Source organism: Chelonia mydas, chromosome 11 (assembly GCF_015237465.2).
Source record: "Chelonia mydas isolate rCheMyd1 chromosome 11, rCheMyd1.pri.v2, whole genome shotgun sequence".
Classification (NCBI taxonomy): domain Eukaryota; kingdom Metazoa; phylum Chordata; order Testudines; family Cheloniidae; genus Chelonia; species Chelonia mydas.
The window spans coordinates 5187719-5476076 of record NC_051251.2 but is presented as its reverse complement, the minus strand read 5'-3'; the positions used below and the strand labels follow the sequence as shown (position 1 = coordinate 5476076).

Genomic DNA, 288358 nt, shown 5'->3' with positions numbered 1-288358 from the left:
CTTGTTGCTGGGAAGACACTGGGGTTTGCCTCCATTCCCCTTCATCTAAGAGGATCTCCTGGAGCACTGCTTACCTTTGTGGATGCCCTTTCTCAGCAGTGGGTTAGTCTCTCTGCCCTGCCGTCCTGTGTCACAAGCTGTGAGACCTCTTTCCATCACCGGCAGGGAGTGGGCCACCCGCTGCAGTTCTGCTTTTTATAACTTGGTTTGCCTTCACTACCAGCAGCTCTGGTCCCTCTGCTTCCATTACCAGCCTCTGATAGTGATCCATCCCCAGAAATTCTGCCTTCATTGCCTGGCTTGCCTGCTTTTGAAGGCAGCAAACACAGTATTTTGCTTTTTGCTTTTTTACTGTTTGTTTAGTCCTCTGCAACTTGTAGATTTCTTTCCACTCCTCCGCTGACATTCATCAGCACTTTCAGAGCTTCTCTTAGGTTGCAGCTTGCCTCAGTTTTGAATTGGTCCTTTAAGGCACCCATCTCTCTCTTTCTCTTGGTTTTTAGGTTTTGCCTGCTGTGGAAGGAGACACTCCAGACTCATTTGTTCATTAATCATCTGATTCTGACTTCCAGCTCTCTTTGGTTGGCTTGAATTTGGAATGGAGCATGGATTGGTTGCAAACTCGACTGATTTTTGAGATGATAACCTTCCACATGGGCTCCCCTGTCAAAAGCAGGTCACTGTGGGGAATTGATCAAAGGGAACACTTTTTAAAGAGAGATCTGCTAGGCAGTAAGAAGGGAGGAAGTTTCATTGTCTAGATATTTAAAGCTGGTCTGGACACAGCATAGAAGCAGCCGGGAACAATCCAGCAGCGGTACAGGGAGCTACCTGAGCTAATAGGGATTTGTCTGCTGCCATTTCTGTATTTAAATGCCCACATCCCAGCCAGGTATTGAATTAACTGAACAGTGAGATGCAGATGACCTCCACCACCTTGGAAAAACCCTACTGTCAGTAAACACTGGAGGAGCTTTGCTTGTTTCCAGATCTGCCCTGTGGGCTGCCCACCACCACGGAACAGAGAACCTGGGAAGCAACCAACATGTAAGGAGGAGTTCCTGAGTTCCCAAAGAGCGAGACAGTGGGTGAAAGGCAGCTCCCTGAAAATCTGACCTGCCTTCCAAGTAGAAGACTTAAGGAATCCAGATTCTCCTTCGCAGCAGGTCCACTGGAGTTGTGGAGCTCAAGGGAGAAAGTCAAGGTGTCAGTAGTATACATGGTAACATAGAATAGTAACATCTTACATGCCTAAAGTGCTCCCTGATAACAGTCAAGTATGTGCTTATTTTACCCCACCTTTGCATATGGGACCTCCATAGAGGTCCTGGAAGTTTAGCAAGCAACTAATTGCATTGCCACAGATAGTTAGCAAATTGGTTAAAATAACTGTACCACTATGTTCTTATGTTCTAACGAAGGTGACTAATTACAATTAATAAATACTAATGTCCGTGTATATTAAAATTCTGATCACATTAATTTATAGTTGAGGTTGCAAACGTATCGTTCTGTACAAAACGAACACTATGAAGTGAAGAAACTTCAGATTCAAGCACTATTAGCTATTACCGCAACCAAACCCAATTCGTGTGATTTACCACTCAAATGTTGTAATATCCAAACACACCCTCAGACTCTTTACTGCCACATCTCACCCCCTTCCACTTCCACCATAGAACCATCCACAGCCAGCTCCCATTCAAATGCACAATCTTATCTTGGCCCTTTGAAAGCTTCGTGCTCGAGCCACTACCTCAGAACACATGAGGCTGGATTAGCAATACTTGTCACTGATTCACTGTACCAATCTGCCTGGTTCCAGTGTCTCTCTTCATGAATGAAGCTGTTTGACTGACATTTGGCCTGCTGTTGGGAAATAAACTGAGATACATCTCACCATCTCATGCGGGTGCACAAAAGAGCCCCAGAAAATATGTGAGAGCTAGAAAAAATGACTTACAGTGAGAGATTTAAGGAGTTTATCAAATTAAACAGACGTGTAAATACCTTCGCAGGAGAAAGTACCAGGCACTTAAAGGCTCATATAGCAGAGAACGGCAGAAAAAGAATGAAAGTTAAAGCCAGACAAATTCAAATTAGAAATAAGGCATAATTTATTAAGAGTGAGGGTGATAAACCATGGCAACAAACTGCCCAGGGAAGTGGTGGGCTCTCCATCTCTTGATGTCTTCAGCACAAAACTGGACGCCTTTCTGGAAGATGCTTCAGCCAAACACAACTTACAGGGCTCAATACAGGGGTAAGTGGGTGAAATGTAATGACCTATGATATGTAGGCGGTCAGACTAGATGATCTAATGCTCTCCCCTGACCTTAAAACCCATGAATCTCTTAATTACTCTGCAGGGGAAGACTCTCTTTTCCTGCACTCTTGTAAGGCTAATTTTAGTTCACGTGAGATTAATTTAACTGTTAAGATTAAGCAATATCAGAACTTGAGGTGCCGGTTTGAAATCTCTGCTTTTCCCCAGGCATTCCAATGCATTTCTTGCTTTGCAGTCTGTCAGCATACCTCAAGACAGCAGCTTCCTAGTCAGGAGAAGAGTCTGCCACCCTTCCTCACCTTGAGGGGTACTTTGGGTACCACTCCTGCAGTCGAGTTCCAGGCAGGCAACCGTCTGCCTCCCCCACAGAACCTTATTGACGGCCGGAGCACAAAGATCACAGGAGGCAGCATGGCCTAGTGGACAGAGCACTGGGCACGGACTCAGAAGAGCTGCATGCCGTTCCTGGCTCTCCCACTACCCTCTTTTGTGACCAGGGGCAAGTCATTTCCCTCTCTGTTCCTCAGTTTCCCATGTGTCTGATGCAGACCTCCTTGTAAAGCTCTTTGAGATGATCTGATGAAAAGCACTGTGTAAGAGCTAGGGATTATTATAATTACAGGGTTGGGACCTTTCTTCATAAGTAGCCATCTGCAAGGACAGCATAATCTGGCCCTCATCCATTATACTTGTTAATTTTTTTGTTTTAAATCAGTCTCCGGAATTTTCTCCTCCTCTAATTAGATGCAGGGATTAGACAATCTTTTATGTTACACTGGAGTTTTCCTTTAAATGTGACCTGCTGGCTGGCTAGCTATCTCTGTTCTCATCACCTTCCCCCCCACCCCTCCTCACCAATCAGGGCCTTTTTCATCGTAACTACAAAAGAAACAGTGAAAGAAATTAGAGTGATGACAAAAAATTAGAAATCACAGCAAGGCATTCTTGGGAGCTGATCTCTCTCTGCCAATCCAAAGAACGTCTTTAAAAATATCCTAATCACCTGCCTCTGTAAACACAGAAGGGAGCTCTTCCTTCGTTTTAATTGTCTTGATTCTTTTTTAATTACACCCTTGCTCAGCGCTCTGTAGTGCCATCAAATATTGGAACAAGAAGCTGGATTTCAGCCCAGCACTGTTTGGCTAAATCCAAACTCCTTAATTTAAATAGCTTTTTTCTTCCTCCCCAAACTTACTGGCTAACGAAGTTTTGTCTGAGGCCTCGTGCAATATTCACAACTGTTCGTTCACACGCTGCGTTTGCAGAAGAGTTCACCTGTCGGTCCGATATTGCACGCAGTTCTGTACCCATTACTGTTTAATAAGTAAAGCCCAAACCTGCTAACGAATGTGATGTGAGGGAAAACGTTAATCAGATCAAAATTAACATTTTGCTTACTGCAGTTTGATTAAACTGGCAAGGAAATTACAGGAGTTGCTGGATAAAAATGCTTTAAATTGGATCATACGTCTCAGAACGTTTCCAGTGTGGAATTAGCAAATTGGGTGATGTTCACCGTGCAGGAGATCAGACTAGATGTCTTTGACCATGTAACCTCTTTGCAGCCTGCACTGGCCCCCTCCTCTCTAGCGTATCAAACATACCATAAGTTATTTGTCTTCACTGTCAATGCCCTTCATGACCTATTGCCAGGCTGCCTATCATCTCATGCGGCGTCGAAAGGTCAGCTCCCACCTCTGATCAGCCCATGATGCCTGTTCATTAAAGCTTTTGCTTTCTCCCTTGTTGCTCTTCATAGCTGAGAGAGGCTCCCTGGAAACATCCGCAAAACTCACACCTTGTCCACTGCCATGAATCTAGCCTCGGCAGAGCGCCCCCTTCAGGAGCTACATGGGCAGCACAACTCTGCAGGTCCAACTGCCCCCACACCCACGGGCTCTGCAGGGCGGGTCAAGTTAGTGGGACTGGCGCTCAAATCTGCTAGCTGAGGCCTTCTGCCTGTTTCTTCCCCTTTCAGGGTCCCAAGCGAAAGAAACAATCAGTCTACAGACCCCAAATGAGGTTAAATAAAAGCATAAAGGAAAAGAAAGAAAGAAAGAAAGAAAGAAAGAAAGAAAGAAAGAAAGAAAGAAAGAAAGAATTTCTTGGCAGCATCCAGGAGGATATTGACCTTGGCAAGTTCACAGTCCACCCCAGAGTTCATGGGTCTCCAGTACAAGGCTCAGCCTCTTTTTCCCCCTTAGCCTAGAGAATCCGTTTTCTCCTTTTGGCAAGGGCTTTCTTGGCTGCCAGCTTCTCTCCAGGAGCTGGGGCGCTCCACAGCCCACTCCCTTCCCAGGGTTACCCCCATCTGAGTGCAGTTCTCTCCTTTTAACTCCCTCAGTCCTGGCACGATTGGCAGATGGGGAGAGGTGGAGCCACTGTAACCCAAAACAGTTCTTTAACCCCTTTCATGCTGGCACAAGCTTTGTATACCCCGTCACACCCACCTTCAAATCCCTCCTTCAAACTTTCTTTTGTCAGGATGGTGACAGAAAACTCGATAACCGTTAGGCTGCTGGTGAGCTGAGACCACAGCCTGTCATGCTGATTAATACTATCTCATTGTTTCCTTGTGCTCTCTCACTGGTCTATATCCATCTGTTGTCTCTTGTCTTATCCTTAGATTATTGGCTCTTTGGGGCAGGGACTGCTTTTTTGTTGTGTGTTCGTACAGTGCCTAGCACAATGGGATTCTGGTCCATGACTGGGGGCTTCTAGATGCTATGGTAATACAAATAATAACAAATTAAAAAATAAAGGATCATAGTGGTCCCTTCTGGCCTTAAGGATCTACTAATCTATAATCTATATGAAATTTTAAAGAGTATTTTAGCCCAGAGTAATAAATAAGCTTTTCTTGACGTTAAAAAAAAATTATATCACTTTTTCTTTACATTCTGTTTCTTTCCCCTGCTGCCTCTGAATATCCCAAGAGACATGTCCCTAGCTCTAATGTGCAAGTGGAAATTACAACCTGGACCTTTTAGCAAAGCTGTGATGAAACTGGGAGATAAGTTTTCTACGAGGATTGGGAGCCTGAACCTGCATCCCTCGTGCACTCAAAACTCTTATTATTTATTGTGTTAGGTTGGGATTTTCCAAAGAGGGCAAGGGAGTTAGGCTTTCAACTCCCATTGAATTTCACTTGGGCTCTCCTGATAACTCCAGTCTGCTCAGCACTGTACATGCTGGAGAAAGACAGTCCCATAAGAACATAAGAGTGGCCACACTGGGTCAGACCAAACATCCATCTAGCTCAGTATCCCATCTTCCGACAGTGGCCAATGCCAGGTGCCCCAGACGGAATGAACAGAACAGGTAATCATCAAGTGATCCATCCCCTGTCACCCATTCCCAGCTTCTGGCAAACAGAGGCTAGGGACACCATCCCTGCCTTGGCTAATAGCTATTGATGGACGTATCCTCCATGAACTTATCTAGTTCTTTTTTGAACCCTGTTATAGTCTTGGCCTTCACAACATCCTCTGGCAAAGGGTTCCACAGGTTGACTGTGCGCTGTGTGAAGAAATACTTCCTTTTGTTTGTTTTAAACCTGCTGCCTATTTCAACCCACCCCACATAACACACAGGCTGAAGGGCAGCCACCTAGAAGACAGAACACAAGTCTGTTGGTGGTACCACAATCACTGACGGGTGGGAAACGTCTCTACACCATAAAGATTTCATCCATGCTGGGGACAGAACTTTCTCATGGACTGTCCAAAACTGTGGAACTAACTCCCCCAGGAACTAAGGCCTATCGCAAACTTCCCGACCTTTTGCTTCAAGTGCAAGGCGCAATTGCTCAGCCTGCCTTCGCTTACAAACACAGAGCAGCATGTATAATTAACACCAGAAAAATACCTGACTAAAACAACCTTCCCATTGCACACACAATTTTCCCATGGGGGAGAGGATGAGAGAAAGACCAAACCACACATGAGAGACGTTAGTCACTTCGCTTAGTGCATGATTGGAAGGTGCTCAGATACCACGGTGATGAGAGCAGGGTAAGAACCTGTATAGAATAGAATAGACTGTGGGGGCTTTCAATGGTGCCGTGCTGTACTCATCAGGCTTTGAGTGGGCACCAATGTGATGTCAGAGCACAAGTCCCATTGAGCTTCACCTTTTGCACCCAAGATTGATCCTGATGACCGTGCGGGACCCCACTCGTTATGCCCTTCCAGCTTGACTGTGAACCATTGATAACTATGCTCTGGGAATGGTTTTTCAGCCACTTATGCATTTACCTTATTGTAGCTCCATCTAGATTGCATTTCCCTAGTTTGATTATGAGACGGTCATGTGAGACAGTATCAAAATCTTACTGACGTCAAAATATACCACATCTACCACTTTTCCCCCCGCCCCCATCCACAAGGCTTGTTAGCCTATACAAACAAGAGACGGCAGCAGTAAGAAAGCTCTGGACTATGTAATACGTGCCATCTGTAAGGAGCTCTTATCTCAATCTGGGCACCTTTCTACAGCACAGAGAAGGCAGCCCTGCCTCCTACCACACATAGATCTCCTCCCTTGCACACTTCCACTAATATAGACAAAGTCACAGTACTGCCTACTTTCAGAGCAGTAGCCGTGTTAGTCTGTATGAAGTGGGGTTTAGCCCACGAAAGCTTATGCCCAAATAAATTTGTTAGTACTGCCTACGACTCTCCTAAATGAAACATGCTTGCACAGAAGCAATGGAACGTGGCAAACCAAGAGGAGATTGAATTACATAATCCAGTAGGCATGAACACAAGTACATGTATTTTTACACTTATACCTTTGACAAATCACTGCCAATTCTCACCACCTCACCATCAGGCACATCTGAAGCCCAGGAACCATCTCCCTGCCAAATACCACGCCCCAGTAAGGTGCTACAACTATTCCCCAAAAAGGTTAGGAAAACAGTAATTGGAAGAGTGTCTTTGTTTCCACTCACCTTGTTCTTCCAAATAGCTACATAGTTTTGGCTCATTCTTTTGCAAAAACTTTCACTTCTACACTGAGAACCAACCTGCCACATTTCAGGCCAAATAAAAGCCAGAAGTTATAAGCCCCTGGAAAATAACCCAGGGGAATGGAGACACTTGTGCAGCCTTAACCATGGATGTTACTGAAGGTGGCATTAGTCCCTTCAGTATGGCGAATGTGGCTGGAGACCAGTGGTTTTGCACTCCCAATGTAAAAGCATACCTCTTCATTTTAACTCTAACTAGTTCTGCAAATTACACTTGTACAAACTTAATCCTATTTCCCAACTCATCCTTTTGCCAGATCACACCCCGGAAATGTATGTAAGAAGTAGAAATCCTGGGAGAAACTGATTTCAACATACTTTCCCACCTCCCCTATGCCTAACAAAACCAGGTGTTTTAAGCCAGCTCCTTGCATTCTGCACCAGGTGTCAAATCTTAATGCCCCAGCTTTCCCCTCTGGTTTGGGGAAGGAGGGGCATTTTGCCACAAGGGTAATTATCTGCCTCATTGTCTGCAAGGGTGATTGTTTGCATTCTCATCTGGCAGAGGATTATCACAAATGGCAGCAGCCCATGCCTTGTTCATTTGAATAGTTTTGCTGGCATCCCCATTCAGATAACTGTAATTTTCTGAAGACAGTGCAGAATGGAATTTTGGGAAGTGACGAGATGACTCTTTCTGAAGGATTATCCACCCAAAGCAGCTGATAATAACAGGCTTTCATCCCCACCACTGAGGCATCGGGTGGGATGGGCTGGATAATTTTTTTGTTGTTCGGTTGTGGGTTTTTTAATGCATATATTTGGCACAAACCAGGAAAAAACCCTGGCTGCTCTCAACAAGCTAGTTTCCTGTACATACATTCTGAAGCAATCAGCCCCCCGTCCAGCCCTTTCAAGCCAGTTGCTGTGGAGATGTGTCCCTACTCTTGCAACTTGAGTGATAGCTCTCAAAGACACAGTACAGCTCAGGGAGAGAGCGGAGCACAGCCAATCCAGCCCTGCTGCGACCAGCTGCTTATTTACCATTACCTGGGATTCTCTCCTATAGACTAATCCATAGCAGAACTGGCCTTTCTCCATTCTGACTCAGAACATCACAGTCCCATCATCGCAACACTTTTGGCGCGTAATCAGCGAGGGTTTTGTCGTGGTGTGAGCGCACCTGTCGGTTAGCCGCAGACAGCCTCATACGTCAAGTATCAAACTGCCAAACCTGTATTTCTTGTGCATCCTCTTTGTTCACTGATGTTCCATCAGGAGTGTAACGTCCAAAGTGGCCAGTCTATGGCGAGGTCCAAGAACTCTGACACACTAGTTTCCTTCCTGGTTAAAGTTACATGTTACCAGTGGCACTAATGGAGGAAAGCAATGCCCCACGAGTTTGCCATGGGTGTGTATGTTCCTGATGAAGGGGGTCAGACAGACAGACTGAGATTTATTTATCAGCAAGCAAATAACGCTGAGCTGCATCCGTCTGAGCTTGTACATGCAATGTCCTTAAAACCTACCTTAGAAGGAACACTGCTTGGACCAACTAAAGAGAGATGACACAATCCATGCCTCAGTTTCCCATTATGTAAAAGGGAATCAGACTTCTCCAACTATATTTGAAAATCTCCATGTGGGCCAGATACTCTCCACTACAAAAGACGGTGGGGGCGGGGCTCAGTTATATCTGGGGCTGCTATAAGTTACTCCAGCTTCATATGGTCCTTAAGGGAGCGCATGCTGGCTGAGAATTGATGGGATGGAGCTGTACCCCTCCCAGCAGCCCGTGTGCCTGCTCCTAGCCTAACCCATGCCCAGGTTGAGAGCTCCCTGCTCTGGAGGAATTCTGAGCTAGGTAGCTAAAGCTAGATTCCAGCTGCTTTGTGCCAGCTAAGCAATGCAAAGAAGCTGGGAGCTGGCCCTCAAAGCGCTAAGTGTGATTGCTACTCTTCTCCATGACCTTTCAGTCCCTGGGCTCTTCGCTGAGATCACCAGGCAGGCTGATCTTTGAGTGATGGTCCTTTTCCATTTCTGCACAGACTCCTCAGAGCCGAGAGGTTTGCAGTGCATCTCTCCTGCTGCTAATCAAACCTTTTCAGACACGAGGTCCCTGTCGGGAATCAGACAAAGCTGCTGCTGAGCGCTGACAAACTTGCAGAGCAGCTGTGAGTTTGTCAGACCGCTCGGATCCATCGCAAACTAATTTAAGCTTCCTTTCTGCACCATAATTGTTCAGTGGTTTTATTTTCCTGATTCATATTGTTGCAAATCCATCGAATTGGAGGTTAACTAGTGTCAGGAAAACAGTGTCTTCCTTGTCCAGTGCAAGAAGGTTTTTCAAATGTCTCTGCATTGGCTTCTGTGCTCTGTAGCTAACTGCTATCCATCTGCTTATTGTTGCTAAGACATTGTCATGGGTCCACAGACTCTGCGTTCTCAGACGGCTCTGAATAATCCCTGGCAGGACGCTCTTCAGTGTGACAATCCCTAAGGGCACACTCTCAATAGGGTAAGCCTCCTTGGCTTCATTGCCTCCTGGGATTAACCACAGGGCCTTCAGCACCCCTGTCTCATGCCATGAGCTCCCCGCAGTGAGTCCACCTGAATGGACCCCAGGGAAGCCTTGTGCACCCCCGAGAGGGGAACAAAGCACCTCACGTCTCAGTCTTCACTCAGCAGTGACTCTCAGCCAGTGTAATAAAAACAAAAGGGCTTATTAGTTGTATGGAACACAGTGCTGAAAATCGTTTGCTAGCGCAGAAAGCAGGAAGTTACAGCAGCTGGCTCCTGACTGACTTCCCTGAGATCCAGTCCAGCAGCATGTGTCTTACCCGGTGTCCCACGTATACGACCCCCCACTCAGTTCTTTGTTCTCCAAATGGTCAGAACAGGCTGGCTTCCTGCCCAGGCCAGGGTCGCCAGTTGCCAGGTCATAAATTGCCAGGCCATTGTCTGCGCCCAGGCCCCAGTCGGGTAGGCGTCAGCCCCACCTGGATTCTTCAGCAATTAAAAGACCTTTTTCCCCATTATCTGGTTAACCCTTCACCACATAGGGGAAACTGAGGCACACACAATATTCACACAAAATATTATGAAAATTCCCACTCTGTTCCAGTCACTTTCTTCAGACTTCATGCCCATAGATGAAGCCATGCTAAGGGGAAATGGTCCTACTGCACCTAAGGGGAAAGGTTCTCTGCAGACTGCCCGACCAGCGCTGGGAATCTCACTGCACAAATGGAGAAGAGGATGATGCCCTCTTTTAGCAAACAAATCAGAGGGCCAGGTTTCCATAGGCTCAGCGCCCACAATTGGCGCCGGATTTTCCAAACAGCTGAGCACCCGGCAGCTCCCGCTGTGACACTTAGAGACACATTTTCAAAAGATGCACCCAACATGAAGAGCTCTTCTGAAAATCTGGCCACTTATTTTAGCAGTTAAATAGGAGCTGAGCTTGCACTAACAAAGATTCGTACATTCGGAGATTTCTAAGGCCAGAAGAGTCCATCAGATTAGCTAGTCTGCATAGATAGCAGCACTGGCCAGAGAATTTTCATCTTGTATTGAGCCCAATAACTTGTTTCATTAAAGCCTATCTCCCAGCAAGGCATCCAGTCTTGATTTGAAGAGTTCAAGAGACGGAGCATCCACAAGAGAGGAGGAAATCCTCTGTATCATTTAGGGTAAAGGCATGTGGACAAATTGGAGAGAGTCCAGCGGAGGGCAATGAAAATGATGAGGGGGCTGGGGCACATGACTTATGAGGAGAGGCTGAGGGAACTGGGATTGTTTAATCTGCAGAAGAGAAGAGTGAGGGGGGATTTGAGAGCAGCCTTCAACTACCTGAAGGGGGGTTCCAAAGAGGATGGAGCTCGGCTGTTCTCAGTGGTGGCAGATGACAGAACAAGGAGCAATGGTCGCAGGCTGCAGTGGAGGAGGTCTAGGTTGGATATTAGGAAACACTATTTCACTAGGAGGGTGGTGAAGCACTGGAATGGGTTACCTAGGGAGGTGGTAAAATCTCCATCCTGAGAGGTTTTTAAGGCCTGGCTTGACAAAGCCCTGGTTGGGATGATTTAGTTGGGGTTGGTCCTGCTTTGAACAGGAGGCTGCACTAGATGACCTCCTGAGGTCTCTTCCAACCCTAATTCTCTATGATTCTGTGAACTACAGCCAAAACTTGCTTCTTCCTTTGCTGTAATGATTAAGTCTCACTCGTGGTTGTTACACTAGTTTCAAGCCTTGGGAGCGCATGTGTATTCCAGGCAGTGGCTAGATATCTGAGTGTGGCCCCAATTCAGCAAAGCACGGTTGGTGCGGGGATTTCCAGCTTGGCCACAGGCTTCCTCTGTGACCTTGACTTAATCACTTAGGCCAAGATTTTCAAACAAGGCCTCTGGGTGTCTAAACTTGTGATACCTATGGTCCAATTTCTCAGCAGGTTCTCAGGGCTCGCTGGTCACAGTGGATACACAGCATTTCTTCCAGGTTCTACCGCAAACTGGAAATGCTGAAATGTGTGACTCAGCTTGGTCTCACGAGACGTAAAGCGTTCTGATAAGCATCTGAACTGAATGTCACAGACGGTTGAGGTTCACTAATGATGCAGCTGTTTAGTTCTCTTCTTGCTGAGTTCTGTAACACATGGCCTTTCTCCAGCCCAGCCTGTCTCTAGCTTGCTGCCTTGACTAAGGGGCACGTGCACGTGGATGCTAAATGAACGCACAGATGAAGGTGGCCAGCTAATTTGCTTTCCTTCTGCTCAGTCCCAATCTTGGCTTTTTTACAGTGTGTGTTGCATTTTGTGCGTGCCCTGGGCATGCTGTCAAGAATAGAACATAGAGTTTAATGGCATAATGGGGGTAAATTCTGCTGTAAAGTACGTGGCTACAAAATGCTCCACAGGGTTTAGTTCCCGCGGAGTTACTCCAGATTTACACCTGTGTGCCCCAGGGCACAGAAGCCGTTCCAGCCCATAGCTCACAAAACAAGCACGTCATCCTTGAAGGTGCACATTTTCCCTCAAATGGAATATGCAAGCTGTTGAAACACACAGCTGACCCTTAATTACGGTTTCCACTGCATTTGGTTAGAATTGTGTCCTCCTCGCTCATCTTGGGAAGGCGTAATAAGAAAGAACAGAATAATATGCAGCGTTGTAGTTTTGGAGTTATGGTCTACAAGGCTTGAACTCTGGGAGGCCTTTTCCAATTACTTTGGTAGCTCGCTAATGTTTGGGGATTTTTTTCTCAGGATAAATTACATTAATTGTGTCCCTTGGATCTGGTTTCCACAAGAAGTCCAATAAATAGAAAGAAGAGGGGGGAAATTAAGTGCCAGAGTTAATTAGGTTAGGTTTGTGCTGTAGTGAAGCAGGAAGATTCCACAAAATCCCATAATAGGCCCTAATGAGAATTTTATCATGCTTGTTAAATGGGTCATTTAGTTGTGTGAAGGAACCATTGAGCGTAATGTAAAAACTGGTTAATAAAAAAAAATATTTTAATTGCATACATAGGCACTGCAATATCAAAAGAGTCTGGCTGAATGAAATAGCCTCAAACCAAAGGCAGTCAAAGCATTGCAGAGCCTGTAACGGTGAACATGTAATGTGATTATGCCAATTAATTTTCCCTGACTGGCATAAAACTTAATGTTCTGTGAATAACTTACACTGGAGAGTATTAATTACTGAACTCCATCAAGGTAGAAGTTGTGGTTTTATTTATTATTTTTTATAAAGGGAAGAGGGAAGGAAGACATGATCATTTCCAGGTAGTCCTCTTTACCCTTTGTTTGGAGTTTCTAGGGAAAACTCCGGGCTAGAATCACTGATTTGTGACTAGCATGTGTTAGGTTTTGGTCCAGCTGAGACGTGAATTCTTCCTTTCACTTTGGCTCCACGGCCCTAGGTCAGTGGTTTTCAACCTGTGGTCCACGGACTCCTGGGGGTCCCCAGATTATGCCTAAGGGGTCCGTGAAGGTTGTCGTTAACACAGAACAGGTTTTCAACCTGTGGTCTGCAGACTATATCTAAAATTTCCAAAGGGGTCTGCACCTCCATTCGAAATTTTTTAAGAGTCTGCAAATTTAAGAAAGGTTGACAACCACTGCCCTAGCATTGCATTAACCGCAGGTGAATGTTGCTGCCCTGGTAAGTGTACTCTGTATGGAGTTTTGCTTTGACTGTTTTATTTTTTACTTTGACTACTTGGCGTCTGGCTAACATGCTTGGTATTTGGGGCAAAAAGCCCATCCATCCAGTGCTGGCCCACGAATATCAATTTGAAGGATTCATGCTTCACTGAAATGGGTTATATTCCATTGGGGAATTGCTGTTACTCCAATGCACAGATCCTGCGGCAGAGACCGGCAACAAAGAGATTCATTTCTCAAAGGCAGACATGCTTTTTACTCTTATCAGAGTAGGGAGCATATAAGAGAGGTGGATAGTCATTGTTCCCCTCAGTTGTCATTGTTTACCCATTAAAATCATATACATCTGGCACAGAAATAATCTCTTAGATCATTTAGCCCATCCTTTGGAAGCTTGTGCAAGATTGTTTCCTACATTCTGTTTTCTAGAGTATAGTCTAGTCCGGGGTAGGCAAACTACAGCCCAGGTGCCACATCCGGCCCACCAGCCAATTTTTTTGGCCCTCGAGTTCCCGCTGGGGAGTGGGATCTGGGGCTTGCCCCACTCCCACGCTCCAGCTGGGGAGCGGGGTCGGGGGGCGCTCCACGCGGCTCCCAGAAGCAGCGGCATGTCCCCTCTCTGGCTCCTATGCGTAGGGGCAGCCAGGGGGCTCTGCACACTGCCCCCACCCCAGTCGCGCCCCTGCAGCTCCAATGGGCTGGGAACTGTGGCCAGTGGGAGCTGCAGGGGTTGTACCTGTGGACAGGGCAGCACGCAGAGCGGCCTGGCCGCTCCTCCATGTAGGAGCTGAAGGTGGGACATGCTGTTGCTTCCGGGAGCTGCTTGAGGGAAGTGCCATGCAGAGCCTGAACCCCTGACCCCCTCCCACCCTCCAAACCCCTCGATCCCAGCCTGGAGCACCATCCTATGCCCCAAACTCCTCATCCCCAGCCCAACCCCAGAGCCCGCACCTCCAGCCAGAGCCCTTGCCCCCCTCCTGCACCCCAACCTCAATTTTGTGAGCATTCATGGCCCGCCATACAATTTCCATACCCAGATGTGGCCCTCGGGCCAAAATGTTTGCCCACCCCTCCTCTAGTCCCCTTTTAAATGTCACCAAGGAGAGCAATTCCACCACTTCCACTGGGAGACTATCTCACTTTAGATCTCTTGGTCTTCCTGTGTATGGATCCTCAACTTTGATCAGAGGAGGGGTAGCTGCGTTCATAGCCTATTCATAATCCTGGTTCGGTTGCTTTTCTCTGAGCTTCACCCAAGTCGTCTACATCTTTCCCATAGTGAGGAGCCCAGATGTGGGTGCAATACTCAATCAGAGTCGTATACAGAGGGCTCATCATTTCCCTGCTCGCTGACTTGCTGTTTTCAGCATTACCCAGCCCATATTCACCCTTACTTTTTGTTGATCTGCTGCATAAACCTCCATTTTGTTCCCCCGAAGCCTCCATCAGACAGAGTTTGATTTATACCCACGAGCCGCATGTGACGGGGACCAGATGGTGACTAAGCACAAGATCACTGTGATTCCCAACTGGCCTACAGAGGGACAGTCCCTATTGTGCTTGAGAACTCAATTTCTCAGAGGGCAGGGCAGTGTGCACAGATATGCCAGCTGCAGCTCGCCTCTGCCCCACCATGATGGCATCTCCAGGGGCACTGGTGAGAATTGCCAGTCACTAACAAGAGTCTCTACCAGGCTAAATTTATTCAGTCGCTCTCTGACCTCATCTACTGAGCATCTGCAGTGGAAAAGGAGGGGAAGAAACCCACCCCCACCCTTCCTATTTATTAATTTCTATCCATTTTCCTACACACCGCCCTTTGCTTTGGGATCTGGGCTTGGGGTTAGCAATGAAACATGGAAGGCAAACACAGAGTGGCCTCTCCATTAGCCATTTGCAGAGGCAGGTCCCTGATTTGCACGCGCAACGGTGGAAACTGTGCATCTGTTTTGTGTGAGCAGCTGCACTCCTTGTTTGTTTAAAAACCAGGCCTTTTAATGGTGACCGATCTGTACTTTTGGTACAGTGGTTTCAGCAGGGGGTGAGAATGGGAGATGGGTCTGCACTGTATATGTCTGTATTCGTATTAGGGAGGTGATGGGGTCTAGTGTATAAATTCATTGAGTTTATAGAGCTAGCCTGAAAATCAAAAGACCCGGATTCTTGCTGCTGTTATTTAACATTTATGGTGCAGTAGCACCAAGTGGACAACCAGCTTGGGGCCTCATCGTGCTAGGTGCTGTATAAACAGACAGCAAATGACACTCCCTGACCCAAAGGCCAGTTCCTAGTGGCCACGTGGCCACATCATCACCTTCCCTGGTAGTCCCAGTGGAGAAGGCTAGGCCTGAAAATGAAAGACCCTGTTAGGGCTTCCCCGCCCTCCCTTGGTTCTTGTTTCACAGACAGAAAGCAAAAAGTCAGAGTCCAAAGTGCAGGCAAGGTGATGTTTATTAGGGTTAACAAGCAAGCGTAACCACAGCTGGTTACCCCAGTGGAGGTTCCTTCCTCCCTCTTCCTTCTTAGTGGGCTTAATTATATTTGCAGTGCTCGCCCCTGGTACCACCCCTTACAACTTATGGTCATGGACCCTTTTTGGAGGATCTTGAGTCTGGGGGCTTTGGTACCACTTTTTTTGTACCCCATGGGAGGGGTAGGGAGGGAGGTTGTGTACAGACCAGGGGCACCTTTTTCTTTGGCTTTTAGTGTTTCTGATACCTCTCCCCACACACACACCCCCTTTGCCCCTCTCAACTGGTTACTCAACGTTGTCTTGGGAGAGGAGACAAGGCAGAACTGTCCTTCAATTGTACATTCGTATATTAAACTCCCACCTTATCCAGTAACACTTTCACTCTATTTCTCATCTTTTCTCCTTGCACTAAAAACTCCACCTGGCTGCAGGCAGAAGCAACACACATTGTCTTTGTTCCTTGTTCACATATGTCAATAAGGATACAAGACACAAACAATTGTATTTGAAAAGCTTCAAAATTCAAATGGGCAAACAAAACCCAAAATTCTGTCTCGGGCAAATAAACAGGCCTAAATACTCCATTACCCTCACGAACAGACCCTCTCCCAGATGGGAGCGGAGATGCATTGGCAGAGCAGCGTATGGCAACTCACGCTGCTACTGCTCTCCCTGCTGTACTTACCAAGACAACTCCAAGTGGAAAATTTGGGCTCTACATTCTAATGCTAAATTATGAAATATAATTTGAGCATTCCCTTTTAGTGACAGCATCAAGGTGCATTGGCTCCCAGACACACAAAAGGCAGAAGTCGTTTTACATGCAACTTTGCATCCCAGTTAAATGTCGTCACTGCAGGTTAGCTGCTTTTGTTCCAAGCAATTTTGCCATCGATATTGACAAACCTCAACTGTATTAACTGTTGGTCGGGGTCAGCCTGACGGCTTGATTTACGGTGCCTGGTGTGCAGAGGGGGATATGTATCATCAGCTGCTGTCATAAACAAACATGGTGACACTTGATGGATTCTGGGAATAAACGGCGTAGTATCGCTTATAACCCTGGCCGTCAGATTGAAGCACTGTTGCGGTCATTTTAAACCAGTGTCTGAGTGCACAGGAAGTGCCGCTTAAAGTCAAATGAAGGGCAGAACTTTTTCAGAACTATTTTTTTTAGCAGGATCACAGACTACCTAGAGGGCCATCTCTCCAGCCGGTTTAAATCAGTCACATCCATGGAGCTGGGATTATTTACAGCAGCTGAAGTTCTATACCCGTGAAAATGCAGAAGTGGAGATCATAGAATATCAGGGCTGGAAGGGAGCTCAGGAGGTCATCCTGTCAAACTGCTGGGCTCAGAGTAGAAATGGTAAAAGTTGTCTGATTCTACTGATGACATCATTGCCTGATTAAGTCAATTGCTTTAATAGAGCTGTCCCAATTCACACCAGCTCTGGTTCACTTATGCCTGGCAAGGCAACACATGTTAAAGCCACGGTGCTGTTCCCAACACCGGAAGCAGGTACAGTGCTGGCGTAGCTGGGCACCACTCCACTGTTCACATTTGAATCTTGCTCTTGGTTATTAAGGTTGAACGAATTTGGGGGCCGGATCATGTGATCACTACTCACTCCTAATTCTCAATGAAGTTAACATTTACGTCCCCCTGAGTGTGGGGAGCTGGGACTTTTAGAAAAACAGCAAATACTGCAAAAGAAATAAAAGCTAAACTGCCCAGTGGTTTAATAGTCTTAAACTGGGTGAAGTGCAAAATGTATGTATATAATACATTATGCCTGGTGAAAAGTGAATTGGATCAGATCAAGTCTGCAGTCTCTCTGCAAGCAAAACTCCCATTGATTTCAGTGGAAGTTATGTGCACGTAAGAGCTCCAAGATTTTCAAAAGTAAGTACTGATTTTAAAGTAACAGCCGTGTTAGTCTGTATTCACAAAAAGAAAAGGAGTACTTGTGGCACCTTAGAGACTAACCAATTTATCTGAGCATGAGCTTTCGTGAGCTGTAGCTCACGAAAGCTCATGCTCAAATAAATTGGTTAGTCTCTAAGGTGCCACAAGTACTCCTTTTCTTTTTACTGATTTTAAGTATGCCGTTTGAGATGCCTTACAGGTACCTGATTTTCAGAAAGTTCTGAGCACCCTCCCACTGGAAATCAGACCCCTTTAAGTTGTCTTAGCTTGGGCACAAACCTTTGAACCACCCAAAATCTCCCGTGGCTTTTCAGAATCATGGTCTTCCGTTTAGTAGCCTGTGGAGATGGAATTAGCAAGTAAGCTAAGAAAACAAAATGTTGTGGAGAGAGTCTCCCTTTAGATTAAAAGTTAGGCTTGTGATAGACCCAGGCCAGTTGGGTACAGCAGAGGAGCCATATTGGGATCCAGGAAGTGGGCAGGCAAAGCCCGCCCACTGCTAAAGGATCCCCCCCCCAGCCTAAGGGGGGGGTCCACAGGACCTGGAAGACCAAATAATTACGGGGGACAACTAATGAACAACAAGGACAGGAGTGCAGTCAAAGGGTCAAACGAAGGGAACCGGACGGGGACACCGAGCAGAGAACCCCGGACAGCGCCCACTGCTCCTCAAAGGCGTCAAGGGAGTCAGTGGACGCCGCCCAGAGGAACTCTGCCCGGAGGCATGAACGGACGGAGGATCGGAAGTAGGCCCCACAGTAGCAGGAGACTCTATCGGCCAACCTCCTCACCCTGGTGTTATAGATGGCCACTTTAGCCAGGGCCAGGAGGAGCTTGACCAGGAGGTCCCGCGACTTAGTGGGGCCATGGACAGGGAGTGCATAGATAAGGAGGTGAGGGGAATAGTGCAACCAAAATCTTAACAAAATATTCGTGAGGAGCCGGAATAGGGGCTGCAGCCTGGTGCACTCCAGGTAGACGTGCGCCAGGGTTTCCCTCACGCTGCAAAAGGGGCAGGTGTCTGGGATTGCGGTGAACCGCACCAAGTACACGCCCGTGCCCACGGCCCCGTGAAGGAGCCGCCAACTGATATCCCTGGCGGGCCTCGGGACTAAGGTGGAATATAGGCCGGCCCACCAGGGCTCCTCACCCTCTAGAGGTGTCAGGAGGTCCCGCCACTTTGTGTCAGGGCGGGACGCGAGGGTGAGGACGTGAAGGGTGTGGAGCACGAGCGTGTATAGATGTTTCCTTGGCGCGGTCTGGAAACAGACCAGCTGCAGCTCGTGTAACCGGCTCACGGTGAAGGGGCGGGGGGGTTGGTTGGGTCCACGGGGCAGGGGCCCGATGAAAAGATCCAGAGGGCCTGGGGTGGAGGGTGGGTGGGGCACGCCCTCCCTTAGGACCCAGTCGAGGTAGACCCGAGCAGCAGGCGGCAATGTTAAACAGGCAACATTCCTGCCCTGGGATGTCTAATGTACTCAATATCTTTACAGATGGAACAGAGAGTCCAGAAACAATTGTACATTAAAACAAAAACTACTCCATAATTATGAGCAGTGCAAAACTCCTTAGTTTTCGGTCAACTGGAGCTCTAGAAATCCCTGAGAGCCAAACTATGATCTCAGCCCAGTGATCATCTCAGTTACTCTGATGTGGATCTACAGTGACCTATGGGTTCCAGTACAGTTGCTCCAGGCTTACTGAGGTGAAACTGAGACTAAACGCTGGCCTACTGAAAGCACACAATTATTTCGCAATGGGCCAAAGAGGCAAAGTTCAGATGGGGGAGTTTAGGCCCATCTCTACATACATTTCCAAAAGACAAAGATAAATTGGAAAAGAGAAAGGGGGACACTGATGTAGCAATTTTAGTCTGCCTTGGATTGTAAATTGGGCAGGGACAGTGCTTGTGTGCATGTGAACAATTAACCATTAAATACATGCATATTAAAAACAAACAGCAGTGCTAAAATTCTGTCTGGTGGGAAAGGCCGTCCTCAGTCGCCCTTCAGAATTCTGTCCCATGGACTCCAAACTAATTCTAGCCATAGAATCATAGAAGATCAGGGTTGGAAGGGACCTTAGGAGGTCATCTAGCCCCACCCACTGCTCTAAGCAGGACCAGTCCCCTATCGGTATGTGAAGGTTTCCTGAAGCTGTGCAGCCTAGAAATGCCACCCCGATTGATACTCTGCCCCCTTCTGTTTGGCCAGACAGGAGTTTCCAAGTCGTTGACCCCAATGCCCAAATGCAGCTTAAAACGTTGCCTTCCAACTTGTTTATGTTTAAGGAAACTGCAGGGAAGTCAGGCATTGATTTACCCCAATTCACCTATGTTGTTTTCTCTCCTGTTTCGTTTTGGTTTTCCCCAGCGAATTCTAAATATTAAAAGAGCTGCCTGGTGCAATTCAAGGTAAGCTGGGCATATTTTATTAAGAAATCCAAACTGTTAAGTGGTATGAGGGTTTTCATGTGCAATCAGCTGCAGCAATTGGCTTGATTGCGATTGCTCTTGGGTCTGTTGCACACAAGCACCTGATTAGATTTTAGTTGTGCTGACAATTCCAAAGAAGCTTTCAACCTCGTAATCTGAAATGGCCTCTGAGAAATCACATTTCTTGTTCTTCGGGCTTCCACCCGGAGATGCAGGAAACAGGGCAGGAAAGAGGGGTTATTATCCCTTTTCAAAAATTAGTTAGCAAGGATTCACCCTTTCATAAAGACTTTGTTTAAACAGAGGAAATTAGACAATGTGCAACCGCCGCACTGTTTGTCGTGTGCTCCTTTACTGTGCTGTTTCTGTGCGTGACCTTGTGACGTAACTCAGTGCGTTGCGTCAAGTCAAGCCGCAGATGATGTGAATCTTTTAGAGCTTTAACCTTAACAGTCTTGCTCTTTAATTCATGCCGCAGCATCTCATGCTTTTAGCTCCAGAGGTTGCAGGTTCAGTCTCAAGTGTTGACCAAGACGGTAGTTGTGACAGTTAGATCGTATCACTTAAGCAGATGGGTACTTGGAATGCATATCTGCAGGGAGCTTTGACGGAGGCTTGGCTAGAGCTTTTTGGAAAGTGGGATTTCCAGTCAGTGGGAAATTATGCTATTTGAACATTTGCTTTCATCCTGTAACAAGCCAAAAGGTCAAAATAACAAAAAGGTTCAGAACCATAGAATCACAGAAGATTAGGGTTAGAAGAGACCTCAGGAGGTCATCTAGTCCAACTCCCTGCTCAAAGCAGGACCAACCTGCAACTAAATCATCCCAGCCAGGGCTTTGTCAAGCCGGGCCTTAAAAACCTGTAAGGACGGAGATTCCACCACCTCCCTAGGGAACCCGTTCCAGGGCTTCACCGCCAGAAACGTCGAAGTTCTGAAAAATTTTAGCTTGGGCATATTGGAACGGGGAAAGTTGACATTTTCGATTTAAACAAAATGTTTCACTTCAAAATGTCGACGGCCTCAACGTTTTTGAAATGTTGATTTGAAACAAAATATTTTGCTTTGAATTTTCCCATTGAAAAACCAGAAAATTTCCTTGAAGCTGATGTTTTCCTGAAAGAAATGTTGATTTCAATAAAACCCCATACTTCAGCAGGAAAACTTCTGGGTCAAACCACATTAACCCGCTCTCATGTTGGTATTTTAATAGGCATCACTAGTCCTGAGTCACCACTGGTCCAGAATAGTGTTCGAGGAAGAACAATTTCAATTCTTTTTGCATGGGCAAGGCTCTATTAGGTGAGAGATCAAAAGCTGTATAAAACCAGACAATGTTGTAATGCAACAGGAATCTTATTCCAGCTGTTTGGACCTGCAACTTCCAAAATTTGTCAGTTTAGGCTCTACAAATTTGAAATTTAGAGTGGGTCACGTGAAGGGCGTACAGTAACTCCTCACTTAAAGTCCTCCCGGTTAACATTGTTTCGTTGTTACGTTGCTGATCAATTAGGGAACATGCTCGTTTAAAGTTGTGCAATGCTCCCTTATAACCCTGTTTGGCAGCTGCCTGCTTTGCCCACTGCTTGCAGGAAGAGCAGCCCGTTGGAGCTAGCTCGTGGGGGCTTGGAACCAGGGTGGGCCTATCACGGCTATCAGTTGCCGGGCATTTCAGCTGTCCCTCCCCCTACTGCGTGTGCTGCTCCTGCCCTCTGCCTTGGCTCTGTTCCCCGGAGCATCCTGCTTGCTGTGTGTGGGGGCGGGGGAAAGACGGGTGCTGATGTCAGGGTGTCCCCCTGCCCTCGCTTCTGCCCCCTGCTCCTGTACCCCATCTCCACAGAGCAGTGGGGGGACACGACAGGGCTCAGGACGGAGGGAGCTTGCTGGCAGCAGCTGCTGTCCCAACTTGCTGATCTACTTAAAAAGGCAATGTACTTAGAGTGGGGTCAGCATATTTAAAGGGGCAATGTGTATCTCTCTCTCACACACACACACACACGGTGTGTGTCTCTGTCTCTCTCTGCCATGCTGTCTCCCCTCCCTCCATTCCTGCTGCCTTGTAGAGTGTGAGGCTACATTAACAGCAATGTATTAACCCTTGAGGGCTCAGCTGAATTCTTGTTCATCATTTAGCAGTAAGGCATCCCCTGGGAAATATCCCACCCTCTTCCACCCTCTGACTTCACCACCTCAACCAGGCTTCATAATCATCACTGCTGTGTACAGTATTAAATTGTTTGTTTAAAACTTATACTGTGTATATGTGTGTGTGTGTATATATATATAAAATATAGTCTTTTGTCTGGCAAAAAAAATTTCCCTGGAACCTAACCTAATTTACATTCATTCCTATGGGGAAATTAGATTCACTTAACATCGTTTCGCTTAAAGTAGCATTTTTCAGGACCATAACTACAACATTAAGCGAGGAGTTACTGTATTTACAGTCTGCTCCACATGTAAGCAAATAGGTTGCAAGCAATTAACACACTTTTACAGTGTAGTAAACCAGTGCGATGAGCCATTTGCAATGTCACTAAAATGGGTATTGACTGGGTCCAAAAGAGTGTATAAATCTGCAGCTGTTATAATATGGTAGTTCCAGCCCCTGCGGATACAAGATATTGCCCATTTGTGATTATTAAAGAGTCCATTGTATTCTTCTCAAAAGGATCCTGAGTCTCCTGGCCAAACTGAAGGATAGGTCATTGTATTCTCCCCACCTGAAAATTCCTCTGCAGTTATCATTGGCGAAGATAGTCTCCTTCATCGTTGTGTAAGGTTGCTTGTGTGCTACTGAACAGCTGCCCCGATCCATGCCAGAGGTGGTAGCATTCCAGTGGTGGGTGAATCTGGTTTGTAAAACGCTTTGTGATATGATAAACAATCCCAACATAGAAATTATAAAGTATTATTATTGAAGGCCAAAACAAGGCCCATTGCCAGCACTACTAGCTCCCTCCTGGAGTTGCTTAACATGCGCTATGAATCTAAGTAAAAGTGGTCTCCCTCTGCAGCTCAACATGTCTGCCAAATCCCAGCGGCCCCGTCAGTTTCCTTCAGCAGACTTCTGGGACCTGATCCAAAGCTCACTGAAGTCAGTGGGAGTCTTTTCAATGAGCTTTGGATCAGGGCCCTGCTGAGGCACACACAGTTCCGAGTGCAGGCAATGGAAGATCATCGTGTTCCAATTGCTAAATTACACATGATGTGGAACTTTCAGCATTCGGAAAAACAATGGTGCTGATACACACTGGTTTAGTATGTTGCATCAAGAATTAAGCATCTGGGGCTCATTAGTAATAATGGGAGTTCAGTGCTACATCTTGTGGGTCACAGTGAAAAGAGACTCTTCCCACTCCAGCATGGGACTGTCCTGCCCAGCTGATCTAATTAGGACATTACATCTGTAGGTATTGATTCCGGGAATAAATGTGGTTTCAGCAAATAATCTAAGGAGATTTATAACCTAGCAGTATATACTGTCCGTAAACTAGAAGCACCCATTTAATCTGATGTCTGCCCTATCCCAGCACTGACAGAAAATGTATCCCCAGGTTCAGAAACACAGTTTTTGATACGATCATCAGAAATAAAGGTGGAGTGTCCCAGATCCTCTGAGTTTTGCCCAGCAGGTGTCTGAAGGAAGAAGTAATTCGTTGTACTGAAAAGCTTTCAGTGAGCGGGGTTGTTTCAAAATTGTTGTATTTTATTGCAAAGCAGAAAAAAGGCAAAAAATCCAAAAAGATGGACCGTGATCATGTAACAAACCCTGGCTGTTGACACGATAGTCAGCACAGGGGCTTGAACCAAGAACCAAAACCACAGATCCTTCCTGACTTCTTGAACTGAAGGAGAGCTCCCTTCACAGGGAGCTGTATAGTCACTGGGACCAGCTGCTAAGATTACATGCACTTGGCCAGAGCATTCAGACAACATATTTACAGTGGCCTTTTTGTATACATCCCCCATTCCACCTCTTATGTTTATAAAACTTGCTCTTCCAGATGGTGCTTCAAATGACCAATCTCTCCCCATTCAACTTGGAATGAATACCAGGAAGGATGAAGGCTTGTGCTATGTGCGGACTGGATGATCACATCTGGCTGAAAATCGATGCATCTGTGAATGAATCGATACAAACACAATTCAATCCCTCCTTAAAGCTCATTCAGCCCTAAACCCCATTGGCAATTATCCACCATAAAGTGAGAGAGAGGAGTGCACGCACAGCAAAGAACCTGGACCTTCATGTGATCTTCTGGCCCCATAGAGATTTGAACAGGATTATCTGTCTACTTGCAGAACGAGTGCTTCTAGGGGCCAGCATGGTGTCTGCTTCTGCACTTTTGTACAGCTTCCATCTTACTGGTTGTGCTCAGCAAACCATACCGGCCGTACACTGGGGGCCCCGATAATCATACTCCGATGGATGTTACAACTGCAGTATAACAATTTCAACAGTAGCAAGCGCTGGGAAACTAACAAGGCAGCGCTTCTGGGAAAGTTTGAAGTCAATGGCAAAACTCCTTTTGACTTTGATGAAAATAGGGTGGAGCCCTTCGTTTTCATTCTTTGCATTTGCTTTGATTTTGCATCTGGTGGCAATGAACATAAAGGGATGCATCCTCAGCCCCCCAGTAAGTCACCTGTGCATGACAGATGCAGGGCAAAGGGGACTTAAAGCAGCTGCTGTGGATTTTATTGGCAAGAGTGGGTTGGATGAGGGGGATTATTGTACAGTTCCCTCTATTGGAGGATGGTGAAGCACTGGAATGGGTTCCCTAGGGAGGCTGTGGAATCTCCATCCTTAGAGGTTTTTAAGGCCCGGCTTGACAAAGCCCTGGCTGGGATGATTTAGTTGGGATTGGTCCTGCTTTGAGCAGGGGGTTGGACTAGATGACCTCCTGAGGTCCCTTCCAACCCTAATCTTCTATGATTGCTTCAGTCAAGTCACCTGGATCAGAGAGCTGGAGGTGGATATATGGTCACACCGACATATGTCAATTTCACCAGCTCTGTGGACCAGCAGCTCCTTGGAGTGGTCAGTGGCAGGGGGTTACATCAGGCCAGACCCTGAACACAGAGCCATTCCTGGCTTTCAGGGAGACACAGTTCCTCTAATTATTTGAAAAGCCAAGGCTGTGTTGTTCGTCTCTAAGCGCTACCAAGAGGCAGCCACAATTATCTGCAAATGCAAAATGGCACTTGTTAAAATGCAATCACCAAATTGGAGGCTGCTTCTGAAAATCAGCACCCTCCTGTGCATTTCATTCACACCCAGCATCTTCTCTGGATAAAGGTAATTTCATTCCATTCCAGAATATACTGCGGGGCATTGAGGGTCAGACAGTCATGTGCCTCTCCATCACCATTCTTATTTGTCGTCGAATATGTTGGCATTTAACTTCAAAAGCAGGTGGGAAAATTTGCAGTCTTCATTTGTCTGCAGTGAAGTAATTCTGTGCAACAATACATCGGTGCTTGCAAGCCACTCCGCATACCCTGTCAGACAAAGTCCTCCCCTCAACTGCAATTTTAACTTAACAATAAGGAAATGAAGCTGAAGTGACTGTGTATTTGCAATGCCGTCTGCCTGGTTGCAGATACAGCACAAAGTTTCTGCACGCAGTTGTTGGAAGGAGATGCTTTGCAGCCAGCTGTTAGTATGGAATCTGTGTCTGAGCTAAGCAGCATTATATGTGGACGTAAAGGGGAAAATCTCTGATACTTTTCCTTTAGCTCAGCTCTTTTCTGCTCTGGTGAGTCTGACTTGTCATTAAACTTGATACAAAAGCCCCTATTCAAAAGCACTTCTGGTTTTATGTTATTTTTTCTCCTGTGAATTTGTCACTCTTTTTTGTCATTGTTTTTTTTTATTGGAAACTTTTCAGAGAGGAAAGAATAGAAATACATTTTTAAAAACCTGCTTCACAAACACAACCAGGCAGATGCATCCCACTTGTTGAAAAGCTCCTTATCTGCACCTGCTCGTTTTCCGAACAGTCACATCCCTACCCATCCTCCCCTTCCCCAGATAACCAGAGTACGTAAGCTAGAAAAATACAATCTTAGCTTCCATGCTGGCTGTGTGAGAGCCAGGATACAATTGCTATGGAGGTCACACCACACACAGAGTAATTTTCTTAATAGGGCCTCTTCAAGGAATCCATTTGTGTGTTGTGGTGTCTTACTGAGCTGTCTCGGTTGGCGTGCCATGCAATGATAGGTAGCCATGCCTCTGGTGTCAGCGGTGGGGGATTGTTGCCATCCATAGGGGATTGGCAATCAATCTCGTAACAACCCAAAAGAGTATTGCACCAGTGCTCCACGTTTGGTGCTATTGCTCATTTCCCTTCCCTTTTATAGTGGAAGTCAAAGCTCTGAAGAACCAGGTATTAGGCAGTCTAGCCGACTCCAGTCTGCAAAGGAGAGCCAGAGAAGCAGGAGGAGGAAGCCACTTCCAGCTCTCGTCCTTCCAACCCTTTGGTAGGCCCAGGCCCCACTTCTGCTTGGGGCTGTCTGTCCATGAGTATCCCATGGACGCAGGTGAGTTTTTGGATGCACCAGGAAATGCCGAGCTGCAAAGGAGAAGAGAGGAGAGAAGAGAAGCGAGTGACAGGGAGCCAGACAAACAAGCCCTTCGTGAATGAGGAGGGAGAAAATCTGACCTGAAAATAGAAATCTCTCCCCTTGGTCAGGATACCAACACCTCCACTTCCTTTATTCAGCCAGCAGGATGACCTCCTCAGCTAAAACTAACCTGCAGTCAATGGCCGTAGCAGGAAGTGGGCTATGAAAGACATTAAGGGTCAGATTGTGCTCAGTTTGCTGCACGGGTGCATAGTAGGGGAAGGGTACAATGGCCTTTGTACTCCACATGCATCATCAGGGCACAGTCTAAGTCCCTTCTAGCTAGGCCTGGTTGGGAATTTAAAAAAAAACAAACAACATTTTTCTTCAGAAAATGCCGATTTTAATAAATTTCCAGATTTGAAAAAAATATTGATTTTTTTTTCAAAATTGTCAAAAGTCCCACTTTGACATTTTCAGAATGAAACAATTTTTTGTTTTCTGGTTCAAAATGACTTTTTGTTTTGAAATTTTCGAGAATGTATACTTGTTTAAACAAAACAACGGTTAACATTTAAAAAAAGAGAGACATCAAAATGAAACATTTTGAATTTATCAAAACAAAACATTGTGATTGATCTGATCCAAATTTTTTCCAATGATCCATTCACAAACAGTTTTGAGATTTCAACTTTTCATCCTGATTTAAGAAGGGAAATTGCAAAATCTCCGGCTCTCGCAGGCTGGGAAAATAGTTTCCCACCCAGCTGTGCTCTAAGCCCCCACAGCAGCACTAGCTACCCCAGTGGGGGCAGGAAACAGGCAGGGATGTCTCTCCCTCTCTACATACCTGCCCAGTTGAGCCCTAAACTAACAGTCATATTGATACCTAACTTGCTTCTAACTGACGGATGGCCTGTCTGAACCAGCATCACTGATCTACAGAAAGGAGGAAGCAAGCAAGACTTTCTTCCTTTCTATGTCCCAGTTGTCACTGCTGCAGGCCAATGGGGTATGGTAACATTTTTCCCACTGCACTCAGACTGTAAATTCTTCAGGGCTGGAACAGTGTCCTCCTATATGTTTGCAAACATCTAACATAATGGGACCCCAATTCTGCTTGAGACCTCTGTGTTTTGTAGCAATCTAAATATTAAATAACTACCACCGATTAAAAACAGGGAGGGAAAGCAATGCTAAGATGGCCAGGCAGACTGATCTGGTGCTAGAGAAGGGCTATTCTTAAATGAGTGAATCTAACTCAAGTGATCTTTGTTTTCTTATGCCAGTTCGGGAATCAAGGACCGTACATGCTGGTTTCATACCTGTTTGCAAGGATCTGCACCCTTGTGTTCTTTTTCTGGGTATTTTTAAGAAGCAAGTGTAAGCAGTGTCAGGATGAGCTCCACCCTGACATCTGGTGGTGAGGTGTGGCAAGTTATGGAAAAGAACTTCAGGGGCCAATCTCATTTGCATAGGCACACCACCCGGCCTAGAATGAGGCCATAGCTGCCCAAATGGTCACTTTGGCTGCTGTGGGATCCCCAGTGTCTCTGTTATTGGGGCAGGAAGAATAAATTGTTATTACCCTGATTATGGGAACTGTGCTTGGAACTGTACTTGGCCTTTTGTTATGATGGAGGGACTCACCATCAACTAAGTAGCACTCGCTAGGCAAGGGTCATGGGTTCCAAAACTCTGTGAATTAAGAGAGGCTGGGAACAGGTATTAATACCTGGTAGCATGGGCCCCCTGGTGAGGGCCTTATATGCTAATTGCACTTCCTCCTCTCTCCACTGTGGAATATCAGAGCTAATTTTGATTCCATTAGGAGTCTAGTTACAGGCTGCTGAGCTGAATTCACTTTGGGTTAATGGTGTACTAGCACTGTGGCTCCCCTACTACCAGCAGAAATCACAAAAGAGCTGAAATCAGTGAGTGTTGTGTTAAGTAGTAGGGGAAGCTATATGGTAGAGCTGTTTGCAGCACGGTGAGCGGAGCGGCTGGCGGAGCAGTTTGCGAGACAGTGAGTGCAGCGGCTGGCGGAGCAGTTCAGTTTGCGGGATGGCGAGCAGAGCGGCTGGCAGAGCAGACCAGCTGGTGGACCGGAGCCCCATGCAGAGGTGGGGCCATCAGTGTTGGCCCACGTAAGGTGCCCCTTAACACCCCCCCCCCAATCTCCACCCAGGTTGGGAGGTAAAAACTCTGCAGATAAACTTTTGAACTCTGGGGCTGCCCTGACCAAGGACAGAGACTTTTGGGACTTTGGGTGATTTGGGGTTGCTGAACTCAAGAACCAAAGGGAAAGGACATGCCCCAATTTGCTTGGGGCGGGTTTTGCTCATGGGTTGTGTTATGAATCCTGTTGGTGGTGTTTCCCCAACATAATGCCACATTGTTTCTCTCTGTTATTAAAAGGCTTTTTGCTACGCTCAGACTCTGTGCTTGCGAGAGGGGAAGTATTGCCTCTTGGAGGCGCCCAGCGGGGGTGGTATATATTTGTCCCAGGTCACTGGGTGGGGGCTTGAGCCAGTTTTGCATTGTGTTATTGGAATGGATCCCCTAGATACTGAACCCAGCCCTTGTTGCTGCCAACTCTGACAGGCAGAAGGGTTACACAAGAATAAAAATTATAGTATTTATTTGGGGGAAGGACGGAACCTATTTTAAGAATGAAGTGGACTTTGCAAAAATAAAGATCCTAGAAACAGGTCAAAATCTGGGGTGATAAATCTTGCCCCTTTAATCAACCCAAACTAATGTTGTGACCAGCCTAAAAATATATGCAAGGACTGAGCTCATAGTTTCCATTCTCAAGGGGAAATATTTGCAACACGGGCTACCGGGAGGACTCAGTGTACAAATATAGAGATGTTGAGCAGGAGACATTTCTCACAGTGGAGAACACTCTCCCAGGAGAGTTCCCATTGTAAATGTTTTCATAACCTTGTGTACCAATTAGACGTTCTTGTCTGGTTGCGTCTCCTGACTGATCTGCTTGCTATCAGCCTAATGGATCTCTACGGTAGAATCGCTGTCATGAATAAAAACGAAGGCAGGGTCAGTTATCAGGGGAATCGGCAGCCCAGACTAGAAAGATCGCGGGGCTAGAAAAAAAATCTTTTGTATTATTCTTAGAAGCCCTTTTGCTCCCGATGAAAAGGAAATTGTAGACAACAGAAAGCAGTGGAGAGAAAGGGGGGTTGGTTGGTTGGTTGGTTTACCTTGAACTCTATAAATTGTGAAGTTCTATTCTCGCCTGGGAAAGTCTGGGTGCATTTTATACTCACGTTAGTGTAGCATTCAGCATTGCAGGCCCGCTTTCCAGGAGGAGTCTTTAGCTTCACACTTCTCTACTTACCTTGACCCATCACAGCCTGGGTTTAGCTATCTGGGGGTGTGGCAAGGCCCACCTTTTCCCCCAAAGTGGGCCTGAGGGAGGCAGCAGATTGTTTTGTCTTCATTATGGGCCAGATCCTGACACCCTTTATCATAGGTGTGGGAACTAGGGGTGTTGGGGATGCTGCAGCACCCCCAGATTTCACACAGGGCTCTGCTCCTGGCCCCACACCCAGGGGCCAGGCTTCCAGCCCTGTGCCCAGGGCTCCGCACCTGCCCCCAGCAGTGGCCCCAGCCTTGACTTCCTTACCCCATCTGCATCCCTCCCTCCCAGAGCCATGGCCCTGCTCCTGACCCCAGCTCTGGGAGGCAGGGGGCGGCACAGACAGGGGCAAGAGGAGGCCCGAGGTAAAAACTGCTTTACAGCTGGTGAGTGTCTATTTATTTATCCATCAGGTGGGGAGGAGCATTTCTTTCTGCTGTATAACTGGTTTAAATATAGGGACCATGCCAGCGTGGGCACTTGACCAGCTGGGAATCTGTACCCAGTTATGAATTCTGGAACAGTGGTTCTCAACCTCCTGGGGCTCAGGGCCTATTTGCAAACCTTGATGGCCTGTCGCAACCCAGTAAATAGCTTCAGTGCAAGAAACAGCTGGCTCACTAAATATGTCATACCCATAGCATATAATAGACACATTAACATAATAAGTACTAAATAAGTACACTGTGAATACCATACTGGTGGCTGTGGTTCCTGTCCCTTGGAGCTGGCAGAGCTCAGCTCCCTGCTCTAGGTGTTGTGATTTAGCACCGCAGCTTTGGCCAGGCCAAGTTTGTGTGAGTGTTTTTGCCACCTAGTGCCCGGGATCGCAGCGCTACTCCCTCAGATTTTTCCCTCCCTCTCCCAGCTTCCCCCCCCCCACATATCATCATGACAGAGAGACACCTGGGTCATACCTGGACTATGACTCAGGATTTATTCCCAGCTCTGCCACCAGCCTGCTGTGTGAACTTGGACAAGTCACCTCCCTGCCCCGTGCCTCAGTTTCCCCATCTTCAAACTGAGGATAATGATACTGACCTCCTTTGTAAGGTGCTTTGGGAGCTACTGCTGAAAATTCCAGCTGGAAAGCTAGGTGTTATTTATTATTTTATTTATTTATTTATTAAATATATAGGAGCTCAATCCAGTGACCACAGAAATCAATGGGCATCCTTCCACTGAGTTCAAGGGACTTTGGATTGGGCCCTGAAAACAGATCCCGTATTCCATTGCACTGAAGATTAAGATTATTTAAACCTTGCAGAATGGTGAGAGTAACTTCACTGACTATCTAAGGAGGAAAACGTAAGGCAGCTATTACTGACTGTCTCATAAATCATTCAAACAGGACGGACCCAATTAGCACTCACCCTCCTGAACTGAATGTACGAGGCGCATGGTTCTGATGTAAATTTGGCTCCTGCCAAGACTAAATTTTAAAATAAAATAATCGGGGGAAGTTTTTCAAAACCAGCAATTTGACATGACACTGGGATTATTTATCTCTTGAGTAAACATCACCTCTAGCGTCCCGACAGGGAGAATTCATCCAGCCTAAGAACACATGACGGGCACTGCTCTTGAGTAGCCAGGATACACCAGAGTGGCACAAAGCTCGCACCATTAAAGCCACTTTGCCAGCCAGTTAACACTCTAACACATTATGGGAGGTACCAGTGGTATTTTCCTATCCTTAGAAAAGAAGATAACCTTGGAAAGTGTGTGGTATCTGTCGGCAAATACTGACATTGTCAAGGCAGCTGCTGTATGCTGTATCTCCAAGGTATAACAGGTTCCTGTTAGCATCTGCAGAGCTGTCAGTAGAGTAAGGCCCCAATCCAGAAAAGCGCATGAGAACATGCTTAACTTTAAACACGGTGGATAATCCTCTTGACCTCAGTGGGGCTAGTCATAGGATTAAAGTGAAGTGCTTTGCTGGACTGGGGCCTCAACTGGTAGATTTGAGAGCCAAATTCAGCAGGCATTTCACCCAGCTAACTAAGAGCAGAATTAGGTCCTTATAATATTGTCTAGACTTGAGACCTAATTCTGCACAAATTCGCTCGGACTCCTGCGCAACCCCACTGAAGTCAAAGCAATGACATGGGGTATAAATCAGAGTAAAATTTGGCCCTTGCTCTTGATCTGTGAGTAGCTGTTGCTATATAGGGACCGTTTTTCCAGCTGCTATTTGGTGAAATGATTCTCATTCACTATAATGGGCACTGAATGGGGGCCTCTCTTAACGGGGCACCAGAGGCATAGCTTCATAGAAGTTAAGGGCAGAGGGGACCATTAGATGATCTAGTCTGACCTCCTGAATAGAAGGAGGATGCACAGTCCTGGATAATACATAACAATCTCTGCCCCAGGTAGCTTTCGGTTCAGGCTGGACAGATAGAATAGGAGTTACACAAAACCCCAGATGATCAGATATTGAAGGGACCAGTCGCAAATCAGTGTAGATGTATTTACAAAATAGGTAAGCAGGAATATAACTAATATACACCCAGATGCATTGGGGCTTAACCCCTTCTGCCAGGAGTGGCTTTCCCATAGCAATTTGAATGACAGCGCTGTGTCTCATAAAAACAAGAAGACTGTTCCACGCAGCTCACTTTGCTTAATGAACCAGCAGCTGAATCATTGTGTGATTGCCATGACCGGTGCTCCAGACTGGGAATCATAACCGGCAATCTTGCTTTTATTAGAGTAGTTGAAGAGGGCACCATGTGACTTGCCCGTGACAATACTGATCAGTTTATCACTTGTGCATGTTTGCACTTGCTTTGTGTTGATTTTCAGCTCTCTTTGCATATTAGCAGGCTCACATGTTTGGAAAGGCCCTTTTTTTCCTTGACGCACAATGATTACTGTGGCTTCTGTGATGAGGTGTACCTGGCCTTTGTGACTGCCAACAGGAGGCCCCTAGGCCTACTATACCCTGCCCCAGGCAGCAGCAATGTGGGAGGAAAGGAGCACTGAAGGTGGGTCCTCCAGGCCTGCCTACTGAGGGCTTTCTGGACCAGCTATCTTGGAAACTACAGAGACCTGGTCCTCCAAGAGCTAGAAGGGCTAACAACAGCCAATCAGAACCCAGAAGGCTCAGATAAAAGGAGCTGTAGGGGCTGAGCAGCACAGACCCTGGCTGGGACTGGAGGAGCAGGGGGTGGATGAGCCAGGGTTTATCTCCAGCTGCACTGGCACAGATAGGTTTGCAGGGAGAGAGGCAGCAGAGAGCTTTGGCCCTGAGCTAAGATAAAGGGGCCTGGTCGGAAGAGGCCCAGGGAAATAGCAGCAGCAGGTTGACTCAAGCAGCATGTGGCTGCCTTCCTTACCACTGTTATATCCTTTACCCAGTTATCAGTTGTCAGTCACAGATGTAGGCTGAAATAACAAGGATTGTGCCTTTGTCAACATTTGCACAAAACCAGTATCTTTTTGAAGGCAACACAACGAGACAGGAGAACATGAAGTCTCAGTGCTCCGGCACCGTTGAAGCTCATGGTCCGTTTAGACCCCCATCCTCATTGCGCAGTGTCCCTTCTCAAGTCCTGGTTTTACAAGGAGATGCAAGTGGGTGGATGCCCATGCAGTCAATGGAGTTCCAGATGGGCATGCATCACACTGCAGGACTGGGGCTTTAGACTGTCTGTTGTTTGGGGTAGCGTCTGCATTTCAGAGGCATAGCCTGCCTGGGACTTTGGGGTGCAACTGTATTACAAAAATGAATAATAATGTGGCATGGGATGCAGTGTTAAGTACCTTAGCCAGGGAGGCAGGTAGCACGGTGAGTTAACATTTTGACCTATTATCCCTGTAGACATGGGTTGAAATCTTTGCTAATGTCAGACATGCAAATGTGTCTGGAGGGAACGCCTCATACTGGTAACAGTCTATCCTATGGCTGTTTGCCTTGGAATGAGTGGATTTACATCTTCCTACTATAAGATCTTTTTCAGTGCAGCTAGATTACATGAGTAGCACAGCGAATGACAGTAATCCCCCTTTGTCCTTATCACAAGAGCATTGCACAGCTAACAGCCCTCTGCTGGACAGGGTGGCCCAGCAAGGGTGGAAAAGCGAAAGAACGAGGTGCATTGGCAAAGCTGTGAGGTGGTCTGATGGCTAAACGAGCCAGGCTGCTGGTGGTGGTCTGGGCTGAGGTGCTTTATCAATGCTGCATAAGGAGTTTTATGATGCATGAGGAATCTTGCACTGTGTCTATCAGTCCTAAACTCTAATAAATCTAACAAATTATTCAGGAAATATCAGGGCCATGGCGCTGCAGCTCTGTTCAAGCTGTGACCATTGTTAAGGTGATCTGCAAAGGACTTCTAAGCATTGGAGGAGGGCATTTTGTTGATTCTCGGTTGTGTTCACATGCTCCTCAGGTGTTTGCGTGCAAATAGATGCCCGCAGTTGCATGCAGCTCATTTTGCAAATCTAGCCCTCCCTACGCATGGGTCTGCGCTTGTTCAGCCTACAGTCTATCCTGTTCTTCCACATCAGAGTCCTTTGTGCCACACGCTTCCATCCAGGGCACAAAGCTGCGGAGGGAGGTGGAACATTCTGAGCCACAGCCATGGGTCCCTTTGGACAATGGACACTGGCAGGCTTGTCAAGGGCAGTGGGGCCTACAGAAAAAAGAAATCAGGTGAGAAGGGAGGGAAGCATGCAGGGCTGTTTCAACACAGGGTTTTGGGTTGGTTTGAGGGGTTATGTTTTGTTTTCCCCTTCAGTAAGGCGATGATGAATTGTAGCTTAGAATATTGAAGGACATGGCACTTCTGGGATAATGGAACTCTGTGCTTCCCTGCTGGAATAGCCCAGAACTTATAGAGTGAGTGAGAGATGCCCAGGTTTATGGTGTTAACGTAGTACTTGGGAGACCCAGGTTCAATTCCCAGCTCTGCTACGTACCCCCTGTGTGACCTTGGGCAAATCACTTAGCCTCTCTGTGCCTTAGTTGCATAGCTGTAAAATAGAGGTGAGTTCGCTGCCCTACTTCACAGGGGTGTTGTGAGGATAAATCAATTAAACAATGTGAAGCTCTCCCAGGCCATATAAGTACCTAACCTAGGTTAGAAGGGATGGCAAGGGTCATCAAGTCTAACCCCCTGCCATGAGATAGGATTTGTTGGGTCTAAACCATTCAAGGCAGACGGCTATCCAGCCTCCTTTTGAAAACCTCCAGTGAAGAAGCTTCCACAACTTCCCGAGGAGTCTGTTCCATTATCCTACTGTTCTTACAGTCAGGACATTTTTCCTGAGATTTAATCTAAATTTGCTATGCTATAGTTTGATCCCATTGCCTCTTGTCCTGCCCTCTGTGGCAAGAGAGAACAACTTTTCTCCATCTTTTTTCATGGCAGCCTTTCAAGTATTTGAAGGCTGCTATCATGTTCCCCCTTAATCTCCTCTTTCCTAAACTAAACATACGCAGTTCCTTCAGCCTTTGCCCCATGGCGTGCATTCCATCCCTGTGGTCATCTTTGTCACCCACCCCTGGATCCTTTCCAGTTTCTCTACATCCTTTCTATACATTGGTGACCAAAGCTTGACACAGTACACAGTAGAGTGGTTCTATCACCTCCCAAGACTTGCATGCCATGCCTCTGTGAATGCAACCTAACATTGCATTTGCTTTTTTCACAACAGCATCGCATTGCTGACTCATGTTGAGGTTGTGATCCACCACAGCTCCCAGATCCTTCTCAGCAGTGCTGCTGCCCAGCCAGTTATACCCCATTCTGTATTTGTGCATTTGGTTTTTCTTTCCTAGGTGCAGCCCCTCACATTTTTCTTGGTTGAGTTTCATTTTGGTGCCCATAGCCCAGTTCTCCAATGTATCAAGATCCCTCTGAATTTTAGCTCTGTCCTCCAACGTGTTGGATAGATGAGTGTACTGTGAGAATTCACCATAGCCTATTGGGGATGGAAAAGGCAGTTTCGTCTTGTGACTGCAGTCTGGGACTCAGGAGAGCTGGGTTAAATGTTTGATTCTGCCACAGCCTTCCTGAGTGACCCTGGGCAAGTCACTTAATCTCTTGCTGCCTCAGTTCCCCATCTGTACAATGGAAATAGCAATAATTCCCCACCTCCCAGGGGTGATGTGAGGATAAATATATTAATGTGAGGTGCTCGGATGGTGCAGAGATAGCGACCTTGTGTTTAGAGTACTGGAATATTTTTACCAGCTCTCCCACATCTATGGGGAAATGCTCCTCCAAGTGTTTCTTTTATTATAGCACGCTGACAAAGAGGACCCAGGATCATTAAATCAGTACATGAAGCTGACAGTTTCATTGTACTTCCATTCTTCTTTACATGCACTGGGCCAGATTCTGTTCTCTGTCTCAGTGTGAATGTGGAGCAACGAAGCCGCTGTAGCTCACGAAAGCTCATGCTCAAATAAATTTGTTAGTCTCTAAGGTGCCACAAGTCCTCCTGTTCTTAAAGCCAAAGGAGTTACTCTGTATTCACATCAGTATCACTTAGAGCAGGATTTGGGCCACTGACTTTTTGATAACCCTCCAGCCTCTGGCCATGGGTACGTCCTCCATAGGAAAACACTACTTAACTTTTCCAGTTCATTTCAATATTATCAGACATTGGGAGAACTACCCAGAATATTTTAACTATTTTCTTGAAACAAGGTTTAAAGGGACACTGGCATGTAGAATGCGGCCTAGCATCATTTAGGTTTTAAGAATAGAAGAGAGAAGTGGTTAGGAAACCTAGTGTGAATTTAAAAAAAAATAACACCTTTCATTAAAAATTGCCAATGAAAACAGCAGATTGTCTTTAATGGAATCATTTTCTGCAATGTTGGAAGCATAAGAGGGGCTGTATTAGTGGAAAGTGAAACGGACTATAAACAAAAAGAAAAGGAGTACTTGTGGCACCTTAGAGGCTAACCAATTTATTTGAGCATAAGCTTTCGTGAGCTACAGCTCACTTCATCGGATGCATAAAGTGGAAAGTACAGTGAGGAGATTTTATATATACACACAGACCAAGAAAAAATATACATTGTAAGGAGAGTGATCACTTAAGATGAGCTATTACCAGCAGGAGAGTGGGGTGGGGGGAGAGAAAACCTTTTGAAATGATAAGCAAGGTGGGCCATTTCCAGCACATTTCCTCACCCCACTCTCCTGCTGGTAATAGCTCATCTTAAGTGATCACTCTCCTTACAATGTATATTTTTTTATGGTCTGTTGTATATATAAAATCTCCTCACTGTACTTTCCACTTTATGCATCTGATGAAGTGAGCTGTAGCTCACGAAAGCTTATGCTCAAATAAATGTGTTAGTCTCTAAGGTGCCACAAGTCCTCCTTTTCTTTTTGCGAATACAGACTAACACAGCTGCTACTCTGAAACCTGACTATAAACAGAAAATGACCCCAAGCCTGCAAAGCAACCTGCAATTAGGAAACCAATGGCATCAGTGGTGGGGAAGGAATAGTAACAGTAGCCATTGGACTCAGTGGATAATACACCCAACCACAGGGCACCAGCAGAACCTTTCCTAACACTGCTGTTGGGAGCACAGGTCAGGAATTGTGTTGCACAGATCTGTCTGGCTAGCTCAGCATTAATTGCATGGTTGTAAATCCTGTACCCGCCCCTCAAAATTAGTTCATTAAAATGAGGCAATACCATTTTCATTGTAATTTATTAGTAACAGCTTAAAAAACCTGGTAATAACTTTCAGTTATGGTCGTCCCCATTAATCTATAGCGGAAAAGTGGATCTAGACAGAGGAGACATCCTGAAGGTATAAAAATTATACTTCCCTCTCATTGAAATCGGTGGACATTTTGCCATTGATTTAAATGGCAGTAGGTCTGGATTGTGAGACTGCGCCATCTTGTGGGCAGGTATCTAACAGGAGGTAGGCTAAAGAGACGTGTGGACAGCCGCAGTTTAGACACTCTGTGAGTAAGAGTCTCATCTCTTAAGCTGTCGATGAAACAGTGAAATAAAAGCCATGCACTGACTATTCCCTGTTTCCTCATGAAAATTACAATGGCTCTGTCTACACTTAGGGCAGTGAGTGGAATACAGGGACGGCACGCCCCCTACCATGCATATAAATAGCAGTGTAGACAGTGAGGCACTCCAGAACTTTAGGCTACGTACCCCACACAGCTCTCTATGCCCAAGTAGTGCCACCCATGTCTACACTGCTACTTCTGGGGCCCCCTATATGCCATTAACAGTGTAGACAAGGCCAAAGAGTCTGGGGGCTACCAAGGTTTTGGGGCATCCAAATGTCTCAATGTAAAATCCAGTGTTTGATGGGACACTAATATAAATCAGTAATATCTAAGGCTATGATTTAGTCACGGAGGTCGTGGAAGTCACAGAATCCATGACTTCCAGTGACCTCTGTGATTTCAGGCAGCAGTTGGGAGCTGCAGGGTTCCCTGCCACCCATGGGGGAAGGGAGCTGTGGGATACCCTTCCAACTCTGGGGGTAGAGCAGCATTTGAAGTGTGGACATTCCTTAAATGGGGGAAACACATTGTTCCTGATGGATGCATGCCACAGGCCTGCACACCAATTGCTAATGAACCTGCTGCTCTCAAAGCTTTATACATATGTGTGTTGTGTGAATCTGACTGTGTAGGTATTTGGCCTGGGTTTGCCTTAGCCTTGGGCCTAATTGCTGGGAAGAATTACAAGCACAAGGGAAATCAAAGCAGACTGGTCGGGCTGAGAAAAAGGAAGGGCCTGGGGGACTTGTGCAGGTTTTTCCTCCTTCACCTCCCTGCAGAGGCAGCTCTCAGACATCACAGCACTGCCAGCCCACCCGCTAACAGTCCAAAGCTTTGAGACGGGATGCGGTGGCTACATACACTCCCCCAAATTACAACCTTCTTGCTCTTCCGTTGATAATAAAAGGCAAGCAGAGGGAAGCCTGTAGACCCCTGTGTGCTGGGAAAGAAGATCATTTCCTCCAGCTTGTCTGACCTCATTTCCGCAGCTTGTTTTTTAAATCACTTTCTCCGTTTTGCTAGAGTCTGATGTTTGAGAAATGGACAAATCTGCTCCACTTCCTGCTATTAATGAGCTGCTCCTCTGCCCTCTTGTTAAGGGCGAAATAGAGGGATGGCCTTCATCTTTTCAGCTAAAGCTTCTGTAACCCTTCTGCCAGGTGGAGCTAGCAGCAACCAGGGCCGGGTTCAATATCTAGGGGTTCCTTTCCATTGATACAACACAGAACCAGCTCGAGCCCCCACCCAGTAACCTGGGAAAATTACACACCACCCCTGGGCACCTCTGAGAGGCAATACTTCCCCACTCGCAAGCACAGAGTCTGAGTGTAGAAAAGACACTTTTAAAAAAGGAAGGAAGTAACTCAGCATTAATCTGGGAAAACACCGCAAACAGGGTTCATAAACATAAACCATGAGCAAAAGACCCACCCCCAAGTACATTGGGCAGTGCCCTTTTCCCTCAGGTTCTTAAGTCCAGCAACCCAAAAGTCCCCTTTCACGTGCCCAACCCTTCCCTGCACCCCACTCACAGTTACTGTCCTTGATCAGTGCAGACCCAGAGTTCAGAGGTGCATCTGCAGAGTTCACCTGCCCCCCTGGATGGTGGGGGGGGATAAAGAGGCACCTTACTTGCGCCGCTGCTCGGGCACTCACTTGCCACCCCTCTCTGCCAGCCACCTTGCCAGCCGATGGCCACGCCTCTCTGAGGGGCTCTGCTCTGGCCCTCTCTGCCAGCCACCCTGCTGGCCACTTGCTGTGTCCCTCCGCCAGCTGCCCTGCTGGCCGCTCACTGCCAGCTGACTGTCAGTCAACTTCCACTGCCACCCTGCTGTGACCTCTACCCATCAGTCTCAGTAATTTTCACCTCTTTGCAGACTGGACAGAAACACTGCCCCATCTCAACTGATTTCAGCTCTGATTGAGCATTTAAAGTAACAAAGAGGCTCCTAATTAAGACTATTTAGCTCTTTCTTTGAGCAGTGAGAGGGGGACAGGCTAAACCAGTCCAGGGAGGACCCTGGGGGAGGGTCTACACCTCCTGGCTGGCACACTTGGCACACCATCCCTCTTCTCTTCACAGGGCTCCGGCATTCGAGCCCCTGGCTTAATGAGGTCCTTTCAGCTGAGGGTGACCCCCATATTTGGGACAGGTTAAGCACAGTTCTGCTCCCCTTTATTCACAATAATGCCAACATTAGAAACAGCATTTCACTACCCGTGCATTCAGTACAAAGGTGATTTGTTACCCAGCACCAGCCAAAGTTGATCACTTTGAGCAGAACACCGCTCTATCTGCTGGATAGCTAAGCAGAGTTGGTGTGTTCATGTAAATACAGTTTGCTCTTGAAGTCTCTCCCTGTCCCAGCTAGCTGTTGGGGAAGAATTCAGTAGGCCCTGCTTACACTTCTAACGGGTTTGTTTTGTTTAGAAGAATGCACCTTATCCGCTAGTGAATAACTTGGGCTTCTTTGCCTTCAGTGGAATAATGAGCTAAATGGAGACTGCGCCAAAGTGGGATGCTTTCTGTCACACTCCATGAGCTTTCCAGGGCGGCTAATAGCATTTCTCAATGCAGATTTATTTCCTCAAATCCCTGCAGAATGCACAGACTCTGCCTAGTGTTAAACTGACCCGCTGTTGAGATTGGTTTCAATCATATGGTTTAATGTTAAAGTGAAACTGCTTTCAAAACCAATTCAGCATATCCACACAGGCAGTGCTTTAGAGATGCTGACAGTGAAAGTCTGAGGCCCTGGGGATACGTCTACACTGCAGTTAAACAGCCCCTTAGCCCAAGCCCCATGAGCCAAGTCACCTGGCACAGGCCAGCCAGGGTTTTCTAAGTGCAGTGTAGACAGACTAGAAGAGCTCAGAGCAGTATCCCAGGCTTGTCTACGTTTAATTTTCTAGTGAAGCCACCATAGGTGCAGCTCCACTGGTGACCTCTCTGGTGGCAGGACATACACAGATGCTGGCACTTTAACCACAGTGGCATCTAGAGCTGAGCAGGGTTCAGTTTAAGGTTCCTATGTAGGGGAAAACCTCCCTGATTCATGTGCAAAGCTGCTAAGTTGTCCACATTTAAGTCCCCCTTAAGGACCCATTTCTGCCATGTTCACTACAGTGAATTTAGTTGACTGATATAAAAATCCCTCCATGTGGGTCCACTTCCCCTTCCTCTAACCTCTATCTACCTACCTGTCTGTCCTTAAACTGTGAGCTTTCCTCAGGGGTTGGGCAAGCCCTTAATGAATTTATGGAAAGTACCCAGTACCTTATGGAGTTCACATAAACAAATAATAATAATTCGAGATACTGCATATGATTGAAAGGCCATGTGAGTTCTGTGTCATGGAATCACAGTACATCTAACCAAGGAGGCATTGATTAAAGAAAACGGCCACAGACGCAAACAGGCTTCAACACAGCTCAACTTCCAGCTGTGTCTCCTCTGTTTACCAGAGACCCAGTCCTTGAAATGTTTTTAAATGCCAAGAGGACTGAGCATGCTGATGTAGCAAGGAATTCCTTCCTGCATTGAGAACTAACTTGGGAACTTCCTGCATTTTGAAACTCCGCAAAGGTTCAAAAAAATCTGTACGATGCTTTTTGATTTTTTAACCTCTTTAGAGACTCAATTTGCAGCAACATAGGCATGAGATCTTAGTCTGATCTTCAAAATGTTCCTACTTCCTATTGTAAATTCCCATAAAGTCAATCCACCAGCCGCAAGTGAGGATACAGACCAGGGGCAGCTCTCAGTATACTTGACGTGAGCAGGAGAGTGAGTTTGTGTGTGTGGTTTTTGGAGGGGGGTGTGTGTGGGCGGGGGTGAGAAAACCTGGATTAGTGCTGGAGGTGACCCACCTTGATTATCATGCGCATTATAAAGAGAGGTTTCAAAGAGGGATGGGCTATTACCAGCAGGAGAGTGAGTTTGTATGTGTGTGTGGGGGGGGGGGGGGGGGGGGGGGGGGGGGGAAGGGTGAGAAAACCTGGATTTGTGCTGGAAATGGCCCTACTTGATGATCACTTTAGATAAGCTGTTACCAGCAGGAGAGTGGGGTGGTAGGAAGTTTTGTTTCATGGTCTCTGTGTGTATATAATGTCTTCTGCAGTTTCCACGATATGCTATGCATCCGATGAAGTGAGCTGTAGCTCACGAAAGCTCATGCTCAAATAAACTGGTTAGTCTCTAAGGTGCCACAAGTACTCCCTTTCTTTTTACGAATACAGACTAACACGGCTGTTACTCTGAAACCTATGGATATTAGTGAGAGAACTTGCTTTTTGCAAATTTAGAACCCTCTCGAAATCATGGGGTTTAGATTTAGAATGGATCTGCAACCATTTGTAAATTTGAGAGTGCTGGCGAAATGTAAATTCTAGGCGACGGTTCAGATAACATTAGTCTTCTTAATGTTCTAGAAGCACAACAACAATGACTATAAGATCAAGAATCTTTCTTTTTTGCATAGCATGGGCTGCAGTTGAGTAGTTTTCATTATACTTCCATTTGGTAAACAATGGTTTATCTTTAGTGGGAAATGTTTTGTGAGGGTTTATCTTTAACAGAAAATGTTTCTGTTAAAATCTAAGTTGTGCAAAACCCAAAACGTAAAAATATTCTAGTTTTTTGTAAAACTTCATTAAGGCTTCAGAAAGTTTAGTTGATTTCTCTTTTCCTCGATTTGTCCTTCCCACACCCCTTTCCACTTGCTAGACCTGGCTAGGACCAGATGGAAGACGTAGCAGGGTATATGCAGGCACACACAACCTGCTTCTCAGGCAGCACGGAGCATATGGCACAGTCGAGGGCATTTGATATATTACATAGAAGTCCCACTGATTTCAGTAGGACTACTCATGTGGTTAAAGTTACTCAAAGGCCTGAGTGTCCACACAACTGAGGACAGGAGGTTAACTCTGAATGTGACTGATCTAACATGGGTTGCTGTATGACACAGAAGTGCTAAACCCATGTTGCAACAGTCTCACCAGTGCAATTTAGAAGCCGTTTAAAATGTTCTGTTGTCTTTAGTGCACCTATGGGATGGGACTTGATTCTATCAGTGACAAAAAAGAAAAGGAGGACTTGTGGCACCTTAGAGACTAACAAATTAATTTGCCACAAGTCCTCTTTTTCTTTTTTGCGAATACAGACTAACACGGCTGCTACTCTGAAACCTATCAGTGACCGTTATCTTTATTTCCTGTTGAGAGAACATCAAAACGAGCAAGAGCAAAGGCAACAGTTGCCAGGAGAGAGCATAGTGTGTGGACTTCCTCTCGACACAAGATGGCAGCTGCCTCCAGAGTTGAGACTCTTCTGCATTTTAAAGGTGCGACACACAGAAAACAAGTCTGAACAAGCTAGATGCCCGATGTCTCTGAAAATGTATGTCCCACTGAAGGGGGTCAAGGTGAAAGTGACAACTTTCTAGCAGAGGTTTCAATATTTATTGGTGAGAACTCATCAGCAGCCCTCACAATCAGCAGAACATTTTACACAGCAGGCCGGGAAGGAGCTAACACAACATCAATAGTCAGTTACTGCTTGGAGACCCTCAATCCACTAGGACAATCTAGGGCTTGGAGCTTGTATTTCCCGAGCTAGCTCTTGAGGCGGGATCGTGAGAATGAAACTAACTAGACTTAGAGTAAACACAAACAATTACTGTGTTTTACCCACACGTTATCCCAACAGTACTTGGTATTTAAAGAGTTTAACGTTTAATTACATTTTGGCTTTTGGTACATTGGCTAGTCAGTCACCTGTGAAGCAAAGGATCTGAGAGGGTTTGAACTCATTTAAAGTACTCCAAAGCAGAGATCGCTGAAGCATGTGATGCGCGCTCTGTATTTTGATGAGCTAGAGTATACTGCATAGAATTACTTATATATTCAGTAAGCAGTGTGCTTCCTCAGTGCTCACAGTTCCCCTGCAGAATTCTAGTGGAGCTCTCTGAAAAGGTCCTTCTATCCCTTGCATTTTTGATAACTATATACACAGGAGAATTGCTTACATAGGAGTCATAACTGTAAATTCTTCCTTAGCCCCATAGGGTTTTTCTGAGGATAAATAGATTTAAAATATAGTGAGGCGCCCAGATACAACAGTAACGAAGGGGCCCATATAAATTTCTAAAATACACTGACGTAGGCAGATGTAAATATGTGAATATGGCTCTAGACTGTTCTCAATGGTAGCAGATGACAGAACGAGGAGTAATGGTCTCAAGTTGCAATGGGGGAGGTTTAGATTGGATATTAGGAAAAACTTTTTCACTAAGAGGGTGGTGAAACACTGGAATGCGTTACCTAGGGAGGTGGTAGAATCTCCTTCCTTAGAGGTTTTTAAGGTCAGGCTTGACAAAGCCCTGGCTGGGATGATTTAACTGGGAATTGGTCCTGCTTCGAGCAGGGGGTTGGACTAGATGACCTTCTGGGGTCCCTTCCAACCCTGATATTCTATGATTCTATGATTCTAAGTCCATAGGGTTTTTGTGGATTTCTGAGAGTTACCAATTTATTGTGTTATGTAGGGCTCGATCCTGCAAGGAGCTGAGTGTTCTAGTCCTGCCCCAGCAAAACACTAAAGCACATGCTTAACTTTAATCCCATGACTAGGTCCACGGACTTCAAAGCAAGTCTAGCTGGACATTGACCGAACAGGAAGATCAATACGGGGGGGAGAGGTAGATATGCTGGAGGGTAGGGATAGGGTCCAGAGTGACCTAGACAAATTGGAGGATTGGGCCAAAAGAAATTTGATGAGGTTCAGCAAGGACAAGTGCAGAGTCCTGCACTTAGGACGGAAGAATCCCATGCACCGCTACAGGCTGGGGACCGACTGGCTAAGTGGCGATTCTGCAGAAAAGGACCTGGGGAGTACAGTGGATCAGAAACTGAATATGAGTCAACAGTGTGCCCTTGTTGCCAAGAAGGCTAATGGCATTTTGGGCTGCATTAGTAGGAGCATTGCCAGCATTCGAGGTAAGTGATTATTCCCCTCTATTCGGCACTGGTGAGGCCACATCTGGAGTATTGTGTCCAGTTTTGGGCCCCCCACTACAGAAAGAATGTGGACAAAGTGGAGAGAGTCCAGCGGAGGGCAACAAAAGTGATTAGGGGGCTGGGGCACATGACTTATGAGGAGAGGCTCAGGGAACTGGGGTTATGTAGTCTGCAGAAGAGAAGAGTGAGGGGGGATTTGATAAAAGTCTTAAACTACCTGAAGGAGGGTTCCAAAGAGGATGGCGCTCGGCTGTTCTCAGTGGTGGCAGGTGACAGAACAAGGAGCAATGGTTTCAAGTTGCAGTGGGGGAGGTCTAGGTTGGATATTAGGAAACACTATTTCACTCAGAGGGTGGTGAAGCACTGGAATGGGTTAACTAGGGAGGTGGTGGAATCTCCATCCTTAGAGGTTTTTAAGGCCCGGCTTGACAAAGCCCTGGCTGGGATGATTTAGTTGGGGCTTTGAGCAGGGGGTTGGACTAGATGACCTCCTGAGGTCTCTTCCAACCCTAATCTTCCATAATTCTATGATTGTACGATAATAGTTTGGGCCAGATGCTCAGTTTGTTTGAGTATTGTTTGAATGACCTCAGTGGAGCTCCACTGATTATACCTGCTGATGATCTGGCCTTTTTTTTTTATTAATATTATTCTCTTCTGGTTTTCTGTGATCAGCAGCATTCCTCTGAGTAGCTTTCCTTACAGACTTCTGTTCTGGACGGTTGGTGGACATGATTTTAAAACGTGCCTTGTAGAATCAAATTTCTGTGACTGAGGTTCAATAACACAGTGTAGCGGGGCGGTCACCCTGCTTCGGCTCAGAAAGGGTTAAAAGCCAGACCGTGGAGAGGGCTGGGGCTTAGAGCCAATCAGGAAGAGGCGGGAGGCTGCCAATCAGAGCTGGCCAAGCCAGTATAAAAGAGAGCAGACCAGCAGGGGTAATCAGTCTCTCTCCAGCCTTGGAGAGAAATGGACCTGGCTGCCTGAAAAAAGCAACCCAGGTCCAACCCCTTGGCCAATGATGAGTGACCGCTTCAGACTGCAGTTTGCCCCTGAGGGAAGGGACTAGATGAAGACAGACAGTGGGTTACTGAGGTGAGGTAGGCTTAAGGGATTGGGGTTCACTGGGGAGGGGAGGACTCCGAGTATGGGAGCACTGCTGCGAGGAAGTACCCAGCAGAAGGGGCACCGCGGGCTGGTGCGGGACACGGGGTCAGAAGTATTATAAGAGGTGGAGATTGACAAGGAAGCAGGTACCAGTAGGAAGACACCGGCCAGCAGGAGGCACTCCGAGGCTGGGATGAGCTAATTCCCAGACTGACCAGCAGGAGGCGCCGCGGCAATGAGTGCGTGCCATGCTACACACACCCTAGCAATTGGTTTCTCCTTCTCCTGATCTGTTCGCCCTGTAATGTTTTATTTAACATTGAGGACCCAGACTCAACTGCATTACCCACATGGAACTATTATGGCTGTCTTTGAGCAGATGCTCTAAAAATGGAGCAGGCCAGGGCAATTTCCCTCATGCTTCTGCCCTCCCATATGGGAGGCAGCTGTAATTTGGCTGCAGGTACTGATGAAAGAGCAGGGGCACTAGCATTGCCTGCAGGAATCGGAATTGTCAAGAGGAGTTGAGGGCGTGGCCACAGCCCTGACCCCGCCTTCCCGCACACTTTCATGAGAGCACTGCATGGAGCGCAGACAGACCTAAACCACCTGAAGTAGGCCAGTGCCTGGGAAGCGATCCTGCCTTCCATATCTCCTTATTATCTGCATTTACCCCCTTAATTTGTAATTGCTACAGATTTGAACCACCCCTGAAATTCTAGTGCTGGTTATTACACTCTGACCATCCTAAATGAATCCTGTCAGCTCCCAGACTGCTGCGCTGGGCAACACAGCATGGGGAGTAGGTGGCCAGCCCTCTGTGGAGAAAGAAGTGGTCAGGGACTATTTAGAAAAGCTGGACATGCACAAGTCCATGGGGCCAGATGCGCTGCATCCGAGAGTGCTAAAGGAGTTGGTGGCTGTGATTGCAGAGCCATTGGCAATTATCTTTGAAAACGCATGGCGATCGGGGGAAGTCCCGGATGACTGGAAAAAGGCTAATGTAGTGCCCATCTTTAAAAAAGGGAAGAAGGAGGATCCTGGGAACTACAGGCCAGTCAGCCTCACCTCAGTTCCTGGAAAAATCATGGAGCAGATCCTCAAGGAATCAATCCTGAAGCACTTACATGAGAGGAAAGTGATGAGGAACAGTCAGCATGGATTCACCAAGGGATGGTCATGCCTGACTAATCTAATCGCCTTCTATGATGAGATTACTGGTTCTGTGGATGAAGGGAAAGCAGTGGATGTATTGTTTCTTGACTTTAGCAAAGCTTTTGACACGGTCTCCCACAGTATTCTTGTCAGCAAGTTAAAGAAGTATGGGCTGGATGAATGCACTATAAGGTGGGTAGAAAGTTGGCTAGATTGTCGGGCTCAACGGGTAGTGATCAATGGCTCCATGTCTAGATGGCAGCCGGTATCAAATGGAGTGCCCCAAGGGTTGGTCCTGGGGCCGGTTTTGTTCAATATCTTCATAAACGATCTGGAGGATGGTGTGGATTGCACTCTCAGCAAATTTTTGGATGATACTAAACTAGGAGGAGTGGTAAATACGGTGGCAGGTAGGGATAGGATACAGAGGGACCTAGATAAATTGGAGGATTGGGCCAAAAGAAATCTGATGAGGTTCAACAAGGATAAGTGCCCGGTCCTGCACTTAGGACGGAAGAATCCAATGCACCGCTACAGACTAGGGACCGAATGGCTAGGCAGCAGCAGTTCTGCGGAAAAGGACCTAGGGGTGACAGTGGACGAGAAGCTGAATATGAGTCAACAGTGTGCCCTTTTACCAAGAAGGCTAATGGCATTTTGGGCTGTATAAGTAGGGGCATTGCCAGAAGATAGAGGGATGTGATCATTCCCCTCTATTCGACATTGGTGAGGCCTCATCTGGAGTACTGTGTCCAGTTTTGGGCCCCACACTACAAGAAGGATGTGGAAAAATTGGAGAGAGTCCAGCGAAGGGCAACAAAAATGATTAGGGGTCTGGAACACATGACTTATGAGGAGAGGCTGAGGGAACTTGGATTGTTTAGTCTGCAGAAGAGAAGAATGAGGGGGGATTTGGTAGCTGCTTTCAACTACCTGAGAGGTGGTTCCAAAGAGGATGGTTCTAGACTATTCTCAGTGGTAGAAGATGACAGGACAAGGAGTAATGGTCTCAAGTTGCAATGGGGGAGGTTTAGGTTGGATATTAGGAAAAACTTTTTCACTAGGAGGGTAACTGGAATGCGTTACCTAGGGAGGTGGTAAAATCTCCTTCCTTAGAAGTTTTTAAGGTCAGGCTTGACAAAGCCCTGGCTGGGATGATTTAATTGGGGATTGGTCCTGCTTTGAGCAGGGGGTTGGACTAGATGACCTCCTGAGGTCCCTTCCAACCCTGATATTCTATGAGTCTATGATTCTGTCATTTACATTTAAGGGGTGTCTGTTGTTTTTCCCCTCCTGTCCTAAAGTCTTGGGTTGTGATGCTGGTGCAGAATGCCTCCAGAGGCAGCTGCATTTCCATTGTGGGTGAAGTGATCTATACATGCACACGGGCCCAGCTTTCTGGTGACTGACCTCAGGATAGCTGAACAGTATCTGGTCAGACTGCAAAGCAAGTGGGGATCCATTTCCTCTGGCTGACAGGTGCTATATCACTGTAAACTGTGCTCACTAATATCCGCAATCTGTTCCATTTGATTCACCAGTCTTTTTTCTGGGGTCCAATCTCAGCATTGTGCTTGTTGGCACAAGTGGTTGTTTGTTTAATCTGATCACCATTTATTTTCAGTTGTCCAGAGGAAAAAGCCTCTCCTATCCCGAGTACTACGTATATTCTTTCTTTGGGGCTTTGCTTTGCAACAGAAATATCATGCTCAGGCATGTAGCCACCAACGAGCTGGAAAAGATGGAAAGCATATAAAAGGAGGAGAGAAGTATATAAAAACTCCAAGCAAGGGGAAATATGATCAAAGGAAGCTCTTGAAATGATGCCAAGGAGGAACTGAACTGGTACAGGTGACTTTTTTCAATCTTTTTCTTCGCCATCTGCAAGATTTGATAGTAACATTTCTGCTTTCCCACTTAGCCCCACCAATGGGAAAAGAGCACTTAAGCAGGGTATGTTTTTCAAAGCACATCTTCGTGGTTATTTTTAGGTAGGTGGCAATTTAACTCTTCCATTGCCTTCCTACAAAGCCCCTTGGTTGAAAGCATATTTATTTCCCCCCTCTTTGGTGGAAGGTGTGTCTGGCCAACGATTCCCCACTCTAAGGAAAGGAGAGAGTGAAAGCTCTCTTCAAAGCACACTTCATTACAGGCCTCTTGTGCTTCTGCCAGCGCTCTGCTGTTCTTTTTAACGGCACAAAGCGGCTGAAAAGAAACAGCCCCGGCTTTCAAAACCATATCAAAAGTTCTGCACTGGTCCAGGGTGGCAGTTCTCTTTCTAAGTGCCTATCGATGTATTCTGTTTGTTCCTAAGGCAGGTATTCATCCTTTAAAAAAATAAAGGTTGGTTCAACTTTTGAACAACAAAGTTCACAGGAGAAAGGCAATTCTGCTGCCCTCCCTCCCCACCCCAAAGTCTCAGACTCCCCCTGTTCAAGAGAAAAAGTTTGCTTGGGCAGAAATGTTACCTCTGTTCTTCTCTGAACGATCCCATCATGAAGGCCAGCGCGGAGTTTGATTCAGCTGAGTTTTTTACTCTCCTCTCCTTGGGGAGGAAGGAATGTCTCAAGGGTGTGGCAATGGGACCGATCTTCTAGTTGTTCACTTCCAGGTCACTGGTTCAAATCAGGACCAGCTGTTGCCCCCCCGCTGAGCGTTTAGTAGCTGATCTGAAATGAGTTGGGCAGTTTGCCTTTTCATGGACAGGTGTCCACAAACCACCACAACCATGTGCACCTCGTTAAAACCCTCAGGAGAGAGGCTAAGGGATCAATGAGGCTGGAGGCTAGATTGTAAACCCCTCACTTCAGCAAGGGGGTCCCTCCAAGTCATGTCAAGGTGAGCTAGGGGGAAGTGTCCACTGATGCTGGCAATGTTGGGGACACAGATAATTAGCTCCTGACATCTTTGAAACCCTGCGCAAACTGCCACGTCGTCTCCTGGAGCAAAGAGGGAACATCCGTCTCTGATGCTGGTGGCCAAGCATCTTTCAGGATAACCTAAACTGACTTCAGAATAAAACTACCAGAGCTGGACAAGAGACACGCTGATTCTGACCTGATTTTCACCCTCACATATTTCATGGGGGTTTGCAGCATCTCTCACAAGGTGAAATCAACACCTCCGCTGCACCTGAGTTATCCACAAGCTGCTGGATCTCTGGCAGCAACAGATGTGAATGTGGCACTGAGCAGATCGCAGAACCCTAGAGTGTCAGATAAAGTGAAGTGTCTATTAATTTACACTGGTTTGGGTGGTCATTGGCCAGGCGTGCAATTTATCTTCTTGACATCCACCTTCCTCCTTGGTGACATGCTGTTTCATTCTCTTCAGATGGCATGGGGCACCTCCGCTCCTCAAGGCGGTGCTGGATAGCCGAAATTCTTGCTCATTTTGGTTGTTCGGATTAACCCTTCATATTTTAGCCCTTATTAATCTGTTGCTGGGGTTCAGATGGTGAACAGGGGAGATGATAGCTGTGGAATCAGCCCTTCCTAGACATTGGACAGTCCAGATGAGTGGAATTTCAAGGGAGTTGATCAAAAATGGTATATGTATGTAACTGAGACAGGTAAATTTTGAATTAAGAAATGTAACAACTTTGAAAAGTAAAAGCTATTGTAAAATAACCTTTCTAAGGCCACAGTATCAGTTAGGCACATCTTCATGGTATAGCATAGTCTACAAACTAAACCTAAATAGAAATATATTTATTAAAAATGGTGAATGATGACTCCTTGGGTGGGTCATCTATGGGAATTGAACTTGGGCCCTACGGATCTAAAAGCATGATGCTCTACTGCTTGAGTTCCAGATGTATTCATTTGCAGACAGTAGCACACTCACAAACTTCTTTACATGGTCCAACCCCTAACAGGGCACAAAGACACACTTGGCCATTGTGTTAGTCATTGTAAGCTGATTGGTGTAGTGGTTTTAATACACCCCTGGACCCACAAATTCAAAGCCTGATGTCTAAAGTTACCAGGGAAAATGCATTAGGTGGGGTTTAGCCTGCTCTCCATTTCAGCACAGCAAAAAACCAGCTTACCAAAACAGGGAACTTTCTGTTCAGGAGAAGCCCAGAACTAAAATATCAGGGAAGCCTGTAGGCCCGGACTACAGTGCTTGGCAGAGCTATGTTGGGCTTAGGCCTCAAACAGTAGGATTCTGCAGGTCCTGATTCAGAGGTGTCATGGTGGCTCTGTGAGGCACAGGATGAAAGTCAGGAGGGATAGAAAACTCCCTGACAGAGCTGCCTGGGAGGAGCTACCACATCCCTACAGCTCATTACCAGCAATTGTTGTTTGATGCTTCCTGAATGTGTTGCAACTAAATTCACACTTCCTGGGTGAATGGCTGGATGGCTCAAGGGATTGTTGATTGGGCTACAGAGTGGAAGTTGCTATTTACAATCCCTTCACCAGCTTGAGCGTGATTAATAGTTACTGTTGGATGGGCATCCAGTAACCTATATGAAATGACAGTTTGGGTCCCAATTCTAACTGACAAGTGGCCACACCAGAAAAGTCACATTACCACTTAGCATGCTCTACAGCCACCTACCAGCCACAGTGAGCATAACTTGTTCTGCGGGGGGCAGCATCGTTAACGGACCTATTAGCCATGTATCTGGTTGGGGCAGCATTAGCTAGGGGCTCAGAATTCAGCCCGCAATTGCCAGGCTTCTGCAGACTCAGGCAAAGGAAGGAACCCAGCAATGTGAGCCCAGGCAAGACAGAGTTTGGCTTGGGGCCCTGCTATACTTAGGCCTTGCTTGGTCCTTGGGCTAGCTGATGTTTGGCACATTTTTCAAGTCCTACAGAATGGACTCTCTGAACTTCCTTTGCCTATCCTAAAGTGATGGTCCCTGCAGCTCAGAACTGGAGCTCAATAGTGGCAACGTCGGGGCAGCTTGCCCGCCCTGCTGGGGGCCTATCTTGTGGCTAAATATAGGCCTGAGCACTTTTGTTTTTGCTGGTGGGTGCTCCTATCCGCCCCCACCCACCATGCAAGAAGCAGGCGGGGCCTCAGGGGGAAGAGGCCGAGAGGGGGTGGGGCCTCAGGGCAGAGCACGAGTGGAGCTGGGGGGCGAGGCCACGATCTGGGCGCGGGGGCCCACAAAAGATTAATCCAGCCCTGCAGGTGCTAAGTGCCTATTTTTTTCAGTGGGCGCTTGAACCCCAGCGCACCAATGGAGTTGGCAGCTACGGGCCTACGGTCTCCAGGGCTGTCAGTCCGGCATCCTTCACAAACATTAATTCACTTGTGGGAAGGGGAAACTTCTGGTAACACTGTGTTTTCTGTATGGAAGATTGGCCAGGAATAGAGTGGGGAAGAGGTGGGGTTAGAAACCCGTCAGGTGAATAAATCTGCTCTAGAGAGACTGGGAGGTTATCTGGCTGATTTCCGACAGAGCTGTGAAATCTTGCCTATCTGAGTCAAGTGTCAGAATAACTCCTGGCCTCCCTGTTTTTTGCTGTCAGTAACAGAAGCAACTGTAAAGGCAGAACCAATTATGATGCTGCTTCACCAAGCCCAGGGCCTTATAAACTACGGCCCAGAAGGGATACAGTAAACGTCAAATCCCCTTCGACTAAGGTTTCCTTGAGTGACATCAAAGCAATTTTCTAAGATGGGCCATGGAAATCAAGGTGGCAAACACACCAACGCTAAAAGGGACATGGACCAGCCCTGAAGAAGAGCTCTGTGTGGCTCGAAAGCTTGTCTCTTTCCCCAACAGAAGTTGGTCCAATAAAAAATATCACCTCATCTACCTTGTCTCGCTATCCTGGGACCAACACGGCTATAACAACACTGCAAACATTTTTAAACTCACTTTTCTCTCTCTGTTTGCTAGAGCAGGTGCAAGTGTATCTAATTACTCAGGTGCCTTTGCCTAAAACAGTTTGGTGATCCAGTTGAGGATGTTGCCAGCTGCTGGTGGTAGCATGTTGTGGAAAGATATTTGGGACAGTCTCTCCTCTCTGCTAGGTGGTGGAGACTCAGTTCCAAAGGATCTCTGTTCCCCATCCCCTCCTGTATTACAGAGACTTCTGGGCTGGATCTCTGCAAGGTCAGGGCTTCTCTCCCCTGAACTGACCTTGCAGATTTCTCGTGGCCATGTGTTGGTTTATTATGGTAGGGTTGATTTGAAAAAGAGCAATGATGTGTTGGGTGGCAGGAGGGGAATTACTCTTTTACCAACCGATAGCAAGATGGGGAAAAAATGTTTTGGACCAGGCTAAATTTGACTGTATCCTTTTAAATATCCACATCTTAGGCTGTTTCTGATGCAAGGCTCCACGGCATAGGGTTCTGAGTTGTGTTACAGAGCGCTGTTCATTAAATATCACGGCAGCACATTCCACTTGTGACGTTGCGCTCCATATGCTTAATGCAAGTATGCTTATGAATACGATGTAACTGGAATATGCTTTATGCAAAAGGTCTCTTGTAAGGTATCATAACAAAGGTTATAAACTACTGAATATATTCCTCCTATTTGTATGAATGTATCATTCTTGTATCTGAAGCTAGAAATATGAAGTATAACTCTGAGGTCCTATTGTAATTATGCACAGTGTGGGCCATTAATGATGCTTTAAAATCTTGATGGTTCCCATTGACTAGAACAATTGGTTGTAAATGGTTTATTTACCTGCAAGCCTTCCTATGTACATGTGGGCCAACCCAGGAAGAATAGAAACTAGGGGTCTTACAGTGACATGTGACCACGTCACATGATACTGGAATCCACCTTAATTCTGGTACTTTTCCATTTAGAAGGAGGGGTGGAGACCCAGAGAGATAAAAGATGCCCACCTTGTGCCAAAGCCATAAAAGGGGGTGGAACAGGACAAAGGGGGCTGCCAGTCATGAGAAAACCCTGGCTTACCACCTAAGATGTCTGCTGGAACTAACCAGGACTGTACCAGGGGAAAGGATTGGGCCCAGACTAGAAAGGAGTCTAGTCTGTGAAAGAAGCTTGTTAGAACATCTCTAAGGGTGAGATATTACCTGTAATCGGTTTCTTAATGTATTAGGCTTAGATCTGCGTGTTTTTGCTTTATTTTGCTTGGTGACTTACTTTGTTCTGTCTGTTATTACTTGAAACCACTTAAATCCTACTTTTTATACCTAACAAAATCATTTTTGTTTATTAATAAACCCAGAGTAAGTGATTAAAGCTGGGGGAGCAAATAGCTGTGCATAGCTCTCTATCAGTGTTATAGAGGGCAGACAATTTATGAATTTACCCTTTATAAGCTTTATACAGAGTAAAACGGATTTATTTGGGGTTTGGATCCCATTGGGAACTGGGTGTCTGGGTGCTGGAGATAGGTGACCTGCTGAGCTATTTTCAGTTAAATCTGCAGCTTTGGGGGCATGGACCAGATCCTGGATCTGTGTTGCAGCAGGCTACTGTGTCTGGCTCAACAAGACAAGGTTCTGGAGTCCCAAGCTGGCAGGAAAAACTGGCTCAGAGGTAATTTCAGCACATCAGGCGACAGTCCCATGGGGATCTCTGTCACTGAACCCGTCACACCACTCTCTAAGGAGTATTAAGTGTACTAGCATCATAGAGATGAAAAATCCCAATTGGGCCATCTAGCCAATGCCCCATATTACAGGAATGGTCCCTAACCTGTGTCCTCCAGGGCCTTGTACAACACAATTTTAAAGGCCCACTATGGCTACTACTCATACAAATGTAACTGTCTAACCCTTCTTAAAAGGAGTATTTAACTCTGGTCTCTTACAAGAAGAAAGAGCCTGCAGTGTCCATCCAGGGTTCCTTTACACTTGTTTCTTCTGCTGAGACTAAAGGAGTATTTCTGCCAGCCTCCCATCTCTGGGTCCTCTGAGGCTTCTCCACCTTGGAGCTGTACGAACTGAAGCTCAGGAAGGCCAGTGACATATTGATGCTGAATGTATTGGTGTTAGTCCATATTGGAAAAGGATTAAAAGATCAGACACTGGCTTCATGCATAGTCTTCATTACCCTTGCAGCGCAGAACCCTCTGTCTGAAAAGAAAGGGGAAGAGAGAGTTGAAGGGAAATTAACTGGTGCTAGTAAAATTGATCTGGATAATCTAGTGTTTTAACCCTCGAATGATTGGAGACTTGACCCTCGAATGACAGGAGAGAGAGACTATGTATATACATGCATGGGGGGAAGGGTAGCATTGCTTAACACCAAACATTCGACAATCCTTACTCACCCCCCTCCTCCCCCGCCAATCCTGAAATATGCTTTAAAAATCACAACATTTTTTAAAAATTACAGGTTCTGTTTATTTGCCTTCCGGGGTTTGAGTCTTTAGGGGACACAGCTTCTTTTTTAAAAAAAAATCAAAGTTGAGATGAGATTCTCCTGACTCCAAGAGATAGGGCTTTAATAGAAACAGCAAAACTTGCAAGACCTGCAATAAAAATCACGCATGCTGGCCACCCTGCCATGTGTGTGGTTGTAGATGCACTCTCTTAATGGCCTGGCTATTTTACTGTTGGCCTATATTTTGTACCAGGATGTGCATGACAGTCATCATGGCGCTACTGTCTGAAAGAGGATTTTGTGCTGCGTTCTTGCCTACTAGGAGCTCTGAAGGGTAGAGCCAGGTGTGGCAGGAGATGGTTTTGGTGACTATGTGGCATTGTTCCATCTGAGTGGGATCAATACCCACGCATGGTGCTAGTGGGCCCTGTGTTGCTAGAGACACCAACTGTCTGATGGGACTTAGGGCTTGTCTACATGGGGAAGTTACTGCACGGCAAGCCCGCATGAGAATCTGTGGCACACTAATCCCCATGCGGACACTGCTCTAGCACAGTAAAAGTCCCGGAGTGCGCTTGGCTACTACTTGTAAAGTGTAGTACGTCGAAGGTCAGGCTTGAAGGTCAGGCTTGACAAAGCCCTGGCTGGGATGATTTAGTTGGGGATTGGTCCTGCTTTGAGCAGGGGGTTGGACTCCTGAGGTCCCTTCCAACCCTGATATTCTATGATTCTATGAAGTGCACTCCGAGACCCGTAGTGCACAGTAGCAGGATCTACGCTGGACGTGACTGCACGGCAAGCTGGTGCACTGTGGTTTCACACCCTGGCTGGCCGCGCAGTAACTCACCCTGCAGACAAGCCCTTAAAATTGAAGTTCTGAACTCGATACCTTTATCAAGAGCTCACTGAAGTTAATGGCAAGACGCCCCCTGACTTCAGTGAGCTTCAGCTGGGGCCCTGACTGTCTTCCTTTAACACTGTGTTAACTGTGACGCTGTATTAAAAGTCTCCCCTCTCTTTTTCCATTAACTTGGTGTCCAGAATCCAAGACTTCAAGCAGTGAAATCTGGGGGGCCACTAGCCAAGAAACTTCCTGAGCCCAACATGCTGGAGCCTTTTCCTGTGAAAAAGGCTTAATACTTCTGCCCCCTAGGACCCAGGACCCATAACCACTGCTTCCTCTCTGTACTTGCTGTGCACCTAACTGCCCATTACAACTGGGAGTTTAAGGAAGCCTGGGCTCCTTGGTAAGCCACTCGGAGTTGCAGCGGAAGTCACTCTTCTGCACATCACAAACCACCACACGCTCTAGCTTTGACACCCTCCATATGCCACAGTAAAACCTAGTTACCCTCCAGTGCCAGGTGTGACTATCTGAACAGCCTGGGAAATGTACGTTTGTTCTGTTTTTTCTTGCTGTCGCAAGATGATCTTTACGTTCCCTGAGATGGTTTCCCTATAGGGGAAGCTCCTGTGCTGTTTGTGTACTGAATTGCATGCCGTTCGCTTTTGCTCCTGAAATGGAATAATTATTTGATCAAGCCATTTCTCTCCTTTTTAAAATATATTTTGGAGCCCTCATGTGGAATTTATTAGGATTCCTTCCCGTCCGAGCCCCATGAAGTCGTTAAAATTCATTCCAATTAATTGCAGCAAGTGGAAAACAAATGCAACAGCTGCAAGCAAGGGAAGCATAAGCAATTAGAATACTCTGTCTTCCCCCCCCTTTGGAACATCGTCAGTGCCTTCATGAGCAAGGGTCACACAGCAAAATAAAGGGGGAGTAGGAAAGTGGTTTTGGTCTGTTCTTTTCAAATGCAGAATTGAGCCCCCCGACCGTCAAAGCTTGAATGGAGATTCAAACTTCCCCGAAGTCTGGGAGGCCTCAGAGCCCATCCAACTCTTTGAAATTCAAAGCCAGTATTTTCAGCTCTAATATTAGACACCTATGTAAGCAGCCGTGATTTTCAGAGGGGTTGAGGACTCCCAAGACAGCCACGGTTCAGTTCCTGGTTGTACTGCCAGTGGCAAAAAGCGGAGGCAGCAATAAAAACAATACCTAGTTCTTGTATAATGCTTTTCATCTGTAGGTCTCACAGCACTTTACATTATCCCCATTTTACAGATGGGAAAACTGAGGCACAGACAGGGGGCGTGATGTGCCCAGGGTCACCTAGCAGGCCAGTGGCAGAGCTGGAAATAGAGTCTAGGTCTCCTGAGTCCCAGTCCAGTAGGCCCCTATCCACTAGGCAAGTAGGGCACACCACTGAGTTGGGAGACATTACGATTTATTTGTGTTAGAGCCGGTGCCTAGGGACCCCAACGGAGACAGGGACAGACTGGATGAGAGCCATGGTCCTTCTATCCGTGCATCCTGTCTCCAACCATGGCCAGCTCCGGATGTTTCAAAGGATGGTGTAAGAACCCCAAAGTAGACATATGTGTCATAATCTGCCCCCGCATAGGTCTCATCCTGGTCTCGGAGGGTACATCTACACAGCCCGCAGCAGCGAGCCTCCCAGCTCGGGCGGGTCAACAGAAAAAATATAAATCAAAATAGCAGTGTAGACAGCGCTTTGAAGTTGCCCCAAGCCCCAGCCCCAGCCCCAGCTACAACATCTGCACAGCTGCTTTTAGCACCGCCGCGCAAGCCCTGCAAGCCTGACTCTGTCAGCCCGCGCTGGGAGGCTCACTGCTGTGAGCAATGTACACGGTCCCTCACAGAGGATGGCTTGGCCCTGCAGAAGGTTGAATATCCCATTCCAGTGACCGGGCCCCCCATTGTGCTAGGCGCTGTGCAAAGATGGAGTATAAGAGAGCCCCTGCACTGAAGACCTTACCGTCTAAACGGACATGGGATTCGGGGGGGGGGGAAAGGGGTGTAACACACACACAGAGTGAACTATGTCACGGGCTGCAAACCGCATGCTGGGGGCCGCCATTTTTTTCTGTCCCTTTTCAGTTTTGCCATTAGGGTTCCAATTATTCGGGTGAGGTTTGGTTGGGAGGGGAATGGCTAAACAGGGAGACAAAAGGAGGGGGAAAGGTGGGAAATGGGGAGCCAGAAGGCTGAAGCAAAGAGAATGTGAGGGAGCAGGCAGGAGGGGGTTGGCGCAAAGAGCCGCTCGGCACAGATCAGAGAATGTCCTGAATGGCCACTGCAAAAAGGCCACCGGGTTCTGACGACCCCACCAGTGTCTTCAGGCCCCAGCGGCTCTCCGCTCTGGCCGGATGGGTTCCCAGGTGGCCCCTGCCAACAGGGTCCTTTTCTCCCCTCTGCTGCTGGACTCAGCCCCACACTCCCCACCAGCCCCACAGCTCCACAAACTCAGAGAGCTGTTGGGCTTCCCTGTGACCCAACCACCCCAGAGCTCACGGTGTAGCTCTGTTTCCACCCCTTGCATAGAGCAGTGTAGAGCATTTAGTCATGGGTGTTACCTGACCTGGTCTCCAGCTCACGGGAAGGCTTCCTGCCATACCCAGAATGTCCTAGCAGTGAGCAGTCCCTGGAAGCAGGTACCTCTGTGTGTCCCATGGCCTGGTCTACACACACGGTTGTACCAGTTTAACTGAAAGTGTGATTTTTTTTTAATACCGATTTGGTTAACCTGGTGCGACTTTGCATCTGAACACTCCTCTATTGCTTTACAGCTGGCATACATCAGTTCAGCTTTCGTTTGTGCCTGTCGATTTGCCAACGTATCTGACATAAGTCCACACACACACACAGGGGATGGTTTAGCTAAACCGATTTAGGTTCAGCTGATGCGCCGTCAATGCATGGAGAAGCCCTGCATGTGATTTTTTTTCCTGACACAATTGATGGCCAGCTTATGCTCTCAAGAATAGCCGATTGGGTTTTTCTGATAGGTGCTCATGGTCTCAAAGACATGGCGTTCTTAGGATGGAGAAACCTGCTCGAATCCCAGTCCCATCTCTTTCATCCCAGCCCACAATGTACACCTCCCTAACACTAGCAGCTGTGTGTCCCGAGCATTGCCCTCATGCTTGACCCTAAAGTGTCCTTTTCTTCCCACATCTCCAAAACGTGCTCCACAGCATCACCCATGGACACAGCACTATTGACTCGACTCCACCTTTACGGAGATCCTGATCCATGCATTCATCTCCTACCTCTTCTTGACTTCTGTATGTCTTCTACGCTGCCTAACACACTGTTGGAGCTACATAACCAACAACAGCTAATACTACAAACCCAGGCTTGCTGGACTCTCCAAGGCTGAGCTTTCCAGCCTCTGGCATGCACAGAAAGCTTTTTGCCTCCCCCCCTTCACTCTTCACTTCATTATGGTAGCACATAGCAAACCCAACCAGGGAGCAGTGCCTCATGCCCCTAGGTGCTGTATGGAGAAGTATCAAAGAAGCCAGGTTCTACCCCAGAGAATGTACAGTCCAGGTGTCAGGACACAACGGAAGGATGAAACAGACCAATGGACAGGGGGTGGATTGAGTAACAATAAAACAGAGATGAGCAGAGTTTCCCACTTGCCTATCCAGTACCGGATGGTAAGGATTTGTAGGCCTCATGCGGAGGTAAGTTCTCAGGAGGGATTTAAAGGAGAAGTATAAGTTGTGGCTTTGAGAATTTTGACAGGTTTTTTCCCCATGCCCAGGGCAGGAGGGGAGGGCAGAGTGACCTGGGCGAAAGCACAGAAGGGAGCCACAGATGGAGAGGAAGTCAAAGATGCCATCACTGGCAGAGCAAAGGTGGAGGCCCATGGCTCAATAAGCAAGTCGATCTGATAGATCCAAGGGTCTTAAAGACAAGAACCTGGCACTTGGGTTTGATGTGAGGGAAAAGGGGGCCAGTGGAGGGGTGGAAGGGGGGGGGGTCAAAGTGAAGAGCTCTGGGTGAAGGTAATCCTCGCAGCAGTGTTTTGAATGGACTTGCATGGGGCAATGTGACTGGCATCAAGGCTGGGGAGGAGGGGCTCACAACAACAGAGATACGAGATGATGAGACCTTGAACAAGAGCCTGGAGAGCCAGAAAAGGTTGCACCTTTGAATTATTACATAGGTAGGAGCAGCAAGACCTGCATATGACCTGGAGCTGAGAGTAGAGAGGGCCAAGTCGAAGATGACCCCTGAATTATGGGCCTGAGTGACTGGGCAGCTGGTAGGGCTATCGGTGCTGCATGAGAAATGGGAGAAGACACACCTCACTTACATGCAGAGCAGCTCCATTGCTCCTGATTCATTTGCTCGCTTCCTAGTCCAGTGTGCAAACCCCTCCCCATGGATCTGCTCCAGCTCACCCCACAGACTCTTTCTCTCTCTGCTCAGCTAGCACGTGCCTCCTGCTGTCCTTTCATGTGATCTGGTCACTGTCTGTTTGAATCAGAGAACCTCAGGGTTGGAAGGGACCTCAGGAGGTCATCGAGTCCAACCCCCTGCTCAAAGCAGGGCCAATCCCAACTAAATCATCCCAGCCAGGGCTTTGTCAAGCCGGGCCTTAAAAACTTCTAAGGACGGAGATTCCACCACCTCCCTAGGGAACCCATTCCAGTGCTTCACCACCCTCCTAGTGAAATAGTGTTTCCTAATATCCCACCTAGACCTCCCCCACTGGCCCTCCCCCACTCCCTCCCCCAACTTGAGATCATTGCTCCTTGTTCTGTCCTCTGCCACCACTGAGAACAGATGAGCTCCATCCTCTTGGAACGACTTCTCCTCTGTAGCTCCAGCCATCCTAAAGGCGGGGGAGGTTGGGGGGGTCAACTGCTCAAGAACTAGTACATCTGGGAACTAGGACACCTCTCCATCACTTTTCATGCATCCTGTGAACACATTTCTTTTCTTCCCCCCTCCTTCCCCCCTCCCCCCCCCCCTCGCCCGCGCACACACATCTCTGAACTGCTGTTTGCAACTTACCTCCATAAAGACTCGTGAGATGCAGGGCCCAAGCTATAGCCCCTCAGGGGAATGGAAACTCTACATTTCCTCTTCATTCTTCGATTGTATAGAGGATTTCCCCAAAGCCCTACAAAAGAGGCTGGTGAACTGCCCCCTAACTCCTGGCAGGCCATGACCTGGCCTCAGTTATTCATGCCTTTGTCACCCCTCGTCTGGGCTACACCAATGGGAAATACCAGGGCATGACGCCTTCAGTGCTTAGGAATCTTCAACTAGTACGGAACTCTTCAGTGCATCTCCTCAGTAACCCTGGCTACCATGAACACATCACGGCTGCCCTCTGCTCCCTACCCTGGCTTCCCACAGCATATCAAATCGAGTTCAATGTCTTGGTCTTTATCTTCAAGGCGCTCCGAGTCCTGGGTCCAGGATAGCTAAAAGATGCACAGACGCTGTGGGGTGAAGACTGTAGTGGACCACTTGTCTCCTCTGGCACAATGGAATTCTACAATAAGGGTAACACTCGTCTGTTCAGGAGACAGCGCTTTCTTGGAGGCTGAGACTGTGGAATAAACACGCCCAGGAAGCAAGGGTCATCAGAGGCCTCACCTCCTGCTCCTCCAAGTGCAAGGCACATTTCTTGGACCTTGCCTTGTTTGTCATAAACATACACGCACTTGTCCCCTGGGGTAGAAGATGAGAGGACAAACACATGACAGAGGGTTAGTCACCTTGCTTAATGCATGACAATGTTTGCATGCTAATCAGCTACCACGGTAATGAAGTGTGGTACAAGAACCTACACAGAACTGAATATCTCCATAAATCCTCCTTGAGCTGCACTGATTTCCCTTGCCTCTGCACCCTCACCTAAAGCTGCCTCCCTGCTGCACTTTGGCTGCCCCCCTCTCACAAAAGCGATGCTGCGGGGGGCTTCTGCAAATCCCTGATCCCCAGAACCAGCCTGGGGGAGGAAGCATTGCATGACAGAGGAGAACCTGCACAAGTTACTGCAGATCATGCTGCGTTGGGGGTAGAGAGCTGCCCCCCGCCCCCCGACCAGCCCTTCACACCGTCCAATCTGGATTCCAGCAGAAGAGGCTTCCATGGGGTTAAAACAAGCCGCAAACTCATCCCTATCAGTGCATCCCCCAGCCAGCTGCCGTGGCTTGTATCAGGACGCACTAGGACCCACCATTTGTATGCAAGATGCTCTAACTAAAATTCCATTGTATTGTTTTATCACTTATAATCCTGGCTGGCTGAACTTTTCATTTTGGGAAAGAGACAGAACAAAAAAACAACTCTGAAATTCATGTGAGGTATCTCCTAAGATTTGGTATAGTTCTGGCACATCAGAAACACGGTTCTCCTTGTGTTTCATTAGCTCTCCTCTCTCCAGTGTTAATAGGAGCCTTAATGATCTTCTTTCATTCCTTCCCAGGGTATTCAGCAGGAATCATCTGCCTCTCTCTTTCCCTAGCGGTGGTGAACGAACCACCAGGGTGGTTTGTATTTGGCATTTCAGCTTAACGGGCTGCTTGACTTCAGACTCGGTTTCACCATTTCCCATCTGACTTTCATTACCTAGAATAAGATGGCTAGTCAACCTGAACTGAAAGTAATTCAGGGAGCTTTGAGAAGAAAAAAAAAGAAAAGGAAAAAGCATTCTCTCTGCAAACACATAATTGTGTGAAGATAACACAAAATGCAAATGACTTGCAGATATGCTGAGCTGGCTCTTTTTTCACCACTTTGAAGGCAGCAGCTACAAAGGCACTAATATTTGTAATCTGCAGACACAGTAGCGCCGCTAAAGAATGTCATTTAGCATCTTCCAAAACCACATCCTCTCTTTGTCCAACATTATTCAAAGGAAGCTTAAATAATCTTACCTCACTGACCCAAAGCAAGCAACCCATCCAGGACTGAGAATAGACCTGTCTGCGTTCTCATGTCCACTTTGGATTCTGCGCATCAAGGAAAGTGCATCTCTTCTAACCATGTGACTGTGAGATCAAAAAGCCATAGTAACATGGGCTGCAGGCAAGGCTGAAAATACGAAGGCAGCAAACCTGGTGGAGGTGTCAGGCTCCCATAGGCATCAGTGCGATCTTTGAATGCTCAGACCGTACCTGGATGGGTGGATGGATGCACTATGTTTTCATCTGGTATTTATTAATTGGAGGAAATGGTGAGAAGACGACTGTACTGCATAACCTAGATGTAGCCATGAGACTTCAAGGATTCTAAGCATCAGAGTGAGGTTCTGGAACAGCTTTCCCATAGGTGCACTGGGGGCAAACAGCCTAGCTAGTTTTACAATGAAAGTTGATACATTTATGAAAGAGATTATATGAGGGGGTTGCCTGAGATAGCAAGGGACTGGGCTCAGTGACCCAGGGGATCCTTTCCACTCCTATGTTCCCCTGACATAAATATCTGGAGTAATTAGAGAAAGATCTACTAATGGAGCGATGGAGGGAGGACAGGATTTGCACTTGGACTGGTGGCTTGCAGATTTAATGGAAATCTAGTTAACCTTGGTGGGTTTCAGTACCACCTGAATACAATTTTTAAGTCCTACAGAGTCAATGGGTCATTGCTGGAGAGGAAGCAGGGGAAGGAGCACCAGGAGATCAAGCAGAAGGGAGGGGTCAAAGAAGGCTGAGGTTTGGTTTGGAAAAACCTAAACCAAGGATGATTCAGACCCATTTAGCATTTGTCTGAATCACAGAACATCAGGGGGCAGATAAAAGTTTCCACTTATAGCCCAGCTGTACTATTAGGAGCTCAAAAATTAGATAGATAAGACAATGAATAGTGACATCATGCTGGATGAGGCGGGGATCAGGTGAAGAAAGGGGAAGGACAATATGCGATCAGCAGGTGGTGTGTCTTCTTAGCCCAAACCCCTCTTACAGTCGTACCCTTGGAACGATGTTTGCATGCTAATCTAAGTAACCTGCCCCATAAAAGCTTTCCTCTGGTTTACTAGTCCCCGGGAAGATCGGAGGTCTAATTTTAAAGACTTCCTCCCTTTAAGCAGCACAGCCAAATGACTTCAAGATTAAGCTCTGAGTCATTTACAGTCAGTTCATGGAAATAAGCTTTAAGAGGGATTTGCTTTCCCTCCCAGAAGCTGGCGTCTTGCCACATCATTAGCAGAGAAAATGGAGCTTTTCCCTTTGGTAGGAGAGGAGAGGCTGCAGTCGGAAATCAGTGATGTTAACCTGGCCTTTCCGTAAACGGTCCTGCAGTAGCACTGCTCCCACTGGGACTCTTTAAACTTGTCGCCCTGCTGCAGACATTGTGAGAACAAGGCACCCTGCGGGCAGAGGAGAAGGGAGGGTAACGAACAGCTGATTAAAAATAGAACAAGGTCCTGAATTTCTGGTTAATTTAATTGTATTAAACCACATTTTGTTCACGGACTGTTTTATTATGGATTATCGTTATTTAGGGGACAGCGTCCAAATGTGCTGGGGTCGAGCAGACGTCGGGGCATTTCACTTTGCGCTTGCAGCAGTGCCTAGAAGCCAGCCAGTTCAAGGCCCCGCCGTGCCAGGGGCTGTAGTCGGGGCTCAGCAGAGTCAGTCCCCTGGCCACCCAACGAGTGCAGCTGGCCTGCGGCGTGACTGCCTGCACCATCCGACTGGTCAGGAAGGGCAGCTGGCTGGCTTTTAGCCCAGCAACAACAGCAGCTCCACTCCAGCTGCTCAATGCACTCCTGCAGCTTCAATACTCCCTGCGTCTGCTGCTCTAGCTTCATTCCCATCCTGCTCCAGTCCTGCCCCTAGTCCTGCTCCTGCCTTGTCCCCAGCCTTGCGTTTGCACCATCCCTGCTAGCTCAGCTTGCTCCTGGTTCTGGCTTCCTTACCCCGGTTCTTGACTCTGGTTCTGATTCTCGTGCTCCTTGGCTTGGCTCCTCGTGCCCAGTTCCGGCTCTGATTCCTGGCATAGTTACTAGTTCCGACTCCGGCCCTGACCCTGGGACTGGATCTGCTTCCTGGATCCTGCTGCAACCACTAGGCCGGACTCTTGCTCTGACCAGTAGGCCTAACTGCCCATGGATCAGTCTCTAACAGCTGTGCAGACACAGAGTAAATGACCATGCCTGTCTCAAAGACGGAACCCTGTGGTATATTGAGAGCTGTGTAAAAACTGGAAGCTGTCACTTAAATTTCGGGGGCTTCCCTTGTCCTGTTTGCACTCCGGGGGCTCTGAAGGGACGCATGCAACCTGGGCCTAGCAGCAGTTAATTTGCAGACAGACAGCCTAGAGCAGGGGTTCTCAAGCTTTTTCTTTGTGAGGCTGCCCAACATGCTATAAAAACTCCAGGGCCACGCAGACAGGTGAGCCTTGGGGCTCCTGGCTTCAGCCCCTGGATGTGGAGCGGGCTTGGGACTTCTGCCCCGTGGGGAGCTGGGGCTGGGGGAGAAGCTCGGGGCTTGAGCCCTGCAGAGGCACTGGGGCTCTTAGCTTTGGACCCACGGGTGCACCAGGGCTCTGGCCTCCGGGCGTCAGCCCCGCAGCTCCGGCTGCAGCCCCATGGGGGTGCTGGGCTCAGGATTTTAGCCTGGGGAGAGCACTGGGGCTTGGGACTCCCCGCAGCTCCACTCCCAGTTTCAGCCCTGTGGGGGTGCTGAGGCTTGGGGCACCGAGCTTCAGCCGTGGGGCCCCACGGCCCTCTGAAACTGACTAGAGCCCCCCCCAGGGGGCCACAGACCCCTGGTTGAGAACTGCTGGCCTAGAGCAAATGGGAGTGAGTTATGTCTGTCTACTTTAGGGTCTTTCTCTGTTTCTCTCTCTGTTTTGGGGTTCTTGTGTGTTATCGTTCTGAATTCTAAGACCTAAAGTCGAGTTAATGTTGCAACCTTCCAGGAAGGGTTTTTATGGTTTTATGTAACTTCTCAGTGTGTATGCTGTGAACATAACAAACCCCTGCCCCACAGTATATAAAGGCTCATTAAAGACAGACGGAGTGAGTGAATGTCGGAGGATGAAATGGAGATCAGTGTAAGCGTAGCAGGATCACACTGTTCCGCAGAGTTACAATGGGCACGCCTTGATGGTTCCAAATCATTTCCGCAATTAAACTATATTTGTTTTAAAATTCCTTATCAAAGCAACACCCTGTGGGCTCCCTTCACATCAGAGAAGAGCCACAAGAATGCTTAAAGGATTAGAAGCTCTTTGAGTCAAAGAAAAGTTTAAGGGGTGACTTGATTACAGTCTGTAAGTACCTACCTGGGGAACAAATATTTAATAATGGGCTTGTCAGTCTAGCAGAGAAAGCTCTAACACGATCCAATGGCTAGAAACTGAAGCTAGACAAATTCAGACTGGAAATAAGGTGCAATTTTTTTAGCAGTGACAGTAATTAACCATTGGAACCATTTGCCCAGGGTCGTGGTGGATTCTCCATCACGGGCAATTTTTAAATCAAGACTGGCTGTTTTTCTAACAGATCCATGTTAGGGATTATTTGGGGGACATTCTCTGGCCCGTGTTGTACAGGAAGTTGGACTGGATGATGACAATGTCCGTTCTGGCCTGGGAATCTGCGACTGTATGAATATCATCCCCTCTCCTCCTCCACGCCCCACCAGAAAAAAAGTATCTCTGGCCTCCGTGCCTGTGTGTATGTTAATTATTTGATAAATTTGTTTCCCTCCCTGTCCATATGGACTCTCCCCAGCTTCATCTCTACCCTGCACCATCGACTACAGCTTCAGAAATATGAGGGATTCTGCTAACTTGCTTGGACAATGAGGACCCTTCCCACCACATAGATCTGCACAGGCAAGGGGGCTCTGCCCCGCTCCGCTGCTTTCCAGGGAAAAACTGCCATCAAGAGGAGCCTTTGGGATGAGATCTTTGGTCTGTTCCCCACTCTGCCACAAATGTCCTATGTGACCTCAGGCAAACCCTGTAGGGTGAAATTCACCCCTGTGCAGAGCGCTGACATCAGACTGATGCACTGCTTAGTCTTCTGAGACTTAATTGTTGCATAGGCCTATTATTATTATTTATTATTGATTTGTATTATGATAGCACCTAGAAGCCCTAAGGAAGGGCCTGGACCCCATTGTGGTAGGTGGCCCTCAGCACAGGGGTAAGTTTCACTCAGTAGCCCCACCTGTGCCTCATTTTCCCACTTTATTTACTGGTCCCCTACAGGTCAGAAAGCAAGCTGAGCTTTTCAGCCGGAAGGTGCCAAGGATTATTTTTCAAAAGTTGGAAAATTCATTATTTTTTCCTGCAGCATAAACTCCACTCGGAATCAGTGAAATATTTAACCGTCTCTGGGCGTTTTATCGGGTCTGTGCAGCTCTCCTGTCAGTTGCTGCACAGCTGGGCTCCTGGCGACTCCCCACTCATCCCCTTTTTTCTACGTCGGCTAGTTTTATTTTCAGGCTGACAATTGGCTCGGTCACCCCAGGGCTCAAAGCCCGAGCAGCCCGGCCGATCCGCCCAGCTCTCTGTTGGGTGGGATATTTTTAGACAAACAGCCACTCAAAGGAAAACTTGTTCTTTTATTTTCCGGCACCAGGACCAAACCATGCAGCATTATATTGTTTTTACAGCACATTTTAACTTCGGTAACAGAGACATTTGTATCCTCCCCTATGTTGTTCAACCAGAAAACCCAGTTGCAGCGGGGGTGGAGCAGAATAAACCGCCGCGCATTAAGCAGCGTTGGGCAATTACCCAACTGTTAATTTCTACAAGCAGAAAAAAGCTTTGATTCTAAATGAACAGAAAGACAGCTACATTCCGAGTGGATCGGAGCTGTTGTTCCTTTAACTTTAAAGGAGTTGTTTTATCTCAGCACCCCAGCAGCAGAAGTGTGGAGCAGCCATGTCAAATGAGAAATAAAAATAAGCAATGCCTATAAAAGAGAGATGTCATAAGAATCTGCCATTCGGGAATAATGAAAGGCTCAAGCAGACCGAGCCGATTGTGTAACCTACTAGAGGCCTGTCAGCTTTGATAACAATGGCAGCCATCAATTCCTGTAAAAATGGCAACAGCATGAATTGGAAATTCTGAAGCACCATTTAGGGTTGAAATGAGATTTTCTTCAGCATGCGTTTGTCTGCGTGTTCCCACTCACTTGAAAAGCACTGGACAGATCAGAAGGAAAGCGAAGTAGCCGGGGTTGTGGATTTTTTTTTTTTTCATATAAAGCCATTTTAAACGGCAAGCGCTTTCAGAAAACAACAGCAGCTTTCAATCCACAAAGGGGCAATTTAAAAACTGAAGGGTATTCTCTTTGAATTACCTTGGAAAACATTGCACGTTAGGAGAGGGGTTTGCTGTTCAGTGTGTTAAAGGGATACCAAACCCCAATTTTACTGTCAGATTAAAAAGGGCGGGGGGAGACTGTGAAATTGCCTGGTCTCCTCTTTTTACTGGTGACCTACTCTACATATGTCTTGATACATGGTTAGCCCTGGACTGGGCATCTCAAGCAGTTGAACTATTATTTTAGACAAATAGCTAATCATGGAAATAATCTAATGTTGCAATGTTTAAAGAAGGCTAAAAATGGCCCACCTGCGAGGTTGATTAGTATATGTAATAGCCTCGAAAAGGAAGAGGTGGAAGGCCCCGTTGTTTAAGACAAGTCAATGCTGAACAAATCCCTGGCGAGAACAACTCTTTATTGGCCAGAGGGTGGGGGAACGGAGAAGGATAGGTAACGTAATAGATCTTTTCTGTTTGACCTCAATTTCAGCAGTTCTAACAAGCTTTTTTACATTCATATATTTTTTCCTTATGAACAGGTATTTTTCTTTTCTATTTCTAAATACCATAAAGCATATTTTTTTGGCTGGGGGGAAACAAGAAGTTGAGTCAACATCACCAAGGTAGAAAATAACCGCACAGGCCAATAAAATCGACTTTGGAATCTGAAGCAGGTGTGGAGAATTTTCCTGTTCTCTACAAGAGAACAAAAGGCCACAAAGTTTGGCTCAGGATGACATGTTCTCCAGAGATCAAGTGGTGAGATATGACCCAGTGTTTTGGTTCAGCTCATTATAGCAAGAGGGTTGAGTTGCAGAGACGTTTGGGGATGTTCCAATCCCTGTTTTATGGTATTTCCCATCTCCACTCTTCAGCCTTTTTTGCTGTTGTCAAAGGGAGCAGAATCATAATTAAGCAATTACTGTAAGAGTCCAGCCAACATGCATATCCCACCTAGATAAATCATGGAAGGATTCTCTCCTCTTCAAGGACTGATTCATAGCATCATTGTGACTATGGCCTCTCTACCCAGCCAGGCAATGAAGCAAGCAGTAGTGGGTATGATAATGGATCCTGTGCCTTTAAAGTCTGAGCTTCTTTTCCAGGCACTGAGGGATCACTGAACACCACAGTGGGTGCTGCAGATATTTGTTTTAATTCACCAAGGGTGAAATTCACCACTGTGCAGGCAAGGTCTCTACATTATTTCAGCCCAATTCGGAGGACATAAGTCGTGTATCGGCCTTTCGTTGACCCTCTGCATGGGAGGAATGTCACCCACAGTGCAGAACTGTATGTAAAAATGTGCCAGGAATGTAGAACCTTTGCAATTAATTTCTAAGAAATAAATTCAAGCCCCAGTAAAGTCAAATGGTCAAATTCTGCTCCCATTGAAGTGAATGGCAAAACTCCCATTGACTTCAGTGGGACCAATAGCTAGTCTGCATGGTCCCTATTTAGCAGGACTAGGCAGCAGTACTGACAAGGACTAGTAGGTCTTATCCATCTCTATTTTCTGTGCTTCTTGAAAATGAAAAGCAGCAAGGTGTCCTTTCCTCTCTAAAAACCATTTTCACTCTGACCCAGATCCTGCCATTCTTACTCTGGAAATAACCCTGTTGACATTCTGTGCAAACAGAATAAAGTCCAAACCAGTTATACACTTGGTGCTTTAAAATGGCCAATTTCACATTTCACAGCTGAAAACAATTAGACAGATCAGCCAGGAGGAAGAATTTAATCAGAAAAATGTAAATGATAATTGGGAATTGTTTAAGAACACCTTATTAGATGCCCCAAAAGCCACAATCCCTCAATCAAGGAAGAAGGGGATATTGGTTATAAATTTTATATGTATATTAGTTCTGTTGATTAATCGCAGTTAACTCATGCGATTAACTCAAAAAAATTAATCGTGATTAATCGCAGTTTTAATCACACTGTTGAACAATAGAATACCAATTGAAATTTATTAAATATTTTGGATGTTTTTTCTACATTTTCAAATATATAGATTTCAATTACAACACAGAATACAAAGTGTACGGTGCTCACTTTATATTGTTTGGATTACAAATATTTGCACTGTAAAAATGATAAAAGAAATAGTATTTTTCAGTTCAGCTCATACAAGTACCATAGTGCAATGTCTTTATCATGAAAGCGCAATATACAAATCTAGATTTGTTTTTGTCACATAACTGCACTCTAAAATAAAACAATGCAAAACTTTAGAGCCTACAAGTCCACCCAATCCTATTTCTTGTTCAGCTAATCACAAAGAGAAAAAAGTTTGTTTACATTTACAGGAGATAATGCTGCCTGCTACTTATTTACAATGTCACGTGAAAGTGAGAACAGACGTTCACATAGCACTTTTGTAGCCAGCATTGCAAGGTATTTACGTTCCAGATATGCTGAGCATTCATATGCCCCTTCATGCTTCAGCCACCATTCCAGAGGACATGCTTCCATGCTGATGACACTCGTTAAAAAAATAATGCATTAATTAAATTTGTGACTGAACTCCTTGGGGGAGAATTGTATGTCCCCTGCTCTGTTTTACCCACATTCTGCCATATATTTCATGCTATAGCAGTCTCGGATGATGACCCAGCTCATGTTCATTTTAAGAACACTTTCACTGTAGATTTGACAAAACGCAAAGAAGGTACCAATGTGAGATTTCTAAACATAGCTACAGCACGCGACCCAAAATTTAAGAATCTGAGGTGCCTTCCAAAATCTGAGTGGGGAGGGGAGTGGAGCATGCTTTCAGAAGTCTTAAAAGAGCAACACTCTGATGCGGAAACTACAGAACCCGAACCACCAAAAAAGAAAATCAACCTTCTGCTGGTGACATCTGACTCAGATGATGAAAATGAACATGCGTTGGTCTGCACTGCTTTGGATCATTATCAAGCAGAACCTGTCATCAGCGTGAACACATGTCCTCTGGAACAGAGGCTGAAGCATGAAGGGACATAAGAATCTTTAGCGCATCTGTCACACAAATATCTTGCAACACCAGCTACAACAGTGCCATGCAAACGCCTGTTCTCACTCTCAGGTGACAATTTAAACAAGAAGCGGTCATCATTATCTCCTGCAAATGTAAACAAACTTGATTGGCTGAACAAGAAGTAGGACTGAGTGGACTTGTAGGCTCTAAAGTTTTACATTGTTTTATTTTTGAATGCAGTTATTTTTTGTACATAACTCTACATTTGTAAGTTCAAATGATAAAGAGATTGCAGTACAGTACTTGTATTAAGTGAATTGAAAAATGCTATTTCTTTTATTTTTACAGTGCAAATATTTATAATAAAAAATAAATATAAAGTGAACACTGTACACTTTTTACTCTGTTTTGTAGCTGAAATCAATATATTTGAAAATGTGGAAAACATCCAAAAATATTTATATAAATGGTATTCTATTATTGTTTAACAGTGTGATTAATCGTGATTAATTTTTTTAATCACTCGTCAGCCCAAATATATATATATGAATGAATGAAATGGAAGAAAGGAGAGATTAATAGTAAGGTATATGAATCAGAAGTTAGGAATTGTAGAAAGTTTATAAGGGAAGCAAAGAGACACTATGAGATATTTATGGCCAGCAGAGTTAAGGACAATAAAAAGGAGTTTTAAGTATATTAGGAACAAAAGGAATCCTAGCTGGGTGGAAAGGGTAGAATTATCAATAATAATGCAGAAAAGGCAGAGGTGTTCAGTAAATATTTCTATTCTGTATTTGGGGAAGATACAGAAGGTGTAGTCTCATCTTATGGGACTCTCAGAAGGATGTTAAACAGCAGCTATTCAAGTTAGACAGTTTTAAATTACCAGGTCTGGAAAACTTATATCCAAGAGTTTTTAAAGAGCTGGCTAAAAAGCTGGCTGAAGATCTTGCTGGGCCATTAGTGTTGCTTTGCAATAAGACTTGGAACACTGAGGAAATTCCAGAAGATGCGAAGACAGCTACTGTTGTCCCAATATTTTTAAATGGTAAATGCGATGACCTAGGTAATCAGTCTGACATCAATCCCAGGCAAGATAATGGAGCAATTGATATGGGATTTGATTAAAAAAGAATTAAAAGAGGGTAACATAATTAATGCCAATCAACATGGATTTATGGAAAATAGATCCTGTCAGACTAGCTTGATGTCTTTTTTAATGAGTGTGACAGGGTCAGCTAGGTCAGGAAGCCCCCTGCTGGAGGCCTTGCAGTAGAGAGGTCCTCCAAGCTGACTAGAGTGGCTGTGTGGGAAGCAGCCAATCAGGATCCAGCAGGCTAGTATAAGAAGAGCTGCAGGCCAGCATGAGATCAGTTCCTTGCTAGTGTTGGAGGAGCATGGATGGTGTGCCTGGCTGACTGAGGGAGCTACAGGACCCTGGAGAGAGCAGTGCTGACAGAGGCCAAGAGGAACACAAAGGAGTTCTGGATTGGCTGCTGAGACTCAACCAGGACAAGACATCGAGGTAAGGGTGAAGAATGAACTGGGGCTGCAGGGAAGTGGCCCAGGAAATTGTTGCAGTGATGCAGTTTATTTAAAGAGATGTGGTGGATGGCTGCTATCTATAGGTTCCTGGCTGGGACCTGGAGTAGAGGGCTGGCCCAGACCCTTCTACCAGCCACTGAGAAAGTGGCCTGGACTTTGATGCATCCTGGAAGGGGAACTGAATTCTTTTAGTGGCCCAGCTGAAGAGCTGGGGCCAGAAAGGCCCAGAGAGGCAAAGAGTCCCTAGGGAGGAAGCCTTGGAGGATTTGGCCCCACATCAGGGTTAGGACTGCTTGAAAAGCAGGGACAATTTGGGAGAGCCCAGAAGGGACGGAGAAACAGTTTGAACCAGGGTACTGTGATAGGCCCTGCTGGACTGATTGAGAAGCGAGCCCAGAGATAGAGCTGCAGATCAAGGGACCTTACAGAGGGTGCTGAGATAGGCCCCTTGTTGGACATATATCCCAGAAGGGGGGTTGATTTTTTTTTTTTTCCCACATACAGACTGTGTGACTCAGCGAAGACCCACATGCACTGAGATGGGGCGGTTGTGAGAGATGAGTGCACCCCTTACAATGAAATTATACATTAGTTGACAAAGGTAATTGTGTTAATGTAATATACTTACACTTATATAATGCATTTGACTTGGTACCACCTGACATGATTAATGAAACTAGAACAATATAAAATTAACACGTCACACATTATAGGGATTAAAAACTGGCTAACTGATAGGTCTCAATAGTAAATGTAAACAGGAAATCAGCATCAAGCCGGGTGTGTTTCTAGTGGTGTCCCCCAGGGCTCTGTTCATGGCCCTACATTGCTTTTATTGATGAGATGAAAGAAAACATAAAATCACTGATAAAGTTTGCAGATGACCCAAAAATTGGGGTAAATAAGGAAGAGGACTAGTAACTAATACAGAGTGATCTAGGTCGGTTGGCAAACTGGCCACAATCTGTGTTTTTAATATGGCTAAATGTATAACTCTAGGAACAAAGGAAGTAGGCCATATTTACACTGTGGGAAACTCTATCCTGGGAAGCAGTGATTCTGAAAAAGATTTAAGTCATGGTGCGTAATCAGCTAAACATAAGCTCCCTGTATGATGCTGTAGCCAAAAGGGTGAATGCAGTCTTTGGATGCATATACAGGGGAATCTCAAGCAGAAGTAGAGAAGTTATTGTACTTCTGTATTTGGCACTGATGTGACCACTGCTGGAATACTGGGTCCAGTGCTGGTGCCCACAATTCAAGAAGGATGTTGAAAAATTGAAGAAAGCTCAGAGAAGAGCCACGAGAATGACTAAAGGATTAGAAAACATGCCCTAGAAGAATAACCTTCTGTCAGGGTTCCTTCCCCACTCTGAACTCTAGGGTACAGATGTGGGGACCTGCATGAAAGACCCCCTAAGCTTATTTTTACCAGCTTAGGTTAAAAACTTCTCCAAGGGACAAACTTTGCCTTGTCCTTGAACCCTATGCTTCCACCACCAAGCGTGTTAAACAAAGAACAGGGAAAGAGCCCACTTGGAGACATCTTCCCCCAAGCCCTACACCTCCATTCCTGGGGAAGGCTTGATAAGAATCCTCACCAATTTGTACAGGTGAACACAGACCCAAACCCTTGGATCTTAAGAACAATGAAAAATCAATCGGGTTATTAAAAGAAGAATTTTAATTAAAGAAAAGGTAAAAGAATCACCTCTGTAAAATCAGGATGGTAAATACCTTATAGGGTAATCGGATTCAAAACATGGAGAATCCCTCTAGGCAAAACCTTAAGTTACAAAAAGACACAAAAACAGGAATATACATTCTGTCCAGCACAGCTTATTTTACCAGCCATTAAACAGAAGGAAATCTAATGCATTTCTAGCTAGATTACTTACTAACTAACAGAAGTTCTGAGACTGCATTCTTGATCTGTTCCCGGCAAAAGCATCACCCAGACCCTTTGTTTCCCCCCCTCCAGCTTTGAAAGTATCTTTTCCCCTCATTGGTCATTTTGGTCAGGTGCCAGCGAGGTTATCTTACTTTCTTAACCCTTTACAGGTGAAAGGGTTTTGCCTCTGGTCAGGAGGGATTTTATAGCACTGTATACAGAAAGATAATTACCCTTCCCTTTATTTTTATGACACCTTCTCTCTGTTAAGCTAATGGGGAACTTACAGGCTATAAGTACCTACATGGGGAACAAATATTTAATAATGGGCTCTTCACTCTAGCAGAGAAAAGTATAACATGATCCAATGACTGAAAGTTGAAGTTAGATTAAAAACTGGAAATACGGTGCACAGTTTTAACAGTGAGAGTAATTAACCATTGGAATAATTTACCAAGGGTCACAATGGATTCTCCATCTCTGACAATTTTAAAATCAAGACTGGATGTTTTTCTATAAAATATGCTCTAGGAGTTATTTTGGGGAAGTGCTCTGGCCTGTGTTATATAGGACATGAACCTAGATGATCACAATGGTCCTGTCTGTCCTTGGAATCTAAGAATCCGCAGGATCTGACCTTTCGCCTGCACTGAATCACAAGGGTATTTTCAAGCTGAAGTTTATGGCTGTACACAAATTATTCCCAAATATGCAAATTATCTTGATACATAATTTGCATAAAAGGGCAAATTATGGGGGAGCCACAACACTTTGCAGTTATGAGGCCATCAGAAGGAGAACGTGAACCTGACTAGTTCCGTTTCTAATTTTTAAGCTGAGGGAAATGCAAAAAAGAAAAAAAAAAACCCAAACAGGCAGCATTAAAAGTAAATTTGGCCTATAAAATTGTTTCAGTTTTAATAATTGAAGGCCTTACTGGTGACAGAAGTAAGGAAATTTATCTTTGCAAAAATATAATATTTCTAAACTAGCCCTTAAAATCTCTGGGCTCTGCACTCTCAGACAGTTGTTTGGTGCTGGTGCAAAATAGGGCAATTCTGAGGATGCTGTATGCACCACTGTCTCTTTTGCCCTCCTGCTGTGCTTCTGGCATACCTTCGACACTGGGCGCTGCACACGAGGGTGGCCTAGAGCCAGATTTCAGGTTGTTTTGTGCCAATGACACTGTGTTAGCGGGGGGCACAATCTGGCCCTCTGTAAAATGCAGAGTGTTTTTTATGATCCTCTACACTGGAAAGAGAAAATAATAATTAATAAAGTCAAACTCAATTGATTTTTTTTCTATTAGCGTTCCGGCAAGCATTCTTCTTCCCCTCACTCCCTTGCCAATGTGGGTTTGCACTAGGAAGCTGGTATTGACTGACTTGCTAAGGAGGTTCCTTACTGAAATTGCGAAGACAAAAGAGAGAGTGACAGTTTCACATGTATTTACTTGTCTGCTGTTATAGGAGTTTGTCTTTCAGCAAAGAGAGTGCTACAGATCTGCATTCTCTAGGATTTAACTATGCAATTGTTCACACATACACACACACCCCTAAGTTTCCACTCCACTGGACCAATACTTTCCAGCATAGTGCTGTTCTCTTGCACTTCTAAGAGATGGTCAGATATTATGTTGTACAACCAATGAGGCAGCAGACTCAGTAACTACAGCTCAGATAAGGAAATTAAGAAGTCAGTGAATGGAAAGATTTTCATCACTACATGTTTTCCATTTAAATATATATTGCATGCAAAAAAAAACATGTTAAAAGAACGTTAAGGTTGCAAAGTCAAGCACGCCAAAGTTAGGCAATGCCAGAATTCAGGTTGCCTATACAACCTTAATTCAGCCCCCTTTGCATATGCATTTACAGCACAATCTTTAATTACATGATCATATACTACTTTTTTATGTACAATCCTGCTTTACTCAGTTCAGAGAAGGGACAGTGCTCCCTGAATGGGCAGCTAATCAATATTTCTTCATCATTCAATGTGTGGCCCCAGCCATGGTTCATTGCAGGGTTTGGATGGTGTGCAGTGAATATAGAATGATTCATTTCCTTGTGGGCTTTTCTAATGTAGTGACTCAGTTCTTTACAAATCTTAATGAATTTATATTCATTGCCCATTTGAGGTGGATTATTATTCCCATTTTACACCCCGAGGCAAGGAGAATAAAGCCAAAATTGTCAAGTTTCAACTAATTTTGGATGCTCGATTTGAAAAGCCCACGGTCTGATTTTTCTGAATTCTTAGCCCTTTATATGTTCAGAGCACAGCTCCCATTGACATCAGTTGTGGCTGTGGGTACTCAACTCTTCTGCAAAGCAGACTCCAGCTGTCTCAGGTTAGGAACCTATAAAATGAGGAACACACCAGTGGGGAAAAGTTTGGATGAAGTGACTTATAGAATCATAGAATCATAGAATATCAGGGTTGGAAGGGACCCCAGAAGGTCATCTAGTCCAACCCCCTGCTCAAAGCAGGACCAAGTCCCAGTTAAATCATCCCAGCCAGGGCTTTGTCAAGCCTGACCTTAAAAACCTGTAAGGAAGGAGATTCTACCACCTCCCTAGGTAACGCATTCCAGTGTTTCACCACCCTCTTAGTGAAAAAGTTTTTCCTAATATCCAATCTAAACCTCCCCCATTGCAACTTGAGACCATTACTCCTCGTTCTGTCATCTGCTACCATTGAGAACAGTCTAGAGCCATCCTCTTTGGAACCCCCTTTCAGGTAGTTGAAAGCAGCTATCAAATCCCCCCTCATTCTTCTCTTCTGCAGACTAAACAATCCCAGCTCCCTCAGCCTCTCCTCATAAGTCATGTGCTCTAGACCCCTAATCATTTTTGTTGCCCTTCGCTGGACTCTTTCCAATTTATCCACATCCTTCTTGTAGTGTGGGGCCCAAAACTGGACACAGTACTCCAGATGAGGCCTCACCAGTGTCGAATAGAGGGGAACGATCACGTCCCTCGATCTGCTCGCTATGCCCCTACTTATACATCCCAAAATGCCATTGGCCTTCTTGGCAACAAGGGCACACTGCTGACTCATATCCAGCTTCTCGTCCACTGTCACCCCTAGGTCCTTTTCCGCAGAACTGCTGCCTAGCCATTCGGTCCCTAGTCTGTAGCGGTGCATTGGGTTCTTCCGTCCTAAGTGCAGGACCCTGCACTTATCCTTATTGAACCTCATCAGATTTCTTTTGGCCCAATCCTCCAATTTGTCTAGGTCCTTCTGTATCCTATCCCTCCCCTCCAGCATATCTACCACTCCTCCCAGACTTGCCCAGCATCACAGAGGATGCGGTGCCAGAGGCAGGGATACAGTCCAATACTCTGGAGTTTCATTCAGCTGCCTTAATCACAGATCGTGCTTTCTTGTCCTGCAGTCTGATTCACCACACACCTTCTGCAATGAATGAGGCAAGGGCCCTACACAACCCTGTTTCATCCCCAGAGCAGGTCAAACTGAACGAGGCAGGGATCCTAGGGAACAATAGGAGGTGATCAGATCATCAATGACTGTATCATAATTCATATGTATAAGAGGGCTGGAAAAAAGTTACGCAGAAGACTTTAATTCTGACATCGCCTAACTTTTGAGTGATTGACTTTGATGTTCTTTTTTTGAGTGTGACAGGGTCAACTAGATCTAGAAGCCCCCTGCTGGAGACCTGGGGGAAGGGAGGTATTTGCTAATTTTTTATTAAAAAAAATTAAAATGGAGAAAACAAAAATTTCATCCTGTAGAGCCACATGGATCGATCATCGGCAGGGCTGAGCTCTTTAGATCCATAGCACAGTCCTCTACAACATGAGTGAATGGAGTAACGGGTAGCAATAGGGGGCTTTTGTCTTCTGTGTGGACCTGCCACTAGAGAGGGATGGCAACATTTTGCCAGTGGGTTTCACAGCTGTTTGCTAGATGGCAATGAAATATGGAGATTCAGAAAACTTGGGTTCGGCTCCAGACTCTGGAGGAGAGTGTTCTCGAATGGTTATAGCTTCTTCTGCCCCACTCTCCCCTTCCCAGCTCCTGCTCATCCCCCTGCTCCTGTCCTCTCCCATGGCACTTCCTCATTTTTCCCCCATCCCCAGCTCCGGCCCCTCTCCCCACCTCAATCCTATGCCTAAGGCTGAAAGAAACATTGCGGTTTCTGCAATAAAATCACGGCCCACAATTTTAACACACACAGCAGCTTTTTATAGCTGCCACACATTTGGGTGGCATTGCCACCCCATACTCCAGGTCGCAATGCCACTCGCTCAGATTTGGCCCAGCCATCATGACAGAGGGACAGATGGGCCAAATCTGAGCAAGTTGCATTACACCCTGGTACACGAGGTTGCAACATGACTCAAATTTGGCCTGGCTGCCCCTCCGTCATGTTGGCTTTCAAGAGCCACATGGCGTCTCCTCTGTGTGGCTGCTCTGCTTTGGAAGGTAGCTGCAGCCACAGCTGTCACAAGCTGCAGCTACATTTGTTTGAACCAAAAAAATTTCAACTTTCTTACAGCCCTACCAATGCCTCTCTGCTTCCACCTCCCTCTGCTTTTGACCCTGCCTCCACCCCCACTTTTTCCTCCCCCTCTGCATTCAAGTCAGGCTGTTCCTATTCTTCCTTCACACTCCCTGGGGCACACAGAGAGCACAGGAAAGACATGCTCCCTGCTTTCAGTTCCATTGTCCAGCATCACAGAGGCCTCCTGCAGATGGAAGGAACAATTGCCTGGAAAGTTCTGCTCAGTCCCTAAAGTCCTCTGGAACACGCTGGATCACTCTGTGGGAATGGCTCATGTGCAGTCCAGTAGGCACACAGGAACTGTGAGGGGCTGGATGGAGCATGCCCAGCGCAGATAGAATCTTTAGAGAATTTAGCTGCCAAACTCTATCAAGTCTCTACTGAGTATGCGTGAACTAAGATTTTTGGCCAGATTTGGGTTGGTTTTCACAGGGGTGGGGAAAGGCACAACCACCCTGCCAAATTTCAAGTCCCTGCTCCAAAGCACTGAGGCACCAAAGGGTCTCAAGAAAATGGTTGGAAGAATTTTTTTAACCTGGACAAAACAATGAATCATTCTTAGCTGAAACTTTCCAGAAATATTCAGCCTGAAGCAAAGACCCAGCATGGAAAATTTAAGTTTGGCACAGTTAGGAGCAACTGAAAACAGACTCTTAGAATGGGAGTGTCAGGTAATGTTAACTATAGGCGCCATTATCTGTGCTGCCTCTAATGTTTCCGTGTATTTATTTATATGCACAAAGGCGCCTGCTAAGTCCTATAACCTGAGGCTGTGATCCCATCGGCTCTCACGGGCTATGCATGGTGAAGTATGCTCAGTGCTTGTATGGAAGGGAGAACCCAGGTTGCTGTAGGAAAGTGGTGTTTGCAATTCATGCCCATGGCCATATTCCTTCTGACTCACAGGAGAACTGTGCCTCAGCTGGTGGCTGTATGCTGGAGGGGCCATTTTCTTGCCTCGAAGGCAAAACCAGGTTCCTGACTATGGTTACTAAAGTTCCCATGGCACTTTACTCAGCCAGGGTCTTAGCTTCAATGTCCTCCAGCTTCCAGATTGGTTGAACATATTCTGCCTAGGTTAATACCCCCTGCATTTTCAGTTGGATACAAATTCTCTTCACTTTCTGTCCTAAAAGGCTGACGTTTAGTCATGCCATGTGCAGGGACAGGAAGAAAGATTCCTATGTTTGGGTGTCTTTTAGAGGCAGACCAGATCCAATTCCAGATTTTCTCAGACTTGGGGGGGCGATCAGCACAGGGGCAGAGTCTTGGCTCAGCCCATTCTGTAGAGTTCAGCAAGACACAAATATCGGAGCTGAATCCAAACTTCCTCCAAGTTTGGAAGTGTTCAAGTCTGGGGGAGTTAGGCTGGCGCCATCTCTGATATATACAGTATGTTTGTAGTGTGCTCTGGGATCCTGCAGAGATGGATGGTGTTATGGAAAAGTGAGTAATACTGAGCCCAGCTGTGCCCTCTGAGGTAGGGGACTCATCTGGAACTCAACAGCAGCATGTTCAATGCCTTGCTCCACCAGACTTTCTCAGTGACCTTGGGCAAGTCCTGTATGCCCTGATCCTCAAAGGTAGTTAGAGAATTAGGAGTTGAAGATCTGAGTGTTAAACTCTCTCCTCCAATCAGTTCCTGGGGATAATAACCAGGGTTCTGTGAGGCTAAATCCATTAATGAATGTGAGGTGCTCAAATGCTATGGTGATGGGGTGGGGGGGGGGCAGTTAAGTGTCTAAGATAGAAAATAAAAAGACAGTCCCAGCCCTGCAGAGCTCACAATCTAAGTAGATGGGGATACACTTGGTCACATGGGAGCTATGGTTTAATTCTTTGCCAGAGCTGCAAACAACCATGACTTCTTCTGCCCTTATAACTCTAGGGAAGTGAGTGTGCTAATATTATTTCAGCAAGTCTGAGGCACAAAGAAGAAGCGCAAGAAATGTTGAGAACGGTTTCTGGATCGTTGTGCGACTCAAAATTACAAAGGACAATAAGAATATATTTCCCTGTCCCTGATAGTCCATTAACATCATCAGAGTCCTTCACTTAGGTCGGAAGAATAGGGACCGAATGGCGAGGCAGCAGTTCTGCAGAAAAGGACCTAGGGGTTACAGTGGACGAGAAGCTGGATCTAGGCTGTTCTCAGTGGTACCAGATGACAGAACAAGGAGTAATGGTCTCAAGTTGTAGTGGGGGAGGTTTAGGTTGGATGTTAGGAAAAACTTCCCCCTAGGAGGGTGGTGAAGCACTGGAATGCGTTACCTAGGGAGGTGATGGAATCTCCTTCCTTAGAGGTTTTCAAGGTCAGGCTTGACAAAGCCCAGGCTGGGTATATAAGTGTAGGAGAATTTGCTTGGTGTTCGTTAAGAAGAAGAATCCCCAGCGCTTCCCCATGAATGCCACTTGCATAAGTTAGCACCTGTGCATCGAAGGCTGGATTTAGAGCAGACTCTGGACAGCACTGACTCCATGGGTGCTTCAGGGCTGGAGCACCCAAGGAAACAAAAAATAGGGAGTGCTCAGCACCCACCTGCCACCTGCCAATCAGCTATTCGGCTGGCCCCACCCATGTTCAGCAGCAGGAGGGGGGCACTCCAGGGAGCGGGCAGGAAGAGGTGGAGTGAAAGTGGGGGCCTTGGGGGAGGGGGCAGGAAGAGGCCGAGTGGGGGCGGGAAGAGACTGTGAGGGTGGGACCTTGGGGGAGGGGCAGGCAGGAAGAGGTGGAGCGAGAGTGGGGTTTTGGGGGAAGGGGCAGAGTGGGGGCGAGGCCTCAGGGCGGTGCAGGGGCAAAGTACCCGCCCCGAAAAATGAAAGTCTTTGATGCAGCTTTTGTCAGAATGGAACGACTGGCAAGATCCGGAGACATGAACGGGAGAAAATTCCATCCCTGGGCTCTGTTCTTCGGTAGCCCCAGCTAACATGGGCTCTTTGCAGACGTAGCCTCAGAACACCCTCAGGGAGGCCAGTCCATGTTAGGATACTCAGGGTACTTTGGATAGATGAGACGATTGAAGCACAGGACCATTAAGAGCCCAATGAGGATCGCACTTCTTGAGTGTCCTGAAGTCTATGGCACAACTGCATATAAAACCCAGATCTCCTGCTTCCTGGCCCCTATGCCTTAACCACAAGCCTATTAAGCTAATGGGCATTAGTGTTAGATTTTTCCCAAAGGAGTGTTTATTTTGTCGTGCGGTTAACAGCTCCATATTGTATTACTCTCTGCCCTTGCTGTATTGGCATCCTGTAAACCTCCTGCTCTGCAACTCGTTATCCTCCCCTCTTGGGTTTCAGTCTTCACTGAGGTGCTGAAGAGCCTAGTATCTCTCCTGCCATAGGAATGATGTTTGCAAGGGGAGTGGGGGGTTGATCTGGGAAGAGAGGGGGAGGAAATGGAAAGGAATAGAGAAGCAAAGGAAATGTGAAGCAGAAGGGTGCAAGCTAAAAGAAGAGGCTGAAATTGTGTTGATTTTGACTCCTGATACCTCGGAGACTGTCTCTGCTATGCCTATTAAAAATGGATCATTTGCATTTTAATGCCCATTTAAACCGACCGAATATTGGCGATTACAATCCAGAGCTATGCTGAAAGAGAAAGCTTTGATAGCATTGTCCACGTTCCAAGGAAACAATGGGATCTCACCGAGCCCAAAAAAAAAAAGCACCTGAGGATTTTAAAAATTACATGGTTTGCGACGTCCATAAAACCACTTCTGACTCTGCACTTCTGATGCTTTGTCCCTTTTTCATCGTCATTCTGGGTTCAATTTTGCAGAAATGTTTCCAGCAAAAGGGTCACAGAGAATCTGGAAAATACCCCCATTGTCTTACACTAAAGGAGGTTGGGCTAATATAGCCCTAGTGTGAATCTGCTAAACTCAGTGGGGTTGTGCCCACTTTCAGCAAGGCTGAGTTTGACCCTACATACTCATACTGCTTTACAAATATTAACTAATCTTCGGTCGGTATCATTACCCCATTTTACAGATGGGAAACCCCCAGGTATGGAGGTGAATTGACTTGCCAAAGGCTGCACAGCACATCAGTGGCAGAACCAGGACTAGAATGCATGACTGCAAAGTCCAGTACCGGGGACCCCTCCAAGACGAGAAGCAAGTGCCAACGCCCCTAGAACCACTCAGGGACCCCCTCCTGTCCACTGGGAAAAAGCTTTGATTTCTCTTCCTACAGGGTCACTAGATATCAGACCAGACCTGTCACTAGTCCAGGACTGGATATTTACCATCCCAGATTGGTGTGATTTTTTGAAGTAGTGGGAATTACATACTGAACAGGGAAAGAAAGGCAATGTTTTGTTAGTTAACTGGTTGATTCTGCTTTTAAATGGCAGCTGGTTGTAACATTTCAAACCTCTGAGTACCTCCAATCAGTCCCAGAGCACAGGGGAATCAGTCAGATGAACAGTTTATCGCATGGATTCTGCCGTGTGTCACATGAGGCTGTAAGTTATCACACAGCTAGGGAAGGGCAGCAAAGAGACTCAAAAGAGAGAGAGTCAGCTGCTTTCTTGAGAAGTCTTTAGTTTCACTGAGAATTGGGGAATATGAAATCAACAGGGGAGCAATGCGCCGACTTATGGCTGCCCCTTAGAACGGTTTACCTAGCACAGTGGTTTCTCGGCCTTTTTTCATTTGCGGACCCCTAATAAATTTCAAATGGTGGTGCAAACCCCTTTGGAAATAGGCATAGTCTGCAAACCCCAGAGAGTCCGCAGACCACAGGCTGAAAACCACTGACCTAGCGTGTCCGCTGTGCGTGCTACCCGTCTCTTTCTGTTGTAACAGAGCTTTAGCCAAAGGAGGGAGGGTTACATTTTTGTTAGCCGTGCCAAATGCAGAACAACGAACTCTTGTGATGGTGCCGTGATTCAAAATTGAATTGCCAGATGCAAGTCAAAGTTCAGGCTTGTCCTAAGACCCATTAAATGCCTATGGAGCTTTGACTTCAAATATACGTTGCCTAATGTGGGCTACTTCAGAGTGTCCTTAATTAAACCCAACCTGGGTGAGACACAGCATACTGCAGCCTCATCCCACCGTAGCCTGCATGTGAAACCCCTGCTGCTGACTGTTGGGATAAAACTGGGAGAAATCAAGGCGACAGGAACCATTCCAACCATGTAGCAACACCGCCACCTTGAGGAACTCCCATTTGGAGACCAGCAAGATAGGGATGATGTCCAGGGAAAGATACTTCGTGTAAAGAGCCAGATCTTTGCTGCTTCTGGGTTTGAGGGGCAAGCCCTGCATAAGTCAACAAGGGTCTCCTTCTGATCGCATTGCCGCTCATTGTTAAAATGTGCTGTGAATGTAAAGAAGTCAATAAAAAGGAACGAACTAGTTGAATGTTAGGGGAGGAAGGTTGGCTGTGTGACTTCAGCATTTCATGGCAAACCGAGAGATCTGGTTTCCGTGCCACAGGCTCACTGGGTGGCCTCGGACAAGCCACCTCCTCTCTCTGTGTCACACACCGGCACAGCGCTACATAGGCCCCGCACCTGGTGCCCACCCCTGGGGAATGTTAGTACACAGCTGCTGTGTGACACAGTATTAACTTCCATGTGGCTAACACACTGAGATCTCAGCCCCACTCCCACCCAGCTTCTCCCTACTTGCAGATTGCCAGACCCGCTGAGAACTCTCCGCAAGGTTAGGAAAGGGGGGGAAAGGCTGTGGACCCCATGTGCGGAAGAGGACACACAGAAGGCCCCCTGCAAGCATGGACCTGCCTCTATATTCCTGAGTGGAGTTCTGATCCCACACAATCCTTTACCCGGACAAGCAGCCCCCCTGAAGCCAATAGGCACATTACCTGTGTCCTGGGTTTGCTGGTCTGCATCCTGAATGTCTTTGTTATACACGGTCTGTATGGTTCACAGTGCCCAAAAACAATAAATACAGGGACAGGCTCTCACAGTGAAGAAATTATAGAAGGGACTGCTGTCCAGGGCCATATTTAGACTTACTTCCAGCTTTCCTAGACTCCAAGGGACCACTGTGATCATTAACACAGGCCTGCATAACACAGGCCATAGGACTTCATGGAGTTAATGCCTGTTTGAACTGGAGCAGACCTTTTGGGAAAACATCCGATCTTGGTTTAAAAATTGCCAGTGATGGGGAATCCCCCACGACCATTGGTAAATGGTTCCAGGGGCTAATTACCCTCGCTGTTAAAAATGTGTACCTTATTTCTCATCTGAATTTGTCTAACCAACTTCCAGCCATTGGACCTTGTTATACCTTTGTCTGCTAGACGGAACATTCTTCTATTATCAAACGACTTGAACAGCGTCCTTCTAACAGCCGGTGACACTCTGTCTTTTGTCTGCCAGATCGTGGTTTAGAAGCTTTTTTTATCTATGTGGATACACAGCGACTAGCACAACGGGGTCCTCATCCAGGGGGCCTCAAGGTGAGTTGTAATTATTTGTTATTCACGACTAGCCACTTTGCTAAAGCAGAGAATGAAGAAAGGAGAGCCCCAGTGCAGGGCCAGGGGGAAAATATCCCAGCTGTCTCCTGTCCCCAGCTGGATGCACATTTCAGGACACAGACCTTTCGAAAAGGCGCAGCAGTTCTTCTGTAGTGCACCACAAGAGGAAGCTAAAGGTAGCTCAGAAATTCTATCAGTCATCCTTCAGCTGCACCCAACTCCCCTCCCCAGAGCTGCTGTAGTTGTGGAGACATGTGGAATGTCGCCACTTCATGCCAAAGGGCGTGAACGGCGAACACAATCAACGGCCCTGTTGTGCTCAGTGCAGACAAACAGAGGGAGGGACTCAATGCAGGCCATGAAGAATTTACAATTTAAGGCAGAGGTCCCCAAGCTGGGGTGCGTGGAGGAATGTTCGTGGGGGCGCAGCGGGGCCCGGACCAGCCTCCATGGGGGGCAGGGAGGGAGCACCACCCAGCCCCACTCTGGCCCCGCCCCCCAGTCTTGGGGCCCCGCCCCCCATGCCTCAGCCCCTGGCCGCAGCTCAGTTCCCGACCCCAGCCCCACCCACAGCTGTGGCCCCAGCGTTGGCCCCCTTACCCTGTCCACCCCTGCCCACCACCCATGGCCCCAGTCCCAGGGGGGCATGGACATAGGCAAGGGGGGGGCATGACCATGAAAAGTTTGGGTACCCGTGATCTAAGGGGTAGATACTGCCACATCTATGCAAGGGAGTAAGAAGGCCCCTTGTACCTTCTATGCAGGCTACCTGGACCTGGGGCTTGGCCATGCAGGCGTAAGCATGGCTAATGCCCACTTACTCCCTCGGTGGAGTGGATGGTTGGGGAAAGGATGGAGACTTAGCTTCACCTTGTTACACGCTGGCCAACATAGCTGAGCCAGCGCCGGGCGCATCCCAAGATGGCTGCTGGGTTTGGCCAACAGCAAATGGATGACACCTCCTGTTTCGCTCTGCCTTGGTGGCGGGAGGGGGAGTTTCCCCAGGTGGCGTTTACTCCCCATCCCTAGCGCTGATCGGTGCCAAAAGGTACAGTCTGGCCCGTCACTTGGTGGTCCTCTCAGCCTCATTTCAGCCCTAACAGAGTTACTGCAGGCAAGCCACCCGGACTCTACCTCAAGAATGAAAGTCGTTGGGTCCAAAGGAGACCAGCCATGAAAGAGTTAAGGGGAAAGAGCTTATTGGCTTGTTATCTTAATACAACGGCACCATTAACATCTGACGTTTACCACCAGCAGGCGTTCTAATACGGCGATATTTGCAGTATTCCTTGTCTGGGTATAGGAAATACCGCACATACCAAAGGGGCAGGAAATGTCAAGATAGTAATGGCAAGTGTCTTCCGATCAATTTTACTTTCATGCCCTGCTTTTATATTGAATATATTGGGCCAAGTCCTCAGTTGGGGCAAGCAGGCACAGCTCCTTTGCAGTCATTCTATGAAACCATTATTGGTGAGAGATCGTTTGGGCCAGTGGCTAAGGTGACGGATTAGGGCTTAGAAACCCTTGATTGTAAGCCTGACTCCACTGGTGACCTTGGGGGAAAATCACATTGTCTCTTTCCCCAGTGCCACCACGCTTTGTCTGTTCAGTATTTTAAAATAATCTAGTCTGCCATGCATGACACAGGCCACAGAACTTCCCTGAATTCATTCCTGGTTGAACAAGAGCAGATCTTTTAGAAAACAGCCGATGGAGATCTAAAACTTGCCAGTGATGGCAAACCCAGGAGAGCCCTTGGTAAATTGTTCCAGGAATTAATTACCCTCACTGTTGCAGGTGCATCAGTAACACTGGTTTTATGTAATGGGTTCACCCAAATTCGGTCCACGTACCCCCAAAATACTCTGTTTACAAAGTGTGGATGTGCATCGTTCAGTAGCCTGTTTCTTTAACACAGGAATTTATTGCGGGGGAGGGCGCCAAAAAAACCCCACACAATTGTTTTAAAGCAATGTGTGCATGTCATGAAACTGTTCTTTCATTCCTGGCTGGCTGGCTTCTGCTCTGGTTATTATGCTGCTGTCTTGTACTGTGTGAGTCTGTGTGTTTCACTAACCATGGGGTGTTGCAACCGGGCTACTTCTGACCAATATTCTAACCACATTTACACCACAGAAACTTGGCTTTGTCGGAGACACCATGAGCGCCGTGCAGCTAAGCAACTATTTTATACCACCGCAAAATCCCATCAATCTCTGGGTTTAACAGCCGTGAGCAATCGGAGGGGGGCTGTGGGAATTCTATCGAAAGCCAAGGTATTAGTGTTACCAGCCGTATTTTAAAATGCTGGCCGCCATTCCTCTCACCCTCCTTCCGTTGTGAAAGAGGGAGTATGTTACACTCATCAGCTCAGAGGTTATGTTTTCTATTTTTCACAGAAAAGCAGCTTTGAATGTCACTATTTTCTGCCCTTCTGCATTTGATGATTTGGCTCTACGCCTCCAGCTCCAACAGGGACACAATCCGGACGGGGTTCGTTAGCTGGAAGTTTCCGTAGGGAAGCAGAACTTTCCCTTGGGTGGTAATTAAAGTAGAATAGAAATTACAAAGTGGGTCAGTTGCATTACAGTGGCACCTAGATACTGAGACTGGGATGTCATTGTGTGAGGTATTGGGCAGACCCCTCATAAGAGACAGGCCCTGCCCCAAAGATGGTCTAAACAGATAAGACAGACAGAGTGGGAAAAGGGGCCTAATATACCCATTTTACAGGTAGGGAACTGAGCTACAGAGCAACTAAGTGACTTGCCCAAGGTTACACAAGGAGTCCGTGGAAGAGTTAGGCACTGAAGCCAGCTCTCCTGAGTCCGAGTCCTATACCATAGGTAATTGCAACAGCTTCAAACCCCAAGGCACTGCAATATGCTTTCACGTGGACAGGGGCTGAAATGTGCGTTTACCATGCTTATCCATCGTGGGTCTCAAGAGCTTTGGAACTGCTATCTGCCAGTGCTAAAGAGTAATGTCTAAAGCCCTCTGTGATCTCTGACAAGACCTCAGACTGCGGGCCAGCTTGCATCTTTAGGAGCTTAAATACCTCTGACAGCCCTTTAATGGGCTTTTCAAAAGCACCTGAGCAGGTTAAACACCCAACTCCCCTTGATTTCAATAGAAGTCAGGCACCTAACTTGCTTGGGAGCTTATAAATCCTCCTAGATACTTGTCTGCATCTTTAGGTGCCTAAATACCTGGCCACCCCACTAGGGTGTCTGCAGACACTTCACAACCGGCAAGAAACCGAAGCAGCTCTGTGCAATTATCCGGCGGACAGCTGCATCCTATATAGCTGTGTTAACATTTATATGAGTGAGTATCAAAGTGGGACAGCTTTTGCGCATGAATGCGGTGCAGGGATATTAAAGGGCCGGGAGAAGACGAAGCCCGTTAGCAAAGCTGAGGCATGGAACAACACAGCGAGCAGAGGGCTGTTTCCCTATTCAGCCATGTGTTTGTGTTTACTTGCCATGACTTTTAAGCTGGTTGGCTCTGCCAAGTGATTGTCTCACCCCCGGGGCTGGGGGAACCAGGTGTCCTCGCGCTCTTTTGTTAATGCAGATTTGGTAGTGCCAAGGGGAAATGATGGAGTCATACCATCCCCCTGGAAGATCACGCCCACTTATTTCTCCCCAGGCACAGGTACACCACTGGCTGTGGACGCACACTCCGGCCCCTCCCAACGTGCCTCCATTCTCTTCATCTCTAGGCAGGGGGAGAATATATCGGTCCCATTTGACCCTTGACCTTTTTGCCAAGACAGCAAGCAAGAGGGACACTGAGAGCCAGCCATGATGGCGAAAAAGTCATCAATCCCTGGGCAACTAGAAGCTGGCTGGAGCCCACCAAGTGTTTTCCCAGCGTGGACTTTCTGTGCAGTTCTGGATAAACACTCCACCCCGTGGGCCTAAGCTGCAGAGCTCAGCACCAGCCAGCTCCAAATATCTCCTCCCGTTCAGCCATGGCCAGAGCCGGGGTTTTGTTTTGGACCCATCTCTAACGATTAAAGATGATTCATTAGTGTGTTGATGAGTTGCTTTTCTTCCCTCTCACTTCTTCGGGGAGGTGGGGGGGGGGAATGACAGGCCACCAACATGAGCCAGCACCCAAGCACTAAACCCCCAATCAAAATTAGACACCAGCATTACAGCCCATGGGAGACTAGATTATTATGTGCGCCAGACAGAGGTGCACCAGTGCCCAAGGCCCCCTGCAATGGCAGGGAAATGATTGAACTATACCCAGATAATCCTGGCAAGCGACCCACACTCACCTGCTGCAGAGGAAGGGGAAAACCCCCTGCGGTCACTGCCAGTGTGACATGGGGGAAAATTCCTTCCTAACCCCGCATATGGCGAACAGCTAAACCCTGAGCGTGGGAGCAAGAGCCAGCCTGCCGGGCACCTGTGAGAGAGGGAATATTTGATACCACCTCAGAGCCCTGGCCCTCCCCGCCCAATGTCCTATCTGCAGCCATTGACTTAGTTAAACAAGTTGAGGGAGGCTGTTCCATTCATACACAGTAGGAGGCCTGGAGCCAAGAGTGGTTGGCCCACGTAATCTATACAGTACACACCATATCACACACAGCACATGCAATTTAAGCCCTGCAGCCTCCACAGAGATCAATGTAACCTTTCCCTAATGCCTTGGCTTTCTTAGGGGTCTGCGCTCCCCGCATGGTAACTGATCGATCCCAGTTATGCGCGTGCCACTTACGCCCAGACATTCAGGGAGAAAACGTCCCCAGGAACGAATAGCTTCTCGATGGTCCCTCCTTTAGATCTAGCGGGAGCTCAGCACTGCCAAAGAGGTAGCTTGTTCAAGGGGCGGAAGAAGAAACGTCGTTACCCATGGAACCAGCTTTGCAAAAGCCCAACAGCTTAGAACTAAAAGCTTTTTAAAAAAAGCTGCCCTTTAAATTTTGATGACTCAATAAATCTAAGGCAGACTTAAAGTAGACGTTAACCAGGCCTTTAACTCAGTGGGTTTAGCAGGAAGAAGGGCGGGGGGGGGGGGTGTTAAAAAACCTTAGAGCAATCACCAGACCTAGCTGAGCTGTTTTATGGATAACATCGTTTCTGAGCGGCAATAAACTCTGGGCTTAATCTGCAGAGCGGAGTGGCAGGGAAATGGGCTGTCAGCGGAAAGTTGGTGCAGAATGGCCTCACTCGAAACGAGCCACTTAGGCTCCGGCTCCACGGCTGCTGGCCGTGTGCCGCCTGCCCCGTGCCCGCTCCCCTCGGGCAAGCATGCTGAAAATAACCGTGTGGACGTGGCGGCACCGTCTAGCCACCTGAGCACAAGCCCACCCGGCCCCCGGGGCCAAGCCCGGGCGGCTAGCTCAGGCTGCCACCCAGATCGCAACGCCCAGGCTGGTATTTTTAGCATACTGGTGCAAGCAGAGCTAGCGTGTGTCCGCCCCGCCCAGCGGCGAAAGCACGCCCCAGCTACAGTGGAACTATACCCTTGGCCATACTACGCCGTCCTCGCTAGTTTGCCTGTCTAGCGCTCTGGGGCTTGTAACCGTGGTGCCTGAGGTTGTGGTCCTGGTAGATCCCACATGCTTTGGAGGGGAAAGCTTTTAAAGTGCTCCAGGATACACTGTCCTCTCCTTAGGGTGGCTCCCCCACAAAGAGCGTCCTCTAACTGCATCAGTGCAGCGGGCCAGTCCAGCCTCTCAGGATGCTTGGTAAAGATCTTGCAACTCTTTTTGGCATCTGTTAACTCCACTCATCTGGCCAAATTCCATTCTGCCTCCCTGAATTCCTCCTCTGGTTTCGGTGGAATATAATATTCCACTATTATTCTCCACTTCCTGTACTAAACTCTGGAGCAGTGTTGATAGCCAGCAACTCTGTTCCAGCCCAGAGGTGGCTGTACTATCGTGGTAAGTGTCATAATGACATAAATGTACAGACAGCTACACACGCGCCATCCATGATCACGCTGACTCAGTCACTAAGGTTGCATCCTGCACCTAGAGATCATAATTGATAATGGTGAAGTCCTTTTGATTACAATGAATGTAAATTTTCTGCTCACCAAGCTCACATTTGTCAGGTTATTTTCCTTTTTGTCTCTGTGTGGCACCCTGTTACTCCAAAATTTGGTGCTTCTGAGTTCCTGTGTGTCTAATTAGTGTCTATCCTATTCCATCAGATGTGGCTTCTTTAGCTTGTAAATTTCCCTGTGGGTTGACTGCAGTATAATTTCTTCTTCAGCTAATATAGGGAATACAGGGCATCTTATACACCTGCACTTCCAGAAGTATTAGTGTTCTGATCAAATGCTTTTATACTGCGTGTTAGGGGGCTTATTCCTTCACCCACTCACTTCCCTGGTCCTTCTCGCATGAACAGAGAGCAACAATACCCGAAGTCCAAAGGTGCAAACAATTCGATGTTTATTGGGGTGAACTTCCAGCAAGCATGATTCCAGTTTCCTTCCTTAGTATCCTCCTTCCCAGCTCTGACACCACAGAGCCTTACACCTGTGTCCCTGTTCCCATTCCTGCCCTTAGCAAAACAGGATTCCAGTTTCCCCACTCCCATTCCCTGTTCCCATCTCCCCCTTTAGCAAAACATGATTCCAATTTCCTTACCCCCGTTCCCTGTTCCCATCTCCCACCCACGCCCCCTCCCTCCCACCCACGCCCCCTCACTTCCTCATTGACTACAGATTATATAGTAAAACTTGAGTTCTGCTTAGCTATACCTTAACCAATCATTTTCCTGAAATTTAACTAACCAATCCTAACATATTGTAACATGATTATGTAACCAATTATATCCCACCACCTTAATTAGTTTACACCCAGCAAAATTAATTATACAGCAGACAGGAACAATCACAGAACCAGACAGAGATTATACAGACAAACAATAGCAAAGTGGGAATTATAATGACAAAACAATACAGAAGTGAGGATTTCACATCCCAGTATTGATAAGTGAGTTCTTGCCAGACAGGATGCTGTTTCCTTTTACATTTTCTAGGCACTTCCCTTTCTCTGGAGGTGATAGGCATTATCAGGACAGGATTGTATTCCTAAGAGCCCAATAGCACCTTCTTTCAATGTGACTAGTTTGGAATGTGAGGATGTGACCGGTCGCTTCCTAGCTTATGGCTGCCTCTGCTGCTTAGCCAAAGGCCTTAGCCTAAGCACAGGGCCTCAGACTGTCACAGTAAGAGAAGGCCCTTACACCAGCAGACAGTGATTTTGATTCTCTCTTTTATACCTCTATAACTAGCCAAGTGATAAGAATACACCAAAATTCTTAGAGTATAGGCCTTTACAGACAGGCCTGAATATCTATATCCTAACACTCCACCCCTTTTTTTTCTTTTTTCTTTTGGGATCCTCCTGCCCAGGTATCCCTGGAAAAGCATAGGACATATGGCGACACATTTCCTGATAGGGCCAGGCATCAAGGTGGAAGGTGTCGATGCTCCATCTGTCCCACTGCCCCTTGTGTAGTACCATGCCCTGCACCTTCTCTCGTACGGGCATACTACACCTATTCCAATTAGTGTTCCAGACTTCCCATTATAGTGGGCCCGAGAAGGTTGAGTCCGGGTTGTCTAGTACACTGTAGGGTTTGGAGGGCTTATTACATTCCTTATAGGTTATCTCCCTATGCAACGTAACACAAGTACAGTTAACAATACAAAATCCACAGCAGCACTGAGTCCTGACCACTGCAGTATGGTCCAACATTCGAGACACCCCCAAAACACTGCCTCTCCTCCTTCAACAGGGTCACGATCTGATGTGTCCAGTTGCTGGCAGTTGCAACAAATTGCCCCTGGAGGTTTTGCTTGCTTTTGTCCATATCATAAGTCCATTGAATGTTCATAGAGAAATGGGATATTGTCCAAACCAGCTTGACCACTTGGTGTGGAATCAGGCAGTAAGCCCTGGCTTATTCACAGCAATAAGATTCACAGATCCATTTGTGCACCAAAGTCCATATAGCAGCATGTAGATGTGTGTAGTTTGGTTATGGGCTGGTGTAATTGTGCCCCCAGTAATATGTACATTCCCAGCAAAACACCTTATACACAGTACACCCAATTGTTCACCCCTTGCATAGGCTCCTCTATAGTCACAGGAGAGGGGCACATCCAAACATCTTCTGTTGATTTACACTATTTTACACACCCCTCCATTGATTCCCAGTGAGCTCCTCCCCTTCTCATTGGTTCCATAGGGCTTGTGGGGGCCACCTTAGTTGCCATTCCATTTCCAGGTACCACGGTAGCTATTACACAGGTGCTGGCCTCCTAGCTGAGCATTTTGTATTCCCATACACATCTTCCCCTCCAAGGTCAGCCTTTTGAAGCCATCCCCCACCCACATCATGAGATTTTTCTGTTCATTAAAACACAACAATGCTAGCAACAAGACAGACACCACAGACAAACAACACAAAACATAGATCCATGGTATTCTGAGTTATTCTTCCGCTGGCGCCAGCTTGCTTGTAGAGTGTCTGAAAAACAAAAGAAACAATTTCCACCCCCCTGGTGGGGACAGATTATTGCTTAATAATAATACCACTTTCTTTTACAAATTTCCTTGCTAATTGCAGGAAAAACAGAAGAATTACCTCCAGGCTGTCCTTATTTTGTTCTATAGTCAGGCTAGTGAATTACCTCACTCACTGGTCATTTATGAAATTCATGAGATGGTGTACCTCAGTTTCCCCTCTTGTATAACAGACCAAGTTTGCAATAGTTTCTCTGCTGTACCAAGCTTTAAGTTTATTCTCAGGTAATAGCTGAGACACAGCTTCAGATTTTAGCACTGTACACACACACACACACACACACACACCCCTTAAGGTTAACCTGTCCCTTATTTTCAGGCTTGACTTGTTTTTTCCACCTCCCTTTCCTGGAGGGCCATAATCTGAGTCTTCTAGTAGCTTGTTTGCTGACCGGATGTATTCATTATTTGCAGCTCCTTTGTGCCCATCAGCTAGGTAATTTGCATTTACACACAGAGGCTTACTAGCTTGCTTTTGGATCCAAAGCTGTTAGCAGTTTAGAGAGTGTCTTAAAAGGGAAACATTCCACTTCCACTAGAGTTCTGATTACTTTCCACTTTCATCTCCTGCTCCAAAACACACAGATCTGAAAAAGAAAGCACAACCTATTGTGGCTCCTTTTGGAGCCCTAATAGGATTTTAATGAAGTACCATGTTTTATTTGCATTTCTTTTACCCCTTCTCCAATATACACTGCACACGTCCTGGGAATATGCACATTCCTTCCATATAGTTTAACCTCCATAACATTATATTAGCCAAATTAATTTTATACAAGGTGTAACTGCCTCCCCTATGCCCACAGAGTTTTCATGCACACCCACCAAAGCAACAATCTGATCCCCCAGAGCCACCCCAAGGCTCAGTGCTCCCATCATTCCTCCCCTTTTCCTTTTCTTTTACCACACAAAATTCTCTTTTGCCTAACATTTCTTGCACTGTGATTACTCTTTTACACAACTGTACCCCAATTACACTTCCATCTTGTACAACTAGACACAACCAGGGGCAGCCAAGTTAAGTTCCAATAGAAACCCCTTACATCCTTTATTGATTTTGATTACATTACCCAAAAGTCAAATAATTTTGATCAGATTCTCTCTCTGCCTGCTGCCTGCAGCAGTCCCCTATAGACCATTTCTGTGGGAAAAGGGCCCATTTTCCCTCAGAATAGCTGTAAAGGCTTCTGGGGACAGAAGCATAGTGGTGGTAGTAGCCACTCAACCTGACCCTCTTGGATAATTTAATTACCAAGCTTCCATCCAATGTGACTGCACAGAGTTGCACATACAGTTACATTTATATAACTGGGTTTTATCATTAAACAAAAACTTCCCTCTTGACATCTCACATAAGTATCCAAAGTACCCTCCATTAAAACTTCAGAAAAACAAAAGAGTGGAAAGGCAGGTTGCACTTTGAAACTTTTTTTTTTTTTTTTTCCATTCCCCCAGGACCAAGTCCCAGATCCAGTCTCTAAAGGTGGTCTGTTAACTCTGCTTTTGACTATAAACCCTTTTGTGCCAAATCATCTTTCACTACCCCTAACTAATTTACAACCCTTCAGCAGCCCCTGCTGAAGCAGCACCAAACTTGAAAGATTCCTGGCAGCTTCCCATAATGCTGCCCTTACTTCAAACCTCTCACAAGCAGACTGAAGTGCCTCCTTTCCCTGGAAGGCATTCAGTCCCCATGGGCAGGGACCTTCTTCCACTACCCATATACCAAGGAGGGTGGGCTCCTCAGCCACCCCCCATACCTCTGGGTCCCCTAACACTTCCTTTTTTAATCTCATCCCAGGTTGACCCCTGCACCTGGTATGGGTCCTGGTTCTTCCTTATCCATTTATCCAAAAAATCCTTTACCCTGGCTTGCCAGAACCCGCAACTACCATCACGAGAGTTCACGATACCCCCTCCAAGCAGCTGCGCGGACTGTTGGGGAGGGGGACTTACAGGCTGCCACTCACCTATCCAATGCGATGCATCCGAGTCAGTCACGGCACCAAGATGTTAGGGGGCTTATTCCTTCACCCACTCACTTCCCTGGTCCTTCTCGCATGAACAGAGAGCAACAATACCCGAAGTCCAAAGGTGCAAACAATTCGATGTTTATTGGGGTGAACTTCCAGCAAGCATGATTCCAGTTTCCTTCCTTAGTATCCTCCTTCCCAGCTCTGACACCACAGAGCCTTACACCTGTGTCCCTGTTCCCATTCCTGCCCTTAGCAAAACAGGATTCCAGTTTCCCCACTCCCATTCCCTGTTCCCATCTCCCCCTTTAGCAAAACATGATTCCAATTTCCTTACCCCCGTTCCCTGTTCCCATCTCCCACCCACGCCCCCTCCCTCCCACCCACGCCCCCTCACTTCCTCATTGACTACAGATTATATAGTAAAACTTGAGTTCTGCTTAGCTATACCTTAACCAATCATTTTCCTGAAATTTAACTAACCAATCCTAACATATTGTAACATGATTATGTAACCAATTATATCCCACCACCTTAATTAGTTTACACCCAGCAAAATTAATTATACAGCAGACAGGAACAATCACAGAACCAGACAGAGATTATACAGACAAACAATAGCAAAGTGGGAATTATAATGACAAAACAATACAGAAGTGAGGATTTCACATCCCAGTATTGATAAGTGAGTTCTTGCCAGACAGGATGCTGTTTCCTTTTACATTTTCTAGGCACTTCCCTTTCTCTGGAGGTGATAGGCATTATCAGGACAGGATTGTATTCCTAAGAGCCCAATAGCACCTTCTTTCAATGTGACTAGTTTGGAATGTGAGGATGTGACCGGTCGCTTCCTAGCTTATGGCTGCCTCTGCTGCTTAGCCAAAGGCCTTAGCCTAAGCACAGGGCCTCAGACTGTCACAGTAAGAGAAGGCCCTTACACCAGCAGACAGTGATTTTGATTCTCTCTTTTATACCTCTATAACTAGCCAAGTGATAAGAATACACCAAAATTCTTAGAGTATAGGCCTTTACAGACAGGCCTGAATATCTATATCCTAACACTGCGTTTTTAAACAACTATATGCTGATGAGCTATTGATTACAATGGGATCTTGCATACTGACGACAATGAGCCAGAACCTCCGCTGGCATAAATTGATCTGGCTTCATAGACGTCAGTGAAGCTTTGCTGATTTATATTAGCTGAGCATCTGGTCCAGTACACAGTAATATTGCCTCATGCACTCATAACTCTTCTTGTTTTTATAGCGTCACATTGCACAGATTGCCACATACTTTGCAAATGGAAATTAGGCCTCACAACCCCCTGACGTCAACTTCATTTTGCAGATGGGAGAACCAAGGTGCCGAGGGGTGAAAATTGGTGTCGCAGGCAGGACACCTGAAACTAGCAGCCAAAGACTATCGCAGCCAAGATTAGTGGCCTCTTTGGGTGTATTAGCATTAAGGCCAGCCTGGTATGCATGAGTGCTGAGCACATAGCTATTCCTACTGACCTCCGATGGGGGCCTTGGGCGTTCAGCGCTTCTGAAAGTTAGGCCCCTCGGTGTCTCAAGGGGGCCACCAAAAATATGGAGGCACCCAAAGTTAGTGACCTCTTTTGAAACTTTCAGCTTCAGTGGCAGAGCCAGGAACAAGCCAAAGCTGTTAACTCTCTGCTTGACGAACAGATCATTTTCCTACTCTCTCCTCCCCATGTGCAGCATGTTAACGATAGGATGGTGGTTGGTACGTCCTCACATATGTAGCATGAGTGTTGCTGTATAGGCAACAGTTCACCTATGCCAAATAGGTGTGTCTATCCAAATGTAGTCTGCTCCTGAGGTCTTTCCCCCAGGTCATTAATAGATGGCAGAGAAGAGCTCATTCAGACCCTGGCTTACATAATATAAAATAATTACCAAGGGTCATGGTGGATTCTCCATCACCGGCAATTTGTAAATCAAGAGTAGATTTTTTCTCAAAGGTTGGCTCTACGAATTATTGTCGGGAATTCTCCGGGCTGGGTTATACAGGAGGTCAGACTGGATGATCACAATGGTCCCTTCTGCTCTTGGTATCTATGAATCTATATATTAATTTAATATAAAATATAATATAATATAATTAAGTATAGTTAAAGAGAATTGAAACAATAACATTGAAATGAAATGTATTGACCTTATCAGAATGAAATATTTTGGAATATTTTGTTTTGTGACAAATTCTGAAATTTTGTCCCCACGTGGGACAACACCAAATTCTGGAATCTCTGAATTTCCCATGCACGGGAAATTCCATTTTTCAGCCAGAATTCACATCTGCCACTTTGTTTCACAAGGCCTTTTAAGTCAGGCACCAGTCTATGCTGGGACTCAAACCTGGTTAACAAAAGCAACGGCTGTGCCAGGTAACCTGAAAGCACATTCCCATGAGCAGGGCTCCAGCCACTAACAGGCATGACAAATGAACTGGGAGGACCATGTGTTGGCGGGGCGGGGGCCTTTGCACACCCGCTCTTTTGAATGTGCTCTCGCTACGCCTGCATTGCAACTCAGGTACTTGGGAGTGCAATTAACCCATCTGCACATGCAGATCCTGTGAACCGCTCTTGCCAAAGGATGTCCCTTTAAGAATTTGGGACTGGAAAGTACAGCCAACCAAGAAACACAGCACAAGGGCCTGAAGCACCCCTTCAGGGAGGAAAGCACTGCAGCTCAGCACCAGCTATGGAAGGGCTTCCCAGCTGACCCTACGGAGCATCAGGAGGCTCTTTGTTTTTACATTAGGATTATTTATGACGTGTGAAGTGTGTCGTAAACACAGGGATGTAAGAGGCTGTGCAGATGGAATAAGATGCTTCTCAGATGGCTGCTCTGTCTCCACAGAGCTAATTGCCTCATAAATTGGTTTTATTCGCCTGGCTGAGGCTAACCTCCCCATTTAAAGTTAATAAGCGGACTCAATTTGTTTTGGACTTGGTTGTAGCCAAAGGCGCTGCCGAGGGATTCCAGAGGGGCCAGATGACGCCTCAAGGTCATAGCAGCTTGGTTGCTCAGTGACAACCAACAGCCGTGCTTATGGAGGCTGGGTTTCCATTTAAGCCGACCTGAACTGCAGAGGGACAATACAGTCTGCAAACGAGGAAATGACTGCGCTGTCAGTGGGCCCAATCTTGTACGTTGTCTTGCGTGTTCTCAGTGGCTATCCAACCAGGTACAGATAGCAACTGCCAATCGCTGCCAGCAGAGGGCGCACTGGCTCGATACCTAACTGGACTGAGTCCAATGATTGAATTATTAGCAGGGGTGACGACAGATATATTGATAGAGACACAGAGTTCAGAACCAGGTGGAAACACGTTAGGCTCCATACAGGAGTAACTAGATGAAATTCTCTGGCCCTATGGTGCTGTGCAGGAGGCCAGACTAGATGGTCCAATGGTTCTTTCTGGCCCTAAAGTCCAGGAATCAGCCTAAATTTGAGAGCATTTGGATTCAGGCCAGTCCTCAAATTTTATTCTGCTCACACCAGAAAATGTTTTAAGTTGTCCTCAGCCAGCTGCTTCATTTCCTGCACAAACCCATGCTGAAGTGACCCTGCCTTTTTCTGTTTCCTTACATTGCTGCAAATCGAAATGAAATAAACCCAGGCTGGAAACGTGGTAAAATGCAGCAGATCGCATTAGGTCTAGGCCTGGCAGGAGCAGCACTTACCATCTCGGAAGGCTAGCAGCCCCCCACTTGCTCCTCTCCCACTGGGTCCTCAGTACTGCTGGGTGAGCAAGGGCATGCTCGATGTGGAAGAAATATTTCAGATCCAGAGACGCAGCTAAGGTTACAGCAAAGTGTTTTCGGTGTCTAAGTCCCATCCTGGGGAGAAAATGTCAGGAACTAAAGGAGTCATTGATTCTTGTTCTGCCTTTATCTGCTAGATTAGTGACTGGAGGTTCCCACCAGACGACTGCAAATTAGAAATAAGGCGTACGTTTTTAACAGTGAGGGTGATGAACCATTGAACAAGTTACCAAGGGAAGTGGTGGATTTTTCATCTCTTGAGGGCTTCAAATTAAGACTGGATGCCTTTCTGGATGATATTGGGCTGGGGTATACAAATGCACACTGGACAACAAGGGGTTAAGGGGTTGTTCTACATTCAGCCAGCTCCGCCCCACCAGGCCTACAAGGCAGGCCCAGGGTGCAGGAAGAACTTAAAAGGGGAGCTTGCTTGGTGGCAGACCAGGGGAAAAAACAGCCCTCAGCCCTCAGCTCCTGGGGAAAGGCCTGACTGAAGGCAGCAGCTTCCCAGCTGACCGCTGCCCAAAGGCTCCTCCCCCAGGGAAGTGGGGCCCCGATCCTGACGTACCTCAAGTGGGAGCCATTCCCCTCTGTTCCCTATGGACTCAGTTGATTTGCATTAATTCTCCTTGGGTTTTGTTCATGGACTACACCGGATGGGGAGAGACTTTACAGTGACTTTACAGCCCCTGGCACAGGAAATGGGTTGACCCTCACGGCACCCCCTCCTTATTTCTGGCCTTTTCTGTTGTTTTAATGTCAAAGATGTGGTTCAGATGCCATGGTGATGGGCACCACATAAATTAGATGAGATGAGAGAGGGTTGGCTCATGGGTCATTGCTGCTTCTATAGGGAATTAGAATTTGGACGAATGAGTTCAGTAGGGCATCCATCTAGGCATTGTAAGACCATGGAATCCAGGCACCTGTCCTTTGTGTGAGTAGCACCATGCTGTGCTACTCACCTCTGGCCTTTGCTCGCTTCCTCTTTGGCAAATGAGGAATAAAGAGCTGCATATATGGGGCAAGAATAAAAAAGTGTTGGGGACCAGGGCATAAGAAATACACACAAAGCCTCTCACTGTTCTTATTGGCATGTACCCCAACCCTTGGAAGTTCAGCTCCTTCCCACACAGGCTCCTCTCACTGTTGGAGCTGCGTTGAAAAACTCTCCATTGTTCTGGGTCTGCAGCACCAGGGCAGGTTGCTATTGCTAGGCTGGTCTTGGCTTCCACCCTACTGCAGCGGGCTCATTTATGGGTGATCTGACAAAAGTAGGGATGGGCCGACACCACAAATTCCTATCCACACCCAAACTTCCTCAGAGTTCAGTGATCCTTGGATCTGGTTTACCCCTGCATGGGAAACCTTTAGCAGATGTCAAAGAAGACTGTTGGAGACCTGAGCTTCCAGTCCCAACTGTGAATTTTAAAGGGTCACGTCATCTCCTCGCACTGCATCCCAGTGAATTCTCTGCTGATGCTGAGCTTAATTAAATAGAAATATGAAGCAAGTAAGTAAGGGCAATTAGATGGAAATGCAGCGTTACAGGGTGTGAATGCTGATTACCCTAATAATAGACAATAATGCAGTTTACGGGAGTTAAATGGGTTGTTTAATGGATGGAATGGCCTACAGTATATAATATATAAAGTACTTAACAATAAACATTTAATTACTAACTTCACTTCTGTTTTTCTTCAATGTGCAGAACAAAGTGGTTAATAAAAGAGTCGCCAGATTGGAGTAATTTATGCCCCTGTAAAAACTAATCTGCATATCTGATGGGCAACAGCAATTCCATGTCTGCTCCTGGGAGATTCTAGAAAGCATGAAACGGACTCATAGACACATACATGAGCCCAGGGAAATAAGGCTGAGCTATGTTAAAGAGGAACATGGGAACATGCCCTAAACCAGTATCCTGCCTTCTACATGGTCAGCACCAGATGGTTCAGAGAAAGAAGGCCTATAGTAGGCAGTTAAGGGACAAACTGCCTCCATGGAAAGTTTCCCTCTTACTTCCATTAGTGGGATCCCTGAATTTACACACTCCTTGAAGTCAGACTTTCAGTAAGCCTCACCATGGGCTTTTCAAAATGGTCTCGTCTGGCCTTGGAATCTACGAATCTCTGAACTCAGGTAAAGAACTAGCAGCTTTATCGAATGTCGCCGCCTTGGTTGAAGGTCTAGACAGCAGTGACTAAACACTGCATCAGTTCACAAAATAGGCCTTCTACAAGTCAGGAAATGGTTAGTTGGTGGCTGGCTCTGTTTCACTTGTTGTCAAGTCCTGGGCCAGGAGGGGCCCTCTGCTGGACACGACATGAGGGAAGACTGCCACAAGACTGTGGTTGAAATGAGACTACCAAGCGGCACAGAAGTCACACGGACAACTTGGTCTGATGGTGGGTGTTGGTCTGAAATGAAAGTAGGGAAAAGGCGAGTCTTTGGATTGGTTGTCGAACATCTCTGCACATTGGACACAGAGCAGAGCCCTGAAGCAAAAGTGAGCTGCTAGCCAAAAAAAGCTAGGAGAAGAGACTGCTGAGGTCGAGCAGGGGAGTGTTGTTACCGTCCTCAACAGTGGAGCAGCCCCGCTCACCGAGCTGTTTATTCCATGCAGTGGGTTATGCAGCACTGATCACAGAACATCAGCATATGTCGCTTAATTTTAATAGCTCACGTGCCACTCTCTCCTATCGGAGCTTCTCTCTCCACCCCATGATCACATGGTACATTGGGTGGAAGAGCCAGGGCCCAGGTGATTGATAACATGCACTTGCCTCCAGCAATGCACAATGATGTGCATCAGGAAAAAAACATGGGCCTTGCCAACCTCGGCCAGCAGGGGGTGGGGCAAGGAACGAGCTCCCTTCTTACACGTAATTCTGCCTTCACTAGACCTGCAGGGCGCCCCGGTTCCAAACGCTCAGAGAGCGGAGGTGTGTTTGCTTTAATACAATTACACTTCAAATTCTAGTATTATTGAACTGCCGTGTTACCAGTGGGAGTAAGGCACCTAGGCCCTTTTGAAAACCCCGCTAGGCACCTATCTGCATTTTTAGGTGCCTAAATACCTTTAAAAACGTGGCCCCTGGTTCCCAGCCAGCTCGGCCATCTTCCCAGCCAGCTGCTCCAGCGCTGGAGTGGAAATAGCAGCGAGGTCGCAGTCTCCTAACTGAACGATCAATGATACCTTGTCCATAGCTAGCATCAACAGTCCAAGGCAGTGGTAGGCAACCCGTGGCCCACGGGCCGCACGCGGCCGGTCAGGGTAATCCGCTGGCGGGCTGCGATACAGTTTGTTGACATTGTCCATCCGCGGGAACGGCCGCCCTCAGCTCCCGGTGGGCGTAGTTCGCCGTTCCCGGCCAATGGGAGCTGCGGGAAGCAACAGCCAGCATGTCCCTGCGGCCCATGCCGCTTCCCGCAGCTTCCATTGGCCGGGAACGGCGAACCGGGGCCACTGGGAGCTCGCTGTGCAAATGTAAACGAACTGTCTGGAAGCCCGCCAGCGGATTACCCTGACGGGCCGCGTGTGGGCCGCAGGTTGCCCACCACTGGTCCAAGGAGCGCAGGTCGCATTAACTGCCAGGGAGGAGCTAATTCATCACAGGCACTTCCTGCATCCTGCCTTGTTATGTGGGGCTCTATGGATTGGACAGTATGGCACACAGTGCGGACTGATAACCCAGCCCCTCGCGGGTTTGATTCAGGCCACAACCAAGGAAGATGCCACAGTGGGAAAAACCACAGTGCGTTTGGTTTGGGCCAGAAGTTATGAAGCCAAGCTCTTTCTGCAGCAGCCGTGACTTGGGGGAAGGCCCCCCTGCAAAGAATCAAAGGGGCGGGCGGGGGGGGGGGTAGTTATTGATCAATCAGACTTGTGGCTATTTACGCCTCTCTCTTCCGCATATCAATATGCCTTAAATATTGATCGCCAGCTGTTAGATAGCGTTCAGCCCTGCGCACCAGCATGATGGCCCAGTGGCACTCGGCAGACCCAGGTTTAATTCTTTGCTCCGTCATGCTGGACTGCCTCAGTGGCCTTGGGCTAGTCATGTAGGTATCTCAATGCCTTTGAGGATCTGCGCCTAACTCCCAATGGGATCTGGGCCAGAGATGCCCTGTGCCTCGGTTCCCTAGTTGTGAAATGGGGATCGTAGCACTTCCTTATCCCCCCGCCTCTGCTGTGAGCTAAGGCTATTAAAGACTGTGAGGTGCTCAGGTACCAAAGCAAAGGGGAGGGGCACTACAGTTGTTAGATGATAGGGGGACGTCCCCAGTGCCCAATGCCATTAGCGTCACTAGGTGCCATTGACAAATTTTCCTAGCCCCTTCCAGCAAAAGACCTCCAAGCACTTTACAGTCATAGAGTTGTAGCCATGGAGGAGTGGTAGGGCCCTCGAGAGGTCATCTGGTCCAGTCCCCTGCACAAAAGGCAGGACTAAGTAACAGCTCGACAATCCCTGACAGGTGTTTGTCTCAGCTGTTCTTAAAAACCTTCAGTGATGGAGATGCCACAGCCTCCCCAGGCAATGTTAAGTCTCGCTAGCCCCTTGTGAGGTCAGTGTCAAACTCCTCATTTTACAGACAGGCAACCTGAGCCACCGAGCTGCTTAAATAACTTGCAGACGGCCATGAAGCCAAGAAGATCAGCATCAGAAGTAGAGCTGAATAGCCTTGTTGCCCTGGCGCCTCCCCAAATAACAGTAATATCAACCTGCTATATCAGCCCTTTTCCATTCGTAGATCGCAAAGCACTTTAGGAAGGAGAGCAATTGCAGTAGCATCATTTTACAGATGGGGAAACCGAGCCACAGCACCGTGAAGTGACTTGCCTGAGTTTGGGCTCCTGAGTCCCAGTCAGGGGCACTAACCCGCCTTCTGACTTCACAGGGGAGGAAAGAGTTAATGTAATACTCTCCAGAACAAGCAGCCCTGCAGCCGCCTGTAGTGACATGCCGCTGATGAGCCCGTGGCAGGATTTGTTGCTTTATTAACAAGACAATTAAGGGGAAGTTTTCACGGTGCCAGCAGCCAGTATATTTATCGCTCAGGGCTGACCTTGGTGCTCTATTTTACTCCTCAGGAGCTGCTATTAAAAGTTTGGAGGCAGGCAGGGCAGAGGGGGAGTCTGGTGTTTGCGAACGTCTTGGTTGTGCCAAGCTTGAGCCTTCAGAAATCATGTCAGGCATGGAAAAGAAAAAGACGATTGGATTAAAAATCAGATTTTATTGAAAATGAAAGCCAAGTTTCTGGCCTTTCAGGGTGGAGAGAGGAGCTTGAAAATGGCAACCCAAAAGACAAACACCCCCCTGAAAGCAACTACCCCCTCCCTCAACCTTTTTTTTTAAAAGTTGCTGTTTCATAATCCCATGCCTCCAGGAGCTGGGGCTTTGAGGAAAACACCAAATAGCTTGAGCCTTGTGATAAAAATCTCAAAAGTGAGTAACACTGTGTTAGGTGAGAAAAATTAAATATGAAGCAGTTATGCCAACGGAACCAAAGTCAGGCCAATAAAGGTTGCTGGGAAAGTCCCTGAACGAGATAAATAGAATGAAAGAATACTTGTTTAAGTTGCAGGGAGTAAGAAAAAAGGGGAGGCCTGCATTCCTGCATTTTTGTACCAAATGTTTGGGAACAGTTTGTTGAGATACAGGGGCACTGTTTTCCACTCCTTGTTTTTGTGTTATGTCTGTTCTTAACTCCTCATCTCCTGGTTGACACCCATACCGATAAGAAAGTTAGTGAAGCATTGCAATTTGCTAAAAGTTATCTACAATAAGGGGGTAGAAGTGCATGCATAATAGAGAAAGAGGATTTTAACTAACATAGGGGAGGGGTGGGCTGCTTTATGAATAAATCTGTGACGCGACGGAACTGTCTATAAAAACCTATTAGTTTTACTTAGAGACTGGCTGGTTCTCTTTGGAGACGGGCTGCTCTCTATTGTTGTGTGCACTCTTCAGTGAAGAGCTTTGTGTTCGGACCTTGCTGGTGTTGCCTGTCTCTCTCCGGTCAGACAATGAACCGTGCCGTCTGGGGTTCGAGTCCTTGACAGTTGTAATGTGTGTGTGTGTGTGTGTGTGTGTCTCTCATTTGCTCTGTTTGTGCATCTCTCTTTCTAAGTGTTTGTGTGCAAGAGTCTCTGGAGGGGAATGGGGTGTGTGTATGTGTGTTTGTGGGTGTGTGTGCGCAAGAGAGAGGCAGGGCTGGAGAAGGGGGTGTAAAGCTAGATAAATGTGGGGCTTAACTCACAACTGACAGGCCCTTCCCTGGCCTGATTCCAGGTTGTCCTTGGTCTGAGAGCGGAAGGAATGGATTTGTGTGTGAGCGCGCGACTGGGAGCCACCCCGGATTCACTCCCACAGTCCCTTGTTCCCACGCCGCTATCTTGTGCTGGTCTCTCCCAGTAGCGCTCTCAGAAATGTTGATTCATGGAACTGGGAACATGCTTCAGGATTCGCCCCGTGCAGCCTCAGGCCCTGGCAGGCGTCTCTGCAGGCCGGGCAGGACACTCAGGGAGAGCCAGAGAAACCCCCCCGGGCCGCTCCCGTTATGGCACACGGCCGCCAGGGCCGGGCGGAAGTCACGGAGACGGCCCGTGGAGTCAGCAGTGCTGAGGCCCGGACGCAGGCCGGTGTTCTGCCGGCATCCTGGGATTGGCGAAGTCACTTTCTGGGCCCTGTGCAGGCTCGGGGCAGGGCTGGGACCAGGCACCTGCACTGGGGCTGCTAAGGGGGCTTGTCCTGAAGGAGGCGGGAGGCTTTGTGGGGGCTGGCGGTGCCTGGGTTAGAAGTGTGGCGGGGTGGGGGGGTTTGCCTCTGGGGGTGCCCCCTGATGCCCTCACCACTCTGTGTTGAGGTCACCCCGCACCCCTTGGCAAACGCGACTCCCTAGAAACAAGATGGGGCAAGCCGCACGTTGATTGCCGAGGGGGCAGAATATTCCTGAGCCAGGTCTGCCAGCGACCCCCTCGACCGCCCGGAGCGGGGTCGGGGAAGCAGCTTCAAAACCACACAGCAGGTAGGTTTGTTCTTCTCCCCTGCCCTGCCCCAGGTTCTGATCAGCCCGTGACGCGCACCCCTGGCTGGGACACGCTGCTGCTTCTCCCAGGAGGAGGAGGTTGAAGAGGTGGCTTTGAAATGGCAGCCCGAGCCCACAGCGAGCTCTCCGGGGGTCTCCGTAACTTGGCTGTGCCCCATCTCTGGCCTCTGGAGTCATCACGTAACAGTCAGCCCCTGGGCACTCGCAGCTTTGCTAAGCAGGAGCAAGACAGCTGGGCTGGGACCGGGAAAACCTGCATGTGTCACAGCTGGGCCAGAGGCATCGCCGCTGGTGGCCCTAACGCCTGGCTGGCCAAGCAAAGCCCCATCACAGGGCTGGGATGGGCCCCCTGGGAACCGACGGGCCTTTCCCAGCAGGCCCACGCTGCCCCATGGAGCCACAAAGCCATCAGCTAGGATGGCGCTGTCCGTCCGCGGACTGCTGCTCCCTGCCCCTCCCGCAGGCCCACAGAGCAGCCAGGCCCAGCCAGGGTTCAGTGGTGGCTGCTGGGGTTTTGCCTGGTGGGGCTTTAGCCACCCGGCCGTGCTGACCCCAGTGGACGCGGCAGATCTAAATCACTGTGGGAGGGGAAATGGGCTCTCTTCCTGCCTGTATCCTCCAGCGCGGGGGGTTGCAGGGAATGTTTGTGCTGAACTAAAGTGGGCTGGGCGGGGACACGGGGGCAAACCAGCTGCTTGTTTGATGAACATCCAGCCCCTTAGCCCACACTTCCCCACCCGCTTTCCTTTTTTCCTCCCTGGCTCTCATTACCCTAAGCTATCGCACAAAATCCAGCCTGGGACTCAGGGCTCAACCCTCATCTTTCAAACAAAGCCGGGGGGATATCAGGGATGTGCTGGGGGGGGAGCAGTAATCAGCCTCATTCTCTCCCCAGGGCCACGTATGGGCCGCGACCTTCCTCCAAACGTCACCAGCTACTGCCAGCTCAACAGATTCATCCCTGTGGCAGGGTGAGGGTCAGGCACATGCACCTTCCCAAGTCAAGCTGCGAGGGGCCAGTTTGTCCCCAGCCCAGGCTCAGGGAGTGCCGAGGGGGCCCCATTGCAATGGCCATAGCATTAGCCAATGGGCTCTCTGGGCCATAGCCGGGAAGAAGGTCTGCCTCCACCTTATCACCAGCCCCAGCCCTCCCCCACCACCCCTGCTCCAGAGTACCCTGCCTATGTCTCCTACAGCTGGATCTCTTTTAGAGCTGGCTTTGCTCCTGGCAGGTAGGCTTCCTGCCCTGGGGTACTCCCTCGGGACAGCTCAGGCCTGGCGTGCAGCTCCCTTGTGCCATCATGAAGCTGGCTGTGGGACCGTAGGGATACTTAAGCTGATCCTCTGCATGCGTCTGAGCAGCCAGCGCTGCAGATTAATGCATTGCCAGTGTACAGGCTTTAAGGGAGCGTGGGGAATGAATTATGCAGCTGAACTGGCTCACCTGCAGATGCAAAGCAGATGAGTTCTGCAGGGATGCTTTCCCTCCTACTTACATTTCTGGGTGAATGGAGTAGGAGTGCACCAGGCACAACCCAGGCAGAAAAGGTACAGATTCTGCACACCTCCAGCGTTCTGCCAAGGTGTCTCCGTCCTCACCTGCAGCCACGAGAGTCAAGCTCACTGACCCCTGCGAACACGGGGGTTTGAGCCACCAACTAGAGCAGGAGGTGGCCACCAGGGCTGTTTTAGGGGCATATCCTGGCCTCTTGCTCCAGTAGGTTTGAATCCAGCACCACAGATGTGAAAGGCTGAAGCACTAATGCTCTGTGCTGTCTAAAATCTGCAAAGGGCCCATACAACCAGACTGCCGAACAGCGTGACAGGCTCCTTTCTAATGAGGACAAGCAAGGCCAGGAGCCAAGGCGATAAAGCACTAATTGGCCCACAGTTTATTTCTGAATGCCATGCCCCCTCTTTCCACACTCCCGCATTCGGGCCGCTCAACTCAGACAAGCTTACAGTGCCCTAAGCAGGGGCATCACACTCGGCCTGGCTGGCTGGCACGAATGTGGAGTGGTAACCCACCCTGTGTGTCTGTGGTACCTTCTATCAAAGCACTAGTCAGACATTAGTGGCTTTTGCCACACAGCATCCCCATGAAGAGCTGGGGGGGCAAACACCATTCACCTCGTTTTACAGCTGGGGAAACTGAGTCACAGAGACTGAGTTGGCCAAAGTTACACTGAGTCAGTGGCAACATCAAGAACAGAGCCCCTCCCTCCTGCCCCCCAGCAGTAATCAATACAAGGACAAACCTGTCCATCTGACTCATGTCACACTTGCATTGTAAATTCCATGGGGCAGGACTCATCTTTTAAGTCTGTGTTTGTACAGCACCTGATCCAGGACTGGTGCTCTTAGGCCACACAATAAGACAGCTAATCTTCACCATCAGCAACATATCTCCATCTCCTGCCATTGCAGGGGCCTTGGGGCCTGGTGGCCCTCGGTCCCTCCTGTTCTCTGCCCGTGGCACACAATGGTTTAGTCTCCTTAGGGCTGTAAGTACTTTAGTCTAATCCATTGGGCTCAGTGTAGGAATAGCTGGGGATGGAGGGGTGGTTGGTGGCCCGGAAGAAGCAAGACATCAGACTAGATGAGCAGGTAATCTTGTCTGAGCATAGCCTCTCTGCCTCAGTGTTTTGCCTCTTTAAGAGGAAAGATGGCCCTGGTCCGTTGGCTCTCTTGAAAAGTGAAATGACTGACACAGGCTGTAGGATGACACAAAATTGTATTTGCTGAACATTGCCAAGAAACAAACAGGACAAAGTCGTCTAGTACATGTCACTGGCACCGGGAGTCACAGCTCTGAATACAGTGGGAATTATTCAGGTTTGTATGACAAAAACAAAAATTGGAAGAAAAAAAAAAAAAAACCCCTACCCAAAAAACCAAACATCGCTCAGGTCACCATGGTTAAACTCAGAGACTGACTGACCAGATGGAAACGAGGTTGCCAGCACAGCATCAAAGCCATTGCAAAGGACTCAGTTAAAGAGAAGACGAATGAAACCAAGGGCTGCATGTGGCAGGCCTCAAGTATTGGCCGCCTAACTGAAGCACGGACTAGGAAACAGGGTTAGCAGCATGTGCTAGAAAAACAGGTGAAAGACTTCTAGCCAGCAGACAAGTTAAAATACAAGCCAATACAGAACAGTCTGAAAGCTGGAGTTTCCCCGTTTGATTGTTTAATAGGACTCCCCCGCTCATAATGAGAAATAATTTCTCAGCCATTGGGGTGTCCCTGCCCGTTCCCCACCCCCCACAAGCAGTAGAATATAGACTCAGACCTTTGAAAGGGTCAAATGCTACATTTAAAGGCTCTGAGCCACACGTGGCATTTCCACTGGGCTTCCCCATTGTCAAAATCTGCCTCCCCGCTCCAGAGAATGTGGGGCGGTGTTGGCTACTCGGGAACGGTCTATGTTCCAAGAGGACTCACGGAGTGAGGCATACTCACCCGCCCCCCGCATGTGTACAATGCTCTATGGCAGGGGTTCTCAACCATTTTCTTTCTGAGGCCTCCCCAACACGCTATAAAAACTCCACGGCCTCTCTGTGCCACAGTAACTGGTTTTCAGCACATCCAGTAGATTGAAAGCCAGCGCCAGTGTAGGGGGTAGCAAGCAGGGCAACTGCCTAGGGCCTCAAGCCTAGGGGGTCCCACCAAACTAAATTCCTCAGGCTTTGGCTTCAGCCCCGGGCAGCAGGGCTCGGGCTTCAGCTTTTTGCCCTGGGCCTCTGCTAGTCTAATGCCGGCCTTGCTCTCTGGTCTATTTTGGTGGACCCCCTGAAGCCTGCTTGTGGCCCCCCAGGGGACCCCAGACCGCTGGTTGAGAACCTCTGTTCTCTGGGATGTGTGGCCTGCAGTACAAGAAAGGGACTCCCCCAGCCAGCCCTAATAAGCAATAGCTTGCTGTTTCTCTGACCTCAGTCCAATCTGATTGCATTGCATCTTGCCCCGCTACATGTGAGCTTCTAGTTTCACACTCCAGGCTGACGGGAAGGTGCAGCCTGCAACACCCCAAGCAGTACATCAGAGCCTGGGAGCAACTGGGAAAAGAAGCGCCTCCCTCCATGGCTGGCACTGGTCTGTAATTCCCTAGGCCTGAGCAGAGTCAGAGGCCCCTCTTGCATTCCTGCCCCATTCTGTGCAGCAAATGCAGCTGCTCCCTGGGCTAGCCCGGAAAGGCCTGGGATTTTAGCCGCCGCTGTAGCTACCCCAGTGAACAGACCCTTCCTGCTGATAGGGTGCAGCCCTGTGAACTGTGACTCAGCTGACCTGCTGCTGCCTGGCTGCGTTTGCACCAACGTGGCGCCATGGGTGGCTACAAACCCCCATGCAGACAAGCCAGAAGGGGCCAAGTGCAACTTTCTGCCTCTGCTAGGTGGGATCCTTAGTTACTCCCCAGCATCGACTAGGCCATGACCAGCACTAAACAGTGTGTGACTCTGGGAGTGGGCCCTTCTGTGCATGAGAGGCCTTTGCACTGGGGGTAAGCGTGTACAACTCTGCTGGGTTCCCAGCTGCACTGCAGGGGACCATGGGTGGCTTCCTCCACTCTTCTCCATTCCTTTGCTCCAATGCCTGGTCACCCCTGGAGGGGAGCCATTCATAACACAGAAAGGGAGGGGAACTTTACATCCAATGGGCCAAATCTGTCCCCAGTGTCGCTCCAGTGATGCGTAGGGAATGGGCCAGTGCGGACTATGGCCTGCAGGACCCAGTTCAGCTAAGTACTTAAGCAAGTGCCTAAGATTCATTTGACTTATAGGAGACTTAAGCACGTGCTTCATCGCTTTGACTCTGGCACAATTCACAAGGAGGTGCCGCGCACCTGCCATTGCCCAGAAGAGAGATGCGGGTGCTCAGGAGCTCTCAGGCTCCCGTTGCGATAAGCAAGCGATTGCAGAGGTGGCTGGCAGGCTGCTCAATGGAGCTCAGTGCCTGCTGGGCTCTGCAGCAAGGACTGGGGTTTGGCCATGGCTGTTGTGGAAGGGATGAGCCGCTGTAACCGCCCACCCCAGGCTTTGTGTTAAAAGCTGTAACACGTGAGGCCCCAATGCTGCGCGTCCCGCCTGCAAGGTGCTGACAGGCCGAGGCCTCCCCTGACGGCAGGAGGAGCGGAGCATGTTGTAAAAGATGCCTGGGCACCTTCCAGGATGGATGGTGCGGTGCCTAAAATATCCAGGTTAGTGCCTCAGAGGAGAGACCGCTGGTTTGCAAAGAAAAGAGAGCGCGCTCCAGTGGGTGCGATTCCCCTGATCACCAAGCGGAGAAGCGGCTCTGACCACACTGCCCTGCGCAAGAGACTACAGCACCGTTATTATTCTCAGGCATCTTCACAGCGATTCACACTGCCCCTCCTTAGCCCTGAGCAGGGCGACCTGTTCCCGAGACCGAGGCCACCAACACACCAACCTGAAATGATTGAAGGATGATCTAGGCCTCTCCCACCTCCCTCGCTTTCCCCTCAAATTTGAGCCTTTATCATTCAAGTGGACGTTCTGAAACTAAACCCACCCTATAAACTGATACTGCACAGGACAACAGACACCTGAGCCCTGACCCAAAGCTCCAGTCAATGGCCAGACGTCCCTTGACTTCCCCAGGCTTTGGCTTAGGCCCTTCAAGAACTGGGAGAGGAAAGAAAATCACCACTTACAGCCTGGGTAAAAGGCACTGCTCTGAATTGGAAAGCCAGGTTGAGTGATGGGTGCTTGGTTTCCACTAGGGAAAACTTCAGGGCAGACTGGCTCAATGTGCTTGAAACCCTGGCTGCAGGAGCCTTTTCTCTTTGCTAGATGGCCTACCCAGTGAAGAAATGCACAGGGCATTTAGCCAAGAGAAAAGGCAGAGAGCACATAGGAGCCACAGCTGGTTATGGCTTGTCGCAGCATCCTACACGCGGAATGCCAGGTAATAAACTCAGATTGCTGACCCAGCTAAAGAGACAAGAAGAAAAAAACAGGAGAACGATGCCTTATTTTGTCATCATCAAGTGGCTGTGTGACCGCTGCCCTCTGGGACAAAGGCAAGGTGGCTACACTCAAGCTGGAGGGGAACACACATAACTAGGACCAACTGCGGTTGGAAAGATAAGAGCTCCCTTCTAACCAAGCCGACAAAACCAGGTGGTGGGGGGCAAAGGTGGGGAGAGAAGTGCTTTATTGTTGATTCAGTAAAACTCTCCAACCTCAGCTTCGCAGACAGCGAAATAGCAGCTTTTCTGGGGCCATCTGACATGTAGTCCCTAAAACGTTCCCATTCTAGCAGCCAGTGCATTCGGGGGATTTATTGGCCCATGTTATACAGGGATCCATCCTAAGCCAGTGTGGACTGTGGGCTCTTTTCACCTGACAGGCTCAAATCTATCCAGATGTCTCTTCAGTAAAATAAATGGAGTGGCACCTGCTTACACCAGGGCTGATTTTGGCCCAGGGCTTGAGGCCTGCCTGCTACAGTACAAGCTGGAGCTTTTTGCACAGGGAAGTATACAATATAGGGGTCTAATCCTGGAGGCCTCATGCCCTCAAGACTCCCACTGAGTTTGTGTATGTGCGAGCAATGCAGGATCCAGACCTATCGAGGAGGCATAGGGCCTAGGCGGTACACTCTGTTTGCTCTGACCGGACTTCTTCAGGAGCAAATGGAGAGAGAGGGAGAGGCACTTTCCCCGTTGAGCACCACTGGAACAGAATTAATCAGAGCTGAACGCTACATCCCCTTTTGTGCAGAGGTTCAGTTTCGCTTCAGCGGGGACAATACAGTACTGGACGGTTGCTTTGTTAGCCCCACACAATGAAAAGGCCTTAGCAGGATTTCTTTTGTAACAACTGTCTGGTTCAAACACAGCAGATGACAAAAAAACATACAATAAATTAGAAGTCAGCACAGCTTCCTAAGGTGCTAGTCACTAATAAAACGATTACTTAGGAGACAAACTATAGCTCTGGTACTTATAATCTTATCTTAAAAAAAAAAAAAAAAACACCCCAATAATCCACAGGGTTCTGCATAAAAATAAGCACATTTAAGCCAAGAGCTTGCTGTTAACTAAGTTAACCCGCTTTTTTATATATATAGATCTCTCTCTATAATTTTTTCCCCATAACATTGTTCTTCGAAGGAGCAACTGGGTTTACAAAGGCATAAAAATAGACATTTTGAAAGGGCAGCGTGCTAGTTAAGATGCTCAAGGCACCTCTGATTAAAACGATGGGATAATATTCTACAGCGCTGGCTCCCAGTATTCCTGTGCTGGGAGCAGTTATTCTTGAGTAGTCTTGTGTTTTTGTAATGGGGGAGGAAAAAGATAAGAGTATCAGTTGCAGCAAGTCCCCCCCTACACCCAATCTCTCTCTCACACTCTCACACACACACACACACTAGCAAAATATGGAGAGAATCTGAGGACATGGACCAGATTCTGATCTCAGTTACACCGGTGTGAATCCAGAGTGACTCCATTAGCGTTAGTGTTGCTGACTTTACATCAGCGTCACTGAGATAAGTGGACCATTAACTTTAAATACATATACAGACACACGGACACACACTTGGGACCTACAACAGGGGTTTTTTTTTTGCCCCGATAGCATACATGCAAGATCAGAAAAGATGGGCTTTTTTTGAAGGTTTAACTGTGCCAGAATTTTTTGCATACTCTGCTAAAGCCAGCTTATGTTAGGTAAGAGTGTTATTTCATACAGTGTCCCAGTATGTAGGAAGTAGCTGCACCTATACCAACCCTGTCAAGGCAAAAAGGAGGAGTTTGGGCCAGGGGGAAGATGGGTGACCTTAAAAAAAACAGAAGATCAGATCTGCTTGCCAGCTGCATCAGCATTCAAGTAGCATTTAAAGTACCTCCATGGGACTTTAGATCTCTGGGGAATCTAATCTGTTGACTTTGACAAGTGTAAGACCCACTTTGTTTTATTTTAAGCAAGCAGGCTGCAGGGCACTTTCAAATTCCCAGAACCAAACAGGAGCAAAGACTTGTAGGAAAGGTCGGTGCCAGTATTAGGACCTGGAGTACTGTCCCCACGTTGATGCTGTGATAGTCCCACGTCTTCGAACTCGTCACAATATAATAAAGTCATGCAGAAATTTTAAATAAGTATTCAAACAGTTCACTTTTCTCTGACTTCAACTTGTTCACCAGCACAGGATTGGAGGAAGCAGGTCTAATGATACTTCACAGAATTCAAGAAGGGGGGGGAGGGAGGAATAACCGCACAATTGGAAACACAGAAAGCAGATTTGTTTTCTCAGTGGTATGCCTCACATATTCTGTCTCACCATTTCTTTTCCCACACCCTCTTCCTTAAAACTGCACTTTCTAAACAGCCAGATTTCAAGACCATCCCTGCCTACATGAATCTAAACTTTCCTTCTTTAACAGGCTTTTTCATTATTATTTTACAACTAGTTTAAACAAATCCAAATTTTCAGATTTTTTTTTTCCTTCTTTTTAATTTGTCAGTTTCCCAATTTTCCCTCAAGAACCTTTCCCGGGGCGGCGTGTGCTGCTGTGATCGTCCAGCTCCGAGCTTTGGAGGAATTTTGGACTGAGCCCAGCTGCACACATTTCACTCCGATATGTACTCTTCCTGATAACTTTTTGTGTTTGCTTTTAAACGTATAAAATCACAGTTCATGTTACATCTTCAAAGGAAGAAAACACCACACACACACACACACGCACACACACCATATTGGTGAACACTGTACACTAAATATGTCTTTTCAACAGCATAACAGGACATTTGGCCTATCATAGGTCGTAACATGGGCAGCGCCTGAAACTTTAGGGATGCCACGCCAGCAACTTAGACCACAAAAGAGCTGAACCCACCCACCCATGGGACAGCTGGGCTCAGATCCTTAAAGGTATTTAGGATCCTAACTTCAACTGATTTCGGTGACAGTTAGGAGCCTTTGAAGATCTAGGCCTTAGCTCTTTCCTTTTCGAGTATCAGACTGAAATCCCCAAAATTCAGCCAACACAGCATTTACAGGTACCACACCAAGCCACTTCTGCATCAGCCTCGGAATTCAAATGCTGTCAAATCAAAGTGGGAAAGGGGCATTTGACCTGTCTTATTATTAGGTATATATTTTAATAACACTTTTGAATTCATTTTACTGCTAAAACCTTGCTCTTTAAGAAGAATCCAACCTTTAAGTTGACACTATTTTTGGGCTTATGTTCCTTTAAAATTCTCTTTTCTTTTGTTTTTAAAACACCTCCCGGAAAACTTGCTTTCTTCTGGCAGAAAAATCAGCTGGCAGCTCCGGGCTCTCACTGCACCCGCTCTGTGAAATTCTCCGGGAAAACTCCCCGACTTTGATCAAGTTCCTTATGCTGGAGCCAGTCAGCCTCTTTCACGCCCATCAGCCATCCTTCATCCTGGCAGAGAGAGAGAGAGAGAGAGAGAGAGAGATCGATCAGAGACCAAGGGCCAGATTATTTTTTATGCAGTGCAGGTTGGGGGACATCAGAAAAGGAGTGGGTGAAACGGATAAGCAAAGTGATGCTCCGAGCTAGCTCACAGGGAGCAGAAAGCACCCTAGAAGCAAAACAAGGTGGGCAAAGGAGCTTTTCATTTTTGCAGTGAAGACCATCTCCCACTGGAGGCAATGGCAAAGCTGACACCCACTGCACAAGCAGGACACGGTGATTATGGTATATACAAGGCCTGAGCGTGCTCTCATTTATGCTACCTGTCAGTCAGGACTCCCACTGAAGTCAGATCAGTGCCAGAGATCAGAACCTGGCCCATGGGTAAAGGGGGCTAGCAGGCCCCTGGGGTGCGATGGGATCCAGTGTACATCTTTACATTGGGGGGGGGGGGGGGTCTTCCTAGATGATGCACTTTAGCTGGACCACAAGTTATTGGGATTGGTGTAGGAATTGCTGCATAGAATTCCCTGGCCCATGTCATGCAGGAGGTCAGCGTGAATGGTCCCTTCTGGTCTTAAAACCTATGGGTAACCTATAACTCAGGGGAACTGCGTAGCCACCGGCGCACAGCCCCTGCCTCTGCGTGTTTTGTCCTCTGCCGAGGTCATTCAGCAAGGAGGTTCCCTGCAGATTGGGAGCATGTCTGGAGTAAGAGAGGATTCAGGGGAGGAGGCTGCTTCATGTCCTGGCCCCACAGACAGTGCACGCAGGGAGGACTGTTTACTACGACAGCTGCACACGTTGTTCTGTGCCCTGCGTCCACCTCTTTGGGTGAGGCATCCACCTTGGCCCTCAGCTCATTTATATGCATCCTGTCAGGCGAAGCTGGGGTGGGTAAAATATAGCCCGTGGGCCGGATCCAGCCCGTCTAACATTTCTGTGAAGCCTGCCATGACTAACGTTTCTGTCTGGCCTCCTCTGCCTGCTCATGATCTCTGGGCCGCTAAAAGTCCCATGGTGCAGTGGGGCGCTCAGGCAGGCTGCTTGCCGGCCATGGCCCCATGCTACTCCCGGAAGCAACCGGCTGCTGCTGGCACACCTCTGCGTGCCCCTGGCGGGGCGGGAGCGGGGGCAGCTCCGCGTGTTGCCCTCGCCCCCAGCACTGTCCCCACAGCTCCCACTAGCCAGAAACCAGCCAATTGAAGCTACGGGGGCGGTGCTTCCGGATGCAGGCAGCGCATGGAGACCCACTGACCCCCTCACCCTAAGGGATGCACAGAGCCGAGTCAGCAGCAGCTGGCCACAGCCGCTTCTGGGAGCAGCGTGGGGCCATGGCATGCAGGCAGCCGGCCTGAGCCCTGCAGTGCCGTCGGCTGGGAGCCACCTGTGGTTAAGCATCTCCCGGCCAGCGCCTGCACCTCTCACCCCCTCCCGCACCCCAACCCCCTGCCCCAGGTCAGAACCCCCTCCTGCACCCAAACTCCCTCCCAGACCCTGTACCCCAATGCCCTGCCCCAACCCGGACCCCCCCCATCCAAACTCCCTCCCAGAGCCCACACCCCTCACCTTCTCCTGCACCCCAACACTCTGCACCAGCCCAGAGCTCCCTCCTGTATCCAAACTCCCTCCCAGACCCCGCACCCCCTCCATTAATAGAGTAGAAATTTGCGGCCCGTGACGACATACCAAAATTCATGGAGCGTCCCCCCTGCGAAAATAAATTGCCCACCCCTGGGCTAAGCTAACTAAGCAGCTGGGACAGAATGGCCAGCTACCAGCCGCCCCAGCCAGCGGAGGCGGTGAATTCAGATGGTTTCCTCCCATGACTTTGCCTTACTGGAGCTGGCAGGAGTCACCTGAGGACAACCAAGGCAGCTATATATAAAAAAAAATCCACACAAGAGAGCTGCCCCGACAGCAACCCCCCACCCCATCTGCTGCACAGCCTGGTATCCAGAAGCAGGGCACATGCGGCTTTCTCCTGAGGGTTTTTACCCTTTTGCTTTCTTGTCCTGCTCTCTGAATGTTTTATATTGCAGCCACTGCTGGAATAAAAAGCCCAGCGTCCTCAGGCTGGCAGCCCCCCGCCGGCAGTGCCGATGCTGCAGGCTGATTTACCCCTGGCAGCTTCCTAACAAGTCTTGGCCTCGCAGGCGTCACAGAAACCGTACACGGCACAAACCCACGTGCCCAATTCGGCAGAGCCGCGGACTGAAGGTTGGAGGGTCTGTGATCGATTTTATTGCTTCAATGTGCCATAACTTAGGCAGACAAATGGCTGGGTGGGAGGCAGCAAGCCCGGGGGTCCTTACTGCAATGCCCAGTGAGGCAAGCACTACGTACCATCCTGCCGCTGGTCTGCATCTGTGATGCACAGAGGTACAAGCTACACGTCTCCCACCTCTCCACTGCACCCAATTACACAGGGTAGGGTCCCTCGGTCTAGGCTCTGCAGACATGGCATTTGCTCCCAGTTTGCTGCACTCATGGACTGACACCTGAGCTGCTGGATTTGAGCACTGCAGATGGTTATACACAATTAAATACACTAATTGCCTGGTTTTCCAAGCGCTGTCCTCTCATATGCACCATGCGTGCTCTTTGATAGGCATGTCTTACAGGTCCGGGCCTTGCCAGAGACAAGCTGGAGCAGAGGATGCTCTGGGAGCTATTGTTAGCAGGCTGCAACCCTCAGAGGACAGCTGGCGGCAGCTTGGATGATCATGGCACCGTGGCGCTCAGAGCTGCATCCAGCTCAAGCGCACGTATAGGGTGTAGACAAACTCTGCTCCATAAGCGCCCTCTCCTGCCACCGAAGCTAGAAGGGAATCTCCCGATAGCTCTCCATAGGATCAGGGTTTTTTATTCTGGAAGCTGCTAGAGGGGACAATCCCGAGGCAGGTAAGTCCCAGCCAGAAGAGGATACCATAGCCAGCAGAAATGGCCAGTTTCTCCCCATTCAGCTCCTCCCAAGACTCTCTCACACTGCAGGGAGCAGCTGTACATCTCCAAGTGCTTTACAGGCAGGTGCATATGCAGCGTTCTGCCCATTTTCCCGGTGGTAACACAGCAAGCCAATGGCAGAACTGGGACTAGAACCCCCCTCTTCTGCCTTCCAGTTTGTGCCCTGCTGACCCACTGCACCACGCTGCCTGCCTGCCATTAAAAAGGTATTCAAAGGGCCGGCTTTATTCCTGGCTGAATCCAGACTCCATGGGGGAAATCCAGCCCCATGGCTTTGTTCTAAAGAGTAGGGAATTCTCCTACCTGGGGGGCAGGGAGGTTAGATCTGTGTTTTCTTAGCACCTGCCCACCTCTGCTGTTAATAGAACAACTGCAGCATCCCTAAACTGGAAGTCCTGAATCTCAGCACGGCCTGGAGGATTTCCTCAACGCTTTTACAGAGGGCTCGTAATAAACAAAGTCAGTCCCAGCTCATTCACATTGGGCTTGGATCTGGGAGAGTCTAAACCTCTGCCTGGGAGAGTCAGGCGAGATCACCACAAGGGTCCCATCTGGATTTAGAATCTATGGCTTGGATTCTACAGCCGAAGGATGACTGTTTTGTTCTAGTCCTTAGACTATACTGCCGTCTGCTGGGCAATGACATTACAGCAATACCAAAACGTCCCTGAGAGCGTAAACTGGCTCAGCTACACTGACATCTCAGACCTGATCCACAGCGTGTTGCCTTCTTAGGGTACGTCTACACTGTAGCTGGAAGGGATTCCCATCCCAGGTAGGATTTCACCCTTCAGGTGTACCTACACTGTAGCTGGGAGGCGTGATACCACGTATACACGCTCGCTTTGATGGAGTTCGTGCACTAAACTTAGCGGCGTAGCCCTGGGCGCCATACCGTCCGGGCTCCTCGGTTCATACTCTGGTGGCTGGCCCATCCCTCCCCCCATGACCACCCTGGTCCATTTAGCGTGCTAGCTACATGATTCCCTGTAAGCAGAGGATCCATATACCCGGGTTTGTGGCCTGCGATTCTCAGCATGCTAGAAGCTGGGGATGCTCATCAGGATTGGGAGCAGGAAGATGATGAAGGTCATCCTTGCATTAGCCAAGTAATGACCCCTGCTGGCTGACCAAGGAGCAGCACTGACAGGTGCCAACCTGAGGCCTGACCAGCTGCTCTGCTGGCAGGAGGAAGCCCTAGGTAGTTACAGGAAAGAGGAGAGGGATATTTTTTGTAAAACCCCTCCCACACTTTCCACGCCTTTAGCCAGGCGGATATCTCTGCAGGACCCTCTCCTGGAGAAAACCCACCCTAGTTCCTGGACAGGCCAGCTCTCCAGCCAGCTGCAAGCAACAGACCCCAGCCAGTAAGGGGAGGAGAAGCGATCAGTCCCGTCCCCACCCCGCCTTCTCCCTCCCCCTCACCTGCTCATCTGGGTTGTCGAAAGGAATCACCAGCACCACGTCCCCAGCCTTCAGCGCCAGCTCGTCACTGTCCGTGGCCGCATAGTCATGCATGGCCTGAACCTACGGGAGACGAGGACTCGGATGAGCACCCACCCAGCTCTCCAAGGCGGGACGAGGCAGGCGGAACCTTGTGCAGGATTTTCAGATCTTTGTGATTCCCGTTTCTTCGGGCCAGTTTTATCCAAGCCATTTCAGCCCAGATCCTCAAAGTAACTGAGGTGCCCAACCCACATTGATTTCAAAGGGAGTTAGGCACTACGTCCATTAGAGAAACTGAGGATCTGGGCCTTTGTCCCTCCCATCTCTATCACTTACAGGCAGTCAGACACTCTGCCTCCCCCGGAAATGAACTGCTCAGACCCAGCTGCTCTGCTGTAGACCAGCTTCTGCTTCTAGACCCAGGCTGAGTTTGCTGTTTAAGGCGAACGAGTGATTGGGCCCAGGGAGTCAGGGCACTTGCGTCCACAACAGCTGTTCTTACCTAGGGTGACCGTACGTCCCATTTTGGCCAGGACGGTCCCTTTTTTAAGCCCTGTCCCCGATGTCCCAACTTTCTTGGCGAAAGAGGGCATGTGTCCTGCTTGTTCTTGCCAACTGATCAAGTTGGCAAGAGCACATGGGATAAAATGACCACTTTTGTCAAAAAAGTGGAGTGCAGTGGGGAGGAACGTGTGTGTGGGGGGAAGTGGAGACGCCAGCCCCATGGGGCGGGGGGGGGAAGGGTTCCAGTGCATGGGGGGCCGGTGGGGTTCCAGCAACCAGTGGCGGGGGGCGGCAGGGCAGGGTTCCAGTGACAGCCTAGTGTGGGAGGCCCAGCAGGGTTCGAGTGACAAGTGAGTAGTGACAGCCTCCCGTGCGGGGCCAGCAGGGTTCAAGTGACCAGTGACAGCTAGGGGGAGTGCCTTGGGCGAGCAGCTGGGGCCAGCCCCATGGGGTATGGGGAGGCCTTGGGCCAGCCCCACACACAGTGTCCCATTTTCCCTTGGGAAATACAGTCACCCTATTCTTACCTCCAAAGATCCCCCTTAAAAAGAGAGGCTGTGAGTTTGACACCCGCCTTAGCCTAGGGCACAGAAAGTGCCTGCAGGTCAGAAGTCACCCCGCAGTTTGGGGCTCTGACAGCTTTGACTCGAGCTGGGCTGGGTCGACTGCAGTTTGGGGCTGAACCAGATCCCAGAACCCTCAAACTCGGGAGCAGCTGCGACCTGGGTCCTTATTTCCCTGCTCACTCTTCTCACGCCTCTTTATGGGACGATCCCCAAGCCCGCAGATCTGACTGACCCAAGAAATCTGGGGTGTTGGAAACGCAGCTCTGAATTTTCAGGCCTGACTGTGGTTTATCTGCCCGAGTTCTGCCTTTAACGGTGCCCTGTCACGCCTCTCCAGCTGGCAACTGGCACCCGGTCAGGAGGATCAATTGGCGTAGCCAGACCACTGCTGCAACGTCTCTCCCACCTGCAGAGCTCCATCAGGCTCCGCCTGCAGGGATTAGAGCTTTCCCCGTCCCCTACCCCTGGGATGGGGAGAGGCAGACATGACTCCAACCTGCCCCCTGCAGAACAAAAGCCTGGAGGGGCCAAAGAGCCTGCCCCCTGCACTGGCTGCAGTGAGCCTGGCGCGGTGTCTAAGGGGACCCACCATCATATGGGGCTTTCCCCTGTCCCCAGCAGCCCCGTAGCCACTGGTGTCGCAGCACTGAGTGCAACGCCTCCTGCACAAGGGTCGCAGGGAGAGATCAGCCCCCGCCCCACCCGTGCTTACCTTAAACAGGAAGCCCGGGGGCATGTCGGCCCTTTCGGAGGGGGCGCTGCCCTCCTCGGTGCCATTGACGGTGGCTGGGCACGTCTCCACGACGACAGCAGGCAGGGAACTCTGGGGGGGGTGGGGGGCAGACGGGGAAGAGAAGGGGAGAAAGGGAACAAAGCAGCACTGAGAAAGGCGTGTCCGAACCACTCCCCCGCCGCAGGGACCCCCTAAATTCAGCCACAACCTGCCCCAGATCCCAAACGCCTTGATTGCCAGTGGGGTTTCCCAAGCACACTCGGCCATGTCAGCTTATAGCCCTGCCTGGAGTGAACGGGAAAGCAGAGAAGGTGGCAGATAACTATTGAGGGATCCAGGCTTGTAAGGAACTGTATTATCTGTGACCTTAAGCTGGGCGATGAAGGTGGTTTGACTACTTTTTTGGGGAACAATATGGATGTTTTTGTATTCTCCGGAGCATGTCGTACCTGCCCTGTGATATTGAACATTTAGGGAGCCCCATCACGCTCACAACAGTGAAATACACACGCAGCGGTGCCACGCTGCTGGGACATTTGTTTCCTCACTCCTTGCAGTACTCCTGTGGAGCAGGCCAGTGGCATGATGCCCTTCTCACAGACCAGGAAATGGAGGCAGACTGGGAAATGAGGTGAAGCAACTTCCTCAAGGTCAGAGCAAGAGTTAGAGGTTAGGGGATTGGGGGGGGGGGGAGGATATGGAGGTCAGTGGCTGTGAAGCAAAAAAGGTAGGTAGGGGACAGCAGTCCCCGCCCCAAACCAGCTTATCACAACTCCTGCTGGCTTGGCTTTTGGGGCATGGGAGAGTTAGGGGGCTGAGGGAGAAGGAAGGTTCCTCATCTGCTCCCGAATGCCTTGGCCTGAGCGTGCAAGACAAATCCAGTGCATGTCTGGCCTGTGAACAGGGACACAACATGAGCAGGCCAGCCGCACGAGTGGCTTCCATGTCCGATCATTTCTAGAAAGGAGGCCCAGTCCGTTTCACAGCCCTCTTTCCATCATAGCTGCCCCTGCAAATCAAGAGCGGGGTGGGAAGGATGGGACCCCCACCTTCCCTACATTCTTACAGGAGCAGATCCTGAGTCAGTTTCCATTTTAGGTGCTTCAGCTCCAGCTGCGGCTTCTGTCCCAGCTGCTTCAGCGCTAGCAGGAGGTGCTTCCGTCCCAGCCGGCTCGGCACTGGCAGGAGCGGTTTCTGCTGGCTGCAACAACAGAGGCATCCAGAGAGAGAGTTACACTCATTAAAGAGAGAGAGAGAGAGAGAGAGAGAGAGAGAGAGAGTGTGCGTGGAAAAGAGCTCAATTTAAAGACTACACTCTCCAGGCAGATATCACAGATCAAGGAGATCTACGCTGTCCACTGCTGCCATCTCCTGGCAATTAGGAAAATGATTCTTGCTCATATGCTTTCCTGACTCTCCATAGTCTAGCTAGCCTGTAGTTCCCACTCCATCCAGTGTCAGGCAAAGCTCCGAGCAAAATTAATGGGTTTTTACTTGAGTACAGAATGAACTATTTGACTGCATGCAGCCGAAGGAAAGGAGACAACCACGGGCAGGTACACCCAGCTGACCTGACACTTTCATTTGCTGGGACAAATACTGTTCTCAGTTACTCCAGTAAAGGAGTCCCATTGTAGTCACTGGGGCTACCCCAATTCACCCAGGAGTAACCAGGAGCAAACTCTGATCCACTCTCTATATAAAACAGGTACAGATCTGTATGGAATTATAACTGAATTGTGGAAGTAAATGCATTGTATCGGCGAGAGGGCTTTGGCTTTTTCGACAACCAGCTGATGTTCCAGGAAGGAGAATTACTGTGCTGGGATGGGCTCCCTCTAGCAAATACTGGGAAGAGCATCTCTGGACATTACAGCTCTCCTTATCAGGTTAGCCAGACAAACTAGATCTTACAGGCGATGGTGACAAAAATCCAGCCAATGCACACGTAGGCTCAAGTAATGAAGACAAGGGAAAGGGGCAAATTTCTGGAGAAGGGCCTAGAAATCAGAACCGCATTAAAAAGGCAAGAGGACAGTCTGCAAAATACCTTCCAGGCCTGTACACGAATGCAGGGAGTTTGGGGAAGAAGCAGGATGAACTGAAGTCATGGTGTATGAAGAAAATGACGACTTAATTGGCATTACAGAAAGCCGGTGGGATAACTACCATGATTGCAGTACTAGCATTAAGAGATATAGCTTGTTCCAGAGGGATAGGTACGGGGAGGGGGGGGAACAGGAGTTGTTGCACTGTATGTCAAGAATGTATCCGCTTGCTCACTTCTCCGTGGACCTCTGAGCAACAGACCTACTGAGAGTCTCTGGATGATGATAAAAAGGGAAAAGATCAGTACCAGTGTTATGGTATGATTCTATTATAGACCACCAAATCAGGAAGAGAAGTGGATGAGTCATTCTGTAAGCAATTAACAAGATTAGCTAACACACCTGAGCTAGTATTAATGGGGGCTTTTAACTTCCCTGATATCTGTTGGAAGACTAATGCAGCAAAACATAATATTGTCCCGCAAGTTCTGTGCAGGGGACAACTTTCTGATTTAGAAAGTTGAAGAAACAATTAGGGGGTCGTCCATTTTGGATCTGGTTTTGACCAACAGGGATGAATTAGTTATGAACGTGAAGGTGGTTGGGAACTTGGGAGAAAGTGACCATGCTCTGATAGAATTCAAGTTCCTAGGGAAAGGAGGACATGAGAACAGCAAAACAAGGACAAAGGATTTCAGAAAAATGGATCTCAAATGACTCAGAGAAATAGCAGGCAAGATCCCATGGAAAGACAAATTAGGAAGAAAAGTAGTCAAAGGGGGCTGGAGGTGAGCTGGTAACGGAAGAGGATAGGAAGGCAGAGCTGCTCAATGCCTACTTTGCTTCAGTCTTCTCACAACAAAACATGTGACCAGATGACTAGTGAACTTACCATCGACAATAAAGGGGAATGCAGTTTGGGATAAGTAAAGAACACGTCATAGATCTTCTGACCAATCTGAATGAATTCAAATCAGCAGGACCTGATGCTATTCACCCCACAGTGCTGAAGGAATTAGCTGAAGAAATCTCAGAGCCACTGGCAATAATATTTGCAAACTTATGGATGACAGAAGAGGTCCTGGAAGACTGGAGTAGAGCTAACATAGTGCCCATCTTTTTAAAAGGGGAAAAAGGAAGAGCCGGGAAACTATACACCAGTCAGCCTGGGTTCGATACCTGGGAAGCTACTAGAGCAATGTATAAAACATTCAAATCCAGCAAATACTTGGAAGACAAAGCGTGGGGGGGGGGGGGGGGAAAATCAGTAGCAGCCAGCATGCATTTACCAGACCAAATCATGCCAAACCAGCCTGATTTCCTTCTTTGACGGGGTAACTGGTTTGCAGATAGGGGGAATATGATGGACATAATATACCTGGACTTCAACAAGGCTTTTGACACCATCCCACGTGACATTCTGATAAATAAGCTGGAGAAAGTAGGCTTGTTGGAACTACCATTAAGTGGACACACAATTTGTTAAACAACCGTAAACAAAGAGTAACTATGAATGGAATTACGTCAGATTGGCAGGAAGTCTCAAGTGAGGTACCACAGGGATCTGTTCTGGGTCTGGTATTGATTAACGTCGATATTAACGACCTGGATGAAGGCGTAGGGAGCATACTGATCATATCTGCAGATGACACAAAGCGAGGTGGGCTTGCAAACATGTTGGATGATAGAGCTAAAATTCAAAGGGCTCTTGATACATTGGAGAACTGGGCTATCGACAATAAAATGAAATTCAACAAAGTCCAATGTCAGGTGCTACACTTTGGGAAGAAAACCCAAATGCACAAATACAGAACAGGGGATATCTGGCTGGGCAGCCGCAGTGCTGAGAAGGATCTGGGAGTTGTGGTGGATCACAACCTCAACATGAGTCAGCAATGCGATGTTGTTGCAGGGGGGAAAAAAAGGCAAATGCAATTTTAGGTTGCATTAACAGAGGCATGGCACGCAAGTCACGGGAGGTGATAGAACCATTCTACTCAGCACTGGTTAGGCCACAGCTGGAGTACTGTGTCCAATGTATAGAAAGGATGTGGAGAAACTGGAAAGGATCCAGAGGCGAGCAACAAACAAGATCACAGGGATAGAATGCAAGCCATAGGAGCAAAGGCTGAAGGAACTGGGTATGTTTAGTTTGGAAAAGAGAAGATTAAGGGGTGGGGGAAACATGATTATGGTCTTCAAATACTTGAAATGCTGCCATAAGAAAGATGGAGAAAAGTTATTCTCTCCTGCCACAGAGGGTAGGACAAGAGGCAATGGGATCAAACTACAGCATAGCAGACTTAGATTAAATCTCAGGAAAAATGTCCTAGCTGTTAGAAGAGTAGGACAATGGAACAGACTGGCTAAGGAAGTCATGGAAGCTTCTTCACTGGAGGTTTTCAAAAAGAGACTGGATAGCCATCTGTCTTGTATGGTTTAGACACAACAAATCCTGCATCCTGGCCAGGGATTAGACTAGATGACCCTTGTGGTCCCTTCTAACCTTATGGTTCTATGATTCTAGGGCTTGGATTGAGGAGTATGAGCCAGATGCTCAGCTCGTGTAAATCAATGTCACCACATCAGCTTCCAAGGAGCTATGTTGATTTCCACCAGCTGAGGATTTGGCCCATCTAGTACAAGATGCAGAAATGGGAATCCTGTTAACTTGCCAGACAGAGTAGGAATGAAAAAAAATTGTCAGTGATATGACCCGGATTCCTATTTGGTTTTCAGCCCGTCCAATAAATAGGGGTCATCTGCAAATGCTTGGCTTGATTTTAATTCTGATAGGGGATTTTTGCCCTTAGGAAAGTTCCTAACAGACAATTTCTAGGGATCAATATTACTTGGAATATTTAATTTTTGTGTAACCCTGAAATGGCAGGTGGGGATGAGGTGGTCAGATAGAGAAGTAGTAATTGGTTTAACTATCCTTAGACTTAGACAGTTTTTCCTAATACCTACCCTAAATCTCCCTTGCTGCGGGTTAATTACGGGGACAGGTTACCTAAGGAGGTTGCGGAATCCCTGTCATTGGAGGGGTTTAAGAACAGGTTGGACAAACACCTGTCAGGGACGGTGTAGGTATACTTGATCCTGCCTCCTTATCGGGGAGCAGGGAGTGGGGAGGATGGATGGACTACATGACCTCTTGAAGGACCTTCCAGCCCTACATTTCTAAGCCTCTGATATAGAATGCGCCACTGAATTCTCCATCCCACATGCACACTGCATAGAGGACGACCAAATGCTTCATAGCATCAAATGTATCTTCATGAAATACTCAGTCACGCACACATCTGGGCCGAAAACGACCAGCCCATCTCCCTAGAAATTGGAGGGCCCAATCCTGCAACACTTACTCATACAGATAGTCCCAGTGGGCCTGATTCTCCTCTCCCTTATAATGATTTACCCCATCTGAGGATTTGATCCCACTAGCATTGACGTGAGAAGAAATGCAGACCCATGTGATCATTCTAGCACAAACATGACTTCTGCTGTCTTGCAAGGTCATGGATTTGGGTTTTGTTAGCAATATTCTTGTTATAAGGCTATGTGCTTCCTGAAGGGGATGGAGGGACAAGCTCCAATATGTAATATGCCTAGAGAGAAATATTCACCAACTTCTACCTGCCTAGACGCTGCCTCCCAGGCGTGACTGTTCAGAGAGATTTGGGGGCTGTGAATTGGTACAAAGTAGATGCCATTTTGAAACACGACAAGAACGCATGCCCTAAATTGCCTCAAAACTACAGCTGGGTCCAGCTAATCTAGAAACCTCCAGACCCTCTATCCCTTAAGGACAGTTACCAGCAAGCAACTGCCAGGCAGCTGATCCACACAATCCATGACACCAGAGCGGGGTCACAAGAACCCAGTGAGCCAACAAGACATGATCCCCAGTGCACAGCGGTGGTTTTCTTAAGGGTCAGACGTCGTCATAAAAGAAAGGACTGTTGAATTCCACAAGAGAGGAACATGCAAAAAGGGTCCTCAGAGCTAGGACCAAAATGGTACCAGGAAAACTGAAGTGACTAGTTTTAATATCTTCCGTAGATATTTACTATCAGTTATACACAGCTCTACAACAGAGGAGATATTTTGTGTGTCTGTGTATACGAATGCATGTTACAATATATACGCACAAATATATTTATATACGCACGGTATGTGTATATGAATATATGATAAAGTACATACATACACTAATGCACATAAGGGTAATTACCTACTCACACACACACTCTATATGTTCTCTACATATATAAGTATATTAGATGTACTATATAATGCAGGGGTTTTCCAAAGTGAGTTATAGAACTACTCCAGAATTCTGAATGGCGTAAATTCTCTTAGGTACAGGTTCTGCAATGAGCTCTGTGTAGACAGAACCATGCAGCCATTCTAAGTCCCAGTGAAGTCAGTGGGGCTTCAGGCAGAGGGGCCCACCCATCTGGGGCCCCTTCCGAGGTCAGAACCTTGGCAAAAGTTGTCCTTGTGTAAATACCTCCCAGTGGGTATCAGTCTGATGAGGCAGGTTACTGCTCCAGGAATGCCCATCCAATTGGAAAGCTCTTGGTGCAGGAAGTTGCTGGGAGGTAAGGACTACTGGGATTTATTCCTGTACTGGGACATCTGGGATTTATTCCTGTACTGGCGGGGAAGGCCTAGAACTTACAGCTCTGAACTCTGCTGTGCATGCAAATGAGACCCGAATTTCCTCCCATTTTAATCTGCACCAGTCTGTGAGGACAGATGCTTCTGACTGGATAACCATTCTTGTTTCCCCTTCCATAGAGCTGAGGACACTGATACTTCACAATGATCTCCTCAAAGCACTGTCCAGTCATTAAGGGACAGGCCGTGTGCCCTGCTGCCCCATGGTGGTGCGCTGTGGGGCTGTGTCCTCTCCTGAATCTCTGTGCTCTGCGTAAGTATTATTCCTATTTTACAGATGGTGAGACTGACATGCGGACAGGCCAAATGATCAGCTGAAGATGACAGAACGAATCACTAGCAGAGCCCGGCTGAGAACTCAGGACCCCCTACCTGCTCCGCTTGAACTTAAACTAGGGGCCGCTTTGTCCAGAGCTCTAATGTAGGCCCTCCAAAATGGCAGGTTCATGCATGAATGCTTCTACGCCGCCTACTGTCACCTCCCATTCCCATTTGACCCCCACTGGTACAGCTTAAAGGAGGAGCAGACCTAGTGCCTCAACCTCCCCAAATGTTATCTCCCAAAGTCAGGGAGCACTTCTTCTTTGCAAAGTAAGAGTAGCGAGGCTATAACCGGAGAGTGGTCTCCATGAACAGGGTTTAAGCGTGGGGCGCTGTCATTAGAATCTCTTACAGCTAGTATAACACATGTATTCAGACTGTAAGCTCATTGGGGCAGAGATTGTCTTGTTCTGTGTTTGGGCAACACCTAGCATCATGGGGACCTGGTCCGTGACTAGGGCTCCTAGGTGCTACCACAGTAATAACCAGAACCCAGCCCTCCTGTTCTCCATGTCCTAGAACACAGCTGCCAGCCTGCAGATGTTAGAACCACTCCCACCCGCCCTCCATACTCATCATATCAGCACTATATTTTGGATAGACTTGGGCGTGGATTCCACTTACTTGGGTTGGCTGGGTCTCTGCGGACTGGCTGGGCCAGTCCGCAGCAAATGTGCTATCACTAGGGTTGTCCGCAAGACCCGGATCCACGGACTGCATGCTGCTCGAGGAAGTCTTTTCAGGCTGGCGGTTGGGATTGGGGAAGAGAGAGACAGAGAGAAGAGGAGGAAGATGGCGGTGGATAAAAAGGAGAAGTGCATGGTAAGTAAGGGGGAAACAGCAGAAAATGAGATATTAACAGAGGTACAGATCCGCTAGGCAGCTATTTGCAATTCAGATGAACTACAAAAACTTGAACATATTATGAAAACAGAGCTGCAACTCCACCAGCAAATCTCATTTTTCAGTTGCTTGCTGCATCTTGTCAATGACAGTGGTGCAAATCCAGAGTAACTCCAGTGGTCTTGGACAATGACAACAGAGCAACTCTGGATTTACCCCAGTATAACTGGGAACAGAATCCAGCCCTTAGAACACCCTCCCCCCCCCCCCACATATATATATTTGGCCAGCTCAGTAATTGTTCTCCTGTGTCTCCTAACCCAAGCGACTGTACTACAGAGAAGTGTGTGACTCGCTGTCCCTTCAAAGGGAGTAAGGTTTCAATTAACAGGACAGCCAAGAAAACCGTGTGAACAATGCGTTTTAGCCTAGCACGGTTGTATGCACGGGATCATTTATTATAGCTATTATGGAGAAGGAAGCTGAGTGGCTTTTCATCATTTGTTTACAGCAGCGGCCGCTTAGGAAGATTAATCACTTTAATTAAAAGAAACTCAGCATGGTGTTGTGGAGGGGAAAGTGCCTGGTGATTGGACACTTTCTGAGGATCAACACAGCTGGCGGTGAATCTAACACGCCACTCCCAAGCAACCATCAATATTGCTCAGAAGGCCAAGTATACCCAATGGTGGTTTGGTTGAACAGACTAGCTCCATGCAGTTTGATGCAGTTGGGGCATTAGCCTTTGGGAGAGACAGCTGATAGCAGAATAGACAGGAAAGCAATTGGGGGGGGGGGGGGTGTTTACACTGTTGTAAATGTGGGAAGCAAAATTAGCCCAGATAAGCAAAGAAAACACAGGTTTTCTCACTGGGATCGATAGATAAGGAGGGTGTCTATTATAATGAACCTTCTCCCAAGGACATACTCTAGGAGGGTTTCCTTAAATTGGGAAGTGTGAATTCAGTGCCCACAGAAATGGTGGACTTCCAGGAGGGACTAAAGACTGGTAACGGACGTGTTTTTCCCTTTCCTCAACTTTGCCAATGCACTTCAGGCCTAACCCTCTGCCCCCGCTCCTACCCTCTATTCCAATCCTGGGGCCTTTCACAGTTCTGGGAATGAGACCACCTCCTGCTATTCCAGGAACAGGCCTTTCTGGAGCAGATAGGGTGACCAGACAGCAGGGGGTGGGAGTGGGTAATAGGAGCCTACATAAGAAGGACACTAAAATCAGGACATCTGGTCACCCCAGGAGCAGAAACTGCCAGTTCTGTAAACTTAGTGGCTCTGGAATGAACGAGAACCAACTCAGTGAAGATTAACTCCCTCTCCTTCCTTAGAGGTTTTTAAGGTCCGGCTTGACAAAGCCCTGGCTGGGAAGATTTAGTTGGGGATTGGTCCTGCTTTGAGCAGGGGCTTGGACTAGATGACCTCCTGAGGTCCCTTCCAACCCTGATATTCTATGAGTCTATATTCTATGATTCTAACTGGACACAAGATTTGAACTCTGCGCCAACAGGCTTGTTCACCCAACCTTCCTGGCTAGCCTCTCCCACGCCATCCTGCCTTGCTCACTAGAACTTCAGGGGGAAATGAGGCCCTGTTGCGCTTCGCGTAAACTAGATAGCTGCAAAGTAGGCTGGGTGTGTGGGTCATGAGCACAGCACTGTTACAAACAGTAAGCAACATCAACCTCTTCAAGAGAGGCTCAGAGCCTGCCAGGAAGGGATAGACCTTCTACATTGTTATCACTACTGATTTTAACCAATTAATAAATCCATCAAATTTCAAAACACTCAGTAAAAGCACAAGGCAAGGGTCCCCCGTAACAAGGTCTGGCCTTAGACCTGAGCCCCAACTGTGTCCTCCATTCATGGGCAAGTTCATACCTGTATTTTCCTCACATCCCTCCCTTCAACTGGCGAGTCCTCCTGAGGGGAGGGAAACAGAATCCTCCAAGAAAGCACACACCTTGGCCAGCAGATCTCACCTCAAGAGCAACACGTCCAGCATGTTCTTTCCCCATCACGTCTGGGTCAAACCCGTTCTCTGCTGCTCTCATGCCTCGGGTCTCCTAGACACCACTCAAGCCAACGGACTGGCCAAGTAACCCTTTTGACGCACTTGGATTTATCCATGAGACAAATTGGGATATACACAGCTTTCCCCCAGTGCAACCACTACCATTTTTCTTAACTCCAAGCCCAATCAGCTTCCAGTCTGAAACCTACAAGATCCTGTAAGTGTTTTGCTAATAACAGCAGGAGTAATGGAAAAATAAATACCTTGGTCCAACAGTCATTACTTACCGCCAGCCACCCTACTGGTCTAATTTAACATACACTCTTTATCCCATCAGTTCCTTCCTAATGTTTCCTACTTACTCCATTCCTGGCCTTACAATGCCATGGATATTTTGAATACCTGAGCTAAAACCACCATGTAGATGCTTCCCACAGCAACTCTGTCTTAAACACAAACACAGGGAATGCTACACAGGTTGCTCCTGTTTAATTAGATTCACTCCCAGGTTGCTTATTATTTGAATTCAATGGGCTTGTAACAGGGACTGACAGCAACCATCATCCATTTGGCCAAGTGTGTCTTTGTTTGGACAGGTGAAAAGAAACCCATGGTGAGCAATAGATTTCTCAGTCAGCTAATTTGCAGAAACTGTGTTTAATGAGCCAGGGATGGAATCCAGTTAGTCTCTTGGCTTTCAGCAAAAGGCATTTGGATGTCACCTGCCTACGTCTCTATTTTAGGAACTTTCAGCATAGCAGCAGAGGGACAATGCAGTCATGTAGAGTCACAGAGAGATGGGGGAAGTGCCTTTGCTTTCCCCAGGTTTGGAAGCTTTGCTTACTGAATGGGTTTTCTGCTTTGTTTTAATCCATCAGCATCTTCACACACACTCCATCGCGCCTCCAGACTGCTCTCTGGAGCAGCAGAACTGAGCCAGGTCTCTTGTTACAACCCGCTCCAATGTGACTGCAAGGTTCTACAAAGCTGGTTACTTGCCATAGGATTCAATGCTACAGCAGAAAAACCAGGCACCTGCCTTAAGGGGAAAGTTATGGAAGCCTGGTTGGTTCAAACCGGTGTACAGTAACTCCTCACTTAACATTGTAGTTATGTTCCAGAAAATGCGACTTTAAGCGAAACCATGTTAAGCGAATTCAATTTCCCCATAAGAATTAATGTAAATAGGGGGGATTAGGTTCCAGGGAATTTTTTTTCCCCACCAGACAAAAAACTATATATACACACACATATATATACACTCTATACATTTTAAACAAACAAATTAATACTGTACACAGCGATGATGATTGTAAAGCTTGGTTGAGGTTCACTTGGTGGTGAAGTCAGAGGGTGGGATATTTCCCAGGGAATGCCTTAGTGCTAAATGATGAACTAGCTTTTGGCTGAGCCCTCAAGGGCTAACACACTGTTGTTAATATAGCCTCACACACTACAAGGGGGCACGAATGGAAGGAGGGGAGACAACGTGGCAGACAAAGACAGACACACCCTGTGTGTGGGAGAGAGAGATGCGCATTGCCCCTTTAAGTACACTGACCCCACTCTTAAGTGCATTGTCTTTTTAAGTTGATCAGGAAGTTGAGACAGCAGCAGCTGCTGCTCCGTCTGTGACCCCACTCTGCGCTGTATGGAGAAGGGGTAAGCGGGTGTAGCAGCAGGGGGGAGGGGGACACCTTGACATTAGACCCCCTGCCCAGCAAGCGGGAGGCTCCCAGGAGCAGCTGCAAGGCAGAGGGCAGGAGCAGCACATGGCAGTGGGGGGAGGGACAGCTGAACTGCCGGCAATTGACAACCTGCTGGGCGGGTGCCACACAGGGAACTTAGGGGAGCTGATAGAGGGGCTGCCGGCCCACCCTGGTTCCAAACCCCCACCAGCTCGCTGCAACGGGCTGCTCTTCCTGCAAGCGGTGGACAAAGCAGGCGGCTGCCAAACGACGTGAGAAGGGAGCATTGCACAACTTTAAACAAGCATGTTCCCTAATTGATCAGCAACGTAACAACATTAACCAGGACGACTTTAAGTGAGGAGTTCCTGTACCTGGCTCTACGCTCCCCTCTCTCACGGTACGTCTACACGGCGCACTCCTTACAGCGGTGTGTAGAGTACAGACCCTGCACACGCCTCCAAGTATGGGGATTAACAAAGGTGTCGACAGTGGGGTACTGCTTAGGTGAGTAAACACACATCTGAACCTTTAAGGTATAAACCCCACACGGCTCTCTACATGCCCAAGCAGTACCTCCTCTGTCTACACAGCTTTCTTCTAGCAGAGCCCCGCTGAAAGGCGCCGGCAGCAGGGAGCTGATGGAGCTTTTCCCTGCTGCCTCCCCCCGCCAGAGCCTTTCACTGCTGCGTGTAGCTACACATCACAGTGTGGACATGGCCTACCTTTCACTGCAGTGTGTAGCTACGTGCTGCAGCCAGCGGTGTATAGTGTAGACACAGCCTCGGACCCCCCCGCCCCCCCAAGTGTATCAGGATGGGCCAAGGCAAGAAAAGATGTGGGCCAGGTGCCTTATGTTCCGGCAATCCCTGGCTGCTACAATTGTCCCTAGGCAACCATTTCTGTCAGCATAGTTCTGAGTTGCTCTCAGTTATGGTGGGGTCAAGCCGGCTCCCAGGATAAGGGGAGCAGAAAAGTGGCTTAAAGCAACTTTCACTCCTGCTGCCAGGTCACACACTGAGCTCAGCTAGACTTGAGGATCTGGTTCCAGGTGCTTGTTCCAAAGACAGGAACGCAGAGCTCTTGAATCTGAAATCTCATGGAAATAGGAGATAGCGGGTACATTGCAGAGACTGGGAACTCTCTGATTCAAGGGACACTGCTCATTGTTACTTGTATGTACAGTGCCTGGCACAATGAGGTTCTGATCCCTGATTGGGGTTCCCAGGTGTTACTATGACACTAATAACTTCCTACTCCCAGCCAGGCCAGGAATAATGTCTTTTTCGTGGTGTTTCAGCCGTTCCTGCTTCCAACAGGAAGCAGAAGACCAAAGGTAGCAACAGTGAAAAAAAAAACATTTTATTTCAAAGCTAAAGCTTTTCCAAACTCAAAGCAGATTAGGAGTTCGGGGGCCACAGTTTGGGCCAATCCTCACTTTATTCAAACTGCTTCTCCCCAGTTATGCTCCATTTAATAGCAAGAACACAGGTGGGCCAATATATTTCCTTGTGTATAAACAGAGGAGAAGCAGGGTTTCCAACTCCACCTGAGCCTAGTGTTTGGAGACATCCCCCTGCCACTGTCTGGGAGGACACAAAAGGGAAAAAATATACATCAGTTCTTCACTCTGATCCCCAAAGACAGCAAAGAAACCACGGCTTCGGGGAATAACAGGCACTCGTTCATCTGAGGAAGGAACACTCAGCGGACTCATGCCAGACCATGATGGGGGCATGAGAGCGAACACTTCTCAAAGGGACTGGCTGCACTGCCACGAAGTGGGCAGACATCCGCAACCAGGGTTGTCCACTTTTAAGGCCTGAAGCCTTTCCCTGTGAAGAGACAGACTTTTTTTTCTTCTTTTTTTAAACACAGACAGTTCACAAAGAGAGGAAGCAAAGATCAACATCGACAGCCAATAAAAACACATAGGGGAAGCATCCTTCTCAACATGCCCAGGGCATGCATCGTGGAGACTGCTCAGTGCCATATAGGAAGCTTGGGCCAGATTGTCACCTGGTGTCAACCATCTTCCTTCCTTTAATTTTACACCAGCGGAGGGTCTGGCCCTTTAACACAAAGGAAGACAGATTCATTTCTTGAGCAGAAACAAAGAGGCAGCATTTCTCGATTCGGCATTTCTGCTAACAGTGATCGACCACGAGCAGCAAAGCCCGCCAGACACCCCAAATTTGCAAACAGGAAGGAGGTAAATTCAGGGGCAGTTGAGAGGCATGCAGGTTGCACAATGAAAGAGACAGGACAGAGAGGTTTGGAAGCCTGGAGAGGAAAGGAGCAAATACGACACTGCGGCTGTGGTCGGGTTAGCTTCAGGCCATGCTGACTGCAATGCAAAACACCAAGGGAAAGACAGGACTGCTAATGGCCCAGGTGCATTCTGCTGGGAGCGCCAGAGCAGTGCCAGAACACAGGGCTGCGTTTTTAGGCCGATCCACAGAACAGAAGGCAAAAGCAGGTTCGAGGCACAGGGAGCAATTCTGGCATGGCAGGGAGGGAGGGAGGGAGGGAGGAGGAAGAAGACTGTGCCGACACATGCCAAGGGAGACCGTAAGAGTTTACCAAAATGGAAACTGTATAAAATTCTTACCTCCCATAAATCCCAAGGTAAAGACTAAGCATGTCAAAGAGCAACAAGAACAAAAACAGGTTTATACTTGATTATTTCCGCCTACGGAAGCGATACAAATATTGGTCAGAGTCAGGCAGATGTACACATATTCCACTGCACTTGCCTCTACATTTTTCTTAACAATACACCTACTTGCCATACAGTTACACCCTAATTTGCAGTGTAGATGTACTCTAGGTCACACAGCCCTCAAACATTAATGGCCGACAGCGCCACCGGGAAAATCCAAGGGCTAGTGGCATATGGTTTTCTCCATTTAAAACCTGCGGAAGCATTGGGCTGGTCATGCTCATTTCCACGACTGCAGTGATGGGGGGACGGACGGGGGGCGGTTCAGAACTCTGCTTTGTGTTCGGCCCCCTGCTGATGCCAAGGATCAACTCCCAGCAACGTCGGTAGCAGCAAAGATAGGCCAGCGCTGAGCGCTTTTGAAAATCCCTCCCATAATCCTGACATTGGCTGCTTGTCTGTAAGGCCCGGTCTACACACAAAAGTTGTACCATTTTCACGACACTTGTTTACTTTATCCTGGTATAAGCACATGTTAATTAAACTTGTTAGTCTATTTGCATACGGAAGGGAAAAAGCTGTACCAGTAAAAGGTATCTGCTCTAGGACTATTTCTACACAACAGACTTCAGCTAGGTGTGATCCCTGACTGACAAAGCTATGCTGGCAGAAACCCCAACTGTAGATACAATTATACCTGCAAAACTGCACTTTTACTGGTATTGCTTGGTCTTTTGGGGCGTGGTGGAATAAGATATATTGGTAAAAGTACAGTTTCGCCAATGCAGTTGTGTCCACGCTAGGAGCGCTTTATCAGCATTCCTCCTCCAGCAAAGCACTCCTAGTGTAGACGTGGTCTAAGGGTTGTAGCAGTATAACTATTAGTGGCTGAAGAAAAAAAACCACCATACACAACAAGGTTATAATGGCACAAAAAATCTGTTTAGACCAGCCCTAATTAACACTATCACAGTATTAGAACACTGCAAATATCCCAGACCTGTTAGTTACTCATAAGTGTGCAGGTTTCAGTTGTAGCCATAGTAGAAAAAAGCAGGCCAGGATCAGGAAACGCTGCTCTTTTCTTTCACATCTGGAATGGAAGTTCAGATATTGTCCTCTACCTGGAACCCAGGAACTGTTTCAAAGACTCTGCCCAATTCAGTAGAGATCTGAAGCAGAGCTGATTTTGCATTAAATACAGGAGAGTTTGTATATATTCAAAAGATCTCCTCTTTAGAAACAAATCTGTATTTGCCAGTTCTTTCCCTCTATGCAGCATCACTAAGCCCGTCTTTTAATTGGGAGCCAAATGTTCAACAGAAACACAGGCATTGCCAGAGGGGATCACACCAGAAGTCCCCCTAATCCAGTACCCTGTCTCAGACAGTGGTCTGCACCTGCCAGTCTCAGGAAGGTAAAACCTCCGTGACAGTCAATTATGCAATAACAAGCTCATGGAGGAAGTGCTTCTTAACTCCATATAGTTAGAGGCTGGCTCCTGTCCAGAGGCAGGAGCTTTAATATCCCTTCCAAAGTTTTATCCTGTCTAACGTAACCACAGATTGTTCACACTTTGATTCTTAAAAATCGCTCTGCTCCTGCCGCTAACCAAACCGAGTCATTTGCTGGGAGGAGCCCAGCACTATGGCTGGGTTTCCCAGCAATACACTCAAAGCGACACTAAATCCATGTGGGACATGGTCCATGCTAACCTTGTGATGCACATTGACTGAGTTTCCCAGGCCAAATCCTCAGAGCCGGGCACACTGGGTGTCCCGCAAACATCCACATTCTCAGGGGAGATCAGATCGCTGCATGTGAAAAGCCAGGCGCGCACTCACCCGACTCATGCACACGAGCGTCCGAGAGAGCTCACAGATCTGCGTGGGCATGTGCACACCCCTTGAGAGCTCGGTCAATATGGAAATATGCACTGAAAGCACAGGCTGACTCCGCAGTCGGTAACGGTTCATGGAAGAGGGAATGGGGATAAGTAACAAACCTGAGTGGCAGGTGTGGGTGTCTTCCCCACAGGGCTGGCATCTGGTTTAATGGGATCAAAATCCAGATCCAACAGGCTGGCTCCCTCCTGGAAGGGCCCAGGGGCATCAAACTTGGCAGCAGTAAGGAAGAAAAGCAGTGTGAGCATTAGACAGATACCAGAGATAGACAGTACATGGCAGTTGATATCCAGGACTCAGGGTGCAGATGCAGAAGGCACATGGTGGGCATGATTACAACAGATGCCTCCATGCCTGTGCTCGTGCCCTAGATTGCATGATGCCAGTGAGCATGTGCAGTGCACCAAGGAACGCATGCAAACCAAGAACTCAACCCTCATCCGTTTTCCTACTTGTCTGGATGGCTCTGTGGCTAAGACAGCGTGGTCTGATATGGTCGAAATGCCATTGCACCGGTTAGCTTGGAAAGGTTTCTCATCTATTCCCAACTGTCCTTTGAGGCTTTTCTGCATCAGCAACAGCCACAAGGTGCTTCCAGCTCAGGATTAATTTCCCTGTGCGACCTACCTGCATTCAGCTCACCCGTCATATCTACACCAGCTGCTCAGGAGCTTGGAGCTGGGGAGGGAAAGGCACGTGACCCTGGAAGGTACCTCCAATGGAGACACAAGTCTAATCCCTAAAGTTGCTGATCTGTTACCCCTCTTCAGACTCCAAACACCATCCACAGTCACATGTGTCATAGGTGAGAGTTCACATCTCCCCCATGGTTCCTGAGGGCCATCGAATTCCACACCTGTCAGTGCAAGCTCCAATGCGGTTCACACTGGGGCTCTCCAGTCCTCAAACACACACACCAGGACTAACGTGCTTTGAATTTTCCAAGACACCCAGATTCAAGAGATGTCACTGCTACCTTCCGAGCCAGCAGAGTGAGCTCCGTTAGCTCTAATACACAAGCAGGTGGCACTATCAGGGCATTCATGAACTGCCTTTAATGCAGCCGACGTGGTAACCGTCACGTAAGGGGAACTGGTCATTAACATTCAGTCCTGAGCTAATACCATTCATTTTTAGATTCCTGCAGGGCCATTATGAGACATCTCCTTTCTGTCTAGCTCTTCCTTTGAGAAGAAACAATTCTGCTCTATAAGCTTTGTGCTCTCAAAGGATTTTTCCCAAGCTCGCTGGCCCTATAATTTCAACTATATTTCCAGTTCCACCCACGGTTGTTTTCCCGTTGTTCCGCCCCAACTCCAGCAAAGTCCAAGAGTGAAAATGCTCCTAGTACTTACTAAACACACCAGATTACCCAACGACAAGCTTCAGTATCAAGTTAGGACATTAATTCATTGGCCCATCCAGGCTGAAGAGGACCACAAAGTTTAGCATTTTGCAGCAAAACCACTACAGTTAACAGAAAGTGCCATACATGAGATCCACACCCTTGTTACTTTCCACCGCATCACAGTTTACTCCCAGTTCCACTTCTCTTTATCGCTCTCCCAGTCTTATGGGCTTGTGGTGCACCCATTAGCACTCACACGAAGGAGTGTGGCCAGCAGCCACCCACGTCCCCAACCCAAAGTGTTAAACGCTAACCAGCACCCAGCCTCTATATCCCACTGGATAATTCTATAATAGTTCCTAGATAATTCTCTAGTAGAGCAATGTCTTCACAGAGGTTCCACCTCCCATGCTTTACTTAGTATTCAGAGATCAAAGGCTCTGGCTAGGCTGGACTCTTACCTGCTATTCAAGAGTTATATGCACCATGGATTAGGCTTCCTGCCCTTTGCCTAATGCACCCCCAATAACTATCTTATAAGGGGCGCAAGTGCACACTGAAATGGCCCTGGGGAATACACCGAACATTCATGGACACTGGGTGGCCCAGTGGGGTGTGTTCTAGAAACAAGAGTCCTCCCTCAGAGATCACGTCTTTTTGGATGACACAGCAGGTCCCATCCTGGGTCGTGCGCACTGAACTGCCGTGTGCTGGAATCCCTGGATAAATGCAGGTGTTCACACATTATACGAACAATGTAACAGACAGTGATCGGTTACGCAGACATGCAACAAGCTACCCAGGCATGCAGAAAGGAGAAAGAATTGCTCAGTGGCCCGTGGCTTTCTCCTGTGATGTAAACATACACAGAACGCTTGTTAGATTGTCCAGATATGAATGTAAATGGAGCAGAGGAGAGTTCTGTATTGGGGACAGTGCGGAGATGCTGCAGCTGTTGACCTCCAAAGCTCTGCATGATTACACGCTTGTTCCTTACGGTCCTCCAGATACTCCTTCCCAACTGCTCCCTTTGTCGCCTTCTTTCATGCCGCTACCCTTCCCAGGAACAGCCTCCTGATTCCTCAGAACTAAGCACTCTCTCCGTTCTTCCTGCAAATACCCCCTTAAAACCCACCTCTTTGGGGATCTCCCCACAAACAGGGTCCTCACATTTTCATGCACCATACCCATTACCCTGCATAGTGCATCCGAATTAGTTTAAGCTCTTTGGAGAAGGGACCTCATCTTTACTAAGTGTTTGGAAAGAGCTGTGCGTGCTTACAAGGCTCTGTTAAGATCAGATCATCCCCCCCGTGATTTTCCCTCAGCTTGGTTGCTGAAGCTGGATGCTCTGACTAACCCAAAGCAGAACCTTACCCCTAGCTGTGATGCCAGCAGTATCCAACAAGGACACTGGGGGAAAGCATCCAGCTGAGGTGGGCTCAGGCCACAAAATATGGATCTGGTATCGGGCCTTTTGCCTTGGGGTGAGTCAGGAACCCATGAATTTAGGATGCCCAGAGGTTTTAGTCTGGGCCCATCTCTCTGCCTGCAAACCTTTAATACTTAAAGTTAAACAAGGACTAATGGACCCTGCATAATATTTGTAAAATGTATCGAAATTGGGGGAAGGTCCAGTGCTGGATCCTGTCATGCCCTGGTCACTGCTGCCTTTCACCCCAAGTGGAGTTAATGGGGGAAATCCTGTCCCCACTAAAGTCAATGGCAAAACTCCCATTGATTTTAATGGGGCCAGGATTTCACTCCAATGCACATATCTCCCAAACCAGAGCAATCCCTAATAGCTTCTAGACAGTCTCCTTCCCAGGCAGGTCAATGGACTTTATTAGAACCTTCTCATGTCCTGCTGGCAGTTTGCTTTGAAAGCTAGAAAACTTAATATTTTCTTTAAGATCCCAGCCATTCACTGTGGTTTCCAGCTTACAGAAGCCCCTGCAGAAATTGACATTCCAATAATCAATCAAGGGGCTGAGTACACTGACAAAGGCCAGTATGTTCAGAGGGACAGCAGACACCATACTGCCTTCATTGACCCCATGGTGCTCGGTCTGGTGGAGATGACAAGGTGTCATGCTACATGAAGAACACTGCAGGAGCAACAAACCATGGGAAATGCCAAAAATCACACAATGCCAACTATTTGGGGCCAGATTCTGAGTTCAGTCACATGTGTGCAAATCCAATTAATTCAATGGAGTCCCTCCAGATTTACCTTGGAGTAACCAAGTCTGGAATCTGGCCCTTTGTTGGGGGACAATTTAGCCCATAGACTTTTATAGTCTGCTTCCCTACATTGGTTTAATATTATGTTGGACATCAGTGTCAATACAGGAACTTGCGCTGAAGGACACCCCACTCCCCTCCCCCCAAAAAGGAGAGGCCTCTGTCTGTGATGGCATGAGCCTGGCACAGCCAAGTTTTCAAGCAAAATGTCCTCACTAAAAACAAAGGCAAGCGTCCACCGCCAGGCAGCTGTCAGCTAAATGTTGCCTAAAGGATATAGTAGCAGTGACAGGGTTGGGAGCCTGAAAGGCTTTGAGATAGGGTTGCCCACCCTCCTGGATTGGCCAGGAGTCTCCAGGAATTCAAGATTAATCTTTAATTAAAGATTATGTCACGTGATTAAATCTCCAGGAATACATCCAACCAAAATTGGCAACCCTACTTTGAGAGCTTTAGCAAAGGAGGAAAGATTTTGTTTTGAAGGGTGGGATTTTGTTCATTGGGGGTCCTTTGGTCAGAATGAACACGGACCCCCTTTAATGGTAACCCCTCCCACTGCCTGTTTGATGCTGAGTACTCAGACACTATTGCTGTCCACATCACCCTCCACTCTGATTTCAACCAGTCCCCGTGATATCCCACTGTAACTTGAGGCCTAGCTTTCTTTTCTCCCAACCCTGGGTGTCTTGTTTCTCCACAGTTGGGTGGAAGCTGGAAAGCCACAGGCCACTGAATTTGAGTTACAGAAGGAAAAGCAAGGAGGACCGTTACAGAACAGCAGTGTTAGAGGTGTCACCTGGGTCTTTCAGGGATGAATTAAAACAACTGAACATAAAAGACAGCGCGAGTCTCATAATTAAGCCAGAAAACTGGTCAGGCTCCCATCAGCCCAGAGAGTAGTACCCAGGGATCTAATACTGAATAGCCTGCCCACTTCCTCAGCCCCCTTCTCCAGCTGCAAACCACATTAAAGAGAAGGAGAAAAACATTTTCCCTTTGAAATTGCGTTTGATCTTCAGGACTTTAACTGCAGAGACTGAGGGCTGATTAAGAGCCACCAGCCGTCACTCAGAGATAATGCTGTTATAGAGAGCTGAAAGCAGTGAAAGGTGCCAGCAGAGGTCTCTAGAGACTGAAGTCCTTGATCCTCAGCCCTGTCCTGTAGGTGGTTTCTTGCCCACTCCACCGGGTTCCTGAGACACTCCCTTTCCATACGAGAAGTGGCATTTCAAAGCCACAGGAGCGTAATTTTCAGAGGCGCCAAGTGCCCATATCTACCTTCAGTTGGACCTGTCCTAGCCTCTGATTATCAGGCCCTGGGAGAGTACAGCAGCAGAGCAATGAGTGCCTCACCCAGGCCTGTTGGGAAGCATGTCTAGGCCCGGCCGCTCTTCGCCTGCACGGTGGACACAAGTGCAGTGATAGCTTTGTGACCCCTTCACTAGGCGCCCCGGAGAGTCCTCCCTCTTCATTCTACACAGGCCACGAGAACAGCCGTCACACAGCCCTGGCTTCCGGGCCCCACCAGTCAAGTCTGGCTTCAAACTGACCAGCTGCTCAGGGGAGACGGGCGCGGTATCCGATTGCCAATCTCAGCCCAGCCATGCAGTGGCAGCCGGCCCCTCTGGCCCTGCCTCCTGACCAGGTTTCGTGGCGTGACACCTCTAAGCAGGGGACAGCGCCCGGGGCTGGGAGCAGACAGAAATAAGGCAGGGCAGAGCGGCTAACCTGCGAGGGGGTGGTCACGCTTATCTCGGGGACAAAATTGTCATCAAACAGACTGATGATGTTCTCGTGCTTGATCTCCTTGGAGGGGGTGTGCTTTGGAGGTGGCGGTACCGGAGGGCCTTTCCGCAACTGCATGCAAGCGAGCGAGCACACGACGACACCCAAAAAAACCAGAGACAGGAACCAGGTTAGCCAAAATAGAACCACAGACATAAGGAGGGGTCAAATAAACAAACATGGAAAGAGGGGAGGGGAAACCATCACACGCCTCCAGAGAAGGTTTGGCATCATTAGTTACACTTCAGCCGCGGGCGGGTCTCCCTCTGTAGGGGAGAAGCGTAACACAATTAATATGCATCACTCGGACATGCATATGTAATTAGAGCATGTGCAACCTTCCAGAGGACCACCGGGGTGACAGACAGGTTACTCAGCACACATTTCAGCAGAGAAGTCAGTGCGCTGGCCACTGCTCCCGATACCTACCTGTTTGGTGTGGGCCTAGGGGCGTTAGAAGCCAAAGCAGATTGGACTTATTCACACGTGGACACCCAGTGGGCTGGATCCTGATCTCCCTTCCACTGGTTTCAGTGCATCAACTGCAGCATAAGTGAGACCAGATGGGGCTCCTCGTGAGAGTGACACAACCAAGACTCAGATCTGGGGTCGTTGAAACATGTGAGAATGAGCTCGCCCGGAGCCTGCCGGCTCTCAGCTTCACAGGTGTGTAACACTAGTGACAGACACCACTGAAGTCACAAGAGTCATGGGGGCATAAATCCAGGGGCAGGCAGTGGGGTCAGGCCATGCCTCTGTCCATATCTGACATCCTCCCTCACTTCACAGTGGGAGCCTTTGATTCAGGGCTGCCTGCGCCACTCTTTGGATGCTGTGGGAACATACTATAGGGAATGGCAAACCAGTTCAGGCACTGTTTGAATTTCCTTTGCCCCCAGATATCCGAGCTCAAACTGAACCTGCTGAGACGATGCTGATGGACTGGGGAAAAACACTCTACTGTACAGTGTGGTGAAGATTTCCAGAACTGTAATATTGCTTAGCACCCCATAACACTTTCTATGTGCAAAAAGCTTTATGAACATTAATCTTCTCATCCTACCTAAGAAGGGCGGTCATTATTATCCCCATTTGCAGCCAGGGAAAACTGAAGCAGAGAGCATGTGACTTGACAAAGGACAGACTGCCTATCAGTGAGAGATCTGGGATTAGAACATGCAGATCCTGGCTCTCGGGCCTGTGTTCACTCCACGAGGCTGCACTGCCCCCCCTCGGATGCATGAATGCGTGTCCTACCAGACATTTATTTGGCTAGCCACAGAAAATGCTAGCCAAAGGCTAATCTGCCCTGGCCAACGTGCCTGTAAGATTCCATAAACACATCTTCTGAACTACAGCTGGCTGCAGGCCCCTGGGTAGAGTGTAAGCAATAATGAAAGTGGCACTTTCACTTCCAGATCTCAGCTGTGTGGAAGCAGAAGTGCCAAAATGCCACGGGAACAGCCTCTCCCGCAGTATCCTGAGCCCAGCCAGACGCAGAAGGTACCAGAAGTCTCATGGGAAAGACTGTTCTCCTAAGAGCGAAGCCAAAGTTTGCTGTCACAAGAGGCTCTGGGTACTAATCCAGAACCAAACACCGACTCTTTGGAAGTTTGCCCCTCTCCAATGCATCCATCCTCCTAATCGCTCATGGGGGTGGCTCTGTGGGAAATGACAGCAGTGCAATGGCTAATCCTTCCACAGCGTTTATGTAGCCCACCGCACACTGCACCGCATCTGTACAGAGCCCTGTCACAATGTCTTGATTCTGAATGGAAAGAATGCTCCCTGGACATGGTGGTTATACGCTGAAGGAAATGGAATACCCTCCAGGCCAGCCTTCTGGTTCCAGCCCAGACTGGAGCCCATATCCCCCTATTCTGGTAAAATCAGACATTGTTCAAAATGAACAAGACCATCCGGAAGGACTCCACTGCCCAGAAAGGAAGTTACACCCCCAACCCCATCTACTAAGCTTGGGCCGTGTTCGCCTGTAGCAGCAAAAGTCCATTCTAGCTCCATTGACTTCAGTGGCGTCGCTCCAGATTGACAGCAATGTAGCTGAGAGCCCAATTCCTGCCCTTGTGGTTTCACGAGGCCCATTGGTTCTGACGTTCAGGATCACCCTCACAGACCCATTCACGCGTGTGGAGACATGCTGGCCGTCGCTTCATTAGGAGGCTAGACAGAGGCAGCTTTTCTGAAGAGAGAGATGGTAGGAAACAGCTCGAGAGCTGAAATAGTGACAACCCAACAGGATCTTTCTGCTAGGCACGGATCCGCTAAGTGCCTAGCACCCACTGATGTCAATGGTCTCTCCTTTTGCCTCCTTTCCTGTCCGTTCAATATGCCCCTCTGTTGCTTTCCACACACCACGCTGGTTGTTAGCAGCAGTGTACCCTGGGGTGGGGGGAGGACGTAGCCAGGGTATTTCACATCCCTGATGCTGTCCACTCACGGCTTATCACCCCAGACTGAGTCATTTACCCCGTGACTTGCCATCACCCACGTACATCCCATACAAAGCTTCATATTAAACACTGATAACTGAGGGAGCAGCTTTTGTGCTTTCCAACTCATGTGGCTACGTGCTCTGGGTTTTTCCCACCCACACACTAAGAGCTGGGAATAAGGAGGAGGCCATGTGGCCTATCCAAGTCTGCCCAGTGTCATTCCTCCCTCCAGTTGTTTGCAAACCCCCTCGCTGCCTTCCACGCGTCTGGAGCCAGCTCCCTCTCTTGTGCTTGATGCACCGACCCAGAAGATCACGCTGACGGCACACCGCCCGTATCCGCACTCCTCACGGCAGCAGGCAGGTGAACTACGCGTGCACCAAAAAACGGCTGCCAGCAAACGGCAGCATCAGCCGCATTAAGGCCCACCTTGGCCTGGTCCAGCGGCTGTTACTGCCAGGCCGCTTAAATACACTGTACAGCAGAACCCCGATTACCTGATCCAGTTGGAACCGGGGCCAGATCAGATAACCAAAAAGCTGGAAAAACCAGAGAATGGGCAGCAAGGCACCTGCTGTCAGCCCCACGTCGGCTGGGGCTCCCGCTGCTAGCTCCGGGCGGCTGTGGATTCGGTTAATACCGAGAGCCAGATACTAGAGGCTCGGTTAAATGGGGTTCGACTGTATTCTGCCTGCTTAACAGCGACCAATCCATCCCCCTGCTGCTGCAGTCAGCCCGCCAGGGGAGCACCCAGGGCATTGCAAGATCGAGGAGAACGTGCTATTTAAAGGGAAGAGGAGGGAGGGGAAAGCTTGTCTCAGCAGAACGAGGCGGAGGATGGGCTGAGAGAGCCCTGCAGAGAGAGAGGGCCACACCTGCTCTCCACTCAGCAACTCAGGACCTCTCCAAACTGCAGACACACTTCAGAGATGACGGAGGCAGACAAGGCTCCATTGCAGGAGGAGGGTGGAAGGGGACAATGCTTCCTAGCTGGCCAGGGCAGAGCTCAATAGGGAGCAGGGGGCGCTGCAGGGAGAATGGAGGTGGGTTATTCTGAGGTACTTCGCAGAATGGGAGGGAGCCCGAACGTTTGGCTCCATGTTCATTCCCACATCCCACACGCAGCCCCTGCTCCGGTTTCCGATCCAGAGTTCTGGGACAGTCGACGAGAGCCAGGCGGAAGTTCAGACCCAGGCCTGTAACTCAGTCGGAGCGATGGGAGTTCAGTCTGAGCAGAAGGTTGAGTAGCGTGTGGGGAAAGGTGTTGGAGGGAGGGATGGGGACAGTCTGTTACTCAGGCTGGAGGAATTCCATCCTGCCACCGTGCTGGGGAGCGAACTAGCCCTTCCCCAAGAGCCTCCCAGATCACTCGTGCTGCCATCACTGGGCAAGGTGAGCGTATCACCAGGATAACGGGCAAGGCTTGTGCCCTTTTGGTGCCGTGCTGCCCCCAAGCCCAGCCAGACCTCATCTTCTCCTTGAAGCTGTCGGCAGAGATCCCATGGCCTTACCCCTCCAACGCGCCAACAGGCACTGAGCCACTCATTTAAATGGACACTCCAATCCAATGGCTGTGGAGGGGCAAGCCTGGTCCTCTCTCTGGATGTTGATGGCTAGAGATTGAGTAGGCGATGTGATGTCCTTCCCCTTTACATGCACACCATTGCTGCTCCAGGGAATTAAACATTCATCACCCACAGCCCCGGAGTTAGCTGCTGTCAGAGGGCTGGTTTGGTTTAAAGATTTTTTTTTTTCCCCATTCTGTTATTGCTCCAGCTACGCTCTCCACCTCTCCTGCAAGGTGAATGCCACCAAGTAACACTCGGTTCCAGTCTAAAAACTCAACGGACAAGACACAGCACATTCCCTCCCTGCAGCACAGGGAGGATTTTCAGGGTCTGGGGCTATACCGCTGGCCAACAATTGCACAAGGAGATGCAAGGTGATGGCCCAGCAGTAAGAGCAGACAGGTCCCTGCAATGGAAAAGAAAACAGAACCAAGACTAACAGCCGTTGAGGAAGGTTGGAGGGAAAAGATGAGAGTTTTCTAACAGGGCTTTAGAAAATGCTGCCAGGTACCTACATACCTCAAAGGGCTAAGACCGACCATGAAAGGACTTTCATGAGGCTGTGAACATCTCCCCGCCCTGACCCAGAAGCATGACTCCACCTCACCTGGACTTCAGGAAAGCTTTGATCTGTAGCCATCTTGGCTGAAGAGTGATTTTTTGCTCCGGTTAGGATGCTATTAGGCCAGAACCACTGAGAACCAGGATTCTTCCATTGGAAACAATCTACTGAAGTCACCTACTGAAGTCCATAGACTTATGCCACACCTGAATTTGGCCAGCTAAGTTTATTCTGCATTTCCCATCCATCCACTCCTTTCACTCCCTCTTATGTGGGGATGGTAGAGAGCTGCAACAGATTTAATTTTCTTTAAAGCAGAGAATAAAAATTATGAAGTCCGTCAGGTGAGAATCCAGCTATGGTGATATTGCAAGTGGCAACAGACACCATATTTTAAAAAAATACCACTTGGGGTTTCACAGGTGAGGAAAAAGACCAATGAGCAAAAAAAATTAGCTTAAATTAAATGTGTACAGCAATTATGGTGCAGGGACCACAAGGTGCAGACTAAGCCCTGCTTTTCAGAGTATTTGGAGATCAGCATTGCCAAAATGGATCAGTGGCTCAGCTTGTCTGGCACGCTGTCTCCCAACAGTGGCCGGCATCAAACACTGCAGTGGAAAGTATTAGACTCCCCACAAGGGACAAGCCTCTTCCTGGCCTCCATCAGTCAGCAGTTGGCCTACTCCTTGAAGCACGAGGATTTATTGCCCTTATTGTTCACCCTGTTTGATGTAATTGTGGATGTTCTCCTTACCCATGTCAGTGTCTGATCCTTTTTTGGATAGTGCTCAACTATTGGCTTCAATGATATCCTGTGGTAATGAGTTCCACAGGTTAATTAGGTGTAGGGTAGAGAACAAACTTCGTAGCTCAACTCTGACCTTCACCCCCTCTGAACGGTCATACACCACCCTGGTAGAGGGGTATTATTTCGTCTCCTATGGAGTACACATGTTAACAGCATTCAAAAGGAATTTCAGGGCTTGATTAGCATTCTCCCGGCAATAGAGCAATGGACAGGGAGCAATTGATCTGATCAGACAGGCAGCACCTGCCACACAGGGATCTAGGCCATTCCACAAGATGGAGAGCAGACACCATCTCATATGCTCAATAGCAGCCAAAGACCTGACTTGTGTGGCCCACTGAGCCTTTGGCAACAGTGATATCATTGCTGGGGCTAGGTTAACATCGCGAGGACACTACCTGAGACGGTGACTTAGGGATGCCAGCCGCGGGTGTTTCCAACGAGGACGGTTCCAGCTCATGGTTGACGGTCTTGATCTCGGGGCTGGTGATGGGGGACCCGTCGGGTGGAGGTGAAGGGCTTTTGTTTGCTTTCACAGGGGTGCTGTCGCTGCAGGAGAGAAAGCAAAGGAGAGTCAGAACAAGCCGCAGAATGAATTATTCTGATCAGACAGACTGGTCCAGCCAGGCCTCGTGGTCTCAGTTCTCCCCCCACTTCAGTGCCCACACCTGCTATCAGGGACCCTAAGTCCAGTATCAGGCAGCTGCTTCTGAGCAGCTTCTTGCTGAGTCACCCTCAATCCAATGCATCGTGCAGTAGGAACTCATGCAGATCACGATATATTAACCTATGTCACTGCCTTGCATGCGCATGGGTGCACTTAGGGAAGAGACACAGTCATATTATTATATATATATGGGAAACCTTAGTTCTGACGTTTCCCCACTTTTGAGCGTTGACTTTGCAACCTCAATCGCACCCTTTCAATAGTTTTTTTGCGTGTCATCTCCTAGCTTTTTAAAAACCACACACACTGAAAAAAAAAAAACAAATTCTGTCCTGTGGCATTATGCGGACACCCACATAGGTGGCAGCACCACACAGGCCTCTGCCACTTGAGCTAACAAAGAAACGGACAGCAGTAGGAGGTGGTCATCCTCTGTGGGGACCAGCACGAGAGGGGGACGAGACCTTTGCCAGAAGGTTTCACAGATATTTGCTGACAGCAGAAGACTGCTGAGAGGTCAGGAGTCTTGCGCTCCATCCCAGGCTCTCAAGGCCAGTGTGTTCTAGCGGACAAAGACTCACAGAATTGTAGAAGATCAGGGTTGGAAGAGACCTCAGGAGGTCATCTAGTCCAACCCCCTGCTCAAAGCAGGGCCAACACTGGTTCTGCTCAAAGCAGGACCAACACTCAGCTGCCCAATTCCCCAAGCTTGACCCTTTCTGCCCTGTCGCTTCCCATCTGTCCCTATCCTGGTATTGTCTGTTCCCCACCCGGCTTCCACTCCCATTCTCCGTATCTAGCCAGTCCCACTTGCCCCTCCTCAGGCTGCTCAGGCTTGTCCCAGTCTTCTTGCCCTACCAGTCCCAGCCTCCCCCTCCAGACTCACAATCCCTGTTCCAGTGTCCCACCATAACTCCCAGTCCCAGTCATTCCACCCCCCCGATTCCAATCCTAGTCCTTTTTGCCTTTCCCAGTCCCCCCCTTAGCTCCTTGTCCCAGGCTCCTTGCCCATCCAGTCACAGTTTCCCCTTCCTGACTTCTCATCCTACCTGTCACTTCCCCCGCCTCAACCTCTAGTCCCTATCCCCATTGGCTCCAGGCTCAGTCTCCCCCAGGCTCCTTGTCCAATCTCAGTCTCGGCCCCCACCCATTGGCTCCCAGCTCCCCACCCCCACCATCTCCGCCCTGGCTCTCCGTCCCAGTCTCCCCTCCGACTCCCAGTTTCCCTCCCCCACCCCACCATCTTCCAATTCCAGCTTTCCCTTCCTCTCAGGCGCCTTGTCCCAATCTACTCCCCCTGCATGGGCCAAACACATTTCCTCCTAGCCTCATTCTCAGAAACAGCTGAACCCTTTTCGGCTGAAATTATCAAAACCAATTCAGCTTGAGGCAGACACTTGGCGTGGAAAATTTCAACCCAAACAGTTAAAGTATGGCAATGTTATAAGCAACTGAAAACAGGGTCTTAGAATGGGAAGTGTCGGGCAACCTTAGTAAGGGACAGTACTACCAGCCCCACCTATAATGAGAAAGAGAAAATGCAACGGTGTTTGAGAGGCAGCTCTTCTGTTACATAACTAAAGCCAGCAGACACATGTCTTGTAGGGAAAAGGCATGGTCCCTCCACTGTGGCATGAAACACACTGAGGACAGCCACCTGGTCCATAACACAGTACACTCCAAAACCTGGATTAGACCCAGTCTAAAACCGGATGGGACTCGGAACCTCAGTCCCCATCCCATCAGGCAACAATGCACTCCCTGTATGTCCACTTGAAACAGAAATGCACCACGGTACCCATGTTCTGGTAGTCATTGGCCAACAGTGGCATGTAGATGCTCACGCCATCGGCGGATGCACTACGGTCTCATGCTTACATACAAAGTCTTGGGATAGGGTGGAGGAAGAACCAAGAGGCATTTAAAGATTTCTCTCCATTCAAAGCAAGCATCAGCCTTTGAGCCCCCGATCCCACCTCGTTCCCCAACCTCACAGAGACGCCACCCAAGAAGCAGTCACTCCACGCTCTCATGCAGATTAGAGGTTCCTAATGACGTTCACATCAGCAGCATGACAACAAGATGCAAAAAAACCCAACAGCTTTCTATGCCGACAGCTCTCACCCTGTGGGTGATATGGACCTGGAGAAGAAGCGGGTGCTTGTTGGGAGGAAACCAGGAATGGGTCACAAGCATGCATCCAACCCTCCTGCTCTTCAGCTTGAACGGATTTGCCTACTGTGTCCTCCTCAGATGTCCCTTAAGCTACCGCAGTGTGGCCGGTGCGAAGGATTGTGAGACACAGCTGAGGAGTGACTAAGTGGGGAGGTGCTAGGAGGGAAGAGGCTGAGAACTTCTGCTGTAAATCAGAGTCACAGCAACCTCAATATAAGCAGTGTGCAGCAAGCTAGTTAGTCACCTGTCAGTAGCAAGTACACCACCTCCTCCCATCCTGCGATTTCTCATTTCTAGGGCACAGAGGAAGGGGCTGGCCTCACTAGGCTCCCAAGCTCCCCACCAGCTTCAGAGCGACTCAGTTAAAGCCGCATTGCTCAGGCTGACTCAGGGACTCAGTGAGAGTGCAGGGCATAGCCAGATGAGACCCGGGGGTTTCAATCCTGGTCCCCAGCCTCTTGCTTCCCAAGCCGGAATGACTCCCTCCAACAGTGCCCCCTTCTGGTGATTTCAGAGTAGCACACGTAGGAAGGAAGGGATGGGATGGGCTTGCCTGGGACCAGAGCCTTGCATGGGACTGTTTTTTCAATCCTGCTCCCGTCCTGCTCTATAATACCTGTTCCTGCCCGCCGATGCATTGTTTCTTGCATTTTTATCCCACTCCCCCAAAAACCTTAGATCCCATAAATCCTGCAAGAGACAGATTCCCCCAGGCCACTAAAAAAAAAAAAGGTTGGTTAATACATTTATAAATGGAATTCAGGAACAACTTTTACCACTAAAAGAATAAAACAAATCTCGCTTAAACCATTTTGTGATTTAGTGTTTTCCCTCAAATTGCCACACTCTGGTTTTGATTACCCAACCAATCCTGCTCACAACAAAGTACCTTTTACCCACTCCCGCTGTTATGGCAGCGGGTCCTGCGGGACCCCAGTCCCGCTGCAGGGCCCTGCCTGGGACTGTCTGTGCCAGAAATATGGTAATTACAGGGGAGTGTTCCAAGAGATGCTGGGGGGAGGGGGGGGGACGCCGTATATAATTCAGCTGTGAGAAGAGTTGGTGATTGATTGCACACCCCTATTCCCTACCACTGGGGGGGAAATGATGCATTCTTTGGTTTGATTATGAAAAGCTTTATTGCTAGAAGGAAAACAACTATCCAGGTTCCACTCTGGGATATGTATAGAAGCTCCTTGTTCGAGGGGGCCCAAACACCCAGGCCTTCCTCCAGTCCACCAGATGTGGACAGCAAAGCCAGGGAGAATCCCGCCAGCAGGGGAGTACCCAGGGGAAAAATAAACCCCCAGTCAGGCAGCCATATGGGGCCGCTTCAATCCTGCTCAGCTTCCATGAAATTCTAAATTATGGGCCAGGTGGCCTTGCGCCACTGGCATCTGGTCGTGGATTTTCCAAAAAGGAAGGAAAAACTTAAAGGAAGAGAACAGCTCTGTGTGCAGATGGGGGTCAGGGGTAGCACTGCTCTCCTTCTCCCCTCTGCTCTCATTTGTATGAGCTTTAGGCAATGCTTAATCAGCCCAGCAGTGCCGGGGCTCTCAACTGCCAGGCCCGAAGGTGCCGGGGCTCAGCCTTGGAAAGCTTTGGCACAAATTAAGCACTGGCCTTAGGGACATATTCAGTCCCAGGATAACATTATGGGAGTTTGGCCCTGAGAGTCTCAGTCTTAGTATAAAATTAAGCAAATGATGAATCTGAGCCCCAGACTCCTCCCTTTGGTGCGGAGAACAAGATCCTGATATGGACTGGAGTAAAGATGCCATATCTCAGGGCCCCTCCGTGACTCTTGAAGTGGGTCATTTGTCTGAAACGGATACATCTCAAAGGGCCCGGCTGATGCCCTAGCTACAGAATAGACACCACCCAGGCAGCTGTGTGCCGGCTTCCACACCCGTGTGCCTGGAGGGACTTCAGATTCCAGTCCCGTTCACTCACTGGCCTCTCTGATGACACTGCCACAGCTGTGGTACGGGCACCTGGCCCGTCAGGAACTGATGCAACCAACCAACTCATTCGCAGTCTTCGGGGGCAGTTAATTTCAGTCCCTACCAGGGATGTGAACTGGTGCCCTATAGGTGAAAGGCTCCACACATCTAGCTGCCCCTTTCTCCTTTAGGCCCATCCCATTTCCTTCCACGCCACCTGCCTTGGGTTTAGCAGGCTCCGGACCAAAGCCCTCGGTAAGTCACGGCCATTTACTGCCAGCTGAAGCTTTCTGCTGCTCCGGGAAGGAAAATGCCAAGTGCTAATTTTGTCTGCTCCTGAAACCTTTTCCAACCCCAGCGTGGTTGTTTTAACCATTCCACGGCACTGCATTCTAGGAGCCAGCTGGGATTAAAATTATTTTTTCTGACTAGTCTTGGTAGAAAGTGTCAGCACAGAGTCTAAGGAACCCCCAAGCTAGGAAATGCTTCTACACAATTATGCAACTATTCTTTTCTCTGCCTTGTGCATTCAGTCCCGCTCTTAAGTCTCCCTTTACATAGGCACCCAATCTCCTACGTGTTTCCACTTTAGTTACAACATGCATGTAGCCATCAGCTACAACCACTAGGTGGTCAGACTACTCTGCGTATTGAAACAGAAGTTACAACCATGTGCTTTTTAAAAGGCAAGAGGCTTGACTCCCTGCTGCTTCTACCTGGTGCTGTGATTCGCACCTGCGCAATGTGGTAGCATTTTATAGCCAATTTGCACTGATCCATGTTACTGGTGTCACAAGGGGCAAAGCATGGGGAATCCAGGTTCAGCCAGGAGGAGGGTCGTAGCAACTTATTTCCCCTTCCGTGGGCAATAAATCAGAACACATTCAAAAGGAAAGCTCCATCTTGGGGAAAGGAGGCCTTTTTAACTGTCAAAGTTGCACCAGTTTACATCAGCTTTTAAAACAAATCATACTTTTAGTTAAACCAGAGCAGCTCTGAACCAGACAAAGCCTGAAGGCTCGAACAGCTATGGAGTCTGAGTGTCAGGCCAGAACGGACCTCCAGATCATCCAACCTGACCTCCTGTGTGTCACAGGTCGCCAATATCTCCTAGCACCCTCCAACGAAGACCAACAACCAGAAAGGGAGCAGGGATTCAAACCAGGAATAAGAAATTATTAGGATTAGTCAGACATGCAGAAATCTCCAATGATTCCACGGGGCCAGAAACACACTGAGTCATGCAAGGAACTCCGTTCCAGTCCCCAGGTTAACACCCCCCAGGCTGTTAGAACATGGCCTTCTATTCCACTCAGACATGTCTCATAATGCTGCTCTCCGTACTGGTACCTGCTCATCTTCTTCTTCAGCCTGGAGAACAGTTTACTTTTCTTTCTGGTGGGGATGGCACACAATGATTTCCATTACCGGATAGCACAGCCATGGGGGAGCAAACGTTAAGGTGCCATGCACCAGTGAACCTGGTGCCACAGGATGATTGTATTCAAGCCCTTTCTTCTCCTAGCATCTGGGTTTGATCTATGTGCTAGGTGGCAGAGCACAGGACAGGACTTCCTGTGCATGACAGGGACTTGTATGAGCACTGGCAGTGTTAAGAGATGTGAATTTCCCCGGGGACCGTGGGGCAGATCTGCAGAAAGAGGCCGATGTGTAGAAAGCCAGACAGGCAGGGATCCATAAATAGTCTCATTTCACAGGTGGGCAAATGGAGGTTGGGAAGTTACAGTGCCACAGTGAGCCAGTGGAAGACCTGGGGTTAGAAGCCAGGAATCCTGACTCCCAGTTCCCCATTCTCCCCACCTGCACTGACACCAGCTTACACTGCTCCCTTCCATTTACACACTCAAAGCACACGGGAGCCACACCAAGCAGAATTCCTCACAAAGACAGCATGCTGACATAACAGGGACCCGTCCCATCTCTCCACCCATCTAGATCCATTTCCTTTCACTCTCTCCATCTCCAGCCCCTGTCCCTGTGTATACAAATGAGGGGAATCATCTGCTCTTATTGCAGGCCATGATCTGCAATGAGAAAGGAAAGGGGCATTTCCTCAACTCCACCGGACAAGATTCCCCAGCAAGATGCTGAGGAGCTACTTGGAGAGATGGAAATTCCCAACTGTCTCTCCCGCCATCTGCAAAAATCTATTGTTCCGACAAAAGTTTGACGCCATCCAACCCCCTCCCTGGGTACCTGTGTGGAACAGCTCTGTTACAGGATGGGTCTGGACCCTCGGTAGAGCCCAAAAGCAGTGCATCAGGAGAGAGAAGGAGAATGCTTTTCTGTTTGCAAAGATCTCCATCGCTCTGGCTCAGAGCATGTGTGGAGTGATTCAGTGGGGCAACTGGGCATGGAGGGAAAAGATGGAGCCAAGCCCATGAGTTTCTACACATTCAGGGTTTTCCATGTTTATTTTCCCTCCTAAGGGCATGAGCTCTCCCAGCCAGCCACGGTGCTCTGGGCTACAGCGGAGGGAGCTGGGCTGCCTCACATCCTACAGATGAAGCTGGAGGCTTGCCTGGGCCAGAATTGTACTGATGGAAAATCTGATTTTCTTGGAAGCTTTTGTTGGGGAGGCCTCGCTGCTGGCCAGAAGTCACAAGTATTCATAAAAATAAACAAAACGTATGTTGAGTTGTCGTCACTGCGTTCCACTGGGCCAAAGTTAAAGCATCAGCTGCCGCCTCATCCCTCTCTTGTGGTTTGTGCCTTCCATTTGAGCAGACTTCAGGAGAGTGTCCCAATCATTTTGATTAATCAGGACTGGGTGCCATCTGGAGGGAATCAGAGCCCCATCGCTCATGAGAGGAGATCTGCCCCGTATGACCCCATCCCAGTGGACTGGCAGGATGGAGCTGGCTGCATTAGGAAAGGGACCAGGGAAGAAGAACCCTGTACTGCTGAGGTGGAACGGCAGCTGCATTGAAGTCAATAGCAAAACTCCCATGGGACTTGAAGGTGGCCCGGATTTCATCCCTGGTGTCTTTAGAACTGTAAGGATCTCACCTGCTCCCAGCTGAGAAAGACCCAGCACACCAGAAACCCATCCTCAAGGTATGGGGATGGGCTAGGGTTTTGCAAGGTCACTGGACTCTATGGCCAAGAGCAGACCCCAAACTTCTGTGCTGGCTACATCACAGATCTCGTTGTACTTGGTGTGGAACAATGGACAGACGCTCTTCTGGAAGGGAGGGGGTAGAAAAGAAGGTCTGCTACATAGCACAGGACCCATCTACCACGGGGTAGGAACTGTTCTAACACAGGAGTGCCCTATTGGGTTCATAACATCTTTTGGTAGAGGATAGAAGAGTCCGTTTCTTTTTCAGGTCCCCATGCACAATGCTGCAGTCTGGGTTGCGAAGTCTTCAGGGGGATGTTTGCTAGATGGGGAGATGGAAACACCATCTCCACCAGAAACATTTCTACTGGTCTTAAGTTTCATGGAAGTTTGTATCAACACAGGTAAAATTTGGCCTCCTACTTAGGGTAACACCTTTACCTTTAAAGTTGGCGAATCGTACAAACCCACTGATACTGGGTTTTGTGTTTGCAACAAAGGGTTAAATTGGGAGGGGAAGGAATAGGAGTCCACAGGGGTCCCCATAGCTGCTCTAACCTTTCCACAGCTGTCCTGGAGCAAGGCGCATAGGCTGAAGTTATCACTGATATCATGCCAACTCCCCCATATGCGGATTTGGCATTTATGTTGCATTACTGCTCACCCAGCACGTGGGATGAGCAGCAGCTGGAAGCCAGAGGCCCACATTGCTTCATCACTCACGCATTTGGATGGGAGCCAGATACAGCCTCAGCCACAGCCCGACCTTCCCACCACCTTAACTGGAAAGGCTTGAGATTTTCAGTTAACCAACAGATTTGCAGTTAATCAACGAGGACCAGATTCTGCTCAGACAAAAAAGGGATCCTGTGGACGCTAGCACTTTGCAGAGACTCCTGGGGCATATTAGAGGTCTGATGTTCCCTAAACGCAAAGGGCAAAACTGGGTAACTGCACACAAGAGTTTGCCAACTAGAGATTTGGGTTTGGTGACCAGAGGTGGGATGGAGAGGGGGCGGTGGATAGGGGGAGATGGGACATGTTACTCTTGTCTCCGTGACTCAGAGGAGTTTTGGTCTTAGATGTGTGTCTGAGGGTGAAGCCCATGATCTGGAAGTGAAACTGTCCCTCTGTGCAGCCTGACCCGCAATGAGAAGCACTGGGTGGGTCAGTTCTGCATCTTGGGCGTGGAATGATCTATTGAGAGCCACTAGGTGACCGCCACATAGGATGAGGAAGGAGAACTGAATGCAGATAAAAATCAATTCACTCTCCCCTGTAAGAGACATCGCCACAGAGGCCTCCCACCTGCTCCTTCGACGTCTGCAGGGGAAAGCGCATCGCTCCAACGGTGACTCACCTTGGCTGTGCTTTAATGGGGAAGGCGTTGCTCGAGTACTGCTTGTCTAAGTTCATCAGGACATCGTTGAGGTTTTGGTTCAACTGTAAAAAGAAGAGAACCCTAAGAAGCAGGTGGGGAACAGGCTGGCTAGCCAAGGCAGAGACCTTCATCAGGACCATGACGCCCCAGGAGAAGGCACACTGCTGGTGAAACTGGGCCCACCTTCGTTCCGGCCCCTCCTTGGCCACCCCCTTTTAACGGAAACAATCTGGAAGCACTAAAGTAATCCACGCATTCTTTAAAGTTCCAAACCATGAAGTGCCACCAGCACCCCCTAAGGAGCTTGTGTGTCTGATTTACCAACTACCCTGCTCAGGTCTTCTCTATTTCCTGCCTTTCTGCAACCTCCCCGATATTACCAGGGACCTCTGCATGAAGCCTCGAACCTCATCTGTGTCGACACCAGAGGTTACTACTATGAAATGGCTGAGTCACAAACAAAATTACAGGCCAAAGTCACCGTTTGCACTAAGATCCCACTCCATCAATGTCAATGGTATTGCACCCTCCACGCCAGCAATTAATTTGATCCTACAGCTCTAATAAGAAGCAGATGACTTAAGGAACAAAAGGTCCTGGTTTCCTGCATGTGTCCCCAAACAAAAAACTGGGGAAGAGACCTGTAAAACATGTGACACAGGAGGAGGATTCTCTCTAAACTAGTGGTCCTCCCCCCTTTACTGTGGTCCGCCCCCCCTCGCCCCCTAGGAGCCAAGGCTGGAAGTGGGGACATGGCTCCAGGGGCGGGGATGCAGACAGGGGTAAGGGAGCCAAGACTGGGGGTGCAGCTAGGGGTGGGGCTGGCGCCAGGAATGAAGCCCTGGCCGGGGGCCAAGGCTGGAGGGAGGCAGGGAGTGGAGCTGCGGCCGTGCCATGGTGGATGCCATGGCCGGGCACGGGGCCAGGAAGTGGGGCCATGGCTGGGGCCGGAGCAGAGCTGGGTGCAGAGTGGGGCTAGTGGTTTGTAGCATTACTGTAGAACACTGGCATATTTTTGCAACGGTCCCTGTGAAGTATCAGCAGAACTTGATGCTAATGTTTAAATCATGCCAGCCATTTCCTCACTGTGAGTAGTTACCTCTGGGAATTTAACAACCATAATGTTGCTTGTTGCTTAGCTGCTGTATTGTTGCCCGGACTACAGATGGAGAACAAAAGTATTTGTTTTCACTTGGGCTCCCTGTCTCCTCATAAAAAATTATGAGGATGTATAGGGAATGTATAAATCATGTGGGCAACGCACAAGCCTGGAGGACTCCGGGAGTTATTTCAAATCTGTTTAAGTTAAATGAAAACAAAAATTCTGGACGAAAGTCATTGTGTTGGCCTTGCCACTGACTACCCCTCACACCTCTTCAGGGCCTGGCTAGGGCAGCTACAGAACAAGCATGGAGCAACTAAGCCATCTGCTCCTTGAGATACTCCTTAGGGCATTGAAGGGTTACTACAGATGGCACCTTTGCTACCAGTTTATTCATTTTAGTAAGTGAAACTCTTTACCCAAAAGTTTGAAGGTGCTGAATCAGACAGGCTTCATTCATTGCTTCTTTGACTCCATGTGGGATCCACTGATTTTAGGGGGAATATGCCCCAATCAACAATACTCCCAGCTGAAACCTGTAAGATTCCCTGCAGCGACTGGATGGCTATTTAAATAGGGATGTTACGACTGTAAAGCCATCAGGACAAGCACTGGCTTCTTGTACAGCCCTGGGTGCATTTGCTGCACTGCACAAGCGTCTGTTAATGATAATAGCACGGCAAATGAAAAAAAGGGCCAGCAACCTTACCTTGCTCATTTCTTTATGGAAGTTCTCTTCTAGGCCTGCTATACTCTGGAATGTGTTGACATAGAAACCAACACGACTGCCAAATGAAAACAGAGCAAGAGTTAGTGGATACATGTGGCTCTTCCAAGATCGGTGGACTTGATTTGCTTTGCTAACCCCTCCCCACCCCCCACACACACAATGCATTTCACAGTTAAGCTGCGCTTTCTCACCGTCCTAACAGCAGTGTAGGTCAGGAAGTCCCCAGACAGCCCTGTGGGCTGGAGCGACCGTTTTGCTTTGCTGCCATGTGGGAGACACTAGTTACGGAATAAACCAGGCCAGTGGGGCCTATAGGAGATGGTTGGTTCTAGCAGAAAGAGAGAAGACTTTTTGTGGTGGACCCACCCCACGCCATCCTCCAGAGTGGTACTGGCCATGGACCAACACCCCCGCATCCTCCCTTCTGGAAAAAGATGCCACAGTAACCACTGGGGGAAAACAAGAGGGTTGAGCAGGGAAGCCCCAGAAGTCGGGCAAGCCTTAGGGGCCTGGTCCCAGACACATTCACTGGGTGACTCCCAAATCTAGTGACTTGAGTCAACCCAAGAGAAGTGCTGCCCTGCCGGCTGGGTCTTCTGCTCTGAAGAAGGGGCGCGACCCACCGTCCCTTACACGTGGGGCGCGTCTCTCTGCTGATGGGTCAGAGACAGCTAGAGCTGCAGAGGGGGGCTGAGCCCTGAGAAACAGCTCAGCCAGATGATGCTCCCCCAGCAATTCGTAACAGAGGACAATTAACTGGAGCAGCTTGTCACCACCCAGGTGGAGGGGCACACACGCGCACACACAGCCTGGACTGCTGGGCAGTGAGGTTAGCAGGTGGCAAAGAATGACCCAACGCCCCCACAATCAGGTGTTCAGTGATGGTGCGTGTCACCCCTCATACAGGGTGGGTCGGTGCAGCAGATCTATCCTTCTCAGGGGAGAGATGTTGACGGAAATGTTTCATCTCCGCTAGTGACCAGCGGAGAGAGGAAGTAGAGTGGGATGGTGCAGAGGAGATAGCTGTGCTCACCTATCACAGCCGGGGAAGCCTCAGGAATAAGCTACACAGCCAGAACGCTAGAGACAGACTATAAGGCCCATCAGGATTTTGCTTTCATCCTGCTGATGCCTGCTCTCCCCTCCTCCTGTCCTCCCCCTGCCCCCACCAGCCTTGCCCCAGAGGACTCCATTTTAAAAATCAGAAATTGGGACACTTCTGAGTGGACTTTGCCTGCACTCGACCCTGACACTCCCCTCCCCAAACATCAGCTCTCCTTCCTCATTCATCCCCTGGCCTCCACCAGGATTTCTCCGAGCTCCCCTCGTCTCCGTGGCTGCAATCCCTGTACAGCAAACGTACGATCCACTGGTCTCCCTTCATTGCCTGCCTGTTTCCCTGTGTCCAGCCTGCCCTCGGGAGCCGAGCACCATTGGGCGGCCAGCTGGGTCCCTGCTGCGCAGCAGGGTTGGAGAGTCTGGGACTCAGACGCCAGGGAAAGGACTTGCCAGCCAGAGCCACGCCTGGGGGCTCAGAGCCTAAGGGCACACTGCAAAGAAAATCCTGCAGCGCTGAGCTGGGGTCAGTTGCCTCGGGCTGCGGGACTGAAAATAGCGTGTAGATGCTCCTGGCTGGGCTGCAGCCCAGGCTGTGAAATCCAGCGAAGGGTGACGGTCTTGCAGCCCAGGCGCCAGCCTGAGTGGGAACGTCCACTCTGCTGGTTTTAGCCCCGTAGCCCGAGCCCCGCACACTCGAGTCAATTAACCCGGAGTCCGAAACTAACTGCCGTGGATTTTTCTTTGCAGTGTAGAAGAGCCCTAAATCCCCTTCCCCACTATGTCACCAGCATATTGAAGCTCTCCCTAGGCAGATTTTCAAGACCCCTACTACCCGTTGTACCACTTTGCCCCACTGAAACAAACATGCAAAATTAACGACCCCCTGCCATGCCCTAATGCGCTATGTAATTTATGGACAGCCCCTAAAAACAACACACACTGGGTGGCTACTGTGTTCCCGGATGATCTGGGGACGGCAGGGTCTTGGAAACAGGATGGGGGTGGCTTCTGTGAATGCTAGAAGAGGCCCCAAGAGCTGGGACGCATCCAGAAATCCAGGGCAGAGTGTTACCCTCAACCCAGGCCCTCCTTCACACCGATGGGGAGCTAATCACAGTAACGACCTCCCTAAGGGGCAAATGGCCTCTGGCGGCCGCCCTCGGGCACTCACCTATTCCATAGTGAAGGCAGCTCCTCCTGCAGATCGAGGTTCATCTCCTCAAACACCTTCTGAGCTTTCACCAGCTCTTCTTCCGCCTTCACAACAGAGACGGGACAAGTCAGCACCCACGCAGCTCCATGCAGCACAAGGCATTCGCTGCTTCCCTGGCCAGTTGGAGAGACCAGGCAAGGGAGAGCCCCCGCACCACACTGGTCTTGCTGAACCCCTTTAGTGGCAGCCTAGGGTAATTCTCTGCTGAGGACAAGGGACTGCCAAGAGGAAAGATCAGACCGCAGTGGGTGTACCTCAGCCTAGCTCCATGGACGGCAATGGTGCTAAGCCGGCTGGACACCCCGCTCCAGCTTTGAACCCCCTGTGCACAGGGAGAATCGAAGACAGGGCTCTGCATTGCCAGAGCAAGAGCTTAAATCAGCTGATGAGGAATCCTCCGTCACGGGGGAACCCTCTACAGATGCAAAGCACTGGGGGCAGGGCGGGCGCGCCCAGCGGATCCCTGCCTGGCAGAGTGCTGCTGAGTAGTGGCCAGCGTAGGAGCAAGGCTGGATTGCGCTCAGCAGGGAGATGGCTCTGAGCAGCAAGGACAGGCTTTCACAGCCATGGAGCCACAGTCTGGAGACAGCAGCCAGGATGGCAGCTAAAACCGGTGCCGACGAGCCGTGGGCCACACATACCAGCCCAGGGAATCTAGACTCCTACACTGGGGTCTGATCAAGATTTTAACTCCAGAATCCAGACCAGCAGCCTGCTCTGCCCTTTGGCCCGCTGTCTGGGTGAATCCCCCTATCTCCCATTGCCAGCACCAAGGAGCCCATGACCAGGGCAAGAATTCTGGCATAATGCAAAGATACAAGACGCTCATGGCTCCTACTGCAAACAGCACAAGTCAGAACTAGGTACGTCCACCGCCCCACACACCTCAAGTCAGCACCGGGCATGCCCACCACCCCCTTCACCCTCCCTCCAATGCAGCAGTGGACACACCCACCACCCCCTACTCCCCTCCCAAGTCAGCACCGGGCACACACCCTCTCCCCTCCAATGCAGCACCGGGCACACCCACCGTCTCCATACTGCGTGCCCCCACCCGGAATCAGCACCGGGCACGCCCACCTCCCTAAACTCCCCCGAGTCAGCACCGGGCACACCCACCACCACCCTACTCCCCTCCCCCTGTGTCAGCACTAGGGATGCCCACCACTCTACACCCACCCTAAGTCAGCACCAGGCACATCCACACCCCACTCCTCCCACCGTCCCTCTTCCTCCCTTCAAGGCCCTGTAGCGTGAACGTTCCAGTTTCAATGTTTCCATTCTCTGCCTCGCCCCTGCCCATGTGGTGGGGAGAGAGAACAGTGAATCCCTGGAGTAACCACCCCACAGCACAGCCTAACAGGAAGGCCAGCACAAGCTGCTGTTTATATTAAATACAATAGCAGGAACGTCCAATGCCACAGGGCTCTCCAGCCTGTGTGCAAATCCAGCCCCCACAGGGGCCCGCTCTCTCTGCCTTCCTATTGCCACAGGAACCTTCAGAACTGGAGGCTGGCTTCCTGCCCCTTCCAAGAGACAAGGGACAGACATCGCCAGGAGAAGGAGATCTGATCTGCTCTGCAATGGGGTTAATAGAGGAAACCCGGCTGTAGGCAGCATTGGGCTCTCTGTCTCAAGGACGGGCATGCACACAAACCAGATTAATGGGGGAGCATGGGGGGGCAGTCAGGAAAGGAGACATACTGGCCTGCTACGTGGCAGACCCAGGTTCGATTTCTGGTCTCCTGCTTCCCTGGCCAGGGGGAACTAGCAGAGGAAGGGCTCAGGGTCTCTCAGTCGAGCCCCCACCCAACTTTCAGAAGTCACCAGCCCTCAGCAGAAGCCTGGAGTGATGTCCTCAGTGCTCAAGGTCAGAGAACAAGGGGTTCCTGCCAGAGGAGAGACAGCTGGGTACTGGAAGAAATGCCCATCTTGGTCTGTCTGTGAAATGGTGGGTCTCTAACAGAGATATGGAGCCACTCCAAGGAAGGCACAGAGCAACGGAAGTGACACCTGTCTTTCTTGCGCACTGGCATTTAGACAAGCCCACCATTTACTGTGGCCTTGCAAAAAATGAACCTCCTCCTAAACAGAGATGCCGCTTTATGCAATGCAGAAGGGCAGAGGACAGGATCAGGAGGGTCTCTTCTGGCCTTAACATCTATCAGGGCACGAATGTTTCCGATCCATTCACTCAAAAGGAAAAACTAGTGAAGTCACCTTTTAAATGTGCCCCCTTTCATTTCCACACCAGGCTTGAACCGTAGTCAGGAGTTCAAATCCCCAGAGGCGAAGATCCCCATTAAACACTGTGTTTTTCAGTAGCCCCATTGCACAATGAAGGAAATGACACGGTCCCTCCCTCAGGTTTATCCGTTCTCCAGGCCGAAGGACACAAAGCAATCCTGCGTGGATCTGTGAGTATTGGGACAGCCCAAAGCACAGCCACTAAAAGCCCGCAGGCAGCGTTCACTCTAGAAACGTGAGGGAAGAGGGATCCATGCAGCTCAGAGCTATGGCTAGGGCTCCGTTGTGGATATCTCAAATCCCTTTGCTGTTCCCAGTGATAGAGCTAGATTCATTTCTCTCGTGCTCTGGCCAAGCCAGTGGTATATGGTCCCCGGGATCCAGCTCTATGCAGAATTTATTTTGGTTGGATGCAGCAGGCCTGATTCTGTGCAGTGCTGAGCGTCTCCTCACAGCTGTCCTCAACTCCCACTGCCATCAGTTCCACCGTTATCCCCATGTTACAGGTAGGGAAGAGAGGGAACGTCTACACTGCACATTACGGGCCAGACTGAGTCAGATTTGAGCCCGAGCCCAGCTTCCGTCCACACACATCTCCGTCTGACTTGGTTCAGTAAGCACTCAGGACCTGGATTCTAGGACCCTGATAGGGGGGTGGGTCAGAGTCCAAGTCCCGCTGAGAGGCAGGTCCAAGCCGTGTCATTTTGCAGTGTGGAGGCAGCTCAAGCTGCAGACCTGAGTCAGAAGGTCTGTGCAGTGTAGTATGGACATGTTTGCACAGCTGCGAGACCCCAGTGCAGCAACTGTAAACCCAGACTTACAATGCAGTACGGATGCTTAAGCACAGGCTTGGAAACACGGAGTCCACAAGCCCGGGTCCCACATACCCAGGCTAATGTGCAGTGAGTAGAGAGTCCAAGGCACAGATGTTCAAAGGTATTTAGGCACCTCTCTCTCACTGAACTCCCATTTTGATTTCGGCATGCAGGCTCTGGGCCTAAGTGACTTGCCCAAGGCAACACAGGAAGCAGTGTCAGAGCAGAAAACTAAACCCAGGTCTCTTAAGTCCCAGGCTAGATCCTAACCCATAGGCCATCCTTCCTCTCTGGGGAACCAGAGGGGCACACCGCTCAGTTAGCTGGTTACTCGCTGGCTGATGGGACGGACCACCAGAAACACTGTTCTGCTGGAGCTACAGATCACCAAGGACACTGCGGCTTAGACAGGAGTCAGCGTTTCAGTGGAGCTAAGAAGCAGCAGGAATTTGCTGCTCTAAGCAGTTTCCTTTTTGTTCCAAATGGGAGACAGTCACCAGAATGCTAGAGTGTAACTCGCTTACACCCCCTAAGAGGAAACCTCCCGAGCGTTCACAAGAAACTCCCACTATTTTCTATCTGTTAAAGGCCAGGCGGGTTGGTTATTTGAAAGATTGTCAACTCATCTTTATATTAAAAATCAGAAGGGCTTGCCCAGTCTTAGTCTCCCCACAAAAACAGAGCAGACAATTAGGGAGATTGGGACATAACACGAGACTGCACGATGAGCAATTGGCAGGAGAAGGGATTTTTACTCAGGCTGTTTAACGTTCTGGGGTTTGATAGCTTTATGCTGATTCCTTTGATTATGGGCTGAGAAACCTCCCTCTCCAGTTGTGTAGCCTCCAAAGAAGCTTCCACCAATTCTCTCTTTTCCCTGGTATTTCTCAGCAGAAAAACAAGCCTAAAGAAACCTTTCAGGCCCTTAGACATCACCAAGAAGCAAAAAAACGTGTACAATTTTTCCTCCTTTGCAATTGCCCTAAAGGTGACCTGCAATCTTCTCCATTAGCCAATGCTCAGTTTATGTGGCACTCCAGCGTTTTTACTGGCCAGTATCATATCAGTACAATCAGAAATTGGCTGAAAGCTCCCAGGTATTTTGAAGTGTAGCGTGTCATAGGTAAACAGTGATTCATTCACTGATCAGGAATGTGAGGGAGCATTTGAATGAAAGCAGATGAGATCACTAGGAATGTATGAGTAGATATGTGGGTTTCTCGGAATCAGAACAATGACTCAATGTCCTCCTCCCATTCAGAGTATTTGTTTTCCTTCCTCCCTAGCAGAGTCCTCCTGTCCGTCTGGTCCTACTGTAGGTCCCTGAGATTCAGATGCTCAAAAGGTACTTAGGAAATGTTTTAAATGGAAGTTAGGTGCCTACAGACCTTTGAGGATCTGGGTCTGAGTATTTCCATGCAACAGTCACCATGGAAGATTCCACCACGAAAGCAAGTTTCTCCTTCCCACTCCCCAAGCAAGGATTGGAACAAAGAATCCAATTTCAATAACTATAGTTTCATCGACCTCACTTACTGAACTCCTTCCCTGTACGTTCTCAAACCTAAATAATACCTGGAAAAACCCTGCTTTCAGGCAGCCCCAGGGCCTACAACTTGACGGTGTTCAGTCTAGTGCTGGATGTACCTCTTGCATCCATTTCTAATCCAAACCAGACTGGACCTCTGAGGCCTTGGGAGATTCTCTCAGCACTTGTTCTATAAACGAATAGTTTCAAATCTGCATTTTTGGATCTCACCCTGGGAAAGTTTTGCAACTAATTTGTACAAATGTATAAACCACTTCTGCTTTTTGCTGTGATATTTTGCATCCAGCTTTACTGAATGGCAGAAATTCACAAGGCATCTTCTTAAGGTTTCTATTTTTAACCATAAAATCTGCTTCTCATTTAGGAAAAAAAAAGCTACTAGAGGAACTGGATGGGATCTTTTGTCCCAGCCCCATTCTACACCCCTTGCCCCAGTGTTCACTTCATGGGGTAAAGCCAGTGGCAGATTAATGCATGGGCCTATGGGATCCGTGCCCAAGGACACTGGCCAATTTGGGGGCCCCTGCAGGAGCACTGAGGAGCAGCGGTTGGGGCCCCATTGAAAGGAAGGTGTGGGGGAGCCCAAATGTTTTGTGCCCAGGCCCCCAATAAATCTTAATCCACCTCTGGGCAAAGCATAATAGAGTTTTACTGGAAAAATCAACTGATCAAACCTACCCCAGATGTAACTTCACTTAAGGTCACTGGTGTTAGACCAGGAAGAAATCTGGCCCCTGAACAACAAGGACACACTTTATGGAGAGCCTAGAGTGAACGCTGCCTGGAAATTAAACGCACATTACGGGACTAGAGCCCAAAATAGCACATGCGGGGGTTAGAGCCAGGAAGGTAGGCAATCACCTGATTTCGGAGCAGATTAGTTTGAGCAACGAGATGAGCTTGTAGTTTTCCTTGGCACCACTGTGGCGCAGCTTTCTCAAGCAGCGAGACAGGCTGCGTGGGGGAGCGTTTTCAAAGGAAAGAGAAAACAAAAATGAGAGAGAGAGAGAGAGAGAGAGACACAGACATCTGTTTAGAAAACAAAATCACAAGAGAGAGCATTACAGGCTGGGCCAACCCAACACCACCAAGGCAAGAGACACAGCATCCAGGGGACAATCAGTTATGAATCCTTCAAAGCATACCAAGTGTAGCGGTAATTAATGCTGCGATCTGGAGACAGAGGGCACCAGGGCTGGGAGACTGTTCACCAGCAGCCCAGCTGCAAAGAGCAACAGACAAGAATGGTTAGTGACTTAGCACAAAAATGCCACGTGTTGAGTTTCCTCCGACTGCCTTCAAGGAGGTCGGGATTAATTCAACATCACTCTCATCCACATGCAATTATTTAAAGTCCACAGCACTCATTTTAATGGAGTGTTGTCAATTAAGCAGTAAGTGGCAGGATTCTTAAGGGGTGTGTACGCATGTGTTATAAGAAGAAGGGGAGGGGGGGGGAGGAGAGGAAGGATAAGTCCAAAAGAATTCGTGATGCTGTTGGTGTTGTTCTAATATCATGAGAAAACACCAGTTAGCTCCCAGTATTTGCTCTATATTGTAACAACAACAAGACTTTGCATTTCTCCAATGCTTTTCCATAGATGTCAAAGCAGTTTACAAAGGCAGGTAAGTAGCATTATTCCTATTTACCAGACAGGGTAACTTGAGGCAGAGAGGGCTGAAGGGCCAGACCAAGCCCACTGCAGTGACTGGAAAAGCCCCCATTGTCTAATTGCTTTGTACAAGTGACCCAGAGGCAGCATCAGGAACAGACCCCTGGGCTCTGTCCTTTGGTCCACACTGTTCATCGACCTTATCTATTAATCTGTCAACAACCAGTCATCTGTCACAGAGCAACAGCACATGAGCAGTCTGGGGGAGACCAGTGAGTGTAGCAAAGATAGAGGAGTCTAGTTTTCCTAGACTTGAAAATACCAGAGCCAGAGGCCTCAGGTTCCAATGTTCATATATGAATCACCGCAGCAAGTTTTAAAATCGCCAATTAAACACCACCACCCCTAAATGAAAGGTTGCACCTCCCCACCCCGAGGAAAATTTCCTTCCTACTTCTGCATGCTTAAAGAAAAAAGCCAGCGGAAAGTTATGTTAATTGAGCCATTTGACTGGCTGACCAGCCTTATGTGTTGAATGAGGGACACTGGTTTTTTCCATACCTGATGCAATGATTCTGGTTCCTAAAGTCACCTTCAATTTTGTTCCCTGGTTTTGCATATCCATAGTGCAAGCAACGATAAAGAGATGAGTAAAGACTGAGGGCTTAAAATAAAGTGCAAAAGCAGCACTCAGAAGGCAGATGAGCCATTAGGTCCCAGACATACAGAATCACGGTTAACTTTTCCAGAGCTAGTTAGAGCAACATCATCTTCCAGGACCATTGGTGTATTTTGAGATAGAAGCATTTGGATTTAAAGTGTGCTGTTAGCATGTTCTGGCTAACACCTTGGAAAAGTCTAGCGTAGACCAGGCAGACTTGGATGAAATCTTGGCTCCACTGAAGTCAGTGGCAAAATTCCCCATTGACATCCATGGAGGCAGAATTTCACTCACTGCCTTTAATATGTGCTCACAGGGGGGTGCCGAGGCTAGTATTCAACCATCTTAGCACATGTTCAAGTCTACTCTGTCTTGTCCACACTAGATGTTTCAAACAGGTTAGCATCACACGTTAATTCCTAGTCACTGCAGGGCCCAAGTGATCACGGAGGGCGTAGTTTCAGAAAGACTGAAGGGTATTCAGACAACCTAATTGCCAATTTTGCTTTGGCTGTAGCACCTTCCAGTCTGAAAGAGCAAAGCTGTTCAGGGGACGATTTATACAGCAGGAATTAACGGAGCAGAGGCTCTGAACAGGTCACAGCCGTGCCCACGCTGAAAGTGCCAGCAAACACTGCTACAGCACTGTTGATCAGAGTGTCTCAGAACACTCCGCAGACTTCCTGAATTCAGGGCACAGCAGCCAACCACTTACTTATTCTCATCACCATTTTACAGATGGGGAAACTGAGGCATGCGGATATCCAGGGTCAGAGAAGGAAACAGAACCCCCTCCTACCTCCCAGCTCCTAGCTGGCACCGTAAGGCCATTCTTCCTCTCTCACTCAGGCTTCTGTGATCACCAAAACCATGTACCCCTGAAATCTGCACCAGGTACACTGCACAGAAGATCAGCATCAGTGCACTAAAGATCAGCGTCAGTCAGAGCCTTCTCCTAAAGTTTATTTGGGGAGTAAAAATAAATGGATGGATGTGACCCTGCCAAAGAGAAAACACTCTGGCTGGATCATTGCATGACAGTTCTCTAAACAGAAAGCACCTGGGAACGATGAGTCAACATGTTAAAACTTCCTAAACGAGCAGTTATTAAAAACAATAATAAATGAAAGCAGGGCCCGCCCTTTGCTTTACCTTGGCAATTTTTGTTTCGTCTTTCTTCTTTGCGGTTTGTAGGGATTCAAAATGGTGTCTGGCGCTGTCGTAATCCACAAGCTTCCTCCCTCGCTTAGCGATCCGAGACTGAGAGAGAGAGAAACACCAGCTATGAACAGCCAGAGCCATGAAGTTTAGACCCTTGTCAGCTGAACTCCACAATTTAACCCCTCCTCAATTACACCTTATTAAATGAGTAAAGGATTGGCCTTTCTGGGTTTGGGCTAGCTGGAACCCCCTGTTGCTTCTGGGGTTCAGACCCCATAATAGGTCACCCCCTTCAGAAGGTCTCTGCCCCTGGCAGCATTTCCCCAGGCATCAGGGAAATGTCTCTCTGCATCGCCCTTCTCCATTATCTGTGACGCACCAACAGCAGTGGACATGAAGCAAAGACTGCCTCCAACCCAGAGCCCAATCCTGTGATTGGATCTTTTAGCACAGAGCCCTCCGTTTTGAAAGCCAAGGTTACACATTTCCTCCCGAGCGTGCAATGCTGTTTGTGAACAACTACAACCCACACTCGGTGCCGTGCAGGCCCCTTCGTGCCACGCCAGTTGGAGTTCTTTGTAAATTAAACTTTCTGAGCAGCTCTGGGTGGAGCCACTGGCCTTCTCAATGAATTCAGCCACAGTAAAACCCACGCACATTTCAAATGCGCAGCCCCATGATTCTGCTCTCCCACAGGATCCTGATCCAAAGCTCCTCAAGATGACTGGAAGGGCTCCCCTCGGGTTTGGATCAGGCTCTCATTCAATATCCTTCTAGAACAGCTGGGTAAAAACTTTTCTGATGGGTAAAAACAAGGATTCTAAGATGCTCCTTTGCAATAAAAGAAGCCTGATCTTTGAGTCAATATTGAAATAACTATCAAAAAAACAAGAAAAAAAACCAAGCAGAGACAGGCCCAGTTGCTGTTCAAATCAGAACTACCCTAACCTTCCAGAGCCACAGTGCTGGTTCATGCCCCTTTCTGGTCATTGCATCCTTTAGAACAGTGGTTTTCAAACCGTGGGTCGCAACCCAGAACTGGGTCATGGTGGCTCTGGTCAGCACTGCCGACCAGGCTGTTAGAAGTCCCATCGGCAGTGCTGCCCAGCTAAGGCACGCTAGTGCTCACCTGTTCCAACACCACACTGTGCCCTGGAAGCAGGTTTGGCTCCTAGGCAGGAGAGCCACGAGGATCGGCTCCGCACTCCCATTGGCCGGCTCCTGGCCAATGGGAGCTGGGGTGGGACGGTGCCTGTGGGCAAGCGCCATGTGGAGCCGCTTGCATGCCTCCACCTAGGAGCAGGACCTGCTGCTGGCTGCTTCCAGGGCGTAGCGTGTTCCGTGGTTCCAGGACAGGCAGGAAGCTTGCCTCTGCACCCCAGCTGCACCGCTGACCGGGAGCCAGTGCCCCAATCCCCTGCCCCAGCTCTGAGACGCCCAAACCCGGAGCCCCTTCCTGCACCCGAAACCCCTCATCCCCAGCCCCACCCTAGAGCTTGCACCCCAAGCCCAGAGCCCTGACCCCCTCCTGCACCCCAACCCCCTGCCCCAGCCCAGAGTCCCCTTCTACTCCCTGAGTCCCTCATTCCCAGCCCCACCCTGCAGCCTGCACCCCAACCTTCTGCCCCAGCCCTGAGCCCCTCCCACACCCCAAACCCCCCATCCCCAGCTCCGTTGGGTCACGGGATCTCCTTGTGTATTCTAGAAACTCCACAAAAACGCACTCAGAAACGTTCAATACTGGGTTACAATATTTTATACAAGTAAACCCTAGACAGTGACCTGCACAGGAGTGGGAGGGGGGAAATGGCTTTTGTGCCATTTTTTTGCTTCTTAATGATAGTTACAGAAGGCCTGAAAGGTTTTTGGTTTTTAAATCTGCTTCTTCTTAACCATTTAAAAAAAACCCACCCCTCAGGAATATCAGCTTCCCTGTTCCGACTAGGGTCTCCTTGAAAGTCCAGAGAACTGAATGGGAGCATTCACAACCCTTAACTGAAGGACCTGGTTGTTCTTTAACTAGGAAATCTTTCCACCCACCTGGTTTCTGTGTATTGGAGTTAAATGGCTGTTACGACAAACAAAAGCCTTTTGACAATTTGACTAAAATTCTCCCCCATCTCAATCCATTCCTATTTCCTCAGTACTTGCAACATTGTCATCACACCAGCTCCTGCATCCCAGGAGAAGCAGAGGAATTTCTAACGAAAAAAAGCTTTATTTAAAAAACAGAAAAACCTCTCAGTCTGTCTTGCTAGATCCTAAGGAAGCAAACATGGCACAAATCCATTTTGTTTTGTTTTGCAGGTCACCTTGATGACACTATGTTCTTATGTAAAGCTTTGCTGTGGAGTCTCACTGATGTAGAATTTGCAAAATCTTTTGTAATGGTTTTCAATCAGTCATGCAAACCAAATTTGACTCAAGCCACTGCTCAGTGCGGGTGGCAAATGCATGCATGCTGAATAGGACTTTACCAGAAAAGACAAATTGTTTTTTTTAAAACCCAGACCACTGAAAGATTTTTTTATTGTAAAAGAAATGACATTCTCAGTAAAAATAAATGTGCGTCTTAATATAGGCCCCAATAGGAATCTGATCTCTAGCTAATCCTAGGAAGGGATCAAGAGGTGGACAATGCTTTGATTATAGAGGGATCTAAACAACGCAGGAGGTTGTTTTAATTTCTTACTGTTTGGAGAATCATTTGGGAATAGGGTTGCCAAGGGACATATTACTGGAGGTTTCATCCCAGGACATCATCTTTAATTAAAGATTACTCTTTAATTCCTGGAGACTCCAGGATAATCCTGAAGAAATGTCAACCCTACTTGGGGATTGAGAAAGGAAAAAAAAAAAACATATCAGTAAGGCTGCAATATTTGTGGTCTGAGATTTTGAAAGGAGTGTTTGGTGCTCAAATTCAGGGGAAATTTGGGTGCATGACTCCTTTAGGAACCCCAGCCTAAAACCTTAACAGTGTTCCAGAGAAGCTAGACATGGAAAAGCTGTAGCCCTAGTCTACACTACACAGTTAGGTTGACCTAAGGCAGCTTACGCCCCCCTAATTAGGTCAGTGTCTATACTACAGCCTTGCTCCCACTGATGTAAGTGCCTTGCTACACCGACATAATACCGCCACCTCTATGAGAAGTGTGGGGCTGATGTTGGTGTAATTAGGGGCAGGCGACACAGTGTCTGTGTAGACACTGCCTTACTTACATCAGCTGAGATTGACAAGAAAGCCAGGCAGCTAGAGAACATAAGAACAGCCATACTGGGTCAGACCAAAGGTCCATCTAGCCCAGCATCCCATCCCTTTATATACACAGAGAACATGAAACAATGGGTGTTACCATACACACTGTAACGAGAGTGATCAGCGAAGGTGAGCTATTACCAGAGGGGAGGGGGGCGGCGGGGGTGGAACCTTTCATAGTGATAATCAAGGTGGGCCATTTCCAGCAGTTGAAGTTTATTTGTTGAAGAATTGCCACTTTTAGATCTGTAATCGAGTGACCATGTACGTTGGCCAAACTGGACAGTCTCTACGTAAAAGAATAAATGGACACAAATCAGGTGTCAAGAATTATAACATTCAAAAGCCAGTCTGAGAACACTTCAGTTTCTTTGGTCACTCGATTACAGACCTAAAAGTAGCAACTCTTCAACAAAAAAACTTCAAAAACAGACTCCAACTGCTGAATTGGAAGTAATTTGCAAACTGGATACAATTAACTTAGGCTTGAATAAAGACTGGGAGTGGATGGGTCATTACACAAAGTAAAACTATTTCCCCATGTTTATCCCCTCCCCTCCACCCCCACTGTTCCTCAGACGTTCTTGTCAACTGCTGGAAATGGCCCACCTTGATCATCACTACAAAAGGTTCCCCTCCCCTGCCCCCCCACTCTCCTGCTGGTAATAGCTCACCTTACCTGATCACTCTTGTTACAGTGTGTATGGTAACACCCATTGTTTCATGTTCTTTGTGTATATAGATCTCCCCACTGTATTTTCCACTGAATGCATCCGATGAAGTGAGCTGTAGCTCACGAAAGCTTATGCTAAAATAAATTTGTTAGTCTCCAAGGTGCCACAAGCCCTTTTCTTTTTGCGGATACAGACTAACACGGCTGCTACTCTGAAACCTGATACATTCCTGTCGCTCATTCCCAGCTTCTGGCAAACAGAGGCTAGGAACACCATCCCTGCCCATCCTGGCTAATAGCCATTGATGGACCTATGCTCCGTGAACTTATCTAGTTTTTTTGAACCCTGTTATAGTCTTGGCCTTCACAACATCCTCCGGCAAGGAGTTCCACAGCTTGGAAGAAGACAGCTACTTTTTCCCCATGGTTTGACCTCTGATGTACAGTGATAGTGGAAACTATAGAAGCCAGTGGGGGGTGGGGGGGAGGAGCCCCAGGAAACAGAGACCCCCTGTGGTTGCACATGTTCACAGCTTGCATTATGATCCTGGAACCTGAAACCGTTTGTTGTTGTTTCTGGAGGGAAGTGCCACTTCAGATAGTGACAAAAGTTTAAGCTAATCAGGAAGTTGGGGGAGAGGAGGAGGGTTACTTTCCTAGGGAAGGAGCCAGGCTGACACGTCCCATATGGTGACATTGTTACAAGCACTGCCACATGGAAAAGCCCATTCCCTGTGCAGCTGTTTCAAAATGAACTGGTGCTGGGGGAGGGAATGGGGCTGGGAGAGAGAGAGAAAACTCACAGGATATCATATGATCCTGCACGGTCAGCAGAGGCCCCCACGCCTCCTGAGTAGCTGGCCATGTGCAAACAGACTTTTAACCCAATACCTAGATCTGCCTGCCACGCAAGCCTCATAAACGTATTGGCCACTCGCCAGCAGCACTGGCTGCTTCCTGACTGCTCTGCACTTCCAGGGGAAGGGAAAGCCAGGGCACCAACGGCCTAAACAGGGGGGAAAAAAAATAAATCCGTCCCTTAATGGGATTCTGCCGACCTGCCATGTAGGGGCCAAGTTTTAAAAATGAGCCAAAACACAAAAAACAGATTGGAGGGAGGAAAAGAGAGGCATGCAGAGTGCATGGGGGAATGCCTCTGCGGCCTTTGCGTTCCCGCTTGGTGTTTCAGTAGCTGCACCTGGGTAGGAAAAGCCAGGGGTCCGTTTCCCACTAAAAAAACACCAGTGTGGCAGGTTGGAGACGGCTGCTCTGTGCGTACCTCATGCTGCTCTCACTTCAATGGAGAGACTCAGAACTAAGTTTGTTGCCGTCCGTGGAGCCACACGAACGTCATGCTGGCTTGCCAAGAGACTCCCTCACGCACGCAGCCTGCCGCCTTGCGCGCAAACATAGCCAGGTCCCAGCACGCCCTACAGCGCTGGCCTGAACAGCGCAGAGCAAAAACCAGGCTAATCCCCACGCAGACCCTACCCTCCACTGCAAAGCTGTGCACGAACTCCAGGGAGCCTGGTGGGAGAGGGGCAGGGTTTGCCGACAGCTGCTTTCTGGGCAGCGTGTTCTCTCCAAATGGCACGCGCTACGCCAGCCCAGCTCAGCTCATGAGCTGTAATGTGGCTCGGACATGGCAGAGCCAGAGGGAAAGTCGGCACTGACGGGGCCAGGGGCTCCCAAGGTGCTTCAGGGACCATTCAGGCAGATGTATGTGAGGTCGCCCATGTGTTTTCTCATTCCATCCCCTGGCACGGCCTGTAGCGTCTCCTCTAGAAGGGGGAAATGCAGCAGGCTTGCTGGTGTATGAAAGCCCCTGAGTATCGCAGGTAAATTTCTCCCTCCTGCACCTTTTAACGTGGGAGAGGGGAATAAGGACCATTATGTAGTTTCAGCTACTTCTCTTCAGTGCGTTAGATGTCAATGCATTAATGCCTGACGCGGCTTTCCCCTTCCACGGTCCTGGATCTGTGCTAGCAGGAAAGCATGAATGAAGCCTTGTCTGGGTGGTTTTATTCCCTTTACAAGGCTGGGAGACAATGAAACGCTATTCTAGTGATGACAGAGGGTTTCCGACTGAAACACGTTCTGCTCACAGGGGGCTGATGAAAGCCCGTGTATTAGAACATGCTACCGCACTTGGTGAGCAGACAATTCCCCAGTCTATGGCATGCAGCCACTCTCCAGTGACAGGAAGTAAAAGAGCAGGGGAACCAGGGAATATTTATCATGATGAGTGAAGCGTAGAGCTCCCCACAAAGCCTGAGTGTGCAGATCTCACACCTTCCCAGGGCAGCTCCAGTTAATCCAGCTATTGCACCGATACATAGAGGACAATCTACGTGGGAGCTGACACTGCAGCATAGAATCATAGAAGATCGTGGTTGGAAGAGACCTCAGGAGGTCATCAAGTCCAACCCCCTGCTCAAAGCAGGACCAACACCAACTAAATCATCCCGGCCAGGGCTTTGTCAAGCCAGGCCTTAAAAACCTCTAAGGTTGGAGATTCCACCACCTCCCTAGGTAACCCATTCCAGTGCTTCACCACCCTCCTAGTGAAATAGTGTTTCCTAATATCCAGCCTAGACCTCCCCCACTGCAACTTGAGACCACCGATCCTTGTTCTGTCATCTGCCACCACTGAGAACAGCCGAGCGCCATCCTCTTTGGAATGCATCCAATAGCAGCATCCCCTTTTCTTCTCTTTCACATACCCCACACCCTGGCTGCCAGAGCAGTTACTCACTAGCCAAGAGAGCAAAGGACTGGTGTTTGGCCAACAGGGGGCAGTGTGATTTCAGTGGGGAGTGCGCCTATGCCACATCCATTTTGCTACCCCCAAGCTAAAGAAGATGGAGTCCCAAGAGAAGCACTCGTGCAAAGCCCCAGCTTCAACTCACAGCGTCCCAGAGACTCTCTAGCACAATGTGACAGGAGTGAGGGGAGCAACCTACTTTGATGTCCGGGAATTGGCCAAGGTAAGTGTCCATGGTTAGAAGTGCCTGATCCACAAGCTTCTGATGGAAATCCACCCAGAGCAGGTCATTGTTCTGAAAGACAAAAGGAACGTGCTTATGAGCACCATCAGAATGCTTCACATTTCTATTGCCAGTGATCTCCAAGCACATTACAATCTGTGAAGCCTCCCAGCATCCCAGAGGTAGTTATTGAGTCTCTTTTGGAGAAACTGAGGCAGACATAGCCCAGATCAAGAAGAATTCTGAGGCTCAAAGCTTCTCTCTCTCACCAACAGAAGTTGGTCCAATAAAAAGATATTATCTCACCCAGCTTGTCTCGCCAATATCCTGGGACTGAAACAGCCACAACAACACTGCATATCCCAGGTCACATGGTAGATGCAGAAATGGAACCCATAAGTCCTGATTCTCCTACTCCAACTGCTAGACCAGTGGTCACCAACCGGTTGATCGCGTTCGACTGGTCAATCCTGGAGCCTCTGCCAGTCGATTGCGATCTCCGCTAAAAGTCCGGTGGTGCAGCAGGGCTAAGTGAGGTTCCCTGCCTGCCCGGGTCCCGTGCTGTTCCTGGAAGCGGCTGGCATTTCTCTGCAGCCCCCGGGGGGGGGGGGGGGGGGGGGGAGGAGCAGGTCTCCAAGCGCTGCCCATGCCTGCAACCCCCTCCTGCATCCAAACTTCCTCCCAGACCCCACTGCCCCAGCCCTGAATCCACACCCAAACTCCCTCCCAGAGCCTGCCCCCTAACCCCTTGCTCCAGCCACCTCCTGCACCTACACTCCCTCCCAGAGCTTGTGTAGGGCTGACAGACCCCCATTGTCGATGGGCAGGATCGAACCTGGGACCTCTGGAGCTTAGTGCATGAGCCTCTACATCATGAGCTAAAAGCCAACTGCCTGTTAGCTAAGGCTGTAGCGCAGACTCAATCTCTCTCTTTAAGTGGTCTCAGTGCTACTAGATGGGACAGAACACCACACCAAGAAGGTGTGTGGGTTACGCTTGCACCCCTCACCCCCTCCTGTACGCCCGTCCCCTGCCCCAGGCTCAGCCCGGAGCCCCCACCTGCACTCCGAACCCCTCGGGCCCCAGCCCAGAACCTGCATCCCCTCCTGCACCCCAACGCCCTGCCCCAGCCCGGTGAAACTGAGTAAGGGTGTGGGAAGAGGGAGCCATGGAGAGAGAGGGGATAGAGTGAGCGGGGCGAGGCCTTGGGGGAGGGGCAGGGCCTCAAGGGGCAGGGTAGATCCAGGGTTGATCTTAAATTCAAAAAGTGATCTTGTGCGTAAAAAGGTTGGAGACCACTGTGCTAGACCATACTCCCCACTAGGTACCAAGACCCAGTCTGTTCGGTTTATCTACCAGCCCACGCCTCGTGTGTGCGTGCCTTCCCCCAAATCTCTCCTTTCCTTTCCTAGGACCAACTGTCCTGGGAGACAGTATGAAAAGTAATAAAGGGCTTCGAATGCCAATGCGTCCATCTGGCGTGCAGAGCTGAGAATCTCCATATTTGTGTGCATGACTCATGGCACTACAGGTTTCATCACACTCCGGTTGAAGTCAATGGAAAAAACTCCCGCTGACTTCAATGGATCATGCCCTATATGCAGGCAGCACGTCCCATGCAACTGGACTAGAGCTGAGGAGCAGGCTGGTTTTCTCCCCAAGCCAAAAAGCTGCAGAGGACCTATCCTCTGAGAGCCAGAGGAGGAAGACCAAAGGAAGAGCATTCACCACAGTTCAGCTTATTTGTTACATTGCAAACTGTGCTTACACGGAATACAGTTTCAACAGAAGTTTTTTTAAAAGCCATTAAAGATCTTCATCCCCAAATCAACCTGCCCACAGCCACCACAATCATTGTATCACTACCTCCAAGGTACATGCCCCAAAACGTCCACACCTTACACCTCCCTGTGGGTTTCCTCCTGCTAGAGTGACTGCCCCTTGGCTTTAAGTAGCCGTGACCACCCCTTAACACCCCTCTCTGGACGCCCTGGGGAAAAAAAAAAATCTACTGGTACAGAGAAGGCCCTGCCAGGAGCTCGTGATGAAGTTATAATTAACTCATGGAACTTGCTTGGATAAACAGACCCAATAAAACCTCTGTCTCCTTGTATAGCCCCTTTATTCATAACAGTGACATTCCCCCTCTGCTTTAGCTACTCCCCACTTCATGCTGCCCTTCCCTTTCATATCCTTGACAGAGACTGACCTCCAAGCCTAAAACACCCTCCTCATCCCACCCTCTCCCTCAAATCCCCACTTGGCACACAACTCGACCACGGAACCTGTCAGCTTTAGTCCACCCCCCGACTAGTGCCGTGACTCGCTCCTTTCAAAGCACCACTTTTAAATGAGCGAGCGCTGTAAGGAATCCTTCTCATGCCCATTCAGCGCCAGAGCTGCTGTCTATCGTTCGTCTTCTTAGATTGTAAGACTGGTGGGGCAGGGACTTTGTCTCTAGCTATCTAAAAGTTTTATACTGCTGCCCACCGCCGGAGTATCTGAGCGCCTGCCGTGTACAGTCAATGGGTGACAAGCAGGGTGAGGGAATTTCTTTTATTGGAGTAACGCCTGGTGAGACAAGAGAAAGAGAAAGAGACAAGCCGTCAAGCTATACAGAATTCAGGTCTGGGAAAGCTCAGAAAGCTTGTCTCACCACCAGACATTGGTCCAATAAAAGATGTTACCTTGTCTCTCTAATATCCTGGGACCAACACGGCTACAACACTGCAAACAATGTACGATCAATAGCAATCACAAAGTCCCCAGAGGGCCTCACAGAATCTCTGGCGCATCTCCCGTTTGGGGGTTAGGGTAGGGTCTTTTCTGTAGAGTGCTGAGTTCACCATCAGCAGGTAACTCGCAACGACACTTCACAGGCAGCCGGCGTGAAGGGTTTAGAGGGTTAATATTGCATCTCGAGACAGCTGGCAACCATACAAGTGGCTGTGCGTTGCTGGAGATAATCAACTAACCTAACCCAAGCATGACTCTAAACGCTGCTTCCCCAGTGAAAGACCAGACATCCTGACCAGACGGGGACAAACAGTTTACCTGGGGATGGCTAATTATCCACATTTTTGCAGGGCTGAGAGAGCCAGTGCTTCCCCTGGTGCTGATGGGTGGATAAAGGATGCACCCAGTCCCCACCCGTGACATATTTGGGCCAATGTTCTCTCTGAAGCGGCTCCTGATGGCCAAAGCCATTGCTTCTTCCTAGGATCATTGCTGCCGGACAGATGTCTCGCAGCAAGGCTCCCAAGCCGAGCACAGGAGGTAAGTGCACTGGTCCCGCGAATCTGCTCTCCCCCGGGGGCCGACCTCCCGCCCCGGCATGGAGTCTCTCACCTCAGCTATTTTGTTGGTATCATCTCTCCCAGGCCATTCTGGCTCATACACTTCCTGCAAGCATTCCGTCAGCTTCTTGGAGGCCTCATGCATTGCTAGGAGAGAAGAGAGACAGAGCTTCAAAATCAGAGGGACAGAGCTTCACCAGGGCACCACGAGCCCCTCCCCATTGCTGGCAGGAACTTGACTGCATGGAAGGGATAACAGGAGCCTGATTCTAGTTTAAGGCAGGATATTTTCCAAGCATGATCCTTGCTAATACATCTTGGACTCGCAATAACATGGACGTAAAAAAAAAAAGAAGCAGGGGGATCAAAGATCTAGTCACTCAGACAACAGGACGTTCAGTGTTCATCCTCACCTAGCAGGATAGAGGAGAGTGTCTCCTACAAACCTACACCAGGACCACCTGACTGCTGGGAGGAGAAACCAGCCTCCGCACCCCAATATCTCCCACCAGAGCCACCTTGCTAACTGCCTGAACAACCCTGCCAGCCTCGGGAGCAAGAGAAGTGAAACCAGCACTCCATCACGAGGCCAGTTGCTCCAGGAAACCCTATTTGCTCAGGGCAGGAAGAGCTATGGCCAGGAAAACTCTATTTGCAGTGCCAACAGTCGGAAAAGTGACAGACCTCCATTTGAGGTCTTTACCTTTTACGGAAGCCAGGTAAGTTCGGAGATCCTTCTGCAGCTTGCTGCCTTCTGCCTGCAAAGACAAGGAAAAGCCAGCTAGTTATTGTTTTGTACAGAGAGAGCTGAATTCGTGCAGGACCCATCTGTGCTATGAAAAAAAAAAAAAAACACACACACACACACACACACACACCATATACACCCCAAACTGCCCAATACAGCCTGACAGCTGAGGAGCTGACACAGAACTAAGAAACTGTCTATGCAGGATGGAGCAAAGTAAACCAAGAAATCAAGGCAGATGAGGCCGTTTAGCCCAATAGACCCTGATCCCTATAGGGAGTGTCTACACTGCATTCTAAGCCAGGGTCTGTGGGACCTAGGCTTGTGGATTCAGTGTACCCAATTCACGCTTGAGCACCTATACTGCATTGTAAACCTCGGCTTACCATGGCTGGCCCCTGGATGCTAACACATCCAGACCTGCTGACTCAGGTCCACACTGCAGAATTACAGGGTTTGGGCTGGAGTCACAGTGGGACTCAGGCTCTGACCCCCGCACTCCTCCCAGCAGGTTCCTAGGACCTGGGTCCTGAGTGCTTGCTGACCTGAGTCAGACTGATTTATTTGTGGATGGAAAGGGGGCTTGGGCTCAAACCGGAGTCAGAACCCAGGGTTAGCGTGCAGTGTAGATCTACCAACAGAGGGACAGACGCTTTAGAATCACACAAAGGAGCCCAACATGTAGGTTTGGGGGAGGTTATAAGATCTAATAAATCAAGAATACATTTCTGCTTGTATTTTTTATGTTATTGTGAGCAGTTTCAGTATGAACTTTCCCCTGGGATATCGGAAACACAAAACACACAAGCGCTGCGCCCAGTGATGAGCTGCCAAAAACTTAACCTCACCCCACGAGGGGGTCGTGGCCCACCCCCATCCCCAGGGACTCCTGCCCCATCCAACCCCTCACGTTCCTTGATGTCTCCCCCCTGGAATCCCTGCCCCATCCACCCCCCTCCCCTGTTCCCTGACTGCCCCCAGAACCAGGCAGGAGGGTTTTGTGGGCTACCGTAGTGGGTGCCCACCCCGCCCCTAAGAGCCAGAGGGACCTGCCGGGGGGCGAGGTGGGGAGTCCCAGCAGTGCTTACATGGGGCAGCTCCCAGGAAGCTTCTGGCAGGTCCCTCTGGCTCCTAGGGGCGGGGTAGCGTAGCTGGGGGGGGGAGCGACCACTCCCCCCACTGATCACATCAAAAGTGGCGCCTTAGGTACTGACTCCATGGGTACTCAGGGGCTGGAGCACCCACGGGAAAAGCTCCCTGCCCCAGCTCACCTCCGCTCCGCCTCTGCCCCCAATGCGCCGCCCCGCTCTGCTTCTCTGTGCCGCCGCCCCCCCCGCTTCCTGCGAATCAGCTGTTTGCGTGGGAAGCCGGGGGGGGGGGGGGGGCGGGGGGGCCTGAGAAGCAAGTGGCAGCTTCGAGCTCAGGCCCAGGGAGGCGGATGTGAGCTGGGTCGGGGAGCGGTTCCCCTGCGCCCCCCCCGCCCAAGGTTACCTGCTACGGCACGGGCGGCCCTCCTTGTGCCCCCTGCCCCCTTGGGCCTGAGCACGAAGCCACCGCTTGCTTCTCAGCCCTCCCCGGCTTCCCGCGCGAACAGCTGATTCGCGGGAAGCCGGCTGGGGGCAGAGAAGCCGAGCGGGACGGCGCGTTCAGGGGCAGAGGCAGAGGCAGAGCAGAGGTGAGCTGAGCTGAGCTGGGCCCGGGCAGGGAACTGCTGGTGGGTGCTCTGCACCCACCAAATTTTCCCCACGGGTGCTCCAGCCCTGGAGCACCCACGGAGTCGGAGCCTAAGGCGCCACTTGTGGCCGGTTGTTAAATTTAGAAGCCCTTTTAGAACCAGTTGTCCCGCTTCTAAATTTAAGAACCGGTTCCAGCGACCCACTGGCTGTGCCAATGTAGGGGCTAGACAGGGACACTAAACTGTTCCATTTCCTGTCCAAACTGGGTGAAGCTGCAGGAAGCAAACAAATAGCATGAATGGGGATAACCCCAATGCATTTTTTTTTTTTTTTTTAAATGTCTGGATTTTGCAGATTTGAAAGCGAACAGTTAAGAAACAACAGTTACTCTGGTTTGCTTTTTGGATTTCAGAGGCAATCAGACACCATGGTGATGGATACAGTAGAAGAACCGAGATGAAAACGTCTTACATTGCAAAGACCCCCCCCACACACACACACACACACACACCCCCCCACACACTTTGGAAGAGCTCAATACTGAATGATGCAAATGTTGCCTTTTATTAAACACTTAAAATATACACTGGGCCCGACTCACCACTGCCTTGCAACATGTCATCACTTACATCTGTGTAAAAGGAGGTGTATACACTCTACACCAAGTCAGAAAAGGAGTATTTTACACCCACTTTGTGCAGATGCAACAACCTCCACAAAGGGGCAGGCAGCAGAGAGGTAGGCGCAAGACAGCCAAGGCATGGGGGGGTGACAGACAGTTTATGGATTCTGTTTTCATTTGGATTTTTGTTTCCACCCTCCGATGCTTCGCAGTGGAGTGAGCGTTGGCTCAGATGGCATCAGAAGTCTAAGGGTCTTCTAGGAGACGCAAAGATTGAAGAAGCATTTCAGAGAGACAGGTGTCCTTAGAGGAAAAAAAACAGGTTTGGTTTCCCTATATTGAACACTTGCATTTGCTAGCTCCGGAACTCTACGAGGATGCTAGAGGGTGGCCGTTATGCCGTGCACTAGCATCACACATTCCGTTACATTTCATTTCTCGTCGTCCTTCCCAGCCTGAATTTTCCACATGGTGCCCTAGTATAATGCATCTTGACAGGCTGACGAGGGAGCTTGCAGGCTCCCTCTGACAGCTTCAGACTTAGTACCTTTGTGGAAGCAGCTGTTTCCTATCATCCGCCACTCTTTGGGCGCCTGCCTCTTGCCCTCTGCTCGCCTTCCCTAAAACAGAGCTCATGCCGATGTCTCTGGTGTTCCAAACACTGCTGCACATACTGAGCAGAGATTCCAGCAGGTCCCCTCCAGAATTCTCTCTTCCAGCAGTTGATGTGGCAAAGTTGAGCCTGTGCTAAATTCAGAGGGCTTGGGGGAAAAGGAACAGTGACCACATGTGCTGCAAGAACAGAACTGCAGGGTCTGAGGGTCCCGGAAGTTGGGCTCCAGCCCAAAAGTCTACACAGCAGTGAAACAGCCCCCCCGCCCCGCCCCCTTCCAGCCTGAGCCCTGTGAGCCCAAATTGGCTGGCACAGGCCAACCACGGGTGTCTAGTTGCTGTGAAAACATACCTGAAGGGTATGTCTACACTGTCACTGGAAGGTGTGACTGCAACAGGTGCACCCATACCTGAACTTGCTTTCATCTAGCTAGATCCAAGCTAGCTCATGTAACTACAGCAGTTAAGTGGTGGCAAGCTGGGCAGCAGCACAGACTAGCCACTCATGTATGTCCCAGGTGGTCGGGGCCAGCCTAGGCCGGGGCCCTGCTGCCGCAGCTTCATTACTGTTATAATTCAAGCCAGCTTTGATCTCGGGTGCAGCAGTCACACCTCTTGGTTGCAGAGTAGACATATTGAGTTACAGCCTGGCAATGCCAAGGGAAGTTGGCAGGTGAGGAAGGGAGATGGGCCATCAAAGGCTGTCACACAAAAACAACCCCGAGGCCAGCATTTTTCAAATGCGGCCACTCGGAGCTTTTCCTGTGGCCACAGCCTCGTGGGGTGGGACACAAAGCAGTGGCCCCCTCCCACAGGGCCACAAGCAGGAGTTGGGCCCTGCCCTCCTCTGGAGCCACAAATGCAGGAGGAGCAGACAGCCAGTGAGTTCCCCACCTTCCACGGGGAAGGGAGAAGGGAGACTCGGGCTTCGGGCTTCAGCCCTGGGGAGGCGGGAGGCAGGCCCTGCTTGTGAGGCTTCGGGCTCCAGCCCTGCACCCCGACCACGGGTGCAAGCGCTCGGCTCACACACACACCCCCCGTATCGCCCCTGGCCCCCGCAGCCGTGCTCCTACTGCCCAGACCCCCTGCTGTCTCCCTACCCACCTCCACATCCAAGGCTTAATTTGTCCCCTGACTTGCCACAGCTGAATAAGTCTGCTTGTTAATACCACTTTTCACAGCCTCCCAACTACCTACTAAGCCTGCTGTGAAATGACATTAACAAACATACAAATATTACTTTTTGCAGCCACGGACTTACTAGAAAAGCAAAAAACAAACAAAGACAGACAAGAATGTGCAAAACACCTTATTTCTGTTTCTATTCTGTTTAGGTCCAGTAAAGGATAGAGACAACTGTACATTGTTTTTATTATTGAGTCTGCAAAAAAAAATTTTACATAAATAAATTGTAATGATTTGGACATGTATCTGTGCATGTTTATTTGCTTTTCCTAAAGTATTTTAGGAAAAATTGTCAGAGCAGCCACCAGCAAGAGTTGGTGGCTGCACTCTGAGGACCCCTGCTCCAGGACTTTCATTCTGTGGAACCAGTGATTCCAGGCTTGCGGAAGGGTTGCAGGGAAGGAGGGATCCTTGATAACCACATTTTCCAAAGTAACCTCAAATTTTGGGTGCCCCTATTTTTGCAGTGTCCAACATCAGGCCTCGTGAACTAGCACACAGGGAACATCCTCCAGATAACTCTCCTCCCGCACATATGGCGAAAGTTGGTAAACTAAAGATGGAAGCATCCAGACTTAGAAGCCACTGCTGTATTCATCTAGGTGGAATATATGGGCCCAAAGAGTCAAAAGGTGTTAACACAATGCTGTTGTTACCCAGGGCTGAAACAGTGTTAAGCAAGACTTGGGGTTTGGTGTGCCGAGACCTCAGCTTGCTTAGTACCATGGCAACCACAAGATTAAAAACTCTTTCTGACCTTGTATTAAAGATACCAAAAAGGAAGGAAACAGTGAAAGATTTTGATATCTTTAATACAAGGTCAAAAAGATCTTGTTCTTTCCCTTTAGCTGTACAGTTTTTACAAAGAAAAACCCCTTTTGACAGGCTCTTTGCTGGTATTAAAGATGGCAATACCGGTCCGTCTGGGGAAACAAGAAGAGGTTAATCAAGATGGGCTGGAGCTGTTGTTAAAGTCCGATCTGTTTCCTAGAAGGCCAGACGGGACAAACACCCACAGAAAAGGAGAGAAGAACAGCAATGACAGGAAATGCAGCTTCCGTCTCTGGCATGGACTTTCACCTGCAGCCTTGCTGCTGGAAGACACAGGTGTGGTACATGTTCTTATCAGCCACTCCGGGACCTGGCATACTTGTACCAGCAACAGACTGTTTAAGGCCTTGCTTTTCACTGCCTTTCTGGCTCCTACTAGACAGAAGGCCTGGGGAGACGGACAGGAAAGAAGAAATATGGTGGGGAAGGAAAAGAACACACGGGTGACAAAAGTCTCATATCCCAGCTGGTGACTGGGATTTAACCAAAGCAGATGGAGGTGGAGATGTCAGTTGGGTCCCTTTCTCTGGCCCGGTCTGGTCAGGACATCTCTCTGGATTAGGATGAGTAAGGCCCAACGCTGGTACGTAACTCCTGGTCCCAAGAGATGGTGGGGAAGGCAGCCATGATGGTAAGCTCGCGGCAGCTGTTGTTGGCAGACAGCTTCTTCTTCTTTCAGTCAGCCACTGATGTGTTCGCTTCCCAATTTTCCCCTCACATCTCTTTTCTTTTAAGGACCCCAAAAAGGCAGTGATGGATGGAATAGCCCATGTCCTCATGATTTTGTTCACCAGTTAGGCCTAATTTTCAACACACCAGTTTTGGTCCTTTGATTTCCAGTCCCGCAGTTTCTTGTTTAGCTGGCATGATCTTAACACAGTCCTTGAATTATATCAGATCTTTTTGGTTGAACCGATTCAGTTCATCTCCCTTTTGTACCTTCCCCCAACAACATTTGTTGTGATAGGTCATGATGACATTTTGTGAACTTTCACCATTTTTTTTTTTTTAAATACACACACACGAGCTCACAAAGTGGGAAATGTGTAGGCCCAGTTACTACAACACAACTTGTGAAAAATCTGACCGTATACGACCAGGCGCCATCAGAGCTACAAATGGCAGGGTACATTTCCATCAGATGGTGGTCTCAGCCAGTCCCAAAACACAAAAACATCCAGCTGCACTGGAACGCTCTGGGGATTGTCTGGCAGCAAATTTATAAACAGATGAAAGGATATACTTTTAGATATAGTGCCTAGTAGATCGGTCATGGGACACCATTCCAATACACTCTGTAAATCCTGGTGAGAGACTATAAACACATCACACATACACACACGGAAAAGTGGTAGCAAAAAAACCACCATCCCCTTTCATTCTCCCCCCATTGCCAATGCCTGATGTTTCAAAACAAGACAACCCCTCACCATAACATGCACTTCTATCTAGAATATTTTATGCAGATTTCAGCTCTGTAGCCAGTTCCCTGAACGTTCCTAAACTCCAGGGTAGTTTGGGTCTGTGGATCTGAGGCAGGTCCGTGCCCAGCATTTCCTTTATTTGTTCCTTGTTAGCCAGTGATTCCATGAAGAGGTTGTTTTGCATTTAAGAGCAGCTCCCTCACACATAAGAAAGCTGCCGGGTTTTATTTTTAGCATTAACGCTTCCCCCAAGAACCTTTAGCAACTGTGTTTTCTGCGTACACCCACCAGCTGCGTTTGCAAGCTGCCCGTAATGGCTCCATTGGCAAACCCGTTACGTATGTCCAGCCATGACAGGGCACAAGCAGCTTTCAAGAAGCAGCCAGGCACGGTCAAGGATCCCACGTAGAAGAATTAACGCTCCACTCTGTAAGTGGCCACTTACAAGATGCTCCATAAAGCCCTGAGGGCAGAATTAGAGACCAAAGACAGACCCCTGTAATACAGGCTGTAAACCCTTTACTCAGCATTATTTTTAATCTAAGGGGGAAGAAGGTTGTCTCTTTTTTGGGCTGGTCAGAAAGAAAATGTGTTTGCACAATATTCTTTAAAGGATCACAAAGGTAGAAGGATTCAATGAAATATCTATTAAAATCCACAAATGCCAAGAAAACCAAGCTAAAGTGGAAGAGCAGCGCGGACTCTGGGTCAGCTGTGGGAGTAGTTAACGTTCTGGTATCAGCAGGACGTCTGTCCTGAAAGTTCAAGGCATCTTTCCTTAACTGTGTCTGAGAAAAAAAAAAAAAAAAAAAAAAGCCAGCGTATGAGCTTTGCACGCACAAAAAATAGCACACTCCCCAGTTTAGCAGGGCACAGTTAAGGAGGCTCACTGAAAATTTGGTCCTGAAGGACACTGCTCATTGGATTTTGACTTTGGCACTTTCACCAAAATCGGAAAAGACTCCCAGCTCCTGTGTCTGAATGTATGGGCAACTAAATCCCATACCTCCCCCCAGTAGCAGATTAGCCACTGGGCTGATAGGACCCTACAAAAATGGGTGCCCCCGCATGCCGACAGGAGCACCGGGTAGGGCGGGGGAAGCCACTGCACCCAGAAGCTGCTCCCCGGCAGGAGCGCTGGGTGACAGGGAAAGCCCCTGTGCCCAGACCTCAGCTGCAGCCCTGGGACTGGAGGAGCTCTAGCTTCTTGCCATGGACTCAGGGCTGGGGGAGCCCTCACTCCCCACTATGGCCCTGGGGCCAAGGGTGGGGGGCAGAAAGGAGCAGGACAGCAGGAGGGGATGGAATGAGGTGGACCGTGGGTGGAATGGGACGGACCATGGGTGGGGCTGCAGGCAGAACTGGGGCAGGACTGCAGGAGGAAGGGGCAACTCACTTGCTCTGGCCCAGGGCCCCACAAAAACTAATCCACCTCCGCCTCCCCGCACCCACCCCAAGAACTAGGAAACAGCACTGCTGAAAGCAATCAGATTCTGCAAGCTGAAGAGGAATGTTTTGCTCTGCACAAGGGGCACCCACACCAACTGGTGCATACGAGGGAGGGGTGGTGGGGAGTGGTGCTGACCTCAGCCCTGATGGAACGAGTCTAGAAAGACCCAACCCTCGCCAGTAACAGTTGCAGCTCCCAGCCATCACAGGAGAGCAAGAGAGACAGGAACCCTTATCAAAAACATGCTGTAAAACCGTGTAGACCAGCCCGGAGGTTCCACATGAGTGACAGACGCCAGGGTATCAAAACACAGCAACTCCGCCAGCCGGGAGCAGGTAGCATTGCCATGTGCCAGCCCTGGATTCCACGCCAAGCCTTCAACTCCCCTCCCTCCCAAGCCAGTGACATTCAGAGGCATCGGGCGAGTAACATGGGTCCAACCTCTCAAGACAAGGGTCCCCCTTCACTTTTTCCAGCATGCCCCCTGTTCCCAGTTCTGGGTGACATGCATTGGATGGCTGGGGGCTATGATGGTGGCGGTATACAAATGCCATTTGGGCAAGGGAGCCGGGGGAGGGGTGGGGGGTGCATTCCAAGGATCCAGGCTGGAGGTTAACAGCCAAATTTAGCCCATCACGAGGAGGAGACTAACAGCCCAGTTGTGACGCCTCGTCAAGCCCTGTAAGACCTAGTGTGTGGGGCCATCTACAGCTCTGCAGAAGCAAGGCCATGTTCAGCTCCTGGGTCACATAGCAAAGTCCACCTGTCTAAGCAGAGAGCTCCTACCATTCGCAGAGAGAGATTCTTACATTGCTTTGAATGGACACAGGGAGGTTTATAAAGCATGGGCTCTCTTCCCACCCACACACACAAACACACACTTGGAGAAACCACAGGATACCTTGGGGGAAAGAGAGCGCTAACTTTATCTGTCCTATATTCACAAATAGCCCCATATCCAGAAACACCCAGTGAGACGACTCAACTTGGCCACAGAACCCAGGGCCCCTCTGACTAACTAGCAGACAAGGATTGGAGCCATCTGCAGTGTTTCCCTCCCCTCCTGCTTCAATAGCACTCTGGAGGTCAAGTCAATTCCAGCCCAATGAAATGCTAAATTGGATACAAAGCTTCAATCCCTTGCTGCAAGAGATCAAGGCCCAGACCCAAAAAGGTATTTAGGTGCCTAACTCCCATTAGCTTTAAAAGCCAAGGAACAGTGCCCACATGTGCTGCAAGAATAGGAGAACTGCAGGGTGGGAGGGTCCCAGAAATGCCTTGGCTTGAAAGCCAATGGGAGTTAGGCACCTAAACATCTCCAAGGGTCTGAGCCCAACTTTTCTCAAAACTTAAGTTTTGGTCTAAGGTGCCTTTTTTGGAATGGTCTACATGGGAAAATTGTCCACACTGCAGAATAAGCAATTGCACACCCGGGGTAGATCCTCTATTCAGTCACTTTATTCTGGAATGATTAGTGCAGTTTGCGAGCACACTAATCATTCTGGAATGGAGCGTTCACGCAGGGAGCTATTCCAGAAATGCTTATTCCACAACAGCTATTCTGGTCAGTTTCCCTGCATAGACAAGCCCTTTATAAGGAAGTCCACAGAAATCTTATCTATATATAGAGCTCTTTTTCCAGCATATCTGAGCCAACATCATAATAATTACCCCTGGCAGTTTCAGAGTGCTGCACAATCAAACTAATCCAGATTTATAACACTCCCTGCAAAAACAGGCACCATCCCTTTTTCACCCATGGGGAAATTGAGAGGCAAAGAGGACAAGTGACAGATCAGAGGCTACACAGCAGCTCCCAGTCCTGTGATCAACTAACTGAGTGGTATAGTTCCACCTTCCTTGTCCTGTCCCCTAAGAAGAGGGCAAAGAGGGCAGCATGAAACTGAACATCACACCATTCAGGATACACAAAAATTAAACGCTTCTTCACGCCTCATTGATGCACTATGGAACTCACTGCTGCAGGAGGGTGGCTAGATTTAATGAGGGGGATGGGCTGGGTGGGCAGGGAGCTGTTTTTTTCCCCTTTTAAAAAGAGTCAATTCCATGGCCGCTGATGGCTAGTAAAGCAACAAATATTAAGGGCAAACTGCGTTTCACAATACCACATCAGCCACGAGCAGCCAGGGAGAAACGCTTCTCTCCCACATAGAATACTGCACAATCACTGAGACCAGCCACTGGGGTTTTGCATTTGCTTTTGAAGCACCAGCTACTGCTGCTGCCAGAGGCAGGACAGAGGCCTTGAGGGATTCATAGGTGAGTCTCTGGATTAGGGGAGTCTAACGTGAGACCGAGGGACTCTAAAAATCTCATCATGGGACTCTGCATGCAGCAGCAGAAAGGGAGCTATGGCCGAGGAAGAGGCCCGTGACTAGTTTAGGGATGTGATGGAAGCACACTGAGTTTTGCTGTGCCCTGGGCATTACGCAGCAATGGCTAGCGGACGCTGGACAGGGCTCCTAGGTCCATTCAGTGATGCTGGATGACTGAGTCGGTCATTCTGTTACTAACGTCCGTGGTTCTGGGACTCGGGGACAGGCCACAGAAAGGCAGTAGAACAGACGCTGAACAGTACAGACACAGAAGGGTTCTCTGGGGCTGGGGACATGTGGATGCAGTAGCAGGAGGGGGAGGGGTGCATGGGGAAATGGGCTCTCTGTATGCATGAATAAGGGAGAGGGAGACTGAGGAGTGGGAAGGAAATTCTATGGACGGAGGGGAGGGAGGGAGCCAGGCAGAGAGACTGATTGGTGGGAGAGGACTGGGAGGTTGGTCAGGAAACAGCTGAGAGATATTAAAACCAGTGTATCCTTTAACACCCAGTACAAATTAAAGAGTTCCTGTTGCGTGTGCAACTCCCACTTGGGGACTCGTCCCATCCCTCAGCCTTAAACAATGGCTATTGGGAAATCTTCCAGCATTCAGGTTTGCCTTCTTATGCCGAGGTCTCTACGACCCTCTTTCTACCACAGTTATCCTGTCCCCTCATTCCTGTGTGGGGAAGCTACGGGATCACGCTTAGCTATTTCATCCTTTCATCATAAGTCACTCCTCTCCAGCCCCCTCGGCCTTTAGCTTCTCTTTTCCAAAATCTCTCCCATTAGCTACAGTTTCCAGACTAAGTGGCAATGCGCTCTAGATAGAGAATATGATGTGTCAGTTCTGTATAAAAAGCCTACAAATCAATGGGTTTTCTTGCCATCCTACAAACATACATTTATTTTTGTGCTGTGTTTGTACAGCGCCTAGCACAATATGTCCTGGTCCATGACTAGAACTCCTAGGCGCTATCGTAACAGAAATACATTTTGTTAAAATGCAGCAGTGAAACATTTTACACACACACACACACACAGGATTGGTTGGACTTAGCAAACAGATACAAAAGGGGAAGTAATGCTGTGGGCTCTCTCAGCTGTGTATTTCCTTTCACCATTTATGCGGTTTGTTTACTTTTTTGCATTTCACTCAGCTGAGGAACAGGAAGGTACACTGGCTAATGTTATGTTGCATTTCTAATCAATCAGTTTCATTTCCTGGTTCTCTGGCCCTAGCACAATGCGGCTGGCGGGCTGCGTTTCCCGCACTGCCAGAGGAATGCACACAGCAAACACTGTTAAAACTAAGTTTATAAAAGAGGGGGAAATATGGAAAAATCTTGCTACTCATATTAGATTTTATTAAACCTAAATTTTAGATCTATACTGGCCTTTTTCCAGTACAACGTTACCTGCCATGTAGCAAGGAAATGAAATAAGAGATTAGTGTGATCTGGTGTGTATGCACAGTAGGGGGCTTACAGGTGGGTGGGTAACTTCTGTGTGACTATGGCTTTGTTTGCAAGTGCCTTCATTGTATGTTCATTTCCTAAAGCCCCCTGCAGCGCTACGGCCCTGTGTGTAATCACGTATCACCAATTCGCTTACCAGCTGTTTGTTGAAGTTCTGCACGCACTGCTCAAACTGCTCGTCTTTCGTTTCGTCCGCTTTGCCGAGCTTCTGTAAGACCTGCAGGTGGGGAACAGAAGAGGAGCTTTAACCCGGAGGTCACAAGGCTGACACGAAACTGTAAAGAGTCAGGAGCAGACTGTGGCAGCTTCTTGGCTCACCCCGTCCCTGTGCTCAGCAAGTCGGAGATGCTTCATGGGTGGACAAAGGGTGCAGAGCTGGGTCAGGGTGAGCTCATGCCTGCTCAGCCCTGCTGGGAACGCTACATCAGCGATCAGAGCCCGGCCTCCACCCAGGGTGAGGGCGAACGAGGCAACAGCAACAGGATAGATGCTGCTTGGTTTTGTTGAGGAGGCCAGCAAAGGAGGGACCCCGCCACCTCGCACCGAATGGGTGCGACACACTAACTCCGGGGTCCATGAGCGGGGAATCCTGAGCGAGCAGCATTTTACACCCGCTTTGCACATGCATAAATGATTGCACGGGGTGCCAAGCGGTGAAGAATCAGGTCCAGTCAGGAGATCATTTTTTTCTCCTCCCAGGATTGCTGGACTGCCGAGCCCACGAGAGGGAAGGCGATTGAGGGTATATAAGGCAGGGGAGAGACACAAAGGGCATGGACGAGAGAGAGAATACCACCTTCCCCCCACTCCCTCTTCTCTCTCACACACACGGTTTGGGATACCTGGCTGCTAAGGGGTAAAAGGGCCCTAATCACATGGGATTCAATTCCAGCTGGTGCCAGAGGAGGCCAGGGGACCATGCACCCATCCGTCTCCCCACACCCGATAACCACACCAACCAGCTAGTCTCCTCTCCACAGCAAGAGCTCTTTGCACCACACAGCTGGCCCCAGGCCAAGTAAATCCTTATCAGGGCACTTCCCCTATCAGGAGTTCCCCTTCAACACACTCTCCACAGAGTGCTTGGGCACTTCTGGTCCAGGGAGACCCACCACGATACAACCTGTCAAGGGCAGCAGGATGGATTCCAGCTGTAGGAGGTGGCCAGGACTGACTCGCCCTGCCTTGGGCAATTTCAGTCCTGGAGACATAGGGGAGGATCTCAGGGGGGGAGAAGGACATTGATGGAGAGGGGGAGAAGGCCCGCTATGCATGCTGTGTGCAGAAAGGGCACGTGGTATCCCCAGCCAGCCAGCCAGCCAGCGGGTTCAGAAGCATGGGCTGGTCATGAATAGAACACGTACGTACGTGCACACATGGAGGGTTACATGCACACACATGGATTATGCTTGAAGTAGAAAACGCAGCCTAACAGACATTAATTCTGCACCCCGAAACCTCTCCTATCAGCAGCATAAATCCAAAAGCATAAGCATGGGGGGGAGAGGGGGAAGAGGTACACAGCATGGCCCTAAGGCTGTAATTAAGGATATCAAGCTATTCAGGTTCACTTGAGAAGCTCTCCATCACCACTACTTAAGCCAGGAGAGAGCCCCCCAATTAGGGTTGCCAACTTTCTAATCGCACAAACCCAAACACTCCTGCCTCCGCTGCAGCCCCGCTCCCACTCACTCCATCCTCCCTCTCGCCATCGCTTGCTCTCCCCCACCCTCACTGACTTTCATTGGGCTGGGACATGGGGTTGGGGTGTTGGAGGGGGTGAGGGCTCCAGCTGGGGCCAGAAATGAGGGGTTCAGGAGGGGGCTCTGGGCTGGGGCACCAGGAACCCTTTTCGCCTAGGTGTTCTGGTCCAAAACCCGACACTTGGCAACCCTACCCCCAAGTGGATGCACACATGGGGGGGGTGGGCCGGGAGATAGCTCAGTGGTTTGAGCATTGACCTGCTAAACGCAGGGTTGAGTGTTCAATCCTTGAGGGGGCCATTTAGGGATCTGGGGCAAAAACTGGGGATTGGTCCTGCTTTGAGCAGGGGGTTGGACTAGATGACCTCCTGAGGTTCCTTCCAACTCTGATAGTCTATGATTCTATGGTGCGCACGTCCCTGTGGATCTCTGCAGCCAGGGCCCGGCACGCCTCACCCACAACTAGGCTGCCTTCGAGGAGCCAGCTGACATGGCAGCCTTAGGCCTATGTGCCCATACAGGGCTGCATACCACACCACACCTAACCACGAGGGAACCACCAGACTCCCTGTTCATAGTCCTACCCAACTCTGCCAAAAGGTAGAAGCAGAGACTGGATTTCCTAGCTGCCCTGGCCCTCCTCTGCTACTCACTTGGCCAGTTAAACTTTCCAGACCAGGCAGGGGTAGCAGCACCAGAGTCCACAGAGCCTCCAAACAGGTGAGCAGGGAAAGGCCCAATCCCTCCTGGCTGCAGGGTGTTGTGGATGAACGGAGGTTGGAGGAATGGGGCGTTCCAGCTGGGAGAGCGCTGCAAAAGTGCATCAACTCAGGTTTCCAAGAGCCACGCCCTCTAGGAGGCCTAGCGGCACTGCAGCTGGTTATTCTCCATTCCCCCAGCTCTCTGGTTACAAGGGAAGCTAGCCCCTTGCTACCCCGTCCCTTTCTGCACCCTCCCCCAGACCTTTTGCTGCCTGCAAGCGTGCATGGGATTAACACAGGTGGACAGCACCCGACTGACACACTGGGAAAGCAAAGCCCACTCTCCCTGCATGGAACACGCACAAGACGGGCCCTGACACTCTGCTTTCACTTGCAGCAGAGGGGATCAGCCTCCATGGACCATCGAGTCTGGATCCTCTCGGAGAAGGCCACCAATACGTGCGTATGGGCGGGGCTAATAAGATGGTGCCTTATGGGACAACCACTAGGGATTTCTCCCAGCTCAGGGAGACTGCAGAGGGCAACAGCACTAGCCACTAGCAACTTCCGTCAAGCCAGGAACCTGGAAGCTGAGTGACCACAACTTAAACCCTTTGGCCACCTGCCTCCCTGGGTGTCGCTCCTGCCTGAGGCAGCAGCGTGGTGGCTTTGCTAGCATGACAGAAATCACACCCTGCATGTTATTATTTCTGAGCACTGTTAAGGCAGACGTAGTGCAACGGCACTTAATGCACCCACTGGCCAGCCCATGCGGTTACACAGCCGGCTGACCACATTAGCCGTGCTGACACAGCCCGTGCGAGGGCTTGGAACCTTTCCTCAAGGTCGCGAGCACCAGGGAGGTACAGCAATTCACACCGGAGCCGTGCGTGATAAAGCTGTTTAGTCATTCAGCACCTGGTCCGCACAGCCCCTGCTCAGCCTGTGGTCAGATTATCTAGATTAGCGTGACCGTGTTTCACTGCTCTGCCTGCGGGGGGAGAATCTCTGGGGTGTTCATGTAACACCGAGAGAGAAAAAAAAAAAAGAGAGAGAGAGACACCTGCAACTGTGATGAGAACTATCTTCCTTGGGACGGGGGATTGAACCTGGGAGCGAGAAGTCTCTACAACTTGAGCTAAAGGAATAGGTGCCGTAGCTGAGAGCTATAAAAGACCCTTTAATGCTCAGTGGGTCAGACACACACACACACACACCCCCAAACAGACAGTGGGGTTAGGGTTGCCAACTTTCTGATTGCAGAAAAAACTGTACACCCTTCCCCCTCCCCCATGGCTCTGCCGCCCCTACCCTGCCCCTTCTCTGAGCGCCCCCCCCCCCCCCCCCCTTGCTCACTCCATCCCCCCTCCCTCCATTGCTTGCTCTCCCCCACCCGCTCACTTACTCATTTTCACTGGGCTGGGGCAGGGGATTGGGATGCAGGAGGAGATAAGGGCTCCAGGTGGGGGGCATCGGGGTGGGGCTGAGAGAGTTTCAGAGTGTGGGAGGTGGCTCCAGGGTGTGGGAGGGGGCTCCAGGCTGGGGCAGGCAGTTTGGGTGCAGGGGTGCAGGCTCTGGGGTGGGACTGGGGGTGCAGGAGGGGGCTCCAGGTTAGCGGTGGGGCCAAGGGGTTCAGAGTTTGGGAGGGGGCTCCAGGCTAGGGCAGGAGATTGGGGTGCAGGCTCTGAGAGGGAGCTTGGTTGCAGGAAGGGGCTCAGGGCTGGGGAAGGGGGCAGGCTCCAGGCAGCACTTACCTCAGGTGGCTCCAAGGAAGTGGCGACATGTCCCTCTGGCTCCTAGTCAGAGGGCAGCCAGGGGGCTCTGCATGCTGCCCCTGTCCACAGGTACTGCCCCCGCAGCTCCCATTAGTCGCAGTTCCCAACCCATGGGAGCTGCAGAGCCGATACTCAGGGTGGCACTTTTGCTGCAGGCAGGGGCAACGTGTGGAGCCCCCCCGGCTGCCCCTGCACCTAGGAGCCAGAGGGACATGCTGGCTGCTTCTGGGACGTGTGCAGAGCTGGCTGCTGCAGCCAACCGGACTTTTAGCGGCCCAGACAGAGCTGCCAGGGTCCCTTTTCAACCAGGTGCCTGGCAACCCTAAGTGGGATACACAGTGTTCATCCTGTGTTAAAGGAGGCAAATTGTGGGGCTGAAGATACAGAGTGTGTAGGGTCCATTCTAACAAAGGACACAGGGTCAGACTCTTGTGCTCTCCCACTAGGGCTACAGTGAAAACAGGATTAAAAAGAACGGAGCTGGCAGAGCGGCTGGTGAGTGGATAGCCTGGCACAGAGAGTGACCTGAGAGCCTTCTGCCCTAGAGAGCCAGCAGTGGCAGCCTGGCCAGAGGGATTTTGCCTTTCGGGTCAGACATAACAGGACAACTCCACTGGAGTTACACCAGGGATGAATGCAACTCAAACTCCTGAGCGAGCAACCATACAAAGGTGCACGTGGCAGCTAGGTGAGGTGTGGCAGGAAAGGGACGTTGGATGGACAGCAAGGGACAGCGATGGCAGTTCTGGAGATGGAGCTAGATCAGGGGTGGGCAAACTACGGCCTGCAGGCCACATCCAGCCCTTGAGCTCCTGCCAGGGAGGGGGGTCGGGGGCTTGCCTTGCTCTATCTAGGGAGTGAAGTTGGGGGGCAATCTGCACGGCTCCCGGAAGTAGTGGCATGTCCCCCCTCTGGCTCCTATGCATAGGGTCAGCCAGGGCCAGGGGGCTCCGCATGCAGCCCCCACCCCAAGTTCCCCCCCCACAGCTCCCATTGACCGGGAACTGAGGCCAATGGGAGCTGCGGCACGCAGACCCGCCTGGCCATACCTCCACATAGGAGCCAGAAGAGGGACATGCCACTGCTTCCGATAAGTGCCACCTGGAGCCTGCACCCGAGGCCGCCCCTCACCCAAACAAACCCTGCCCCAGCACTAGCCCTGATCTGCCCTCTGAACCGCTCTGTCCCAGCCTGGAGCACCCTCCTGCACCCCAAAGCCCTCATACCCAGCCCCACTCCAGAGTCTGCACCCCCAGCTGGAGCCCTCACCCACCCCATGCCCCAGCCCTGATCCCCCCCATCCCCTCCAAACCTCTCAGTCCCAGCCCAGAGCACCCTCCTACACCCCAAACCCCTCAGCTCCACCCCAGAGCCCACAGCCCAGCCAAAGCCCTCCCCCTCTCCCCCCAACCCCTTGCCCCAGTCCAGCGCCCCCTCCCACACCCTGAACTCCTTATTTCTGGCCCCACCCCAGAGTCCTCACCCTCTCCCACACCCCAACCCCCAATTTTGTGAGCATTCATGGCCCGCCATACAATTTATATGGCCAGATGTGGCCCTCAGGCCAAAGAGTTTGCCCGCCACTGAGCTAGACCATAATCAATGGCAGTTTCTTCACACTGTATGTTTCATCTACTCGAGTGATGGGGGACATTTGATGCCTGGATGCTCCTGAGGAGGTTACATATCTGCTCCGGGGTTTCATTGTCATCCCCAGAGGCGAAAATCCCAAAAGCCACGAAGGACTGTCCATGGCAGCACCCGAGTAATGCCTCGGCCCAGTGACGACATTCTCAGGTGTGATGCAGTACTTCCGGGAAGGATGTCACTCACTGAGCAGATGTTCTCCAGGGGGTTACCATGGGCCAGAGCAGGACTTCCTGCCAAAGCTCGTCCAGGGCAGAGGGTGAATTTTCTACAAAATCGCTAGCACTCCCTGAGACCCGTTTTACAGGCGCACTGGTCAAGGACATTCATCAGATATTTCATTCTGCAGATTTCAAGCAGGGACAAAAGTCCTGATAAGAAGATCAAGAGATCTGTCCTTCATCTAAAGAGGTTTTTAATGGGCACATGTGTCCGGCTGGTAACATGATGCTTTCAAGACTCTGGAGGGGTCATTTAACTCAGAGGAATGCGGAGTATGTTGCCAGAGCTCAAAGGTTTGAAAGGGCCCTTGGTGCTTGTATGTGCAAACAGACATAATACTAGTCACAGGAAATGATCAGGAAAAGGCCACTAAATGGACTTCTTGTGTCCTGCATCCTGTGTGCCTGGGAACTGGCCCTGCATTTCGAATGCACCATACTACATACGCACACGCTGCTAATCCAACAGACTCCTCAAGCCTAAGTCTGCCCATTACTCCCCTGGGCCTCCATCCATCCAGGAGATCTAGCTCCCCTTTCCTTAAGGGCTCTGTTGAGGCGCTGCTAAGCAGTGCTTAATTGGTAATGAAAGAGGTGCCGGTGCTCAAGCAATTTTTTTTACTTTCATAACGGAGGCGGCAAGCCCAGAGGTGCCGGGGCTACGAACTGCCAAGCCGAGAGGCGCCGGGGCTCAGCCCTGGCACAAATTAAAGCACTGCTGCTAAGTGTTCTCCATTCCTGAGAACTCAGATTTGTCCCCCAAGCTCTTACCCACCCGGGCCAGGAGTGCAGTGACCAACAAAGCCTTGCCCTTGGATGGTCTGCAGCTGAGCGACAGAGAGGGACATGTAAAGCAGAGGAATCTACAGCCTCAGGGAACCCTATGATGGAAGTGGGGTAAGGGAAAAGGGGTGTATTTAAAAACATTTTTAAAGAGACCACGCCCGAAAAAGAGTGCGCGCAAATGAGGGGTCACCAGCCTGACAGCTGCATGCCAGGTGTTGTCATATGGCACAGCTTGGGTTCAGGAAAAACAAGCATACCTACGGGTGCCAACCGAGAGAGGGGAGAGGTTGGCCTTAAACAAAGCAGCCAGCAGCACATGTCCATTCCGGCTGTGAATAAACAGTGAGCTCATAGGACAACACCCCTCGGCCAGGAGTACGGATGCTATTCCCCGCGCCCACCCCCGAGTGACAGCGCTTAATCCCTTGGATCATTGCAAAGCCAGATCAAGTTAGGATGGAAACTGCAGGCTCTTTATAGCTATTAATGGAGCAGATTTGCCTGTGCAGAGATGCGGTAAGTTAAGATCCTGACACAGCCCCAGCACCCAGGACTGGAGAGCCAAGGATGGATCAGACAGGAAAGACAGTCAGGCAGCTGCTGTCTGCAGTCAGACCACACACACCAATGGCAGCCAGAAGCGGTGATCTGGCACATAAGCATTAATAAGGAACTCCAGCCGGACACCCTCCTCAGCTCTTGGTCTCAAAATCCCAGCATGTTATGGGGGCAGTGAAGATTTACAACGGGTTTCAGAGTAAGAAGCAGCCAAACAAGAGGGACAGTTTTGGACCAGGGAAGCGGTTTTACCAAAGGAAGTTTCATGCTGGGATTTCAGCACAAGCCCCCTGCATGAAAGTGGCTTCTATTCCTGGATCACCCATAGGTTGGTTATGAAAGCATGGGGAATTCACCTAGGGCAAAGTGTTCAGACTCAAGTGCCTAAAGTAGGAGCCCAAATCTATTTTTAAGCACCTAAATAAATGGTCTGATTTTCAGTGGTGCTGAGAACCCATGGGGCCCGTTGAGATCTGGTGGTGCTGCAGGCGATCAAGATTTATGGGAGAGCCAGGACACTGGTGCTTAACTTTAAACACTCATGTTTTGGGGGGGGGAACCCAACACTTTGTGCCTCAGTTTCCCCTTCTGTAGGCCAGGAACACTAATTTCTACTGTACTTTACAGGGCTTGAATAATATTTCAAAAGCACTCGGAGACCCTGAGATGCATGATACTGTAAAAAAAGCCAACTATTTTTTTAAATACATAAACCAACATGCAAACGAGCACCAGGCTTACAAACAGCATTATTTGGAATAGGATCTGGTTTTATACACTTATAGGACTTCATTAAGAGAGGAGTTAGACACCACTAGTCAAACTGCAGTGGGTGCATAGGCAAATCCTGCATCTATTATACACTGAGCAATAGCTCAGAGAGCCTTGTACCCTGGAACCTGACCAGCTGAGAGGGAATGATGGCCAGGAGACAGGGTTATTCCAAACACCCTTATGCCATGGGAGTTTTAGCCTCCTACCTAGAACAGTCAATGAAGAGAATGTTCATACCATCATCTGAAGGACAGGTTTTTTAAAATCAATGAATAATTAGCCTGTGGAACTCATTGCCACAGAACATCGGAGACCAAGAGTTTAGCAGCATTCACAAAAGGATTGGACATTTATAGGGATGAGAAAATATTATATTATATGAGAGTTTTGGAAGGGACAAGAATATTCTTCATGCTTCAGTGCTTAAGTCAACTTCTAATGATTGGGCATTAGAAGGTAACTTTCCCTGGGTACAGATTATCCCAAAATGCCTTCTTTTTACTTTCCCTTCAACAATCTGGTGCTGGCCACAATTGGAGACAGGATGCTGCACAAATGTACCACTCGTCTGATCCAATCTGCCATTTCCATGAAGGACCCCGCTTTCTGACTGCAGCAACTCCCCTGTGCGGCAGTGCAGGGTCAGATCAGCTTAAAGTGTGATTCCACTCTAAAAAGGACAAAAAAGAGCAGCAAGGGGTTCCATATTTATTGCCTTTTAATGGTTTCAGATCACACTTTCTCCGTGCGGGGGTGAGGAGGAGAGGAAGAACTTTTCCTTGCTAACGGACAGCAAATGCAATTCGGAACAGAGAATCACGAATACATACACCCCCATCTGGTTTATTACGGTGATGATATGCTGAAGCTCCTGCAAGCCAAACTATGCTGAAAGTGACACCTAAACCCACTTCCTCCTAATTCTGCCCTCAGCAATACCTGCACAAACCAGTTAGTCTCCAATTGTAACTGCATAAACACATCAAGGGTGTAAATTGGTTTACGGGATCTTTTGCACTGGTGATGTGCAAGGAGGAAAGAATCCAGCTTGACTTTCAGATCCCAGGTTGAGCCTACAGGGTTGGCAGGGCAAACTGAGCACATCTGATCTGGAAACCCTGGGATACAAACATGCAGCCCTGTGATCCCATTTATCACCCACTTGCTTATACTTGGAGCTGCCATGTATTGATACCATAATCTTGTAGCTGAAAGGGCAGCCTCATACCTTTTACCCCACGTCTGACTCAACCTCGTCCCGAGAAGAGGCCACCTAGAACAGTTAACGTCAGATCAGCGCAATTGAAACACCAAGGCACATTTTGATCCTGAGCTGCTGCACTACTGTCCTCCCTAAAAAAAAGGAACCACCTCTCAGCCCAAATGGAATCTCATTTGCCCAGTGAAATAAATGAACGCACGTTCCTCCACGACACGTTTTGCACTCAGACTCAAGGAGAGCTTTTGAACAGCACAGGTGAGAACCAGGTGGTTAAGTCCCACTTAGCTGTCAATGGGGGTAGGGCACCCAATGGTGCCCTTTGTGCTTCTCCTGCTCGTTGTCCTGTGCAGAGGGCAGCTCCACTGTCCGTATCTGAGCACAGCACAATTAAGTCTTTCCTTGGAACAACAGAACAAAGGCACGTGGTCGGGGAGGGGCAGAGTTCAAGTTCAAATGTCTCCACACTGCATTTGACATTCAGAAATGATTCCTGGCTCTGGGCAACCATCGAGACTCTGATCATTGGGGGGGGGGGGGGGGAGGGGGCGCAACGTTAAGCTTAGCACGGAGGAGGTTTCCTACTAACTACCTGCTTGTTGACAAAGTCCACCTGATTCCACAGCAAAGCCCGGCAGAACACAGGCAATCATGCAGAGAGGGAGGATGGCCCCATGGTTAGTGTTAGCGTAAGACCTGGAAGACCCGGGATTCAATTCCTTGCTCACCCACAGACTTTCCTGGACCTTGTGAAAGTCTCTTTGCATCAGGTCCCCCTCTGTAAAATGGGGATAATACCCTGGCCCTTCCTAACAGGACTAATACATTAAAGGTGCTCAAATACTATGGTAGAGAATGCCATTTCACCTCCTGTAACTCCCTGGGCTTTCATTGGAGGTTGCTCATCCAATTACGAGGTCGGATCCTGTTTACCACAGCCTCCATCACTATTGTATGTGGGCATCTTCTACAGAGTAACTGATTTATCCTCGCAGCCCCCTGCGAGGTAGGTAGTGTGGCTATCCCCATTTGCCAGAGACACTGCGACCATATCACGGATGGCATGATGCCCAGCCAGAAGCACCTCGGACTTGATGTCTGGAAGAGCTGAGCATCTGCATCTCCCAGTGAAGTCAACGAGAGCTATGGGTGCTCAGTAGAGCCAGACGCTGCACCTACAGTTGTGCACTAAATAGAACAAATATAGAAATTCAGGCCACATCTGATGGTTTGTCTATGATGTGCACAAGGCCACAGAAGAACATCAGTGACAGAATCCAAGGCTCCTGGGTCCCACAGCCCAACACAATCACAGTGCCACGTTGCACACCCTCCACCAGCCACGTGCAACAGTGGCAAGTGAGGTGACAAAGCACAGGAAGGTGTTTTAGGGAAACAGTCTCATTTTGCCACCTTCCAACAGCTGGTACTATGCTGCAAGGTATTTGTAGCAGGGAGAGGTATGCACTGAAAGCTCCCCCTGGACTGACTGCATGTGGTATCATTACCCAATGTGATCCGCACTGGCAGGAGGGGTAATGTTAAAACTCCAAAAAAAGATGGTCTCTTCCCTCTGAGCTCAAATGATTCAGGCTGGAGAAAAGGCAGGTGTTTAAAAAAAAAATAAAAGATCCACAGGCACTTTCTACATTTAATCTGGCCCATCAGATAGACTCCCCTAGCTGGTCCTTGATTTCTGAGCCACCAGTGAATTTCACCCCCACAACAGACAAGGGCAGAACAGCCCAAGAAAGAGTGAGAAGGAAAACAGACCCGTTTCACTTGTGCAATTGGCTGTTCACGCCTATTCAGTCACGGTCATCTTACCAAGCTCAGGATTTTCCCCACAGCAGCCGCAGAGGATGATCTTGTGGTTTCGTCACTAGAAGGCATGAGATCTGAGTTCTATTCCCGGCTACGCTTCACATCTGACCGTTGGCAAGTCAAACTTTCCATGCCTTGGTTTTCCCCAACTGTACAATGGAGCTAGCACCTACTTCACAGGATTGCCAAGAGCCAACTGCCTGGTGTATAAACAGTAGCCACCCTAGAACTACAAAGTACTATCATTATGTAGAGAGAGTCTTGATACCTGTAGCTAAGTCAAGGCTGCAGAAAGATCTCCAATACTAGGGAACAGTTACCAAGAGTTTTTCTCTATTTCCTCCAGTTTAATTTTAAAATCCTGTCCCTCGTAGGGGATTTTTCTGTCCTAAAACAGAAAAAATTATATATAAAATTGCTGTGCTAGGAAGGACAAGCCTTGGGGGGAACGTACAAAATGCCTGTGTGACTAAAGGGCAGGGCTGTATATTCAGGTGAGAATCTACCATAGTGGCTCTAGCCCCCATAAGACTATCTTCTCTCTTTCCCATACATCCCCCAAGCCTTTCCCCTTCATGATGGAAACTCCAGTTCGTGGATCTCATGGAGTTCCAGGCATACTTCATCGCCTCCTGGGAGCTCCCTCGCAACGAAGGGGAAATGCAGCCTTTAACTAGAGGTTCTCAAAACTCACTAAGCTGGCCAATGGCTGTTCTTAGGAGCTGGCATATTTGCATTTCCCTCACTCTTTTCAACCTACAACGGAAGCAGAGAGAACTCACAATGACCATCAAGATAACAGTGTCACCAGACCCACTGTAACTGGTTCAGTATCAAGAGACTGAGAACCCACCACTTCCCTTGGTGGTTTATTCCAATGATTAATCACCCTCAGTGTTAAATGTGTGTCTTGTTTCTCATTTGACTTCATCTGGATTTCTCTTCCAGCCATTGGCTCTTGTTCTGCCTCTCTTCGCTAGATAAAATACCTGGTATTTTTTCCCCATTCAGGTGTAACCCATGTGCCAGGTACTTATGCACTGTGATCAACTCACTGCTCAATCTTCTTTCTGAGGAGCTAAATAGATTAAGCCCTTTGAGTCTCTCTCTCTAAGGCATTTTCTCCAGCCCTTGAATAACTTGTGGCTCTTTTCTGCACCCTCTCCAATTTTTCAACATCCTTTTAAAAATGTTGACACCAGATCTGGATGCAGTATTCCAGTATTGGTCTCGCCAACCCTGTATATAGAGGTAAAATCACCTCCCTGCTCCTACTCACTACTCCTTGTGATCCTTGGGTGTATAAACATTAGTCCATTTTGCTACAGCATCACACAGTCATGTTAAGTTGTTTGTTCACTATGTCCTCTAAATCCTTTTCAAACTCATCGCTTTCCAGGATATAGTCCCCCATTCTGTGGTTGTGGCCTGCATTCCTTGTTCCTAGATGTATAACTCTGCATTGGCAGCACTGTTTGAATGGGCCCAGTTATCAAGCAACCCAGATGTTGTAGGACTGCCCTGTCCCCATCACGATTTACAATTCCTCCAGTCTTTCCGTCATCGGAAAGTGTTATTAGCAGCAATTTTATAGTTACTTCCAGATCATTGATAAAAAACGTTGAACAAGGGCTTAGTACTGAGTCCTGAGAAACCCCACAACACAATCCCCATTCAATGATCATTCTCCATTGACAACTACTTTGAGATCTGCCAGAGAGTCCGTTCTGAATCCATTTAATGTGGGCTCTATTGACATTGTCTAGTGCTACTTGTTTAAAATCAGAGTGTTGTGCGATATGAGCCAAATGCCTTACAAAACTCCAAGTAGATTACATCTACGCACACACCTTCACCAACCAAAACTTGTGAGCTCCAAGAACGAAATCAGGTTTGTTTGACAAGACCTCCTTTCCATAAAACCACGGTGGCTGGCATTCATTCTATTCCTACCCTTTCATTTTTGATCCATTGGATCCTACAGCAGCTTTTCCATTGGTTATGCCCAGAACTGATGTTAGGATAAGAAGCCTTTAGTTTCCCTGGTCATCCCAGGCAACTGCACTATTCCTCCACCATTACATCCAAAACATCTCCATCAAATCTCATTAAGAGAGACTATTCAGTCTAAGGGCTACTCCCCCGTCAGACCTGCTCAGTCCAACTACAGTAGTTTCCTTTGTACCATAAACCTGAGATTTGATTTCTCGGGGGCAGGGGGGCTATTAACTCAGCGCCTGTAATAAAGTCACTCAAGCTAGTTCCCCCTCTATGTCTCTAATTAGCGTGAGCCGTACAAGGTTGTACATCATTACAGGACCAGGAGTGAGTGGGAGCCCTTCTTTGCAGAGTGTGCTGCACTGGATAGGCCCTTCTCTATCCCATGACAGTAGCTTTGTCCCTGAGCACAGGAGAGGGTGCCAAGCATGCTGCTTTTGAGTCCCCCACCTTGTATCAAATCACTGTTCTAAACTAGGCATTGACATTTCCCTGCAATAGCGTCACGCCCGCAGGGAAGCCTCAGTTACCAGGGTCATTGGCGCCAGATCTAATCCTGGTGTTCACTGTGCGAGTGAATGAAGGGAAGAGGGTAGGAAGGCAACGGAGGGGGGAAGATCAGGACAATGCTGGGACTTCCTACCTGGCTGATGGGCATTGCGGATACATAGCTCTGCAGAGCAGTGGCCTCTTGGAAGACAGAGTCAGTTGAAAACCATGCATGAAACTGTAAATTAATCCAGATCATTTCTCTCCCACAGTGGAGCATATTAGTTTCCTCCAAAGAGTGGACTTGCCATATTCATAGAAATTAGGTTTGAAAAATGTCATGCTAGCATAGCTAGTCCACCCTCGCCAGTGCTGTACTTCTGCCGGGATAATCTCCAATGCTTTATCCAGGCTGGCTTCAAGTGTCCCAGCAACAGGGTCCCATTCTGTTCTCCCCGGGAGATTTGATCTAACTATCAGGAATTTTTCCAAAAAGGTTTACAGAAGATATTCCTCAAGAAAGGAAGGGGACTTCTGCACACCTCCTGTTTCTTCCACATGTAGCCAAAAGATGGTATTTACCACCTAGCAGTAAGTGTTAGAGAAAGGTCCAAGCCACCGTGTACAGATCAGGTCCAAACTGCTCCAGATTCCAAGGGTGTTTCGATTCAAGTTTTGGTTCAATACCCTATCTCAAAAAGACAAAGTCTATTTGTTTAGCTTAAAAGTCAGGTGTTCTACACAGATGTGCACATCCCTCACCCAGATTGTGATTACACACACACACAGGCCTGTAGGTACGTACCTACTGAACACACGTTTCATTTCCAGGTGTTTCACTAGTACTCTCAGACCCTAACCTGAACCAGTATAGATTGCTGCTTGAAAGAAGATGCTGGCAGAGAAACCTTTCAGAGGTACACCACGTGTGCCAGTGAAAAAGTAACTCACTGTCTTCCTGTACAATATGCATTTCTGTCTACATAAAATTCAAATTCGATAAAGAATACATGGCATTCATTTTTAATCAGCAGAGATCTGAGATGGCCACTGATTAATACTATGATCAAGCGATGACTGGGCTATATGCAGAATATTGTGAGTGCTGACAAAACCATAATACCCCATCACATGTAGTACAACCCCCCTTCCCCCCACACACAGTTTTTAAAACATTTGACTGGTTTTTTATTCATCCAGTCTACAGGGCTCAGGGGGCCCCCTAGGCCTAGAAAAAAAATCTTCATTACATCATTAGATGCAGAAAATGTATGTTTTTAAAGTCTGCTATTGCAGGCCAAAGGGAAGGAGTCCCACTGGGAATATGGACATCTCCAGTTTCCCATTCTCTCCCTGCATGCCATGATATAGCCGAGTTTGTGTACGAAAGTTGGAAACCACTCGCCTAAAGGTTCATGCAGTGTATGCACGGGGACTCAGCTGGAGTCCATGTGAACGGTTGTGTTTCTAGAGTAATGGGAGAAGACGAGGAAATCCACTATTGCAACTAGTGTTCTAGCTTGTACCTGTATTTAATTTATCTGGACACTTTGCTTTTGAGCAAAAGCAGGCTAAGTTCTAGGACGATGAGACTTCTGTACTGATCTTCATCACTCTTTAGAAATCTTCTGACAGTTGGAAGTTAAGCCTGTTAAGGTGACCCAGTACACAAGAGTTACCAAGTCTGTACCTGTAGCATTCTCACTGCACCAAGACAACCCGTTGATCTCTCCTCCCTCTGGGCCGAGGGCGCCTGTGACCCCCATACGAGAGCACTCAGAGCCATTCATCATCCCATCTTTGACCACACAAGTACACTGTCCTCGAGACCACTTGCCAGATGGGGCAGTGACCCGGGCAGAGAGGAAGGCAGGGTTAAAACCATCCACTGATCTAGAGACCAGTCCTCCCTCCAGTAAATAAACCTACATACACGTACACACACGCTGCAGTTTTTTTTTGTTAAGGCTACTTGATGTCCATAACCAATTTTCATTATAATATCGATTGTATCTTCTGCCCAGCAGGATCAGACATGAGCACAGATGTGCTTCAGTTTGCCTTTGATCCACCTTCATCCAAAGTGCAGAGAATTGTGTCTGAAGCAACCAAGTATTAAAAGTAGTAGTATTTACCTCCCTGGTACCCTGGCTTTCAATACTTCCTCTAAGGTCCTGGTGACACCCTGTCCAAGTTCCTGATCAGGAATTTGGAGCAAAGATACTTCCAAGAGAATTCATCCCAGGTTTTGCACAGGGCCCACTGCATGCTGGAATGAAACTGGCAAGTTCAGTGCGTTGTACACACACCTAGGCAGTGCACACATTACCAAAGCTCAGTTCCATATCACACCATCAAGGCTCAGTGTTTTAAGGCACTCCCTGTGTGACACCCTGCCTAAATCTCAACCAGCCTGATTACATTCAAAATGCAGTTTCTTAGAAACAAGACAATCCTCCGTTCTGTGAGGAAAGTGGTGCATCAGAGCTCTGAAACTGAACGCACAGGAAGTGGACTGCTGCTGGTTTGAACCAGTTTCAGCCTTGTACAAACTCATTAGGAAAGGGATAAAGATTAATTTTCTGAGTGGGAGCCAAGCCGAGGGGCCCAGTCACTTTTGTGCAACATCACTAGAAGCCAATAAATCACATGGTCTTTGGGGAACAGGCATTTTCTGTAAACATCACATTTCTTTAGAATGTTACTTGAAAACAAGCATCTGGAATTATAGGCCTTTTAAAGAAAGATAAATTTAAGTCTTCAAGCCAAGTAAGGGGTCAAGCGAAACTCATCCCCAGGAGAAGCCGAAGAAATATTTTGGTTAAAAAAACACCATTGATCAATTTAGATTTTCTTCCTTTTTTCACATATATTTTGAAAAGAACAAATCCCAAAACAAAACTACTGCTCAAGCAATGGGATGGTCAGCAGTTTTATTAACTGCCCTGAAAAAAAGAAAAAATCTAACACATCCCTGTCAGGAGTGCCAGAAAGCTGGTGACATTGAAGGTGACCCTACAAAAACATTCTCTACCTGATGTAGTATGCCAACACCCATAAAGGTTTATTTGGAAAAGCTAACAGCTTCTCAGAGCAAGGTCACAGCGCCCCGGCTACAGTATCCCAAACAGCCAATGATGAGATGTTCTGATGATGCAATACGTTTACCCTGTCCATCGTTGAAGTATGTTTGGTACTCTGTATCCCGCTGGAGGCGGGTTGGATTTTTTAAACCCACCTAAGCTGGTACTTTCAAGGGTTAGAGAACACCCCAGCTCTTCCCCTCTTAATTAGCGATGTTCTTTTCTCTAATTCATCACTAGATTTTTTTTTTTTTTTTTTTTTTTAAAAGCAATCCAGACCCAAATTGGCTCTTCCCCATGAACTCTACAGCTGGCAGAGATCTGTCTATCCCAGCAGATGTCTGCTACTCTGCTCAGCTTTGCAGGCAGCCTACAATGCTTTAAGATCCTCAGATGGAAGGTATGACAGAAGTGCTAGATTATATTAACTAATCCAGGACTTCCTGGCTGTCACTGCCGGGCACCACAGCCACACAGAACTGCATGGTGACCCCAGGGCTGGAGCTCAGATTCCTTTGTTCCAAAAGCACAGGTCTCTACTTCTTCTAGAGCTCAAGGATGCACTGCATTAGCCGTTCAATGAAGCACTCTTTTGATCAGACTGCAATAAGCCTGCTCGCTGCTGTATGCGCAGAGACCAATAGTCTCATATGCTTCATTGCTCTGCCTACGTAGTGTGAGAACTGCAGAGGCGAGAACTCTTCATGGGCATGTTCACGTCACACCCATACTCACCAACCAAAACATTGCTGGCAGGTCCAATTTAGAGGCCCGCTCTCCTTGCCACTATCCCTGTATGGGTTGGGGAGAGTCTTTGAAGAGCCCCACCACAGGGGATCCTGAAACTTGGGACAGCGTGCTCAAAAAACTACCCGAGTCAGGGTCACATTGACAACTTGCCAGGAGCTTTAATCTGCATTGAAGGGACCAGACCACATGTGCCCCTCAGTTACAACGTGGGCCTCTAAGAGGTACCCGCCTGCAAGACTCCATCTTCAAAGAGACTTCTATTCATATCAAGCTAGGGTTGCCAACTTTCTACCAGCACAAAACCGAACACCCTTGCCCTGCCCCCCCCCCCTCTGAGGCCCTGCCCCCACTCACTCCATCCCCTGCCCTCCCTCTGTCAATCACTCTCCCCACACTCACTCGCTCATTTTCACCAGGCTGGCTCAGGGGGTTGGGGTGTGGGAGGAGGTACGGGCTCAGGCTGGGGATGCAAGCTCTGGGGTGGGGCCAGAAATGAGGAGTTCAGGGTGTGGAAGGGGGCTCCGGGCTGAGGCAGTGGGTTGGGATAGGGAGGGAGGAGGGCTCCAGCTGGGCGTATGGGCTCTGAGGTGGTAGCAGGGATGAGGAATTTGGGGTGCAGGATGGGGCTCTGGTCTCGGGGGTTCAGAGTGTGGGAAGGGGCTCCAGGCTAGGGCAGGCAGTTTGGGTGCAGGTGGGTGTGAGGGCTCTGGCAAGGAGTGCAGACTCTGGGGTGGGGATGAGGGGTTTGTGGTGTAGCAGGGTGCTCCTGGCTTGGGGGTGGCACAGAGGGGTTCGGTGTATGGCAGGGGGCTCCAGGCTGAGGCAGGGGGTTCGGGTGTTGGAGGGGATATGGGCTCTGGGCTGGGGTGTGTGTTCTGGGGTGAGGCCAGAAATGAGGGGTTCAGAGTGCAGGATGGGGCTCCAGGCTGGGGTGTAGGGGGAGGGCTCTGGTTGGGGTTGCACGCTCTGGGGTGGGGACAGGGATGAGGGCTCTGTGGTGCAGGAGGGTGCTCCGAGCTGGGACTGAGGGGTTTGGAGGGTGGGATGGGGATCAGAGCTGGGGCAGGGGATTGGGGCATGGAGGGGATCAGGGTGCAGGCTTACCTACATGGAGCTGCAGCCAGGCAGCTCTGCGCGCTGCACTCTGCCCCATCTGCCGCACCGGCCCTGCAGCTCCCATTGGCTGCAGTTCCCAGCCAATGGGAGCTGCGGAACCAGCGCTTGGGGCAGGGGCAGCGTGCAGAGCCTCCTGGCCACCCCTATGCACAGGAGATGGAGCGGGGACATGCGGTTGCTTCCGGGAGCCATGTGGAGTCACAGTAGGCAGGGAACCTGCCTTAGCACCGCTGCACTGCAGACTGGACTTTTAATGGCCCGGTCAGTGGTGCAGACCGGAGCCACCAGGGTCGCTCTTTGAGTGGGCGTTCCAGTTGAAAACCGAACACCTGGCAACCCTATACCAAGCTGGACCATCATGTGACAAGAACTTTAATGTCCACAGGCCACATTGCCCATGTTAGACAGGATGGGTGCATGATCTGAACAAAGGAATGGTCAAGTTCTCATCCTGCTTCTGACACTGACTTTGTGCCTCGGTTTCCCCACCTGTTAAATACTTTCCTACCTCACTGGAGGGACTGTCAGGTTTCATTACATAGCCAATATTTGAAAAGCACTTGAGACCCTCTGACAAAAGAGGCTATAAAAATCAGCAAACTACTGTAGTGAAATGCTAGTATGGATGTGTGACCATGCTGCCCCCACTACATGGAATCAGGACTGCTCAATTTTGAATCATATTCCCTATATTGCCAAAAGTGCATGAAGATTCCACATGAACTCTAGTCTTAGAAGCGTATGCTTTTGGAGTGGGAGGATTGGAATTGTAGACCCTCTGTTGGCATGAAGTTCCAAGTGATCACGGTCTGCAGGAACATGACTATTGTGAAGCCCTAGGGGGACGATGAGTTGTCACAATGCCATCTCCAACACAAAGAGAAGAGACTCTGCTTTCAGAATGACATGGAAGTCCGGCCCTCCGCAAATGAGGAGCCTGCCCGCGGCTGCCACAACTTAGAAACAGAAACATAATCTGGTTTTCACAGGGGAAAGCTGGAATTGCAGAAGGGTGCTAGTGTTCGCTAAAGCCTGAATCAAATTCACAGCGTCCCTCCAGTACCAATGCAGCTTCCACATCAATGGAAAGGCATGCCAAGTACACACAGGCGCGTTCACGGTCTCTCTCCTTTAGGATATAGGGACACTGCAGCGCTCCCGTGCTTACAAGATAAAGAGATTTTCCTGGCCAGGCCCCACTCCCGTCCCAAACTAAGATTTTTAAACTAATGTGAAATGTAAAGAATGGAGTGGCCAGTTACTTCTCTCTGTCCCCAACATGCCCAGTTATTGACTGACTCGCTTCTGTCCTTCAGAATATTTCCAGTTCTCGGATAACCAGATCCGATTCTAGCTCAGCAGGTTTTATTTTTGACAGCACTTAAAGATTCAGTTACCAGGCTTGGATACGAAGGGGGTTTGCACAGTTCTGGGCTGGGCGAGTGGCGACAGATGATGAATGTATTCAGAATCACAGAATATCAGGATTGGAAGGGACCTCAGGAGATCTAGTCCAACCCCCTGCTCAAAGCAGGACCAATCCCCATTTTTTGTTCCAGATCAACTTAACATCCCCCTCAAGGATTAAACTCACAACCCCCTGGGTTTAGCAGGCCAATGCTCAAACCATGTATTACATACACGTGGACAAAAGCGGTCAGTGCCCAATGGCCCAGAGAGGCATAATGCCACTGCAGCTCCAAAGGGCTTGTTTTCAGACATTCCGAGTATAGCTTTTATTCCTGCCATAGGCACATTTATCAGGGTTAAAACAGACCAGATAACAATATATTCTTATTAGCTGGTGGAGTAGGTGCAATCCCTGAACAAAACCTAGGGAACAAGAGACATGCCCATTAAAATTGGCAGCACCCCAGAGCTTTCATTCTGTGGACCTCCTCATAGGGATCCTAATGTATCAACTTCTCCAACCGTAACTACCCAGAAAATCCCAAATCCAGGTAAGAGGTGATAGGACAGATTCGCCAGCATGGTCTGGTTGTTTGCACTACTTATGATAGCCACTTCATTGAGTCACCAGAGCATTGTTTGGAACAAGGACCGCCTTCTCTTTTGCGTGTACAGTTACAGTACATAATACAATGGGGTCCTGATCCATGGATAAGCAATACTGCAGTGCAAAGGGAGTACTGAATAGTAATTATACCCGTGAATCTGGCACGTCTGGCTGACTGATTAGGGAAAAGGGGGTGAGGTTGCAGAATGCTGCACTGAAGCATACTAATGTCCAAGTCTCATGAAGGCAAAAGAATATGCTCATTTGATGGACATCTGCCAACTCAAAACACTCCCAGTGAGGTTTACATAAGAATATGTGAAGTAGGGAGGGAAGCTGAAGTTGAAAGGAAGAAGAAATTGAAACACTTTCCAGCTTGCTCTTTTCCACCTAATGCAGCCTGGATTTCTTTACTGCCAGTGAGTCGGGAGCCTGCTAGGGTCAACGTTTTCCAAAGCTTTGGCACAAATGTAATGCTGACATAGCAGGTGCGACCCCACTGAAGTCAATGAAGCTGTGTCAGCTTATGCCAGGGCCTTAATCTTTGGTTGGGAGGGAAGCTCAGAGATCTTTCATTCATTGTACTCTCCTGCCAGAGCCATTTTCATAACTGTTAGTCCCACGCTAAAACGGGCATACCTAGCACACATAAACAGCCTCTCCAGATATCGCTCAGCACAGAGCATCTGAGCAAAACGTGGCCCCTTTCATCCCATCTAAAGTCACGGTTTAGCTCTCCAGCAAGGCATGGCCAATAGGGTCACAATGTTTCCCTTGGGTTACGTTTAGCCGCCCGTTGTGTACGTTCTTGTGATGCCAGGAGAAGACCCTTGCAAAATCCTGATGCATCCAGAGGAGGATGTACAATATATGCCCCTTTGGGGCACCCTCACCCCAAGGGTCAGACTGAAAAGGCATTCATTTCTATTTAGATTGCGTGGCCTGTTCCCTGCATCCTGGAGAAGATGGTCTCAGAGGAAAGATGTGTTTGCTGACAAGAAGCAGCTTCTCAAGGAACATTGGTTCAGCACGGCAGCTGATGGCTCAAGGGGAGGTTGGTAATAGAGATGAAAGGCTTCATATCCCAAGTCACTGGTCTGAAATTGGTCCCAGCTTGTTAGTAATGGAAAGTTACCATCTGACATCGGCTCAGTGACCTAGCATATAGGAAACAAGTTAGCAGGTCTCTGCCAAAGCCTGGTGGACAGGTGCCCACATTGCAAACAATCAGAAGCCGGCAGATGCCCCAAGGACTGGCATGGCCATTCAGGCTAAGCTCCCGTCAGAGCTGCTCCCTTTGGGTCGGGGTGAATCCCGCGCAAGCTATAGTTATCCTGGCCTGCCGTGGCTGGAGCAGTTCTGTGGTGTGCAGATTTCATTCTGGCAATCCAGCAGCTTTTCACCAACAGGAGATTCATTTGCAAAAAAATAGAAGTATAAGGAAAGAAATAAAATCTCCGTTACCAGAGACCACACTGCATTTCCAACTAGCTTGTCCCCTAGCCCTGGCGTTTAAGCACTCATCCCCTCCGCCTAAACATACACGCAGACACTTGTCATGCTGCAAAACCATCAGAAACACACACTTGGGTTAGAGAGATTCACATAGTTACACAAGTTTTCCATTAACTTTCAAGGGAGCAAGGCCCACACATGCTAAGGCAGAGAATAACCACACATCCTCTAGGTACGTTAACAAAGTTTTCAAGCAAACAAAAGAGACAATCCTCTTTCGGTCTCTAGCCACAGTTAGTACCCTTGTTTCATCTCTGTTTGGATAAGTTTTCTTCTGCCTTTATATCTCTCATTAAACTCGCTCACGCACACACACGATCCATCTAAAATTAGGCTGGAGAAAGCAGCTCTGCTTGTAAATGTCACCAGATCTAAGCTACTGCTGAGAGGACACTGGGTTTGTGTCGCTGTCAGTCAAATGTCAGGCAAAGAAGTATCAAGCACCATTGTCAGCTGTCTCCTTTAGAGCAAGTGTGGAGTCTATTCTCAGGCCTGCCCTGGTCATTAATAACCAGAGGACTGTCAGCAACCTTCAGGCCCCCTGCTCTCATGCGCCAGCACCTCCTATTACAGCCCTGCCCAGAGATCCTTAAAACCAGAAATGGACCAGCAGCACCAGTGCACGCTGCAGGGGGATTGCAGAAAACCACTGTGTGTTCAGGGCGTGGCAGAGTAGAGCCTCCGTTCAACAGACTCTCTCTCGTGTAACTAAGCATGGAGTACACTTGCTCATTTCGTCTGCTCACAAACCAGTCAAGAAGTGAAATCTGTAATATGTTGGGGAAAAAAATACAGATTGGGGAGAAGGGGGTTGCTCCTCCAGCTGCCACTCACAAAAAGCCCTGCTGGCTTCAAGAACAGACACTTCGTAAAACTCCTGGGGCTGGACTCCGATCTCAGCTACACCGGTGTTCAACAGAACTACTCACGATTTACACTGGTGTAACGGAGATCAGAATCTGGCCCGTCCTTTTTTAATGGAGTTTGACTTTCTGGAGTGAAGACACCTAAAAAAAAAATTTGCCGGGCTTTAGCCTCAGTTAAAGCAGGAGCCAGGGTGGCATAAAGGGGCCTTGGCATACCTGAGAACCAGACCCTAAACGCTTCCAGCATGTAGAAACAAAGTTGGGGGGAAGGGAGGCAAGAAGAGGGCAGGGGTGCAGATTTAGGCCCTGATTTATTCCTGCTGAGGGACACAGTCTGATATCGTGGCTGGAGAGGAAGGGGGTTGGGTCCCTTACCTGACCTTTGCATTGCTGTGAGCCTAGGATTGCCAACTTTGTAATATTTAAAAACCAGACACGTCAGCAGGACCCACCCCTTCCCTGCCTTTTTCCTCAAGGCCCTGCTCGGCCCTATCCCCAAGGCCCTGCCCCCATTTGCTCCTCTTTCCTCCTCCCCCCATCGCTCGCTGCTCTTCCCCTCTCTCCACCCCCACCTCTGCCCAGGTTGGGAGGGACTTGCCTGTGGAGCCGGGGCTGGGAGCTGCAGCCGCCTGACCCAGATAGAAGGTGGCCCAGGCTAAGTAGGAGCTGATGGGAGTGATGACTCAGTGCCTTCCCTGCCAACAGTAACCGGATTTTGGGTGTCCGGTCAGTAGATCGGACCGGATGCCGTCAGGTCCCCTTTTGACTGGGCTTTCCGGTCAAAAACTGGGCACCTGGCCACCCTGTGTGAGCCATTACCACTCCTGGTGCAGGTCACAGTAGTCTCAAAGGCTGCTCTAGTTTGCCCATGGTTCCGATGCAGCCAATCAATAGCTGGGGCATGGGACTGCCCCGGTCACAGACCCCTTCACTCCCACACACAATGATCTCACATGTTTATCCAGCATTTGAGAAGGATCTCAATGTTCTGTCCAAACACACACACCCACCACTGATATTCAGCCATTCCTGCAACTTCTTTTCTATACACCTGGGTGACTAAAATATATCTTTGCCAAGAAGCCCCCTCCCTCTCTTATCTGAAACCAACCAAAGCACCTTATAGCAGCTGTGACTAAACCCCAAGTGTGCCAACTTGGCTGAGGGCCAGAATGCCCTCTCCCAGGCATGGGAGGAGCACCTGCTGAAGGAAGACCCTATGAAGTTCCACCTAATGGAGTTTCATCCCAATGTTTTCCAACTGCAGGGCAGGATTTACACCCCAGAGAAGAAGCAGGGAGTCTTGGCCACCCAGCCCCACAGATCACAAGATCCATATGAATGTTATGAGGATCCACTGGATGTGCAGGGCCAGCTGCATAGAGGTCCCATGCCTACATACCAGCACTGGTCCTCTGACAAAGTCTGTAGCCGATGATTCCAATAGCATGCCTATAGCCCCTTCTTACAGGGTTAATTTAACTCAGTAAATTGCCAGCTTGACCATGGGCTTCAGCACCCAACTCTTGACAGGGAACTGAAGGTTTTCTCTAACAATATATTCTCACACATGAACTACAGAGACCAGAGTTTAGCAACCTAGATTTTATCTACAAGAGCCAGCTCTAGTGTGCAAGTCGTGGCCCTTCTGAAACAGGCCTACGTGTTTGGGAGATAGATCCCAGGAGTGGAAGAAATACACATCCCAACAGGGCAGTAAAAGTAAAAATGAGGCTTAACTATCTTGCCTGAAGTTATTGTGTGTGGACATAAAATTACAAGATCATTCTATTAATGAGCCAGGATCGTCACTATTAACAAATTCAGCTCCCTTCCATCCCCACAAATACATACTGTTCAGTACGCCAGATGATCATGGTGTTTATATCTATTAATAAACACCAACTAAGTAAAATGGAACTAATTTCATATCAATCCAGGGAAAGTCCCATAACCTTTTAAAGGTGATGGCTACTCTCTGAATTTCATGGTGCATTCAAAGGTCTGATTTTCTCCTGCTGTTCCCTTGAAAGTGTCCTTACCCAGCTGTGTCATTTAACATTTGAAATGGGGGGTGGGGTGTGAAAGCCTCAAGTCTGGTCTTGGAGACTTACAATGGGAGCAAACTCTGCAGAGCCTTGTAAATTCATGTGATATGGGACAGCATGTGACCATATCAGCAGTTGGGGGAAGAGAAGGTTTGTGTTGCTTATGTGTCCTTTTTAGTATGTGTTTCACTTACTATACTGCTTCACCCTCTTATAGCCTAATATAGTGAATTTGCAAATACACATGCTGTACTGGGCCTATCTAGCCTGCCCCTTATAAATACACACTAAATGAAAGGAGCAGGCGGGGGGAGACCCTCCAGATTCAAGCAAAAACTAATTTGGCAAAGCTTTGGAGTTCAGCTGTTCTGTCCATTGCCCTGTTGTGTCAAGAGTTCACAGTCCAACACCCTCTGCCGTGCAGGGTATTAATAGTTGAGCTAGGTGGAAAGGATTTTTCCTCCCACAGAAAGTTTCGACAGAAACTAAGTTTAATTTTCTGCAGAAAATTTTGACTTTTCATCAGGAAACCAAAGCATTTTCCGTTTGCAATTTGGATGCAAAGTCAAAAGTTTGCCCAGAAAGAAGACATCTTCTGTGGAAGCAGAAAACCTAGTTTCCTCTCACAAAAACAGATGACAGAAATTTTTCAACCTGCCCTAATGACCATCGAGTTCCAACCTTAAACTAATGCATTGCAGTGGTCGCACTAATGACTCGAACGTTCATATGGTCAACAAGTGATGCAGATCAAATTCGTTGCTGGATGACTCCAAGGATGAATTTGACACAATGTGTAGAGGAGCAACAAATAAGGCTTTTATTGAAGTTAATGTGACTTTTTAGATTTTAAAAATTAATCAGTTACATGAATTACCCACAGCGCTGGGCTAACCTTATTTCTCCATGGTATCTCTCTAGAGCAATTAGCCAGCCCCACAGAACCCATTTACATTTTCTCCTCCAGTTGTTCAGCCATCTTGGGAATTAATGTCAGCTGAGTGAGCACCACAGTGAAATAGGTACAGGAGAGGACTTCTCTTCTGGTGGCTAAATTGGAAGCATCCTCCCTGCTTTCCAGGAGATGTTCAGGATTTTGTGAACATCTCTAGGATTTTATAGTCCCCCACAAAATGCCTTGAAAGAATGATTTTGCAGAACTTAACAACATGGAGCCACATAAACAGAGTTTCAAGCATACAGGTGTGTACTTGGGCCCAAGCTACACGTATGCCACTATCCAGCACACATGAAGATTCCAGAAAGTCACCTACAATGTATTTTGTTCTTCGCCACAGATATACTTAATCTCCTCTAGGAATAGAGCCACAACCTTCCGCTCCAACACAGGGGGCCACTAGCACTCAAGCCAAAAGGAGCCACTCCACTAGCTAGCAGGCTCTTATCTTTCATGTGGACTAGCCATTAGAGGGAGACACTACACATGGCACTATCCCCAAGCAGTAGCCACTCAGATGCCTTGCTGGTGAGCATGGTATCAATACCTGGCAAGATTAACCAAAACTTATATTTCACATGTAAGTCTGACTGTCTCACCTGTAATCTGCCCACTAAAGTTCTCTTTGCCAAGGCTACTTTTAACATTGCAAACTTCTGAGTAGCTTCCAAGGTGCATCTTAAAAATAAGAACAACAACTAAGAAAACCCAAACCACAAGAAGTCAAAATGTGGAATTTTCCCCACACAAAGTACACTGCTGTGAGGAACAGGATGGGATCCTGGATCAGTAATAAATTTATGTTCCAGTGTCCAATGTCCATATTTCATTTTTATTTTTAAATTCCACTGGGATTTTGTTTTTGCAGTTACTTACCATAATTTCAATTTGGGTAAGTACTGTGAGGTCTTTGTCCCATAATTATGTGGGTATTACAACCTCAGCTAACCAATCAGGTTGTTCCTGATGTCCAGTTCAGTTTCTAAAATTCCCAATAAAAGCCACTTTGCTACAGCAGTGCCAGATGAAAGAGGCTTGGAAGGGAAATGGATGCCAATACCCAGAATGGTTTTCCAGTTGACACAGCTGTGCTAAAGCTTTACACTCTCTGCCTCGTGTGCCTGTGTGTGTGGGCACATGTGCACGTGAAAGCACTTTACACTAGAAAGTGGCAGACAAGTTTTGTGTTAATTTTTCAAAGCCATCTAAGATTTGTTTTGGAGACTAATGGAATCAGTTTAGTGGCACTTTTTATTGCAATAAACTAATGTGCATGTCATTCGTGACAAAACCAGCCTTCCTCGTATTTAACCTGCCCTGTTTAAGCATTAGCCATCTGCAATCAAGCATCCACAACTTGGGTCCTAACATTAACCGTCCAACTAGACGGTCTTTAAAAGAAAGTGGTGCGATCTCAGCAGTCTGGGGTGTTGTGGTTTAGAGATTTTAAACGTTTACGGTCTCTGCTGAATTGGCTCACTTAAATTGCTTGCTGTTTTCCTCCAACAGTTAACAAATACAGTATACGCTTGATTTTCCAGGAGACAGCTCATCTGATCCATGTAAGATTGCAGATCTGCTGCCAGGAATAGGACCATTCAATTAAGGTCTCCTTTCTGGTTTGGTTTCACAGCACATACAGTAACCCTTGTGGTTCCTGGTTCAGTTCCTGTTCCCTGGTGTCATGCGGAGGTTAGGAAAGGGGAGGCACCAACAGAGGAGGAGATCCCAGGTCTTAATGACCTATGTGAGGGAAAGAAATTTGACAGTAGGTTTTGTTTGGCTTTTCAATATGTTAAATCCCTGCTGTGTGAGAATGCAAGAGGAGAGCCCAGAACTGGAAAGAGGGTGATTGAACACGGCTTAGGAGCTTCAACTGCAATACGAAGCTTCTGTGTGGCAGGAAGCAACAGAAGACTCAGTAGGGCAACCTCAGCAGACGTTATAGGAAGGAGAAGAGCAGCTACAGGGGAAGCAAGAACGAAAGAGGAATCAGGCAGGCGGCCATGAAAGTTTTGTCAGATGATCACAAAGCAGGACAAGCATAGGCAGGGGCAGAGCAAGCTGCCTCCCCATGCTATCCTGCATGGTCGCCTGTACCAAGAAGGGACCACCCTCTAGGGGTAGGTCTTCACTGCAGAGTTCACCCATGTGGTCAACCACTGGGTCGGAGCCCTCTGGTTAGTCTAGCCTAGGTGTGTTCCCCCCCCACTGTGAGTCCTACCTGAGTTCCTGTGTCCTCACTAGTGCTGCGTTCCCCCAGGTGTGTCTTCTGGGGGTGCATTCCAGGGTTCTCAGCACTGCTGCAAGCTGAGCTGCTCTGTGGTTCTTTCCCACCGAATCATGGGGGAACCTGTCTGTCCATCTGAGCACACAGGTACTGCAGGACTATCAGCACTGGAGCGATTTAGCCTGCGTCCTCATGGCAAAGAAGTTGGGCTACCCTCAACCCCCAGCTAGTCCAGGGTGAAAGCACCACCAAACTCAGAGGGGGTGGGGGGGAAGAGAGAGATTAGGGTTAACTCCACAGTGAAGACATAATAGGGAGCTTTATGTCCCATTCAGTCCTTGTTCTCTCTGCTGTGATGAGAGCACTTGTCCATTAGGAACTAGCCCGAGATCAATCGCCCGTTGCTCAAAAGACAAGGCTGAGTTTTCGTCACTGCTGAGCTGGGTCAATGGTGAACTTCTGACCTAGAGGTGAAAATACCCCATTTACCAATCCCTCAGCAAGACGGCAGCAATTCTCAATATACCCACGAAGCCAAGTTTCCTCTTCCATGCTGCTTTGCTGGGGGCAGGGGGTGAAATACATCAACATCGAGTATTGAAGAGAAGCTGGGAGATAGAAGGGAACCCAAGAGAACAATACCTCCCAGCCTCTCCACCCCACTTCATGCTGATGTTTTCCAGAGCGTTACCATCTCTCCAGATGGGGCTCTGGTATAACTTTCCACTGGGCGAGGAAATGTAAGATCCACCAGGGGAGAGACATTCCATTCCCTCCCCTAACCATTTCGTCAGAGGAAAAATATCCTCCAAAGAAGCACACATCTCTGAACTATTGAATCAGCTCCACCCCTTACACAGCATTTGGATCACTGTATGTATCTTCCAGAGCAAGCCCAAAGAGAAATACACAACACAAATCAGCTGGGCCAGAAGCAAAACCCTACGGCCCAACACTTTGCGGGAGTTTGGATATGTAGCCAAACTTTACATCTGGTCCCTTTGGATCAGTGGTTCTCAACCTGCAGCCTGTGGACAGCTTGCAGCCCAATCGGCACAGCTGTGGCCCATGTGACATCCTCAGGGCCATACAGGAAGTATATATATTTTGTGTAGATGCAGCCCACATACCAGAGAGCTGCATATGCGGCCCACAATGGTAAAAAGGTTGAGAACCACATCTATTGGTCCAAAGCACACAGAAAATGGCAAGGAGAACTGTCTAGTAAAAAGATCAAGGCATCATTTTCCTCCTTTATGGAACATTATGCATGTAACAGTCTTTTTTTATTGTAGAGGTTCACCACCTGATTTAGATAGCACAAGAGAAGTAACCAACATGTTTCTGCTTAGAAGTTCCCTGTGCACTATTTGGGTCTCAAGCTCCTTGTTGCACAAAAATCAAACACCCTAGCCCTGCCCCTTCTCCAAGGCCCTGCCCCCTGCTCACTACATCCCTCTCCCTTGATGGCTCGCTCTCCCCCACCCTCACTCACTTTCACTGGGCTGGGGCCAGATATGAGGAGTTCAGGGTGCAGGAGGGGACTCCAGGCTGGGGCAGGGAGTTGGAGTGTGGGATGGGGTGAGGTCTCTGGCTGCGGGTGTGGGTTCTGGGGTGTGGCCTGGGATGAGGGGTTTGGGATGCAGAAGGCTCCAGGCTGGGGGGCAGGGCCCAGGGATTTGGAGTGCAGGAGGGGGTTGTGGGTTGAGGCAGGGGGTTGAGGTGCAGGAGGGGGCACAGGCTCTGGGATGGGGGTGTGGGATGAGGGGTTTGGGGAGAAGGAGGAGGTTCCAGGTTTGGGGGGGCTCAAGGCTGGGGCTCAGGGTTGGGGTGCGGGCTGACCTCAGGCAGCTCCTGGTCAGCGGTGCAGTGGGGCTAAGGCAGGCTCCCTGCCTGTCCTGGCTCCGCCCTGCACCCCAGAAATGGCCAGATCCAGCTCCTAGGCGAGGGAGCCAGGAGGCTCCACGCATTGCTGTCGCCCGCAGGCACCGCCCCACAGCTCCCATTGGCTAGGGTTCCTGGCCAATGGGAGTGCAGAGCCGGTGCTTGGGGTGGGGGCAGCGCGCAGAGTCCTGTGCGCCCCCCAGGAGCCGGGCCTGCTGGCCACTTTCAGGGCACAGGGTGGTGCCAGGACAGGTAAGGACCAGCCTGCCTTAGCCCCGCAGCACCATCGACCAGACTTTTGATGGCCCAGTCAGTGGTGCTGACCGGAGCCACCAGGGTCCCTTTTCGACTGGGCGTTCTGGTTGAAAACCAGACACCTGGCAACGCTAATCTCCTAAAACTGGAGAGGTCCCTGGAGTTGTCAACACCTTCCAGGCCCCACGTGGCCCTTTGTAACACTCTGATCTCAGCAGGGAATAAACCCCACCTCATCCACTTGAGCCAGAGGAGACCATAATCAGTGCAGAAGCAACGCAAGGAAGGAGAAAACATTGAATCAGGAGAGAAGAAGCTAACGAGAGCTCCCTCGAACAGGTGGCGGGGCTGGGAGGAAGGAGAGTGGGAGGGGCATGCAGCTAAGCCAGGCATTTGCCCTTCAGATGCCCATGCATAATATAAAGTAACACTACCCTGTATGTGCTACTGAAGAGTCGCAGCCCAATCTGATAACATTCAGAGCATCATTTTTATTACTAACCAGCAGGAGCTCTGTTACCGCCTCCTCTAATTCTCCTCGCACATGATCACACGGCAACGAAGCTGTCCTGGAACAGAAACAGCAGCCGTGGGAATAGGGGGCCTGAATACGGTGAAGAGGGAATAGGGTGAATAGAGGGAATGGTGTGAAGAGAAGGGGAAGTTCACACTCACCAGCCCACCTAAGTATATTTAAAGAGCATTCCTGGAGAATGCCAGATGGATCATGAGACCCAGGCTCCGGGTGGGGGAGGGAAGAGGAGAGGCAGACACTGGTTGCTACCCGCATTAAAAGAGAAATGCCTGGACTTTGAGTGTCTGGTGCTAAATTCCCGAGAGGGGAAACTGCTGAAATATTTTCAGCATCTAGGAGAATCAGGCTGGTGCCCAAGTGGAAGGAACCAGGGTGCCCTGCCCAGACTCAACGACTGGTTTAAAACTCAGAACATAATAGCACGAGTATCCAGCCAGGCAGGCCCCAACAGAATGGGATTAAACCACAGCCATGGGAGATGATCCCACCAGATTCTCCATCTAGCCCCTCCCTCAGAAGCCAGGGTAGGACTGTCCCCTGAAATACATTCTCCATCCTAGTTTTAAATGGGGTCGCCCCACTCCCTTAGGGAACTATTCCTCATTCTCATAGGCCAGGGATGGGCAAACTTTTTGGCCTGAGGGCCACATCAGGGTTGTGAAACTGTATGGAGGGTTGGGTAGGGAAGGCAAGGCTGTGCCTCCCCAAACAGCCTGGCCCCTGCCCCCCTCAGAATGCCCAACCCATCCAAGCCCCCCTACCCCGCTCCTTGTCCCCTGACTGCCCTCTCCTGGGACCCCCTCCCCTGACCAACCCACCCTGCTCCCTGTCCCTTGACTGCCCTGACCCCTATCCACATCCCCACCCCCGACAGGCCCCCCAGGACTCCCACGCCTATCAACCCCCCCCGCCCCCGTTCCCCATCCCCTGACCTCCCACCCCCACCCCTGAGAACCTCTACCCCATCCAACCTCCCCCTGCTCCCTGTCCCTTGACTGCCCTGACCCCTATCCACACACCCCCCGGACCCCACCCCCATCCCCATCCAAACCCCCCCACACACACAAACACTCTCCCTGCCCCCTTACCATGCTGCTCAGAGCAGCAGGAGCTCGCAGCCCAGCCAGAGCCAGCCACGCTGCCCGCACTGCCCAGCAGGAGCGGCAGGGCCAGAGTGCTGGGGGCGCGGTGCACTGAGGCTGCAGGGGAGGGGGCAAGGGTTCGCCTCCCCAGCTGGGAGCTCAGGGGCCAGGCAGGACCATCCCACAGGCTGGATGTGGCCTGCAGGCCATAGTTTGCCCACCTCTGTCAGACTATACTGCTACAAAGAGCAAAGGAATTAGACTGGAGCAGACCCATGGTCCCTCTCATCCAGCATCCCTTCTCCGTTTGATGTTGCAAAGGAATATGTAAAATTCCTAGCAGGGGGTAGATGTGGGATAATCTGCCGCCCCTCCCACACGAAGACCCAGATCCTCAGGCGTTTCGGTGCCTAACTCCCATCGGTATAAAAAAAACCGCAAAAATCTCCTCTCCCTTTTGACCCCAAATACAAAAATATTTCCAGGGTTAGCAGCACAATGTTGCCTGGGTGGCACATCCAGTGTTTCTGCCACACTGCGCCATGCAGTGACTCCCCCTGAGCAGCCATCGACTCGCTTATTCAATAGTATGGATTTGGACTGCATTAAATGATTGCAATCAGGCAAAGACAACAGGCTTGCCCAGTGCAGATCGTGCTGGCGACGCGGCTGCTAATGCACGCAGCTGCCTTTTCCAGGAGTGTCACATCAGCCTCCCAGGCAGCTCCTATAAATACTCGTCCTGGCCTGGCAGTGCCTGGATAAAAATGAGTCATGACGAAGATCAGCAAATGTTCCGCGGCTGCCTACGTCCGCACTAATAACTCAGGGAAGAGAGGGACACATGCGCACACGACACCTCTGTGTCGCTGCCCAGGCAGGCTGTGGAAGATGCCCTTTGGTTAATGGCTTTCTATTCTAGAGAGCTAGCGGGCAGGAAGGAGAGGCAGGGCCCAGCAACTGGGAGCAATGGAGGAAAATACCCTGCTAAAGGGGTACACACAACAGCACCTACCTATTTCGCATCCACGCCGGACCACGTTGTGAAGGCGTATTTGGCACGTGGGTGTCTTTTCGGAGAGATCAGTTGTGATCATTTAATCTCTCATTTGCAAGAATCACCCTTTCTGGTCATTGCATTCAACCTCCCTGCTTTCCCCCTGCAGATTTCACTTTCCCCTCCTCGGCACCCACCTAAGCAGCTATACGGGGACCAGAAATGGGAATGCAGCCACTCTGAGGAGGACAGAAACAGGATAGTACAAATTTGCAATCCCATAGTTGTGGCCTGGCTCCCAAGTCGCAGCTGCGTGGTGTTGCTGCGTTCCACCCCAGCAATGGCTGCACTTCGGTGACAGCCTGCGCACAGTGTTTGAAATGAATGAAAGACGAGGGAGTCAAATGGGAGCGTTGACTGAGTAAGGACGGGTAGAAACTGAGACAGGACTTGGGGAGCTGGCTTTATAAATGGAAGGTCCTAATAGTGAATGCAAGGAGAGGTGGGGGTGAGGCCTATTGTTGCTTGCAGAGTCTCAGGGGAGTAGTTTGTTATCCATGTTACCCACACATGGGGGGTAGGGGGGGGAGGACACAAACATGCGGTAGTACTTTCTGTGACACCCTCCTCAACAGCGTCATTTCTGTAACGTGTCAGAGTCCAAATGCCCATTGGCTGGCCAAAAAATAAAAAAAAAAAAAAAAAAAAAAAAATCGAGCAACGCTCATCCCGAGAGGCACGGCCGTCACCGGGTGGTACTGCGGGGATCGGCGAGCATTTAGAAGCAATGTAGAGAGGAGGACATGGATGCAACCAGCTGCAGCTGTCTACAAAGGAGCCTTTGTCCTGGGGGGAGCCTTTCAGCACAACTGAGCCAGTCTGAAAGGGACCGGATTCAGGGAAGCCAGGAAATGGGGGACACGAGGTGGGGGGGTGCAATAGACGTGCACCTGACACACATGCAGCTCTCATCACACTAACAGCAGTTGCACGCTCCCGTGAAAGGAAGACTCAGACTCTGGAAAACCGATCACATTCTAGAGGGCTCAAGGCCCTGGCAAGGAGATATGGAGCCTATCACCTCTGGATCACTGGTTCACATAAAGCATCAAAAGCCACTGCACCCCTCTTCAATGAAATGATCCAGTGGCCTCAGTCCAGTTCCAGGTGCAGAGGTGGCCACATCATGCACAAAAATTGTAGACAGAGGGATATCAAAGACGGAAGTATGATTTTAGTCTCCATCGACTGCTAGAGTGGACCTTCTAGGTACAGGACAAAATGCCCTCGCCGGGCAGTGTGAAGGAAGCGTGTGCTGTCACTGCCAATACTGCACTAGGAGACTTCAACATCTGCCAGACATGCACGTGTCATCAGCACCAAAATTCACTATAATCCTTTGGAAGGAAGACGGAATCACAGGAAATACCTTTATACTCTGACATCAGCTGGGGAATGTCTGTTCTTCTTCCAATCCCTCACTATATCCCGACGCACATCTTTTGGTGCCGCTTCAATGTAAATAGGTCTCATGTCTGACCCTATGGCAAAGTTTGTTTTTTCTTGTAGAAAAAACAAAAATATGAAAAACAAAGTACTGTTCTGTAGCCCCCTTTGTCTTGTAACTCTGATGGTTTTGCGGCTATGCTAGGAGCGGTGTGAAGTTTCTTGGATTCCCAAGAGCTGAGCAGTGTGAAATACAAATTGGAATTATGGAGTTAAATCCCACTGGTAACGCTACAGAACACAGACTAGCCTCTTTCTCTCACTCAGACACAGGCTCTTATTACGGTCTGTGTTGGGATAACAAACGGAATCGCATACCACTAGTATCACCCCGTGTTTCTTTGTGAAGCAGCATCCCTCTCTCTCTCACACACCCCCCAAAGCACTCGTTCTGGCCATGACTTGCTTTAACATGTGTTTAGCCAAGGTTTCCAGTGCGCCCTCCAAAGAGGCTACTAAGCGATACAGCAGGGCTTCATCTTGGCTGCATCTACACTGTGAGGAAAGCATTGCAGGCAGACTAGTTGCTTGAAGTGAGTCTTCACAACGCTTGGATTAATCATAGAATCAGAATATCAGGGTTGGAAGGGACCTCAGGAGGTCATCTAGTCCAACCCCCTGCTCAAAGTAGGACCAATTCCCAATTTTTGCCCCAGATCCCTAAATGGCCCCCTCAAGGATTGAACTCACAACCCTGGGTTTAGCAGGCCAATGCTCAAACCACTGAGCTATCCCTCCCCCCGCCTGCCTTATTAACTGTGCTGGGCTATCCACACAGCGGATCCTTTTTGGCAGGTCCGCATGCCTTACACCTGTGCTTGTACTACCCCACTCTGGGAATCCTGGCGCACCCATCGCAGCACGGTTGCCGGAGCTGCTGGGTAATTTCTAAGCATGAGGTGCTGCCTTGTGGGATGCAAATAGGATGACCAACAAAAATAGGTGTCACTGCAGCATTTGCAGCTGCCCACCTAGAAGCACTGCAGACTATGCCAGTACCATCAGACATGGCTGGAGACCTGCTCCCCAATGTCACAACCTATTGGTACAATTAATACTTGTAGCAACACCTGGGATAACTGGTGTCCACGGACACAAGATGCTTTACAGCCATTGCAAACTCCAAGCGCTCCCTCTAGTTTATTCTCTCTCTGATCCAATACCTTCAGGAGAGGGAATCATCTTTTTACTCTGTTTGTACAGCACCTAACCCAACGGGGACAACTTCACTAGGGCTCCTATGCACGACAACACAATAATTTAGTGTAACAGAAGTCCTAGGTAGCAAGGATCAGCAACAGCCGGCAGTCTGGGACAAGGAGTGAATACCTTCACCAGCTGAAACTACAGGAGGAAATATTAGGTAAGTAGAAGGTGGCCAAATGTTTTGGCCAAATTCCTGCACCTTGTGAAAAGAGGTGGTGAGGTCAGGAGTCAGGATATTGGGTTTACGTCTCCTCCAATAGGGATGAATTTAAGATTCTCAGTTTGCATCAGTAGATGGACATGACAATTTTTGTAACCCATTACACCTAAATTACAGGCAAACATCAAAGCCACACAACTATTTAAGTATGCGAGCAAGGTGTCTGGAGAATTTCCACGCTGTCCACCGCATTTAATGGGCTCAATAGTTTACATATTGCAGTCTCCTTAAGAGGACATTGCAGTGTGTGCATTTTAATTAACCCAATGAGAAGCCAAGATAAAACAAATGTTCTGCGCCAGAATAAATATTAACTAGGGGACAATGCACCTTTGATAACTACTAGCCATGGCGGACACTCACTGACATCAAGGGTAGTTTTGCTCAGACACAGGGAAGATTATGGGCCACCCATTTGCAAACTGACTATCAAGGCTGAAATTAGGTTATTGTCCTCTGCCTGCATCTTACTGTAAGTGAAGCAAGGCAGAGGTTTAGAGTATTCTTACTGGCTCAAATGCAGCCCAGGATTATCGGGCCAGATTTTCTAATGCTCAGCTCCCACAACTGAGACCAGATGTTCAAAATTGCTGAGCACCCAGCAGCTCCCATGGAGGACATTCATGTCCAGGTTTATAAAGGGCCCACATGCCATGCTCTTTGAAAAGCTGGCCATGGATTCTGGTGCCTAAAGGGGAGTGGAGCTCTTTTGAAAGCCTGGCCCATGATGATCAAAATGCATTCCACTGACAACCGCTTGGGTGACTTCAGTCTGGTCCCTAACGGATGGGTCCACAACAAAGATTCCCAGCATTATTGGAGCATCTCCCGTGGCACAAGCTCTGTTGCCCAGCCCCGGTTCATGCTTCTGCTGCTCTCTATTCTTCATGGAGATCTAACAGGACAGTAAGATCACTGAATTGGACTACCTTCAAGTCAAAGATACCTGCTGCCCCAAAACACTTAATCCAACTGCTACAAACACTGAACTGCAAAGGCCTGGATCAACACTGCAAACCCACAGGGGAACAGCAGCCAAATGGAAAGGCCTCAAGCTACTAACAAGAATGGGGGGAGGGTGGAGAAGAGAAAGAGAACCAAGACTGAGCTCAAGGATCAATAAAGTCCATATTAAGAGCTGAGGCAGCAGTGATCTTAGATCATCCAACCCAGCTGCAAATATCTCAACACCACGTAACCACTCCTGTGTTCAGAGGCCTCTATACATCACCCTGATCTCTAATTAAACTTTAAGAGGAGAGAGTATCAGGGTTGCATCGGTGTGTTATTTCCTTTGTGGTAATCAGACCCATTATTAAATGGCAACCTGGCATTGAAAGAGCAACAAAGCAGCAGCTCCTTTGGTATTATGCTCCAGTGATGTTACCGCCATGGGTACAAGCTTAGGAAGGGGGGGCGGGGGGAGGGGAGGAAAAAGAGCAGAACAAACAAAGACAGGAAGAGGGCCTGGAACAAGGAGTGAACTACATTAACGTAAAGCAAGAGGGACGTGGATAGTCAAGTGGGAAGAGCAGCCGAAAGAGATGGGAAAGGCAGGAGTGATCGATTGATACAGACTCCAGGGAAAACGGGGGCCGGGGGAGGAGGTACTGGGTGATGATGCAGCTGGTGTTCTGCTGGCAAGAAGATGCAATCAGCACAGGGCTCCTTTCTCCCAAGACAAGCAGGGGCTGGGAGTGTAGCAGAGAGAGGAGGCGGCTGCTAGAGATTCCCCTTGGTTATTGCTATAAGGAAGCCCTCCTCCTTAGTATCTGCATGATCAGGCCAGCCATCTCATTCTGTGCTTGGCTCTCCAGCACACAAGGAGATGGCCGGAGACCATAGCAGAGGGGGTATAAGGCAGGCAGTGCCTGGAAGGAGGAAATTTAAAAGCGATCACCCTGCATACCAGCAGCTGAAGTTTGTTGTGAGGGCTTGGGGGTTTGCGAAGCAGAGCGAGATGGATCTTCGCAAGGGCAGGTGAGACTTTAGGGATGGAGCCATCTCCTCAATCTTTGAGCAGCAACAGCCACTGCTTTTGCCACCTCCCATTCCCCCAACTGGCATTTAGCATAAGGAGACTTTCCTCTGAATCACACCAGGGTACTTTCCTCCAGATAAAGGGAAAGTGACGAGTCTGAAATAGAGTCGGGGATACAATAGAACAGGTGCAGCAATTTCTCTGGCAGCGCCAGAGGCCTCCCACTCCTGCACTCTGGAGAGAGGAAACAGGACCACCAATGAAACGCTGAGAGAATTGGGGCTGGGAATTCAGTCTGCCTCTGTGCAGCTGACCAGTTACTGGGTAGGATGGGCTCATTTCTGTTAGCAGAGGCATGTCTGATTTGTATTCCCATAGCTCCCAGACACCCCAACAGAAATCAGTGCCCCATTGCCCTAGGCGCTGCACATGCCCATAGTAAGAGACAGTCCCTCCTACACAAAGATTTCCCAACTTTCTTCATCTATAAAGATTATTCTTCCCATTTTACAGATGGCAAACAGACACAGGGATTGGGTGGTTTGCCAAAAGCCACACCGGAAACTTGGGCAGAACCAAGGACTGCACTCTCACCTCTGGCATGCATTAACCATGAGAAGAAACATTCCTCTCTAGAGGAGGACTGGTTCGGAGCCAGGGCGAGCCTGAACTAAAATCCTGCCTTTGCCATTGAATCGTGGCTTTGGGTGAGTCCAAACACCTTTGTCTCAATTTCTCCTTCTGTAAAATGGGACTAAAGACATTTACCCCCCTCCAGCTCCCAGGGGGCATTGTGGAAATTCTTGGTTAATGGCTGCATAGTGGTTTGAAGGGCTACATTAATGCTCGGTATTATTACTAAACCGCGTTATCAGTCTGCGCCTGCAAGATAAGGTTCCACATGCAGAGGCAAACCCTATTATTGATTGGGGAAATGGGAAGGTGTTGGCTGCGTTTTTACCTTCTGGTTTCTAATTAGTGGGCGGTGATGCAGGATGGAAAAAGCTGTTGACTTTTCAGCTTTGAGTCAGCTGCATGAAGGAGTGGGTCACAGCTGCACAGGGTGTAGCCACACTTGCCTTTCACCTCTAGAAAGCAGAGTGCTGAAGTCAGTGAACGTCTGGTTGGTGGTCCCAGCACCGTGGCCATGCACCGTGCACATGACCCAGGCAGTCTGTCAGACCCTTGGGAGTCTGACCAGAAGGGCTCGCAGCTGGAATATGCACAAAGTGTAATAGCTTCCTCTGGCTTGTCCCGTTAGCCAGCCACTGAGGACTTGATCCAAAGCCTGCTGAAATGCTTAGGGCCCTTAATAAGCACTAAATACACCATAAATGTTCATGGCGTTTTACAGACCAATAAAAGACAGTGGAACTGACGCTCGTCCCACCAGGGCTTTTCCAAACTGCTAGAATTTCACTGACTTCATAGAATCACGGGACTGGAAGGGACCTCAAGAGGTCATCTAGTCCAATCCCCTGTACACTCTGGGTACGTGACATCAGAATCAGCCTCTCTGCCCCGATTCACAGTTTACAATCCAACGTCCTAAGGAACAGAGGAAATCATTGGATGAGCCCTTGAAACTCTTACATTAAAAAGGCAGCAAGTGGGGGGAAAGAAAACAATAAACAAAGGGAGTTAGTGAGAAAGATCCAGTTGGTTAAGGCAGCACAAGGCATTACATGTATATTTCCTCCTCCTAGTGATCAGAACAAGTCATCATAAGAGCGACATCTAGTTTATAAACAACTTCCTCAAAATCTCTAGGCCTGCAAAACCACCACTTGTCACTGGCAAAGTTTATTCAAGCCAGGGTCACACGGTGACTTGTTAGAGGGTTATTAAGATCCCCGTATGGCTATTAGGAACAATACCTTTACCAACAGGGACGATGTATTTTTAGGTCTTTATGCTTTTATAATAAAGGGAGAACAAATATAAACTATAAAAAAATATGTTTTAGAAGCTCACTGCGACCACCACTTTTTAGGATTCTTTTCCTTTTTTCAATCTGCTTGCAGGCATATAGACTCAGATCCCCAAAGGTATTTTTCCATATCTTTGAGACTCTGGGTCTTATTGTTTTAATAAGAGAAATTTGTCCCATGCAGAAGACCAGCACAAACCCTCTGCATCATTCAAATCCCACATACACCCTGTTTTACAAGCTTCTTCCCACATACTCCTACTTTCTCAGACCCCTCCAAAAAAAATTTGCTAAACGCTCCTTTTTCGAGAGAAATACAGAGCCGGGGGGGGGGAGGGGGGGAGGAAGGTTTGGAAAGAACTGTCCATAGCCCAGCAGTCCTGAGCAATCCTACAATAAAACTATTGTGATTAAACAATACTCACTCTCACTCTGCACAATTTTAAAACAAGGGTAATTTCAAATGGACAGAGAAGCTATGAGCGGTTTGAGAATATGGACCGTCTCCTTTATACAGGAGACACTGTTCAGTGACATTCTGCACATGGTGAAGCCTGGAAAGCCATGGCTCAGGGAAGACATGAGAAAGGAGTGGCAACTGTTAAGGGAAGATGAGGAGGATGAGGATAGCAAACCTGTGGTAGTTGCTCAATCTAGAGAACAAATGCTTTGCCTTCTGGCCTGTTCCCACTCTCCTCTCCACAAATGTAGGAAGAATTCCCTCCTGAGACTCCTCCTTCCCCATTACACTATTAGCTGCAAATTTACCAAGCCATTCTTGGTTCTTGACCCCCTGATTCCTCGTCCTCAACCTCTCCTTGTCTAAAATATCTGCCAGGCCTTTTAATGTCATAGTGTGCCTGCAGCATTACTGGCCCAGGGCCAGTGCCACAGTACAGTCTGAGAGAATGTTCTCTAGGGCGCATCTCCCTACATAGCCCTCAGCTGTTACCTTCTCAGTGTTGCAAATTAGCTGATGTTGGCAGGAGGTTACGGATGGCTCATAAGAAGCACTTCATTCTCAGTCCCACCATTTTCCAGATCCGATTACAACCCTGTTTCTCGTTCGGCTCCTATTCATGATGGTGAACTTTAAGGCACCAGGAAGAAAGACAAAAATCTGAAGGTTAACACATAGGGCCAAATTCTGCCTTCAGCCAAGCAGTATAATCAGTGTTACCTAAAAGAATGTGTACAAGGATGTGAACCAGCAGCCCCCCAAGATCTAATCCCAACTCTGTCATTAACTTGCTTTGAGAAAATCACCTAGGGCCTAATTCGCTGGGCACCTACATCTCCCATTGACTTCAACGGACACTAGGGTGTCTCAAGAGAAAAAACATCCAATCTTGATTTAAAAGTTCCCTGTGATCGAGAATCTATCACAGCCCTTGAAGTTGTCCCAGTTACACTCAGTGTTAAAAAACTGCCTCATTTCTAGTCTGAGTCAGCCTAATTTTGTCAAAGAGAAGGTTAAGAGGTGATCACACTCCGAATGCCTACATTGTGCAAAGTCTCTTGGTACAACAGGGGGAACATATTGCATAATAGAGGGCTCTTCAACTTAGCAGACAAAGGACTAACAAGATCCCAAATATAAGGGTTTGTCTAGATAAGGAAGATTGCCAGTTTTCAAAGCGACATAACCTAAACCAGGAAAACACTCTTCTTCCAGAATAAGAGTGTCTACACAGGGAGATTTACCAGCAGAGCTATGTCAGTAATTTTACCAATGTAGACAAGCCCTAAATCCAGCCCTTATCTGGTCTCCGTTTCCCCCATCAGTTAAACTGGGATATCACTACTTCCCTCCCTCATTTGGTTGTTGTGAGAACTGATTAGTGTTCATGGAGGGCTTTGAAGATGTAGCCAGCTCACTAGATATATACGCACAGCTCCCACTGATGTAGAGTGACCGGATGTCCTGATTTTACAGGGACCGTCCCCATATTCAGGACTTTGTGTCTTATATAGGCGCCTATTACTCCCCACCCCTGTCCTGATTTTTCACACTTGCTCTCTGGTCACTCTACACGGATGTCAGCTGGGGATGCGTGAGCAATTTCAAGGGCAGAATTTAGTCCATATACACACATGCTCAGGAAAGCTGGGGAAAGCCTTTGACACATCCACAGATGTCCAGTGTATTCATCTTAATGCCCCTGCTACCTTTCCTTTATGCTCTTCTTCAGCTGCTAGCCCCAACAGCAATCTTAGATAAACATCAACACCAGCGTACTTCTGCAGATTCCCTAGAAATGTCTAGCTTCCTCCTCTGATCCTGCCTCATGGAGATTCCCAATCTAACCTCAGCTCTTTCCTTTTCTTCTATACGCTAAAGGATGGTCCTCTCATGATCAGTAACTGTTAAACAGAGGGTAGGAACAAATGGTCAGCTTTCACAGTGGAGGGAGGTAAATAGTGGTGTCCCCAAGGGATCTGTACTGGAACCAGTGCTGTTCAACGTATTCAGAAATGTTGGGGGGGGGTAAACAGCGAGGCAGCAAAGTTTGCAGACAATACAAAATTACTCAAGATAGTTAAGTCCAAAGCAGACTGCAAAGAGTTACAAAGGGATCTCACAAAACTGGGTGACTGGGCAACAAAGTGGCAGATGAAATTCAGTGTTTAGAAATGCAAAGTAATGCACATTGGAAAACATAATCCCAACTATCCATACAAAATGGGGTCTAAATTAGCTGTTACCACTCAAGAAAGAACTATCCACAATGACTCCAAGATCTCTCAAACACATCCACTGAATGTGCAACTGAAAGCTAACAGAACGTTAGGAACCATTAGGAAAGGGATAGATAATTAGACAGTAAATGTCATAATGACACTATATAAATCCATGGTACACCCACAACTCAAATACAGTAGAGCTTCAGAGTTACAAACTGACTGGTCAAGCACATCCCTCATTTGGAGCCAGAAGTATGCAATCAGGCAGCAGCAGAGACTGACAAAAAAGCGAATACAATACAGCATTGTGTTAAACAAACTACCAAAAATATAAAAGGAAATAAAAAGATTTGACAAGATAAGGAAACTGTTTCTGTACTGGTTTCATTTAAATTAAGATGGTTAAAAGCAGCATTTTTCTTCTGCATAGTAAAGTTTTAAAGCTGTATTAAGTCAGTGTTCAGTTGTAAACTTATGAAAGAATCACCATAATGTTTTCTTCGAGCGATGAACATTGCAGAGTTCCAAATAACCTCCATTCTTGAGGGGTTGGTACTGCTGAGGTTCTACTGTACTGCGTGCAGTTCTGGGTCACCCCATCTCAAAAAAGGTATATTAGAATTGGAAAAGATACAGAGAAACGCAACAAAAATGATTCGGGGGATGGAACAGCTTTGATATGAGAAGAGATTAAAAGAGCAGAGTGACCTTTCAGGTAACAGAACTGGAAAACCACATTCCAAAAGCATTCTAAGCATACTGCATAGTCCATTTATGGAATCAACTTCCTAAAATAGGCCACTCATGGAGCAGAAAGAGCACTTTTGCTGAGATGGTTTCCTTGCTACATACTCTGCTATACCCATGCTGGCAATTTACTGCAATCCTTACGTTCCTGCATTGGTCCATTTTTCCTCCACTCCTTAGTGGGTACCACACACTCCCCTCAATTTAGGTTTCAGTACCCTTGTGGCCTGGGACCATGTCTCCTTTGGATCTTGGACTGTAAGTGCCTAACAAATATTGTTTTGCCCAATTTTCCATTTTTCTCTTCATAGAATATCAGGGTTGGAAGGGACCTCAGGAGGTATCTAGTCCAACCCCCTGCTCAAAGCAGGGCCAATCCCCAACTAAATCATCCCAGCCAGGGCTCTGTCAAGCCTGACCTTGAAAACCTCTAAGGAGAAAGAAAAGGAGTACTTGTGGCACCTTAGAGACTAATCAATTTGAGCATAAGCTTTTGTGAGCTACAGCTCACTTCATCGGATGTGATTAGAAGGAAGATTCCACCACCTCCCTAGGTAACCCATTCCAGTGCTTCACCACTCTCCTAGGAAAAACTTTCTTAACATCCAACCTAAACCTCCCCCACTGCAACTTGAGACCATTACTCCTCATTGTCATCTGCTACCACTGAGAACAGTCTAGAGCCATCCTCTTTGGAACCCCCTTTCAGGTAGTTGAAAGCAGCTATCAAATCCCCCCTCATTCTTCTCTTCCGCAGACTAAACAATCCCAGTTCCCTCAGCCTCTCCTCATAAGTCATGTGTTCCAGTCCCCTAATCATTTTTGTTGCCCTCCACTGGACGTTTTCCAAATTTTTTTCACATCCTTCTTGTAGTGTGGGGCCCAAAACTGGCTACAGTACTCCAGATGAGGCCTCACTGTTGTCAAATAGAGGGGAATGATCACATCCCTCGATCTGCTGGCAATGCCCCTACTTATACAGCCCAAAATGCCATTGGCCTTCTTGGCAAGAAGGGCACACTGTCAACTCATATCCAGCTTCTCGTGCACTGTAACCCCTAGGTCCTTTTCTGCAGAACTGCTGCCGAGCCATTTGGTCCCTAGTCTGTAGCGGTGCATGGGATTCTTCCATCCTAAGTGCAGGATTCTGCACTTGTCCTTGTTGAACCTCAGATTTCTTTTGGCCCAATCCTCTAATTTGTCTAGGTCCCTCTGTATCCTATCCCTACCCTCCAGCGGATCTACCTCTCCCAGTTTAGTGTCATCTGCAAACTTGCTGAGGGTGCAATCCACACCATCCTCCAGATCATTAATGAAGATATTGAACAAAACCGGCCCCAGGACCAACCCTTGGGGCACTCTGCTTGATAACGGCTGCCAACTAGGCATGGAGCCATTGATCACTACCCGCTGAGCCCGACAATCTAGCCAGCTTTCTATCCACCTTATAGTCCATTCATCCAGCCCATACTTTAACTTGCTGGCAAGAATACTGTGGGAGACTGTCAAAAGCTTTGCTAAAGTCAAGGAACAACAAGTCCACTGCTTTCCCCTCATCCACAGAGCCAGTTATCTCGTCAGATCTCTCTTCCTCTGGTAGTTGCTGTCAATGTCACACCATAAATAGTGCACTGCAGGAGTCAGATTAAATCAATCGTTCTAGATCTTGGATGAGGAAACATCTAGACCAGTGGTTCTCAACCCATGGCCTGTGGGCAGCTTGCGGCCCAATCAGCACACAGCTGCGGCCCCTGTCACATCCTCAGGGCCACACAGTAGTAAATATGTAGACCTATATAACACAGAGCTGCATGTGCAATAGGTTGAGAACCACTGATCTAGACTATAAATGATGCCTAGTAATATTCCAGATGCCTTAGATAACCCTTTTAGTTTTCTTCTCCCAGTTTCACTTGATACCAGAGAAGGGTGACCAGACAGCAACTGTGAAAGAAAACGGGACAGGGGGTGGGGGAATAACAGGCACCTGTATAAGAAAAAGGCGCAAAAAAAGGGGGACTGTCCCTATCAAAACAGGACATCTGGTCACCCTATACCAGAGAAGATCTGTCTTAACCAAACCGGTGTCAGACGTTCCCACCAAACAATGGACCCAAAAGGGGCCCAGAGAAGATTTTAGGAGACACAGCAGGAGAAAATCAGCTTGCTGTAGAATGCACCAGCAGAGTAACGTGACTGTCCTCTTAACAGGCTTGGGTAGGAATGCTTTTTAAAAAAGGGGAGATTCACTTTACAACCCTCTCCAGGCACTTTTCACTAGCAGCTGGCACGTATAGACAAACCAATGGAAACTACAGAGTGTCATTCTTTTCCATCCTCTTCATGCTGGTCTTTCACCCCAGGACAGATCAGCCACGTGTAGACACTTAAGGAAACGTCTATTGTGCTAACATATTTCATCTGAAGATTAGGAAGATTGGACTTTTTTTTTTTTTTTTTTTACACGTAATTATGAAGCAAAAGACGAGAGCCAACAGGGGGGTGGAGAAAGAAGATAGGGGACAGGTAACAGAGCCAGAAGCCAATTGTGCAACGGGACTGTGAAGCAGTATGCTGAGGAGTGGCTACATGGAGTTTCCCCGATTTTCCACCCCCTAAATGTTCCAAATTTAAAAAAAAATAATAATAAATAAAAAACAGGAGTCCAGCCCCCCCAAAAAACCAAAAATAGTCTTTAAAATATCGTGAGGTTTGTTCTTTTGTTTAGTTTTTTTTTTAAATAATCAACTTGGGATCCTTTTATTTGCTTTTGGATTTTGAGCCTTTAGTAATCACATTTTCAAGCTTTTCTCTGCAGCCACGAAGCCTGAGAAACTTGCCTTTTCTCCCCAAAGTGAAGGCGGAGATTCTCATGTAATCACATGAGCCCAGAAGCTGGGGCTGTAAGAACGAACCCCATCAAATATTGTAAGATGCATGATACAATCACAAGAGTTGGAAACACCAACTCGCTGTGACAAACAGGAAGGAAAAACCCATTAGCTAAGTTTAGCCGATCTGTGTGAATACAACATACCTCAGAGAGCCATTTACTAGTGGCCAAGGTAATCAGCTCCCCCATAGAACCTGCACGTGACAACCTGAAAGAAGAGCATTTCTCTCATGTTTGCCAGCAACAGCGCGATCATGCACCCAGCCAATGGGTTGGCAGGCAGAGAAAGGCAGAGATAAAAATAAGCATCATCCCTTCAGCATCTGACATTGCAACAGCTGATTACATTAGAAGGTTGTACCATAGAGGATGTTGCCTACAGTTTGGTCATGATTTGGATGGGCTTGGTGAAAGCCTAGCACATATTTTCTCTGTCTCTAGAGTTATAAAAGGCTAAATGAAACTGACAGAAGTCACTTAGAGACAAAGGCACTAAGCCACAGGCTAAATCTGAAGGTACATGAAGGATGTGGCTGCTCAACTGAATACGGTAGAAACCCCGCAAGACGCTTTTAAAGTTGAAGCCATGCTAGTGATCATCCAATCATAGGACTGGAAGGGACCTCGAGCGGTCATCTAGTCCAGTCCCCTGCACTCATGGCAGGACTAAGTATTATCTAGACCAGGGGTGGCCAACCTGTGGCTCCGGAGCCCCATGCGACTCTTCAGAAGTTAATATGCAGCTCCTTGGATAGGCACCGACTCCGGGGCTGGAGCTACAGGAGCCAACTTTCCAATGTGCCGGGGCGTGCTCACTGCTCAACCCTGGCTCTGCCACAGGCTCTGCCCCCGCTCCACCCCTTCCCGCCCCCTCCCCTGAACGTGCTATGCCCTCGCTCCTGCCCCCAGAGCCTCCTGCATGCCACGAAACAGCTGATCAGGAGGTGCGGGGGGGAAGAATGGGGGAGGTGCTTTCTCTAGCAAAGAGAAATAAAAAGCGACATTGTGCCTGAGTATTTTTAAAATGGTTTATAGTTTCACAGAGCCAAAGACCAGAAGTGATCATTAGAACATCTAGTCTGACCTACTGTGTAACACAGGCCATTAAATTTCACCCAGATACTCCTTTGTTGAGCCCAGTAGCTTTAGTTAAACCAAAGCATGTCAGTCCTCAGGAGACTAAACTGTTTGCCACAGACAGAACAGAGGAGGCCAAGGTGCCATCAATGCCTGAGATCCCAGCAACAGTAGGGCATTGATTAATTAGGAGAGATGCCCAAGTGTTCCACACCCCATGCTGCAGAGGAAGCCCCACCCCCCACCCCCCCACACCAAAAAAAAAATACTGCCAATCTGACCTCAGGGATAATTCCTTCCCAACCCACAATACTTGACATAGTGCTGTCCTATATATTTAGGAGAACATACAGTACAGTCCATCTCCAGCATGCAAGAGTTTAAGGCTCTTTTACAGTTCGTAACTCACACACCCACCACTGCACGGCTGAGCAACAGCTGTTGATACTAATCTATACAAACTCCTAATTTCCACAGCGCTCTACAAGCGGGAACAAATTCTCACCACGCTCTTGCAACGTATTAGCTTTCCGTTCTGTAGTTAAGCAGAGAGGTTCTAGGACATGCCCAAAGCTCCAGAGGGAAGCCAGTGACAATGCTGGGTTGAGAATTTAGAAGATCCTGGCTCAGTCTTCTGCTCACATCACTAGGCCAGGGCTCTCCCACCTGCAGAACTCAGATGGCATTAAGGGAGCTATGCTGACTTACACCAGCTGAGGATTTGGCCCAACAAATTGAAGCACCATCCCTTCAAAATAAAATGTAAAGTATGGAGCTAAAAGCAAACAATGTACATTTAAGAGGACCGCTGACTAGACACCGTAATCACATCTGCAATTCTGACATCTGCCCTAATGAATGGACACAGGTCCCCATATTGCAATTGGGAATGTGGGATTTTTGGGTTGTTCAGGGTGGTCGTTCTGAAGATCCAGCCTGCTTGGTTTTTCTCCCTATAGTTTCTCCCTTCAGCTTCTGAAGCACTTGGGTTACTTCCTCTCTGAACTCTCCCTGTTTCTTTCTCGAATTCCCACATCCAACAGAACACAATATTCCAGGTGTGAGCTCATCACCGCGATGCAGAGTTCTCTGTGGCAGGGTGTCTGTTTACTTACCCCAATTTCAAAACAAGTTACATTGCAATACCACATCCATTTTGCTGTCCGCTAACACCAAGCTCTAGAATACACAGAATCATAGAATATCGGGGTTGGAAGGGACCTCAGAAGGTCATCTAGTCCAACCCCCTGCCCAAAGCAGGACCAATCCTCAATTTTTGCCCCAGATCCCAAATGGCCCCCTCAAGGATTGAACTCAACCCTGGGTTTAGCAGGCCAATGCTCAAACCACTGAGCTATCCCTCCCCCCCAGTACAGCTGATCCCAAGGTTCCACAGAGGATTGCTGCCTTCCTGATGCATTATCCCAGGTTTAATCTGACTATGCTACCACTTTGTACATATTTCTGCTCTTAGGGCCCTTTGCATTTTGCCTGTCCTCCGTGATATAGCCAACCCTGAGCAAAGCTTACATCTTAGTTCATGTTTCAGAGTAACAGCCGTGTCAGTCTGTATTCACAAAAAGAAAAGGAGTACTTGTGGCACCTTAGAGACTAACCAATTTATTTGAGCATAAGCTTTCGTGAGCTACAGCCGATGAAGTGAGCTGTAGCTCACGAAAGCTTATGCTCAAATAAATTGGTTAGTCTAAGGTGCCACAAGTCCTCCTTTTCATCTTAGTTCACATGTAAGATGTCACCATGTGCTAAAGTAAAGCAAATTCTTATTTATAATTATTTTGCCTCTGTTCCTCTCCATAGAAAAACAGAAGACTGTCAATCAACTTTTCCTAAATATAGGCTGAACACACTGTGTGTTTAACAGATTTTGCTGTGTAAATAGAGGTTCTTGACTTGTTTTGAGTAAATACATTGGGGAAACAAATTAAATTCTTGCTTTGGATGCCAAAAGCTATTTTCAGTTGCTTTCTTATCCTTGAAAGATTTAAGAGTTTACATGAAAAGAGGGGCTCTCATTTAAATTTAAGACAATGCCCTTGCACCCACCTCAAGCACAACAGCATCGTATCAGTACAGGAGATTCGGAAGTGACCATTCTAGGGTAACCAGCCAAGCTGATGGTAAAGCAAAATGAAAAAGTAAACAAATGGCAGAGTTAAAGGTTTAAATGAGATCTGTACTATTAATTCAGTTTTAATTGTCTAATACACCGAAGGAAAATGGCTTTTAAAATTGGATTTTTATTTTGACAGCATCTCTTGCCTTAAAAAACCTCAATTAAGTAAGATATTAACTTAATCCATAAGAGACCAGGAACTTTAAGAACTGAAATGAAAACTTTCCAAGGTTTGAGCCTGAAGTTTTGGCACTTAAATAATTGGCCTGATTTTCAAATGTGCTGAACACTCTACACATCAGAAGTCAATGGTAGCTGTGGGTACTTAGCACCTGTGACTGTCAGGTCACTTAAATACTCCGTCTTGATCTTTAAAATTAGGTGCATACAATTGCATATTTAATTTTCATTGGTAAGTCAACTGGCATGCAACTGATCATTCGTGCACACAATTACCAGATTTGCTTGTGCAATCAAGGTCATTCTGCACACATATTAGACACACAATTGCATTTAGGGTTGTTTTGTTTTAGACAAAACCTACAGAAACTTATCAGTGAATCAGGGTATTAGCTGCATAGTAACCACATAACCAAGAGGGCCAAAATGGCATCACTTAATTCAGTCTGCATCAATGTCACATTCCAGAGGACAACTCCACAAGAAGTTAAATGCCTATCCAAATAAGATTTAACAGGGCTTAATTAAGCCCTATCTATAGCTGGCTGTAACACTAGTAAGGAGGATAGATAGCACAAATAGTGCCATTTGTACAAATCCCTGCCTCTCGTCTCTTCTCTTCCTCCACCTCACCCCTGTAACATGCGATTTGAATGCGGAGACAGCCACAAAAAAAAAATCATTTTTGTTTCTCCAGAGCTGGATGTGAATGCAAAATGAGGTGACCAACTTAGGATGCAAATTAAAAAGGGAAGGGGATCTGAAGTACAGGCCAGAGGTGGGGAATCAGGAGAATGGCAAAACAGGGGAGCTCCTGCACTGTGGGTCCCAGCTGGGGAGCAGAGAATATTAGGGAACCCAAGGGAAGTGATATAGTACTGCAAAGCAGCTCTGAGCCTGGGTGCAGATGAGAGAACAGGAGAGCTACTGCAATGTTTGCTACAAGGCAGGTTTGAGCCTGGGCCATTAGGAAGAGGAGAGCCCCTGTAATGCCGCTGGGTAGGTCTTAGCCCCAGAGAGGAGGGCAATCGAAGGAGAAGGAAAAACAGCAGAACCTCGGATATGCTGTAGAGCGGCTCTAACCTGGAAAGCTCAGCATTGCCACAGGTGGGATAGCTGGAAATGCTTTGGTAACGCACCAACACAGGCTTGAGCTTGGGTGCAGAGCCCCGCCTGTGACATGGACACAGGACAGTGAGTGTGTGAGCACTGATTGCAGGCCTAGCTGGTCCCTCAAATCAAGTCAAGGCTTCCCTCAGATTTACGTTCCTTCAGATTTCTATAGGTCACTTTATGCAGAACTTATTCCTGATTTTTCTAGAGTAGAAGCAAGCAGCACTGGACCCAATTCTCCTCCTCTCCTATGGTATTGTAAGCCACTGGTCTCAATGAAGCTACCAATGGAGCCCTTGAGAGGAGGGCCAGATCCTCTCGCTGTGAATGGGCGCAACTCCCCTGACCTCAATGACGCGGTGCCAACGCACGCCAGCTGTGACTCTGGCCCATGGTGTTTTCAAGTGTAGGAGAACTGCTGTTGTGTGGGGCAAGGGCTATGTGCCACCCTGATGAGCTCCTCAGGAGTTCACACACGAGCTGAGAAACCAAGACAGGATGCTGCACACCGCATTGCTTTCGCCAAGCTGTCCACACAGGCTAAGGGGCAGGTATTAAAGAGCACCAGAATCAGTTACATGCATTTGGCAGGGGGAGGGAAATCTGGTCCGGTGGCTGATTATAGTCACCCACTCACAGGTGACTACTGGAAGATCAGAGATTTGGAAGCTCCATTCTGTTCAGTACTTTGAATGTCCATTCGCCCATCTAACCAATCATATCCCCCCTTTCATCTCTCCACTCGCTTGCCCTTCCTACCACGTCAAGGTCAAACTTCTAGTCCTCCCCTCCAAAGCCCCACATAAAATTCCTCTCCAGCCTGCAGATCAAGCCTCCTTTCCTCCAACGCCACCCTCCGCTCATCCTGCAGGCCGAGTCCCATGCCTGGTCCTGGCTGTGTGCTTTTCTATGCTGCGCCCTGCGTGCAGAATGACCTCAATGCTCTCGTGCAGGGGTGCCCAACCTTCTGTCACGGGAGGGCCACATAAAACGAAGCACAACCTTGAGTGGGCCAAACAGATTCTACATATTTTAATGAGTCACCTCTATTGATTTTTATTTTAAGTTCAGCTTGTTGTGTATGTGTTTAGAAAATATTGTCTATTTACACACTTCTGTAAACTAAAGTGATGTAAACGTGACAAAAAACTGCTCATGACCAGTTCATTAACATATTGTGTTGAGGCAGGCCATGGGCTCTGGTGGGCCACGTATGGTCCGTGGGCCATAGATTCGGCATCCCTGCGCTAGTTCACAAAACCGTTACCCCTTCTTCACAAGCAAGCAGACACCACCGGTTTGGTCAACTTAATGCACCCTCTACACACATAGGCACATCACACATCACTTGAAAGCTTATTATATCCACTTTAAAGTGGAGGTCTGAAGTGAAGCTGTCAAGTAGTGTCCTTCCCACAGAAACAAGGATAAACAATGACATCAACACGTTGAAATAACCACTTTGAAATATATGCACTTGTTTCTGTTGAAATACATAGTCATTAAAGTAAGACAAAAAATTGGATTTCTTTGTGACCTCAAAGTATCCCAACCACAGTCTAAAGGGTAAAAAAATCTAAATCATAAATTTGTACAGGAATCATTGAAATGTAATAGCATTGGTGTCATTTCTAGTCATCAGCGTTAGCATCTTGTTCACCATTATGATCTCTGCTGAGTGTGGGTGGGTTACCACCGTCTTCATTGCCTTGGCATGTACCCAGTTGTGTTCAGTCAAGATTGTTCTGACTACAGCGTTGATCATGCAGCAAACCCTACAGGGGCACACACAAATGAGGTCTTGTAGATGCTCAGATGCTTGGAAGAATTCAGGAAGTAGATCATCCACATTTTTCCATCCATGTAGCAATGGCGATCCAATAAATCGGGTTTACATATATGTGAAGACATCCAAAGCTTTGTTTGCCAAGATGCATTTTTGACATGCTCTTCAAAACTGTCCTCGCATGGTAGGAGTTTGGCCAGTCACTTCTCCTTTTTGATGGAGAGACTGGGGTGCAAGTAATTCAGGTCTCTGGGCACCCCTTTTCTTTTCTGGCTTGGTCATACAGCATGGCTAGCAACTGCCTTGCTGCAGAAGTTGCAGTGGATCTGTCACGCTCTCCCAATTGGGCAAGATTTCTGAATGAGGTAAACAAACTCCCTTTGTTTTGACAATATTAAAACAGATTTTTTTCCCCCAAAAAACTAAATATGGATGACACGGAGTCACACCCTGTTAATACGTGTGCAGCAGGAAGCACCTTGAAGAAGTCAGGAGCAACTGCGTCACAAGTCCCATGTACGGGGTAAAGCGATGCTTGCCAGTTAACATGGGGATTGAAACAAGTGTTCCATTTTTGGAAATTATGGAACAGGAAGGACCAAAACATGTCAAGTGACCAAATTATTATGGTTCCTTTGACACCAAGAGACTCAAAAGCCATATTGGCATATACAGCATGCAGAAGCATCTTTGTGTCTGCTTCCTCTTGAGTACTTTACAAATCTTGGGCTTCAACACCTCTCTTGGTGATGGACTTTGCTACTTCACCCACTGGAAAAGCCTCCAGCAAGGAGGAGTGTTTGTGTTCCTACACGCTCAGGTGCATTTTGAACCATATATTCAGAGGAATTTTATGAGCGGCTGCTGGTTGGATACCACACTTGGACTCCCGGGGCCTCCATGAAAAAGGTTTTTTTTACCAACCACCAGTATTTTTCTTGCATCCAATGTTAGCTCCTCTTTCAGCACTGTCTTTCTGCGATTTCCACAGAGTTACTGTTGTCATGTCAGTCAAAGACTTCAGCTGTAAAATTAGCAGCCTCAAATCCTTTTAGGACCTGCCTCAAGTACTCAGCAGCCAATTCATCAAATGTGTGGAATCTGTCTGTACCCATCATTTGTTTGGCACCCAAAGCATCTGATGTACACTGCCGTTTCTTTGTTGCATGCTCTTAGCTCATTGAGCTTCCAGCTAATGCCCTTGTCACAGGTGCCTGGAATGGGTCACAGCTGAGAGCGCCCATCCCAGGTCAGGCAATCAGAAAACAGGATGGCCACCCCAAATTGGTGGTATATTCTATTAGTAGATTTCACCAAAACCAGTAACAAGTGTGCACTCCTGGATCACTACATTAGTTTTACCATGGAGCCATGGACAGTCCTCCTTAGGCTCTCCAGCCCCTACTTAGCTACCCAGACAGACCAGACTTTATGAAGAAAGGTTATTAAAAGCAAAATCACCCCATATTAGGTTTCTCCAATCCCAAAGGGCTAGTCACCTACCCCAGGTCAAGGTATACTTCAGCTCTCAAAAATAATGCTGAAGCCAATTTCTTTAGTAAACTAAACTAAAGGTTTATTAGCTAAGAAAAAGTTAGAGAGGTTAAAGCAGGTGAATACATTACATGTGAATTAGAAGTTTGTAATACACAATGCTAGTAGAGATGTAACATTTGCTAGTTTTCTATATGCTCCTCTGGGTTGCCCAAAAATATTTTGTCCTTTTGTTCAGAATTCCCATCAGTATTCACCACTCCAGAAGGGGGGGCGGGGGGGTGGTCAGGGGCCTTTATTACCCCTTTTTATATCTTGATCCTTTTTACTGGAAAAAGTCCTTGCTGTGTCATGAGGTCAGGCAGTGCCATGGTCCTTCATATGAATTGCAAATTCTTGCTTGCTTTTCTGGGAATGTGCGGTTTGAGGGGTCTCCAGGGCTGACAAGCAGTGGTCATTGTTTATAGTCCCTCTGTTATTCCTGAAGAGCTAACCTGTTGGCATTTCTCAGACTCACAGCATGTTTGAGTCACAAACGTATGCAAAACCTCGTAATTCCATACATAATGTTGATACACACATTTTAACAGGACAGTAATATTCAGCATATTATAACTTTTCCAATGATACCTTACAAGGCACACCTTCTACAAGCTTTATCATAATTTTGTAAAAATGATTACCATAATTGTGTAGACTATCACAACTTCCCCTTTAGAGAGTATCACAGCCCTAATTCAGCTTTGTCTTTTCTTATTGTTCCATCAGCATTGAAGAGGGTCATAAGCATAAGTCCTACTGGTGATTAAGAACAGTTGCCACTGAAACATGTCTGCATCTTGCTAAGGACAGGGATCTGCAGAAAGCAATTTCTGGACTGACCACTACTGGGACTGTCCCTCCCTTGGCAGACTTACATTTGGTCTTCTTGGCCATGTCAGCAAATGTTTTGATGCCAGATTTCTTGACTGGGCTGAAGAAGCTTCATGTCCCATCACAACCAAATGCACCTCAAACCTCTTCATTTCTTCCTCACCAACATCTGCTATTTTCAGTAGTGAAACTTGTTTATCTGATGAAGTCCACAGATACGCTGATAAGCACCTCTGGATCTGATTCAGGGTCAAATGGGTTTGTCATATTGTTGATGACATGGTTGGTAAGAGCTGTAACATGCTCTTCATAGACTTTGTTTTTACTACTTATTAGGTCACTTCTTTCTCTCATAGCTTTTGCATATTCATAATACAAAGCTGTGTATTGTCATCTTTGACACTAATACTGACCTGTCCATAAACATCACTGAATTAAAAAGCTAGTTTCTAGAATATTTCAAAGACTAGTACTGCATGCAAAGGCAGTTACAAGTTAAAACTCTCTACCAGAGAAATTAAATGCTACATTGTATGTAGCAAAGCTTACAAATGGAGACGGATTACATTAGGAATGCATGTACATTTACATCTATCCACTATGCAGTACAAGCTGTGGGCATGCAATCTACTGCTACTGGTCCACAACCTTCAGTGTGAGACTGATTGGGTCAACAAATTTCAACTGAAAAATATAGAAAACTACTATAGTCACCTGTGAGATACTTTGACAATTAAGAATGTGCAACGTGAAACCATTCCACATTGATATATTGCAAAATGTTGATTTGCCATTTTTGCAACATAGAATCTCAGGGTTGGAAGGGGCCTCAGGAGGTCACCTAGTCCAACCCCCTGCTCAAAGCAGGACCAACACCAACTAAATGATAACATGCTAAACAGCTTCATTTCTGGGGAAAAAAATCCTTGTCCATCCAAAACCAATACAAATCTTTTAATACACTGTCATTTGGTAGCTCTGACCTATAATCACCACGTTAAAGTGCTGAAATTAACTTAAACCGTAAGAACTGTAGATATACCCCTATTGCAGTGTTTCTGGAACTGTGCAAAAACACTCATTTTGGGTCCCATTGTTTCAGGTTGCCTACAGGCTTACTTCACCGCTTGACAGCTCCATATCACACCTTATCTAAACAGTCATAAAATGAGCTTTCAAATGATATAAGTGGGTACATTAAACTCCAAAACTACAGCCCTTTTTGAAGAATTGCCACAGGCCTATCATCCAAATCCCCCCTAAAAATGCCCACCTTCTGCAATGTCCAGTTTACAATAAACTAGTAAAATGATCAGTCAAAAAACCTAAACTAATCCATACCTTTGGATAGTCCAGCGCAGTGGTTCTCAACCAGGGATACGTGCAGAGGTCTTCCAGTGGGTACATCAACTCAAGATATTTACCCAGTTTTACCAGTGCAAACTAAAATGCCATACAGACAATTAGTTGTTTATACTGCTCTATATATTAGACACTGAAATGAAAGTACAATATTTATATTCCAATTGATTTTATAAATTATATGGTAAAAATGAGACAGCAATTTTTCAGTAATAGCGTGCAGGGACACTTGTCTTTTTATGTCTGACTTTGTAAGCAAGTAGTTTTCAAGTGAGGTGTAACTTGGGGGTGCGCAAGACATATCAGATTCCTGAAAGGGGTACAGTCGTCTGGAAAGGATGAGAGCCACTAGTCCAGCGGGCTCTGTATTCTGTAGGTCTGTCCTTTGGAGTGCAAGTGCTTTGGAACAGAGAATATTTTATTTATTAAATGATGATACAGCATGGAACATACTGTCGTATTTGACGCAGGATGAATTGCAAATTTTACAATGGCTGATGCCTCTCAAAAAAGTTTCAGCCAACGCTGAAGTATTTCAGTACTGGACTAGTGGTCATGGAAAGTGAACGGGAGCATTGCAGTCCTGTCTAATTCTATTTCACCCTGGAATGTGAGCAACTATTCACTGAAAAATGTTTACTCTGTCTCTGCTCAGCTCTAGTTACTATGCTGATAAAATAACTTCCTTGGAAGGGGTAGCTATTGGGCAATTCCAACCAAAAAGCCCATCAACTTTGGGGAAAAACACCCCACATGCTTGACAGAGAACTGCATAGTTAATGAATCATTCCAAACCAGGTAACTATTTTCTTAGGCCTAAAATGGCAGACATCTTGCAGACAGTCCGGCACACTAGGTTTTATTCATTACCAGGGCATTAACAAACCGGTAACACTAACCAAGTTTCTTTAGTCATGGATTTGTCACTCCTAAATAATGTTTTGCTCTGAAATAGTCAAATATTTAGCGCTCTCTTCACCCTGCCCTGCAGCCTATTTTAAAGGAACATCTGCTGTCTAGACTTCTCCCTCTTTCTAAATTGAGGGGCAAAAAAGCCAGCAATGGCTGAACTTAGTAGTGGTTCTTACAAACAGCACTATGCTGCCATGAGGGACAATTAATGAAAAAGCTTTTCAACTGCAGGGCGCATCTCTGGAGGAAGAGTTCTCCTGAACATGTTCGATATATTTCAGTTCATACCGAGTAGAGTTCTGCAGGACTTCTGCTTACACTACACAGAGAGAGCGTGGGAAGGCACTATCAGTCTTGTTTTCCAATCCATCAACTATTCCATCTACAGGTTCCCTGTATGCCTGGTTTCTCTGGCCAGGCTTGGGCCATGCATACACATATTCCCAAGGCAAAAGAGGCTGCGTTGCACTCTAATTTCCAAGGCCTCCTCAGCAGATAGGGTAAGCTTTTTATCATCTTATTAATTTGTGAGAAAGTTTACACAAACAGGCTGAAGGAACCCTAAAGTACCTTTTTTTTAAAAAAAAAAAAAAAAAAACCTTGGGCTTTCTGTGATCTTATATCAGTTAAAAAAAAATCTGTGGCCAGTTTTCAGTTTAGCCATTTAATTTGCTTGCATATTTAGCAGGATTGTGCATACACATTTAGTAACTGGACAGGCAAATGAAGTAGACGCACCTCCAAAGTTACCTAGTTTGCATGGGTGAGCACACTAACTGTGCATGCAAGCCAACCCTAACCTGTGTGTCTTAATCCCCACCAACCCTGCACAGTTATTTCTATTTGCTTTGCACTACTATAGTTTTCGTTTCTTTCACGGCTGAAACCCTCTCACAGTAGCAACCAGTTTGTAAAGATCCAAGAGGTTCAAATAATTTGCAAATGTATTTGAAATTCCGAGTGCTGACCTGAACCATCTGAGGTCCCTACCTCACCAAAATGTACCCACTGCAAAAATCCCATGTCAGATCTGTTGTCCCTACCGCCCTCAAAACTAGGCTTTTCTGCAAAGGCCTCTGCTTATGTCTCAGCTGTTTATTTAAATGTGATGCAACCTGCAGTGTCAAATGAGCTAAACTTGCATGTTAAATGAGTGACTTTCACAAAGTTTTTTTTAAATAAATAAAAGCTACATTTCAGTTTCTCTTAACTCAGCAGTTGCTGACACCAGATTATTATACTTTCACTTCACTTTCTCTTGTGGAACACAGACTGTTTAAAACAAGGAGTCCTTGTGGCACTAACAAATTTATTTGGGCATAAGCTTTTGTGGGCTAAAACCCACTTCATCAGATGCATGAGTGAAAAATACAGTAAGCAGTATATATATATTACAGCACATGAAAAGATGGGAGTTGCCTTACCAAGTAGTGGGGAGGAGGGGGCAGTGCTAATGAGGCCAATCCAATTTAGGTGGAAGTTAGCACTAACCCCTGCGCGCACACACACACACGGTAAGGCAACTCCCATCTTTTCATGTGCTGTACACACACACACACACACACACACCCACCTTACTGTATTTTTCACTCCATGCATCTGATGAAGTGGGTTTTAGCCCACGAAAGCTTATGCCCAAATAAATTTGTTAGTTTACGGTGCCACAAGGACTCCTCGTTGTTTTTGCTGATACAGACTAACATGGCTACCACTCTGAAACTTAGATTGTTTGTTAATGAACTTCAGCGAGGCAAATAAACTAGCTATTGAGCAGAAGGTTAAAAGGCAGGCTGTCCATTCCAAGTTGCCATCAATTTCCTCTATGCTGCTGACATTAGGAGACCAAGCTCTTTTTGTGGGCGGTTTCTGAAGCCACCACAGCAGATATTTAATTCTTGTTCTCGTGTTGCATAAATAGAAAAGGCACATTGTACAAGGGTGGATAATGCAGAGCCCGCTGGCCAAATGCAGCTCAGAATAATACAACTTTATCTTTAAAAAAGACAGTGCTCAGAATACATGTCCCAGTGTCACTGATATAAATAGGGAGGTCCGAACGCTAGGATCATCCGCTGCATCTCCCTGAAGAAGAGGGTGGCTGCAATCTGTTCTGTTAATGCAAATCAAGTGCAGCCTTCGGGGTCCTGGTAAATTGCCAGTGCAACTGACTGGGGCAAGGTTTGATCATGGGGGCTCTGCATGGTCCGGCAGCCCACGTGGAGCTGTGAAGGTTGCACTGTGTGATGGAACTAGGATGGGTCCCATAACATGACAAAAATCAAATACCTATCAATTAAGCCCTCATCTTCCCTTCAAATAAACTATATATTTTAATGTAGAAGCTTCAAGCAGTATTGCCAATCTCTGATCAAAAATCATGACTCAGATCCTGGGAGGGAAAAAAAAATCACGAGATTGGCCCCACAAATCGTAGGATTTAAAAATCAACATGCTCTTCATCTGTCATTTGACTTTTTAATTCCCCTCTAATCTCCTGGAAACGTGTGTTTGATAATTTCAGGTGGAAAAGTAAACCTCTAATGCAGACACACAACTCTCTCAGGTCTAGGAAAGGTGCTTCCAGCATCACAGCAAAATGCAAGGTGGAACAGCTTGTTTAGCGTATGTAGTTAGCACATATTGTAAAGGGACCACTCAAGGGAGATTTCAGAGTAGCAGCCGTGTTAGTCTGTATTCGCAAAAAGAAAAGGAGGACTTGTGGCACCTTAGAGACTAACAAATTTATTTGAGCATAAGCTTTCATGAGCTACAGCATCCGATGAAGTGAGCTGTAGCTCACGAAAGCTTATGCTCAAATAAATTTGTTAGTCTCTAAGGTGCCACAAGTCCTCCTTTGCTTTATTCAAGGGAGAGTGGCCTGTTAACACCTCTGCAGTCATAGGACAAAAAAAGGGGGTTAGTGGGTTACAGCCATAAATCCAAGTGTGTGCGTTCAGTCCATGATTTTCAGGGTCTAACAGAGTTATGAATTTAAGCTCCCAGGCTCATCTTCTGAAAGTGTTGTGCGGGTTTCCTTTGAGAGGAGGATGGAGAGGGGAGATATAGGAGTATTCACTTTGTGAAAAGCGTTCACTCACAGGTGACAGACGAGGGTGTTTTTGTCTTGCATCATTTTCCTGTGCAAGTTGATTCAAGAGCACAGTGACTGTCTGGTTTCACTCACATTGTTGCTATTGGGGCAGTTAGGGCATAGGATGGGGTGAGCCCACTTGTTGTCATAGGCAGGGGTAGGATCCATGGATCTTTAAAGGTGTGTGTTGGGAGGCACCGATCATTGTAGCAGTGAACTGAAGATGTGCCTGCAGGTTTTGCATCTGTTATCCTGGCAGAGTCTGGTGTCACTTTGAGTTGGTGTGTTCTGGTCTGTGGGGAGCTTACTTCTGATGATGAGCATGGAGAGGTTGGGGGTTGCTTGAAGACCAGAAATGGGAGTTCAGGAACAATTTCTTTTGGGGGGGGGGCCCCATGAAGTATGGGTTGTAGTTTGATGATACCGCATATGGGTTCCAGTTGGGTGGGGGAGGTTGCAAGAGGAGTTTATTTCTGTATTGAAGCAGGTTCTCACTTGATTTATGGCTTATTACAACAACCTGTAAACCACTGTCCCTCCCCCCCCCACTTTGTCCTAGGACTATGGATATGTTAATGGGCCATTCTACCTTGAATAGTCCCTTTACAATATGTGCCAGATACTTATACTAAAGTATCTGTTCCACCTTGTATTTAGCTGTAACACCAGGAGTACCTTTTCCAGACCCGAAGAGCAGCCCTGGATGGCTCAATAGCTTGTCTCTCTCACCAACAGAAGTTGGTCCAATAAAAGACCTCCCCCTTGTCTCTCTAATATCCTGGGACCGACATGGCTACAACTACACTGAATACAACCTTTAATGCACGCACGCCTCACCCTGGCTGCTGAGATGGAGAGTCGGTGTACACTGAAGGTACACAAACCTAGTTAGGAGAATTGGAAGGGAGAGGTCACAAAATGGTTAAGACTTTGTTTTATCTGAGCTACTCTTAAGCAGTGAGAAACTAATTTCAATATCATTGTAATGCTTCTGTGAACGGTATCTCCTTTTTAGGATGGATGTCCCCTCAAAAGTATCCCTTCAAAAATGGAAAGAAGGCAACTATGCTGGTAGGGAAAAGAGGGCGAACTTCTGTTAAGTTCTTGCACACAGAAGTACTCAGTGGAGAGCTCCATAGTGTGATAAAGATAAAATATGATGGAAAAACCTAATTCATACTTATTTAGAAATATACCATACAAGGCCTATAAAATGGAGCTGAAAAATGAACAATGAACATCCTGGAAACACAAGGCACTCTCAAAGTAGCAAATTTTCCAGTTATTTTTCAATAATGATCTATATGAGCTGCGAAGACCTTCACATGCAAGAATCTTTGCAATGTCAGCCAGCTTTTGGAGCCTTTTATATTTATTACTAATTATATTTATAATCCCTAAATATCATTTTTAAATAATCCATTCAGTCACATTCAAAGTATCTCAAACCATTTTAAATCTTTCTTCTCTGCATAATTTTGCTCACTACATAAATATATACATTGTTCAGTAATTACAATAAATTATTTTGTTGTTTTTTTTAAACCTTCATAATTGTCCGAATAGCTTAAAATGATTCTTATTTTAATTATTCTTCCTTCCCGCAGCCTCTCCCCTTCCCTGAGCTCAGCAGCACCCCAGTCCCATCAGTCCCCAGCTTCACCTCTACTTCTCCTAAGGTTCTTCCCTTACCCCCTCACACCCCTGAGACCTCAGAGGCTCCAGCAGGACTCCGTCTCCCACTTTCCCAGCCTAGAGGGTGTTAGCTCCTGGAGCAATTCTTTCCCTCCCCCCAGGCCAGGTGCTGCAGAGGGTAGGGGAAAGGAGCAAATGCATGCACCTTCCTGTCTATTTCTCACATGGGGAAGAAGGGGAGAGTGAAGCCAGGCCAAGGGGAAGAGACTCTGCCGGCTTCCCGCAAGGCTGAACTTAACAAGAGGCCTGGAGCTTCTCACGTCACCACCAGACAGGCTCCACAATTGTTCCAAAACCCTGCCCCTTGTGATGAAAATCGGCCAAGTTGGTGACACTGTCTATGGCACCATACAGCTCTAAACAGAGCAACCACAGGCTCTTGTTGTAACCTCTCAGGGGAAGAGGAGGAGGGCAGTGGGAAGAAAAGGAGGCCAGCATCTACACTACAGAGTTAGGTTTCAGAGTAACAGCCGTGTTAGTCTGTATTCGTAAAAAGAAAAGGAGTACTTGTGGCACCTTAGAGACTAACCAGTTTATTTGAGCATGAGCTTTCGTGAGCTACAGCTCACTTCATCGGATGCATAGCTATAGCTGTAGCTCACGAAAGCTCATGCTCAAATAAACTGGTTAGTCTCTAAGGTGCCACAAGTACTACAGAGTTAGGTCAACGTAAACAGCTATGCGTCAACCTAACTCGGTTAGTGTGTACACTACAACTTTGCTCCCACCTAGGGAACTCGCCCATTACACCCACTTAATAACTCCACCTCCACGAGAGTCAATATTTATGTAGTTAGGTCGACACAGCATCAGTGTAGACACTGCATTGCTTACATCAACTGTTGCGGGCTTTCAGAAGCTGTCCCTCTATGCCCCACACTGACAGTTCAATCGGTGCACGCGCTCCTGCAGAGGACCCAGACCCCTGACACAAGAAGCAAAGTGTAGACGTGCACAGCTGATGTCGTTACTGCGGCAGCTGCATGCCTACTTAAGTTAGGTCGACTTAATTTAGTAGCGTGGCCATGCCCTTAGGATGCAATCTGGCAAGGTGCTGAGCACCTCAGATTGTAAATGCTTCAGGGCAGTGACTTGCCTTCTTTTCTGGTAAAGTGCCAGGCAAGTTTATGACCCTGTAACAATAATTAAATGACGTGGTTTTACTCTAGGGCAATGATTAGCAGCGAAGAAAGGCTGAAGGGCCAAAAGCTGTTCAATTAACCTCCCAGGAAGAGTAACTTTTCCAGGGGGCTATTGTAAATCTCCCTTGAAGTCTTATCAAAATTCCTCTTACAACTACCTCAGTAAACAATGCAAAGCCCTGACCTCCCAAGAATAATTTTAGAGAGGGCTTACTGCAATAATCAAATTAAAATCACAGGTGAAGAGAGGGAGAGAGCTGAATCAGAAAGCATTCCAGAGCTTTGTGTTTCCCAAATAAATTAACTACAATGTGGTCAGTTTGCAGCTGTCCTTAATTATGGCTTTTAGAGTCATGTTGTCACTTCCAGGATTATGTCTAGGAAAGGCGGGTGAAGGCGGCCCTTTACCAGTGTTACTAAAGAGACCACGACCCACAAAGCAAGCCTTGTATAAGCTGCTGGCAAGTTCTCCAGAAAAAGACAGTTCCTGACAGGATCAGCACAGGTACAGTGCTTCTGTCCCCCACTGCATCGCCACTTCTGCACGCCTCCTGCCTGACGTTACACAGAGCATTTGACACTTTGCCCAGGAATGAGGTCAAACAGTAGCACTAGATCAAGGCTTTGAAAGGCCATGAGGAACCTGAGGTGCAGCAAAAACGAATTCCACCATCTTGAACAGACCAGGCAGGCATATTTTTTCAGTCATTTACTCCCTGCAACGGTAGGGCCAAGGCAACACACACGGCACTAGCCCCTTTTCTACTTTTCCAATACAAGTCTATAAGACCTCCAAAGACGTCCTCAGAGCTAGGACCTGGCTAGCTCCAAGGCTGTCTCCGGACAGCTGCAGTCCACAGCTGGAGAAGACCAACTTAAGACTCTGGGGACCACAGAGGCAAAATCCTTGCGCCAACTAAAGTCAGCAGCAAACCTCCCATGGACTTCAATAAGGCCAGAATTTCACTCAGGGGGTTCTTAGCTGTTGGACCCCACCTCTGGGCTTCTTTACATAAGGGAATGGGACTGAGACCAGGTCTGATCAACATGCAAGGCCTGCCTTTCTGCTACATCCTTCTCTTGGCTCCTGTTCAGAGGAGAGCTAAGGAAAAAGAGAAAGAAAGGAACAGAGTCGGATCAGTGAAGAGACCGCTCCCTTCTGAACTGTGTTGTACTAACACCATTCTTGTGACAGACAATTTATTCGAGAAAGGGATTGAGAGGCAGAGCAAGAACAGTTTTCTTCTACCCCTTCCTTCCCAGCCACCTTCCACCCCAGGGTCCTTTGTTGTGTCTCACCATTAACCATTTGCTTAAAGGATTTACAATCCTAAAGGAGTATATAAAGCGTTATGCTCACCAATAATAAACTGATAACACTTTGCACTGAGAGAACACCCTTCTGAGGCTATCAAAGCCCCTTTACAAAGATGGCTGTGTCATCCTCCCCAGAGTACACGTGAGGAAGAGAGTTGAAGTAAAGTGCCCAGGGTAACATAGCAAGTCAGTGGCAGCTGGGAAAGTTAGAACCTGGGCGTCCTGACTTCCAGAACTGTGATCTAAAAATCACACTGGGGAGGCCTACCATAACATAAACCATCATTGAAACACAGCTTGATCTAGAAGGAATCCCCCCTGCTTTTAGGTTGCTTAGATTAGGAATAAAGATAGGTAGGCGACGATGGATTTGTTTGTTAGCATTCACATTAACTAGCATGATTATACCTTATTGATGTCATAGAAGAATGTACCCCCCCCGCCCACCGCCCCCAAAGGTCTGGAAGGTTGAACTAGATGCAGAGGTCTTTTAATGTAATATTTACTACACCGAGAAAAGAGACCACCACTCGTCTCTAAATATCAACAGAACAACAAATAAAAACATGACAAACACACCCCAACACACACACAATCCAAGCCTGGAGCAATAGGCATAAACTAGTTTATTATTTCTACCTCACATTTTTGCAGAAATCCTTTGCCCCAAACCTGACAGTTTTCGATTCCTTGCATCTACCACACATTTCTCTCCTCGCCTTGCTGGCTTGCCTCCAGACACCTTAAATCCTGAGCAGCTCTCGACACAGCTATCATCATTCCACTCCTGTTCTCTAGCCAGCCAATAGGAGAGGTTAGTAATGACTAAACAGGTTTGTCTCTGTGACATGCCCAGTTATGGCCAGCTGAGCAAGAAGAAGTCAGTCCATCAGTTTGTGGCATTAATCAACCCTCCACCTGGAATTTTACAGAGGAATTTCTAGGACACCAAGATTCATTCCAATCAGCCAAATTCATTTTTATTTAAATGTTGAGTGAAAATTTCTGCTCATGTAGATAGACTGAAAGGCCTAGAAACAGCAAATCCCTGGAACAGAGCTAGGATGACTTAATTCAGGGTATAAGATTGGTATCAGTAAAGCACTGGGAAAAGCAACCATGTGGAATAGGGAACAGAGATATTTACAATCTAAATAAGAAACTAGATTATTATAGGCTAAAAAAGAAAGAAAAGCATAGATTGTGGCGCACTTATTACATGCCATAAAAAGTGCAAACAAACATCAACACTAGGCCCATGATGACCTCGGACGTGAACATCTGTAATGTTTTTGTGGCACCAACCTCTTCCCCCTCCCTCCCTCCCCCCCCCCCCATTTAGAGAGTGAGTTTAGAACCGAATATTTAACGTCTCAGAAGCTGAAGATACACCAGTTATCTACAGGATAGACAACTGCAATGAACCTGTTCCACCAACACGCCTCATCCCCGACTAAACTAAATGATTACGGGTGTCTACCCAGCTGCTGGTGGGAGGCAAGATTCCCAGTTCAGGTCGCTATATAGAGAGATTGGATAGAAAGATATTAGCTCTGCTCAAGCTAGCACACTAAAAATAGCAGCAGTTTAAGGTAGTCACCCAAATAAACCCCCCCGCATGAGGATGTATTCAGGAGGTCAGCCTGAGCTGTATCCAGACCACTATTTTTAGCACCCTAGCTCAGAAAGTGCTAGCACATCTATATCTACTGTAGGCGAGAATCACTCTCCCAGCTGCTGTGCAGACATATTGCAAGAGGCGATTTCTTGCCCAAGTCCCATTAATCACTAGCTTCTCTGTTAAGGCTGCCAAAAAGGGTGTAAGTACCATTTATGACGGTTGTTTTTGTGGTGTGGACACCTGTAACCGGTCTGAGACACCACAATCATTCTTTACATGGATCACTGAATAACCACCAGATGGTAACAATTTTTACTCACGGCAACTCTAGGCTGAACATGAATGAACAAGATTTTGTATCCAATTACCCAACCGCTTTGCCACATATTTCTGCCGGACGTAAGAAAGTATCTTCTGGAAATAAACCGAGAGCTTTGGTGAAAAGCGGACAAACACCATATCTGAAGGCACGTCTTACATCCTTTACACAGAGATCTCAGAAGCGGAAAGAGAATGTCTCCAGTCTTCCATTGTGAATTTAGTACTGAATAAGACATCATTCTTCATTCAATACAAGGCTCAAATTCATCACCAGGGACATTGCTGAGATCAGACTCCCAGCACTCAAGCTGGAAATCAATGGAGGAGGAGGGATTCTCATTCTAAATATAAAACCTAAAAAGCATACATAACAGGGACACTAAGTGTGATTAAGCACTAAAATACACCAGCCTTAAAAGCATAAGCGCCTGCTTTGTCCTTTGCCAGGGGGTGCTCAACCCCCACTCAACCCCGGGCCCCATCCCCACTCCATCCATTCCCCCAAGCTCCCACCCTGCCTTTCTCTGCCCCCTCCTCCCAGTGTGCTCCATCCCCGCTCCTCCCCCTCCCAGCTCCTCCTGCACATGGTGAAACAGCTGATCACATTAGCCAGGAGGCACTGGGAGGGAGGGGGAGGAGTTGATCAGCTGGGGCACCCACAGAGTTGGTGCCTATGCTTAAAAGGCAGTGAAAATTCCCTGGAGCATCTATCACAGTTTAAGGCAACTGCATCTGTATTCCCACTTTGAAATCCCCATTTCCAGCAAGGGCACCCACTTATAGGCTTCTAGCTCCGCAGCCATCACCTCTCGTGGGGGGAGACCCATCCCTCTTTCCCTTCAGACCAGGGTTTTTCCAGGCTGCACAATTCCCAGCCTAAACTGTGATATTCCCAGCAAGCCAGATGGCCTAAACAGCCAGCAGCTGCATATAGCCTCTGGCGAGAAGGCAGTAAACAGCCTAACAGCCCACAGTGATAAGTTACCCACACAGCCCTTTTTAAGCAAGCACATTTATTATTAAGGTGAAAGCATTACAGAGAAAACAGATTAAAAAAAATAAAAACCTACATACTTGCTAACAAGCTTACCAGAGATCACCCTCAGCTCCAACAGGGGCTCTGGTAAGTGATCATTCCTTCAAACCCCTCCTAGGGTTCTTTCTTGTGGTCACAATTTTATATCAGCTTTCACTAAGAATACACACAATCATGGATAGTTAATTCTTTCCTCTATACAGCATTGGCTTTGATCTTGGCCTCAAGTAGCAGGTGAACAGCAGACAATGGTTCTCTTCTCAGGGCATAGCTTCAAAAGGCTGGGTCTTTGCATAACCAGAGGAAGGATTTTCCATTCACCTCCTCTCCAGGAAACCAACTCAACTTTGTCCCAAAAGTTCATTCTTGCCTGGCAAATAGTCCTCTGAAGCTCATAACACTTCCCAGGGTTCACACGGGTCACATCTCCCCCTTAGCAAAGTTACATATGATCCCACAATGATGTATACATTTTGCATTTTTAATACAGTGGGATCCAAAGCTATTTTAACTTTATTTAATAAGGTTTTTTTAAAGGAAATTGCTATATCTTTCAGAGCATCCTTTTGGGATAACCTTTTCATACCGTTTTTTAAAATAGGTTTGGGTGCTGAGCACCCACCCAGCTTATCTTCAACACTTTTGCTTAATGCAACTATTCCTGTCTGGCTTTAAATATACACAACTCTTCTCTCAGACCATAGAGTGGCATTACATTCTTCCCATCAAGCAGCGATTTATATGTATCAGTTATTTAAAGGAAATAAAGTCTTGCAAATGCCAAGGTGATGGCGTAACGCTCACTGCATTTGTCTCCCTACATTACCATGTTGTGTAGGATTGATGGTAATCCTGTAACTATTGCGATATGCCTACCTCTCACTTTGCTAGTATCAAAATTAGTGGGATAACTCCTCTATGCAAGCCATTCCCCAGGAGAAGAGGGTGAGGTCTCCCACGCCACGTGAGAGACACTCTCCATTGAATCAGTTCATCGAGGCCAAGCAGAGGATGAACCAAGCCCTGCAATTCTTTTTTCGTTGTTTACAACCAAAGAGTTGTCCTCCTTCCCTTGTTCAGTGTGTAGGAGCAGGCGTTTTCATTGCTGCTCCCTGTGCGGTCACTGTTCGGTTGCTTTTTAAAGCAGCCAGACAACACTATGGGCCCCATTCCAGCTTCATTAAATAAGTGCAATTCAGTGAGAGCTGTCAGGGAGGGCAGAGGTGGGGGGGCCTCTGATTTCCTTTCCCCATTCTGATCTGGTAGCATTTTACATTCACTTTGCTTTGTGTAATCAGGCCTTCCATCTAGAGCTAATCATTGCTAAAGGTAACTCCTGGAGAATAGAAACGGTCATGGCAGAAGCATTCTCCCAAAGATGCACCGCTCCTCACTGAGTCAATGTCATCTTTCTGTAACAGCAATCACTGAAAACCAAGATGAGCGTGCCTGAGATGAAAAACAGCTGATCAGTGTCCCTGCATAAAACGTCCGATAATCCCTGCACAGACTAGGCATCTGGCGTCCAGAGCAGGATCCCAGAGAGATGAACATGAAAACTATCCACTGCATAGTCCCCAAACCTTTCCCTGACATCGGGAAAGAGACCCTAATTCATCCTCCCCAGCAACAGCTTGATGTTAGCAGAGGAAGGCATACATAGCATAGTGACAGACTCCAGAATCTGAGAATCAAAGAGGGGAAAGCTAGGAAATCTTGCTCTAGGTTTTAGACGAGAGTGAGACAGGGAGGTAGGTAGTTTCAAACTCCTTCAATCCCCCACCCTTAGGTGCCAAGCTTAGCACCCCCCAGCTAGCGAAGCATAAAGATCTGTTCGGATTGCCATGCAGTGCTTTCTAAAGATTAGGAGAGCTTTTCTGTGCTATCTACAGCCAACAAAGAGTTTCAGAGGGAACAGGCCACATCCTTCCCCCCCCACCACACACACACACCCCCACCCACCCCCCAGCTGATCCCCACTAGAGCACACAAGCTGGTTGGAAACCTCACTGCAAAATTTCACATTCTCCCCTAGCAAACGCTTGAGACAGCCGCAGTGACCCCAAATGCAGCAACCCCCTTGAAAGCCAGTTTTAAATTTTTGATTTCCTCCATGGGGCATCTCCTCCAGTGATAAACCCGGGGGGGGGGCAAACCTGGGTCCAGAACAGGACGGGGGCCTGGCAGCCAAGAGCAGAGCTGCTCTCTGACAGATCTGGACGGCTAGCTTTTCAGAGAGCCCCGTTGTACTGCAGTGCCCGGGAGAGGGTTTCACGCTACTGGGCCCATGTTATGAGCCTGGTCCTGTAACGCTTCCCATGCCAGTATCCATGGGGCTGCCCAGAGAACAGCCAGGGCAGGGTGGGGGAGGCTGCCATGCCTTTGAAAGGCTGCGTTCAACCCAAGCACTTGAATTTATGGGAGAGGCGGGTGGGGAGAGCTTTGCAACCTCACTGGATTTAATCCACACCTAGGGAACCTCTCTCACCCCCCCCCCCACGTCACTCCCTCCCTGTCTGCAGGGTCTCACGCTGGGACCCCCCTGGTGCCATACACCCCGCAGCAATCCACTGGGGAACTCCCTCGGGGGGAGCCCCCCTGCGGTGCCCTGCCGGGGAATCCCCCTCCGTGCAGCGCAGGGGAGCAAGGGCAGAACAGCGCGGGGGGGGGGGGGTCATCTGCAGCCAGGCGGGAGGGGCGGAAAGCTGCCCCGGGGGGGTGGAGAAATGCACGGGTCTGATCCGCATGGGAAAGGAAAGCGCGTCCAGCCTGCACTGGGCTTGAGCGCCTGCCTGCAGCGCTGCTCCCTGGCTTCAGCTGTTTGTGACCCCCCCCCCAACACACACCCCACAAAACACACACACACACACACACACACCCCACCCCTCTCCCACTGGCCGTCAATCAGCGCACCCCCGATCTCTCAGAGCCCCTCTGAGCCACCGCAGCTGCGGCACCAAGAGGCTACTCCGGGCTGGCTACCACTAGCCCCCCCCGGGCTACTGAGCGGTCAGTGCCTTTGGGAGTGGAGGGGGGAGGAAAACTGGGGGGGGGGAGACTGCAGCACACACACCCCTCCCCCTTGCACTGACACGTCCCCAGTCAAACCAGCTCGCCCAGCACTCGAGGATCAGCTCGCCCAGAGCCCCCCCCCGGCCCGGGGGCTTGCCTCGATTTACCTTCTCCTGGGCGCGGGTGAGCTTCTTCTGCATGTTGCTGGCGATTTTCCCCGCCGTGACTCCCTTGCCCATCTCAGCCATCTTGCCTTTGCCTTTTCACCCGCGCGGCTGCACGAATCCGAGCAGGGGAAGCCCGGGGCGAGACAATGGCCATCGCCTGCCCCGAGAGCCGGGCGCCAGGAGACGGCCTTTTAAAGGCACACGGCCCCAAAGGCGAGGCCGCTTCTTAAAGGGACCGCTCCCGCAGGCCCCTGCTAGGGGAAACCTCTGCTCAGCCCTATCAGCCCTCCTTTGACTTTGCAAGCCATTCCCCCCCACACCCACACACACACCCTTCAGATCAGCCCTGCTCCCACGCTGTAGCTCTGGGAGCATGTTTATGCCCTTGGGTTTTTAGTCCCTATTGAAATGTATTTAGGCAAAGCACAACAAACCCAAAAGCCATGCAGAACTTCAGGGGGACAGACCTCCGATTCTCCCCCTTCTAAAGCCGGGCTCGCTACAACGTGAGCCAAAAGGTAATCTCAGCTAGGCCCAGATCTTCAAAGGTATTCAGGGGCCTAACTCCTCTGGGCCTTAGTTTGTAGCAGTGCGGGGCCTCTGACACATATTTGAATGGTTCTGATCCTCTCCAGTAGATTGTCTCAAAACAGCTGTATTAGAATTGGAAATGGTACAGAGAAGGGCAACAAAAATGACGGCGGGGGATGGAGCAGCTTCCATGTGAGGAGAGATTTAAAAGACCAGGACTGTTCAGCTTGAGAAAGAGACAACTAGGGGGAGGATATGACAGAGGTCTATAAAGTCATGACTGGTGTGGAGAACATGAATAAGGAAGTGTTATTTACGCCTTCTCATAACCCAAGAACCAGGGGTCACCCCATGAAATTAATAGGCAGTAGGTTTAACACAAACCTTAGGAAGTACTTCTTCACACAAAGCGCAGTCAACCTGTGGAACTCATCGCCAGGGGATGTTGTGAAGGCCAAAACTATAACTGGGTTAAAAAAAGAATTAGATAAGTTACTGGTGGATGGGTCCATCAATGGCTATGAGCCAATATGGTCAGGGATGCAAGCCCATGCTCCAGGGGTCCCAAAGCCTTTGACTGCGGGAAGCTGGGACTGGACAACAGGGGATGGATCACTCCATAATTGCCCTGTTCTGTTCATTCCCTTTGATGCCCCTGACATTGGCCACTGTCAGAAGACAGGATACTTGCTAGATGGACCATTGGTCTGACCCATTCTGGCCGTTCTTATGTTCTAGGGCAACAGTCACATCTGCACATCTGCCATTTCATCCCAGTATTATCAATACTGCTGCTTATTTATTTTACTGCAGTGCTGCCGTGGGCCAGGACCCCGCTGAGCTAGGTGCTGTATAAACACAGAACAAAAGGGCAGCCCTTGCCCCCAGAAGCTTACAATCTAAGTGTAAGACAAGAGACAGCGGATGGATATGGACAGACAGAGGGTTGGTCAGCATGATGGGCAGCCGTCTCAGCGCACCAACTGCCCAACCGTTGTTAAATTTAGCACCCATAAGAATGCTAGATACATAGCAGAAAACATAGAGAAGACAGGTAGGAGCCTATTCCAAAAAGCTTACAGTCTAATTGATAGACAGGACCGACAAGAGACCCAGCACAGGGAAAGGGAGAGGCAAGGAAGGATATGGATCACAGAAATAGGCTAACGTGTTTAGTCCATTTAGAAACACATACATACACCTTGGTGGTTCAGACACGGCACGTGAACAATTAATTGGCTGTGTTTTTAATTGAGGAGGAAGCACACTCACCTTTGTAGACAGAGCTGCAGTCTCAGGGCTTGTCTATGGAACACCGACAGACCCAGGTCGTCAGCGGGCAGGATCGAACCTGGGACCTCTGGAGTTAAATGCATGAGCCTCTACTGCAGGAGCTAAGAACCACATGGTTCTTAGTTAAGGATGTAGAGCAGACTCATTAATCTCTCTCTAAGTCAGGGGTGGCCAACCTGCGACTCCAGGGCTGGAGCTACAGGCACCAACTTTCCAATGTGCCGGGGGGAGCTCGCTGCTCAACCCCGGCTCTGCCACAGGCCCTGCCCCCACTCCACCCCTTCCCGTGCCCTCCCCTGAGCCTGCTATGCCCTCCCTCCTCCCCCTCCCTCCCAGAGCCTCCTGCACGCCACGAAACAGCTGATTGGGAGGTGAGGGGGGCGGGGAGGCGCTGATCGGCGGGGCTGCCGGTGGGCGGGAGGCGCTGGGAGCGGGGCGCTGATAGGGGCTGCTGACGTATCACTGTGGCTCTTTGGCAATGTCCATTGGCAAATTCTGGCTCCTTCTCAGGCTCAGGTTGGCCACCCCTGCACTAAGTGGTCTCGGTGCCGCAAGATAGGACAGAACACCACACCCAGGAGGTGTGTGGGGTGTTACCTCTACACTTACAGCTGTAGCACTTAGCGTGGATGCTACTTACGCCGACAGGAGAGGTTCTCCTCTTGGCGTAGGTACTCCACCTCCCCGAGAGGCAGTGGCTATGTCAACAGGAGAAGCCATCCCGTCGACGTGGGGCTATCTACACCAGGGGTTCGGTCAGGATAACTCCGTCGCTCAGGGAAGGGGAAGTCTGAACCTGACACGAAGTGCAACAGGGAGTCAGTGAAGTGGCTCGGCGAGCCGTGTGATGTGGGCAAACCAAAGGATGTGAAGGCAGGCTGGAGTGAGAAGAGGTTAATACCTGAGGCAGTAGAAGACCAGATCACTGGCAAGGGATAGAGCAATCGGGAGGGAGCACTCTGGAGTGGTAAAGGAAGAAGGCAGGGTTTGGTCACAGCCTGGATATAGGGAGAGAATGAGAGGGCAGAGGCAAAGAGGACCCCAAGGTTGCGTTCTTGGGCTTGAGGGAGGATGTGGGTGTTATCCACAGCAATGAAGACTGAGAATGTGGAGGGGGGGACCACAAGGGATGAGAGGAAAGATCAGGACTCTCCTCTCATCACACCACACCATAATACCGGTGTGACTCCATTGATGTCAGTGGGGTTACCCAGAGATAAGCAAGAGGAGGAGCAGGTTTAAGCCATGTTGGCTAATAAAGTTTTGTCATTGTAAAATGAACTGCAATTTTGTCTGTATGTGTCCTGCATATCTGCATAACAATATTTATGGAAAAAGAAAAGGAGGACTTGTGGCACCTTAGAGACTAACCAATTTATTTGAGCATAAGCTTTCGTGAGCTTCATGCATCTGATGAAGTGAGCTGTAGCTCACGAAAGCTCATGTTCAAATAAATTGGTTAGTCTCTAAGGTGCCACAAGTACTCCTTTTTTTTTTTTGCGAATACAGACTAACACGGCTGTTACTCTGAAACCTGTCAATATTTATGGAATAATACAGTAGGGCTGCTGTCACCTACGGTCCCTTATGAAAACAAGATGTGCATCCCATAGCCTACACCAGTGAGCCAACATTTTACAATAAATAAATGAGAAATATTCTTTACAGCGGCCTGCTGAGGGCTGCATTCACCTTAATTTCAGTTGGGGTGTGATTTATGGTTGAAGGTTTTATGCTGAAAAATAGAACAACGAAACCCTCATTCTTAGACATTGTCAAGGATACAACTTTGCAGACTTCTCTCAGCTGGCATGGCAATTTGTCATTCTTATTAATTTTCAAAGGCTAATTGCAACTAACTGCTATTGTTGATTTTTAATATTTATAAATAATGCATCCTGCTGCTTTTCAATTTATTGCTTGCCACCTGCAATTAGATAGTGACACCCATAGAAAACTGTATTTCACTGAACCAAAAGTCAAATTTTGCAAAGCGAACTGAAAGTTTGAAAAGAGCTGTGATTAAACACGTACACTGGGTGAAAGTCTACCTGGTACCAAAGGGCTCTTCAATCTAGTGAAGAAAAAGATGAAGAACCAATGGCTGGAAGTTAAATCCAGGCAAATTCAAATGAAAAATAAGGCACAATTTTTTTTTCCGATGAGGGCGACTAACCATCAGAAAAAATGACCAAGGGAAGTAGTGGATTCTTCCACTTTTGGACTAGATACCTTCTGGAACAGATACGTTAGTCAAACACAAGTTACTGGGTTCAATAGAGAGGCAATTGGATACAATTCTCTGGCCTGTGTGATGCAGCAGGTCAGACGAGATGATCTCGTGGCCCCTTAAAAAGCTATGAAGTTTAACACAGTATATCTCAGACCTTTTATCATTTTCTTCTTCCGTTTCTTCTTTTAGTATAAATTACCTGGTTACTGGTAGCTAATTGGCTAACCTAGGCTATGGGTCTATGGTACCAGCCTTTCAGTCTGTGGTCAACCAGTCTGTGGTAACTGAAATGATGGCGACAGCCAAAATCATTCCCCGGGGGCCACATGCAATGTCTGTAGAAAGCTGAAGAGGAGCTTGTTCCTGGCTGTGTTCAACTTCAAAATTCCCTAGAGCAGAAGTCTAAAGATTCTATTTGAAAGGACGGATTGTTGTCATATTGGACTCCAGCCCCTCAGACCCAGGCCCTTATGATGGTAGGTGGGTACGGTGGAGGTGGAAGGCCTTCTTTCATCCTCATATCACAGTTTTTAATCTAAAACAGCGCCACTGTCATTGGGGGTTGGGAAGATGGAAATATTCTATGCGATACCAGCCTTTCTGTCTGGAGTGCCGCACAAGGAGTGCTGCACTTCAGGCCAGCTAAAATGCCTGGTGATGGGGGTTGAGTGCAGTGGGTACGGGTCATAGTTTGCAGGGCTGGGTGGTGAAGCTACAGGTGTTGGAGGCAGCTGGTGGCGATAAGAAACTGGATGTTGGGGGAAATGGGTTGGCAGTGACATGGGAGCACAAAGGAAAGAGTTTTGGGACAAGGGCTGCAGGGGCGGGGCGGGCACGGATCTGCTCCGTCTGATCTTTGGCCTTGGTATTCATGATGATCACTGCTATTATTATCAGAAAGATCGCTAGTGCACTAACTTTGTAGGGCACTTCACAGAGATTAGAAAGACGTGGGCCTGAAGAATTCCTGCTCACCAAAGAACAAAGTGATAACAGGCTCAGGAGGTGGGTAATAAAGGTAGTAATGTAAACCAGCTCTATCAAGTTAATCAGTCCTGCAGTAAAACAAACAGTCCTAGCCTGCCATCCCTCCACCCACAAAAGTCCTCTGCTCAAAATGCGCTTCCACCAGGACACATATAAATCCTAGAGCTTACCTCATACAATTGTTCATTTTAAAAAAACCACACACATAAAATAAAAACAAGCAATTAACAAGACACATACCAAACTCCTCCACTCAATCTCTTGCTCTTTGTTGTATTCCACCTCCCATTCTTTGTCTAGATGCTGCCTGTTTGGGGTTCAGTCCTGAAAGCACTATGGAGCATGTTCCAATGGGACTACTCACAGCAGTAAGCATTACACTTAGTAGTAAGTGTCTGCAGGACTGGATCTTTAATTGTAAACTCCTTGGGACAGGACATGTGTTCCATTATTTGGTTATAAAGTGACTAGCACACATTTGGTGCTATATAAATAATAATGAATAATGTGTCTGGCATGCGAACCCTGCAGAATCTTTTTAAAAGATAGTTTAAGTCAGGGATCTCAAACTCAAATCACCACGAGGGCCACATGAGGACTAGTACATTGGCCCGAGGGCCGCATCACTGACACCTTTTCATACAAAGATACAAAAGCCCACCCCCACTCCCACTCCACCCCTTCCATGAGGCCCCACCCCTGCCCCACCTCTTCCCACCCCTTCCCTGCCCCCATTCCAACCCCTTCCCCGAAGTCCCTGCCCCAACTCTGCCCCCTTTCTGCCCCTATTCCAACCCCTTCCTCAAATCCCCGCCCCGGCCCCGCCTCTTCTCCGCCTCCTCCCCTGAGCGAGCCGTGTCCCCACTCCTCCCCCCTCCCTCCTGAAAAGTCCTAAGCGCCACCAAACAGCTGTTTGGCGGTGGGAAGCACTGGGAGGTAGGCGGAGGAGCAGGGACAAGGCACGCTTGGGGGGCGGAGGCAGGGGGGAGGGGGTGAGGGGAACTTGGCTGCCAGTGGAGTCGGTGCCTGTGGCGGGCTGCAGGAAATAACTCCGAGGGGCAGCAGTGTTTGAGACCCCTGGTTTAAGTCCTGGATGGTAAGTGCAGGAGAACTAACTTTTGCTGAGGTGCTTGGGTCATTCCTCCCCCAGAAGCAGAGAGGCCAGGTGTGTGAGGAAATATCTTTTATTGAACCAGCTTCTGTTGGTGAGAGAGAGAAGCATCTGAGCTTGTGCAGAGCTCTTCCGCAGGTCTGAGAAATGCACTCTGAGAATCACAGTTAAACACAAGGTGGAACAGACAGTTTAGCATAAGTAATTAACTCATTTTCAAGGTGAAGTGGCCTGTTAACACCTCTCCGGTCATTGGGGAGGAGAGGAGAAAAAAAATCTGGAGGGGCCAGCAAAGCTACAGCACCGCTGCATACGCCCAGAAGTAGTCACTTGAAAGAATGTGGCAAATCTCGGGCAGTCTTCTCTTCTGTACTTTGGAGCACCTGGTTCTTAATTTCACCCTTTAAAACAGTCCATCTTTGCTTCTATAGATTTGTACATCTTATGGCCAGAAGGGACCATGAGACCATCTAGTCTGACCTCCTACATAATACAGGCCAGAGAATTTTACCAGTTACTCCTGCATTGAGCCCACTACCTTGTGTTTGACTAAAACGAGACTTACAGAAAGACCGGCCGTTTTCTCCACGAGATGGAGAATCTACCGCTTCCCTTAGTAGGTTGTTCCTTGGGGTTAAATATTAGTGCCTCGTTTCTCATTTGAATGGGTCTGGCTTTGACTTCTACCCACTGGGTCTTGTTCTGCCTTTCTCTGCTAGATTAAAGAGCCCTTTAGGACCCAATATTTCCTCCGGGTGGAGGAGCCTTATACACAGTAATAAATCCTCTTTTTGATAAGCTAAACCGAATGGCTCCAGTCTCTCACTATACAGCATTTTTTTTCCAGCCCTCGGGTCATTTTTGTGGCTCTTCCCTGCATCATCTCCAAGTTTTTGACAGAATTTGGGCTTAACGTGACTTACCTTTTCTTCACTCATCCTGTTACTCCTCGCTACATCTTCCTTGAGCCATAAAAAAACAATTCCTCTCCTGCATTGGTATTTATACCCTTAACTAGATGGTTTTCATATCCTCCCTTGGCACCGGAACCTGTAAAGACTCGATACCATGCATATTGCTTACAGTAGGTGGTGCCCCATTGACTTCCAGGAGTAAGCGCTATTGTCAGTAGGGTTGGCAGGAACACGCTCTTCGGGCTCGATCCTGCTCCCAGTGGGTATGTCTACACTGCAGCTGGGAGTGAGCCTCACAGCCCTGGTAATCTGGACTCGTGCTAGCTTAGCTCAAGCTAACACACCAAAAATAGCAGTGTGGACATTGCAGCTCCAGCTTAGATTTGGGCTAGCCACCCGAGCTCAGACCAGGGGAGCTGGGTGAGTTTGAGAGCCTGAGCTGCCTCCCAAGCCACCATGTCCACAGTAAAGACAACGAGGAGTCCTGGTGGCACTTTAGAGACTTAGGCCTTGTCTACACTACCAAGTTTTGTCACCCAAAACTACCTTTTGGCGACAAAACAGCAAGAGTGTTTTGCACTACACTACAATGGGATTTTTGTCGTGAAAAAAGCCCAGCTTTGGCAACCAAAAACTTTCACCCCTACGAGAGACTTTTGTCTTTTCCCCTCCCTTTGTTGTCGACAAAGAGCCAGTGTAGACACCGCTGATTGCTTTGTTGACAAAACTGGCTTCTGCCAATATCCCACAATGCTTGCCCTGTGTTTTGACCTCTGCTGCCCTGCAGGCATAGAATATCAGGGTTGGAAGGGACCTCAGGAGGTCATCTCGTCCAACGCCCTGCTCAAAGCAGGACCAATCCCCAATTTTTGCTGCAGATCCCTAAATGGCCCCCTCAAGGATTGAGCTCACAACCCTGGGTTTAGCAGGCCAATGCTCAAACCCCTGAGCTATGCCTCTCCCCTTCACCTTTCAAAGCTCCAGGAAGTATCTGTGTGCTGCTCCCTTTGGGGAATGAACAACGAGCAAATCATTGGAAAGCTCCTGTTCTGCCCGGCGCTAGGACAGGGGGAGGGGGACAGGCTGCTGGGCTGCTCTGCCATTCCTCAGAGCAGGTGAGCTCACGGAGCTGCTCACGATGCTGCTCTCGGCAGCTGAGGGGGCTGTGGGAGCACTCGGAGAGAATCCCAAGAGTCGCAGCGATCCGCTCTTCCTTCCCACAGCACTGCACTGTGGGATACCTACCCACAGTGTATGGCTCACGCTGTCAATGATGGTGTCCCCAGTGTGGACAGGATCTGTCGACAGAGGGAGCAAGTGTGAACCCCCCTTTGGCGATGTTTGTTTTGTCGACCTTTGGGTGTCGACATAAGTTTTGTCAACAAAACTTGGTCGTGTGGACAAGCCCTAACACATTGATTTGGGCATAAGCTTTCGTGGGCTATACCCCACTTCATCAGATGCACGGAGTGGAAAATACAGTAGGCAGGTATATGCCCAAATAAAAGTGTATGCCCAGATAAATGTGTTTGTCTCTAAGGTGCCACAAGGGCTCCTCGTTGGTTTGGCTGATACAGACTAGCACGGCAGCCTCTCTGAAACCGTGGGCCACGGTGCCATTTTCAGCGAGTTAGCACAAGTCTGTCTACCCAGGCTGGGAGGCTTGCGCCCAGCTGCAGCAGAGACATATCCAGCCAGGTCAATGGTAAAACTCCCATTGATTTCAAAGGAGCAGGATCAAACCCTGAGTCACCATTTAGCCAGCCTCTGCATAGCTAGTTCTTTTACTACAGAAGGGGTGCGGACTGGAGGACTGAACATAGAGCAGAGAGTCTGAGCTGCGATCCCGGCCCCGGTGAGTCAATGGCAAAACTCCTGTTGATGTCAGTGGGGCAGATTTTCATCCCTGAATTTTAACGCCGGCTCAATTATTGACTAGCTGTTGGGCCTCAGATAAATCCCTTCACCTCAGCGTCTCTGTCTGCAAACTGGGGATAATAATGCTATTAACCTGCCTCCTAGGGATGTCATGAAGATTAATGAGTGAATGTTTGTACGGTGCTTTGAACATGGCACAGGAGTTAACCTTAAAGCATTCCAGTTGCACCTTATATAAGGTTATCTCCGTGTTTGCCATATCAAGAACCGGAAATACTGCCGATACCAAGCTAACATTATCTAATTATCTAAGGCAACTGAAAAGTTTTAAGGGTCATCACTGGAAGGGGCTATTATGGATCTTTCCTCATACGGTTAACCCATTTTGTTCCTATTTTCTGCTTTCCCTCCAAATGAGTTCTGTTATTTCTGCTACTGCAGACACTGGAATAAAATACAGTATTCCATGCATGGCCCCTTGAAGCTGGTTACTGAGGATCTCTCAGCACTGCTCTGCTCTGCGATGCCTCTGGATGTGTTGCCCAGAGTTGCAACAGCCTTTCTTTTTCTGTGACCTAACAAAGAGCCTAAACACGTGCTCAAATTTAAGCGTGTTAGTAATAATACCCTTCCTATTCAGTAAAACACTCCAGCACACGCTTAATTCATACACGTACATGACATGTCATGACATGGGAATAAACCGCACACTCAAAATTAAGCATGTGAGTAAGTGCATTGCTGAATCAGGGCCGTACTGCATGGTGTCCTTATAAATAACACAGCAGCACTCTACAGTAATGATCCAAAGTACTGCAGCTGACAATAAAGATGCTGCAATGGCTCTGGCTAGCAGTGTCGAATAGAGGAGTATATTTTTATAAGGCCACTCTTCTAAAATCATAGATTGTCTCCGGGGAGATAGAAGTTGGTTCCTTTTACAGGTTTTCTTTTTTTAAAAAAAACCAAAATAACCCCCCCCCCCATTTAAAGGAACAGCATCAATTTAAAATCACGTCTTGCTGAACATGTTTTGTCTACTCTTATTGTCTAGAACCACTAAAACTGATTAGAAAGGAAAAAAACATATTTTTTTCTGTTTGTTTATTTTGTGTATTCAACAACATTTTGTGTCTGGGGAGTATCACAGTTTCCTTACTATGAGGGTCTGAAGCTGCAAACACACACGAGAGTAACTTTACTCACAAATAGCCCCATTGAAGTCGGTGGAACTACTCATGTGAGTAAGACTTGATCTTGCAATATGGGGTCAAGGGGAGAATATGGAGCTCATTTATGATCAGGCCCTGAGCTGGTTTCCCCTGTAGTTTGTATGAATCATTCACACAAACCACAGGGCAAAGAAAAACATATTAAAAACAAAAAAAAGAAAAGGAGTACTTGTGGCACCTTAGAGACTAAAAACAGGCAAACGTAATGGTAAAACCACAAATACTGGCAGGGGGCACCTGAAACCCTTTGTTTTTAACTGACTAGATTTCGAGTTGATGGTGTCTCTTTAGGTCCCAATCCAGCGAAACACTTAAGCATGTGCTTAATTTTAAGCACAAGTAGACTCGTTAACGTCATTGGGACTACTCACCTGTTTAAAGTTAAGCATGTGGTTAAGTGCTTTGCTAGACTGAGGTCTGCATCATCATCTATATTCTGCAATCCTCAAACAATTTTATTCCCTTCATTGCACAAACTATTGTTGTATTTCTCTTTTTCTGGTATGTGCAAAGTTTGTCCTGGGCACAGGATATTGTTTTCCAGTTTGAACTGCTTCAAAACATCTGATTTTTAAATAGTGATCTCAGACACACACCCAAATGACATATATTTATCTTTTCTGGCTTAAAGTCTTTGATTACAGCTTGCTACATTTTGAGCTCCAAACGGTGAGAATGAAAATATAGCTTTTTTCCCCTCTGGTGGCGAAAGTCTGTGTAAAACCCTTGTATTAGAAAAAGAAGACAATGGTAGTGGTTGCTAACATTCACACTCTTGGAACGGCGACATTCCCTGATGTAGTTGAGATTAATACACAGCAGTGCTGAGATATCTGTATTGTTTCATTAACAAAGAATTCTGGTTTTGTTTTATATCTAGCTAGCTAGCTAGCTATATACAGTTTTTTAAAGTTACGGGTTGTCAAATAAAGATGGTTATTAATATATAAATATTAGAATTTTAAAATGCAAAAATTCATACTGAATATTATTCTCAAGGATTATTCACCCAGCTCTAAAAATCAGTCATGAAGTTTAAAAACACAAAATCAAACATACTCAGCGATGTTGCTATAGAGATGGGTTTAAGCCCTAATATTTGAATTTGGACCTGTGTCTGGATTGCAGATTTCTGCAAAGTTGAAGGATGTTCAGATCTGGAGTTTTGGTCCAGGTCATCTCTAGCCATAACATTGAAAGAGAATGGGCCAAATTCCTCTCTGGTTTAACTCCATTGTCTTACTTACGTTACACCATGAATCTAGCTCAATAAAACCAACATCTTGGAAACAAACAAACTTAGAGTCTGTATCCTTTGCTAAGTATTAAAACCAAATTAAATTCTGATTCCAGGTTTGTTTTAAACAGACTCCGATAGTTGTTATGTGTTCCACCTGGTCTATAGTGACCATCCTCAGATAGTGCGTTTTTCCTGGACAATATCCAGTATGGATTGGCCATATTGAGTCTTACCCTTCCCTTCAGCCTTGGAAGGTTATTTCTTTCAGGCAAAGAGGGTGTCTGCTTCCCCCTTATCTGGTTTATTTTAACATTCCTTTCTGATCCAGTCTGGCGGGGGACGAGGTAGCATTTCACAATAACCCATTGGCCCTTATCTTTCCAGAGATTCTTCCTTGGCTGGCAGCATACCTGAGAAGAATTATGTGGTTGCTGGTGAGTATTTGCTTCAGGTTGGGGGGCTGTCTGTAAGCGAGGACTGGCCTGTCTCCCAAGGTCTGTGAGAGTGAAGATAGCTGGGAGTGCTGGTAGCGTAGGGCTTGAGGAGAGAATCTACATAACCAGACAAGCCAGCAACCACACACCACACAACAAAAACACTAACCCAGGAACCTATCCTTGCAACAAACTGCGTTGCCAACTCTGTCCACATGTCTATTCAAGGGACACCATCATAGGACCTAATCACATCAGCCACACCATCAGGGGCTCATTCACCTGCACATCTAACAACGTGATATATGCCATCATGTGCCAGCAATGCCCCTCTGCCATGTACATTGGCCAAACCGGACAGTCTCTACGCAAAAGAATAAATGGACACAAATCAGACGTCAAGAATTAGAACATTCAAAAACCAGTCGGAGAACACTTCAACCTCCCTGGACACTCAATTACAGACCTAAAAGTGGCAATTCTTCAACAAAAAAACTTCAAAAACACACTCCAATGAGAAACTGCAGAACTCGAATTAATTTGCAAACTGGACACCATCAAATTAGGCTTCAATAAAGATGGGGAGTGGATGGGTCATTGCACAAACTAAAAACTATTTCCCCATGCTAATTTTCCCCCCTACTGTTACTCACACCTTCTTGTCAACTGTTTGAAATGGGCCATCCTGATTATCACTACAAAAGTTTTTTTTCTCCTGCTGATAATAGCCCACCTTAATTGATTAGTCTCGTTAGAGTTGGTATGGCAACCCCCATCTTTTCAAGTACATGAAATCTTATGCCCAAATAAATTTGTTAGTCTCTAAGGTGCCACAAGTACTCCTCATTCTAATTTCTCATAGAAACTAAAGATGGGGAAAGTATATCAGGTTATCCAGTCCATCTCATGGTCAGTGCAAGATTCTTCCCTGTTTTCTAGTTCTTTGTTCAGCAAGGGGTGATGGACTCACAATAGACAGTTTCTCTGGGAAGACAAGTAGCCACATTCTACACACCCTGAAGCCTCTTAATTGCTTCCACCTTCAGCCTTAGCAACAGTGAATTACCGTAATCCATAGCCAGCGAGTTTAAAGCCAGAAGGGCTGCCAGACCATCAAGATCATCCACTCTGGCTGGTGACAGCTTTAGCGTCATTGGCATTTTGTTGGTAGTGGATCCTCTGATATCTCACTGCTTGTCTGAAGTCGATGCTGAAGAGGAGGGGAGTGCAGGATATATCCTTGCAGGTCTCTGGAGGTGAGGGACTATCAGGAAAAGGAAAGGTTGCCCATTGCCACTCTGTGGGTTCTGATGGAGAAGAATGATTGGAGCCAATGGAATGCTGTGCTGTCTATTCCAGCTATTTCATGGAGGCAGGACTTTTATACCCTGTGATCCACTGGATCAGATGGTGCTGAGAGGTTAAGTAGTTCAAGCAGTGAAATATGTCCTGTACTGATTGCCATGAGGAGGTTATCAAGCAGTACTAAAAGGGCTCACACTGTGTTACTTCCCTCTCTGAAGTTTGATTGTGAAGCAATCAGGATGTCAGCAGGGATCATATATTGTTGGAGCTTAGTTTTAACCACTTTCTAAATGAATTTTAAGCATTTTGTTATTTATTATTAATTATGATTGTTGTTATTGTTAATTATTATTATTATTATTATGCACAGGATTGGGAAGTTGGAGATGGGGGATGGCTGGAGAGATTTTCCAGCTCAAGAGTTGGTTTCTGAGAGTGGGACTCCTGTGCTTTACAGGGAGGTTGGCAGGTTCGCGTCTCTGAAGGAAGCACTGATACACAGATGCTGCTCACAAATGCATTGGCTTTTTTCACATACTACATTGTTTTCCAAGTTGAGTCTCACTTTATTATTTTGTGGCCATATTTCTAAGCTCGCTAGATCCTTTCGTTCTATGTCTCCATCCTTGCTTCTGTTGTTAACACCTCCTGATTTAGTATTGTTTGCAAATTTAATTAATAGGCTGTTAACTCCCTCTTCCAGCTCATTATGAAAAATGGTGAATAAAACTGGGCTTATCACAGAAAACCCTGAAGGCTCATTTTCAAACCCTTCTCCAGTTCCCCTTTCACTTTGATATTCCTAGTCAAGATGGCTCTCACAACAAAGAATCAAGTAAACAGATACTAGGACCAGCTAACATACATCCACGTGTTTCAAAATGAATGAATAGGAAAATTAAGGTTTCAGAATAACAGCCGTGTTAGTCTGTATTTGCAAAAAGAAAAGGAGTACTTGTGGCACCTTAGAGACTAACCAATTTATTTGAGCATAAGCTTTCGTGAGCTACAGCTCACTTCATCGGATGCAAATAAAGGAAAATTAAGTGAGCCTTTTCAAGAATTCACTAATTCATGATTCATTCATAAGATATGGAAAAAGGGAAAACATAATTCCATTAAGCCTTGTAAAATTCTAATTCACTCATCCAGGGCAAGTAATTTTTTAGATCGGCGAATAAAGCATCATTAGTTTTTTTCATTAGCATCAATCATCCTGGCAAAGGGCAGGTAAGCAACTCTTGTGCTTGGTCTGGTAAATTTTCATGCCAGTTTTGGGAGGCTATTTCCATTATTAATTCTATTATTAATTAATTAGTATTATAACGAGGGGGTACAAGTCAAGAGACAAACAATGTGGTCTAGTGGCTTGTGCCCTGGAGTGGGACTCAGGAGATCTGGATTCTAGTCCCAGGTCTGCCACTAAGGCCCTGAGCACATCGGGGAGCCATGTGCCTGCTGGTGACCCTAGGCAAGTTGCTTCATTTTACATGCCTCAGTTTCCCCATCTGTAAAATAGCGATAATGATACTGACCTCCTTGTAAAGTGCTTTGAGATGTACAAATGAAAAATGCTTGGTATTAATTATTATTATTATTATAGAGTGCAACCGGGTTATAAATATCAGTTATGTGGCAAGCCACTATACATCTGATTTATCTATATTCATGGATGTCTAGTGCATGTGTTGTACAATGTACCCTCTGCGCCCCCCCCCGGCCCCAGCAGGAAGTCTCAGCACTGACTGAGCTGGGAGTATGTATCAGGCAAGCAGAGAAGAGGCTGCTGGACCGTAATCCGGTTCTATGCTCTTCACAGAGTAAAGCCTTGTTCCTGGTGGTTTGTCTGAGTGGGGCTGGTCTGAGATGAACGTGCATTGACACACAATGCAGAGCACACAAAGAAGCCTCAGGCACAGGTTCCCAAAGTTGTGTAAAGTCACAAGGCAGGCTTCCCCTATCTTGAACAACCTCATACTGGGCCAGTGAACAGGAGAGGGGATTACACCTGCATTGCTGTAGTATCTAGGCAGCAATAGGACAGTTAAGAAAAGTGTCATTTGTTTAGGAATGGACCATTGCCCTGCTCTTCTCCATAGATTTGTTTGGCAAAGGGACCATCTTGCTAGCTCTTCTTCTGTAGCCATGGGATAGACCCAGTCAAAGAGATGTGTCTTGCATTGTATTATAAAAGAAGTGAGATGCTAGTTCTTCCCAGTCTCCAATGGTGGGAGAACATCTGGACAATTGGAAAGTTATCATGGATTCTGTTAGGGGCGGTCATGGTTAAGGCAAAGATCAGTAAATAAGAATCTGTCCATTGACTTCAAAGGGCATTAGATTGAGGCCTCAAAAACCCGCTGAAGTTCCGTGTTCATATCACTGGCATGACAGATAAGTGAAAATCAGCAGATACTGTATATTAAGAATTTCTTTAGAGTAATTGACAAGGTTTCATGTCAAAGATGTCCAGCCCAGGTAAGGAAGTATGGATGTCCATAGCAGGCCCTGCTGGTATTCCATCATCTCTTCTTTCCTTTACAGGACACTCGTAGCTTCATTTTACTTCTTTGTGACAGACCGGAGTGACTCATTCCCAGCAAATAATTTCTCTGATTTATTTCACCTCATGTCCTGCCAGCAGATGAGCACTTCCTTGGATTTACTCATTCTTCAAAACTAGCTAACAAATTGCTTTTGTGATTAATATTTTGGGGACAACTTTTTGGTTTGATTGTGAGCAGTTCTTTGCAAGGGTTCCATATGCATCATTTACTATTCGAGATGTGTCAGCTCATTGTGGTTACTCAGATGAGTCATGTGCTATGGTTTCTATTTCCTAATTGGAGAAGTGCATAAGCCCTTTCAGCACAAATACTTGCATGTCTATATTTAACATCTGGTTTCTACATAAATGCTTACACGTGACTTTGAAATTCTCAGTGGATGAACACTGTGTCAGCACGACTCAAGTGAATGAGCATTCATGGAGAGCAAACACAACAGGGGTGCAAGTACATTTTCCATGACTTCAGGTGAATATGTGTTCATAAAGCACTTGGTTCATAACTAGGGCAGTTAGGCATGACAGTAATACAAATAATAAACAATTATAAGAAGGCTTTTTGCGGTATTTACTGAGCTCTAACTGGAAACTTTGATCTCATACTGCAGCATCCAGCATTCTCAAGAAAGAGATCTTGAGTCATTGTGGACATTCTCTGAAAACATCCACTCAATGTGCAGCGGCCATCAAAACAGCAGACAGAAATAGGACAGAAAATATCATGTTGCCTCTATATAAATCCCTGGTACGCCCACATCTTGAATACTGTGTGTAGATGTGGTTGCCCCGTCTCAAAAAAGATATATTGGTATTGGAAAAAGTTCAGAAAAGGGCAACAAAAATTATTAGGGGTATGGAACAGCTTCCGTATGAAGAGATATTAATAAGACTGGGACTTTTCAGCTTGGAAAAGAGACAGCTAAGGGGAGCTATGATTGAGGTCTATAAAATCATGACTGGTATAGAGAAAGTAGATAAGGAAGGTGTTATTTACTCCTTCTCAGAACACAAGAACTAGGGGTCACCAAATGAAATTAATAGGCAGCAGGTTTAAAACAAATAAAAGGAAGTATTTCTTCACACAACGCACAGTCAACCTGTGGAACTCCTTGCCACAGGATGCTATGAAGGCCAAGACTATAACAGGTTCAAAAAAAGAACTAGATGAATTCATGGAGGATAGGTCCATCAATGGCTATTAGCCAGGATGGGCAGGAATAGTGTCCCTAGTCTCTGTTTGCCAGAAGCTGGGAATGAGCGACAGGGGGTGGATCACTTGATGATTACCTGTTCCGTTCATTCCCTCTGGGGCACCTGGCACTGGCCACTATCGGAAGACAGGGTACTGGGCCAGATGGACCTTTGGTCTGACCCAGTAGGACCATTCTTATGTTCCTGCCTGATATTGTCTGGGGATATTTGCCATCAGTGTTGAGGAATGCCTCCTACCCAATGTGTTTGTGGTATGTCACTCTGTCACATTTTATTTTTCATGTTAAAGTGTACCATTCTGTTTTTTTGCTTTTATATGTTCAAAATAAATGTTTCAATGAGAAATTTTAAAAGTTATAAAATAAGAAGTAACACACAGGATGCTAGGAAGAACACGTCCGTAAGAGCAAGAAACAAAGGGGAATCATGGGTGGAAACATTTAATGTTGGAAAGGTGCTAAAAATGCAATGGCCCGGGGTTTTCTCTCTCTTTTGTTCCTAATACAGTTGAGTGGTTTTGGAGTATGCTGTTAAAGAATTGCTACTTTTCACCCTTGGGGTGGTTTCATTTCAGTGATGAGGCAAGCGTTCCACATACATAGTAAGGCTCTGACTGTGGTGTTTGTAACCTCAGCAGTTCACCTTCAGATCTAAGTGATCTGTTGGATTATACTTGTAACCCTTCTGCCAGGTGGAGCCAGCAGCAACAAAAGCCAGGTTCAGTATCTGGGGGGTCTTCTTAACAATACAGCACAGAACTGGCTCCAGCCCCCACTTAGTAATCTGGGAAAATTAAACGGCACCCCGTGGTGCCTCTAAGAGGCAATACCTCTCCTCTTGCAAGCGCTGAGTCAGTGTACAGCAAAGAAAACTTTTAATAATAATAAAAAAGGAAGCCAGCCTTAATATGGGAAAATGCCACAAAGGTGATTTCCAAGCAAATGACCCTGAGCAAAACACCCACCCCAGAGTCCGTTGGGCAGTGTCCTTCACTTCAGGTTCTCACCTTGTGGTGTGAAAGTCTGACAAACAAATGTTCCTTTAACGTGCCGCTGCCCTCTCCCTCCACTGCACCCCACTCAGAGTTGTCGCCCTTGGTCAGTGAAGACCCAGAGTGCAGAGATGCATTTGCATGAGTTCACCTCCTACCCCAGGACATGGGGAAGGCACCGAACATGGCCACAGCAGCTGCCGCTGCACCGTTCACTCTGGGTTGCTGCCTGCTCCTGCCGCTGGGCCAACGTCCACTTTACCGCTGGCCGCCGTGCCACTGATCACTCTGCCACTGCGCCGTCACCCGCTGCGTTGCTCAGCTCTAGCCTCTGTGATGTCTTGAGGTCCCTCCACTTAACACAGCTCTCAGTGATTTCAGCAGTTAACGGGGGAGCCTCACTACTAAGGGCATGTCTACACTTACCTCGGGAGCGATCAATCTAGCGGGGGGGGGGGTCTCTTTATTGCGTCTAGTGAAGCCGCGATATATTGACCCCCAAGCGCTCTCCCGTCGACTCCAGTACTCCACCGGAGCGAGAAGCGTCGGCGGAGTCGACGGGGGAATGTCAGCAGTCGACCTACCGCAATGAAGACACCGCGGTAAGAGCTCTAAGTACGTCGACTTCAGCTACGTTATTCACGTAGCTGAAGTTGCGTAACTTAGATCGATGCCCCCCACCCCCACCTCCAGTGTAGACCAGGCCTTAGGCAGGCTAGTCAATTTTTTTCACTGGAGACACTGCCCCTCAAGCAGGTCTAAGGTTTAGCACTTGGCTATCAGTGGCTTGACAAAGCCTTGGCTGGGATGATTTGATTGGGGATTGGTCCTGCTTTGAGCAGGGGGTTGGACTAGATGACCTCCTGAGGTCCCTTCCAACCCTGATATTCTATGATTCTATGATTCTATGATTTCAGCTCTTGTGACCAATTACAAAGCAAAAGACTCCCAGTTGAGTCTAATGGGCTGTCATTAAACAGTGGAGAGGGGAAGGTTCAAATAGTATCTTTAGGCAGAGACCACACCATCAAACATGACCACCCTCTCTCATCTCCACAGGCCTTTGGCATCCCTAGCCCCTGCTTAGTGAGTGCAGTGACCACCCACAATCATGGCATGCCAAACCCAGTTCTGCTGGCCTCTACTCACACAGCAAAGGTAACAACACTTTATTACCCCTCACCCAATACCAAAGTGACTTGCAATCCAACACCAGCCCAAGGCGATCATTGGGGCAAAGCTGCTCACTTAGGCAGAGTGGGCATGTCTATGCCAACAGTCACCAACCCGTCAGTCGCGATCGACTGGTCAATCCTGGAGAGACTCTCCCAGTCGACTGTGATCGCCGGCCGTGGCGATGCAGCGGGGCTGCCTGCCTGCCGCGGCTCCACACCACTCCCAGAAGCAGCCAGCATACCCCCTTGGCCCCGTGGGGGTTGGGAGGATGGAAGGGGTCTCCACGGGCTGCTCCTGCCTGCAAGCACTGCCCCCGCAGCTCCCATTGGCTGGGAACAGGGAGCTGTGGCCAATGGGTGCTACAGGGGCGGTGCCTGCAGAGAGGGGCAGTGCACAGCGCATGTTGGCCCCTTCCGGGAGTGACGTGGCCACATGGTTCACTACTGGCTGGCAAGGCGGGTGGTGTCCCAGCTCATAATAGGGAGGAGGTGCTGATGTGCCTGAGTGGCACCAGGGTAGGCAGGGAGCCTGCCTTAGCCCTGCTGCGCCACCGCCCAGGAGCCGCCCGAGGTAAGTGCCCCCTCGGCACTAGCCCCCTCCCAGAGCCAGCACCCCATACCCCCTCCTGCACCCCAACACTCTGCCGCAGCCCAGAGCCCCCTCCTGCACCCAAACTCCCTCCCAGAGCTTGCACCTCTCACCCCCTCCTACACCCCCAGAGCCACCTCCCACACTGCAAACTCCTCAGCCCCAGCCCAGAGCCCACACCCTCTCCCGAACCCCAACTCCTACCCCAGCCCAGTGAAGGTGAGTGAGGGTGGAGGAGAGTGAGCGCCAGAGAGAGTGGGGGATGGAGTGAGCAGGGCGGGGCCTTGGGGAAGGGGCGGGGCCTCAGGGAAGGGGCGTGGTAGATCCTGGGTTGCCCTTAAATTTAAAAAGTGATCTTGGGCATAAAAAGGTTGGAGACCACTGATCTATGCAAACAAGGTCGGTTCCTGAAGTCTTCTCCCCAGGTCATCACTGGATGTCAGGGGAGAGCTCATTCACACCCTACTTACACATGGAAGAGCTTTTTAAACTAGGGTTGTTGATTAATCACAGTTAACTCACACAATTAAATAAAAAAAAATTAACTGCAATTAAGAAAATTAATAGTGATTAATCACACTGTTAAACAATAGAATACCAATTGAAATTTATTAAATATTTTTGAGCATAAGATTTTTGGGCTAAAACCCACTTCATCAGATGCATGCAGTGGAAAATTCAGCAGGAAGATAGTGTATGTGTGTGTATATATATACACACACACACACACAACATGAAAAGATGGGGGTTGCCATACCAATTCTAACGAGACTAATCCATTAAGGTGGGCTATTATCAGCAGGAGAAAAAAAAACTTTTGTAGTGATAATCAGGATGGCCCATTTCAAACAGTTGACAAGAAAGTGTGAGTAACAGTAGGGGGAAAATTAGCATGGGGAAATAGTTTTTAGTTTGTGTAATGACCCATCAACTCCCCATCTTTATTGAAGCCTAATTTGATGGTGTCCAGTTTGCAAATTAATTCGAGTTCTGCAGTTTCTCGTTGGAGTGTGTTTTTGAAGTTTTTTTGTTGAAGAATTGCCACTTTTAGGTCTGTAATTGAGTGTCCAGGGAGGTTGAAGTGTTCTCCGACTGGTTTTTGAATGTTCTAATTCTTGACGTCTGATTTGTGTCCATTTATTCTTTTGCGTAGAGACTGTCCAGTTTGGCCAATGTACATGGCAGAGGGGCATATATGCCATCATGTGACTGAACTCCTTGTGGGGAGAATTGTATGTCTCCTGTTCTGTTTTACCTGCATTCTACCATATATTTCATGTTATAGCAGGCTTAGATGATGACCCAGCACATGTTCGTTTTAAGAACACTTTCACAGCAGATTTGACAAAATGCAAAGAAGGTACCAGTGTGAGATTTTTAAGGATAGCTACAGCACTCGACCCAAGATTTAAGAATCTGAAGAGCCTTCCAAAATCTGAGAGGGACGAGGGATGGAGCATGCTTTCAGAAGTCTTAAAAGAACAACACTCTGATGCCGAAACTACAGAACCCGAACCACCAAAAAAGAAAATCAACCTTCTGCTGGTGGCATCTGACTCTGAGGATGAAAATGAACATGCGTCGGTCCCCTCTGCTTTGGATCATTATCGAGCAGAACCCATCATTAGCATGGATGCATGTCTCCTGGAATTGGTGGTTGAAGCATGAAGGGACACATGAATCTTTAGCACATCTGGCACATAAATATCTTGCGATGCCGGCTACAACAATGCCACACGAATACCTGTTCTCATTTTCAGGTGGCACTGTAAACAAGACGTGGGCAGCAGCATCTCCTGCAAATTGTAACCAAACTTGTTTGTCTGAGCGATTGGCTGAAGTAGGACTGAGTGGACTTGTAGGTTCTAAAATTTTACATTGTTTTATTTTTGAATGCAGTTATTTTTTGTACATAATTCTACATTTGTAAGTTCAACTTTTATGATAAAGAGATTGCACGACGGTACTTGTATTAGGTGAATTGAAAAATACTATTTCTTTTGTTATTTACAGTGCAAATATTTGTAATCAAAAATAAATATAATGTGAGCACTGTACACTTCGTATTCTGTTTTGTAATTGAAATCAATATATTTGAAAATGTAGAAAACATCCAAAAATATTTAAATAAATGGTATTCTATTATTGTTTAACAGTGCGATTAATCACGCAATTAATAGCGATTCTTTTTTTTTAATTGCGTGATTAATTTTTTTAATCGCTTGACAGACCTATTTTAAACTCCTTTACCATATCTGCTTTGACAGGAAAGTGTGTAAGCTCATCCATCTTCCTGGGCTTATAAACTCTGCTGGATTTACAAAGAAGTTCATCAACTCCACCCACATTTATGAAGCAATGTATAAACCCCAGTGAGATAGATAGATCTCTCTCTCCCTCTCTCTCTATATATATATCTTTCCTAAAACAATTGCACTAGTCACAATGAGGGCAAATGAATAAAACTGATGTGGAGCTCCTAGATGAAGTCATTTTTTAGGTAATGATGTCCCAAGCCTTTTTTAAATGACTTCCAAAACAGAAAAAACATTCATTTTTCAGGTTTCAGAGTAGCAGCCGTGTTAGTCTATAGTCGCAAAAAGAAAAGGAGGACTTGTGGCACCTTAGAGATTAACAAATTTATTTGAGCATAAGCTTTCGTGAGCTACATGCATGCATCCGATGAAGTGAGCTGTAGCTCACGAAAGCTTATGCTCAGATAAATTTGTTAGTCTGTAAGGTACCACAAGTATTCATTTTTCAGACTCTCAGATATCTAAAACATCCTGTCCAATTACCCATAGATTTTTCTCACATACATCCTTCTTGTGCAGGAAACCACACCAAGAAATGTGAGGTGAAAAGAAGATAGTGAGGAAGTTGGGGATAGAATTCATAACTGTGACTGTAACCTTAACCATAAAGTCACTGCAGCAGCTCTATAATAGAAGGTAGGGATTCAGGAGGGCATGGTAAAAAGCAGAAATTTTGGATTTGGATCAACCAAAGGAAGGCAGGCAAGCTGGGTTAGATGGCATTGGCCTGTTCTTAAAATGTCTTATATTCTCTGTCCTGTTATGACTCAGACAGGGTGACCAGATAGCAAGGGTGAAAAATCGGGACAGGGGGTGGAGGGTAATTGGCACCTATATAAGACAAAGCCCCAAATATCGGGACTGTCCCTATAAAATTGGGACATCTGGTCACCCTAGACTCAGACCCTGGCAAAATTGTTGCCTTCTGAAATTACTCCTATCAAATGGCATATAAATGTTACTCTATTTCTGTTTAGTTTTACTAAAACTACAAACCTTCTCTCAAAATCAAATGTTTTATATGAGACTCTAATATTGGGGTACTATACAGATTTAGCGGATTATAAACCAGATCTAGACTACAAACTAACTCAGTATGGACACTGAAGCATTCCTATTCACACACAAGAAAGAGCTGACATTGTCTACCACTGTATCAAATGCTTTTATGTCTTGATGTGTCCCTGCCAAGTATAACAGATAATATTTACAGAGCCTTAGACACTCTTCACTGTTTAATCCTTCATGGCCTAATGTATACAGACATCAGGGTCACCAGCGCACTATGATGAATACATTTCTTCTAGATGGAGCTCCACTTCATCAATGTGCTCCACTTAACTGAAGCAAAGGAATCAGTTTCAGAATAAACCAACAAAAGGTATTTTATCTCAACAAAGCCTGTTCTTAACCAGTCCCCCTACAAGCAACAAGCAAGAGTGCATTGTTGTACCTTCTTTCTTAGTCCAAGCATCAAGGGGCAAATTCTCAGAGTTGCCCACTCTCACAACTTGAACGTAAAGCTTGCAGGAATTCGTGTTTTCATAAAGCTCCACTTTTAAGT

General features: G+C 48.1%; 1 protein-coding gene and 2 long non-coding RNA genes across 21 annotated transcripts; 1 reads left to right on the top strand and 2 right to left on the bottom strand.

Annotated features, from left to right (window-relative positions):
* Nucleotides 1-37169: 37169 nt before the first annotated feature.
* Nucleotides 37170-54199, bottom strand: LOC122462250. The gene is made up of 3 exons (XR_006284697.1): nt 54068-54199; nt 42096-42099; nt 37170-37180 (listed from the first exon to the last, which is right to left on the bottom strand). It is a non-coding gene; the product is annotated as an uncharacterized LOC122462250 (long non-coding RNA).
* Nucleotides 54200-73273: 19074 nt separating this feature from the next.
* LOC122462311 lies at nt 73274-90378 on the top strand. Of its 5 annotated transcripts, none has more exons than XR_006284789.1 (5): nt 73274-73408; nt 73933-74029; nt 86218-86297; nt 87083-87366; nt 89973-90378. It is a non-coding gene; the product is annotated as an uncharacterized LOC122462311 (long non-coding RNA). The 5 variants fall into 5 exon arrangements; XR_006284791.1 differs by lacking the exon at nt 87083-87366 and adding an exon at nt 88458-88597 and having other exon boundaries at nt 89973-90377; XR_006284792.1 differs by lacking the exon at nt 87083-87366 and having other exon boundaries at nt 89973-90374.
* Nucleotides 90379-110427: 20049 nt separating this feature from the next.
* On the bottom strand, nt 110428-265113 carry BIN1 (bridging integrator 1). 15 transcript variants are annotated; one of them, XM_037912518.2, is made up of 19 exons: nt 264789-265113; nt 194393-194473; nt 182598-182652; nt 181947-182041; nt 178575-178670; nt 171671-171778; nt 169106-169198; nt 163592-163677; nt 161341-161416; nt 159509-159591; nt 150680-150830; nt 144831-144959; nt 139612-139722; nt 137556-137579; nt 131013-131132; nt 124400-124534; nt 123313-123423; nt 121510-121611; nt 110428-117126 (listed from the first exon to the last, which is right to left on the bottom strand). In XM_037912518.2, exons 1-19 carry the CDS (start codon nt 264867-264869, stop codon nt 117019-117021), a joined length of 1845 nt encoding a protein of 614 aa, XP_037768446.1. In that variant the 5' UTR covers nt 264870-265113; the 3' UTR covers nt 110428-117018. The 15 variants fall into 15 exon arrangements, with proteins under 15 accessions (XP_037768446.1, XP_037768448.1, XP_043380992.1 ...); XM_037912520.2 differs by lacking the exon at nt 131013-131132 and having other exon boundaries at nt 264789-265082; XM_043525057.1 differs by lacking the exon at nt 137556-137579 and having other exon boundaries at nt 264789-265065.
* Between the last annotated feature and the right edge of the window lie 23245 nt (nt 265114-288358).

Bases quoted from the DNA above. Each gene is read 5' to 3' on its own strand.
- BIN1 (XM_037912518.2), bottom strand. From the start codon at position 264,869: ATGGCTGAGATGGGCAAGGGAGTCACGGCGGGGAAAATCGCCAGCAAC. The intron at 139,723-144,830 runs GTTAGCCGCTCT...ACTGCTGCCAAG, and splicing joins GCGTGACCACCCCCTCGCAG to TTTGATGCCCCTGGGCCCTT. The intron at 123,424-124,399 runs GTAAGAATGTAG...CACCCCCCCCAG, and splicing joins CTGACTCAGGATCTGCTCCT to AGTTCCCTGCCTGCTGTCGT.